The sequence below is a fragment of the Hemiscyllium ocellatum genome, chromosome 17 (genome assembly GCF_020745735.1).
Source record: "Hemiscyllium ocellatum isolate sHemOce1 chromosome 17, sHemOce1.pat.X.cur, whole genome shotgun sequence".
In the NCBI taxonomy this organism is placed as follows: domain Eukaryota; kingdom Metazoa; phylum Chordata; class Chondrichthyes; order Orectolobiformes; family Hemiscylliidae; genus Hemiscyllium; species Hemiscyllium ocellatum.
This window is the reverse complement of record NC_083417.1, coordinates 19396034-19684391: the sequence shown is the minus strand read 5'-3', so window position 1 is coordinate 19684391 and position 288358 is coordinate 19396034. Positions and strand designations below refer to the sequence as shown.

The following is a 288358-nucleotide window of genomic DNA, read 5'->3' as shown; positions in this document are numbered from 1 at the left end:
ACATTAAATGGCCTATTCCTGTTCCTATATCTTATGTTATTTTGAACATTATTTAGCTTTTTCTGAAGATTCACCAATACTGCATCTATTGCCTCGTTTTGTCATTACAGCTCCATGACACTGCAATCCTTTTGCTATGAAGTCTGTGTCTTATGGTCCTGTTCCACAACCATCTGATGAAGAGACAGCACCACGAAAGCTAGTGTTTCCAAATAAACCTGTTGGATTTTAGCCTAGTGTTGTGTGATTTTTAACTTGCAACACTTTCACCTCCAAATCATCCTTTTATCTGTCAATCAAACTTTTCCTTTGCCAGAGTTCAAGTTCTTTACAGACCACTTAAGAATAAAGAAAAGTTAAGGACTGTCTTCAACCTTAGACTTCAAAGCAAAACTATTTATTGTTCATTAATATTATATATTGCTGCACTTGTAACCTAAGATATACCAGACTCTAATCTTCCAGGTCCAATCTATCTTCTTCATTTGTTCATCCCATACTGTTGTCTGGTTCTGACCCTGCCTAATCTGTCCATTTATATTCAGTGATGTGTAGCTCAATGACATCATTGCAAGATTACTCCAGGGTCCTAATATAACATTCCGCTCCAAACCCTTTACCCCTCTACATAAACTGTTGATGAACAGTTATATCAATTTATAAATGAGTTATCAAGATCACTTCATTTTACAATACTGTAATACACGTTCAGTTTATCTCATCTATGCCATCCCTTCAAGTCTTTGACTTGATTCATCTGTGTTAATAAATGGGTAAGAAAAGTGTATAACAAGGTATGGAAACACTTGAGATAAAGCAGGTGATTTTGGCTTAGAGTCATAGAGTCATAGAGATGTACAGCACGGAAACAGATCCTTCGGTCCAACCCGTCCATGCCTACCAGATATCCCAACCCAATCTAGTCCCATCTGCCAGCACCTGGCCCCTTTCCCTCCAAACCCTTCCTATTCATATACCCATCCAAATGCCTCTTAAATGTTGCAATTGTACCAGCCTCCACCACTTTCTCTGGCATCTCATTCCATACACGTACCACCCTCTGCGTGAAAAAGTTGCCCCTTAGGTCCCTTTTATTTCTTTCCCCTCTCATCCTAAACCTATGGTCTCTAGTTCTGGACTCCCCGACCCCAGGGAAAAGACTTTGTTATTTATCCTATCCATGCCCCTTATAATTTTGTTAACCTCTATAAGGTCACCTCTCAGCCTTCGCGCTACAGGGAAAACTGCCCCAGCCTGTTCTGCCTCTCCCTGTAGCTCAGATCCTCCAACCCTGGCAACATCCTTGTAAATCTTTTCTGAACCCTTTCAAGTTTCACAACATCTTTCCGATAGGAAGGGGACCATAATTGCACGCAATATTCCAACAGTGGCCTAACCAATGTCCTGTACAGCCGCAACATGACCTCCCAACTCCTGTACTCAATACTCTGACTAATAAAGGAAAGCATACCAAACACCTTCTCCACTATCCTATCTACCTGCGACTCCACTTTCAAGGAGCTATGAACCTGTACTCCAAGGTCTCTTTGTTCAGCAACATTCCCTAGGACCTTACCATAAAGTGTATAAGTCCTGCTAAGATTTGCTTTCCCAAAATGCAGCACCTCGCATTTATCTGAATTACACTTCATCTGACACTTCTCAACCCATTAGCCCAACTGGTCCAGATCCTGTTGTAATCTGAGGTAACCCTCTTCGTTGTCCACTATACCTCCAATTTTGGTGTCATCTGCAAACTTACTAACTGTACCTCTTCTGCTTGCATCCAAATCATTTATGTAAATGACAAAATGTGGAGGACCTAGCACCGATCCTTATGGCACTCCACTGGTCACAGGCTTCCAGTCTGAAAAGCAACCCTCCACCATCACCTCCTGTCTTCTACCTTTGAGCCAGTTCTGTATCCAAATGGCTAGTTCTCCCTGTATTCCATGAGATCTAACCTTGCTAATCAGTCTCCCAAGGGAAACCTTGTAGAACACCTTACTGAAGTCCAAATAGATCACATCTACTGCTCTGCCTTTATCAATCTTCTTTGTTACTTCATCAAAAAACTCAATCAAGTTTGTGAGACATGATTTCCCACGCACAAAGCCATATTGACTATCCCGAATTAGTCCTTGCCTTTCCAAATATATGTACATCCTGTCCCTCAAGATTCCTTCCAACAACTTGCCCACCACCAAGGTCAGGCTCACTGGTCTATAGTTCCCTGGCTTGTCCTTACCACCCTTCTTAAACAGTGGCACCACGTTTGCCAACCACCAGTCTTCCGGCACCTCACCTCTGACTATTGATGATACAAATATCTCAGCAAACGGCCCAGCAATCACTTCGCTAGCTTCCCACAGAATTCTCGGGTACACCTGATCAGGTCCTGGGGATTTATCCTTTAACCGTTTCAAGACATCCAGCACTTCCTCCTCTGTAATCTGGACATTTTTCAAGATGTCCCCATCTATTTCTCTACAGTTTTATCTTCCATATCCTATTCCACAGTAAATATTGATGCAAAATATTCATTTAGTATCTCCTCCATTTTCTGAGGCTCCATACAAAGGCTGCCTTGCTGATCTTTGAGGGACCCTATTCTCTTCCTAGTTATCATTTTGTCCTTAATATATTTGTAAAGCCCCTCTGGATTCTCCCTAATTCTATTTGCCAAAGCTATCTCATGTCCCCGTTTTGCCCTCCTGATTTCCCTCTTAAGTATACTCCTACTTTCTTTATACTCTTCTAAGGATTCACTCGATCTATCCTGTCTGTACCTGACATATGCTTCCTTCTTTTTCTTAACCAAACCCTCAATTTCTTTAGTCATCCAGCATTCCCTGTACCTACCAGCCTTCCCTTTCACCCTGACAGGAATATACTTTCTCTGGATTCTTGTTCTCTTATTTCTGAGGGCTTCCCATTTTCCAGCCGTCCCTTTACCTGTGAACATCTGCCTCCAATCAGCTTTTGAAAGTTCTTGTCTAATACTGTCAAAATTGGCCTTTCTCCAATTTAGAACTTCAACGTTTAGATCTGGTCTATCCTTTTCCATCACTAGTTTAAAGCAAATAGAATTATGGTCACTGGCCCCAAAGTGCCCCCCCACTGACACCTCAGTCACCTGCCCTGCCTTATTTCCCAAGAGTAGGTCAAGTTTTGCACCTTCTCTAGTAGGTATATCCACAAACTGAATCAGCAGATTATCTTGTACACACTTAAGAAATTCCTCTCCATCTAAACCCTTAACACTATGGCAGTACCAGTTGATGTTTAGAAAGTTAAAATCCCCTACCATAACCACCCTATTATTCATACAGATAGCTGAGATCTCCTTACAACTTTGTTTCTCAATTTCCCACTGACTATTGGGGGGGGGGGGGGGGGGGGGTCTATAGTACAATCCCAATAAGGTGATCATCCCTTTCTTATTTCTGAGTTCCACCCAAATAACTTCCCTGGATGTGTTTCCGGGAATATCCTCCCTTAGTACAGCTGTAATGCTATCCCTTATCAAAAATGCCACTCCCCCTCCTCTTGCCTCCCTATCTATCCTTCCTATAGCATTTGTATCCTGGAACATTCAGCTGCCAGTCCTGCCCATCCCCAAGCCATGTTTCCGTAATTGCTATGATATCCCAGTCCCATGTTCCTAACCATGCCCTGAGTTCATCTGCCTTCCTGGCTTCTGTTAGATCAACGAATCAATCGATCTGGCTGAGGAAATTTGCAGCAATGGAACTGCAAGAGTGTATAAATAATCCATGAGAATTATACATCATTTACTTCATTAACAACTTCGGATACCATTGTTTATTCCCCTTGAAAGAATTGAACTTCAATCTATGTGTTGCTTTTCACGTCCAACTTGTTCTCTTGCATGCATTCCTCAAGGTTCTGTTTCAAGGCATGAATCTATACCTTGGGTTGGGAACAGTTTGATTTAGAATCCAAACAGAAATTGTTTGAAATATTTGGATTTCAAGCTCCATGTTTTTGAACTTGCTGTTCTATCACATAGAGGTGAAAGCTTAAACTTTTCTCATGTCAGCAAATTTTGTTGCATTGTTTGATTGTTGATAGACACTAAGTTGCTGATTGCCTTCTGGCTTTGCATGATGATGTTTAGAATTTTGTTATCCCTCTGTACTACACATTTTGTTGTTTTGTTGTTTTTGTGGTTGATCAAAGATATTTGTGAATCCTAGTTGATATAAAGATTGTTGTTGTAGTATTACAACAAAAGCTGTTGAGGTTTATGCAGTTTTAAGCGCTGCTTTAGTTATAGAAGTTGGTTTTCCTTTACAAATATGGCATCTGCACAGGAGATGAATTGAAGACATTCCTTTTCCAAGATAGTTGAAGGATTTCTTAAAGACCTGTCAGTAGAACTTTTCCAATGTGGTTTTGCTCAAGAGGATTCAATGGTTTTTTGACTTAAAAATGTCTGCCTTGACAGAATTGATAACAACCTTTGTTTGTGTCTGGGGTATTTTCAGGCCAAATTAGGGACCATGTTATTAGATTCACAGTCTTTTTATTTATCCAATATTTGGTATTTTAATGAGTGAAATCAAGAAAACAGCTTATTTGCTGCAAGGCAACTTATTTGTTATTCAAATCATTTAAATCAACAGATTTTCTTTAAACAATGTACTTGAATAATTTACATGCTCTGATTAAATGTATTGCCAAATAACTAATGCAGAACTGGATGGACTCACTATTTTAAGTCTTAACATTGCTCCTCAGCCTGGCTTTTCAGAATAAAACAAAACTTTTATGTTCTTCCCCTCATGAGCTCAATTCTGCTTAAGATGTCTGATAATTTTCCTCTTTTCTCAAGCATATTCTGATTTATTATCTTAGCTTCTAATGGACACTTACTGCTCTCACTCTTTTTAAAAGGCTCATTTCCCCTTATTGCTGGTGTAAAAGACTTTTTATTTGAGAGTTAGTGATCTAGTGGTTTCTCATTAGAAGTTTCTGTTCCAGTGTATGCTTATTTCACAGCTGGTTGCTTAGCTTTGTGGCTTTTCTGGCTCCTATCTGGTGTGAAAGCCATACCAATGCTTTTATTGAGAAAAAAAAACATTTCTTGAATTCTTCACTTCTCCAAATGATCCCACATCTTTCTTGATCTTCATTGTTACCACAATTTTTCAGGCAGTGAATCCCATAGCTGCCATCATCTTTACACTGTGCTTTGATGCTTCTTATTGGTTTTTTACAGAACCAATGTTTCACTCTATCTCATGGGCTCACTGTATGGTGGGTTAGATTAAAATTACCACCAAAGGTGTGTACTGTGTTTAGACAAGTCCAGATAAATCAATCACTATCTGGATATATATTTGGACAGGTAGCACAAAACCCCTCCTGAAACTCCAAATACTGGAGACCCACTGGAATTAAACAGTGCCTCATCTGTCACAGGCTGACAGTGGTCCTTTGCTGTCAGCACTATTCCACCCTACTTGAAAGCTATGCAATATCTACCGAGAAACAAAATAAAGATATGCCTTGTCTTTCTTTCAGATTAGTTAGCAGATGTTAGCGACCAATCACAAGAAAGATTTAAATACTGTGGTTTTCTAAAATTTTGATTCTCCTATATTTGTCATCAGATAGCGGCATGTCCCATACTTAGAGATTAAGGAAGGAGGCTTGAGTTGATGCAATTTCCAATTTCTGAACGGGTCATGGAAAAAAAGCAAGTGTTCAGTCAGGCAGTGGTTTTTGAAATGTTAACAGTTGGTGAGTGCACTCTTTGTAAAGTAACCAACTGCTTGCTAAAAAGTTTGCAAATACGTACCATGTAAAGTGATAGCAGATTAAGTGAATTGGCCATGCTAAATTGCCCATAGTGTTTAGTGATGTGTAGGGACATTAGTCAGGGGGAATGTAGAGTAATAGGGTCGGGGAATGGGTCTGCGTGAGATACTCTTTGGAACGTCAATGTGGGTGTGTTGGGCCAAATGGCCTGTTTCCACACTGTAGGGATTCTACGATTGTATGATTAACCCTTTATATATATAGACTTTGATAATTGCACACAAAGTAAGTTGCCACAAACAGTGATGCCCAATCTAGATAGGGCAGTAGGTGAGATTGCAGATTTACCTGGACTTCATTCTAACATTAAAAACCATTCCAAAAAGACGCAACAAAATCATCAGCCCCAGAATACACTCCACCTGAGCAGGACCTAGTTTTACACCACATCCGATTTTTACTCCTCATTGAACTCAAAGGCAAACGAAATTGGATGATGTGTAAACTGCCTATACCATAGGCTTCTTGCCTGGTGAGTTAGATTAAAGTCACCTTCAAGCACCTGTACACATTGTTTTCTAGAGGCATCCAGGCAAACCCATCAATTATCTGAAGGTATGTTTGAAACAGATACTCAAACATTCACTGAACTTCAATTCTTCCTCTTCCTTGTCTTAATTGTATTTTGATATCCAATATCTTAAGGAGCAAATTACTCGGAAATGTGTGCACAGTGGAAATTCTCCAACATGTCATTCATCCATTGAGGTGGCCAGCAATTTAAAATCCATAAGATCTGAAACAACACATTTTAAATTGTACATGAAGGTTGCTGTTATCCCATTTATCCCTCAAAGCTCAAGTTGTCACAGTTATGTGGTTAAAATTACAAAATTGTGTACTTCTGCCATTAAAGTTGAAAAATGAAGTCCACAATGAAATAACGTTGCTTCACCCAATTAAAATAATATAATGGAGCTTCCATTTACTTCAAGAGAGGCTTTCAGTATATAATGGGATTGCAAATGGAAATATGAATCATGTTGAAATGACAGCACATTTAGAAATAAATGAGAATGATATGATCATCTTTAAAAAGATATGGTTGTAATGTAACCATGGTTAGGACTAGGATATTCAGTGTAATTGACATTTCACCAGGTCAGGAAGAGTGGGAAAGGAGGTGGAATAGCTCTATTAATAAAAGATGAGATCAGTACAGTCGTGAGTGAAGATGAAGATTTAAAATCGGTTTGAGTGAAAGGAAGAAAAATCAAAAGAAAGAAGCCACTGATATGAGGTCGGAGAGGACATGTTGAAAAATCACAATGTCATCAGGCAGAGTCAACAAGATTTTGGGAGAAGGAAATCATATGTGGCAATTATAGCAGGTTATTTAGATGTGATTCCCTACAGTGTAGAAACACGGCCTTTGGCCCAACCAGTCCACATCAACCCTCCGAAGAGCAACCCACCCAGACCCATTTCCCTCTAATTGACCTAACACAATTCACCTGACCTGCACATCTTTGGACTGTGGGAGGAAACCAGAGCACCAGGAGGAAATCTGTGCAGACACAGAGAGAATGTGCAAACTCCACACAGACAGTCACCCGAGGCAGGAATCAAACCTGGGACCCTGGTGCCATGAGATAGCAGTGCTAACCACTGAGCCACTGTGCTGCCTCAAGTTATTTGAAAATGCAACAAGAAAAGAGTATGGTTAAAGGGGAGTATGGTTAAAAGGCATTCAATAATATGTCACATAAAAAGATTATTGTGCAACATCACATCGTGTTTGAGGTGATAAGTTATACTTTGTTGACTGTAGTGATCATATTGGGTGTGCCTAAAATGCAATTCTTGTTAGCCTGCCACAATGGCTTCATACTTGCATCCATCCTCTAGTAATGCGTCAATGGTATGACCCTTTTTGTTTTTAAAAATATTCTTCCAAAAGGATTTAATTAGTGCAGAGGAAATGACTAACTCAATGAATGTCGCTGGCAGTTCTTCATTGGGAAAGTCACATTCATGTCCTTTGCTGTAGCATCATCTGACAAACTAGAGGTATCGGAATATAGAATCCCTACAATGTGGAAACAGGCCCTTCAGTGCAACACGTCCACACCAAGCTGCTGAAGAGTAACCCTCCCAGACCCATTACCCATTTTGCAAAGCCTATCCTTATCAATGGCAGGTAAGATAACTAAAGGTTTATTTATAGGATCATCTATTATTTGACTGTAAAACAGAACTGCATACATTGTTTACACAGTTCTAGTTCAGTAAGGGTGTCACTGGATGTCCCATCCATAATGAGGTTTCTACTCTGATAGATTTGTCATGAGAAGCTTACACTGAACCACCTTAGACTGTGTGTCCCCGATTTTGTGTCAGTGTAAATTAAACCTCCTCTGATCTTAATAAAAAATGCATTGCAGCAGTTGTTGACAAACTATGACTTATATATTAATTGATAAGATCAGAGCATTCTAGCCTTCCAACTTTCTGTTATATACTGCAGTCACCTTGAGTGCCAGCTCAAGTCTGCTCTTCAGTGTTTTCTTTAAATTAATGCAATCCAAGAAATTCCTTTTGTCTTGAAAAACTTACTTTCTAATCAATACCAAACTAACTCATTTTCTTGCTGGTCAATGTCAACACAGATTTATGTAGCGGTCTGTACTTACAGATGTTGCTTAAGAGTGAGAACCTCCCTCTTTGTCCAAATTTTCTGTTGATTGATTGGTCTTCAATTAATTTTCCAAATGTCTACTACCAAGATATTGGACACCTTTCCAGGTGCCCACTGCTTTGACCATGGTGTGAGTTTCTCTTCAACAGGGTGTTTTAGCTTTCTTCAGCAATGCTTACGTCATCTCCCATAATATTAAAAAAAAACTTGGTATGGGATAGCAAGGTAATATCGACAATTGTTGCAGCTAACTATTATGTCAAACATTACATTTTGGGGCACTCTTCCAGTGGAGCATCATAATTCAAGTGATCCGAGATTAAGATAGAATATGAGAATTATGTGCCCTCAAGTCACATGTGACATTATCATGAGTATGCCTCTTAAAGACATACTGACTGTGAGGCATATTGCAAGAAGAATAAGATTTAAAATCATGTAATGCACCGTATATTCACTGACTGGTGGGGCTAACATGTCTGATTAACCTGGATATAGCAGCCACTAAAGTCCTGCCAGATATAATGAGGGTATGAACTTGAATTGAGCAGATGGCAGCTCCACCATATCAAGGCCAATGAAACCAAGGCATATAGGAGCTTCAGCCTAACTTGATACCTTCAATTGCTCTCCCTCCATGGGGTACGCCGTGAATGGAGTGGGAAAGAAGGAGATTTTAGACTCCCATAATAATCTTAATGACATCGGAGTATCAGAACAGAATGAGGACTAGGGTCAGTCCTGATTCACCAATTAACTAGATCATATCGAAATATGCAACACAAGTTTTAACTATCTATTTTGATTCCATATGCCTTGACATATCTTCCTAACAAAAGTAGCATGAAAAAAATTCTATAATTGTACATTGCCATTGCAGGGAACAAAAAAATCACAGACAGATTTGTTTTGACTTTCTTGCTCATATGTTCTTCAAATTAATATATAGAATTTAGCTGAAAACCAATCCTTTACCTTGTAAAACTTTGAGAGCTCCTGATTTATAAAGTTAGCTGAGTTTGCACGTGGAAACTGGTATGTCTTCAGTTCCTCCTCGACATTGCTGGCATTTCTTTCATCACTCATCAAAAACTAGAAGTTAGTTGCTGTGACATTTACAACTGCTGTAACAACTGATCAAAATAACAGGTATGATTTATTGTTTTAGTAAAATAACTGACTGTATTTAACTTGAAACCATTGACTTTGTGGCTTATGAAATCCCAGATCAAATTTACAGGTCAATGGAATATCATAATTTACTTGTACTTTAGAAAATAGTACAACATATTACTACAATTTGTGCAATACAACCTTCCTGACCTTAATTCTTTGCTGTATACCATCTTATTCCTATGATATTGTATGGAGGCTATGAATGAAATCACTGGTTATCAAGATTCTTTTAGCTGGCTAAAATTGCATTATAAACTCTCTCTTTAAGTTTTTGTGGAAAGCTATAAAAGCTGTCTCTGACCTGAGGGATGTTGGTGTAAAATTTAGTTTAACCTGTGCCTCTTCTGCACACATACATTGTGTGCAAAGCATATCAATTTACTTCTGACAGTGTTCTATTAGATTCCCTACAGTGCAGAAACAGGCCCTTCAGCCCACACTGACCCTCCAAAGAGTAACCTACCCAGACCCATTTCCCTCTGACTAATGCACCTCACACTATGGGCAATTTAGCATGACCAATTCACCTGACCTGCACATCTTTGGATTGTGAGAGGAAATCCATACAGACACAGGGAGAATGTGCAAACTCCACACAGACAGTTGCCTGAGGCTGGAATCGAACCTGGGACCGTGGTGCTGTGAAGCAGCAGTGCTAGCCACTGACCCACTGTGTCACCCCTTGTAACCTGTTGTTTTGGTTCTATTGCTAAATTCATGGGATCCGATTACGATTTCACAGATCCACTGTGAATGTTAAAGAGCTTGGTTTAGAATCACTTCCTGAAATCAGGCTACCTTGATAGCAGGAAGTTCGAAGCCTAATGAATTCCAGGTCTTCATGTGGCCCAATCAGCAAAGAACAATTAGAAAGGAAGTGTTTATTTTTTAAAATTTGACTTAAATGTCAGTAATTCCAAAATCGCTTCAGAGCAAATGAAGTCATTTTGGATAGTCACCATTAAAGGCAGCAGCCAATTTTACAAGTGAAGGATCCACACATAACCATAATGACCAGACAATCTGTTTTTAGTTTTTGTTTCAGGGATAAACATTGCTCAGACCCCCGGGAATAATAACTTTTCTAAATATGGAGTATTTTACAACACTGGGGATATCTGACAGAACATCACATACCGAAAGAAATCCTGTCTCTCAAACTACTACGCCCCCTTATTATTGCTCCAACATGGAATAAATAATTAAGGAATTCATAATAGCAAGGCAAATGACTTTTCTAGAAGCCATGAGATATTGCACTCATTATGAAAATTATCTTATAGAATCTACTCTATAAAATATTCAATGCAATAGATAATAGTACCTCATATAAGATTACCTAGAAATTTGCCTCAGGTTGAGTCAGGTCAGTGAGACCAATGGACATAAAATAAAACTAATAAAAATAGATCATTAAGAATAATAAGAAGAACTTTCACATTAGCAGCTAGGTATAAGAGTTTGGTGGAAAGAAATCTCACAGCAAATTCAGCCAGAAGTTTTTGGAGTAATTTTCAATCCATCAATATTAAAGAAGGACAGCAATGGATAGTTTCTGCTGAAACTTTCAAGAAACACATGCGCTCTGGGAATCTATTGCTTTTAAAGCTGAAGGAGGCATCAAATCATTCATAAGTAATTAGTAATCTTTTAATTCATTCAAGGGTATCATTCGTTAGACTAGTATTTGTTGCCCATCCTGAATTGCCCTTGGGAAGGTGGTGGTGCAGTTCATGTGCTATAAGTACATCCACAAGGCCATTAAGGAAGGAATTCCAGGATTATGATCCAGTGATCATGAAGGAATGATGATATGTTTCCAAATCAGGATGGTGAGTGGCTTCGAGGGGAACTTGGAGGTGGCAATGTTTCCATATATCTGCTGCCCTGGAGGTCCTTGATAGAAGTGGTCATGGGTTTAGAAGGTGGTGTCTGAGGACGTTGGTGAATTTCTGCAGTGCATCATGTAGACAGTACATGCAGCTGCTACTGAGCGATGGAGAGAGTGGATGTGTGTGGATGTGGTGCCAATCAAACAGCTGCTTTGCTCTGATGATGTTGAGCTTCTTGAGTGCTATTGAAGCTGCACTGATCCAGGCAAGTGGGAAGTATTCCTTCCCAACTTCTGCCTTGTAGATGGTGGGCAGGCTTTGGGGGGTCAGGAGGTGAGTTACTTACTGCAGTAATCAAGAACAATTCACATATGCTTCAGTATCTAGAATAATTGTGTTCGCTTATGTTTATCACCAAACATTAACAGATATAATGTTGGAATGCGGAGTGTGGGAAAAATGTTGAATTCATGCTAAAACTTGCTATTGCTGGCCACTTGCAAACCCCAGCCTAGAAAAGGGACAATCAAAACATCTCAAATGAAGAGAGATTATGACAAAGCTATGTGCTGTCACTGGAATTATTCCATCTGTACACCAAACAAATATTCAGAAAATTCAAAATACTTCCAGTGACAAAAATTGGAGACCAAGAACATAACAAACATATGGTGTGCAGACAACATAGCACGACTTGCAGAAACAGAACAGACCCAACATAATATCACAGATCAAAAACAAACCGTACATTTTGAATATAGATGGAGTATGAGCACAAAAAGAAAACCAAAATGCAATGGTGGTTATGAGGGATATAATAGGAGATTGAAGGGGATGGTGTTATATCTGAACAAGATATGTTTGTGTATTTAGGACAAATGGTCATGTGACATAGAAGAAGGCTAGAGATAGCCAAAAGTAACTTGTGGAGATGAAAGGTGAGTCACCAACAGAAAGATTCAAACTCATAACAAAAAGAACTCCATAAAATGCAATATTCAACCAATTTCCTGTACAGCTCAGAAATCTGGACATGTAATGAAGACATATGGAAGAAATTACAAGCCTTTGAACTGTTGCTGCAAAGACATGTGCTAGAAATTCCATCCAGCCCATAAGACCACTGCAGTGGTAATTGAAATTACAAGAGAGAAATATTGCTAAAACATAATGACCATTGCAAAAAGGCAATATTTGGGCGATTTGATCAGAGCTGAATAGAGACATTTACAGATCAATCTGAAGACAACAAAGAAGGAGATTGATGTATGTATGCTTCACATGGTCAGGAAGGAGAGATCACAGTCTGAGTGAGTATAGTGTTCAGGTATTTTGGAAGCAGCTTGCGAATTTGGTGCAGAATTTTGCTTGCTTTCTTGGCTCATAGTTCTTAGTGGGTAGTTCAAGCCAGGGTCAGGGACCTGCTGCAAAATAAAGTGACGTAACAGAGAACTGTAAATTCAGTGGTTGGTAATAACAGCTAATTTAATTATCTGTTATGGGTTTCTTTCAGATTGAAGGTAAATAGGAGAAATATTTACAAATTACAAATGAAAAGAAAAGCACTATTTTTTAAAGAAAGTAAATTAAGAACTAAGCAAGTAAAATAGAGATGCAGGGCCAGGCGAAGTGTTGTAACTGCATATTGTGGTTCGTGGTGATCACATCTGTAGCAAGTGTTGGTTGCTGGACGAACTCCAGCTGAGAGTCAATAAGCAGGAGGCTGAGCTTCAAACACTATGACACATCAGGGAGGGGGAGAGTTACTGGGATATTTATTTCAGGAGGCAGTCACACCTCTTAGATTAACTATCTTGAATGCAGTCAGTGGTCAGGGACAGGAGAGTGTGACTATGAGCGAGGCAGGTAGAGGGATCCTAGAGGTAATGATGAAGCAGTTTCAGCCCTTGAGCTTGTCTAACAGGTTTGAAAATTTGCTGCCTGTGTGGATGAGAGCGGGGGCTATATGGAAAATGAGCAAACTGACCATTTTACTGTGCTACAGGGAGCCATTCAAGAAGAGAGAGTAAAGAGAGGTGTAGTTATAATTGAGAATAGTATAGTCAGGGGAATAGATACTGTTCTCTGTGGCCAGAACCGAGAATCCCAAAGGCCATGCTGCTTGTTTGGTGCCCAGGTTCAGGATATCTCATTCTGGCTGCAGAGGAACTTGGAGTAGGAGGGAAAAGTCTCAGTTGTTGTGTTCCACGTAGGTACCAATGATACAGGTAGAAAGAAGTTCTGCTGAGGAAATATGAGCAGCTAAGGGCTAAATGAAAAAGCAGAATGAAAAAAGTAATGATCTCTGAATTACTACTGGATCTGCGAGCAAATTGGCAATTGGTCAGCAAGATTGAAGAGGTAAACGTGTGGCTCAAAGATTTGTGTGGGAGAAACAGGTGCAAGTCCATGGTACATTGGCACCAGTACTGGGGAAGGAGGGAACTGTTCCAATGGGATAGTCTCTACCTGAATCATGCTGTGAATAGAGTCCTGGTGAATCACATCCACCTGATGAAGGAGCAAAGCTCCAAAAGCTAATGCTCCCAAATAAACCTTTTGGATTATAATCAGTGTTGGGTAATTTTTAAGTTAACACAGACTAGGGCTATGGAAAGGCTTTAATCTAAGTAGTGCAGTGTGGATTAGGATGCATGAAAATTTGTGAAAAGTGTTAAAATCGGGGAGGGTTCAACAGCGGTTATTAAAGTTTCCAGAACAAGTAACGGGACAGAGAGTATGGAAAGGGTCAAGTATCTAACTTCAGGCATAGCAGATAAGGGGACAACAAAGAAAAGGGGGACAGTTAATGCAGGACTGAGGGTGTTGTACTTAAATACAAAGCAAGGAAGATGTGCTTGAAACTTGGATTGAAATTGGCATATATGAAGTCTTGGGCATCGCAGAAATGCGGTGGCAAGGGGATTGGGGTGGGAACGAGATCGCCAAGAAAATGTAAGCTATTAAAAGAACAGGCAGGGGAGCAAGGATGCCTTGTTAATAAAAAATGACATTAAATTGATACCAAGAAGTGATGTAGGGTCGGAAGGTGGAGAATCTGTGTGAGTAGAGATGAGGAAGTTGCAAAGGTGAAAAAACTCTGATGGGAATCATGTACAGACCCTTGACAGTGTGAGACAGAAAGTAAATCAGGAGACAGAAAAGGTATGTCACAAAGACACTGTTACAATAATCATGGAGGATTTCAATCTGTAGGTGGACTGGGAAAATCAGGTTTGTAGCAGATCCCAACTAAAGGAATTTGTGGAATGTCTACAAGATGCAATTTGGAGCAGCTTGTCTTTGAGCCGACTAGGGAAAGGCAATTCTGGGTTTGGTGATATGTGATGAGGCAGTAATTTAGGGAGTTTAACGTGAAGTGACCACTAGGGGGCGGTGACCATAATATGATTGAATTTACCCTGCAGTTTGAGGTAGAAGCTGAAATCAAATGTAACAACATTACACTTGACTGAAGATAACTACAAAGACATGAAGAAGGAGCTGACCTGAATTGATTGAATGAGGAGCCAAGCAGGGAAGATGATGAAGCAGCCACGACATGCATCTTTGGGCGTAATTCGAGAAGCACGACAGAAATTTATCCCAAGGCATACTGAGGCGGGGGGGGGGGGGGGGGGGGAAACCATAGTTGATCAGAGGTGTCAGGGGCAGCAGAACAGCAAAAGAGAACATATACAAAGTGGTTAAGATCAGTGGGATTAGGAAACCTTTTAAAACCAGCAGTGGGGGAAAAGATCAAATCTGAGGGTAAGCTAGCTTGTAATTTGAAAGAAGATTGCAAGAACACTTTTTAAATATGGAAAAGGTAAGAGAGAGCCTGGAGTGGGGGTTGGACCATTTCAAAATGAAGCTGGGGAAGTACTAATGGGGAGTAAAGAAATGGTTGAGGAACTGAATAGGTACTTTGCAGCAGTCTTTGAGGTGGATGACACCAACAACATACCAGAATTTCAAGGGAGTTGAGGGTAGAGGTGGGTGCAAAGGTCATCACTAAGGAGAAGATGCTGGGGAAGCTGAAAAGTCTGAAGGCAAATAAATCGCCCAGACCGTATGAACCCGAGAGTTCTAAAGGAGATGGTTGATGAGACTGTAGAGGCATTGGTGGTGATCTTTCAAGAATCACTGGAGTCCAGGAGGGATCTAGAGGACTGGAAAATGGTTAACATAACACCTCTATTTAAAAGGAGAAAGAGGCAGAAGAAGCGAAATTATAGGAAAGTTAGTCTGACATCAGTCATTAGTAAAATTTTAGAGTCCATTATTAAAAATAAGATTGCAGAGCAATCTTGGAAATGTATGGTAATATAGAGTTGTGTCAGCATGACTTTGTCAAAGAGAGGTTATGCCTGACAAATCTGTTAGAATTCTTTGAGGTGTTAATAAGCAAGTTAGTCAAAGGAGAGCCAGTGGATGTGATCTATTTGAATTTCCACAAGGCCTTTGGCAAGTTACTGCACAGAATACTGCTAAATACAATAAGAGTCCACTGTGTTAGGGCAAGATACATGCATGGATAGAGAATTGGCTGACTGGCTAAAGGCAGAGAGTAGGGAAATAGGGGTCTTTTTCAGGATGGTAGCCAACAGCTGGGCAGCACAGTGCCTCAGTGTTTAGCACTGCTGCCACACAATGCAAGGGACCCATTTTCAATTCCATCCTCACGTGACTGTCTGTGTGGAGTTTGCACATTCTCCTGTATCAGTGTGGGTTTCCTCCAGATGTTCCTGTTTCCTCCCACTGTCCAAAGTTGTGCAGGTTAAGTGGCTTGACCGTGGGAATGCATGGTTACAAGGATGGAGTAGGGGGCTGGGTATGGGTGGGATGGTCTTCAGAGCATCAGCGTGGACTTGATGAGCTGAATGGCCTGCTTACATACCACTGCTATATCTTATGGTGTTGTGCAGACAGGCTACAGTGGAATGACAGCAAATCTCCTGACAGGAGTATCTATCAGGAGGGACAGCAGTAGGGAAAAAAATTACTGTAAATTATAATTTAGATTTTACTGCATATGAATGTTGCTTGTTATTTTTTGTAATATTGTAAGTCTAAATTTAATATTTATGTGATTGCTTAACTACTGTTCTTGTACTGAAATGAAGCATTACAAATACAAATCACGACAAAAACAGTGGAGTAATTAATTTATTTGATCAAATTGTGATCAACAAACCATTAACTTGAATGCACCAGAAGTGTGAGAGTGCTTATTGCATCAGAGTTATGGCAGGGTCTGCTCATTTTCTTTGGACGAGAACTAGAAATCATATTGTCGTAAACTAGTAAACATTTATTGACTACAGTCAGTTCTGCAATAAAGCATTAGTTCCGTTCTCTTGCAATTCTGTGTTATGAAAAAAAATCGCATAACAGCTGCATCATTTAAACTAATGGGGCCAGAATCACATTATAACCAATGCGCATTTTAAAAGTTTGTGCTTTAGAAACAGTGTTCCCACTTTGTCTATCACATTATGGCGAATTTGCATTAATGAAACTCACCAGAACAACCTGGATTTACCAAGTACAGGCTTTGACTCTCTAAAAATCACAACTTTAACTGAAAAGGCTTGAAATGATAACTTGACAACCCAGTTTATTATTTAATGTTTGCGAAGTGACTGTCTATCCATGTTGTATCTCTTTTGTGCCCAAATGTTCAAAGTTGTTCAATAAACCTCCTGTGAGAAAACTTTAATAAGCAGCAAACACTTTGATTCAAATAATTTTGAAGATGTGAAATGACAAATGCTTCTAACTAGAGGTAAAATGCAGTTGAAGAATTCTGGCCAGTTGATTTTACTTTTGAACAATGAACATCAAAAGGAAACTCCTGAATGAGGGTCCAACCACAATTCATCGTTCGTTCAAAATGCATTCTTTCATGGATTGTGGGTCTTACTGACAAGGTCAGCAATTGTTGTCTTTCCGTAACTGCCCTTGAACTAAATGGCACAATGAAGGACCCTCCTTTTCAATGCCTCCAGTTGCCTGAGGCATGGTGATCCTTAGCTGAAACCATCTCCCGAATGGGAGAGCAACCCTATGGTCGAGTAGGACGACGGCAACTTTATATTTAGTATATTGATTCCTGAAGAAGGGTTTATGCCCAAAACATCGAATCTCCTGTTCCTTGGATGCTGCCTGACCTGCTGCGCTTTTCCAGCAACACATTTTCAGCTCTGATCTCCAGCATCTGCAGACCTCACTTTCTCCTCCTATATTTAGACAATGTAAATAATTAGGTTTTCAAACATATACATTGAAACTGCTTTTTTTCCATATGAGACTCAGCTGTTGGGTAGAAGTTAAAACCTTAAGAATCCACAGACACAGATGTCTTATCAGCAGATATTGTGGAGGTTTCCTGAGTTATTATCTTCCATTTCCATGAAAGCAGCATGTTATTTTTTTCAAGCATTTCTCAGTTAATATTTAACTACACCAGGTGATGCTGGCTCCTTCATATTTCATCAGATCTTCTAATACATTCCATTGATCATATATCCTTCACACGTTAGAGAAAGTGACTATGTATGCATCTTCAGCAGCACAAACTAATGTGCTCATACTTAGAGGAATAACAGTTCCTGGCAACATCTCACTGCAACATTGAAACTGTTTATACATCTCTGAAAGGCTTTTGTTCTGCTACACATCAGAACAGTATTTTAAACTTTTAATATTGCCTTTGTAGGCACATTTCCCGACATTTCCACACCTGAGTGGTAATGTTTAGAGATAGTTGATCTTTTGTTTCGTTGCTAACAGCAAAGTCTCTGGATGTATATATACAGACCTTCAAAATCTACAGGTCTGCATTTTGTTCCAGTAAACCAACTGCTGCGCATCGGATTAGAGGAGAAATGTGAGAAACAGATGTTTTGTAATTACATACACGCAAATACCTGAAAAAGCCAGAAGCACTGGCTCATGCATAACAGACCATTTTCTCAAATTCACATCCCTCCATGGTCTTTCACCTCCACACCACAATTTAAGCCCTACAACTAACAGAACAGTCCTGAAGAGGAGTTATATAATATTCAAAGCATGATCTCTGTTTCTCTTTCCACGGATGCAGCCTGACCTGTTGAGGTTCTCCTGTGTATTCTCTTTACCTTTCAGATTTCTGCATCTGCAGTATATTGATTTTTTTAAAAAGTACCGAATTTGTCAGTCATCGCCAGCTGGTACATTGGCCTTGGAAATGCATCTATAAATTTGTCATTGTATACTGGCATTCTTGTGAATTGTCTTGATGTCTGCAAGATATAAAATTTCAAAAACAGAGTACATTTTTTCAGCAACACTTGAATAAGAGGTGAAGCATTTGATCCAGCTAGTTGGAAACGTTGGAGCTGGGCCTAATTAATCATGTTAGGCACCTTGTATCAATCTTAATGCTCTAGTGGCACTGTGGTAGTTTCCCTATCTCTGAACCAACAGACCTGGGTTCAAGTCACAGGTGAGGTGCCGGAAGACTGGAGGTTGGCAAATGTGGTGCCACTGTTTAAGAAGAGCGGTAAAGACAAGCCAGGGAACTATAGACCGGTGAGCCTGACCTCGGTGGTGGGCAAGTTGTTGGAGGGAATCCTGAGGGACAGGATGTACATGTATTTGGAAAGGCAAGGACTAATTCGGGATAGTCAATATGGTTTTGTGTGTGGGAAATCATGTCTCACAAACTTGATTGAGTTTTTTGATGAAGTAACAAAGGAGATTGATAAAGGCAGAGCAGTAAATGTGATCTATTTGGATTTCAGTAAGGTGTTCGACAAGGTTCCCCATGGGACACTGATTAGCAAGGTTAGATCTCATGGAATACAGGGAGAACTAGCCATTTGGATACATAACTGGCTCAAAGGTAGAAGACAGAGGGTGGTGGTGGAGGGTTGTTTTTCAGACTGGAGGCCTGTGACCAGTGGAGTGCCACAAGGATTGGTGCTGGGCCCTCTACGTTTTGTCTTTTACATAAATGATTTGGATGCGAGCATAAGAGGTACAGTTAGTAAGTTTGCAGATGACACCAAAATTGGAGGTGTAGTGGACAGCAAAGAGGGTTACCTCAGATTACAACAGGATCTGGACCAGATGGGCCAATGGGCTGAGAAGTAGCAGATAGAGTTTAATTCAGATAAATGCGAGGTGCTGCATTTTGGGAAAGCAAATCTTAGCAGGACTTATACACTTAATGGTAAGGTCCTGGGGAGTGTTGCTGAACAAAGAGACCTTGGAGTACAGGTTCATAGCTTCTTGAAAGTTGAGTCGCAGGTACATAGGATAGTGAAGAAGGCATTTGGTATGCTTTCCTTTATTGGTCAGTGTATTGAGTACAGGAATTGTGAGGTCATGTTGCAGCTGTACAGGACATTGGTTAGGCCACTGTTGGAATATTGCATGCAATTGTGGTCTCCTTCCTATCGGAAAGATGTTGTGAAACTAGAAAGGTTTCAGAAAAGATTTACAAGGATGTTGCCAGGGTTGGAGGATCTGAGCTACAGGGAGAGGCTGAATAGGCTGGGACTGTTTTCCCTGGAGCTTTGGAGGCTGAGGGGTGACCTTATCGAGGTTTACAAAATTATGAGGGGCATGGATAGGATAAATAGACAAAGTGTTTTCCCTGGGGTCAGGGATTCCAGAACTAGAGGGCATAGGTTTAGGGTGAGAAAGGGAAATGTACAAAAGAGACCTAAGGGGCATCATTTTCATGCAGAGGGTGGTACACGTATGGAATGAGCTGCCGGAAGAAGTGGTGGAGGCTGGTACAATTGCAACATTTAAGAGGCATTTGGGTGGATATATGAATAGGAAGGGTTTGGAGGGATATGGGCCAGGTGCTGGCAGGTGGGATTAGATTGGGTTGGGATATTTGGTCAGCATGGACGAGTTGGACCAAAGGGTCTATTTCCGTGCTGTACCTGCTCCAGAGGTGTGTAATAACACATGTCTAAATAGCTGATTATGAAATGTATATCCTGTGTCAATTAGCCAGCAGCAGTTAAACCTTACCACCAGACCCCACTGCAATCAGAGGATCAATGCGGTTGATGTGAGATTCTTGATCATTATACCGAAATATCAATGAGACGCATTAATGAGCCAATTGACACACACTATTCCTAAAGAAATCAAATTTACTCAGGAGTTTAAATACAACGGCATAGGAAATGCTTTGCTTTCCTAAGCCTCCTGAAGGCCACCCAATGAATCCTGTTGGAATTTGGCCTGCCAGTAAAGATCACTCATTATCAGGGCTCTCTACACCCAATTGAGGGGCCTTGCATAAGTGGGGGTGCTGAAAGCTCACTCTCTACCCAAGTCTCCAGCTTTTCACCCCCACCACTTTGCCTATGAGCTCCAACTTTTGATTCCCACTTTTGACTCAAGATCCTTCTACAATCCTGGACTTCTGATAAAGTCACAGATTCATACAGCATGGAAACAGATCCCTCGGTCCAAACAGTCCATGCCGAACATAATCCTAAACTAAACTAGTCCCACCTGCCTGCTCCTGGCCCATATTCCTCCATATCCCTCCTATCCATGCACTTATCCAAATAACTTTCAAATGTTGCATTTGTACCCACATCCACCACTTTCTCACAAGATTTATTCCACACGTGAGCCACCCTCTACGTAAATAAAATTGCCTCTCATTTCCTTTTTAAATCTCTCTTGTCTCACTTAAAAATCTGCCCCATAATCTTGAAATCTCCCATCCAAGGGAAAAGACAATTACTGTTTCTATCTCTACCTCTTATTATTTTTGTTGACCTCTGATTGCCAGGAAACTGTTGGTGAGTGATACATCTGCTACAGGAGCCCTGACTCCTGGGACAGCCCACCTAATTGCTCAATGGGCACTTATTCCACTTGGGCACCCCCATGGAACTCACAGGGCCCCCCTCCATCAATCTGTGGGCAAGCCCCCTCCGTCAGGCAGATTACATCCCATCCAAGTTTTACAGGAGGCATAATGTTAATGATGATAGTTTTGTATCATTAATTGTTCACCATAGTTTGCTATTCAAGCTTAACTTTAATGAATTGCTGCTTCCCTGGCTCATTCTTCAACCAAGATCTCGATGTTGGGATATTGAAAAATGCTCATCTTCATGTTCATCACTTAACTTGACATTGTATTTAAATACAAATATGTAAGGAAATATTTGCAGATGCAGGAAATCACATTTGGTATGAAGTAAAATGCAAAGGAATTTCAAAAACGAAATTCTCTGTTCAGCAGTTAGCAGCGTATTATAAAATTGTACTGCTGAGGTAAAACTTTCCTGCAAACTTTCTGAAATTCCCTTTCCTTCTTTTGTTGTCAAAACACAAAATGCAGAAAATGTAATAAACGTTAAATCACTTAATGAGTTAATTATTTGTTAATCAACAATTAGTTAGTTGAGAGACCAAGTTATCCTGACTAATGCTGCTTTGCATTTCCTTCTCATCTGAAATTTTACTTTTCGGGGTGTAGGTTTGCTTGCTGAGCTGTAGGTTTGATATCATTACCTGGCTAGGTAACATCATCAGTGGTGACCTCCAAGTGAAGCGAAGCTGTTGTCTCCTGCTTTCTATTTATATCTTTCTCCTGGATGGGGTTCCTGGGGTTTGTGGTGATGTCATTTCCTGTTTGTTTTCTGAGGGGTTGATAGATGGTATCTAGATCTATGCGTTTGTTTATGGTGTTGTGGTTGGAGTGCCAGGCCTCTAGGAATTCTCTGGCATGTCTTTGCTTAGCCTATCCCAGGATAGATGTGTTATCCCAGTCAAAATGGTGTTTTTTTTCATCCGTGTGTAGGACTAAGAGGGAGAGAGGGTCGTGTCTTTTTGTGGCTCGCTGGTGTTCGCATATCTTGGTGGGTAACTTTCTTCCTGTTTGTCCTATGTAGTGTTTGTGGCAGTCCTTGCATGGAATTTTGTAGATGACGTTGGTTTTGTCCATGGGTTGTTGTAACACTGATGATGTTACCTAGCCAGGTAATGAAACGTCTGGATATTAAACCTACAGCTCAGCGAGCAAACCTACACCCTAAACCTCAACCTGAGCTACAAACCTTCACAAACGTTGCAAAAGTCTTACTTTACCATATCTTTCCCTTTTATCTCAACTGTTGTGCCTGGCAATAGTCATCAATCAATACAATGAGATTAAACTGCCATCTAAAGCATATAGGTCCAGCTCGGTGTAGTTTAGCTGTTGTCTCGCAACAATTATGGATGCTGTAGATTTTCATAAGTAATATCAATTATAAATGTTTTGAGTTACAGGGAATTTGGAGCATAAGAAACGCCTCAGGAGCCACCGTTATGCAGCTCGAATCTGCTTCAACATTCAATAAGACCATGGCTGAACCTCAATCTCAGGTCTTTCTTTTGCCCAATCCCTACATCCTTCAATTCCCTTAGATGCCAAAAATCAATTGGTTTCATTTTGAGTGTACTCTGTGACTAAGTATCCACATTCTTTCATGTAGAGAATACCAGATTTCTAAATCTTTGACCGAAGCGATTTTTCCCCCTCTCTATTTTAAACAGCCAACTCCCAATCCTAAAGTTTCTTATTCTCAACTTTCCATTTCAGAGATACAACCCATCAGCATCTATCTTGTTGCCCCCCCCTCAGAATCATATATGTTTTAATGATATTACCTCCAATTTCTCTAAATTCTACGGTATAGTACCATTCTACTCAATCTCCCCTTAATCCCAGAAGGCAATCCAGCAAAACTTCAACAAAACCCCTTTAAAGAGTGTGCATTTTCTGTAAACAAGGCGTGGCAGTAATTTTTCAGTGTAATGAAGCCATTTTTAGCGTAATTTTATTTATATTCACTGTAGTAATCTAGCAAGATAAAGACTTTATTTTGTACTGACATTGAACCAATTTGAAGCTGTTTTCTACTCTGCAGTAACAAAAATATATTTCACAAGCAGCAACCAGGAAGAAATATACGAATTGCTAAGTAAAATAACTGAATTAAGTTTTAGTTCAAGAAAATTAAAAATAGGATCAAACAATTATTTCGAGGCTGGGTGACATGGTGGCTCAGTGATTAGCTCTGCTGCCTCACAGCACCAAGGACCTGTGTTCAAAAGCACCTTGGGTGACTGTCTATGTGGAGTTTGCATGGGTTTCTCTGGGTGCTCTGATTTCCTCCCACAGTTCAAAGATCTGTAGGTTAGGTGGATTGGGCATGCTAAATTGCCCATAATGCCCAGAGATGTGCAGGCTAAGTGGATTAGCCATGAGAAATGCAGGGTTACAGGGACAGTGTAGTGGGCTAGGTTGGGGGAGGGGGTGGCAGGATGCTCTTTGCTATGGACTCAATGGCTGAATGGTCTACTTCCACTCTGTAGGAATTCTATGAATACTTTAAAAGCTTGCAGTTCAAAAGTACTAACCTGTTGATGTAAGTCATTTTGGGACAAGCAGTAGGTCAGGTAAAGTGTGCAAAGCCCAGCTTTATTCTAGCCTTCACCATTTTAACAATGAAACCAAATACTGGACATTATAGAAAATAAAATAGCAAGGGACACAATGAAAGCTTCAACGTTCCTTCGAATAGAAAATATACGTAAGCAGTTAAACTTCAATTTAAAAAAAAACTACTTTCACAGATAAGCTCTGAGATAAGGTCTTGCAAACTTAACTAATAAAAGTTCCTTTGCTCCAGTTGATAACATTGCTAGCTAGTCACATATGTGTCAATAAAATGTGGAGCTGGAAAAGCACAGCAGGTCATGCAGCATCAGGGGAGCAGGGGAGTTGACGTATTGGGCAGAACCCTTCATTAGGATGGATGAGGGAGAAGGGGCTGAGAAATAAAATGGGTGGGTGGAGCTGGGGAAAGGTAGGTGGGATGGTACTCGGTGAATGCAGGTAAGAAATGATTGAGATTGGTCAGTGGGAAGGGTGGAGCAGGTAGCTAGGAAGGAAGATGGACAAGTTCAGTCACATTAAGGGGGCAGGACTGAGAGAGAGGCTGGACCTGGGATGAGGTGGAGGGTGGGGAGATTTGGAAGTTGGTGAATTGTATATTGAGGCCATAAGGTTGTAGGCTCCTGAGGTGGAAGATGAGGTGTATTTCTTCCAGTTTACATGTGGCTTTATTTTGATGGTGGGGAATGCCCGGGATGGACATGTTGTCGGGGGTGTGGGAGGGGGTGTTGAAATGGCTGGCAAAGGGAAGGTGGGGTTGATTGGAGCATGCAGACCATAGGTGTTCCCTGAACTGGTCCCCAAATTTGTGCTTGTTCTGTCCGATGTAGAGAAGGCTACATTGGGAGCAAAGGATGCAGTAAACCAGGTTAGAGGGAATGCAGGTGAAGCTCTGCCTGACATGGAAAGATTTTTTTGGGCCCGTGGGCAGAGGTAAAAGGGGGTGTGTTTGGGCAGGTATTGCACCTCCTTCGGCTGTAGGGAAAGGTACTAGATGTGGAGGAGAGATTGGTGGGGAGTGTGGACCTAACAAGGGAGTGGCGGAAGGAACGGTTCCTAGAAAAGCAGATAGGAGTGAGTAAGGTCCGTATATTCCCTTTTACCTCTGCCCAAGGGCCCAAAGAATCTTTCCAAGTCCGGCAGAGATTCACCTGTATTCCCTCTAACCTGATTTATTGTATCCATTGCTCCTGATGTGGACTCTTCTACATTGGAGAGACTGAATGCAATCTCGGGGACTGGTACAGGGAACATCTGTAATCCACATGCTCCAACCAACCCCAACTTCTGGTTGCTAGCCACTTCAACTCCCCCCGCCCCCACACTCTGACATTGCCATCCTGGGCCTCCTCCACCATCAAAATAAGGCCACATGCAAATTGGAGAAAAAAATATCTCATCCTCCCCTTGAGAGCCTACAACCTTAATGAGTTCAACATACAATTCTAAAAATCACACAACACCAGATTGTGACAATCACCTGATGAAGGAGCGTCACTCCGAAAGCTAGTGTGCTTCCAATTAAACCTGTTGGACTATAACCTGGTGTTCTGTGATTTTTAACTTTGTACACCCCAGTCCAAAACCGGCATCTCCAAATCACAACATATAATTCAGTAGCTTCCAAATCTCCCCATCCCTTACATCATCTCAGGTCCAGCCCTCCCTCTGCGTTCCATCCCCTTGACCTCATCTTGTCCATCTTCCTTCTCAACTATCCACTTCACTCTTCCCAATAACGAATCTCAATCACCTCCTACCCACATCCCACCTGCCTTTCCCCTAACTTGAATCCCCCCCATTTATTTCTCAACTCCATTGTCCTCCCCCATCCTAATGAAGGGTCCTGCCTGAAACATCGACTCTGCTGCTCCACTGATGCTGCTTGACCTCCTGTGCTTTGCTCAGCTCCACATTTTGTCGACTCCGACTTTTCAGCATCTGCTTTCCTCACTATCTCCAACTAGCTAGTCACGTAATGCAGACTTTCAAAGAATATGAAAGAATTGGCATCAATGAAGAAATCTGAGGGACGTGCGTTATGGACCATGCCTGATCCCTCAGAACTTTTTTAAGCAAACAGCACAACTTTGATATTTGTTTGAAGTAAGTGAATAGTGGATATTCCTGGAGTGAATTAACTGGTCTGACTGCCAAGTCTGAAACAAACAGAATTTATTTACAAAATTACAGAATGAAACAGAAGGAACAGCAAATAGAATACTGGATAACTATCCTACCTAAAAAAAAACCTGACAGACTGTCCCGACTTAATGATGCTGTTCTGGAAATACTTGCAATAATCCCCATAAACAAACCCCTTAAGCACAAAGAGTAAAAATGACGCAAAAAGCTTACAGGTCATGAAGTCAGAAGGGCAAGTGGAGGTGGAGAGCTTTCAGTTTCAACTGTGAATCGAACTCAATTAACCCCTGAACTGACCTGACCTGCACAGCTAGAGAGCTGGGCACACCTTCTTGATTATACAAGGTATATTTTTAAAGACTTGAAAGCTTTCTGCCTGAAGCATTATCTGGTAGATATAAACAAAAAAAAGGCTTCAATAAATCTTTCAGACCCAGCCTAGTTGGAGCCTGGCCAATTACCCCCCTCTCTGGAAAAAATACTCAAGGACATAGTAACCTTGTAAAAAGTCCGGCATTGTGACACTGAAAGCATTGTATCAGCTTAATCATTTGCCTGCAGCAGTAAAATATTGTCTTGTATTGATATGTATGTTCCTTTCCTTTTAACATCACTTTTAAATTAATCTTCAGGAATCCATCTTTTGATTAGGTTAATTCATGTAATAATCGTCACCATAATTATTTGATTTAATGACAGAAAATGCTGAAAAATCTCAACAGTTCTCTGAAAACAAAAGCAGTGTTAATGTTTTGAATCTAAAGTCTCTCTTCATTGGATTGGAAAGGGAATGGAAAATAATGGCTGTTTTTTTACATTTTATGTTGCTGACAAAGACAGAGGTGGAGGAAGCGTAATCGATAGTGAGGGTTCTCAGAGCAAGAGAGTACAAATAATGGTAAGGGGGAGAGAGAGAGATAGAGAGAGAGAGAGTCAATCCAGTTGCTTGCTGTTTCAATAAACCATCTTGCTCTCATGCTAACATTTCTATTCTCATCCTGATCAGTGTCTCAATTTAATGCAAACTAGAGGAATAGCAACATAAACTGCAATTGCTTGAAAAACCCAGCAGGTCTGGCAGCACCTGTGGAGAGAAAACAGAGTTAACATTTCAAGTCCAGTGACCCTACTTCAGAAATTGAACCTCAAATCCGCTCTGGCATTTTACAGACTTCAGGACTCAGCATTGAGGTTAACAACTTCAGAGCATGAACACTGTTCTAAATTTTGATCACACCACCCCCATTTCACTCCTGCATCTTGTTTGTGTTGTGTGGCTTTTCTCACAGCAGAGCTGACCCACTCTTTCCTATTCAAACCTATCATTAACATCTATTTTACAACTTAGTCTCTCCTTTTGACTTTTGCTCTGAGCATCCTCAAGACGGCATGCCATGAGCAGCACCAGGGATACCTGAAGATGAGATGTCAACCTGGTGAAGCCAACAAACAGGATTATTTGCATGCCAAACAGCATAAGCAGGAAGTGATCAACAGATCTAAATTATCCCACAACCAATGGATCTGATCTAAGCTCTGCTGTCCTGCCACATTCAGTCATGAATGGTGGTGGACAATTAAACAATTCACTGGAAGAGGAGACTCCATAAACATTTCCATTGTCACTGATGGAAGAGCCAAGCACATCAGCGCAAACGATAACTTTTGTAGCAAGCTTCAACCAGAAGTGCCAAGTGGATGATTCATCTTTGCCTCCTCCAGTAGTCTCCAGTATTACAGATGCCAGTCTTCAGCCAAAGTGAGGTTAAGAAGCAGCTAGAGACATTGGATATCGCAAAGACTATGTGGCACAGTGGCTCAATGGTTAGTGCTGCCACCTCACAGGACTAGGGACCTGGGCTCAATTTCACCCTCGAGACTATCTGTGTGGAGTTTGCACGTTCTCCCCCTGTCTACTTTAGGTGCATTAGCCATGGGAAATGTAGAGTTTTAGGGATAGGGTAGGGAGCTGGGTCTGGTTGGGATGCTCTTTGAATGGTCAGTGTAGACTTCCACACTGAAGGCTTCTATAAACTAAAAATAGCAGTAGAGGCTGGGAATACTGTAGGAGTTACTGCAGTAACCAACTGTATTTCCAAAGCCTGTCCACCGTCTACAAAGCACAAATCAGAATCAGGAGTATGATCGAATACTCCTCGCTTGCCTGGATGAGGGCAACTCCAACAATGCTTAAGAAGTTTAAAACCATCCAGGACAAAGCAGCCTGCTTGATTGGCACAACATCCGCAAACATCCATCATTAATGCTCAGTAGCAACAAGATGGACTGCAGAAATTCACTGAAGATCCTCAAACAGCACCTTCCAAAAACACAAACACTTCCCATCTAGAAGGACAAGGGCAGCAGATTTATGGGAACACCACCCCCTACAGGTTCTCCTTCAAGCCACTCACCATCCAGACTTATATCACTGTTCCTTCGCTGTCACTGGGTAAAAATGTGGAGCAAGCCATCCAGTCAAGGACAGTCAGAGATGGGCATTAAATACTTGTTTGCTGGTGATGCCTACGTCTTATGTAGCTTAATGGAAAGAAAAACTCAGATGGTTTTAACTGACAAAATTTTTAGGAGTAATTTAAAAGAAAAATCTGATTCGATGATGCATTGCAGTATATGTCTGCTTTATTCAAAGTATCATAAAGGAAAATATCATGTTACATTCCCGTGAATATCACGGTCCTTTTTTAGCTATTTCATCACCTCATTGTTGTGGGTGACCCTTGATTTAAGCAAACAATGAATTGGGCAGAATTGTGTGGAGGTTAATTGCTCAGTTAATTAACTCAGTGGCTCATTATTGAATGACTAACCATTCTGCCTATTGGACAGACCTTGATTTAAGTGGTGAGCCTATATTTTGAAAATAGTTATTTAATCCTTGCCAATTCGAGGCTAGTTACACTACAAAGGTTACAGCGTGACCTTTTCCTTGACCCAGGTTGATTCACCAGTTACTTAAGCCTCAGTCTGGGTGGTACATGTCAGAAGCTCATTTCCACTGAGGTTTAAACAATTCAAGATGCTTCTAGGGAGGTCAGCAGTTCCAGAGGGATGTCTATTTACTTGTAACCACTGCCATATTGCTCACCGGTCTCCTCTCTCTCAACCTTTAACTTCCACAAGTTTTAACAATACAGTCAGTTTTGCTACAATACGTATTTCTTCAACATGAATTGGCTTTAACGCGATTGACGAATTTAGACCATTGCTGTTGAATGCAAAGTTTCCTTTCCTGTATTGGCCATAACCCAATTCTGGTCCCTTCAGTTTAAATGGCACGACTATTGCATGATTGCCTTATAACACGAGATTGCATGAGAACCAAACTACCATGTTCTATCAGAACTGACTGTACCTGCATTTTAACCTTACTTGCAAGTTAACTGCTAGCAAAGTTTAAACCATTGATACCCACTTTCAAGCCCTCTGCTGCTCTATGCCATCCTCGTGGTCACTGTTTTTTTTTCCAAATATGTCCTCCAAATTGCTAAGCTTCTTTGGACATCAGGATTATGTTCCTAAACTGGAACACATCACAAGCTACTCAATGACACTAGCTCCTATGTCTTTGATCTACTGCTCTATTGTTTAAAGTTTAAATTAAGTTCAATTTATCGTTTCCCTTGCTGCTGCTGTTCCTTTAGGAGAAAGTGAGGACTGCAGATGCTGGAGTACCAGAGTTGAAAAATGTGGTGCTGGAAAAACACAGCAGGCCAGGCAGTATCCAAGGAACAGGCGAATTGACGTTTCGGGCGTCATCCCTGAAGAAGGGCTTATGCCCGAAAAGTCAATTCTCCTGCTCCTCGGATGCTGCCTGGCCTGCTGTGTTTTTCCAGCACCACATTTTTCAACTCTGCTGCTGTTCCTTATTGAACCCCTGGCCCTGCTGTTTTTTCAGCTTCAGCTACAGTCTGATTCACGGCCAAAGATTCACTGCACTCGTTGATGATTGTATCAACTTGACAAAACTAAGCCTAAAGTTGCCAATTTCTGCCTCCAAAAGAAAGCAATGTCCTTGTTAAGCTATAGCCAAAGCTGCGCTTTTCCAGCAACACATTTTCAGCTCTGATCTCCAGCATCTGCAGACCTCACTTTCTCCTCGAAGCTATATCCAAAAGTGAGGACTGCAGATGCTGGAGATTAGAGTCACCAGTGTGGTGCTGAAAAAGCACAGGAGGTCAGGCAGCATCTGAGGAGCAGGCAAATCGACGTTTCAGGCAAAAGCCATTCATCAGGAAGGGATTTTGCCTGAAACATCGATTTTCCTGCTCGGACACTGCCTGACCTGTTGTGTTTTTTCAACACCACACTCTTGTTAAGCCATAGTCTATTTTAGGGTAACAAGATAGGAATATGTTAATTATGATGTTTCTGATGATGTTATCCTAATGTTGAACCAACCAGAGAGGAGATCATAGAGAGCTCCAGAGAGTAATGCACATGTACACAACTATTTGTGTGTCTCAAAAGGGTTTACAACACGACAAAGAGCTTGGGATAAGGATGATTTAGAGATTCTAAAGGCAAAGAATAGCAGCAGCCAAAAGAATAGTGAGCATGTTGGCACCCATTGCCCAGAGAAAGAGGAGATGGTACAATAAGCTCACAAACTATACTGAAACCATAACCATCTTCAAACAGCTTTGCCTAAATTCAGGGTCTCATTAACAGCGCCCACCATCAGTTGAGTTGACTATCTTGTTGGAATAGTGCATGTGTAGTGTCCCTACCTCTGAACCACATGCTTCAGGTTTGAGTCCCATTCAAGGGTTTGTTGGCCACAGAAGGTTCCATCATGACCTGCCCAAACAATTAGATTCTCTCATGGGAATCCTCTCATGAGATGCCCTCAGCAGGCGATATGAGCCAGAGAGTCTGCTGGTCAGCCATGTTTGCTGTGCAGTGGTGTCCCTCTGCCTTCAGGCTGTTCCAGGAACAACCACAAGCACATGCTCCACCTGCCACATGCATCTGTCAGTGTGGGAATCTTCCAAGTATAGACTTCCAAGTCTAAGTAATCTATTATGTGCTCACCAAAATGGTGACCAGGTTGGTACCCACAATCCCAGCAGCAATGATAATGCCTTACATTGTACCAGCTCTCCATCTTCCTCTCTCTTTGCTCCTACACAGCAAGTAGTTAGTGACTACAGACCTATCTTCTGCATATTTGATTATGATTCCTCTTGGAAACCCATACTCAGTGACCAGACTGCACTCTGAGAACAACTCAAATAGTGCCCACATACAGAGCAGACATCAAAGCCAATATCCATCTGGCTTCTTTGCATTCAAATTGAGAGCTGCAGTACTCGGGAATCAATTATCAAAAGAAAAGTTTCCTGTGCACATTTATTGCTGAGAATTTGTCAATAAAGATGGAAATTTGTCTTGAAAAAGTCCCATGAAGACCTGGCTTCAAGCTCCAGGTTTCCTCCCACAATCCAAAGATGTGCAGATTAGGTAAATTGGCCATGCTAAATTGCCCATAGTGTTCAGGAATGTATGAGTTAGGTGCATTAGTCCGGGGTAGGTATAGTATTGTTGAGGAATGGGTCTGCAATACTCTTCGGAGGATCAGTGTGGATTTGTTGGACCAAATGGCCTGTTTCCACACTGTAGAGATTCTATGAAATAAAGAATGTTAATTATAATGATACTTTTCATGATTTTCTTAATATACATGCATCCAAACTTAACATGGGGAAATTCTCCATCCTCTTCACTCCATTCATATCTGCATGGTCCCAACGATAATATAAAATTGCATGAGGAACAAATGCAGATGAACACAACCCCTAACATTACTAGTATTAGTATTATATTCCAACCAATTGAAGTAAATTACTGCCAATCATGTCAAAACCATATTGATGTTTCTAAAGTTGTTTTGACTCAATGAAAAAAATTCTGCCTGCCTTTTCAATTGGATGTAAAAGATTCAACTCAAAGAAAAGCAGGGGAGTTTTTCCAATGTCTCAGCCAATATTTTCCTCTCAATCGTCAAAACAGATTAACTGATCATAAAGAATGTCTTCTCTATTTGTAGACACAATAAAGAAGACTACATTTCTACATTTCAAACGAAATATGTTTCATTTTCTATGTTCTAGAGATCTGAAAAGCACCATACATGTTTTCTTTTTTTTAAATTCCATATTGGTATTTACTGTTTAAAGAAGATAGTTACCACTCTTCAAAAAGGTGCTGAAGTGAACTACATAATAATCTACTGAACAAAAGCCAAATACTGTGGGTGCTGGAAATCTGAAACAAACACAAGAATTCTGGTGAAACGCAACAGTTCTGGCAGTATCTGTGGAGAGATGTAGAATTGACATTTCAAGACTGATATGACTCTTCATCATTTTTCAGGTCTGAACTAGTCATACAAACTCAAAGTGTTAACTCGATTTCTCTCCACAGCTGCTGCCAGAACTGCTTGATTTTCCAGCATTCTCTGTGTTTATACCATAATGTTTATTGGCACATGTGGGAAATGCATTTAAAGATGATTGATAATGGTCTCATTTCAATTACGGTAGTTAAATGAATCTCACCAATAACTGTGACAAAAATATCTCACTGAAATTTGCTGCAGTTTTAACCAGTTCTGCCTGGTTCAGCCCAATAAAGGAAATTCGCCATCATCAATGTGGTTCAAGACATGCCAGTTTTAGAACACCCCCAGTCCAATATTTCTCATGGATGAGTGCATCAGGATGGACAAGATGCTTAAAGATTGAGAACTGTACTATTATCATAGTCTTCACTGTGACATTGTGTCAGTATAAAACTTCATTAGTAATATTACAGCATCTCCCCTGTTGAGGATAGGGTAACTTTGGAACAGTCACAAAATGTATCCCATAAGACCACAAGAAATCGGAGTAGGAGTAGACCATTCGGCCCTTCAAACCAGCTCTGTCACTCAATAAGATCATGGTTGATTTGACATTCCTCACATCCAAATTCCTGTCCTTTCCCAATTACCCTTGGTTCCTAACCGATCAAGTATTTATCTGTCTCATCTTTAAATATGTGCAAGGACTGTTCTCCGATGTCTCTGTGGCAAAGGATTCCTAAGATTCACACACTTTGAGTTATGAAATTCCTCTTCATCAATGTTAAATCAGTGCTCCTTTATTCTGAGACGATACCCTCTGCTACCAGACTCTCCCATTAGGGGAAGCATCCTTTCAGCATTTACTCTGTCAAGTCCCTTAAGAATCCTTTATGTTTCAGTGCGATCACCTCTCATTCTTCTAAACTCCAATGAGTAGAATCCAAACCTTTTAGCCTTTGCTTATAAGACAATGTCTCTATACCAGGGATCATCCTCATGAACCTTCTCTGAACTACCTTCAATGAAATGATGTAAAAACAATGACAGCAGATGCTGGAAACCAGATTCTGGATTAGTGGTGCTGGAAGAGCACAGCAGTTCAGGCAGCATCCAAGGAGCAGTGAAATTGACGTTTCAGGCAAACGTGAGGCAGGGATGACTGATGACTGTAGCTGATCTCTCCACGCTTCAGGCTCTCTGCCTTTATTCCTGATGAAGGGCTTTTGCCCGAAACATCGATATTCAATGAAATGGTACCTTTCCTAAATACGTGGACCAAGACCACTCACCTTACTTCAGATGTGGTCTCACCAGCATCTTGCACACTTGCAGTAAGACTTCCCTACTCTTATTCTGCAACCCCTTGAAATAATGGCCAGCATTCCATTAATTTTCCTTATTACCTGCTGTACCTTCCAAAATGAGCAACTTCACATCGCCCACGTTATATTCCATATGCCAATTTTTTGCTAACTTATTTAACGTATCAATGTCTCTCTGTAAATTGTTTGCATCCCTCTCACAACCTGCCTTTCCATCTTTTCTTTTTTGTGTTATCTGCAAATGTGGCTAAAGTACATTCATTTCCTTCCTCCATGTCATTAATATATAATGTAAACAGTCCCAGCACTGATCCCTATGAAATTCCATAGGGATTTCTCCTGCAATTGTGATCCTTACCAACTGCAAGCATCAAACTATATAACAAATTATTCGACCCTACCGACAACTCACCAAATCAGATCTTTCACTCTATTCTTAACAGATCATGGGGAACAAGGAAATGGCAAAGGAGTTAAACAGATATTTTGCATTGATTTTTGTGGTGGAAGATGCTTCAAACTTCCCATTAAATATTATTGGGAAGACTGAAACCATTGCTTGAAGTCTTTGTCACAAATCAGAATCCCTCACCACCAGGTCCATTCCAAACATCAGAGATCAAACTGGACAATTCACCACCTCAGTATCACAACTGATCTTGAGATCAGCTTTGGAATCACATTAGAACTGCTACTAAACAACCCCTTTTCTTCTGCCTAGCATCACCTATCACCTGCCCTGCCTGACGACCTCTGAAAGCTGCAACCCTCGTCCATGCCTTTGTGATCTCAACGTCTGAATATTCCAATACAATTAGACGAAAGTGAGGACTGCAGATGCTGGAGATGAGAATTGAGGTTGTTGTGCTGGAAAAGCACAGCAGCTCAGGCAGCATCTGAGGAGCAGGAGATTCGATGTTTTGGGCAAGAGCCCTTCATCAGGAATGAATCTTGATGAAGGGCTCTGGCCCGAAATGTTAATTCTCCTGCTCCTCGGATGCTGCCTGACCTGCTGTGCTTTTCCAGTACCACACTCCCGACTATTCCAATACAATGCTTACTGTCTGTTCACATTGTGATCTCTGAAAATTTGAGGTCATCCAAAACTCAGCTGCATTGCTACCAAGAATCCTTCAACACTGCCTTCCAAATAAGCAAATTCTACCATCTGGGAGGACACTATTTACATGGGAAACAGCAAGTTTCTCTCTAAGCCCCACATTTACTCTGACTGGTTACTCGATTGCCAATCTTCACTGGTCACTGCGACAAATTCCTGGAACTTCTCCCTAACATTGTGGATGCACCAACCCCACACGGACTGTTGCAACTCAAGTAGATAGCTCAGCAACACCTTCTCAAGGTCAATTAGGGATGGGTAATAAATGCTGAGATTATCGGCACTGCCTAAACTCCAGGAATAAATACATTTTAAAGGTAATTTTAGTGAATGTACAATTGGTCATTGAAGACTCCAGGAGGGAATTCCATGAGAAGCTCCAGGCATATCCAAAAATTATTGGTCAACTTGGTGGCTTTACAGCACAGGATGATTTGCATGGCAAACAGCATAAACTGCAAGTCACAGACGAGCTAAGTGAATTCACAATCAACAGATCCAAGCTCTGCAGTCCCGTCACATCCAGCTATGAATGGTGGTGGACAATTAAACAAGGCACAAGAAGAGGCTCCACAAATATTCCTACTGCTAATGATGAGGAACCCAGTACAAAAATACAAGGCTGAGGTATTTGTGACAATGTTCAGCATGAAGTTCTAATTCTGGAGGTGCTTAAAATCCTGATACCAGCTATCAGCCAATTTATTTCACTCCACGTGATATCAAGAAATAACTGAAAGCACTGAACAGCAAAAGCTATATATCCTTACAATATTTTTTCCAATAGGGCTGAAGACTCAAGTTCCTAGACAAGTTGTTCTAGTACAGCAAAACCACCAGCAGCTATCAGACCATGTGGATAATTACCCAGGTATTTCACATGGGCTAAAGTGCAGAACAAATCCGACCTAGCCAATTACCACCCCCTCAGATGACTCTCGATCATCAGGAAAGTGCTGTCCGGTTCCGGTTGCACTTGTTTAGCAATAACCTGCTCAGCTTGGGTCTGCCAGCCATTCAGCTACTGACCTTATCACAGGCTTGGTTCAAGCATGAGCAGAAGAGCTGAATCCTAGAGGTGATGTCAGAGTGACGACCCTTGAAGTCAAATTTGCATGTGACCAAATGTGGCATCAGGGAGCCCTAGCCCTAGCAAAACCACAATCAATGGAAACAGAGGTTGGGGGGGGGGGGGGGGCGGGGAGGAGCGGTGTGGAGGGAGGGAGGGGGTGGATATGCTCTACTATTTGGAATCAACCCTGGCACATAGAAGGTTGGTTGTGATTGTTGAAGGTCCACCATCACAGCTTGTGGACATAGCTTGAGGAGTTTCGCAGGATGGTGTCCCAGGCATTGCAAATTCCCCTTCCAAGCCACTCACCTTTCAGACCTGGGCAGATGCTCCTTTTTCCTTCACTGTTGCTGAGTCAAAATCCTAGAATTCCCTCCCTAATGGCATTGTGAGTGTGCCTTCACCAAATGGACTGCAGCAGTTCAGGGAGGCAGTATGTTATCACTTTCATAACGGTACATTCCCTGAATGAATAATCGAAAGAAAAATATTTCCAGTGTAAACAACATCTCACCTTCAAAATTCTTGTTCTCGATTTAAAATTCCTCACTCCATCTCTGTGTTTCACTACATTACTACAGTAATCTGTGATGTTTGCACATTTCTGTTTCATCTTGAGCGGGTCTATTTCCTGAAGATTCCTAATTTCCTAACCCTAACTCTATCCAAAATTTTAATTGATTCACCATCGATAGTTGTACGTTCAATTGTCTGAGCCTCAGGCTCTGGAATCCACTCTTCAAAATCTCCTGATCTCACTTTCCTCCTTTAAAATTTCTCTTGATTCATACCCCTTTGATAAAACCATTGCCTCATTTTGTGGCTTGCTGACACATTTCCTTATTATGCGAACAGCACAGATAAGTACAATCTGTTGCTGACATTCATGAGAAGTGAATTATGAAGAAAGCTTTGATGATATGGTTATTCAATCTACCAAATCCACCCCTGCCATTGTAAAGATTTGTAAGCTCACTGGGTTGCTTTTGTTCGATGTGATGTAAAAACCTTTATAACGGTAGTGACTGGTCCCAACAGTACCAACAGATGGCACTGTGAACTCAATAGGAGGGAAAAAGTTCAGTCAGATTAGATTCCCTACAGTGTGGAAACAGGCCTTTCGGCCAACTAGTCACTCCGAAGAGTAACCCACCCAGACCCATTCCCCCTATTTACCCCGGACTTATGCACCTAACTCTATGGGCAATTTAGCATGACAATCCAGCTAAGGGAAGAACTGTATTTGACTTGAAAAGTTAATTCTGTTTCTCTCTCCATAAATGCTGCAAGGTCTGCTGTGTATTTCAAGTACTCCCTTTTTTATATTTAAAAGAAAACGTTAACAATTGATGGGTTCCAATCAACTTCTAAATGTCCTTATCTTTACTTAGTTAACTTGCTCCAATAAGATGCAAGTTTTCTATTTAAGTATCATTGTTGACATAAAGCCTCCTATTTAGTTAGCCATATCAATTTTGTCCCCACTATATTCAACTAATTTATTCTACCATTGCCAGTGCTCTTTATTTATTTGGTGTGAGGTTTCCAGCTGTAATTGAATCTATTCCTGGAGGTTACATTAAACTACCATCAGCTAACATACCCTCCTTGAGATACACTGTCTTCCTACGCCACTGGAAAACAAAATGACGCACTATCTGATTGGACAATGCTTGACTTTCAACCAAATTTTCTTCCTCCCATTTTCAACATGTTCATATTTTGCAAAGCCAGTGACAATGAAAATCAATTTTTTCCAGGATTGCATGAGCAATGTTCCAGGGAATGAGTTTCAATTTGTGGTGACTCCAGACCAATCCTAGAGTGTTGCCAATCCTTTTTTTTCAATGTAAGGTTTGTTTAATTTAATGAATCGGGACCCATTTTCACTGAGCTTATTCTCCTCAGTTTCATTTCTGTTTTCGATTAGCCTCTCCATCCCCTTCCCTGATTCTCTTTCACCCCCACATTCTTCCTGTGTCTGTGTGGGGTTTCCTCCAGGTGGTCCGGTTTCCTCCTACAGTCCAAACATGTGCAGGTCAGGTGAATTGGGCATGTTACATTGCCCATAGTGTTAGGTACATTAGTCCGAGGGAAATGGGTCTGGGTGGGTTAATCTTCGGAGGGTCGGTGTGGACTGGTTGGACTGAAGAACCTGTTTCCACACTGTAGGGAATCTAATCACCCCAAATCACAAGCTATCTTCCTTGTGCTCTCATTAAGCTCTTAACTTTCTTCTGCCTTTCCTGACCAAGATGCCTGTCCCACTCCTCCATTCCCTATTTCCTGTCTTCCTTGTGTTCCTGGCATTTCTAATTGTTTCCTCCCTCTTTCCATTATTCTTATCCTCTTCTTCCTCTCTGCCTGACCCCTCTCTAATCCCCAATCTGCCTCCCTCCATTGATATTCCACCTTCATACCAATCTCATGATTAGCCAAATCCCCTTATCCTTTCCCAAGGATCCATCATTGACTCTATCCTATTTTTTGTCTATACACTCACCAATATCTAAAAATGGAACATCAGTTTCCACCTATCTGGTACAACATTGCTCAACTTTAGTGTCAAATTTGGGGATGCTGGAAAAGCACAGCCAGTCAGGCAGTATCCGAGGAGCAGGAGAGTTGATGTTTCAAACATAAGTTCTTCATCAGGAATGTGGGGAGTGTTGGGTCAAAGGGGCTGAGAGATAAATTGTCGGGGGAGGGGTGGGGCTGGGAGGTGATAGGTAGATGAAGGTGGGGGGGTGATGATGATAGGTTGGAGTGGAGGATAGAGTAGATGGATGGGAAAGAAGGTGGACAGATAGGACAGTTCAAGAGGGCAGTGCTGAGTTGGAGGGTTGGATCTGGAATAAGTTTGGGGGAAGGGATATCAGGAAACTGGTGAAATTGACATTGATCCCATGTGTTGGAGGGTCCCAAGGCTGGAAATTGAGGTGTTCTTCCTCCAGGCGTTGGTTGGCTAGAATTTGGCAGTGGATGAGGCCCAGGACTTGCAATTCCTTGGTGGAGTTGGAGCAGAAGTTGAAGTGTTCGGCCCACAGGGTGGTATGGTTGATTGGTGCAGAGCAGAGGTGTGGGAAGTGGAGGAGATACGCTAGAGGGCATTATTGATCACATGGGAAGGGAAATTGCAGTCCCACTTTACTATTTTCAGCATTCCATATAAACTATTCCCTCAGTGACTTCCTTGTTAGGTCCACACCTTCCACCAATCCACCCTCCACTCCCACAACCTTCCCTTGCTACTGTAAGAAGTGTAAAATCTGTGCCTACACCTCCCCCTTCACCTCTATCCAAGGCCCCAAGGGATCCTTCTGCATCCGATAGAGATTTTCCTGAATCTCCAACATCTCATCTACTGTGTCCGTTGCTCTCGATGTAGTCTCCTCTACATTGGGTTAATTGCATTCCTGATGAAGGGCTTATGCCCGAAACGTTGACTTTCCTGCTCCCTAGATGCTGCCTGACAGGCTGTGCTTTTCCTACACCACATTTTTTGACTCTAATCTCCAGCATCTGCAGTCCTCACTTTATTTGATTATTACATTACTCAACTTTACCTTTTTACCTCTCTTGACTCTTCCATCCATCGCTATAGCAATACACAGTCATCTCATCTCTCGCACTCTCTGTAAATCCAAGGTCCTCCAAAGTTCTGTATTCTCACAGGAAACATATGTCAAGGTCTAAGAATCAATTTCACTTCAGGGATTTATTATCTCTGAAAGACGTCACAAATTATAAAATATTACAACAAACTGAATCTTATGTTTTTTGACTAAGTCTGAGTTGCACCAAATGTTTTGGAAGGTTTGATGCTGCAACATCCAATGATGTTTCTCCCCATATCTAATCAAACTCACCTCATTAATTGCTAATTCAGCTAATGTTTCTCAAGTTCAGTTTCCTGTCTTAAAAATATTTTTCATTTCTGAAATAACTTGACTCTCAGTGAATATGCTGGAATTCACCGCCACCTCTTGGACCTCTGACATCTTTAAAAGCCAATTGTGCACCTGGATAAGCGCTGCCAGTCCAACAGTTATCCTGCACATTTGCTGACATTGGCCTCTGACATGGCAGATAGGGGAATTCGGAGCCCAACATTGTGGGTAGAATTCTGGAAGTTCTGCTGGAAGGAGCAGTAATGACCTGGGACTTTCTCCTTATCCAAGGACCAACAGTGCAAACCACGCTACCTGACCATGCCAAATAGGTCCAAGGTTGCCATCCAGATTAAAGCACTCTCAGCCAATTGGAGGAAAGCTCTGCACTATAGAAAGATGGCCTCATTCCTGATGAAGGGCTTTTTCTCAATTTTCCTGCTCCTCGGATGCTGCCTGACCTGCTGTGCATTTCCAGACCCACTCTAATCTAGACTCGGATCTCCAGCATCTGTAGTCCTCACTTCCACTGAGTTGATTTTAACCTTACTGCAAATCCTCTTGCAAGAGTGCCTACCTTGAAGAAGTTCTCCTCCTCTCTCTACAAAGATCTCAGTGAGTCTCTCTCTCTCTCTCTCTCTCACTGCAACCCCAGGTCATCTTCTCTGCCCTGAAGCTCTTCAACCATGTCCTGAATCAGACTTGCTACCACAGCCACATTTGCTTCCTCAGTGCCTGCCTCCGCAACCAACTGTTCCCACATGGATTCCAGACTACATTCAAAGCAGCACAGCCTGGATCAGAACAGGAGCCTCACTCCTGATGAAGGGCTTTTGCCTGAAATGTAGATTTTCCTGCTCCTCAGATGCTGCCTGATCTGCTATGCTTTTCCAGCACCACTCTAATCTAGACTATAGAAAGATGGTCAATGTCTTTCTCCACTCCACCAGGGTATGTTCCACCACCTTCTCTGTTATGCCTCATATTATCTCTGCATCTGTACCCACCTCCCATCCAGGGTCATGTTCTGCCAGTCTCTTTATTGTCTGCAATACCCTCCCAACTCACTCTCTCTCACCCACTCCTACCATGGACAGTACTAAGTCTGCATTGCCTCTGCACTGCCTCCTCACTAACTCAGGACACCTACCCACTTGCACCTCCAGCAATAATTGCGCTTGCTCACTTCTATCTCCTTTAATGCCTGACTCTCTGTCATTATAGAGAGGAAAACAGCCCAGAATAAGGCAGGAGGATTCAGGACAGGTGGCATGTTGCCCATCAATTGGCACCACACGCCTTATGAAGAGAACATCCTAATTCTGACCAACCGTGAGTAGAGCAAGGACTGGTAGCAGACACCTTGACTGACTATACCTGAGCGAAGGCTAGTTGCCTTGACTTGAATGCAGACAGCTATGACAAGCTTCCTGGCTTTGTTCTGCACTAGACAGCATGGTAAGACATGATGATATGAACCTGGTATCTCTGGGTGAGGAGGCAAAGCTCAAAATGGCAAGGCAAGGCCGGGATGCTCTGAACATCCAGGTAGGTTCAGAGTAAGCGAGCAAGATGCAAGCAATTCCAGTTTATGAGCTGGGTGTGTGTGACTCTGAGTGCACACTGCTCTTGCTGCAGCGTTACATTATATAGTTGCCAACTGAGCCCAAGGTGCAGTATTGAAATGCAGAAGCATCCTCTATAAGGACTGGGGATATGCCATGAGACATGTTCCCATGTCAAATGCGAGTCTCTGGGTGCATGGGCTGCATGTGGCTGGTACCCATGGAGTCTGCCCTGACGTTTTGCTGCGCGGTGTCTAATTTGGTGCAACCAGTGAGCTGAAGGCACCAGCGACCTGCTCTGGTTTTCATGTTGAACTTCCCTGATGGTTGGCGAATGTGGTAAGATGGGAGGCTGAATATTAACAAGGCAAGCTGTGACATTAACAAGGTGGTTATCAAATGATAATCCCAGTCAATTGGCATCTCACTGCTGCCTTGTTGAGATCGTTGCCTGATTCTGACTCACATCTTGTCATTGCCCACATCACTCAGTCCCATTCATAATTCTGCCCAAGGAGCCTATCCTTATAACACGTAAATACTTACAGTGATACAATAAACTGGACAAGGCTTCACACTAGAGCAGCTGATGGCTACCCTCACAGATACTCGCCTATGTAAGCCCATAAAGAACCTATACACATAGAAGGTACAAAGGACAGCACACACAGCACTGGCATTCAATCCGTTCAATGATATGAGTCTGGAAAACTGTGCCTAATCCTATTCATTTTGTTTCAGCTGCTGAAAGTACAGATCCAGACCAGTCTCCAGGTCATGACCCTAATATGTGATAGTTGAGGAAGAATTGAAAAATCTCCAGACGGCTTGCATTTGTGAACAACAGACATTTGGGAGAGATGCTGGTGTTGGAAATACTTACAGACTGAAGGGAAATACCTTTAGTTAAATGTTTCCGTTAATAATGTTAAGGAAGTGGTTTTAGTTAATAATCTGAGAACATTCTTGGGTGTGGGGCCAAATGTAGAGATATGGTTTAATAAGTATGCAGATAAATCTTTGAGGAAATCGGTGATATAGCTGTGGCATTGCTGTTCTGGTAATAAGCTGGATTCCAGCCAGCACACTGCATGCTGCTGTGTAGCCTTACTATTATGTGGAGTGCATTATGTGGGCGGCACAGTGGCTCAGTGGTTAGCAGTGCTGCTTCACAGTGCCAGGGACTGGGGTTTGATTCCAGCCTCGGGCGAATGTCTGTGTGGCGTTTGCACATTCTCCCTGTGTCTGTGGGGATTTCCTCCACAATCCAAAGGTGTGCATGTTAGGTAAATTGGCCATGCTGAATTGCCCATAGTGTTCAGGGATGTGTCGGTAAGGTGTATTAGCCAGGGGTAAATGAAGGGGAATGCGTCTGGGTGGATGACTCTTCGAAGGGTCAGTGTGGACTTGTTGGGCTGAAGTGCCTGTTTCCATACTGTATGGATTCAAGCAATAAACATGTTTAACAATAACCTGGAATTCAGATCTAATGTTATACAAAGGCCTGCAGAAATTATAGGTAGGGCATGTTGCAACAATTCTCTCCTCGACAAGCTGGATCCAGCTTTGAGTTTTGCAATGTACAGTGACACCCCTCAGACAAAGCTGTTTGAAGTCATTGCAATATTGTTTCCAGAGTCTATTAAAGTCTCAATAACTTTCAGCTCATCAATAAATAATGCCAGTTTTGAAATGAAGCATACCTTTTTAATACCAAGTTCAAAGTCACATAAATTAAATCATTGTGCTGCAAGTTTTGAACGACAATACACAATTGTTATGGACTTTGTTATTGATGCATCAACTGAATCACTTCTATTATATCTTCAGTGCTGAGTGAAAGGGGAGAACAGTAATCCTGAAACTGAAAATGTACCAGTCTCCAATAGCAAACAATGCTAAACAATATGTAACTTAAATGAGGGATAGCGAAACTGGTTAGCTACATAGCTGTCAGAAAACAAAACACTTATGGGAAATTTACTGAGATGTGTCAGCAAGGATAAAGTTAATGGGTACTTGGATGATTATAAGCTGATCAATGGAAATCAGCATAGATTTGAAAAGAATACATTTCATCTGTGTAATCAAGTTGAACTTTTTCAAGAATCGTCACTATGTTTTCAAGAAGGCATCTGATAAAAGTTCCACAGAAATATTTATAGCAAAGCTGAAGTAGAATTGGATGAACTATTGTGATATAAGTTTGGAATCTGTTTAGGAGACAGAAGCTACATGGCATCACCATCGCCTTCAAGGTCCCCTCCAAACCACTCACCATCCTGACTTGGAAATATATCCCTCACTGTCACTGGGTCAAAATCCAGGAATTCCCTCCCTAATGGCATTTTGGGTCAACCCACAGCAGGCAGGCTACAGCAGTTCAAGAAGACAGCTTACCAATTCTCAAGAACAACTGGGGATGGGCAATAAATGCTGGTCAGCCAGCGACGCATACATCCCACTAATGAATAAAAAAAAAAGGTTGAGGGTTACAAAAAGGCAATATTCTCTGGCATATGCAGCATATGGTATGGTCCAATGATCAATATTGGCATCAATCTTTTCACCATTTGGATAACTTGACGAAGGGATAGAGAAATGCATAACCAAGTTTGCAGATGACATTTTTTGGGAGGGACAGTAAATTTCACCGATGTGACTGGGAAATGACAAAGATGGATTTGATAAATTAGCAAATTAAGTTTGCTGGAGTTAAATGTAAAGCTATCAACTTTGGATCAAAGCAGGACAAACTAGATTATTTTCATGTTAGTGAAGAACTAGCAATTATGACAGACAAGACTTTTTTCACTGAAGCATAGGAGGTTGACGGGTGAGGTTTATGAAATCATGAGGGACATGTGACATGGAAGTGCCAGTGTTGGACTGTGGTGGACCAAGTTAAAAGTCACACAACACTAGGTTATAAGCCAACAGGTTTATTTGGAAGCACTAGCTTTCGGAGCGCTGCTGCTTCATCAGGTGGTTGTGGAGAATCAGATCATGATCACAGAATTTATAGCCAAAGGAGTTCAGTGTCATGGAGATGTGATACATTAAACAATTTTAGACCAAATCTCTCATTTTTTTTAGAATGGCTGTGCTGGTTTCTGTTCTCGGATATGTAAATCCCAAAACTGCTTTTAAATTACAAGACTTGTAGCTTGTAAGCTACAGATAGCTTACCTTTTCTAACAAGAGCTGCGAAGTTTGTCTGTGTCCCAATGCTATATCAGACTGACAAACTCTCTGTATAGTTTTACAGAGTTTTACATGGAACAATGCAGTTTTCAACCAAATAAAATGTAATTCTGCTCAAACAAATTCACCCCATAAACATATACGTGTGCGTGTATAGGAGCGACAGAGTGAGTGCGCATGCCAGTATGTGCATGTGGTTGTGAGTGCACATGATAGAGTGTCTGTGTATATGTGTGTCTGAAAGCCTGGTTAAGTGTGTATATGAGTGAGATGGGGTATGTGTCTGTGAGCAGGTGCTTGTGCGGGCGTGAGTTCATGAGGTATATGTGTGTGCACGTGAGAAAGAACTTGTGTTTGAGAGAGGGTCCTCGTAGGCATGTGAGTATGTAGGAATGTGTGTTTGTGAGAGAGAGAGAGTGAATTATGCAGTGGGGTCACCTGTAGTGTGACATAAACCCAAGGTCCCGGTTGAAGCCATTTTCATGGATATCGAACTTTACTATCAGCTTCCGCTCAGCCACATTGCGTTGTTGCCTGTCCCAAAGTCCGCCTTGGAGGATGGTCACTCAAAGGTCCGAAGCCCAATGTCCCGGACTGCTGAAGTGTTCCCCGACTGGGAGGGAACAGTCCTGTCTGGTGATTGTTATGCGGTGTCCGTTCATCCATTATCATAACGCCTGCTCGCCTTGCCAATGTACCATGCCTCAGGGCATCCTTGCCTGCAGTATATGAGATAGACCACGTTGGCCGAGTCACATGCTCACTGTGCCCATGGTGGGAGGTCTTTCCACGTGTAATGGTGTTATCTGTGTCGATACTCTGACAGGTCTTGCAGCGGCTGCCGTGACAGGGTTGTATGGTGTTGTTGTCCTGAAGGCCAAGCAGTTTGCATTGAATCATGATCTGTTTAAGGTTTGATGATTGTTTAAAGGTGAGAAGTGGAGGCGTGGGGAAGGTCTTAGCGAGGTGCTCATCCTCATCGATACTGTGTCGAAAGTTGTTAAAAACATGGCATAGTCGCTTGGCTCCCGGGAAGTACTGGACAATGAAAGGTACCATAGATAAGATGAATAGCAAAGGTCTTTTCTCTAGGGTGGGGAAACAAACCTAGGGGCCATATTTTTAAGGTCAGAGGAGAAAGATTTTAAAAGGACCTGAGGGGTAACTTTTTCACACAGAGGGTGGTTCATATATGGAATGAACTGCCAGTGGAAGTCATTGATACAGGTACAGTTAGGACATTTAAAGGACATTTGGAGAAGTACATAAATAGCAAAGGTTCAGAGGGATAAGGATCAATGCAGGCAAGTAGGACTAGTTTAGTTTGGGAAATTTAGTTGGCATGGATGTGTTAGATCAAAGGGTCTGTTTCTGTGCTGTATAATCTATGACTCAAAGAGAGTTATGAATATGCATACACATTAATCACTAATGGCAATTGGATATGTAGATTAAGTAATCAAAAGGTGATCAAATGATAACTTTTACTTCAAGGAGGTTGAAAACAAAGGACAAAAATGGTTCCATGGTATAAATTTATCAGTTCCTATCTAGGCTGCTGTACTCCTGTCAAACCTCATGAAGAATATAGTGTACAATACAGACATTCCAGAATTAGGTTGGGATTTAAGAAGTTATTTCATACTCTGAGCATTGTGTAGGTGAATGAGTTGAGATACAGCTGGAATCCCAATGAGCACAAGTTAAAGCAAGCGGTTTGTATTTTACAGTACACAGACAAGAGGCTGGAAGAACACAGCAAGTCAGGCAGCATCAAGAGGAGGAGAAGTTGCCGTTCTGGTTATAACCCTTCTTCAGAAGGGTTCTTCTCCACCTCCTGATGTTGCCTGGCTTGCTGTGTTCTTCCAGCCTCCTGCCTGTCTACTTTGGATTCCAGCATCTGCAGTTTTTCTGTTTCTAACTGTATTTTACAGTGAGTAAAGCAGAACAATAGTCTACTTCAACATTGTCTCTGCAAACTGCAAAAGCAGAATCCCTGCATTAAGTTCATCCCTGTCATTTACAAGGGAATTACTGAAGAGTTTCATGAATATAGGTTGCATTTCCTTGAGAATCATTTGAGCTATGATCTGATAAGAGACATTTAGGATAGCAAAAAGATTTGATAACATAGAGAGGAAGAAAATATTTCTTCAGGTAGAAATCCAGACAAAAAAAGAAATACTTGAGTTTATTTAGCACCTTTTTTCAACCTCAGATTATCCCGAAGTTCGTGGCACCCTGGGAAATATGACTGAAGTACACACCCTGTTGTAGTGAATGAAATGCAACACCTTTTTTTAACACAAGTAGCAATGCAATAAATGGTGTGATAATCTGTTTCATATGTTGATCGAGGGTTAAATTTTAGTCAGGACACCAGGGCCTAATAATATTTTCTCCTAATAATATTACCATGGAATCTTCATTATCCACTTCCAAGGACAGACCGGTTTTACATCTCATCTAAAAGATGTCTCAAACAATGCAGCGCTCCCTCACTACCATGTTGGAGCATCAGCCTTGATTCCGTGTGATCAAACCTCAGGCATGCATTCATATGCTGCTCTCTAGTCAATCCCTACAATGCTGATACTTGACATCAACCAAGGGTCAGTTTGTAACAGAAGATTATTCAAAACATGGATGACATTTTTCCATCATCCAGTTTTTCCAAATGTTTACTTCAATTAATTGTCAGCATTGTGGGCAGCACGGTGGCACAGTGGCACAGTGGTTAGCACTGCTGCCTCACAGCGCCTGAGACCCGGGTTCAATTCCCGACTCAGGCGACTGACTGTGTGGAGTTTGCACGTTCTCCCCGTGTCTGCGTGGGTTTCCTCCGGGTTCTCCGGTTTCCTCCCAAAGTCCAAAGATGTGTGGGTCAGGTGAATTGGCCATGCTAAATTGCCCGTAGTGTTCAGTAAGGGGTAAATGTAGGGGTATGGGTGGGTTGTGCTTCGGCGGGTCGGTGTGGACTTGTTGGGCCGAAGGGCCTGTTTCCACACTGTAAGTCTAATCATTGTCTATTGCTCAACGTTCTGAAATCTTTCTTCAAATTATGTGATAATTCAAACATGCAAGCAGTAAATTCCTAATTAGCTGGATTTTATGTTGCTTCCTTCAAAATATGGATAATTTTAAAAAAAGCCAAGTGAAGTCTGTATCAGCAGTATATATCAGAAGCAGAGAGAAAGTGATGACTGCAGATCCGAGTTAAAAAATGTGATGCTGGAAAAGTACAGCTGGTCAGGCAGCATCCAAAAAACAGGAGAGTCGACATGCCAAGCATAAGTTCCTCATTAGGAATTTTGGGGGTGGGTGTTTGTGTGTGTGTGTGTGGGGGGGGGGGTGGGGGGGGGGGTGGGAGGAGGTTGTGGAGGGGGCAGCAAGGGGAATCTCTCAGGCCCCTTGGCCACCCTCACATTCCTGCTGAAGAGCTTTTGCTCGAGACGTCCACTCTCCTGCTCCTCAGATGCTGCCAAACCAGCTGTGCTTTTCCAGCACCACACTTTTTGACATATATCAGAAATATTTTCATTAAAATAACTATGAATTGCCTAATTCTGTCAATAAATTTAACTTACAGTTTATTCCATAGTTCAATTCAAAAATAGTCATGACCAAAGTAGCATAACAAGAATTGATGATGACATCACTGTTTCTAAATATTTATAAAATTTGGACAGCAAAGCTCAACATTCAGTCAATTTGCAAAAGTAAACAATGTACATTTTTACAGCTTGACAGTTGGAATAAAAGTTCTGGAGTATTACTCTTGATTAAAGATGGTGTTAACATAGTGGCGTCATGTCCTTAGCTCAAAAGAGCAAGACGTTAACTCAGTTTAGACAGAGAAAACAAGTTAATAGGTTTGTGGAACATTTATAAATCACCCAATTGTAATTACACCATACGACAACATATACATGAAGAAATAAATGGAGGATGTAAGAAAAAAAACCCGCAATAATCAGAGGTGACTACAATCTACATGTAGATTGGGAGGGTCACATCGGCAAAGGCATTCTGGAAAATGAATTCATAGAGGCCATTTCAGAATATCCTTTGTGTGCAATATTCTAACAGCGACCAGGGAGCAGGTTATCCTGAGTCTGGTAATGTGCAATGAGGACTAACTTCATTAGAAACTTACTAGAATCTATTGTTGAAGAATTTATGAGAGAATATTTAGAAACTCATAATGGGAACAGACAGGATCAATATGGTTTCACAAAAGAGAAAGTTGTCTAACTAAGTTATTACATTTTTCAGGAAGTAACAAGCAAGATGGATTAAAAAAAATCTACAGGTGGTTGGTACTTGGATTCCCTCAAGGTGAACAATAAGGTGCCACAACACAGGATACTACATAAAATAAGAACACATATTAACATAGATGAAGGATCAGTTAAGTAACAGGAAGTAGAGAGTAGGGATTTTTTTTCTTCTCACATTGGCAAGCTGCAGTGATTGGCATGGTGCAGGGATCAGTCTTGTCACCTCAATGATTTACAACCAATGACATTGAGGGACTGAAGGTACAACAATCATACCAGGACAGTTGAGCAAGTACGTTGGAAAAAGGAGGTAAACAAAAAAGGGATATGGGTAAGTCAAACAATTGGGCAAAATTTAACAGTTGGAATTTAATTTGGAAAATGTGAACCTGTCCATTTTGGCAGGAAGAGTAGAAAAGTAATGTACTGTTTAAATGTGATGATTGCATAACTTGGTGGTATCAAGGGATGTAAATATTCTGACAAATGTTAGTGTGCAAGCACAGCTACAGAGTAGGAAAACAAATGGAATGTTGTTTACTTTCTTGCAAGAGGGAATGGAACATAAAAGTAGAGAAAATTTATTAAGGCTGGACACAGCTTTGGCGAGGCCAAATTTGGCCAGCTTTAGTCTCCTTATTTTTAAAAAAGATTTAATTGTATAATAGACAGTTTAGAGAAGATAGACTTGATTGATTCCTGTGTTGATGGTCACATGAAGCAAACTTGAACACAATGGACTGTTATGTACTACTTTTAGAAGAATGAGAGGTCTAAATTTCACTGATCTTAGTGACGATGTTGATTACACTTGATAGAATCAATACCAGGAAATTGTTTTCTCTTGTGGTAGAGACTAAAACTTGGGAATACAGTTTACAAATAAAATCATATAATCACAGAATTATTGCTGGACAGAAGGCTGTTCAGTCAATTGTGCATGTAGGACAGTTTTATTTTGTTGCAGAGGAGAATTAGCCTGAGGAATTCTCTTCCTCAGAACACAGTGATTGCTGGATCATTGAAAGTATTCAAGGCTAAATTTGAGTCCCGTGGCTCAACACTTCAACTCCCCCTCCCACTCCACCAAGGACATGCAGGTCCTTGGACTCCTCCATCGCCAGACCATAGCAACACGATGGCTGGAGAAAGAGCGCCTCATCTTCCGCCTACGAACCCTCCAACCACAAGGGATAAACTCAAATTTCTCCAGTTTCTTCATTTCCCCTTCCCCCACCTTGTCTCAGTCCCAACTCTTGAACTCAGCACCACCTTCCTAACCTGCAATATTCTTCCTGATCTCTCCGCCCCACCCCCACTCCGGCCTATCACCCTCACCTTAACCTCCTACCACTTATCGCATTTCCAACGCCCCTCCCCCAAGTCCCTCCTCCCTACCTTTTATTTTAGCCTGCTTGGCACACCTCCCTCATTCCTGAAGAAGGGCTCATGCCCGAAACGTCGATTCTCCTGTTCCTTGGATGCTGCCTGACCTGTTGCGCTTTTCCAGCAATATATTTTCAGCAGCGATAAAGTTATTTCCAACAATATTCTTACAAACCTCCTCTGTGCTTTCTCCAAGTTCATCTCTTTTCTGGAGTGATAGGGTCTGATAATACGTAAATTAACCTCTGACATGAGATGTAATGTTGCTGTGACTTCAGAGTCCTGTGTTAGTGTTCTGCTAAAATGGTTGATCAACTTACCACAGAATATGCAATTCTGTAGAGTTACCATTTCATACAGAGGAAGTGCACTATTGTTAAACTGTCATTTAGAAGCCAGGCTTCTGTTTCTGTTCATATCTGTTACGATATGGGGAAAACCCAGCCGCCACCCCCCCAGCCCGCTAATTTAACCCTGTAACATGGAAAAGATTAACCCCGTACAATGATCTGTGAAAATTTGAGAAACAAAGAACTATCCCAAAAGTCACTACTTAAAATAAAAATTAACACCTTTGGTTTTTAAAGTCTAACAGAGAATAATTAACTAACAACTATTTACAACTCCTTTCTCTAACCTATCTTTTACTTTCCTCTTCTGAAATACTGGTCTGATAAAACCTCCAAGTAAGATTTACCAAAAAATTCAAGTTTCAAAACTAGCCAGCTGTCAAATCTTCTCTTTATATTTTCCTCTGTAGATTTATTCGCCAGGTCAGTGTCAATAGTTTTTTTCTCTCTGTGCAAACTCCTTCTCTAGATAGGTATCTCTCAGAGAGTTCTTACTAGCAGCCTACCTCTGTTAATCTTTTGGATCTGGATCAGAGGTGCTGGAAGAGCACAGCAGTTCAGGCAGCATCCAACGAGCAGTGAAATCGATGTTTCGGGCAAAAGCCCTTCATCAGGAATAAAGGCAGTGAGCCAGAAGCATGGAGAGATAAGCTAGGGGAGGGTGGGGTGGGGAGAGAGTAGCATAGAGTACAATGGGTGAGTGGGGGAGGAGATGAAGGTGATAGGTCAGGGAGGAGAGGGTGGAGTGGATAGGTGGAAAAGGAGCTAGGCAGGTCGGACAAGTCATGGTGACAGTGCTGAACTGGAAGTTTGAAACTATGATGAGGTGGGGGAAGGGGAACTGAGGAAGCTGTTGAAGTTCACATTGATGCCCTGGGGTTGAAGTGTTCCGAGGCAGAAGATGAGGCGTTCTTCCTCCAGGCGTCTGGTGGTGAGAGAGCGGTGGTGAAGGAGGCCCAGGACCTCCATGTCCTTGGCAGAGTGGGAGGGGGAGTTGAAATGTTGGGTCACAGGGCGGTGTGATTGGTGCGGGTGTCTCGGAGATATATATATCCCTGGTGGTGGGGTCTTTTTGGAAGTGGCGGAAGATCCACAAGCCTGACCACCCTGGCCGACCCATTGTCTCAGCATGCTCCTGCCCCACTGAACTCATCTCTACCTACCTCGACATTGTCCTATCCCCCCTAGTCCAGGAACTCCCCACATATGTTCGAGACACCACCCACGCCCTCCACCTCCTTCAAGACTTCCGTTTCCCTGGCCCCCAACACCTCATCTTCACCATGGATATCCAATCCCTCTGCACCTCCATCCGCCATGACCAGGGCCTCCAAGCCCTCCGTTTGTTCCTCTCCCGACGTCCCCAACAGTACCCTTCCACCGACACTCTCATTCGTTTGGCCGAACTGGTCCTCACCCTTAATAATTTCTCCTTTGAATCCTCCCACTTCCTCCAGACCAAAGGGGTAGCCATGGGCACACGTTATGCCTGTCTCTTTGTTGGCTACGTAGAACAGTTGATCTTCTGTAATTACACCAGCACCACTCTCCACCTCTTCCTCCGTTACATTGATGACTGCATTGGCGCCACCTCGTGCTCCTGCAAAGAGGTTGAGCAATTCATCAATTTCACCAATACATTCCACCTTGACCTTAAATTTACCTGGACCATCTCTGACACCTCCCTCCCCTTCCTGGACCTCTCCATCTCCATTAATGACGACCGACTTGACACTGACATTTTTTACAAACCCACCGACTCCCACAGCTACCTGGATTACATCTCTTCCCACCCTATCTCTTGCAAAAATGCCATCCCGTATTCCCAATTCCTCCGCCTCCGCTGTATCTGCTCCCAGGAGGACCAGTTCCACCACAGAACACACCAGATGGCCTCCTTCTTTAGAGACTGCAATTTCCCTTCCCACGTGGTGAAAGATGCCCTCCAACACATCTCGTCCACATCCCTCACCTCCACCCTCAGACCACACCCCTCCAACCTTAACAAGGACAGAATGCCCCTAGTGCTCACCTTCCACCCTACAAATCTTCGCATAAACCAAATCATCCGCCGACATTTGCGCCACCTCCAAAATTACCCCACCACCAGGGATATATTTCCCCCCCCACTCCTTTCCACCTTCCGCAAAGACCATTCCCTCCGTGACTACCTGGTCAGGTCCACGCCCCCCTACGACCCACCCTCCCATCCTGGCACTTTCTCCTGCCAACGCAGGAACTGTAAAACCTGTGCCCACACCTCCTCCCTCACCTCTATCCAAGGCCCTAAAGGAGCCTTCCACATCCATCAAAGTTTTACCTGCACATCCACTAATATCATTTATTGTATCCGTTGCTCCCAATGCGGTCTCCTCTACATTGGGGAGACTGGGCGCCTCCTAGCAGAGTGCTTTAGGGAACATCTCCGAGACACCTGCACCAATCAACCACACTGCCCAGTGGCCCAACATTTCAGCTCCCCCTCCCACTCTGCCGAGGACATGGAGGTCCTGGGCTTCCTTCATTGTCGCTCCATCACCACCAGATGCCTAGAGGAAGAACGCTTCATCTTCCGCCTCGGAACACTTCAACCCCAGGGCATCAATGTGGACTTCAACAGCTTCCTCATTGCCCCTTCCCCCACCTCATTGTAGTTTCAAACTTCCAGCTCAGCACTGTCACCATGATTTGTCCGGACTTGTCCGACCTGCCTAGCTCCTTTTCCACCTATCCACTCCACCCTCTCCTCCCTGACCTATCACCTTCATCTCCTCCCCCACTCACCCATTGTACTCTATGCTACTCTCTCCCCACCCCCATCCTCCCCTAGCTTATCTCTCCATGCTGCCGGCTCACTGCCTTTATCCCTGATGAAGGGCTTTTGCCCGAAACGTTGATTTCGCTGCTTGTTGGTTGCTGCCTGAACTACTGTGCTCTTCCAGCACCACTAATCCAGAATCTGGTTTCCAGCATCTGCAGTCATTGTTTTTATTCCATTAATCTTTTGGCAGTTCTCCCCCAGCTGTTCACATTTTCCTGGTCTTTTACCCCAAAACATCGGATTGTGTCTTTGGTTTTTAATATTGTTAATATACTCAATTCACACTTGATTGGAGTTTGATACTTTTTGGGGGTATAATTTAAACTGATTGGCCTAATTAAAATTTGTTTTTGTCACCAAGCAACCAGCTACACTAGCCGCTGGACCACATGTTACATTTTTGGTAAAAACAATGACTGCAGATGCTGGAAACCAGATTCTGGATTAGTGGTGCTGGAAGAGCACAGCAGTTCAGGCAGCTCTTCCAGCACCACTAATCCACATGTTACATTATATCTTGTCCAAGCCACTTGGTGGATGTTCTGCTAGCTTTTAACTTTCTTAAAGGTACAATACACTTCTACACCTTCATAACATACCCAAGGAGCCATATGCCAACACCCCTGTATTAGATAGCCAGAACGATACACAGTACGCTAGCTGTGTCCTAATTAGTGTTTTTTACAGTTCCAAAACAGCCCTTCCTAATCTCACATTCCAAATCTTGGCTAATAAAGGAAAATCAGTATGCTTTCTTGATCACATTATCTATTTTTGGGAACTATAATTACCATTCTGTTCCTCTAACTTTTTTTAAAGAATTCTCCTACTTATTGTATATTTCTCTGTCTTGGATGCCTTCCCCAGATACAATACTTTACATTTATCCAGTCTGATTGACTTTCATTCATTACTTATCTGGGCACACGAGCAGTTTCTACACCAGAACCATTGAGCTATACCATGAACAGGAACGGGTACAGCACTGAGCAGTGTGAAATTCCTCTGGAAACAGCCTTTTAAACTCAAGACTCACAACTATAATCTTTTTCCTCCTGATACTGACCTTGGCTTCATTTTACCACTTTCTACAGGTTCCCATGAGCTTTAGATTTTCTAACTTTTCTGCTATAGAAGCACAGAGTATAGGAGAAGGAATAGTCCATTCAGCCCTCTGAGCCTACTTTACCATTCAATACAATCGTGGCTGATCATCCATTCTTGCTTTCTCCCCATATCCTTCCATTTCCTTCATCCCAAGAACAATATCTAATTCCTTCATAAAACATTCAATGTTTTGGCCTCAACAGTTTGCAGTGGCAGAGAATTCCACAGGCTCACTATTCTTTAGGTGAAGAAACTCCACCTCATCTCTGTCCTAAAATGCTTTATCGCTAGGTGTAACCTCTGGTTCTGAATGGCCTAGTCATCGAGAACATTCTATAATAATCTAATTAAGATTTTATAGGTTGTTTTGAGACTAGCATTCATTTTTCTAAGCTCTAATGAATAAAGTCCTAACTGATTCAGTCTCTCCCATACATTAGTGTCACCATCTCAGGAATCAGACTGGTAAAGCTTCTTTGCAATCCATCAATAGTCAAAACATCCTTCCTCAGATAAGGAGATCAAAGCTGCGATATCTGATGAAGGGCTTATGCCTGAAACGTCGATTCTCTTGCTCCTCAGAATTCCTGATGAAGGGCTTATGCCCGAAACGTCGATTCTCCTGTTCTTTGGATGCTGCCTGACCTGGTGTGCTTTTCCAGCACCACACCCCTTGTGCTCTTATCAATGCCCTTCACAACCATAACAAGCATCCCTGCTCCTGTACTTGAACATTTTTCATGTGAACACCAGTGTACAACTTGCCTTCTTTGCTGACTGTTGCACCTGCACACCTTTGGTATACAAGAAGATTCGGGTATTGTTGAACCTCTCCATTTCCCAATTTATCGCTTCAGAAAATAACCCGCCAGCTTGCTTTTGTAAACTTCACATTTATCCACATTATTCTGCATCTGCTATGTAGAATCTTGTCAAAGGTTTTGCTGAAATCTACAAAAACTGTATAAAATGTGCTACCTGTATTGGTTGTTCTAGTTAACTGTTGAAAAACATTCAATCTAATCACTCAGACATGAGAAAAAAAGACCAGAAACCTGCAGATGCTGAAAATCAGAAAAACAAGTTGCTGGAAAAAACTCAGCAAGTCTGGCAGCATCTGCAGATAGAAAGCAGAGTTAATGTTTCAGGTTGAGTGATCCTTCTTCAGAATGGTTATCGTCAGTCATGATCTTTGCTTTATGAAGCAATTCTTTCTGTCATGAATCTGTGCCTCACTCAAGAACTATTGCTACGGTCTCAATTTTTCTCTTTTACTTTCCCATCACTGAGGTGAGGTTATCCAGTCTATAATTCCTTAAACTGTCCTCTCTCCCCTTTTTAAAACAAATGATACAATGAACCAAATACTGAACTACAGAAGCAATCATCCTAACACCCACAAATGAAGTTGTATTAGAACATTACTTCAATGAGCCACCACACACTGCAGCGCAGAGGAACTACGCAGAGCAGAGAAAAATCACCTATACAGCATATTCAGAAAGAACCGGTACCCAATGAACACAGTCTGCAGATTTCTCAGCAACAAACCCAAACAAGCAGACAAAACACATCCAGAAATCCTAACCACTCTCCCTTATATCAAAGACATCTCAGAAATGACTGTCAGACTACTCAGACCCCTTGGCATCATGATGGCCCACAAACCCACCAACACACCAAAACAGCAGCTAATGAACTTGGAAAAACCCTATACAGACAACATGCAAAACTAATGTCATTTACAAAATACGTTGCAAGAACTGTAACAAACACTACATTGGACAAACAGGCAGAAAATTAGCCAGCAGGATACATGAACATTAACTAGCCACAAAAAGACATGGCCTACTCTCACTAGTATCCCTACATGTAAATGAGGAAGGACACCACTTCAACACAGACATCCTAGGACAAGCCAAACTGTGACGCACACAAGAATTCCAAGCAGCATGACATTCCAACCGGAACTCTATTAACAAACATATTGACTTGGACCCCATTTACCAACCTCCAAGAAAAAGAACAGGAATTGACATCACCACAACAAATAACATCACCAACCCAAGGAAACCTAAACACATTAATAGAAAGCGGGTCACTAATATCGAAGGCTCACTGAAGATGTTACCTAAATGGTGATTAAACATCTGAAAATGAACCTTCCAGCTCAGCGAGCAAACTTACTTCCAGATGATACAATGTTACCAATACTCCACTCCACTGGCATCATGCCTGCAACCAGAGAGGATTGGAAAATTATGGTTTCTACCTCTAGTATTTCTTAGAGAAAGTGAGGACTGCAGATGCTGGAGATCAGAGTCGAGAGTGTGGTGCTGGATAAGTACAGCAAGTCAGGCAGCATCCAAGGAGCAGGAGAACTTGACTCTGATCTCTAGTATCTGCAGTCCTCACTTTCTCCTGGATGGTTACCTTTGATTACAACGGGATCTTGATTAGATGGGCCAATAGGCTGAGAAGTGGCAGATAGAGTTTAATTTAGACAAATATGAGGTGTTGCATTTTGGGAAAGCAAAAGTTACCAGGACTTATGCACTTAATGGTAAGGTCCTTGGAAGTGTTGTTGAACAAAGAGACCTTGGAGTGCAGGTTCATAGCCCCATGAAAGTGGAGTCACAGGTGACAGGATAGTGAAGAAGGCGTTTGGTATGCTTTCCTTTATTGGCCAGAGTATTGAGTACAGGATTGGGAGATCATGTTGTGACTGTACAGGATTTTGTTAGGCCACTTTTGGAATATTGCATGCAATTCTGGTCTCCTTCCTATCGGAAAGATGTTATGAGACTTGAAAGGGTTCAAAAAAGATTGACAAGGATGTTGCCAGGGTTGGAGGATTTGAGATTTAGGGAGAGGTTGAATTGGCTGAGCTTGTTTTCCCTGGACTGTCAGAGGTTCAGGGATGACCTTACAGGGGTTTATAAAATCATGAGGGGCATAGGATAAAAAGACGAAGACTTTTCCGTGGGGTGGGGATGTCCAGAACTAGAGGGCATACGTTTATGGTGAGAGGGGAAAAATATAAAAGAGACCTAAGGGCATCATTTTCACTCAGAGAGTGGCTCGTGTATGGAATGAGCTGCCAGTGAAAGTGGTGGAGGCTAGTACAATTGCAACTTTTAAGAGATGGGTATATGAATAGGAAGGGTTTGAAGGGATATGGCTGGCTGTTGGCAAGTGGGATTAGATTAGGTTGGGATATCTAGTCGGCATGGACGAGTTGGACTGAAGGGTCTGTTTCCATGCTGTACGTATCTATGACTCTGTGAGTCTATTTTAACCTTAACTGAGAAGCCTCTTCCAAGGCTACCTCGAAGATGTTCTCCTCCTCTTTCTACAATTCCTGATGAAGGGCTGATGTCTGAAATGTTGATTAATCTGCTCCTCAGATGCTGCCTGACCGGCTGTGCTTTCCAGCAACATAGTCTCAACTCCAGTATTTCTTTCCTTGCTTCTTTTAACAGCCTGGGCTACATATCACTTAAACCTGAATATTTATGCTTTGAATTGCCTGGAATTCCTGGTGAGATGCCATTTTTAAAATGCCTTTTTGTACTTGGATAGCCACTGTCAATCCAAAACTGCCAAACATGGCTTCTGTCACCTGCCTTAGCCATGAGACAGACAAGGAAAGTTTGGTGCCCCACTTTGCAGGCATCGAAAACTGTTGACTGGTACCATTTAACTGGGTTTCCTCAGTAATTTTTCCCTCCACTCAGAACACGTGTGTGCGTGTGTGTGTGTTTGTGTCAGGGCATTAGATTTTTCAGCTGGTAGAGGTGTATGTTGATAATGCATAATTTTGTGGTCAGAATTAATTTATTCGTAATAAACAGCAGTCGTTCTGTGATGTACAGAGACCTGGTCAATGTTTTCCGTTAACCTGACTCTGTCAGACAAGTAATTGAGGAACCTTAAACTCTTTGAATTAAGATTTAACCCCTGTGAAAAACCAATGAATAGATGGACTCAAGTATTTTCCCAAGTAGGTCGTGACAGAGTCATCCCCTTTGGACCAGATTTTCCTGGAGGAGGTAGGAAGATCAACCTAAGAAATTTCCTGGGTGAAAGCCCATGTCTTTTTAAATGGGATCCCCACCACCATAATTTCATGTTGGGTTGGTGGGAATAGAATGAGGTCAGGCCTGCACCTCTGAGGGGAGAATTCCAGTGACAACAGAGGTGGGTAGATGACCAGTGTCTTCATTTACAGGTCAGCATCTTTATGATGAATGTCAGACATTCAAACCCCTTACCCCCCACCCTCCCATGTCCACTTTGATCCATATCCTCTTCAATCCCTGGAAACTTTTAAAATTTACAAAACAAACCAAAAGAACTGCGGAAGCTGCATAAATCAGAAATAAAAACATACAGAAATTTCTGGAACAGCTCTGCAGTTCTGGCACCATCTGTGAAGAGAAGTCAGAGTTAAAGTTTCGGGTCCTAAGGTCTCTGGAAGTGAAATTTTAACTCTGATTTTCCTTCACAGAGCTGTTCCAGCAATTTCTGTTTTTGTTTCTAATAAACTAAATTTATGCTTAGACAGCATTGCGTAGGAAAAAAAATCTCTCATTCAAACAGGTTATTCAAAAACAAATTAGACCCTCTCAAGTGGTCAATCTATTGTAAAAATAAGTAATTTTTTTTATTAAGCACCAACAAACTCTACTAACCCTTTTAAAACTGTCAATCAATGTATCCAAGTAGCTTCAACACAGAAAAGGTCTTTTGAAACTCTAACAGCCAAAGCAGTTATATAAATCACTGCAGCTACTGTAATTTCAAAATACAGATTTGGTTTATTAAACAGAGATAGATCTTTATTTTTATAACACTAGATGGCCTGTCAATCAAAGTAGTCCAGGAATATATGAGTAGCTTTCTTTGCTTTAACTAACTACTGGTGAATCCTTTTTTCTCATTTTAAATTACTGTGGACATCTAAATCTTCCCGCCTTAGGCGACTGACTGTGTGGAGTTTGCACGTTCTCCCCGTGTCTGCATGGGTTTCCTTCGGGTGCTCCGGTTTCCTCCCACAGTCACAACGCTGTGCGGGTCAGGTGAATTGGTCATGCTAAATTGCCCGTAGTGTTAGGTAAGGGGTAAATGTAGGGGTATGGGTGGGTTGCGCTTCGGCGGGTCGGTGTGGACTTGTTGGGCCGAAGGGCCTGTTTCCACACTGTAATTAATCTAATCTAATCCCCTTATAATATTACATAAGATATTCAAGTCACTGCTGTAAAACATATGAAACTTACAAAATAGCATCACATTACCAGAACTGAAAGCAATTTTTTTATGTATTTCAAAATATGAAACAATGTCAGGAACTGATGACATGTGTTGTAGTGCCTCAATTAGAACTATGGCTCATGGTTTATCCTCTGAGGGACTGTGAATCAGGTTTACTTACTGAGGGAACCTGACCATATAACAATTGTGGGGATGTGAATGATTTTGAAATACCTCCCCACCACCCCCCAGTAGAACAAATCTTGTTGAGAACTAATTGCCCACAATTAGTGATATCTATTGGAAACAGATATAGGGATATGAGTCATTGGGATCCAGCCAAAACTATCATTTTTAAAGTCTTCCCATGTAGCCCAAACTTAGGTGAAAATCCAGCCCTTTTTCTATGTTGTTCTTTAGTTTTTCTTTGAACATCTCCCACTAGCCTTCAAAGTTAAAAGTCCCATAACACCAGGTTATAGTCCAACAGGTTTATTGGAAGCACACTAGCTTTCGGAGCGACACTCCTTCATCAGGAATCACCTGTTGAAGGAGCGTCGCTCCGAAAGTTAGTGTGCTTCCAATTAAACCTGTTGGACTATAACCTGGTGTTGTGGGACTTTTAACTTTGTACACCCCAGTCCAACACCGGCATCTCCAAATCATAGCCTTCAAATGGCTGTTTCCAATAATTTTTAACCTTATACATCACATTGTACTAAAATTGACCTTTCTCCAAGAATAGAAATCTCATTCTCTTGAGCTGTCTTTATCCATTTCCAAAAAATGAATTAAATCTAATGGAATTACATTCAACACAACTAGAATGCTCTTGAATTAAAATGCTCACCTGCCTGAATCACAAATCTGGAAAGACTCCTTCTCCTTTTGGACTTGCTATTTGCCAGCGAAAAACATTATCCTCAACATTGTTGAAGAACTTTGCAAACTTTATATCTTTAGAGTGAATTTATCCTACTTAATGGCAGGAAATCTCCTATTCTTCATGATATATTGTTTCTGCATTTCTAAAAGGTGTATGATGGTATATTGTCCACTCCCAACACTAGTAATGTAGCAACTCCAGTTAACCAACAATCTATCGTCTCTAATTTCACTCCATTGTCACCGAGTCACATTCCTGTGATTGAATATTCAAGTCCTCATAATAAATGACTCATGGTGAAACACAAGTTTAATTACTAAGTCAACAAGAATTTAACATGAATGTGAAATAGGGCCTTTATTGCACCCAGCACTTGATCTGGGAATCCAGCCATTTTGAAATACAATGACTTAGAAGTGGACAAAGTTTAAAATCACATAACAGGTTCTAGTCCAACAGGTCTATTATAGACAGGTATCTGCAGAATTATATTTTGCTCAAAAAATGCATAACCTACAATCAATCCAGTAATATTCAATAAACCTCATTTTAGAAATAGAAGCAATCTGACTCATGATTGGGTCAGAGACAGACTTTAACCTCACATCTTTAATGCACTGTCTGAGCTGAGGTGGCACTTTTTGTTAGAAAACCTGAAGTTAACTTGAGAATGTGACTTAAAAGGAGTTCTGGGATTTACATATTAAAGAACAAAAATGAACAAACCCATTGTAAAAGATGAAAGACTTAATCTAGGTTTATCACTTCAGCTAATAACTCCCCACCTACGTTCGGGACACCACCCACGCCCTCCACCTCCTCCAGGATTTTCGCTTCCCCGGTCCCCAACGCCTTATTTTCACTATGGACATCCAGTCCCTGTACACGTCCATCCCTCATCACGAAGGACTCAAAGCCCTCCGCTTCTTCCTTTCCCGCCGCACCAACCAGTACCCTTCCACTGACACCCTCCTTCGACTGACTGAACTGGTCCACCCTGAATAACTTCTCTTTTCAATCCTCCCACTTCCTCCAAACTAAAGGAGTTGCCATGGGCACCCGCATGGGCCCCAGCTATGCCTGCCTCTTCGTAGGATATGTGGAACAGTCCATCTTCCGCAACTACACTGGCACCACCCCCCACCTTTTCCTCCGCTACATCGATGACTGTATCGGCGCTGCCTCGTGCTCCCACGAGGAGGTTGAACAGTTCATCAACTTTACTAACACCTTCCATCCTGACCTGAAATTCACCTGGACTGTCTCAGACTCCTCCCTCCCCTTCCTAGACCTTTCCATTTCTATCTCGGGCGACCGACTCAACACAGACATCTATTATAAACCGACTGACTCCCACAGCTACCTGGACTACACCTCCTCCCACCCTGCCCCCTGTAAAAACTCCATCCCATATTCCCAATTCCTTCGTCTCCGCCGCATCTGCTCCCAGGAGGACCAATTCCAACACCGCACAGCCCAGATGGCCTCCTTCTTCAAGGACCGCAGATTCCCCCCAGACGTGATCGACGATGCCCTCCACCGCATCTCCTCCACTTCCCGCTCCTCCGCCCTTGAGCCCCGCTCCTCCAACCGCCACCAAGACAGAACCCCACTGGTTCTCACCTACCACCCCACCAACCTCCGCATACAACGTATCATCCGCCGCCATTTCCGCCACCTCCAAACGGACCCCACCACCAAGGATATATTTCCCTCCCCTCCCCTATCAGTGTTCCGCAAGGACCACTCCCTTCGTGACTCCCTTGTCAGATCCACACCCCCCACCAACCCAACCTCCACCCCCGGCACCTTCCCCTGCAACCGCAGGAAATGTAAAACTTGCGCCCACACCTCCACACTCACTTCCCTCCAAGGCCCCAAGGGATCCTTCCATATCCGCCACAAGTTCACCTGTACCTCCACACACATCATTTATTGCATCCGCTGCACCCGATGTGGCCTCCTCTATGTTGGTGAGACAGGTCGCTTACTTGCGGAACGCTTCAGAGAACACCTCCGGGCCACCCGAACCAACCAACCCAATCACCCCGTGGCTCAACACTTTAACTCTCCCTCCCACTCCACCGAGGACATGCAGGTCCTTGGACTCCTCCACCGGCAGAACATAACAACACGACGGCTGGAGGAGGAGCGCCTCATCTTCCGCCTGGGAACCCTCCAACCACAAGGTATGAATTCAGATTTCTCCAGTTTCCTCATTTCCCCTCCCCCCACCTTGTCTCAGTCGGTTCCCTCAACTCAGCACCGCCCTCCTAACCTGCAATCCTCTTCCTGACCTCTCCGTCCCCACCCCACTCCGGCCTATCACCCTCACCTTGACCTCCTTCCACCTATCCCACCTCCATCGCCCCTCCCCCTAGTCCCTCCTCCCTACCTTTTATCTTAGCCTGCTTGGCTCTCTCTCTCTTATTCCTGATGAAGGGCTTATGCTCGAAACGTCGAATTCTCTATTCCTGAGATGCTGCCTGGCCTGCTGTGCTTTGACCAGCAACACATTTGCAGCAGTTATCACTTCAGCTGCATGACACTGTAATCTTTTGCTATAAATTCCGTGTCTTACGGTCCTGCTTCACAACTATCTGATGAAGAAGTTGTGCTCTGAAAGCTAGTGTCTCCAAATAGACCTGTTGGACTACAACCTGGTGTTGTGGGATTTTTAACTTTGAAAAACAGTGGCTCTCTCACCTTAGCTTTATGAGCGCTAAGTGGGATTTTCCTGAAGAAGGCAGCAAAGAGCTGAGAACTCATATTGCCATCCAAGGTCATCTGTAGGCCACAATTTTGCAGCAGAGAGCAGTGGGAGCTAGGCTGAAGTGACTTTGGAGCGCAGAGCTAGTTGGGAAGGTAAGTGATTGTTATTTAAGAACTTACCTCAACGCCAACGGTCGTTTTGCAGCAGAGAGCGGCGGGAGCTGGGCAGAAGTGAAGTCGGAGTGCAAAGCTGGTTGGGAAGGTAAGTGATAGTTATTTGAGTGGGTGTGTTCTAGACCCCAGGTCCTACAAAGTAGGGCCTCCTCTAACCTAACTTTAAAGTCCACAGACTTGCCCCAAAAAGAGAGTCCAGGGAAGTTCCTGTTGAGAGAAGAGAGAGTCTTTAGCTCAGGAGTCTTCGACAAGGAGTTGAGTGAAGTGATTACGCCACAGTTGAAGACATGACTGCCAAGCTGGTTCAGCGTGCTACATGCATGATGTGAGAGGTCAACGACTCTAGTGTATTTGACTCATATATCTGTGGAAAGTGTGTGCACGTTCAGCTACTGACAAACTATATCGCAGCACTGATAAAAGAACTCGAGGACCTTAGGCTCATCCGAGAGAACGAGATCTTTCTGGACAGGACTTTCAGCGATGTTATTACACTGACCATACCAGAAGAGAGCAGAAGAGAGAAGACGATGAGGAAGGCAGAGAGGAGCCAGGTGTAAGAGACCACGGGGGAAGTACCTGTCAGGAAAAGTTGAACTTTTTGGAAACAGTAGAGACAGATGACACTGCCAATCCATGAGGCGGTCAGGTCTGTCAATCAAAAGTTGGCGTGGAGGCAGAGTCGAGGAGTCAGACATTGCACAGAGCCGTGGTGATAGGGGACTCCATCGTGAGAGGAAGTGACCGGGGTTTCTGTGGCAACAGGCGGGATTTGAGGATGGTGTGTTGCCTTCCTGGTGCCAGGATTAAGGACATCGCAGACAGAGTGCAGGAAATCCTCAAGGGCGAAGGTGAAGAGCCAGAGGTGGTGGTACATGTCGGCACAAATGATGTCGGGAAGAAGAGGAGAAACATACTACAGTGGGATGTCGGAGAACTAGGAAGAAGGCTGAAAAGCAGGACGTCCAGGGTGGTTATCTCCGGTTTGCTTCCAGTTCTTCAGGCTGGAGAGGCCAGAAACAGGGAGATAATCGACTTGAATGTGTGACTGGGGAACTGGTGCAGGAAGCAAGGATTTAAATTCTTGGATCACTGGGGTATGTTTTGTGGTAAGCATAAATTATACAAGAGAGACGGTTTGCACCTTAATAGGTTAGGGACCAGCATTCTGGCAAGCAGGTTTGCTACTGCAACACAGCTACGTTTAAACTAAATAGCGGGGGCGGGGACAAACTGGAAGTTTAAGAAGGAAATTGAAGGGAAAGTTAGAACAAGGGAAGTCAAGAAAGACAACTAGATTAGATTTAGATTAGATTCACAGTGTGGAAACAGGCCCTTCGGCCCAACAAGTCCACACCGACCCGCCGAAGCGCAACCCACCCATACCCCTACATTTACCCCTTACCTAACACTACAGGCAATTTAGCTTGGCCAATTCACCTGACCCGCACATCTTTGTGACTGTGGGAGGAAACCAGAGCACCCGGAGGAAACCCACGCAGACACGGGGAGAACGTGCAAACTCCACACAGTCAGTCGCCTGAGTCGGGAATTGAACCCGGATCTACAGGCGCTGTGAGGCAGCAGTGCTAACCACTGTGCCACCATGCCGCCCACTAATCAATGAAGCAGAAAACTCAAAAAGGGATTGTGCTGTAAGGTTGAGTGAAATAGGAGTTGATAGGAAGGATGAGGGCAGTAACAAATTAAAAATACTATATATGAATGCACGAAGTATTAGAAATAAGATGGATGAGCTTGAGGCTCTTTTGGAAATTGGCAGATACGATATTATGGGGTTAACTGAGACGTGGCTTCAAGTGGATTTGGCCTGGGAAATGAATATTCAAGGCTATATGTGCTATTGTAAGGACAGACTGATGGGCAGAGTGGGTGGGGTGGCCCTGTTGGTAAGGGATGATATTTAGTCCCTTGCGCGGGGGGACCTAGAATCAGATGATGTAGAGTCAGTATGGATAGAGCTAAGAAATTCTAAGGGTAGAAAGACCCTCTTGGAAGTAATCATACAGGCCCCCAAGCAGTAGTATGGATGTAGGGTGTAAGTTGAATAAGGAGCTGAAATTGGCCTGTCGCAAAGTTGTTACTATAGTTGTTATGGGGGATTTCAACAGACTGGGAGAATCAGGATGGTATTGGACCTCAAGAAAGAGACTTTGTGGAGTGCCTCCAAGATGGATTCTTAGAACAGCTGGTGCTGGAGCCTACCAGGGAGAAGGCAATTCTGGATCTGGTATTGTACAATGATCCAGAATTGATCAGGGACCTCGAAATGAAGGAGCCATTAGGAGGTAGTGACCATAATACAATAAGCTTCAATCATCAATTTGAGGGGGAGAGGGTACAATTGGAAGTGACAACATTTCAGTTGAATACAGGGAACTATGGAGCTATGAGGGAGGAGCTGGCCAAAGTTCAATGGTGCAATACCTTAGCAGGGATGACAGTGGAGGAACAATGGCAGATATTTCTGTGCATAATGCAGAAGATACAGGATCAGTTCATTCCAAAAAGGAAGAAAGATCCTAGGAGGAGGCATAGGTGGCCATGGCTGATGAGGGAAGTTAAGAAACATATAAAATCAAAAGAGAAAAAGTATAACATAGCAAAGATAAGTGGGAAAACAGAGGACTGGGAAGCTTTTAAAGAACAACAAAGGATTACTAAGAAGGAAATACGCAGAGAAAAAACGAGGTACGAAGGTAAACTGGCCAAAAATATAAAGGAGGATAGTAAAAAGCTTTTTTAGGTATGTGAAAGGCAAAAAAATGGCTAAGCCTAAAATTGGGCCCTTGAAGACAGAAACAGGGGAATATATTACGGGGAACAAAGAAATGGCAGAAGAATTGAATTGGTACTTCAGATCTTTGTTCACTGGGGAAGACACAAGCAATCTCCCTGAGGTAACAGTGGCTGAAGGACCTGAACTTAAGGGAATTTATATTTGCCAGGAATTGGTGTTGGAGAGACTGTTAGCTCTGAAGGCTGATAAATCCCCGGGGCCTGATGGTCTACATCCCAGGGTACTGAAGGAGGTGACTCTAGAAATCATGGATGCGAAGGTGATTATTTTCCAGAGTTTGATAGATTCAGGACCAGTTCCTGCGGATTGGAGGGTGGCTAATGTTGTACCACTTTTTAAGAAAGGAGCGAGAGAGAAAGCAGGAAATTATAGACCAGTTAGTCAGACCTCAGTGATGGGAAAGATGCTGGAGTCAATTATAAAGGATGAAATTACAACACATCTGGATAGTAGTAACAGGATAGGTCAGAGTCAGCATGGATTTACGAAGGGAAAATCATGCTTGACTAATCTTCTGGAAATTTTGAGGATGTAGCTCTGAAGATGGACAAGGAAGATCCAGTGGATGTAGTGTACCTGGACTTTCAGAAAGTCCCACATAGAAGGTTAGTGAGCAAAATTAGGGCGCATGGTATTGGGGGCAAAGTACTAACTTGGATTGAAAATTGGTTAGCTGACATGAAACAAAGATAAGTGATAAACGGCTCCTTTTCAGAATGGCAGGTGGTGACCAGTGGGGTACCGCAGGGATCAGTGCTGGGACTGCAGCTTTTATAATATATATTAATGATATAGAAGATGGTATTAATAGTAACATTAGCAAATTTGCTGATGATACAAAGCTGGGTGGCAGGGTGAAATGTGAGGAGGATGTTAGGAGATTACAGGGTGACCTGGACAGGTTAGGTGAGTGGACAGATGCATGGCAGATACAATTTAATGTGGATAAACGTATAGTTATCCACTTTGGTGGCAAGAACGGGAAGGCAGATTACTACCTAAATGGAGTCAAGTTAGGTAAAGGGGCAGTACAAAGAGATCTGGGTGTTCTTGTACACCAGTCAATGAAGGCAAGCATGCAGGTACAGCAGGTAGTGAAGAAAGCTAATAGCATGCTGGCCTTCATAACAAGAGGGATTGAATATAGAAGCAAAAGGGTTCTTCTACAGCTGCACAGCGCCCTGGTGAGAACACACCTGGAATATTGTGTGCAGTTCTGGTCTCCAAGTTTGAGGAAAGACATTCTGGCTATTGAGGGAGTGCAACGTAGGTTCACAAGGTCGATTCCCAGAATGGCGGGACTATCTTATGTTGAAAGATTGGAGCAACTGATCTTGTATATCCTTGAGTTTAGAAGACTGAGAGGGGATCTGATTGAGACATATAAGATTATTAAAGGATTTGACACTCTGGAGGCAGGAAACATGTTTCCGCTGATGGGTGAGTTCCGAACCAGAGGACACAGCTTAAAATAAGGGGTAGGCTATTTAGGACAGAGATGAAGAGAAACTTCTTCACCCAGAGAGTGGTGGCTGTGTGGAATGCTCTGTCCCAGAGGGCAGTGGAGGCCCAGTTTCTGGATTCGTTTAAGAAGGGATTGGATAGAGCTCTCAAGGATTGTGGAATTAAGGGTTATGGAGATAAGGCAGGAACAGGACACTGATTGAAGATGATCAGCCATGATCATAATGAATGGTGGTGCAGGCTTGAAGGGCAGAATGGCCTACTCCTGCACCTATTGTCTATTATCAATTTAATACATAGAATACACATATTGAAGTTTCACAGGGTTAGGAAGAAGAGATCACACCCAGAGTGAGACACAGCCCCAGTGAATGGATAGTTTAGGGACTTTGAAGGCAGCATGAGAATTTGGTACAGAGAAGAAGAGAAGCATTTTGCCAGTTTTTTTGGCTCAGAGTTTGTAAGTTATTTTTAACAGAAACCATTGACGCTCAGAATCAGGGCCCAGAGCAAAAGAGTGACATCACAAGTCAGTTTATTGGGTGGTGATGGCTCCTATTTTGATGATCAATTATAGGTTACTTTCTCATTGAAGGTAAATAGAGGAAATATTTACCAGCTGCAAACTAAATGACCAGTAAAAAACTTCTAAAAATCCAAATGAAGAACAAAAATTAGAGATGGCTGGTCAAGGGATATGTTACAGCTACATGATGTGGACTTTGGTAGACTCCACTGTGGTTTATAGTGTCCACATCTGTAGCAAGAGTTGGTTGCTTGAGGAACCCGGCTCAGAATTAATGACCTGGAGTCTGAGCTTCAGACTCAACATGGAGAGGGAGAGTTACCCGGACGCTGTGTTTCAGGAGGCACTCACACCCCTCAGATGAACTACCTTGATTTCAGTCAGTGGTCAGGATGGGGGGATGTGACTTCAAATGAGGCAGCTAGAGAGATCCAGAAGATACTGTGAAGGAGCCTCAGCCCTTGGCTAACAGGCTTGAGATTCTTCCTTCTTGTGTAGATGAGAGTGGGGACTGTAGGGAGAATGAGCTAACTGACCATAGCACTGTGGAACAGGGAGCCATTGAAGAGGGGAGAGAAAAGAGAGAGACATAGTTTAATTGGGATCAGTATAGTCAGGGAACAAACAGTGTTCTCTGTGGCCAGAATTTAAAATCCTAAAGGCTGTATTGCTGACCTGGTGTCTAGTTTGAGGATATCTCATTTAAGAGGAATTTAGAGTAGGAGGGGAAAGTCTTGGCTGTTGTGATCTATGTAGGCACAAATGATACAGGTAGAATGAGGAACAAGGTTCTTCTGAAGGAATTTCAGCAGTTAAGGGCTAAATGAAAAAGCAAAACCAAAAAGGTAATGGTCTCCGAATTACTACCTGCACCGTGAGCAAATTTGCACTGAGTCAGCAATGTTAAAGAGGTAAAGGCATGGCTCAAAGATTGATGTGGGAGAAACAGATGTGAATTCATGGGACATTGGCACCTGTACTGGGGAAGGAACCAACAATTCTGAAGAGATGGGTACACCTGAATTAGTCTGGAACGTGTGTGTGTGTGTGTGTGTGTGTGTGTTGCTGAGATAAGTTACATGAAAAATGTTGGAAAAACTTAAAGGGGTGGAGGGCTCAGCAGGAACAACTATGAAATGGTGGTGGGTGTGCAGACAACACAGGACTCAGGGTGTTGGAGTTAAATGCAGACAACATGCAAAACAATGAGCTGATACCAGAGACTGAAACTGGCAGGTACGGGATCAGAAATGTGGGAATCACAGAGGTGTGGCTGCAAGGGATCAGCCATTGATACTATAAAGTTCCTATTTCACATTCATGTGTAATTCTTTTTGATTTAAACTGGTGTTTCACCGTGAGTCATTTACTATTGGGACATGCGGGATATTCAGACACAGGTATGTGACAGTGGGGTGAAATTAGAGAGGGTAGATTGTTGGTGAACTGGAGGTACTACATTATTTGTGTTAGAAGTGGACAATATAACATCATACAGTCAAAGTAATTTTTTTTAGAAGTTCACAAATAATAGGCCATGAAGAGTAGGAGATTTCCTACTATTAAGTAGGATGAATTCACTCTAAAGATACAAAGTTTGCAAAATGCCAAGGATGTACATTCTATTGAAATGACAGGCAGAAGGGTTGCCTTGTCAGTAAGAAATGAAATTAAATCAACAGCAAGAACTGATATGGAGTCAGAAGATGGAGAATTTGTGTGGGTAGAGTTGAGGAATTATAAAGAAATAACGACCCTGATGGGAGTAGTGTACAGGCCTCCTAGCAGTAAACAGGATGGGGATATAAAATGAATCAGGAGATTGAAAAAAGCATACAAATAAAGCACTATTACAATAAGCATGAGGGTCTTCAATCTGCAGGTGGACTGGGAACATCAAGTGGCAGTAGATCTCAAGAAAAGGAATTCATCAAATATCTATGAGATGGGTTTTATGGAGCAACTTGAGGTCGAGCCCACTAGGGATCAGGCAATTCTGAATTAGGTGATGTGGCATGAGGCAGACTTGATTCGGGAGCTTAATGTGAAGGAACCTCCATGTGAGCAGTGACCATAACATAAGAGAATTCACCCTGAGTTTGAGATGGAGAAGCTGGAATCAGATGTAACAGTATTACAGTTGAGTAAAAATAAATACAAATACATGAGAGGAAAGCTGGCCAGAGTTGATTGGAAGGGGAGCCTGATAGGGAAGATGGTGGAGCAGCAATGGCAGGAGTTTCGGGGGGTAATTTGAAAGACACAGCAGGGAGGATGAAGCAATCATGGCTGACAAGGAAAGTCAGGGACAGTGTAAAATCAAAAGAAAAAGCATACAATATGGTGAAGACTAATGGGAAGCCAGAGAATTGATAAGCCTTTAAAAAGTAGCTGAGGATAACTAAATATACAATAAAGAGGGAGAAGATGGAATATGAGAGTGATATAAAAGATGGTTGCAGGAGTTTGTTTCAGAGATTTAAAATGTACAAGAGAGACAAGATTTGACATTGGACCATTAGAAAATGAGGTTGGAGAAGTAGTAATGGGAACATAGAAATGGCAGAGGAACTGAACAGGTACTATGCATCAGTTTTTGCCGTGGAATACAATAGCAGCATACTAGAACTTCAAGAGCATCAGGGGCAGAGGTATGTGTAATGGCTATCACTAAGGGGAAACTGAAAGTCCTGAAGGTGGATAAGTCACCCAGATCAGATGAACTGCATACTACAGCTCTGAAGGAGATAGTTATGGAGGTTGTAGAGGCATTGGTGGTGATCTTTCAGGAAGCATTGGAGTCAGTGAGGATCCCAGGTACTGGCATGGATAGAGGATAGGCTGACTAGCAGAAGGCAGAGAGTCGAGATCATAGAAGCCCTACAGTGTGGAAACTGGCCATTTAGCCCAACAGGTCCACACTGATCCTCAGAAGAGGAACCCACCCAGACCCATTCCCCTACCCAAATTACTCTACATTTACCCCTGACTAATGCACCTAACCTACATGTTTATGGGCAATTTAGCATAGCCAATTCACCTAACCTGCACATCTTTTGCATTGTGGGATGAAACAGGAGTACCTGGAAGAAACACACGCAGACACGGGGAGAACGTGCAAACTCCATACAGACAGTCGCCGGGGGCTGGAATTGAACCCAGGTCCCTGGCGCTGTGAGGGAGCAGTGCTAACCACTGAGCCACCGTGGCAGCCACTGACTAGTGGAATTCCACTGGGGTCAGTCGGGGCAACAATTATTCACCTTATATGTTACCAATCTGGGTAAAGGAACTGAGGGCCTTATTGTGTAATTTTGAAAAATGACACCAAAAAGGGGGAGGGGTAATATGTGTTGAGAAAGCAGGGACATTGCAGAAGGTCTTAGTCAGGCCAGGGGTGTGGGCAAAACAGTGTCAAATAAAATGTAATGAGTGAACATGTAAGTTTAAGCACTTTGGTTGGAAGAATAGAAGCTTTGACTACATTCTAAGTGGGGAAAGGCTTTGGAAATCTGAAGCAGAAAGGGATCTGGAACTCCTAGTTCAGGATCTCTTAAGGTTAATATGTGGGTTCAGTTAGCAGTTAAAAAGGCACATGCAATGTTAGCTTTCCTTTCAAGTGGGTTACAAGAGCAGAGACATACTGTTGATGCTGTATAAGTCTGTATCAGACTGCATTTGGAATATTGTGGGCAGTTGTGGTCCCTGGATCTAAGGAAGGATGTGCTGGCATTGGAGATGGTCCATAGGAGGTTTTCAAGAATGATGAAGGATTTGTCATATGAGGTCTCTGATCTGTACACGGTAGAATTTGGAAAAATGAAGGGGGTTTGGAGGGGCGATCTAATCGGAACTTACAGAATTCTGATAGGGTTGGATAGAATGAAATTGGAGAAGATGCTTCCACCAATAGGACAGACAAAGATTTGAAGGCACAGACTTGGTTGAAGGGCCAACACTTCAGAGCTGAGCGGTGGAGGAATTTCTTCAGCCAGAGGATGGTGAACATGTGGAACTTATTGCTGCAGAGGGCTATGGAGGCCAGGTCACTGAGCATGTTTAAGACAGAGATAAATAGATTCCTGATTAGTGAGAAAGTCAAGGGTAAGGGGGAGAAGGCAGAAGAATAGAGTTGGGAAATATATCAGACATGATTGAATGGCGGAGAAAACTTGATGGGCCAAATGACCTAGTTTTGCTCTCATGTCTTAAGGACAAATGGTCATATATTTCATGTATAGAGACATCGAGAAGACCTACGAACTTAGTTATCTCCCTTATCTATTGTAAAAGCTAAGTATTTCATCATGCTCATTTAGTTCTAAGATGTTCTTGATTAGATTTATCAAGCAGAGGGAGGTGATGGCCTAATGGTATTATCACTGGACTATTAATCCAGAGGCCCAGATAAATTGATGGGGACCCAGGTTCAGATGGTGGAATTTGAATTCAACAAAAATTTGGGATTAAGAATCTAACAATGAACATGAACCCATTGGTGATTGTCAGAAAAATCTGTCTGGTTTACTAAGGTCCTTTAAGAAAGAAAACTGCCATCCTTACCTGATCTGGCCTACACGTGACTCCAGACCCAAGCAATGTAGCTGATTCTTCCCTGCCCTCTGGGCAGTTAGAGATGGGCAATAAATACTGGTTTAGTTGGCCACACCCTCATCCTGTGAATGAATATAAAAACTCCCTTAATAAATTGAAATAAGTTGATTCACACGAGGAAACAAAGAAAGCAAAATGTCTCAAAGTCAGGGCTCTTCCCAGCTAAATGGATGATGGTATATATATTTTCTCACCAATTATCATGGGAGTAACAACTGTTCTTGAACATGACAATTGTACTTTGCTCTTGAACTGGCTTATTGTCTCTTTGTTTCTCATGTGGTATTTCAATGATACGCTTTGCTGTCATTTTATTTGCCACAGTCTCCTTCATCACCTAAAATGTATGTGTTTTTTGAGGGCTATGGTAGTGGTAATATCATTGGGCTAGTTCTCTAAATGATCAGGATCCAAATCCCACCACTGCATCTGGTGTAATTCAGAAATCCATTAGCACAATCTGAAGTTGATAGCTAATCTCAGTAATAGTGACCATGAAACTATCTATTCTCATAAAATGTCACCTGGTGTGCAAATATACTTTTAGGGAAGGTAATCTATTCTTACTTGGCCTGACCTACATGCAACTTTGGAGTCACAGCAATGGGTTTAGTTTAGATTAGATTCCCTACAGTGTGGAAACAGGCCTTATGGCCCAACCAGTCCACACCGACCCTCTGAAGAGTCACCCACCCAGACCCATTTCCCTGTGACTAATTCACGTAACACTATGGGCAATATAACATGGCCAATTCACCTGACCTGCACATCTTTGGATTGACTGTTAACTGCCGTCAAGGGCAATTAGGAATTGGCAACAATGAGTAATGCCTATATTTTGTGAAATTTAAACTAAATTTAAGACAAAGTGAAAATCCAGAATGGCCTCTTTCTGTCTCTTATTTATGTTAATACCTTCACAGTAAGTGGAACCGATTACCTCCATAGTTATCAATTGGGAGGCTTTCTAGACATGTCTAGAAGGTGGTCTTGAAAATGTAGTCTATTTTTCTTCAACAATCAAAAAAATACCCGAAAGTGAAGGTTGATTATTTGCAATGGAAGCAGGTCACAGGAGCTGGGTTTGTTTTCTTGACCATTCAATTAAAGGCAACAGTTGAGCTCTTAATGCCAGAGGTCCAATCTGAGACCTTCCAGCTTTTATGGTGCTCCCAATTGCAAAGCCAGGTATGTTACTGAAAGGAAGGTTGCATCAGTCATGTTAGTTCAGAATGTCAACAATGTTAGAAGGAGGTCATGGAAATGTTCTTTCTTATACTGTTTGTAAACTTGACATGAAAAGACTTATCTGGTAAAGGAACATAAATTAATATAACACGAGAAGAGGATGCTGAATGGTTGGAACAGCAAGAACTTTGAACTATTATCCTTCAATAGCTAATTAAATTCAGGCCTGGAACATCTACTCTGCTTGGTCAGAGCAATGGCACAGAGAATGCAGCAGTCTGCAGCTATGTCCAACTCTCACTGCTGACTCCAAGAACACACCATCAAAGCTGATTGGCAAAATGTAGCAAGGGGAAGAATGATGGACAGGACACCACCTGGTCAGTTGGCTTTCTTGTTAAAGTTAATGACTGGAGTGGAAGGATTCCAAATGGGCTAAATGTCTAAAGTGATTAAGATCTGGACAAAAGGTGGGCACACGGTATTACATAGATATGAACAGACAAGCTAGGAACAAAGCCACAAAACGCATTCCATCGAGCCTGCTCCACCATTCCATAAGACCATGGCTGTTCTGATTTTAACCTCAACTCTACATTCATGCATATTTCAGATAATATTTCATTCCCCATGGTTTTCAAGAATCAGTAATCTGCCTTAAAAATATTTAAAGCTGCTGCACTCACTTCTTTTTGAGAAAGGAAATTCCAATCACTCATAATCCTTAGAGAAAAAATGTTTCTGATCTTTGTTCTAAATGAGTGCCCCCTTATACTTAAACTATGACTCCTAGTTCTAGATTCTCTCACAAGAGGAACATTCTTTTCACACCCACCCATTCAAGTACCCTCAGGATGTTTATGTTTCAGTTAAGTCACCTTTAACTCTTCTAATCTCCAGAGGATACCCACCTCTGCTATCTAGCCTTTCCTCATCAGACAATCCATCCATTCTGGGGATTAGCGTAGTAAACCTTCTCTGAACTGCTTTCACCTCATTAATATCTTTTTGTAAGTATGGTGACAGATATTGTTCACATATTCCAGACGCACTCTCACCAATGCCCTATATAACTGAAGCACAACCTCCCTACTCTTGTATACAATTCCCCTTGTAATAAGCCATAACATTCAATTACCTTTCTTAATTAAATGCTGTACTTGCATCTGAACCTTTTGTGATTCATAGACCATAATTTACCAGCTATGAATAAAATAGTAAGGTAAGGGAATCCAAGATGGCGGTGATCTGAGTAGATCTGCTTTGCTGAGCGCTGCATCCCAGCCCAGCAGTAGTGATATTTTTACATCCCCCCCCCACCACCACCACCAAACTTACCTTCTTTTCTGGAGAAAATTAATGTTAAATAGTTGTGAAACCATTTAAATCCATTTACAGTGGAGCCTCGATTGTCTGAACGAGATGGGTGGGGAGTATTCTGTTTGGATGATTGATCGTTCCGGTGGCCTGAAACATACGGTAATCTTTGAGTGCTGGTTGTTTGAGCATCTCTTGATTATCCGGCAATGCACGCCATAATGCCGTTTAGCCAATAGCTGATCTGATATAGTGGTAGTGGTAGTTTGAGTGCCGGTTATCGAACATCTCTCAGTTATCTGGCAATGCATGCCATAATGCCGCTTAATTGATAACTGAATGCTGGTTGCTTGGTGCCATTTTTGCAGGGCCTTATGATCTTTTTTGGATGGTCTGGGATTCGGATGGTTGATATTTGGATAGTTGAGGTTCTACTGTAAATCCTTTTTTGAGCGAACGAAGATGACAAAAGGAAAATACAGCTAAGTCCCAGCACACGGGACACTCGCCAAAAGCATTGTGCAGGCCCACGACTGTGACAGTGGATGCAGCTGCAGCTCCCTCTGCAACCGAGAAAGAGATACCTGAACAGCAGAACGTCACTGAAGAACCCGTGGTGATCCGAGGGATGACCAAATAGTCGATGGAAGGCAATCGTACTCAGCTGGAGCTATGAAAACATGAAAAGGAGTTGGAAGGGCTTGGGAAGTGAGTTGAAGAGTTTGAGTGGTGGACTGTGGCGTAGGAGACCAAGGTTGAGTCCTCAGTGGGGCAGATCTAGGCCCACGAAAAACACATCTGGGCCTCGACTGAACAGGTCAATGACCTGGAAAATCGAGGTAGGAGGAAAACTTTACGGTTGTTGGGCTGCTGGAGGGAGTGGAAGGTGGGCAGCTTGCAAGCTTTTTTGAAGACTGGCTATCACAGTTTCTTGTCAGGAATGCCAAAGCAGACTGAGTGAAGGTTGACAGAGCTCACCGGGTTGTGGTGTGCCCCTGTCTGGTCCTGGCACAATTTCAAAGCTACAGGGACAAGCAGGAAGTCCTGGAATCTTCTAGAAGGATGGGGAAAGATCCACAGGCCTTACCAGGGAACTAAGATAATGTTTTTCCAGGACTTTTCTGCAGCAGTGATCCATAAAAGGAAATTGTTTGATGATGTCAAGAGAAAATTAAGGGACCTTGATATTCAATATTTGATGAAATACCCAGCAGTGCTTCATATTACTCACAAGGAGATAGCACGGTCATTTGACTCCTCGGAACAAGTGAGATATTTCTTGGACACTTTAAAATAATTCAGATGGATTTATATACATTGACAATAATACTTGGTTTTCTTTTCTCTTGCTATGTTTCTTGTAAAGTTACTCTTTTCTTAAAGAAGCTTCAGTTGGTGTGTTTTTTTTCCTCTCTGATTAGGATTGATGTTGATATATAGTTGGGGGTTTGCAGAGTCCTCACTATTTTGTCTGTTTCATTCAATTGCTTGAGTCTGGGGTGTGGCTCGAGCTGAATGGGGGAACGGAGATGTGTGTGGGAAGTGTAAATGCCCTCTATGGGCAGAGGGTAGATTTCCCCATTAAATGCCTTTTGTGTTTTGTATTTAGTTTAGTTTTTTTGGTTTCTCATAAATGGGGCTACTTTTGTATATGCTCAGCGTGCTATAAGTTGAATTCTTCCTCTCGGCAGATCAATGGTGATTGTAAAGCATCATGGCTAGCAGTGTTCTTCACTGGTGCATCTGGAATATGAGAGGGATTCATTTGGTAGTTAAAAGGAAAAAGATGTTGTCTAACCTTAAAAAGGAGAGTGTGCATGTTGCCCTGTTGCAGGAGACTCACCTTAATGACAAGGAACACTTGAAGTTACAGCAGGGCAGGTTTGATTGGGTGTTTTTCTTATTCTTTAACACTAAGGGTGGGGAGGGTGGCCATATTCGTCCGGAAGAAACTTTCATTTAATTTAATAGATTGCGTTTAAGATGAATACGGTCAGTGTTGTTATCTTTAAGGTCCTAACGCATGGCAAGAAATACGGTATTGTTTTCCAACCTAATCCCCTAAATTTCTGGCGGCTGCTGCACTATGTAAGCTGATGGCCTTTGTGCCACAGCATATTATTATGGGGGGGGACTTTAGTTGCCTTATGGATCCTGTGCTGGATAGAATCCCCTGCTGGATTGAATCTCCAAGGCCCCCGCAAAGCTTTCTCCACAATCTAAACAGATCTATGAGTTGAACTAGGATTGGTAGACATTTGGAGACATCTACCCTATAGGCAGGGACTTTATGTTCTTTTTCAATGTGGTTTTTTGTGGCTAGCTGATGTTCATGGGGGAAAAAAAAGACATGAATCACTCTCACTAATATCCTTACATATGGATGAGAAAGGACACCAATTCGAGTGGGACAACACATCCATCCTTGGGCAAGCCAAACAGAGACACACATGAGAATTCCTAGGAGCATGGCATTCCAACTTGAACTCTATCAACAAGCACATTGACTTGGATCCATTTACCATCCATTGAGAAAAATAACAGGAATTGACATCACCATAGGAAATGATGTCACCACAGGAAATAACATCACATAAATAGAAAGCGGGCTATACCACTAGTGCATCATCTGAAGACTCATTGAAGATGTTACCTAGTATGATGAAGAAACATCTGAAAATGAGCCTTCCAGCTCAGCGAGCAACCTACATTTTCTCTGAATTCCGGTCTTCTTTTCTTCTTAGGAATCTCTGCTTCACAGGTTACTTATCAATTAAGGTACCTTTTAAGAGATCTATTTTTCTGGGCAGTGTGCAGTTGTCGTGCGCAGTGTGCAGTCGTCGTTGGCTTGGCAGTAGTCCTCTCAACTGTTCAATCTTCCCTGGTCTTATACCCTCATAGTGTCATCGGCTTTTAAGATTGTCAATATACTCAATTCAAATTGAATTGGAGTTTGGTATTATTTGGTGTATAATTTAAACTGATTGGCCTAATTTGAATCTGTTTTGTTGTTTCCAGGCAACCAGCTAATGTGGCTTTTGACCAAGTGTTACATTATTACCTTATTGAGAACACTTGTGTTGTCAGGGAGCTCTACCAGCTTTTAACTCTCTTAAAGGTACAGTACACCCACATCTTCATAACACCTCCCCCTTTAAGAAAAAAATCAATCATTGTCATGAAAAGATTTTCTTCTTTACTTTTTAGACACATGACCCAATTATACCAATAATTTTAATATAAGTTCACTTTAACTTCCCTCCATACACCTGTATCAATATAATATTAAATAAAGACAAATAAAACACTATCAATTAAATCCATGATAACACATCTGCAATCACATTCTTCCAACCTGCAACATGATTTTAAAATTAAAAGTCTGTAACCTAAGACTCCAATGAAATAGTCTCATATTCTTGTCTGAAAGCATTCTAAGAATGTAAGCAGATTGTGATCTGTGTACACAACCATTTCCAACACATTGTTCATGATGTCCACATGAAAATGTTGTAAAGCCAGTATCAAACTCAATATTTCTTTTTTGGTCATGGAGTATATTCTCTGGTGGATGTTGACTTTCTTCAAAAAGTAACTACCTGGCAGTTCCATCCCATCGTTATCTTCCTGTCGGAGTACAGCTCCAACTCCAATGTCACTAGCATTAATGGCAACTTTAAAACGTTTTGAAAAGTTTGGTGTAGCTAAAACTGGTTTAGTGGTTACTATCGCTTTCAAATGGTTGAATGCCACCTGGAATTGTTCTGTCCACCGAAACTTTGTGTTCTTCAGCAAATCGGTTAACAGTGTCACTATTTCCGATAGAATCCGCAGAGTCCTAAGAATTGAAACACCTCTTTCTTCAAAATTGGTCATGGAAATTCCTCAATGGCCTTTATCTTTGAGTTCCTTGAGGTCAACCTTCCATGACCTATGTTATGTCCCAAGAACGTCAAATCTGCTTTCACGAATTCCATTTTATTTAGGTTTATCACCAGTTTTGCTTCTCGTAGTCATTCAAACAGCTCTGCCAACTATACCATGTGATCTTTCCAGGATTTACTAAAGATCACTACATCATCCAAATAGACTGCACAGTTTATTTACCCAGCCACAACTCTGTTCCTGAGTCTCTGGAATGTGGCGGGGATGTTCTTCATTCCAAAGGGTATCACTTTAAACTGATTTGGCCAATTGGGGTTACAAACACAGAATTTTCTTCCGCTGTCTTTGATAAATGTACCTTCCAGTAACCACGCATTAAATCCAACTTGGTGATGTAACTGGCTTATCCGACTTTCTCGATACAAACCTCCAATCTAGGAATTGGATATGAGTCTAATTTTGTAATGGCGTTGACCTTCCAATAACACACACAGAATCGTTGAGTCCTGTCCAGTTTGGGAACTAAGATAATCGGCGAACTCCACTCGCTCTGGCTTGATATCCTTTTCAAGCATGTCCTCACCTCCACCTGGACCAGTCTGGCTTTGAAAGGATTAAGCCGATAGGAATGTTGTTTTATCAGCACAGTATTCCCTATGAATACTTCATGTATAGTAGCATTAGTCCTCCCCATCTGATTCTTACATATATCCTTATACTGCTATAACAAATCTTTCAACTGTGTCTATGTTCCTGAGACAGATAGCTTACTAACCTATCCCACTCCACTTCATTTCTTAATCAATTTGATGCACATCAAAATCCACATCATCTGGATTTAATTCCTCACTCTGTGGGGCAGTAACACACACCTGTTTCTCCAGTTCATTCTCTCTAGTATAATATGGTTTCAACATGTTCACATGACATACTCGATACCTTTTTTTTCCTAACTGGCATCTTTACTAGATAGTTCACCTGACTCAACTTTTTCTCAATTTGATAGAGACCACTAAACCTGGCTTTGAAGGTATCTTCTACCATCAGTAACAGTACTAACACATCATCCCCACGGGAAAACGTCCAAGTCTCAGAGCTTTTATCTGCCACCTACTTCATTCTATATTGTGGCCTCTTTAGATGTTGTTTAGCTCAGTCACCTACTCGATTTAATCTCTCCCTCACCTCCAATACATAATCTGGGTGTGAGATCTTCAACTTTTGTCTTGACAATTTTTCTTTAATTAATTCCAAAGGGCTTCTCACTTCATGAAATATTAACTCAAAGGGAGTGAATTGAATAGATTCATTTGGGTCATCTCTCATGGCAAACAATATGAATGGGACACCTTTATACCAATCAATCAGGTAGTTCTGAGAGTATGCTCTCGATGGGATTCAGGTATGCACTGGGTTAAAGTGCTGTATACCTAAGCTATCCATAACCTCCTCAATAGCCTAGCAGTAAAATTTGACCCTTGGTCCAAGTGAATTTCTCTGGGTAGACCATACCATAAGCAGAAAGCTACTAACTCCTCTGCTCTTCTTTTTTGCCTTGATATTCCGCAATGGAATCATCTCCGGAAATCTGGGAGACACATCCATTATGGTTAACAAGTACTGATTCCCAGTTTTAGTTCTCCGGAGAGGACCTACACAATCAATTATAACCCACGTGAAAGGTTCTTCAAATGTGGGAATTGGCAATATAGGCGCTGGTTTAATTACCGTCTGTGACTTACCATTCGGCAAAAGTTAACCAGATCCTTGTGCATTCCAGGCCAATAAAAATGTTTTTGTACCTTAGCCTCTGTCTTTCGTACCCATTGGTGACTTCCTACAGGTAGTTAATGCGCTACCTGTAAAACCTCCTGTCTGTATGCTACCAGCAACACAATCTAATGGACTTTGACCCACTTCTCCTCTGCACTAATCTGCCCTGGTCTCCATTTCCACCCTAGGATTCTATCTTTCAGATAATAACCCTCTGGAATATTCTCTGCCTCCTTTTCACAGTACGCATCCACATATATATCTTTCATCATTTTGTATTGCTGTTGCAGGTCTCTTAGTCTTTCAGGAGTAAGCACTTCTGTCTGACCCTCTGCCTGATCAGGTTTTTCCTGCACCATTACATCAGACAGAGTATCATCTACCTGAAACTCAACACCTTCATTTTTCTCTTTACTTTGCACTTTATGTTGTGACTTATGATGGTGGGATCTGGTTACCACACAGTCCAGGAAAATACCAGAATATTTCTGTTTTAACTCCTCAGTTTCTTGTTCTTCCTTGGACTTCTCCACAATGTGGGGTGTCACTCCCACCTTGGATCCTGCCAAATCATTCCCAAAAACAAACTGAATTCCTGGAATTGACTATCTGTCAATCACTCCCATTGTAACTTTCCCAGTCTTGAGTTGGCACTCCAACCTGATCTTACATTGGGGAATGCTAAATTTCTGTCCATTTATCCCACAAATTAACACACTCTCGGGTAACAGATCAGAAAGAGTGCATTTTCGTTCATCCTTTACTGTCAGTGACTGTTTAGATCCTATATCTCTCAAAATTATAATTTCTTGTTCTTGTTCTTTCTGAGTAAACTTTACCCACAGAGGCAGATTCTTTGTAGAGATCAGGTACGAACTCCCTACCCAGCCCCTGCCTAGGCTGTGCACTCTCCTGCAGCTCCTCAGCTCTTCTTGGGGTCTCCTTTACTACCTTCACTAATGCCACTGGCTTAGCTTCTTTTACCACATCTTTTCCCACAGTGCCTTTCTTTAATGACCTGCATTGTGACTTTACATGTCCCATCTCCTAGCAGTGAAAACACCTTTTCCCAATGCCCTTCTGAAACCACTGGCACTGTAATTTTCTGTGTACCCCACCATTACAGTGGAAACACCCGAGGCCTTTCACCTCCTGTCCACCCTCTTGGGCTTCTTTTTCATCCTGTGGTAAATTCATACCAGTGCTTTCTACTCTTGGTTTTGTAGTGTAGGATCTCCACATCTCCCAACGTCTATCCCTCACAGGATGAAATTCTGGCCAGAAGCTTGTCTTATGCACCAGCATGTATTCATCTGCTAATTCTGCTGCCCTTCTCACTGCCTGGACTTCCTGTTCCTCCATGTGAATCCTTCCCATCTCTGGAAGTGAGTTTTTAAACTCCTCCAGCAGAACAATCTCTCTTAGAGCCTTAAAATTCTTATCTATTTTCAAAGCACGTACCCATCAATCAAAATGACTATGTTTAATTCTTTCGAACTCAACATGAGTGTGACCTTGTTCCTTCTTTGTGTTTCTGAACCGTTGTCTATATGCTTCTGGTACCAATTCACAAGCACTTAAACTAACCTGTTTCCCCTCTTCATAATCTCTTCACCCCTCAACTGACAGTGCAGCAAATACCTCATTAGCTCTGCTACCAGTTTAGTCTGAACTAGCATTAACCATAAATCCTCAGACACTCCATCTGCCTAGCCAATTTTTGAAATGAAATAAAGAAGGCTTCAACATCTTTCTCATCAAAATGTGGCAGAGTTTTGATGTATTTGTATATATCACTACCTTCTCTTTTAATTTCTATCCTGTTAACTTGACATTGCTGACTAATTCACAACTTCTCAAGTTCAAATTCTCTCTTTTTGTCTCTCCCTTTCTTCTCTCTCTCTCTTTGCTCAGCTAAGAACCCTCTTTTTCCCTCTCTTTTTCCTCCCTCTTTTTCCTCTCTCTCTTTCACCTTCTCTTTGTTTATCTTCTAACTGCATTTTCCTTGATTGAAATTTAAGTGTTTTACCTCTACCTCACTTACAATTTCAGCTTCACTTTTGTCCTTAGTTAAACCCAAATCTAACTTATTTGCTAGTTCTAAAATAGTCTTTTTTTTTCCCTTCGAAACTTTCTTGGTAAATTTGAGAATCATCTTCAAATCCCAGAACCTTTTTAGCAATTTTAAGAGGCATTTCTCTCACTTTTAATTTAATCAACCACAAGTTACCGAACTTAAACAAATTGTATCACCTACATTTTATTTAAAGATCTAGGACACTAACCTGCAAGCGTTTAAAATCTGCTGGGATTTTTCGTACCCCCAAATCTATTCCAATATGTCTAAACCAATTCAAATCCTGATGATGAGCCCCCAAACTGTTATGACACAGGGTAAGCCCTCCTGCTTAAGTTAAAACCAGCAACACAGAAAAGATTTATCCCGTGCAGTAATCTGTAAAAATTCAAGTGGCCAAGAACTATTTAAGGTAAAAATTAACAATTCCGGGCGGCACGGTGGCACAGTGGTTAGCACTGCTGCCTCACAGCGCCAGGAACCTGGGTTCAATTCCCACCTCAGGCGACTGACTGTGTGGAGTTTGCACGTTCTCCCCGTGTCTGCGTGGGTTTCCTCCGGGTGCTCCGGTTTCCTCCCACAGTCCAAAGATGTGCGGGTCAGGTGAATTGGCCATGCTAAATGCCCGTAGTGTTAGGTAAGGGGTATATGTAGGGGGATGGGTGGGTTGCGCTTCGGCGGGTCGGTGTGGACTTGTTGGGCCGAAGGGCCTGTTTCCACGCTGTATGTAATCTAATCTAATATTATGTAATCTAATCTAATCTAATCTAACAACTTTATTTCTTAAAGTATAACTGAGAATAATATAACTGACAACTATTTTTAATTTCATACTCTAATCTGTTACCTTCCCTTCCTTAATACTAGTCCAATAAAACTCCTGATTACGATTTACAAAACAAAACTTCTTAACTCAAAACCAGGCAGCTATCGTTTTCTCTGTATTCCTGTCTTCTTTCCTTCTTCTTAGGGATTTCTGCTTCACAGGTTACTGATCGATAAAGGTACCTTTTAAAAGAGCTATTTTTCTGGACAGTGTGCAGCTATCATTGGCTTGGCAGTTCTCCTCTCAACTGTTCAGTATTCCCCAGTCAAGATACTTAAGTCAAACTGGATTGGAGTTTGGTATTTTTGGGGGTATAATTTAAACTGATTGGCCTAATTTGAATCTGTTTTGTCATTTCCAGGCAACCAGCTAATTTAGGTTTTGACCAAGTGTTACGTTGTTACCTTATTGAGAACACTTGGTACTGTCAGGTATCTCTACCAGCTTTCAACTCTCTTAAAGGTACATTACACTCACATCTTCACAACACTTGTAAGCCTAAAAAGATCAATGCAGCATTCCAGAGGTTCTATTCTGAACATTTTCAGTCTGAATATTGTGAGGATAGATGGGATAAAATGGAATTTTTTTTAGGAACCTGGATCTTCCTGGGGTATCTGCTGAGCAGGCATCTCTCGTTAGTGCTCCATTAACAGCACAAGAAATACAGGAGGCAGTGAGAGAACCTCAAAGTGAAAGACACCCGGCGTGATGGCCCTGAGGTTTGTAAAGAATTTGTAAACATACTGTCAGGGCCGATGCTAGACATGGATCATATAGTTGGGATTGCCTCCCACCATCCTTGAAAGAGGCTAATATCTCTCTTACCCTCAAGAAAGGGAAGGCCGTGGAGCACTGTCCTTCTTATAGACCTACCTCACTCTTAAACTCTGATTTTAAAATTTTGTCTAAAACTTTAGTATTGAGGTTGGAAAGGGCGTTAGTTTCTATTGTTAAAGAAGATCAGATGGGCTTTGTAAAGGGTCGCAGATCCTCTAATAATGTTAAGAGGTTGCTTAACATGATTCAAGTGTGCTGGCAGCCATTGCTTCCAAGATTGGCGGTCTCTTTGGATGTGGAGAAAGCATTTGATCGGGTGGAGTTGCTGCATCTCAGGTATTCTCTGGAGTGGTTTGGCCTAGGTGGAATGTTTACTCTATGGGTAAAGGTACTTTACAGTGGTTCTCTGGTGGCGGTTCTCACCAATGATATAAGGTCTGACAATTTTAATGTTAGCAGGAGCAGTCGGCACAGCTGCCCCCTTTCACCTTTGCTTTTCACATTGGCCATTGAGCCATTGGTGGAGGACGCTAATGTGGCTGCCCTAAAGGTAGGGTCGAATGTGCATAAGATTACACTATATGCGGATGATGCTCTTACTTTTCTCTCGAACCCGGCAGTCTCTGTGCCCTATTTGATCCATTGTATTAATTCATTTGGTTCTTTCTCAGGTTGAACGATCATTTTTTCCAAAGTTGGAAGCTCTGCCAATGGGGTCTAAAGGGACCACCTGATGTGGAAGGTGGGTTTCTCTTTAAGTGGGCACAGATAGGTTTTCTTTACTTGGGCCTTCCTGTTACCCCTAGCTTTGATGAGTTATTCAAGGCTAATTTTGTTCATTCATTTGATAAGATTAAACAAGACTTTCAAAGATGGGGGGGCCCTTCCAATATCATGGTTGGGTCGAGTCGCTCTTATCAAAATGAATGGTCTTCTTCGCTTATTGTACTCTTTGCGAATGCTCCCTTTGCACTTTCCTCGGCAAATATTTCAGAAATTGAATGGCTAGTTTAATTCTTTCATTTGGTGCTATTAAGCTTGAGAAACTGCAATCATCCCAGAGATTGGTTGGAGTGGATTTCCTGGACATTAGAAGATATGAACTAAGCTCCCTCCTATTTTTTGTGGCTGGGCCTGTGGGGCTGCGGTGTTGACATGGTTGGATCACTTCGGAAATGTAGGAGGATGTTTATGAGAATGTGAAGAGGATTTCGATACATAATTGGACCCATGCCATGTAGTTAAAGATTCTTCATTGGGCTCATCGGGCCCCAGATGGTCTTGTGAAATTTGAGCATGGAGCATCTTCAATGTGCCCCAAATGTAAAATAAAAATGGGTACCCTCACTCATTGTCTGTTGTCCTGCCACAGGCTCCGCGCATATTGGAGCGCTGTGGCAGGAGTATTAGAGAGGGTTTTGGGACCGAAGTCGAGGTGGACCCAGTCTGTCGGCTTCTGGGTCTGCTGATTTACCTCCCTTAGATATACATTGGGAAAAACTTTTCAACATCCTCACTTTTTGTGCTCAGGATTGTGCTTGAAGGAGCAGCGCTTCGAAAGCTTGTGATTTCAAATAAACCTGTTAGATTATAACCTGGTGTCATGTGACTTCTGACCTTGTACGCCCCAGTTCAACAGTAGCACCTCCACACTATCCTACAAGGAGCATTGCTCAGGATTTTGGTTAATTTTGAAAATAGCACAAAGCGGTCTTTATGAATGATAGCAATGATTGGTAGGGGGACCAAGAAGAGATGGTCTAAACAAATGGTCATCTCTTGAGCATCCAGCTGGCTCTCTAGGGTCAGTGGGTATCAACTAACACAGCCAAACTCCAGCAGGGAAAAAAATGCCAGCAAATTCTTAATGTCACTTCAAAATCTGGAAAAGGGAGAAAAATTCTGAAACTTTCCTGCTGTAACATAACGACCATGCTCAGCTTTGGTGATATTAGTTGCCCTGGTCACCCATGATTTAGTCAGACCACAAATCGAACTAGCGGCTCTGTATGAGCTCTTAGAGTGGGGCATCCTTTTCAAACACAATGCTGGTTATATGCACTATAGGTCAGCTAGAGGTGAATATAACTGTTTCAGTGTCAGGTTTATGCTGAAGAAAACTCACCATTAAACCTCAAGTCCACTAATTGAGCATTTTGAATGTATTATGTCCCTGCTTCCTGTAAGGAATTCATTCCATTCTCCCATTTTTGCTGTCAACATTGTAGCTGTTCTGACAATACTACCCTCCTCAGAAATGTCTCCTTTTTTCCTCACTTGAGGATTCTCCACCACTTAGCTATATCTAATCCATCTCCCACAGTTTGCCCTCACTCCTTCTCTTCACTCCCACAACACTGATTGTATCCCCCAGTCTTCACTTTCCACCCCACCAAACTCTACATCCAAAGAATCATAAGCTCCTGATGCTACCTGGTTTGCTGTGTTCTTCCAGCCTCCTGCCTGCCTATTTTTGCTACCTTCAACAGGACACCACGACCATTCAGATATTCTCCTTCCTTGTCAGCATTTTGCAGGGACACATTGGTCGTCTCTTCTTCTTCTTCCAACAGCTCCCCACACTCCCACACCAGCTTCCCATGCATTTGCAGAAGGTATAGAACCTACCCAGATACTTCCTTTCTCCTCACCACCTAATAATCTAGACACACCTTCTGGGTGAAACTGTAATTTATCTGCATTTCACTCAATCTAGTCCACTGCACTCACTACTCACAAATGTGGTCTCCTCTCCATGATGAAGTGCAGACTGGGTGACCACTTTGCAGAACACCTGCATTCCGCCTGCAAAAATTACCCTGCGTTTCCTGTTGCCTGCCACTTCATCACATCACTGTGTTCCCTGCATAAGCTGGAAGAACAACATCTCATTTTCCACTTGGGGACCCTCTAACCTTCAGGATTGAATATTGAGTTCAATTATTTTAGGGCCTAAGCACCTTCTTCTGTGTCCTTACCCCAATCCCCACACATCAGACCTTGTTATCACATGGGCTGCTATGACAACCAGCCCATTGTCAGCTCCTCATGGTTCCCATTAGCAGCAATTGGTTCTCCTTTGCTGACCTTTACCCATTCCTTTGCCTAATCACTGTTTTCTCTCTCTGGGCTCCATCTCCATGTATATTTATTCCTACCCTCTCCCCCCATCCCGCCTTCAGCTTTCCTAGTTACAATCAATTCCCAAAATATTAACTTTGCTTTCTCTCCACAGATACTGCCAGACATGCTGAGTTTCTCTGGCAATTTCCAATTTGTTTCAGATTTCCCCCCCCGTCATAGTTCTTTGATTTGTTTTTGTTGCTAAGGATATGTTTTACACAGATTTAGATTCATTCATTCAGAAAGTTCCTTCCTAGCACATAATTGTCATCTTCAGCGATTTCAGTGTCAGAGTTGGCCATGACGGCCAGGTATGGAAGGGAGCATTCACAAACCATAGCATTGGAAACTGCAATGATTACAAGCATTTGCTCTTGGAACTCTGTGCAGAAAAGTGACTCTCCACAACCAGTACTGTCTTCCAACAAAAAAGATTGCTTCAAGGATTCACGCATGCATTCAGGTCATAAATACTGGAAGTAGATAGATTATGTCTTTGTGTGTTAGTATGACTTAAAGGACATACTACCTGCTACAGCGATGCCCAGTGCTGACTGTCATACAAATCAGTACCTTGTTTGCTCAAAGTTACATTTTCAGGCTAAATCCAAGATCAGAGCTGTTGGCAAGTACTGGGAATTTTGAGTCAGCAGTTTGCAAATCTGACCTTGCAGATATAGACATCAAGCAATGTGACAGACCGGAGGGTAAGATCCTGATCCCACAGCTGAGTCCACTGTCAACACGTCAATGCTGCAACATCAGATACTGGTTGTATGGAAATAACAAGAAAATCAACATCTGCTCAGAATAAAAAAGGCTAGCGCCTCAGGTTCACTTTGCTCAGCCAGCCAAGAGATAAAGATACCATACTTTCAGGCAGACAGCAACCCTCAGCATAAACTGAGAAACATCCAAAATGACTGGTGGTTAGCAGTTGCTGAAAAAGCTCAGCTACTTTGATACTGGCAAGACAAGAGGCATGAAGCATTAAATTCTGCTTGTGGACCAGCATATCAAACAAAAAAAATCTATGAGGAGCGCTGATGGTAAGGTATAACACACTGAGAAGGAGTCGCCCTGGACAGTGGTGACAGATTGGTCCTAGTCAGTATGGATTCATTCAAGGGAAATCATAGAACATAGAACAATACTGTGCAGAACAGGCCCTTTGGCCCTTGATGTTGTGCTGACCTGTGAACTTTTCTCAGCTCCCCTTACACTATCCCAAAATCATCCATGAGCTTATGTAAGGATTGTTTAAATCTCCCTAATGTGGCTGAGTTGACTACATTAGCAGGTAGGTAATTCCATGCCCTTACCACTCTCTGTAAAGAACTTGCCTCTGACATCTGTCTTAAATCTATCACCCCTCAATTTGTAGTTATGCAAGCTGACATCATCATCCTAGGAAAAGGTCTTTCTCTTTCTATCCTAATCAGGCTTGACAAATCTTCTGGAAGTTTTTGAGGATGTAACCAGTAGAGTGGACAAAGGTGAATCAATAGATGATGTGTGTCTGGACTTGCAAAAGGCTTTTGACAAGATCCACACAAGAGATTAGTCAGGAAAATTAAAGCTTATGGTATTGGAGGTAATATACTGACTTGGATAGAGAGCTGGATGGCAGATAGGAAACAGAAAGTTCGAGTGGCAGGCTGTGATGAGTGAGGTGCTGCAGGGTTCAGTGCTGGACCCCAGCTGTTCACAATATAGATTAACAATTTGGACGAAGGAATTGAATGCCAAATCTCCAAATTTGCAGCTGACACTAAGCTGGGTGGCAGTGTGTGCTCTGAGGAGGATTGTAAGAGGCTTCAGGATGACTTGGACAGACCAGCTGAGTGGGCAAATACATGGCAAATAAATATAGTGTGGGCAAATGTGAGGTTATCCAATTTGGTCACAAAAACAGGAAGGCAGATTATGATCTGAATGGCAACATCTTAGGAAAAGGTGAGGTGCAATGAGTGTCATGATCAAACAGTCGTTGAATATTGGGTAATCCACTCAGGAGTGAGATGAGGAAGATTTCTTCATTCAGAGAGTTGCGAACTTGTGAAATTCTTTACCAAAGAAGGCTATGAAGGCCAGTTCATTAGATATTTTTAAGGGGGAGCTGGGCGTGGCCCTTGTGGCTAAAGGGATCAAAAGGTTTGGGATTGCATGATCTGCTATGATCGTATGGAATGGTGTTGTCATCTTGAAGGGCTGAATGGTCTATGCCTGATCCTTTTTTTCATGTTTCTATGATTGTTGGTCAGCGCACTTGAAAAGCAAGTACAACAATGACCTTGCAAATCGCTTCTGAATGTACGGTGGGATGAAGCAAGGGTGTGTGCTGTCCTTGAACTTATTCATATCTGCTTCAGTATGCTTCCGTGAGTTCTGAAGTGGAATCAGTTGTGGGATCAGGGTGTTTCCTTCAGGTCTATCATGTGGTTTGATCTCTATCTCTGCAAGATCAGATTTGCAAGTTGTTGACTTGAAATTTTGTCTGTTTCCCGTCAGCTCTGATTGTCGGTTTGGTCTGCTGCAGGTAGCAGAAAACCCAAGGAGGAAGCTTACAGCATTTTCAGTCTGATGGCGAGTTTTATTTTTGTCAGTCTCTAGAATCTTTAAGCTCACACAGACATCGAGAAAACTGATCTATGAACTTTTTTCAATGATGACTGTGCTAATGTGTTGCTGGAAAAACACAGCAGGTCTGGCAGATCCGAAGAACAGGAGAGTCAACATTTCGGGCAAAAGCCCTTCATCAGGAATGGACCACAGTCAGATCTACAATGTGCAATGATTTTTTCTTTTCTGAGGTAGCATAATTCTTTGGACTAAACATGAATGAGGTCTGCCTGCACTTCAAGAAGGATATAGACCACTGAGCATTGGCATCAAGGGAACCAAACAGAATGTTTTCAAGCAATTTCTTGTTATGGGTTACATCATATTGTGGATGCCATTACACAGAAGGACATGGCGAATGGGCTTTCTAAACTAAACAGCTTATTCAGCAGACCACAAATGAGTCCAGGGCAACCACAGCCTTTGAGCTCAGACCAAACTCAAAGTGTACAAAGCTGTGGTCTCTACCAACCTTCTGTATCATGGGTCCTTTGCTGTGGACATGTTATGCCTTCTGGAGCACTTTTATCAGATCTCCTTCTGCAGCATCATCAAGATCTGCTGGTAAGATCACATCTCAGATCTTAAAGTCCTGGAAACAGCCAACACAGAACATAGAACAATACAGCGCAGAACCGGCCCTTCATCTCTCGATGTTGCACCAACCTGAGAACTATTCTAAGCCTATCACCCTATACTGTCCCATCATCATCCATATGCTTATCCAAGGACTGTTTAGATGCCCCTAATGTGGCTGAGTTCTCTACATTAGCAGACAGGGCATTCCACGCCCGTACCACTTTCTGAGTAAAGAACTTGCCTCTGACATCTGTCTTAAATCTATCACCCCTCAGTTTGTAGCTACACACCCTCATACAAGCTGGCATCATCATCCTAGGTAAAAGGCTCTCACTGTCCACCCTATCTAATCCTCTGATCATCTTGCATGTCTCTATTAAATTCCGTCTGAGCCTTCTTCATTCCAAGGAGAACAGACCCAGATCTCTCAGCCTTTCCTCAATAAGACCTTCCCTCCAGACCAGACAACATCCTGGTAAATCTCCTCTGCACCTTTTCCAATGCTTCCACATCCTTCCTGTAATGGGGCGACCAGAACTGTACACAATACTCCAAGTGAGGCTGCACCAGTGTTTTGTAAGGTTGCAGCATGACATCACTGCTCCAGAACTCAATCCCTCTACGAGTAAAATCTAACACACCTCTTAACAGCACTATCAACCTGGGTGGAAACTCCAAGATTCCTCTGCACATCCACACTACCAAGAATCTTTCCATTGACCCAGTATTCTGCGTTCCTGTTATTCTTCCCAAAGTGAATCACCTCACATTTATCTGCATTGAACTCCATTTACTACCTCTCAGCCCAATTCTGCAGTTTATCCAAATTCCCCTGCAACCTGCAACATTCTTCCCCATTCTTCACCACTCCACCAACTTTAATGTAATCTGCAAACTTACTGAGCCCTCCACCTATGCCTGTGTCTAAGTCATTTATAAAAATGACTAACAGCAGTGCTCCCAAAACAGATCCTTGTGGCACACCACTAGTAAATGGACTCCAAGCTGAATATTTTCTATCAACTACCACTCGTTGCCTTCTTATAGAAAGCTAGTTTCTAATACAAACTGCTCAATCACCCTCAATCCCATGCTTCCACATTTTCTCCAGCAGCCTACCATGTGGAACCTTATCAAAGGCTTTACTAAAATCCATGTACACCACATCAACTGCCCTACACTCATCCGCATGCTTGGTCACCTTCTCAAAAAACTCAATGAGGTTTGTGAGACACGGCCTGCCCTTCATGAATCCATGTTCACTATCTGCAATTGAATTGTTGCTTGCCAGATGATTATAAATCCTATCTCTTATAATCCTTTCCAAAACTTTTCCTACAAAAGACGTAAGGCTCACTGGTCTATAATTACCTGGATCATCTCTCCTGCCTTTCTTGAACAAGGGCACAACATTTGTAATCCTCCAGTCCTCTGGGACTAAACCTGTAGACAATGACGAATCAAAGATCAAGGCTAAAGTTTCTGCCATCTCCTCCCTAGCTTCCCAGAGAATCCTCAGATAAATCCCATCTGGCCCAGAGGACTTGTCTACTTTGAGAATTGATAACACCTCCTCCATACTAACCTCAATCCTTTCAAGTCTAATAGCCCGTATCTCAGTCTTCTCTTCTACAATTTTCCTGAGTGAAAACAGATGAAAAATATTCGTTTAGCACCTCTCTGATCTCCACAGGGTCCACACACAACTTCCCACTTCTGTCTTTGACAGGCCGTTTTCCTACTCTCGTCATCCTTTTATTCACCACATACCAATAGAAAGCTTTAGGGTTCTCCTTTATTCTGCCGGCTAAAGACTGCTCATGTCCCCTCCTTGCACTTCTTAACTCTCTCTTTAAATCTTTCCTAGCTACTCTGTAAGTCTCCATTGCCTTACCCGAACCATCTTGCCTCAATGTCACATAAATCTCCCTCTTCTGCTTAACAAGACATTCAATTTCTTTAGTAAACCACAGTTCTCTTGCCTTATCACTTCCTCCTTGCCTTTCAGGGACATACTTATCAAAGACACGCAATATCTATTCCATACACCAGCTCCACATTTTGATTGTTCCCATCCCCTGCATTTTGCTGCCCCATTCTATGCCTCCTAAGTCTTGCCTAATATTATAATTGCCTTTCCCACATCAATATAATTCTTGCCCTATCGCATGTACCTATCCCTTTCCATCGCAAAACTAAACAGAACCAAATTATGGTCACTCTCTCCAAAGTGCTCACCTATCACTAAATCAAACCTAACCTGGTTCATTTCCAAGCACCAGATCCAGTGTGGCCTCCCCTCTTGTCAGCCCTTCGTCATACTGCACAACTGGACAAAAACTGATTCATCCAACATACTAGAGTTATAGTATTTCCAGTCAATGTTGGGGAAGTTAAAGTCTCCCATAATGACCACCTTGTTCCTCTCACTCCTAGCCAGAATCAATTTGTCGATCCTCTCCTCCACATCCCTGGAACTCTGCAGAGGCCTATTAAAAAACTCCCAGTAGTATGGCCTCTCCTCTCCTGTTTCTAACCTCAGCCCATACTACCTCAACAGATGAGTCCTCATCAAAAGTTCTTTCAGCCACTGTTACACCGTTCTTGACTAACAAACCTCCCCTTCTTTTATCACCTTCCCTGATCTTAGTGAAATATCTAAACCCTGGAGCCTGCAACATCCATTCCTGACCTTGCTCTATGCATGTCTCAGAAATTGCCACAACATCAAAGTCCCAGGAACCTATCCATGCTGCAAACTCACCTATCTTATTCCAGATAGTCCTGGCATTGAAGTTGATACATTTCAAACCAGCTTGCTGTCTGCCAGCACACTCCTGTGACTATGAAATCCTGCCCAAGTTCTCCCTACTCTCATCCTCCTGTGTACTGGAACTACAACACAGGTTCCCATCCCCCTGCTGAGCTCACCAACATCACCAACATGAATGCCAGCCTCCTGCAAAGCCAACTGTGTTGGGTGGGACTTGTTGCCTGGTTGGATGAAAGTTGCTGGACAAAGATTTGTTGTATAAGGAACTGAACACTGGTAAACAGAACTGAAGGACTCCATGTAAACATTTCAAGAGCTCCCCGTAGAAACCCATCTCTGTCTGACACTTTGAATATCTCAAGTGTAGAAAATATATCATTGACCATGACGCCTGGAGATTCTCCATCAGGAGAGCCACAGATAACTTTGAGACTGACCAACCGAAGGAAGAGATGAGGATGATAGACCCACTTGTTCCCAACTGTGACCATGCCTTCAGCTACGGGAGAACCTACTGGTCATATATTGGCCTCATTAACCACCAAAGACCCTGATATCAAATAATCCAACCTCTCCAAAATCTTTATCTGTGAAAATATTCTGAGATAGAAACAAAGGATCTTGTTTGTGAATGTGTGTAACTTCTAGCACACCAAAATGAATTATTCTGTGAACTCAAAAGATAATCTTATATTGGTTGCCAATGTAATACTTCACGCACTTGTGATTATTTTGTAAATGTTGCCCAATTGAAGAATCACATCTCATGTTGAAATGAGGTTTGCAAGTGCTGGCTGTTTGAACCTGATCATTATGCTGCCAACTGTGGTCAATCAAAGCGATGTCTTGTTTACTGTTTACACAACACCAGGTTATAGTCCAACAGGTTTAATTGGAAGCACTAGCTTTCGGAGTGCTGCTCCTTCATCAGGTGGTGGTGAAGGAGTGGTGCTCAGAAAGCTAGTGCTTCCAATCTGTTGGACTCTAACCTGGTGTTGTGTGATTTTTAACTTTGTACAACCCCAGTCCAACACCGGCATATCCAAATCATGTTTACTGCTGCCAACCACTGACAGTTTAAAAACACCCAGGCCACCACTATCAGGAAGGGGGGAATCGTTAACATTTCTGCAGAGTAGTCCTTGGTTGTTTCTCCAGCAGGCTACTAGGAGTGGCCTTACCCCCATTGTCTTTACCTCCATTCTTAACATTAGAGAGTACTGAAAATTCAGTCCAGAGTATGTTTTGAACTTTTGGGTCTCATAATTGGACCATAGAAAAATCTTGTCAGGCATCTTAACATGATCAAAATGAGGGAGTAAAACATATACAGACAAACCTCAGGAGCTCTCACAATGCTTTGCTGTCATTTCTTGAAAGTGCAGCTGAAACCCCCCCTTACATTGATATTGTGGTGGCAGAGTCAAGCGTCCGCAAGAAAACCTCGTGCAGTTGTTTGTTTCATCTCATCTATATCTGGCAGATGTATAAATAAACAAAGGACAGTCACTAAAGGAAGAGCTCTCTTCAGGATTAATAAACATATGTTTCTGAGAGTTTAAAAAAAATGAAACTTCACATGAAACCAATCAGTTTCACCTCCAAGCCACACACTCCCCTTCATTGATGCTGGGTCTCAAAACCCTGCAACTCCTTTATTAACATCAGTGTTAGTGTATCTAATCTCCATCCCAACTCTTTCCTCACCCACAATCACAGTGGTTTAAGGAAACAGTCACTATCACCTTCTCAAGGGCAGTTGGAGGTGGGCAATAAATATTGGCCTTACCAGTGGATAGTAAAAAGTGAGGTCTGCAGATGCTGGAGATCAGAGCTGAAAATGTGCTGCTGGTTAAAGCACAGCAGGTTAGGCAGCATCCAAGGAACAGGAAATTTGACGTTTCGGGCCAGAGCCCTTCATCAGGAATTGATGACCTGGGGGGTGCAGTGAGAGAGAGACTCACTGAAATCCTTGTAGAGGGAGAAAGAGAGCTTCTTCAAGGAAGGCATCCTTGCAAGAGGATTCGCAGTAGGTTAAAATCTTCGAGTAAAAAGTGAGGTCTGCAGATGCTGGCGATCAGAGCTGAAAATGTGTTGCTGGTTAAAGCACAGCAGGTTAGGCAGCATCCAAGGAACAGGAAATTCGATGTTTCGGGCCAGAGCCCTTCATCACATGCCATGAGGAAATGCAAAAAAAAAACTAACAGTTACAATGCTGACTGGAGAGATTTGGTTTTGAGATCAGCTGGATCAAACACGTTTAAAATACTTCTGGAATGAGGTGCCCAATTTTGCTTTCGATAATTAGCAACATTTACTAATTACTAAATGCATACAGTTTCCCTTCAACAAACTTATTTACAAAGAAGAACACAGACAAAAACAGGTAATTTTTATCTTGAAATTGCTTTCTGACTCGAGGCAGTTGCTATAGAGTCAAAGGCATCTAAAATATAGAGAAAGTCCCTTTTCCAAGTCTGCACTGGTAAAAAGCAACCATCTAACTATTCTAATCCCATTTTCTAGCAATCTGCTTTTGTGTATCTTACACATGCATGTCTAAATTCTTCTTGAACATTATGAAGCTTTCTTCCTTTACCACCGTTACAGCCAATGAGTTCCAGATTCCTATCACCCTCTGCGTGAAACAAGTCTCTGCTCATCCCATTGAAACCTCCTTTCCCTTATCTTAAACCTGTGCATCCTGATTATTGCTTCCTCCACCGAGGGGTAATGTTCCTTCCTGTCTGTCCTGTCTATGTCCCTCATTACTTTATTCATTGCTGTATCTCAATTTTGCAGCAAAAGACAGTCCTTTTTAAATTTGCCTGGTTAAAAAAGGAAGCATCACATATTTCTAACCTCAGCCCAAACTACCTCACATGGCAAGTCTTCCTCCATCGTCCTTTCCACCACTGTAATACTATCCTTAACAAGCAATGCCACACCACCCCCTCTTTTACCCCCATCTCTGACCCTGCTAAAACATTTAAACCCTGGAACCTGCAACAGCCATTCCTGCCCCTGTTCTACCCACGTCTCTGTAATGGCTACAACATCGAAGTCCCAGGTACCAACCCACGCTGCAAGTTCACCTACCTTATTTCTTATACTTCTGGCATTGAAGTATACACACTTCAAGCCACCTTTCTGTTTACAGGCACCCTCCTTCGAGATCGATGCCTTGTTCCTAACCTCCCTACACTCAAGGTCCTGTACCATAAAGCTACAGTCCAGGTTCCCATGCCCCTGCAGAGTTAGTCCACATTGGCACCAACGACATAGGTAGGAAGAGGGGTGAGGATGTCAGGCAGGCTTTCAGGGAGCTAGGTTGGAAGCTCAGAGCTAGAACGAACAGAGTTGTTGTCTCTGGTTTGTTACCCGTGCCACGTGATAGAGTCGAGGAATAGGGAGAGAGAACAGTTAAATGCGTGGCTACAGGGATGGTGCAGGAGGGAGGGATTCCGGTTTCTGGACAACTGGGGTTCTTTCTGGGGAAGGTGTGACCTCTATAAACAGGATGGTCTACACCTGAACCTGAGGGGCACCAGTATCCTTGGGGGGAGGTTTGCTAGTGCTCCCTCACCTGCACGCTTATATAAGAAAAAAACCCTTCCCAGGTAACCTAGCGCGACACCAGCTTCCGGGTCTGCTAGGCGCTTAAAAAAACTTTAAATTTTAACTGTTAAAAAACACTAACTGGACTATACCCACGACTTCAAAAAACACCACCAGACAGCCGTTACCTGCTCCGCCGAGAGAGTGAGGCCGAAGGCTTGGAGCTGCGCGCTTATATAAGAAAAAAAAACCCTTCCCAGGTAACCTAGCGCGACACCAGCTTCCGGGTCTGCTAGGCGCTTAAAAAAACTTTAAATTTTAACTGTTAAAAAACACTAACTGGACTATACCCGCGACTTCAAAAAACACCACCAGACAGCCATTACCTGCTCCGCTGAGAGAGTGAGGCCCTTTTTCTTTGGCAAAATGTTATTTGGTGACTTTCACAAGCATTCAGGCAAGGTTTAATCTCCTCTACTTCTGCCACAGGTCTAGAAGCTGAGAATCATCAGTTCATCACATAGAATTTTACAGTTTGTAACTTACCCAACATAATGTCACACACTGGTCTCAGCAAGGCCATTATTGGTCTGGCATTTACTTGGGTAAACAGTCAAAAACAAAGTGTTTGCAAAGTGTTTGCAAAATTAATAAGCACGTAGAGACTTCTAGCAGTAGAGTTGCTTCCTTTGACTCATGCCTTCAGTGTTTTGAGATTTTCCTCATTCTGAAAATTATGTGGCAAGACCATGCTTACAGTCACATTTTGGGATTTACATTTACTTTGCCAAAAAATGACCTTGGGTATGAATAATTCCAACCTTTTCTTCTTTATTTGCATGGAAAGCCATTGGCAAATAATTGGACCATCTCAGGTCGCATTCTGGAATTTCCATATCCCAAGTTCTTGGTACAATATTATTAAGACATTTAAAATATTTGCTGTAATTTATGCTCATTGGTAAATGCTGTATATGAAGAGGGTCAGAAGAGATGAATCAAAGTGAAACAATCTGCTTTCAAAACATGGTTACTTGTAAAACCAATCGAACCCGTGGCAATGACATGATTGACTCATACCAAATATGCACTTGAGTAATCATGTGAACATTCTTTTCTCTCCCTTTGAATTGTCCCAGTTCATTGCATGCCATGATTTATTTTCTAAACAGTAGAAAATGGTTAACTAGAGGGTTTCTGTTCAGCATTTATGAAGTTTATTAAACAACCTGCAGGCTAACTCCTTGAATAGCAAATTTATCAAAGCAACTAGTTCTCAGCCCAGCTACAGAGAAACACGTGCTGGTATCTTACTCATTGTTCCAAGTGGACAGATCAATCACCCAACTGCACTTCTCCCCCACTTCCTCTGCTGCATAAACATGCTTATCAAGTTTAATCCAACTCAACTTATTTCTCTGGATCAGGGATTATTTGAAATGAAAGTTGGACTCCTGCCAATGAAGAAACCATCTTCCCACAGTTGTAAAAGCAAAGATCAGCAAATTTCATGAGACAGAAGCACTCTGAAGACTGCATTATGGTACTCAGTGAAAGCATTGCCTGAATCTAAAGCCTTCTGATTTGTGTACACATTGTATGGAGAGGAGGTCAGTAGGAGGCCTTTTTTTTATATAACCTGAAACCTTTAAATCAATATCTAACTTTCCAGATAAGCAATGTTTTGAATTTGCAGCATTATTGCATTCAAATGTGGAACATGATGGGGATACTCCATGGTTAAAATGTGAGAAGGCGATGGCCTAGTCGTTCTACCTCTGGACTGTTAATCCAGAGACCAAAGAAATGCTCTGGGTATTCAAGTTTGAATTCTGCCATGGCAGATGCTGGAATTTAAATATGACAAAAATGTTGAATTAAGAGTCTAATGATGACCATGAATCCATTGTCAATTGTTTAAATAACTCATCTGGTTCACTAATATCCCTTGGGAAGGAAATCTGCCATCCCTTACCTGGTCTGGCCTACATGTGATTCCAGATCCAGAGCAATGTGGTTGACTCTTAACTGATCTCTGGGCAATTAGAGATGGGTACTAAATGCTGGCCTAGCCATTAACACACTCATTCCACGAATGAATAAAAGCAGTCAGGTAGTTCATATATGAAAAAGGGATGAGAAAAAGAAGCATTAGGGTCAATTTTTTTTGTGGTGGTTTCAGAATGAGCTTTCAGTCAGTTGTCACCCCGTGGCCTCTTCTAGAATGGATTGTTTAGATTAGATTACTTCCAGTGTGGAAACAGGCCCTTCGGCCCAACAAGTCCACACCGACCTGCCGAAGCGCAACCCACCCATACCCCTACATTTTACCCCTTACCTAACACTACGGGCAATTTAGCATGGCCAATTCACCTATCCTGCACATCTTTGGACTGTGGGAGGAAACCGGAGCACCCAGAGGAAACCCACGCAGACACGGGGAGAACGTGCAAACTCCACACAGTCAGTTGCCTGAGTCGGGAATTGAACCCGGGTCTCAGGCGCTGTGAGGCAGCAGTGCTAACCACTGTGCCACCGTGCCGCCCACAAAGTCAACTTCACAAGTCAACTTCAATTCAGCTACATATTAAAAAATCTTGCAGTTAATCAAATACTGAAACAATTATTAACTTCATTTTATGCAGCAACCAAAATAATACCCCTCAAGTAAGCAAATTAAGCTTCAGAACTTAGATATTCCCTGATTAATGGTGGAATTTAGCAACAAAGCCAACAAACAATGTCTGTCTCTGGATGTCCAGGGTTTGATCCTTGTGCAGTGTGGAGTTAGAGTCATAGAATAATAGAGATGTACAGCATGGAAACAGACCCGTCGGTCCAACTTGTCCATGCTGACCAGATAGTACAAAGTGAGGTCTGCAGATGCTGGAGATCAGAGCTGAAAATGTGTTGCTGGTTAAAGCGCAGCAGGTCAGGCAGCATCCAAGAAACAGGAAATTCGACGTTTCGTGCCAGAGCCCTTCATCAGCCCTTCCTGATGAAGGGCTCTGGCCTGAAACGTCGAATTTCCTGTTCCTTGGATGCTGCCTGACCTGCTGCGCTTTAACCAGCAACACATTTTCATGCTGACCAGATATCCAACCTAATCTACTCCCATTTGCCAGCACTTGGCTCATATCCCTCTAAACCCTTCCTATTCATGTACACATCCAAATGTCTTTTAAATATTGAAATTGTACTAGCTTCCACCACTTCCTCTGGCAGCTCATTCCATATTCATACCACCCTCTGCGTGAAAACGTTGCCCTTTAGATCCCTTTTATACCTTTCCTCTCTCAATCTAAACCTATGCCCTCTAGTTCTGGACTCCCTCACCCCAGGGAAAAGATTTTGTCTATTTATACTATCCATGTCCCTCATGATTTTATAAACCACTATGATGTCACCCCTCAGCTTCTGACGCTCCAGGGAAAACATTCCCAGCTTATTCAATCTCTCCCTACAGCTCAACTCCTCCAATCCTGGCAATATCCTTGTCAATCCTTTCTGAACCCTTTCAAGTTTCACAATATTCTTCCGATAGGAAGGAGTCCAGAATTGCTTGTAATATTCCAAAAGTGGCTGAACCAACATTCTGTATAGCTGCAACACGACCTCACAATTTCCATACTCAATGCTCTGACTAATAAAGGAAAACATACTAAATGACTTCTTCACTATCCTATCTCCCTGTGACTCAACTTTCAAGAAGCTATGACCCTGCACTCTAAGGTCTCTTTGTTGAGTAATACTCCCAGGACCTTACCATTAAGTGTATAAGTCCTGCTAAGATTTGCTTTCCCAAAATGCATCACATAGCATTTATCTAAATTAAACTCCATCTGCCACTTCTCAGCCCATTGGCCCATCTGATCAAGATCCTGTTGTAATCTGAAGTAACTTTCATCACTGTCTACTAACCTCCAATTTTGGTGTCATCTGCAAACTTACTAACTATACCTCTTATGTTCCTATCCAAATCATTTATGTAAATGATGAAAAGTAGTGGACCCAGCACCAATCCTTGTGGGACTCTACTGGTTACAGGCCTCCAGTCTGAAAAACAACCCCCCCCCCCACCACCACCCTCTGCTTTCTACCTTTGAGCCAGTTCTGTATCGAAATGGTGAGTGCTCCCTGTATTCCATGAGATCTAACCTTGCTAACCACTCTCCCACGGGGAACCCTGTCGAACACCTTACTGAGGTTCATATAGATCATATTAACCGCTTTGCCCTTATCAATTCTCTTTGTTACTTTTTCAAAAAAAGTCAGTCAAAATTGTGAGACATGATTTCCCATGCACAAAGCCATGTTGACTATCCCTAATCAGTCCTTGCCTTTCCAAATACATGTAAGTCCTGTACCTCAGGATTCTCTCCAACAACCTATCCACCACTGACGTCAGGCTCACTGGTTGAAAGTTCCCTGGCTTGTCCTTAACACCTTTCTTAAATAATGGTACCACATTAGCCAACCTCCGGTCTTCTGGCACCTCATATGTGACTATCAATAATACAAATATCCTAGCAAGGAGCCCAGCAACTACTTCTCTTGCTTCCCACAGAGCTCTATGTTACACCTGATCATGTCCTGGGGATTTATCCACCTTCATGTGTTTCAAGATATCTAGCACTTTCTCCTCTCTAATATGGACATTTTTCAAGATGTCACTGTCTATTTCTCTACATTCTATTTCTTCCATGTCCTTCTCCACAGTAAACACTGATGCAAGATACTCGATTGGTATCTGCCTCATCTCCTACTTCTCCACACAAAGGCTGCCTTGCTGATTTTTGAGGGGCCCTATTCACTCCCTAGTTACCCTTTTCTCCTTAATGTATTTGTAAAAACCCTTTGGATTCTCCTTAACCCTATTTGCCAAAGCTATCTCATGTCCCCTTTTTTTGCCCTTCCAATTTCCCTCTTAAGTATACTCCTACTGCCCTTATACACTTCTCAGGATTCACTCAATCTATCCTGTCTATACCTGACACTTGTTTCCTTCTTTTTCTTAACCAAACTCTCAATTTCTCCAGTCATCCAGCATTCCCTACCAGCCTGTCCTTTCACGCTACCAGGAATATACTCTCTCTGAACTCTCGTTAACTCATTTCTGAAGGCTTCCCATTTTGCAGTCATTCCCTTTACCTGCAAACATCTGCCCCCAATCAGCTTTTGAAAGTTCTTGCCAAATACCATCAAAATTAGCCTTCCTCCAATTTAGAACTTCAACTGTTAGATCTAGTCTATCCTTTTCCATCACTATTTTAAGACTAATAGAATTATGGTCGCTGTGCTCCCAAAGTGCTCCCCCACTGACACCTCTGTCATCTGCCCTGCCATGTGTCCCAAGAGTAGGTCAGGTTTTGCATCTTCTCAAGTCGGCATATCCACATACTGACTCAGAAAAGTTTCTTGTACACTTTTAATAAATTCTTCTCCATCTAAACCCTTAACACTATGGCAGTCCCAGTCTATGTTTGGAAAGTTAAAATCCCCTACCATAACCATCCTATTATTCTTACAGATAACTGAGATCTCCTTACAAATTTGTTTCTCAATTTCCTGCTGGCTCTTGTGTGATCTATAATACATCCCAATAAGGTGATCATCCCTTTCTGATTTCTCAACTCCATCCAAATAATTTCCCTGGATGTATTTCCGGGAATATCCTCCCTAATTACAGCTATAATGCTACCCCTTATCAAAAATGCCACTCCCCCTCCTCTCTTGCCTCCCTTTCTATCTTTCTAATAGCATTTGTATCCTGGAACATTAAGCTGGCATTCCTGTCCATTCCTGAGCCATGTTTCTATAACTGCTATGATATCCTAGTCCCATGTTCTGAACCACACCCTGAATTCATCTGCCTTCCCCAGAAGGCCGCTTGCATTGAAGTAAATGCAGTTTAATTTATCAGTTCTGCCTTGTTCTCCTCTTTGCCCTTGCATGCCCTGACTGTTTGACTCACTTCTTTTCTCAATTGTATCAGTCTCAGATTGATCTCTTTCCTCGCTATCTCCCTGGGTCCCACCCCTGATATTAATGGTTTAAATCTTCCTAAGCAGTTCTAGCATATCTCCCTGCCAGTATATTTGCCCCCTTACAATTCAGCCGCAATCCATCCTTCTTGCACGGATCACTTCTACCACAAAAGGCCTTCCAATGATCCAAAAACGTGTATCCTTCTCCTATTCACCAGCTTCTCAGCCATGCATTCATCTGCCCTACCCTCCTATTCCTCCCCTCACTAGCTCTTAGCACCGGGAGTAATCCAGATATTACCACTCTTGAGGACCTCTTTTTTAAAAATTCCTGCCTAACTTTCTATGTTCTCCCTTCAGAATCTTATTCTTTTCCTTTCCTGTGTCATTGGTACCAATGTGTACAATGACCTCCTGCTGGTACCTCTCCCCTTTGAGAACATTCTGCACCCTCTCTGAGATATCCTTGATTCTGGCACCAGGGAGGCAACACACCATTCTGATTTTCCGCTGCTGCTATAGAAGTGTCTAACTGTGCCCCTGACTACAGAGTCCCCTAAAACAACTGGTTGCTTGGAACCTGATATACTCATCTTTACATTAGAGCCAGTCTTGATACCAGAAACTTGGCTGTTTGTGCTACATTCCCCTGAATGTTCATCATCCCTGACATTTTCCAAATAGGGTGCTTGTTTGAAAAGGGGATAGCCACAGAAGACTCCTGTACTACCTGCCTACCTCTTCTATCTTTCTCGGAGTTACCCCATCTACTTGAGCGTATCTGCAGCTTCTTTCCCTTCCTATAACAGCCATCACACCCCCTACCTCTTGTAAATTCCTCTTTGTCTCTGATTGTCACACCAACCAATCCAATTGATCAGACAGGATTCACAATCAACAACATTTATTGCAGATATAATCCTCAATAACCCTTAAACTCTCTCAAAACTCTCACATCTGACAAGAAGAACATGTCACTCTACTAAAGGCCATTTTCCTCCTTCCAATCTACAGATCCAGAAAATAACACTGTCTTATTGCTCTACAAAATGCTGCTCCAGGCTATCTTAATACTTATAGCTTATATTTTTAAAAATTTATTCAAGAGACAGATCCCAATAAAAACATATAATCAAGAAAGGACCCACTCTACTCACTAATGTAGATTTACAGCAAGGCTTACTTAAAACTGTTCACTTATCTGTTTCTGTGCTGTGACCTCTCCCAGACAGGTTCCTCCAAGATTAGTTGTGCATTTTGCTGTTTGTTAAGTTTTCCTAGACACACTCCCATGTCTAGCAGCACATGAATTCAAACAGCAAAGGCAGTATTCTTTGAAGTTCTACTGCTGAAGATTCCTGGAATTGAACACTTATCGGATTTTTTGTGCTAGGAAGTTTCTGATGTGACATTATTGAGGATCTTTTAGATATGTTCATCCACAATGTTGATTACACTTCTGGAGTCATCAAGTCTGTCGCTTGCCTCCTTAGTAGGAGTAGCTGCTCCGTTTCTTATTACATTCTGTGTTCACAGTCTGATCAAAACACAGACTGTCCTGTCATTAATCCCTTCACCTCAGGACATTCCTTGTGCAGATGACCTTAATTTGTCTCAAGGTGGCAAATTATCAAAGAGCTGTTACTTCCTCTCTCCTAGGAAACAGGTGTTTTTCCGTTGCTTTGACTTTTCCTTCCTCGGAATGGTTAATTGGCATATTGTTTTTCATTCCTTTTCAACAGTTTCTCCTTGTCCCTTTCATCACAGGAAACAATTTGGTCCAGAAAGAGTTATTACTGATTCTTTCAATCCCTGTACAGTCCTGAACTTGACAGGATAGTGGAAAAGTGATGCATTCTGGGAAAGTCCCAGGCCAATGAATCGTGAGTCTCCTATCAGTCCAAGCTTTTGACCACATTTTACTATCTATATTCGAGGAGGGAAATACAGAGCTGCCTTGTACAAGTGCCATCACCTCAACTGCTAGAAGGCAGACGGCTGCTTGCTCCTGTCCAGAGAGGTGGCCGTAGCAACCACTTGGATTCCATCATCAGCCTTTCCATGTGGTGCTGGTTTGAAACCCCATCAGCAGACTGACAGCTGATGTAAATACTACCCACACCCTCATCGGATTCATCGTGGTCTCATTAGTCAGTTGAAGTCTTAAGAGCAGACATCTGAGCCTCTCAAAAGAGAGCTTGACTACTGCTACCCTGTTGCATGCTAACAGATCTGATACATTGGTTCTCCAGTCCCATCTGTACAATGTTTCCATGACGCATTACAGCAAACTCATAACGCACATCAATATAATGACTTGGATCAGATCAGCAGTATACCTCTGCACCTGAACCACAACCAAGCACACTAGCATGATAACTCTTTACACAGAGACCAAGGTGGGGAGATGGGGGGGGGGGGAAGGGGAGGTGTGGGGGCTGGTGGTTATGTATACCTACTTTCATATATTGTGAGGGATAGCATAAACTTTGCCACATGAGGCATCTCACCTTGTAATGGAGAGTGTATGTGTTAATGTCTCTCCATCTCACTTTAGGCCTGTCTCTTCTCTCACTTTGAATAATTGTGAGTAAATTTGAGACCACTGCTGTGGGTTTCCTAAAGGAAAAGCATCTTTAAATATCTTACTGGAGTTCTTTGAAGAGGTAACAGAAATGTAAATGAGGACAATGCAGTTGGTGTGTTTCGAAAAAGCATTCAATGTAATGCCACACAACAGAATTGTGAGGTACATTATAGTTCATGGAACAACAGCGACAGTATTAATGCCGGTAACAAATTAGCTGAGCAATTGAAACTGAAAATAATGGTTAATGAATAATTTGCAGGCTGAAGGAAGGTTTCCCCAGGGTCAATATTAAAACCTTTGTCTTTGTTGATTTATATCCATGATCTAGATTTTGGAGTGCGGAGATAATTTTAGAGTTTGTGAATGATACCAAACTTGGAAGCATTGTAAACTGTGATGAAGACAGTGTAAAACTTCAAGTAGGAATTGGTGGAATGGCTTACACAGATGGCAGATGAAATTCAATGCAAAGAAGCATAAAGTGGAAGGCGCATGGAGAAATAGTATAAAATAATGCATACTAATCTAAAGGGTGAGCAGGAAACCTGAATGTAAATGTGCATAAATCATTAAAGGTGACTGGCACTTAACCAAACAGAGCATCCAAGGCTTCATTAAAAGTGGCATTGTATAAAACAGCAGGAAAGCCGTTACTCTGAACACATGTAAAATACTTCATAGATCTCAGCTGGAGTATTATGGACAGTCCTGAGCATCACACTTCAGGAAGGATGGGAATGCATTGGACAGAGTGCAGAAGAGGCTTATGAGAATACTTCCAAAAATGCAAATATTCATGAATGAAGACAGGTTTGACTTATTGAGACATATTTGGATTGTTTTTCTCTTGGCAAAGTAAAAGATAAAAGAAAATTTATAGAAGTTTCCAAAACGATGAGGGAGTCCAATCGGAGAGGACAGGGAGAAACTGCTCCTGTTTGGTAAAGGATTATAAATGGGAGTTAAAGTGATTCGCAAAAAAATTATATGTGATGTGAGAAACACAAACTTTTTCCCACAGTGAGAAACACAAACTTTTCCCACAGTGATTGGATTTGTTCTGAAATACATGGCCTGAGAGAGTGGTAGGGGCAGGTTCAATTGAGGCATTCAAGAGGACATTAGTTGATTGCTTAAATATAAATAATATCCAGGATCAGGTGGAAAGAGTATGGGAATGTCCCCATATCAAAATGTTCATTTGAAGAATTGACGCATATATGATGAAACAAATGGTCTCTTTCTTCACTATAGTAGTTCAGTGACTCTCAATTGTTTAGGTTTGGCAAAGTGATGTCTTTTGTCTGGCCCCACTTTGAGTTTTCTCTCCAACTGCACTCTGGAATTTAGATGCATACATTCATATGACTGATTTTATTCTGATGTGCTGTCTTGTACATCGTGCAAGTGGAGATGAACAATTTAAAACTATCTTGAAAGCCCTCTTCACAACTGAATTTGACTGAGTAATTATATTTCTCACAGTCAATTTGCAAGAGTGTGCTTGCTTTTCAGCATCCTGACTTTAGGTCAATTGAGTGAGAAGAGAGATTGTTGAGCGCTGAGGTCACAGGCACCAGTGGAGTTAATGGAACCCTGAATGGGTTGGATGGAATAAGAGATGAATTTGACATGGACTAAATAGAATTTGGCTCACTTCCAAAGTCTAACATTTGGGATGTATGTAAATTAAACTCCAGGACTTTTTATAACCAGTCCATCACCAAAACTCTACAGCCTTGCATCTACAACAATCAACAGCCAGGCTACTTGTTATTTGCATTCTTTTTTAGAGAATTGATACTCCCTGGTTTTCACACAGGGCTAAACTTTAGCTTATTTATTATTGTTACATAAATCTCACCATAGGCTGAAGCATTTTGGATTGATTGATTAATTAATTAATTAATTAATATTAATTAATTTATTGTGGAATGTTTTACTTTTTTGCACACAGCACAAAATTATTGGCAGAAAATGTAGGATTCAGATTACTAAAATGTATGAGTGAAATTTCAATGATTTTTCTCTTACACAAAATCATTTCTGCAGTCCAATTGACATATTGCCTGACAAAACTCTTGTGCTCTGTTGGAAGCTCAAAGTTGCAAATTGGAACTCAGTTGGAAAGGTTTCCTGACCTGACTATCAGAGCACTAATATGATGTGTCATGCAAAGGTCAGAAGCATTTTCATCTGTTCAGGTTGAGCATTCATTGAAGGGCACATCATTCCCCCCTGCCCCCCTGCTGAGGTGTTTTTGACTTCCTGTGGTTTGATATTGTTAGGTACATTTTGCAAACCATTTGCAATTACAAGTGAGTGGTGGCTCTGGATCTCATCAAGAGGGTCACATTTAATACAAAACAAAATACTGCAAATGCTGGAGGTCTAAAATGAATAAAAACTAGAAAGTGTTGGCGAAATTCGGCAGGTCTGACCACACCAATGGTGAGAGAAACACTGCTAATGTTTCAAGTTCAATCACTCTGAAGAAGAGAATTTGAAGAAGCATCATGAGACTCAAAACCTTAACTTGGTTTCTCCCAACACAGTTGCTCCCAGACCTGCTGGGTTTTGTAAGCACTTTGCTTTCCTTTTTACTTAGTCATTTTTTGACTTTCTATGAAAAAAATGTCTACCTCAGTCATGAGGACTGTCGTTTCAGTTCCTGTTGGACTGCCCCATGACTTGCTGTTGGAGAACTGACAGCAGAGAGGGGAAGCTATGCATTCAGAAGGGAGGAGCTAGGCTCTGTATACATATTCATATTCATGAGGGAATCCATATCTTACCTCCATCAGCAGTGTCTGCGCTTATGATTCACAATGGAAACGATGAGTGAACTGAATCATCTCCGACTTGCAACAATACACATTGCTCCTAAATTTCTCCATTGGTAGATCCTTCTAGGTGTGAGTCCACAATATTAACAAGTTTGATATCCATCACTATATCAGTGCCACAGGAGGGTGCGGAATTAATCACTTTCCAACTCACCACACAAAGCATGAGCAATGGGTAACCCTAACCTCAACCCTAATTTTGTCGCTTTGCCACACTAGCAAGACCCTTAATGATGTAGAGTGCTATTGACTGCATGCATGTAGTGTTATAAAACCTACATATTAATGGGAAACTCCACTAGTACAAAATAGGCTATGGAACATAGAACATTACAGCACAGTACAGGCCCTTCGGCCCTCGATATTCGCCAACCTGTCATCCCAATCTGAAGCCCATCTAACCTACACTATTCCATGTACGTCCATATGCTTGTCCAATGACGACTTAAATGCACTTAAACTTGGCGAATCTACTACCATTGCATGCAAAGCATTCCATACCCTTACTGCTCTCTGAGTAAAGAAACTACCTCTGACATCTGTCCTATATCTATCACCCCTCAAAATAAAGCTATGCCCCCTCGTGCTCACCATCACCATTCTTGGAAAAAGGTTCTCCCTGGCCACCCTATCTAACCCTCTGATTATCTTATATATCTCTATTAAGTCACCTCTCAACTTTCTTCTCTCTAATGAAAACAGCCTCAAGTCCCTCAGCCTTTCCTCGTAAGACCTTCCCTCCATATCAGGCAACATCCTAGTAAATCTCCTCTGCACCCTTTCCAAAGCTTCCACATCCTTCTTATAATGCAGTGACCAGAATTCTACACAATACTCCAAGTGCGGCCGCACCTAAAGTTTGTACAGCTGTAGTATAACCTCATAGTTCCGGAACTCGATCCCTCTATTAATAAATGCTAAAACACTGTATGCCCTCTTAATAACCCTGTCAACCTGGGTGGCAACTTTCAAGGATCTGTGTACCTGGACACCGAGATCTCTATGCTCATCTACACTACCAAGAATCTTACCATTAGCCCAGTACTTTGCATTCCGGTCACTCCGATCAAAGTGAATCACCTCACACTTGTCTGCATTAAACTCCATTTGCCACCTCTCAGCCCAGCTCTGCAGCTTACCTATGTCTCTCTGTAACCTACAGCATCCTTCGTCACTATCCACAACTCCACCGACCTTGGTGTTGTCTGCAAATTTACTAACCCACCCTTCTACGCCCTCATCCAGGTTTGTTTATAAAAATGACGAACAGCAGTGGACCCAACACTGACCCTTGTGGTACACCACTGGTAACTGGACTCCAGGATGAACATTTCCCATCAACTACCACCCTCTGTCTTCTTTCAGCAAGCCAATTACTAATCCAAACTGCTATATCTCCCACAATCCCATTCCTATGCTATCACTCCAGATGTGTGCTGAATGATTATCAGAGAATGTTTGCAATCCTGGCAGGTGCCATTCCACAATCAATCTGCACCAGTCAGCTATATCCAACATGTTTGGTATACTGTAAAGAACCGGATTATAAAATAAATCAATTTATACATAGCTCATGATTCCTCTCCACCATTCAATCATGCCTACATTGAGAGCCACACTGTAATCTCAGTGCATTGCAACAAACAGTTAGTATGCTGAAATAATCATTCAGCTGCATAAACCACCAAGAGAGTGGAACCCTCCATTACCCACCACAGAGTGTCTCCAAGTTTGCCGTCCTCTGTTACATTCTCCTTTTTTAGATGAAAATGTACCAATCACATAGAAAGATTGGTGAAACAATAATGTAGGTTCTTTATTTGAAAATAAGACCATGCACAGATTATGTTAACCTAGAGGCTGAATATAATACATCTTACCCTTGTCACTGCTGCTTCAGATCACCCATAAAGTCATGTCCTTTTGAGATAGCTTGTGATTGACAGCGGTTTAAGATGTACCTTCTTAAATACGTATGCTGATCATATCACAAAATCCTCCACACGGTTGATAATATGAAAGTTTAACCCGTGTAATCAGAACCTCAGTAGCAATCGTCAGAAAAAGAACAGAAGGACGAAGGGTTATCTGTGATTTTGGCTGTAAATAAGATATGTGAGAGAATACCCAAACTGAGAAGTCATTCAGTTTCTCCATATTCGTCATCTTTCTATTTTCACAAGTCTGATCATAGTGTTCTCCACTAACATCCTGAAAGAAAATACATCAAGAAAAGATCCAATAATGTATTGAACTATACTTGGAGTACATTCCTTTAATGTCTTTGCCTGTCCTAGAGCTCCGACACAGTGCTATACCATTTGCTCTAGTGTGGCCTGTAGAAGATTGTTGAGTTGTACTGGTGGTTTTGTAGCGTATGCTTGAGCAGCTGTGAACCTTGAGAGACTGGTTTTTGACTATTGCACCTTTGCAGGGTGGCAGCAGTTCGATTTGCTGGCTGAAAGGGAACAGTGGGCAGCACGATGGCACAGTGGTTAGCACTGCTGCCTCACAGCACCAGAGACTGTGTGGAGTTTGCAAGTTCTCCCCGTGTCTGCGTGGGTTTCCTCCGGGTGCTCCGGTTTCTTCCCACAGTCCAAAGATGTGCAGGTCAGGTTAATTGGCCATGCCAAATTGCCCGTAGTGTGAGGTGAAGGGGGTAAATGTAGGGGCATGGGTGGGTTTTGCTTCGGTGGATCGGTGTGGACTTGTTGAGCTGAAGGGCCTGTTTCCTCACTGTAAGCAATCTAATCTAATCTAGTCAGACCAATGGGAGCATGTAAGAAATTACAGCCTTGTCTCACGCATGCACGCACACGCACACACACACACAAACATACAGTCATGATCTCTATTTGAGCTTTACTGCTGTTTTAAAATGTCAGGTGGCTCAGTGGTTAGCACAGCTGCCTCACAGTACCAGGGACCCGTGTTCAATTCCTTCTTTGGGTGACTTGTCTTTGTAGAGTTTGCATTCTCCCTGTGCCTGTGTGTGTTTCCACTGGGTGCTCCTGTTTCCTCTCAGTCCAAAGATGTACAGGTTAGGTGGATTGGCCACGGTAAAATTGCTTGTATGGCCAGGGATGTGCAAGCTAGATTGGTTAGAATTGTAAGTGTGGGTTTTAGGGATAGGGTCGGGGGCTAGGATTGGGTGGTCAGTGCGGACTCAATGGGCTGAATAGTTTCTTTTCACACTGTAGGGATTCTATGATTCCATTTGTGCTGTACTGGAAACTAAATGCTGCATCATGGTTAGGCCCAACAGTGCTCTCTTGGAATCGGCCACCATTTCCATACTGAAAGGATGGGCTCTATGCCCTGTATGAAGTCTCAGGCCCAACTGAAGCCAGACTCCTTTAAACCCCTTGAATAGACAAGAGGTTTTGCAGCAGGCCCGAAGCTGCAACTAATATCTGTCTGCATTGCCATCAATGTTCTCCTGTACTTTGTCCTGAAGTGAGTTTAGTGCAGCAGAACCTGCTGGTTGTTGAGCTGTCACATGTACTAACTTTACTCTTTGTCCTGGCTGCAACCTACTCACATGTAATGACACATCCCATGCTGATTACATCTCTGTACTACATTGTAATGCTTGCACAGTGCCAGTATCTGAGTGTTGGTTGTAATTGTCAGATCAAGTGATGGTGTTCCTTCAAAGTGGGGTGCAGATCTCACCTTTAATGATGAGTTTGTACTAGCTGGCAAGATAACAGTTCTTGGGTGTCTGAAAGCACCAAAATGGAAGAGAAAATTTCACATGAAGGAAAGCTTTGGGGTCAAAAGCCAGATTCACGTTTATACCATTTGCAGCTTTCACTGAGGTATTGAGAAGGAGCTTAAGGTGAAAACTCACTCTTATCTAAAATCTTTGGATGTCATGACTTGAGTCATGTAAAAACATAAAAATAGGAACAGGGTTGGATCACACAGCTCTTCAAGTCTGATCCACCATTCAATATGATCAGGACTGATCATCTAACTCAATATCCTGTTCCTGCCTTATCCCCTTGGATCGCTTTATTGCTAAGAACAATACGCAACTCCTTAAAACATTCAATGTTTTGCCTCAACTGCTGCCTGTGGCAGAGAATTTCACTGGCTCACCGCTTCTAACTGTTGATGGGTGAAGCAACGATGGCATTGCATTTAGCATCGTGAGAGATTGTTTGTCTAGTAGGTAGAATATGACATTCGAAGGTGCATTCACCGACCTTGACTGACCATGTCAGGTATTGAACGTTTTACTTGCCATGTTCTTGAGGTCCGAGTCCTGTGGGTGACCTCTCTGGCCACTTGATCCCTCTTCTTTCTCAGTTTGTGCTTTAAGAGCCTCCTTCCCTGGGATGGAGTTGTCCCATGCAAGGAGTAGTAGACTTGGGTGCATACTGAAAATTAAATCCCTTATCAGTGCCCATGGAATGGAATCCCGTCTTCATCTGGGGGGATTGATGCCAAGTGGGAAACCCCAGGGAGATGTTGGTTCAATAATGAAAATAATCACAGCTCATTCTGCATGCAATATTCAGGGCACCTTTTGGTTGCCCTGCCAGCATCTCACTACTGAAAGCTTGTGTGGAGATAAGAGCTGGACATGATCTTGGGAGGTTGAATGTGAGGCCTGAATGTGAGAGGACAATAGGTTGAGGGCAAATGAGTTTTAGCAGCACAAATGTCAATGCGACTTGCCTGAACGTAGAGGAATGAATGGAACTGTGAGGGAGCATGCTTCCTAAGTATTGAAGCCATGGATGCCTCCAACAAAACCTCTCAAGATGGATACCATATTTCTGTTTCTGTCTGCTTGGTTGGTAAGGCTGTCCTCTTCCTTATGTCATTGGGAGAGGTTACTGCACTGCAAGCCCTTAGATTCTAGTGCAAGCTCTCCATCTATGAGTGAGTGAGCCAGGAAGCAATCTCCTGAGGTTGTTTTTCCATTCCTGTGGTTGCTGTAGCATCAGTAATCTGAATGTTCCTGAGCCCAATGTAACCCATACTGTGGTCCCCTTTAATTGAAATGCTTCTGGAAACCTAGAAGTAGGATTTCAGATTAGATTACTTACAGTGTGGAAACAGGCCCTTCGGCCCAACAAGTCCACACCGACCCGCCAAAGCGCAACCCACCCATACACCTACATTTACCCCTTACCTAACACTACAGGCAATTTAGCATGGCCAATTTACCTGACCTGCACATCTTTGGACTGTGGGAAGAAACCCACGCAGACACGGGGAGAACGTGCAAACTCCACACAGTCGCCTGAGGCGGGAATTGAACGCGGGTCTCTGGCACTGTGAGGCAGCTGTGCTAACCACTGTGCCACCGTGCCACCCACGGAGTCCATACTGACTAGCCAACCGATTACTGACACAGTTGCCTCTGGTTTTCTGGCTAATCTTCTGATACGGGATCCTTACCAGTTCCACAATCCTTTGATAGAATCTGCACAGCAAGCACATTCTTTTGCACTGGTTACCATATTTTGATGAGTTGCAATTTAAATATCTCAGAATCTGTCAGTGTGTTAAGTGTGTGTGTGGGTGAATATGAAGGTGTGTCTGGGTAGAACGTGGGTGGAGTAAGTACATAGGGAGGCAACTGGGCAAACTGGCAGGGTGAAGGGTGGAGAGTGGCAGGGTGACAGGGAATAGGGTGGCAGATGATAGTGTGGCAGGGTGATGGGGATAAGGTGGCAGGGAATTGGGCAATAAGGTAGCAGGATGATGAGTGGAGAATGGTAGTTGTAGAAGGTACAAGGCAGTAGTTGGTGACCTGGCAAGATTTGATTTGGTTGGACAAAAAGGTGCATTCCCTGGAAACCCGAAATAAAACCAGAGATTGTGGGAGAAATTCAGCAGGTCTGGCAGCATAAGTGTCTCCAGCAATTTTTCTTTTTGTTTGATCCGTTTGGGTCCTGTGATTGGAGTGTTTGGGGCAAGTTGTGTTTTGTGGACAGTGGTGTTGGAGGGTCAGGGAAGAAGCCAGACGGCAGGGGCTTTGGGGATGTTGGAGAGTCAGGGAAGGAAGGGGAGGATTGGGTTGGAGGGAATGTTGGACTATCGGGGAAGGAGGGGGAGGACTGGGATGTTGGGGGATCAGGGAACGAAGGGAAGGACTAGGATGTTGGGAATGTTGGAGCGTCAGGGAAGGAGGGGCAAAACTGGGATGTAGGAGGGTCAGGGAATGAGGGGGAGGATTAGGGTGTCGGGGGTGTTAGAGAGTCAGGGAAGGAGGGGGAGGATTGGAGTGTCCGAGGTGTCGGACGGTCAGAGAAGGAAATAGAGGAATGAGTTGTATTGAATGTTGAAGGGACGAGAGGGGACTTGCTAATCCGTCTATCAGCTCCTGAGAACTCGCCAGTTGTGTTAACGCCTCTCTCCGATGGGAGCTGACAGACATTATAGTGCAATGCACGGAAAGTGTGTCGAAAGGGAACTCCCTTCCGCTTCCCACCTGCTGGTTGGTCGCTGGCTCAGTCTTTGGGAGCTGTGCAACAAATGTGACAGTGCATTTGGGGCGTGCGGTCTCCCGGAGTAACAGCGAGCAGAGAAGCCCTGCAGAATGCTGGGTCTCGCCTCGATCCTTGTGGCTTTACTGTGCATCTACATCGTGAGCAACCTGCTGCAGGCGCAGCCCGAGCCCGTCAACGGCAGGTACTCGGTACCAGGGCGCTTTTACACTCTGAAAAAGTTGCTGGTCATCTGTTTTTACCGTTACCGCCTGTTCAGGCAGCGGAAGGGCGCAGGCACCGAGAATGATGCGGACAGGCTGAAGATGGGACTGGGGCGCAGGAAAGAGGAGCTTCAGTCCCAACCCAGTGAACGGAAAGGTGGAGGGGGTCTGGGGATAAGCTACAGATCTTCTGTGGAAGAAATGGAATGCGTGCAGGAGTTAGTGGACGACTGTCATGTAAGTTACCGATGTTCACTCTGCAATATGTTCGTAGCAAAGTACATATTTTTCCAGCCATTGACGCAATTCTCTGATTCTGCTCCTGTGTCTGTAAGATACTGTTCTGTCCCACAAATTCTCGTTTGTGTTTCACTATCTTTTTGATATGCTTTGGTATGTTTACATCTCTCTCTCTCTATTTCTTGTGTCCATGTGATTTTTCTTGGCTGTCATTAGTTTTTGTTTCAAGGGCTTTGGATTTTTTTTTTCTGTGTCTAGCGTGTACAGTTATGAGTTCTTCAACTGTTTGCAAATGCAGATGCGATTTTTTTTTAGGGGTAGCCGCAATCTTAAATTAGCAAATCAAAGCATGATGTGAAAGATTATGGGTTCAAGAATCATTGAAGAGTAACACTTATCACCCACAGTGAGGAAATGCACACATCCCGGCTAGAAAATGAAACGAGCGTTCAACTCCAGTCTGGTCTGAAGCTGAATTTATCCCTGTCGCAAGAGTGAAGAATGGTGTACACGGTGTGACATGAGCGGCTCGGGGAACAATGCCAAAGCGTTAACTTTGTGCGAGGGAGAGCTGGGGAAATGATGCCTCCGTGCGTATTTGGACGGCTCATTGCACCCCAGTAATCTGGGGGTTCGTGGGCAGGCTATAGAACCAGTAACCACGAGGAGGCACTGCACTCCAAACTTTAACTCTGCTTTCCCCACACAGATGCTGCCAGACCTGCTAAGTTTTGCCAACAATTTCTGGTATTTTTGTTTTATCGTAGAACCAGTTCTCCAGATTTGTTCCTGGTTGTAATTACAGTTGTGAGGTTTATTATGCTTTAAGACATCTTTTGGTTTTCTAAGAATATTACATTTTAAAACTATAACATTAAATTTAGGGGACATTTGACCTGATATTTGAGTTGTGCTGAAGCTTGCTTGACAGTAAAGCTGGCAGGTTTAGTAGTTGGACCAGAAGGGACAGAAGTAGGCCACTCAGCCCAATGAGTCTACTCTGCCATTCACAGAGATCTTGGCTGTTCTGATAAACTTCAACTCCACTTTACCCCATAACCCTGGAGTCCCTTACTGATTAAAAATCCATCTATATCAACCTTGAAAACACTAAATGATCCAGCCTCAACAACCCTCTGGTAAAAGGATTTTTGTGATCTGGAAATCATACATTCATTATCCACTGAGAGGACAAAAGAAGTCTTCTTCGTTTCTCCTGTAACTGGACGATCTCTTACTTCAAGATTTGTGTCTTCTAGTCCTAGATTCTCCCACAAGGGGAAACAGCCTCTCCACTGCTACTCCATCTACACTGCACCCTCCACCCACCAAAAATCTCCCATTTGTTGATAAGGTCTCCACTCATTCTTCTAAACTCCAGTGAATACAGACCAAACCAGCTCAACCTCTCCATATCTGGAATTTACCTCGAGAACCTTCTGTGAACTACCTTATTGAATGCCATTTCCTTAGATAAGAAGAGCAAAACTATTCTCAGTGTTCTAGTTGTGGTCCAGCTGGTATCTTGTGTAGTTTTAGCAAGACATTGAACATAGAACATAACAGCACAGTTTGGCCCTTGATGTTGCACCAATTTGAAGCCCATCTAACCTATTTTTCCATTTGCATCCATATGTTTATCCAACAACCATTTAAATGCCCTTAAGGTTGGTGAGTCTACAAGTGTTGCAGGCAATGTGTTCCATACCCCTACTATTCTCTGAGTAAAGAAACTACATCTGACATCTGTCCTATAGCTATCACCCTCAATTTAAATTCATGCCCCCTTGTGCCAGCCATCACCATCCGAGGAAAAATGCTCTCGCTGTATCCCCAATCTAACCCTCTGATTATCTTATATGTCTCAATTAAGTCACCGGTCAACCTTCTCTCTAATGAAAACAGCCTCAAGTCCCTCAGCCTTTCCTCGTAAGACCTTCCCTCCATACCAGGCAACATCCTAGTGAATCTCCTTTGAACCCCTACCAAGCTTCCACATCCTTTCTGTAATGTCATGACCAGAACTGCATGCAATACTCCAAGTGTGGCGCACCAGAGATTTGGACAGCGACTGCATGCTCTCTTGGTTCTGAAATTCAATATCTGTACTAATAGAAGCTAATACACTGTATGCCTTCTTAACAATCCTATCAAACAGGGTGACAACTTTCAGGGATTTATGTACAGGGTAACCTCGATTATCCGAATGGGATGGGAGGGCACTAATTTGTTTGGATAATCAATTATTCGGTTCATTGATTCAATGCCTTTCCTCTGGATCTCAGAGTTTTTAAAGTCTGCTTCCCGTTCAGGAGACCTAGCTGCAGCACTCAGCGCATGAGCCCCCAGCACCGCCCGCCCCACCATCCACACCCCCAACCCTGTCCAACACCGTCCGCCCCACCCCTGCATCCCATCCAACACTGCCCGCCACAGCCCCCAAACCCATCCAACACTGCCTGTCCCACCCCAATCGCAACCAACACTACTCGCCCCGCCTCCCAAAACCATCCAACACTGCCCGCCACACCCTCCAAACCCATCCAACACCGCCCGCCCCACCACCCACACCCCCAACCCGGTCCAACACAGTCCGACCCACTCCCGCATCCCTTCCCACACTGCCCACTACAGCCCCCAAACCCATCCAACACTGTCTGCCCCACCCCCAATCGCATCCAACACTGCCTGCCCCGTCCCCCAAACCCATCCACAACTGCCCGCCCCACTCCCCAATCCCATCCGACTGCCCGCCCCACCCTCGAAACCCATCCAACATTGCCTGCCCCGCCTCCAATCCCATCCAACACTGCCCGTCACAGCCCACAAACCCATCCAACACTGCCTGCCCCACCCCCCAAACCCATCCAAAACTGCCCGCCCCACCCCCCAAACCCATCCATCATTGCCCGCTCTGCCCCCAATCCCATCCAACACTGCCCGCCCCACCCCCAATCCCATCCAGCACTGCCTGCCCCGGCCTGAATCCCATCCAACACTGCCCGCCCCACACCCAATCCCGGTCCAACACTGCCTACCCCGCACCCCAATCCCATCCAATACTGCCCGCCCCACCCCCAATCCCATCCAACACTGCCCGCCCCACCCCCAATCCCATCCAACACTGCCCGCCCCACCCCCAATCCCATCCAACACTGCCCGCCCCAACCCCCAATCCCATCCAACACTGCCCGTCCCAACCCCCAATCCAATACTGCCTGCCCCACCCCCAATCCCATCCAACACTGCCCACCCCATCCCCAATCCCATCCGACACTGTCTGCCCCACCTCCAATCCCATCCGACACTGCCCGTCCCACCCCCCAAACCCATCTATCACTGCCCGCCCAACCCCCACAACCCATCCAATACTGCCCGCCCCAGCCTCCAAACCCACCCAACATTGCCTGCCTCGCCCCCAATCCCATCCAACACTGCCCGCCCAACCGCCAATCCCATCCAACACTGCCTGCCCCGCCCCCAATCCCATCCAACACTGCCCGCCCCACACCCAATCCCGGTCCAACACTGCCTACCCCGCACCTCAATCCCATCCAACACTGCCCGCCCCAACCCCCAATCCCATCCAACACTGCCCGCCCCAACACCCAATCCCATCCAACACTGCCCACCCCAACCCCAATCCCATCCAACACTGCCCGCCCCAACCCCCAATCCCATCCAACACTGCCCACCCCAACCCCAATCCCATCCAACACTGCCCGCCCCCACCCCCAATCCCATCCAACACTGCCCGCCCCAACCCCCAATCCCATCCAACACTGCCCGCCCCAACCCCCAATCCCATCCAACACTGCCCACCCCACCCCCAATCCCATCCAACACTGCCCGCCCCAACACCCAATCCCATCCAACACTGCCCACCCCAACCCCCAATCCCATCCAACACTGCCCACCCCACCCCCAATCCCATCCAACACTGCCCGCCCCAACACCCAATCCCATCCAACATGGCCCGCCCGACCGCCCAAAACCATCCAACACTGTCCGCATCACCCCCCCCAATCACATCCAACACTGCCCGCCCCATCCCCAATCACATCCAACACTGCCCGCCCCATCCCCAATCCCATCCAACACTGTCCTCCCCGCCACCCAATCCCTTCCAACAATGCCCGCCCCACTCCCAAATTCCAGCCAACACTCTCTGCCCTGCCCCCCAATCCCATCCACCACTGCCCGCCCCACCACCAATCCCATCCGACACTGCCCGCCCCACCCCCCAAACCCATCCAACACTGCCCGCCCCACCCCCCAAACCCATCTAACACTGCCCGCCCAACCCCCACAACCCATCCAACACTGCCCGCCCCACCCTCCAAACCCATCCAATATTGCCTGCCCCACCCCCAATCCCATCCAACGCTGACGCCACAGCCCCCAAACCCATCCACAACTGCCCACCCCACCCCCAAACCCATCCACAACTGCCCACCCCACCCCCAATCCCATTCAACACTGCCCGCCCCACCCCCAATCCCATCCAACACTGCCTGCCCAGCCCCCAATCCCACCCAATACTGCCCGCCCCACACCCCAATCCCATCCAACACTGCCTGCCCAGCCCCCAATCCCACCCAATACTGCCCGCCCCGCACCCCAATCCCATCCAACACTGCCTGCCCAGCCCCCAATCCCATCCAACACGGCCCGCCCGACTGCCCAAAACCATCCAACACTGTCCGCATCGCCCCCCCCATCACATGCAACACTGCCCGTCCCACCTCCCAATCCCATCCAACAATGCCCGCCCCACCCCCAAATCCCATCCAACATTGCCCGACCCATCCCCCAATCCCACCCAACACTGTCCGCTCCACCCCCCCAATCCCATCCAACACTGCCCACCACGCCCTCCAATCTCATCCGACACTGCCCGCCCCAACCCCAATCCCATTCAACACTTCTTGCCCCAACCCCCAATCCCATTCAACCTTGCCCGCCCCAACCCCTCAATCCCATCCAACACTGCCCACCCCACCCCTGAAACCCATCCAACACTGCCCACCCCGCCCCCCCAAAGTGATTGATGTGGTATAAATGGATCTCAATAAGGTGTTTGATAAGGCTCTCCACACCGCCCCCCCTCCAACCCCGTTCAATACCGCCCCCGCCCCAACCTCATCCAACACTGCCCCCCCCACAACCCCATCCAACACTGGCCCTGCCTGCCCCACCCCCAACCTCATTCAAGACCGCCCCCGTGACCCTAACCTAATCCAACACCGCCCCCGGCACAATACCGCATCCCCCGCACCACCAACCTCATCCAATGCCACCCCCTGCCCAACATCACCCCCCAAACCCATCCAACACCGCCCCCACCTACCCGCATCCACCATCCCATCCAACACTGCCCCTCACCCCCAACCCTGTCCAACATTGCCCCCACTACCAACCACATCAAACACCGCCCCCGCCTGCCTCCGTCCCCCAACCTCATCCAACCCCGCCCCCAACCCCTGTCTAACACCCTGCCCCCGCCAATATTGTCCGTTCCCACCCCCTCTCCGGGTCAGCCGGACTGTACACCAACAATAAGATTGCTGCTGTTGCCTTTTGGGGGAGTTTCCAAATAGTGCACACACACAGCCACACACACGACATTTTGACAGGTTCCACGTTTGCCCTGTACAGGACAACGTTGGAGAGATTATCTGGGGAAAGGGGTGTTTAGGATACACCCCTCTGTAGAACTCCAGGGAAAGTGTGAGGAGAGAGAGAGGGCGGGAGGTCAGTCATTTGGAGACGGTGTCTGTTTACTCACTGTAAACAAAAGGCACGATGACTGTTGATGTAATGTTTCTATCGGGACCTCGAGATCTCCTTCGGATAATCCGATTTTCGGATAATTGGTATTCGGATAATCGAAGTTCCTCTGTACATTAACACCAAGATCCCTCTGCTCATCTACACTACCAAGAACCTTACCATTAGCCCAGTACTCTGCATTCCTGTTGCTCCTTCCAAAGTGAATCACCCCATACTTTTCCGTATTAAACTCCATTTTCCACCTCTTAGCCTAGCTCTGCAGCTTATCTCTGTCCCTCTGCAACATCCTTCTGCACTATTCACAACTCTGCTGACCTTAGTGTCATCTGCAGATTACTCACCTATCCTTCTACACCCTCATCCAGGTAATTTATAAAAATGACAAACAGCAGCGAACCCAAAACAGATCCTTGCGGTACAACACTAGTAACTGAACATCAGGATGAACATTTCCCATCAACCACCACCGTCTGTCTTCTTTCAGCTAACCAATTTCTGAGTCAAACCACTAAATCAACCTCAATCCCTAGCCTATCGTGGAGAACCTTATCAAACACCTTATTGAAATCCATATACACCACATCAATCACTTTACCCTCATCCACTTGTTTGGTCACCTTCTCAAAGAACTCAATAAGATTTGTGAGGCACGACCTACCCTTCACAAAATCATGTTGACTAGCTCTAATGAGCTTATTCCTTTCTAGATGATTATAACTTTTGCCAACACTTTATCCACAACTGAAGTAATGTTCACTGGTCTATAATTACCAGGGTTGTCTCTACTCCCTTTCTTGAACAAGACCTCTTTGTTTTCATATTAGATACCCTTTCCCTTTCCTCTTAGTCACTGAATTTGTATACTAGTTTTTTGCATGACTTGTAAAACTAAAGGTACTACAGCTTTCTGAGGTCTCTCTCCATTTATATAATATTCTGATTTTCCGTTATTCCTATCAGACTGCATAAACTCAAAATGTTCCACATTACATTCCATCTGCCAGGTTTTTATCCTCTCACTCAACCCTTGATAGACTTTTTGTGTCATCTTCACCACTTGCTTTTTGTGTCATCTACATCCTGGTGATCGTACATTCACTTCCCTCATCCAAGTCATCAATAAGTATTAGAAATAATTCTGGCCTCAACACTGATCTCTGTAGCACTGTACTAGTTCCAAGATATCATCTTGAAAATAAGTCCTTTACCTCAACTGTCTGTTTGCTGTTAGTTTCCTAATCTTCTACCTATGTTAGTATACAACCGCCAACACCATGGGCTCTTTTCTCATTAAGTAGCCTAGTGTTTGGCACCTTTTCAAAATGCCTTTTGAAAATTCAAATATGTTACATCTGTTGGTTCCCCTTTATTTAACCTGCTTGTTTTCTCAAAGAATTCTAACAAATTTATCAGGCATGGTATCCCCTTCATGAATCGATGCTGACGCTGCTTATGAGTTGTTAAAAAGAGATCAGAGGAAGACTAAGGTTGTTTTCTTGTCAGAGTTGTTCAGGTTAGTCAGCAATGCCTAGATTTTAAGTCTGTCGTGACTCAACATTGAGTCTCCCAACATTTCAGAGAAGTGCCAGAGGTATTTAATAATAAACAAAATAAGAACCAAAGTATTGGACTCTCAACAGATAAAGTTGCACTTTGGAAGAGAAAAGTAACTCGTACTTCAGGTCAAGGTGACCTTTCATCCAAAGTGTTTCCAAAAGATACTTGATACATCATAATAAGAAGAAAAGAGCCCATTGCAGAAGCTCTGATTAAAAGTAATCAACCTGAAATGTTTGACCCATTGAATCCATAACAGAGGATCAGGGTAGCAGTACCTTGACAGACTTGTGTGTATAAACATCAATTGGAGGTAGATGGAGTTTGCACACGGGTGAGGGAGCATTGCAGTAATAAACAGAAATCATTTACTTTATTGGTGGACTTATTGGATTACAAGTGCCAGGTGGAATTATATCTCATTAAGATCTTAGTTTAATAAATACAGAATGAGTAAATTCCTACCATATCCAAATGCCACTATGTGGTCACAAACTGTAATAAGGGCCATTCTTTTCTCAAAATCCAAATAGTTCATGTTGATTTTTATCCAACAAATAAGCATTCATCGTAATACTATATTTCTGATCTGCTACTGTGTATTTTCTTTCTGAAACTTCCAATGTCTAATCTGGTGGTATGGTCTTACTTTTAACAATGAGCTCTCTACATACATTCCATAATCCTATGCCTCAGGAAGAATATCTTCAGCTCTCTGTCCTAAATCTTGTATGATGTGGACAAAGTTAAAAGTTAAACGACACCAAACACTAGCTTTCAAAGCGCTGCTCCTTCATCAGGTAAATGTGGGGCAAGATCATAAAACACAGAATTTATAGCAAAAGATCACCGTGTCATGCAATTAAAATGATATATTGAACAAACTTAGACTGCTGACCTGCAACTCATTCAAAAAGATGAAAGACTTAGCATGAATGACTGAATTCGACTCCACATTAGCTCTTACTATGATTTGAGGTTGGTTCAAATCAACTTGATCTTAATTTTTATATGATCATTGTCTAAAAAGCTAATATCCAAATAAGCCATTTCTTGGGCAACAATTGGAGGCTTGGGTCTTTTCATTTTTAATGCTATATCTTTAGACCATAGCACTACAAAGTCCAGAAGCAAAATAGGCCATCGAGTCTGCTCTGCCATTTGATCATGGCTGATATGTTTCCCATCATATTCCCCAACCTTCTCCCCATAACGATTGATCCTCTTACTAATCCCGAATCCTTTCACTAACCACTGTATTCAAGCCTCTCATTATTGATAGAATCCCTATAGTGTGGAAACAGGCCATTTTGCCCCAACAAATCCACACCGCTCCTCTGAAGAGTAACCCACCCAGACCCATTCCCCAACCCTATTACTCCAGATCTCCCCTGACTAATGCAACTAACCTATACACCCCTGAACACACTGGGCAATTTAATGTGGCCAATCCACCTAACTTACACATCTTGGGACAATGGGAGGAAACTGGAGCACCTGGAGGAAGCTCACGCAGACACGGGGAGAATGTGCAAACTCCACACATTCTGTAAGTTTTAATCAGACTCCCAACCCCACTCCCAACCTTCTGAATTTCATGGATGGTCCAAGAGTCCTCAGCCATTGCTGATATGACAAGCCTTTCATTCCTGGGGTCTTTCCTTTCAACCTTGTCTAGATCTGTACATCTTTTTTGGGTATAGGGCCCAACTTGCTCACAATATTCAATATGTGGTCTGACCAGATCCTTATACAGCCTCAGCAGTACATCCTGCACTTGTATTCTAGATATCAGTGTTGAATTGTTTATAATCTCTGAAACAAAAACAGAAATTGCTGGAGAAACACAGCAGGTCTGGCAGTATCTGTGGGGAGAAAGCAGAGTTAACATTTTGAGTTTAGTGACTCTCTATCAGAACTCAGATTCTTCCGATGAAGAGACTGGGAATGCTAACTTTGTTTATCCCCCACAGATACTGTCAGACCTGATGAGTTTCTCCAGTTCCTGATCACTGGATTCTGGAGTTCTTTGTTTTGCCTATGTTTTATGTCGTTTTGTTTGTAAGCTCAATAGGTGGGTTTGAGTGTGGATTTCACTCATCAGACTATTTGTCAGCTATCCTGAATTAAACAAGGGAGAATTAACTACATTGCTTTTCAACAGCAATCACATATTGTGACACCTTGACTATCTTATTCAGCGTGTAGAACTGTTGATCTGAGTTCCTAATGATTTACAAGCTGAAGAGCCACTGACTCAGTGAAAGAAAAGAAATGCAGTCCACCATTTATTACTTTCTCTGCTTTTATCTATCTTTGTGTCCCTTAAACGTTTGATATATTTAGATCTGTGGGATGACATGATGAAGGGCTGTGAGGCAAGAACATCCCTCAGTCGGACAACAGTCTGATTGCTTCTGAAATTTTCATGGGAAATCTGGTGATACAGGGATATGAATTAGCTTGTTTAACTGGTAGTTATCACCACAGAGTGAGGTGACAGTACTGCATGGCTGACATTAGGGGTTGAAACATGAAATTGTAGCAAGCTGGCATTCCTCAACAACATTCCAAATGTGTTCAACCTTCAGCCTCATTGTTCTGCTGAAGTGAGTAAAAATGATAGGCAACTGTTAGCATGGGGGCAGACACTGTAAGGTGTTTGGATAACGTGTTTGGAAATGACAGAACATAAGCAAGCCAAGAATCAGAGCACAGAAGTCAGTATTACGATATTTAGATTAGATTAGATTACTTACAGTGTGGAAACAGGCCCTTCGGCCCAACAAGTCCACACCGACCCGCCGAAGCGCAACCCACCCATACCCCTACATTTACCCCTTACCTAGCACTATGGACAATTTAGCATGGCCAATTCACCTTACCCACACATCTTTGGACTGTGGGAGGAAACCGGAGCACCCGGAGGAAACCCACGCAGACACGGGGAGAACGTGCAAACTCCACCCAGTCAGTGGCCTGAGTCGGGAATTGATCCCGGGTGTCAGGCACTGTGAGGCAGCAGTGCTAACCACTGTGCCACCGTGCCGCCCAAAAAATTCTTTTTGCTCGGTAAGTTTTCTAATAGGCCAATTCTGATAAAATAGTGACAGTTTGCTATTGAAGAATTAAAGAAAAGCTGTAGCACTCTATCAGAAACAGGTTGTTGTCTTCTTTTGAGGAGATACAGAATTAAAGGTCCTTTTGAGTTGCTCGCCTCACTCTGATGGTGACTATATCAGCGTTAATTGCTGAGTATTTAAAACCTCAAAGCTCCATTCATAAAATTTTGCATTTGTTTCTTTAACATGGCAAACATTTCATAACACATAGAAAATACTATGAGCTCATTGCCACAAACTTGGAAATCCTCGAGAAGTCTACTTTAGGGCCTTATCCATTGTTAATATATTTTGACCTTCAACCTCCAAATCCCTCTGTCCTTCCACATTATCCAACCTCTCCTAAAGTGTAATTAGTTTAAATAAGATATAACACATTCACAGACATTTACTACTCCCTGCCATCATCTTATTAAAGTGTCTTTGCAGCTTCCTTTGGTCATCATTTTTGGCTATGTCTTCTTTCATTTATGCTTTCAACTTTGAACAGCATCACTTCTCCACCTATCTACAAGTCATGATTTGGAGATGCTGGTATTGGACTGGGGTGTACAAAGTTAAAAATCACTCAACACCAGGTTATAATCCAACTGGAATTGGAAGCACACCAGCTTTCGGAGCGATGCTCCTTCATCAGGTGATATTGGAGGGCTCAATCCTAACACATAGAATTTATAGCAAACATTTACAGTGTGAAATTATACATTGAAAAATTGATTGTCTGTTAAGCCTTTCAACTGTTAGAATACCATGATAGTTTCACTTCTTTCATGTGTAAATCACAAAACCTTTTTTTAAAAAGTTGCATTCTCAGGTTAGCTGTTAACAATGGTGATAGCTAGACAATATGTTGGAGGTGTTGGCCCGCTGTGTTCTCTGTCTATGCCATGATGTGTTTAGATTGATTTAGAGTTTTACATAAATTCATGCAGTTTTTGAGCTCAGAGTTCTACATGAATGCATGCAATTTTTGAGCAAAGCACAATGTAACTCTGCAAGTACAAATTCACCCAACAAAATATATGTGTGCATGTGGGTCTTTGTTGTCTCTGTGTGTCTGTCTAGGTTGGGGGTTATGAGTGTGAGAAAGTGTGTGTGTGTGTAGTGAGTGCAGAGTGTCTTGAGTCTGAGGGGGTGCATGTGTGAATGTGGGAGTGTATGTGTCTGTAAGGGTGTGTGTGGGTGTCTGTGTGTACATCTGTGTATATGTGTGTCCGTGTGTATGTGTGTATAGGAGTGCCTGTGTGTATGTGAGAGTGTGTGTGTGTGTGTGTGTGTGTGTGTGTGTGTGTGTGTGTGTGTGTGTGTGTGTGTGTGTGTGTGTGTGTGTGTAGGAATATCTGTGTGTGTGTAGTGCGATGGTGGTCACCTGTAATTTGACATTAACCCAAGGTCCCGGTTGAAGCCCTTGCTATGGGTACTGAACTTAGCTATCAGCCTCTGCTCGGCCACTTTTCTCTGCTGCCTGTCCCGAAGTCATTCGAAGGTCCAAGGTTGAATGTCCTGGACCACTGAAGTGTTCGCCAACTGGGAGGCAACAGTCATCATGGCATAGACAGAGAACACAAGGGGGCCAACACCTTCAACATATTGTCTAGCTATCACCATTGTTAACAGCTAACCCGAGAATGCAACTTTCTAAAAAAAGGTTTTGTGATTTACACATGAAAGAAGTGAAACTATCACTGTATTCTAACAGATGAAAGGCTTAACAAACAATCAGTTTTTCAATGTATAATTTCAGTTACATCACACTAAATTTTTGCTATAAATTCTGCATGTTAGGATTGAGCCCTCCAATACCACCTGATGAAGGAGCGATGCTCCGAAAGCTAGTATGCTTCCAATTAAACCTGTTGGGCTATAACCTGGTGTTGTGTGATTTTTAACTTATCTGCAAATCATTAGTGTACACTGTGAACAAAGCACCATTCTGACAACTGCTGTTTTGCTTCAAACCATTTAATTTGTTCTTAATCCAAACTTCCCTTTTTCCTCAGAGTTCTCTCACACTTAGTCATGAAATACTTTGTCAATGGCTTTATGAACATTCTCATAAAACTTGCAGCAAAGTTATTGAGTGCGATCTTCCATTCTGAAATTTTAGATTAGCTACAGAATGGAAACAGACCCTTCGACCCTTCAAAGAGAAACCCACCCACACCCATTCCCCTACCCTATATTTACCCCTGGCTAATGCACCTAACACTATGGGACAATTTAGCATGGCCAGTTCACCTGACCTGCACATCTTTGGATTGTGGGAGGAAATCAGAGCACCTAGAAGAAACCCACACAGACATGGGTCGAGCGTGCAAACTCCACGCAGACAGTCACCCGAGGCTGGAATCGAAGCAGGGTCCCTGGCGCTGTGAGGTAGCGGTGCTACCCACTGAGCCACCATGCCACTCTGTTGATTGTTTCCGGTTCAATTTGTTTCATCTCAATATTCAGCTATTCACTTTTAACAATTCCACAATGTTACTGACAGAAGATGTTAAACTTATTGATCTGCACCAACCAAAGTTGGTTTTCTCCTTGATCATCACAATGGCCATTGTCTAGTCCTCCCTTTCAATAAAATTTCAAATATAGGAGCTTTATGTCAGTGGGATTCTCCTCATGTCCTTCCATCACTTTGTCAGGAGCTTCGAAAGAAAAAGCATGAGTTACGGTTTGTGCTATTTCTCAGTGTTGTTGCTAATCCATTGTTGGAAAAACTAGAAACTACTGCTGGAACAGGTCTGGCAGCATCTGTGGAGAGAAATCAGTATTAATGCTTTGAGTCCGGTGACCCCACTTCAGAACAATTACTGATGATTCTTTCTGAATCTTCTTGTATTCTCTCAATATTTTATTGTAATTAGTGACTTCATGTCACCTCTTCAAATTACATTTGTTTCCAGTTTCTATATTCGTAGAAGGAATTCCAGAACTTGACATTTTTAACTTGGCGATTTTTATTGTACATGGCATAAGTCCTCTGCGATTTAAAAAATTCTGTCCCTTCTTTGCTGTTTCTGATTTTGTTGAAATTAATGAATTAATAAGTTAAAATCCCTGTTAACTATTTATTTAGATTAGATGAAGTTTACAATCAATATTTCTCAAGATCAAATAAACTATTGTGGGTACTAAAAACCTGAAACAAATACAGAGAATGATGGTGAAACGCAGCAGGTCTGGCAGCATCTGTGGAAGGGAAACAGATGTTTTATTTAAAGTCAAATGACTCATCTTCAGAACACCGGTTCTGGAACTCTCCAGTTCTGAAGAAGAGCCGTTAGATTTGAAGTATTGACTTTGTTTTTCTCTCTCTCTGCTGATGCTGCTCAGCCTGCTGAGTTTCTCCAGCAGTTTCTGATTATATCCCATGGGGACACTGGGAAACTCAAGAATTTGCTGTCACAGTTTGGAACTCAGCAACAAGTGGCTCAATATCAAAACTTGAAGACAGCATGCAGGCATCTTTGAGCTAGAATGATACGTTATATCGGACGACATTTGAAACTTGCAGACCGTTCACTTAAGTAGGAAGTGCATTTTAACTAGACAAATGTGAGGGACGTGAGTTAGCAAAAATAGGCACATCATCTCCGCTTGCAGAAAAATAAGCTGAATGGTGATGTGGGGCAAGGGGTTCTGAGGGCTGAAATGAAATTATTAAAGGGAGCATGATAGGTGAGCAATGTAATAAAAAAAATGCTAGCAGTGCACTTGGATTTTTTTTTCTGGAGACGAGGAATTTCAACTCGTGAAGTTAAGTTAAATTTGTGTAAGACCTGGTCAGGCTGCATTTCAAGTGCTAATGGATCTGATTTCTATACCATGAAAGTAAGCAGAAACACACTGGAGGAAGCACAAAAGTTATAACAAGTATGTGACCAGAATTAAGAGATTAAAGTTTTTGGAAAAAAAATGCTTGAATGGATTATAACTTTCTTTTAATAAGATGAGAGGATCAAAGGATACAGGTTTTTAAAATCCTGAAAGGATGGGACAGGGTGGGGGTGGAGGGAATGATTTCATTCTTGAAGAATCCAAATCAAGGAGCATCCAAATCAAGATAGTAATTACTCAATCCAATATGAAAGTGAGGGCAAAATACGTTTATTCAGGAAATGTGAGTATGATTAGAATATAAGATTACAAACCACACGACATGCTTGAGGTAAATAGCTTAAATGCTGAAATAACTTCACAGAGGCTGGTATCCTGTCACCAAGATACGCTTTTGACACATACACTGTACATGGACTCTGTGCAGCCAGCTCAGAGCTTGAGCATGGAGTGTGTGGAATCTCCAAGATTCCTGCTTATAACTGTTAGCCAGGACTCCTTGATTGACGCAGGTAACAACCCCAATCAGGGAGCTCATATTCAATTAGATCATCTGATTCTTGTTACAATCACTACTGATGCATTCAAAATAAAGCCAGACGGTGCAGATCAAATGAGAGGAGACTCCTATGGAGAATAAGCAAGTTGCGGCTAATAGCTTGATTCTACGCTGTATATTCTATGAAATTTGTTGCTTCGGTACATCTTCCTGATCTATTGATATATTTAATCTCAGACTGTTCTCTCACTAAAATTCCACTTTACGGTAATCACGTTGCCTTTGATTAAGGGAAGTTCAGCCATGATCTCATTGAACAGCAAAGTAAGCTTGAAGGTTCACACAAAATAATGGTTCCAATTTTCTTTGTTCTAACTAACAAACTACTATTGCTTGAAAAAGATTCATGTCTACAATTGGCGTTGTTTCCATTCTTAGCCCTTTTGGCCTTTGTCAAGGCACAGGAACAATAGAATGTGAGCAAACCATTTAGCCCCTGTAGACTACTCTGCCATTCTGTAACATTATGGCTGAGCTTATGTTGGCCTCACCATCCATTCCCTTTCTGCCCCTATAACTCTAAACTCCATTTTCTATTAAAAACCTGTCTAACTCAACCTTGAATATATTTAATAAACTAGCCTTCAATGTCCAGTGATTAAGAGTTCTTCAAATAGTAACAACCTTCTGAGGCATAACATTTCTGCTCATATCCATCTTAAATAAAAGGTCTTTTTTATTTTAATTTTCTGCCACTTAATTGTAGACTTCACCATGAAAGGAAACATTCTCTCATTTATCTAGCCTGTGAAGTCTTTTATTTCAGTATGTTATTTGTTTCAATATGATCATCTCTCATTCTTTGAAACCGTACTGAGTTTAGCATAACCTATTCAAGCTTTCCTTATAGGGAAATTTTTTTGTCATAGGGAAAAAGTGTAGTGAACCTTCTCTCAATTATGTCCAGTGCAAGGTAGTTCCTCTTTAAGTAACAAGACCAAAACTGTACATCATACTGTAGGTGTGACTCCACCTATTTTGTTTGCTTTCCTAATTGGTGAGGTACCTGCACCATGATATTTTGTGATTCATGTACAACATCCTGATCCCCTATACTTCAGCATTCTATAGTTTGTCTCCATTTGAGTAATATTGTACCTTCCAATCTTCCTACCAAAATAGACAACCTCACTTCTTCCCTACTTTACATTCCACCTGCCAATGTTTTACCACTCATTTAATCTATTGATATCTTTGCAAACTCTTTGTATCCTCCTCACAGCTTACTTTCTCATATCTCTTTTGTATCAACACAAAGTTTGCCTCCAGTATAGTTGGTTCATTCTACTAAGTCAGTAATATAGATTGTCCATAGTTGAGACCCAGTACAGAACTCTTTGGCATTCCAGTTTGCCATCCTGAAGTTGAGCCATTTATCTGAAATTGCTCTTTGTTTTTGTTAGTTAGGTAGTGTTCTTCCAAGGTAATATATTACACATCACCCTCCGCCCCCACCATTCAGAAGCTCCTATCTTGTAAGTAACCGTTTATGAGCATGTTATGAAATTCCTTTGATCTAATACATTTTACTTTCCATTTCTGTTGGCAACCGAGTTTCTTTTGCTGTTAAAACAATACCTCGCTGTTACATAATTGCAAACACTAGCTTTTCAATAAATGCACTTGACTATTTTTTATTTGCATTTCAATATGGCACCTTTTAACCTTCTGTCTAAGTAACACCTCATGTGGACAAAAGAATAAAAGAAAGTTTAGTAATGAAATGCAAATGAAGAAAACATTTGTGAGTTTATTTATCTTTGTCTTTGAGCATAGCTGATAGATTCCATTTTTTGTCTTCTAAGAAGAAAAAAACACATCGTGTTCACTTTGTCTCATTTAATTACTCCACTACTTTCTATTGACGATTTTGATTTTGCTCCTTTCGCTTCCTTTCTCATTTAAACAACTTTCCTGTTTGTCAGTGTTGGCAATTTAGTAGCTTTCTTCCTGTTCAGCTGCACCCAGGCGTTGGAGGGCAGCTGCCACTTTAATTCTTTGTTGAATCCTCTTTCAGACGCTGTCCCTGTCATTTATTCATCTCTCTTACTTTTGTACTCTTCCTATTCCAGCACTCAGTTGTGGGTGAAAGGGTGTGGGGTACAATCCGCCAACAGTTAACCTTGAAGACACTTCTATGTTGGCTTATTTTCAAAATTTTCAGGTTTTTTTTAGCTCCCTCAATTGAAATGAAGATTTTCATAATTTCCACTTGGCAGTTATCAAAACATCTGTGAATTTCAGTCTGAGCTGCAAAATGTAGTGTAAATTTAACTTACTTTAATTATCGTTACTCGATAAGAACTTATATTTATGTAGCAGTTTTAAAGTAATAAAATACGTTATGGTGTCTTGCATGAGGCAAAATTAGGCATTGAGTGATATAAGATGAATTTGGAAGGATCCCAGGTTTATGGACAATAGAAGATTGGAGCAAGGCAAGGAGCACATTGGAACAGTTCTTTTTACAGGAGGTAACAGAGACATGAGTGAGGTTTTCAATACCACATATTCTGAGGCGGGGAGAGGTTTGGCAATATTGCACTGATGGGTGTAGGCAGTTACTGTCAATTACAATAATCTGTTGAGAAGCACTTCAAGGTTTTTGGGTCTACTCTAGTCATTTAACGATAATTTATATTCTCCTCACTGGAAGCCAGCACACAAACTGGAAAAGGTAAATTACTTCGGGCTTGTCTTTCCTTCCTATTCCGGATGGTCAGATCCCCTTGCTCTATTACTATTAGAATCTGATCTCTCAACAGGAGATCCACCCTTTACAGCTGTTGCTCCCGGAACCTAGCTTCCTCCCAGACATGTTGGTTTCCTCGGAATCCCAGTTCAGGTCTTGTCCTTTTCGCAAACAATTTCCTGCAGGTCTTTGCCCATGTGAACATCTGCTGTTGAAAACCCATTGATGCTATAGGAACCAGGCATTACTGATCTTTCCTGTTTTGACATTGTAGCTGTAACTTAGAACTTTATTGTTACATTCATATTCTTTATCCACTTCAATCTCAATTGCACTCCTCTGCTCTGCATTTGCTTCTTCTTTCTATAATAATTGAACTTCTGTTCCAATCGTGCTGCTACTACCATCTTCCTACCTCACGTCTTTGCCAGTCATTTGCTGTCTTTTCAAACTGGTTTGATTTTTACACCTACTTCACTCCAGCCTCGTCAGTTGTCCTATTAACACAGTCACACAATTGACTAATTAACTTCTAAAACAAGACTTACATTTGCACAGCACCGTTCACAACCATAGGATGTCCCAAAGTGTTTTCCAGCCAGCGAAGTTACCGTTGCAATGTAGGAAATGTGGCAACAAATATTTGCATGGTAAGTTCTCACAAACTGTAATGTGGATGCGACCAGTCTGTGTTTGTGCTGTTAATTAAGGGATAAATATTTACCCGCATATCAATAAATACTCACCTCTTTATCAAGGTAGTGCCACAGGAGTTTTTAGGCCCACCTGTGAGAGCAGAAAGGGCCCCAGGAACTAAGTACATATCCAAAGTAAATTATAAATGTTAATCTTACTACCCTTGTCAGTGTTGATATGGTACTCTGTTGGATGTCATGTCCACCAGTTCTGGAAAGCACTGCTGTCTTTCCAAAGGGGTGATGCATAACCTGCTGAGTGTTTCCAACAGTTCCTTCTTTTCATTTTCTCAGTAGTTTGCTTCTTATTTAGATATTCTATTTTTACTCTGTTAAGGTCACTTTGTTGCCACTTCATTTCTGCAATGCTCTCAGCTGAAATATTTGATGCTGAAAATAATGGGACTTTTGCACAATTCAAAAGAAGAGTCGATTTGTTTTTGTCTAGAAGTCTTTCTCGTAGGATACGGTAGAACTGATCCACCCCAGCACCTTCAAGGGCAAAGGCAGCAGATGCCTGGGGATACAAGTATCTCCAAGTCCCCCTCCCAGCCACAAACTGGCCTGACTTGGAATTACTATACTTTGCTATTCCTTCAATGTTGTTGGGTCAAAATGCTGGGACTCCCTCAATAACAGCGCTGGGTGTTATCTACACCACTGAGTTTCAAGAAGGCAGCTCATTAACACCTTCTCAAGAAATGGTTAATAAATGCTGGCCTTGTCATTGTTGACTATGCTCTCGACCTTTGTCCCAACCATCAGCTAAACACTGTCACAAGCTGTGTGTTCATACAGCCCTTATTTAGCAATGACTTGCTCACTCATGCTTAGTTTGGTGCTAATCTTCGAGTAAAAAATGAGGTCTGCAGATGCTGGAGATCACAGCTGCAAATGTGTTGCTGGTCAAAGCACAGCAGGCCAGGCAGCATCTCAGGAACAGAGAATTCGACGTTTCGAGCATGAGCCCTTCATCAGGAATAAGGTTTATTCCTGATGAAGGGCTCATGCTCGAAACGTCGAATTCTCTGTTCCTGAGATGCTGCCTGGCCTGCTGTGCTTTGACCAGCAACACATTTGCAGCTTAGTTTGGTGCTGTCAGGACTGATGGATTTCAGGACCCCTGACAGCTTTGGCCTGAATGTATAGATACATGTAGGCAGCCATTCTCATGCACTGTGGCTGGTACAGCTGTGTTAAGTGTTGCCTGGTGCGTCACCTCAGGAACCCCTGCTGTCTCAGCCACCTCTGCTTCTGTAGAAGACAGCAGATTCCAATATGCATGGATGGATGAGCCCTTATCTCTGCCAGCTGAAGGTTTCATTTCTGCTCACCTCCTCCAATGCCCTTACAAACTGACCTAATGTCCTTCTAGAGGTTACATTAAGTCTGTTGTTTCCAGTTAACTGCATGGCTGAAAGACAGCAAGGCAAGTTGCTAAGTTTACTAAAATAACACATCTGGTTAATTGGATTTATAAATAGAGGGACTAAGCATGGCTGCTGTTTCAAGGAACCAACCCAGGCATGTTGCTCCAAATGGTCTTTATTGACCTTTAGTCTGACCTCTACACGGCTGAAGCCAAACGCCAACTTGAGGCCACCTCTTCCTACCGCCCCCTCGACCATGACCCCACCTCCAATCACCAAACCCATCATCTCCCAGACCATGCAGAACCTCATCACCTAAAGAGATCTCCCACCAACACCTTCCAATCTCATAGTCCGGGAACCCTACACTGCCCAGTTCTACCTCCTTCCCAAGATCCACAAGCCTGACCACCCTGGCCGACCCATTGTCTCAGCATGCTCCTGCCCCACTGAACTCATTTCTACCTACCTCGACACTGTCCTATCCCCCCTAGTCCAGGAACTCCCCACATATGTTCGAGACACCACCCAAGCCATCCACCTCCTTCAAGACTTTCGTTTGCCCGGCCCCCAACGCCTCATCTTCACCATGGATATCCAATCCCTCTGCACCTCCATCCGCCATGACCAGGGCCTCCAAGCCCTCCGTATTTTCCTCTCCCGACGTCCCCAACAGTACCCTTCCACTGACACTCTCATTCGTTTGGTCGAACTGGTCCACACCCATAACAATTTCTCCTTCAAATCCTCCCACTTCCTTCAGACCAAAGGGATAGCCATGGGCACATGTATGGGCCCTAGCTATGCCTGTCTCTTTGTTGGCTATGTAGAACAGTCAATCTTCCGCAATTACACCGGCACCACTCCCCACCTCTTCCTCTTCTACATTGATGACTGCATTGGCGCTACCTTGTGCTCCCGCGAGGAGGTTGAGCAATTCATCAACTTCACCAACATATTCCACCCTGACCTTAAATTTACTGGGACCATCTGTAACACCTCCCTCCCCTTCCTGGACCTCTCCATCTCCATTAATGATGACTGACTTGACACTGACATTTTTTACAAACTCACTGACTCCCACAGCTACCCGGATTACACCTCTTCCCACCCTACCTCTTGCAAAAATGCCAGTCCATATTCCCAATTCCTCCACCTCCGCCGTGTCTGCTTCCAGGAGAACCAGTTCCACCATAGAACACACTAGATGGCAGCCTTCTTTAGAGACCGCAATTTCCCTTCCCACGTGGTTAAAGATGCCCTCCAATTCATCTCGTCCACATCCCACACCTCCGCCCTCGGACCCCACCCCTCCAACCGTAACAAGGACAGAACGCCCCTGGTGCTCAACCTTCCACCCTACCAACCTTCGCATAAACCAAATCATCCGCCGACATTTCCGCCACCTCCAAAAAGTCCACACCACCAGGGATATATTTCCCTGCCCACCCCTTTCCACCTTCTGCAAAAACTGTTCCCTCCGTGACTACCTGGTCAGGTCCACACCCTCCCTACAACCCACCCCCCCATCCTGGCACTTTCCCCTGCCACCGCAGGAACTGTAAAACCTGTGCCCACACCTCCTCCCTCACCTCCATCCAAGGCCTTAAAGGAGCCTTCCACATCCATCAGAGTTTTACCTGCACATCCACCAATATCATTTATTGTATTCGTTGCTCCCGATGCGGTCTCCTCTACATTGAGGAGACTGGACGCCTCCTAGCAGAGCGCTTTAGGGAACATCTCTGGGACACCTGCACCAATCAACCACACCACCCTGTGGCCCAACATTTCAACTCCCCCTCCCACTCTGCCGAGGACATGGAGGTCCTGGACCTCCTTCACCGCCGCTCCCTCACCATCCGACGCCTGGAGGAAGAACGCTTCATCTTCCACCTCGGAACACTTCAACCCCAGGGCATCAATGTGGACTTCAACAAGTTTCTTAATTTCCCCTTCCCCCACCTCACCCAAGTTCCAAACTTCCAGATCAGCACTGTCCCCATGACTTGTCCTACCTGCCTATCTTTTCCACCTATCCACTCCACCCTCCTCCCTGACCTATCAGATTCATCCCCTTCCCCACTCACCTATTGTACTCTTTGCTACTTTCTCCCCACCCCACCCTCCTCTAGCTTATCTCGCCACGCTTCAGGCTCACTGCCTTTATTCCTGATGAAGGGCTTTTTGCCCTAAACGTCGATTTCGCTACATTTTGGATGCTGCCTGAACTGCTGTGCTCTTCCAGCACCACTAATCCGGAATCTGGTTTCCAGCATCTGCAGTCATTGTTTTAACTTTTAGTCTTCCATACCATTTGGTGATTCATTTTGTTGTAATTATTGTGAAAAAAGAGCAGCAGAAATCAGGTAAAAATAATAAAACATTCAGATATTGACTTGTTTATCATCCAGATACATAAATAATCATCTTGGTCCTGTTGTCTGATTTCCTGTTGCTATCTTGGGGTCCATTAGATTAGACTGCCTACAGTGTGGAAACAGGCCTTTCTGCCCAACCAGTCCACACTGACCCTCTGAAGAGCAACCCACCCAGACCCATTTCCCTCTGACTAATGGGCAATACTATAGGCAATTTAGTATGACCAATTCACTTAACCTGCACATTTTTTTCGATTGTGGGAGGAAACTGGAGCACCTGGAGGAAACACGCACAGACATAGGGAGACTGTGCAAACTCCACACAAACAGTCACTTGAGGCTGGAATCAAACCTGGGGCCCTGGTACTGTGAGGCAGCAGTGCTAACCACTGAGCCACCGTGCCGCCCCATTATGATGACATAAAGAAGCCACCAGGTAACAATCACACATCCTACTCTTTCAGCTGTAGCTAAACAACTGTCAGCTAACTTGTACTCTGACATGCAACTGGTTCAACAATTCCAGGATGCTATGACTGTGTGTGTGTGTGTGTGTGTGTGTGTGTGTTCAAGATGGGTGAACGTTTGAATACTTTCCCAGCTACTAATGGAGTTTGGTGCATGCTAGCACCAAACCTCTTTGGTGTGTGTTTTTTTTCCTCTATCATAGGCTGTGATGCCTTCCATGATGGTGGCTGTGTCAGCAAAATCAAATATCACATTGGTTGAGAAGTTGCTCAATCTGAGTTGACTCCGGCCAAAGGATATACTTTGCCATTTCCTGTTTGCTGATGACTATGCACTAGCTTTTATTTCAAAGCAATGCATCACAGACTCCTTCTCCAATGCAAGCAACAGTGTCAACCTATAATCAATTCAAGGAAAACTGATGTCATGTATCAGTCTTTTCCACGAAAGCCCTATTTTTAGCCCAAGGTTTATTCCATGGCCAGAACCTGTCAACTATAGTAAATTCACTTATTTCAGCACACTTTGTCTATGTTGACAACTGGACACATGAAAGAATTAGGAGAAAGTGAGGACTGCAGATGCTGGAGATCAGAGCTGAAAATGTGTTGCTGGAAAAGCGCAGCAGGTCAGGCAGCATCCAAGGAACAGGAGAATCGACGTTTTGGGCATGAGCCCTTCTTCAGGAATGAGAAAAGTGTGCCAAGCAGGCTAAGATAAACCTGCTTGGTACACTTTCCTCATTCCTGAAGAAGGACTCATGCCCAAAACATGAAAGAATGACTAAAGTAAGCATAGCCTTGGGGAGACTTGGAACCTCAGTCTGGCAAGTCTACCTACCAAACCGAAATCCAAGACCGATGGACCCACCCACTCTGCTTTATGTATTTAAGATCTGGGCTCTGTACCAGTGTCAAGCCAAGATATTTAACCTCTTTCACTTTAGCTGCCTTTGGGAGCTTCTGATAATCAGTTAGCAGGATGAATTAATACACACGGAGATGCTCACTCTTGCTAATATACCAAGCAATGATATCATATTGAGAGAATCACAACCGAGTTGGACTGATTAGGTGGCCAGAATGACACTCATACAAAGCTCAGGTCATGTGTGGTGTCATGTTTTAGTTGCTGCAGAACCCCTGGGTTTGGATCAGCCAGAGCAGTCACTTAGACATCCACTGGAACCTCAGTGAACACCGTAGACAATGAATATGGTCATGATATTTTAACTCATTCAGATACTTTGAAATAATTTTGTTTTCTTTTCATATGCATGTAATTGTTTTACAGTCTATCTGTAATATATAATGCTTCTGTGGCAAAGGTAATCTTTCCTATTGAGCCTGAAAGACACCAATATCTTCCCCAAATTTTGTCATTCCTGTTTTTGTTATTGTAAAGTGAAGAACATCACCATGGAATCTTCCACTAGTTTGCAACATAATCACTGGCTTATGTACTGATAATCAGCTAAGATTGCACCATGTCTCACTTACTCTTGTTGGAAATGACAGACATTCACAAGGAGGCATTCTGTGCAAATGAAGGAATATGATGAAGGTTTGCACCTTTTATGAATTACTCAGAGCTTGGGGAGCTTTAAGTTCTCTCATGTAGCATGAATTGTTGTGATTGTTTGAAATGTGGCATTCTTGCAGTTGTCCTGATATGTGCATGAGGAAAGGTTTGAACTGTCAGTTGTCTTTTATCAGAGAAGCATTTGGGTTCTTTAGTTCCTCCTTTCCAGAGCAACAAGCAACATGAATGACACCCTATCAGTTTAAAACCAAATAACGTGCTAAACAGGTTAGAATTCCACTGAAAGTGACTTATTGAACTGAAATCAGATGGCCTTTTAATGGTTACTGCTCTTGAATGATTTAGCAGCAAAGGATTGTTTTTAGCATTAAATAAAACAAAGCTCTGAATATTGAACTTAGTGATCTCGGACTAAGCCCCACTCTCTGCAACTGGATTCTCAGTTTCCTGACCCACAGGCCACAATCAGTGAAGCTTGGGGATAATATTTCATCCTGACTAACACTCAACACTGGACACCCCCAGTGTGCCTATTCAGCCCCCTACTGTACTCATGTATACTCATGACTGCATCACCAAATACCAGACCAATGCCACTTACAAGTTCATTGATGATGTCACCACAGGGGGTCGAATCTCAGATGGTGACGAAACAGACTACAGCCAGGGGATGGAAGACCTCATTATTGACTTTTGGTAGGATGTTACTCATGCCCCCCACAAACAAACACACATTAACAGCACAGAGGTGGAATGAATGGAGAATGTCAAGCTCCTGGAAGTGGTCATCCACAACAAGCTTTCTTAGACTCTTCATTTGGACGCACTGGTTACAAAGGCCCAACAATGTCTCTTCAAGCTCAGGCAGCTGAGGAAATTTGGCATGATGGCAAATACCCTTGCCAACTTCTATAGGTGCGCCATTGACAGCATTCTGTCTGGATGTATCACTACCTGGTATGGCAACATTCAAAATCAGAGACGGTTATAGAGAGTGATGAACTCAGCCCAGACAATCACAAAGGCCAACCTCCCATCTATAGAATCCATCTACCAGGCCCACTGTCAAGGAAAAGCCTCCAGCATTCTCAAAACTCCATCCCACCCTGGCAATGTTTTTCTACAACCTCAACCATCAGGGAGAAGGTACAGAAGCTGAACACATGCGCCAGCCAGTTGCGAAACAGTTTATACTGTTAGAATACTGAATGGACTCACAGACACTTAGCATTCACCTGTAGCTGTATTTTTGCTGCTGTTTACCTATTATTTACTATCTATCCTACTTAACTCTGTGGTCTGCCTGTATTGCTCGCAATGCAAAGCTTTTCACTGTGCCTGGGTACACGTGACAATAAATTCAAGTCAATTCAATTCAGTACAATGATGCTAGAGATCTAAAACAAAAACAGAAATTGCTCGTGAAATTCCAGAAATCTGGCTACAAAGGGTGGGGAGAAAATGGAGTTAATCTTGCATGTTTGATGACTTTTCACTGGAGACAAAACATTGAATCTGCTTTCTCAGCTCGAATGCTGCCATATCTGCTGAGTTTATCGAGCAATTTCTGCTTTTTTTTAACATATCAGCCATTGAGGTGATATAAAGGTTTTCTGCAATCTTGAGTCCTTTTAATACAGATTTTCTAATTTCCATCAAGATTTAAAGTAATTAAAGACACTTCAGTCCTACATTAAATTTCCAAAACATTAAAAACACTAAAAACACAAACACTGTTCCACTCTAATTATCATCCTTCATTTCATTCTGGAAATGTTGTCATGAATTTTGCTTGCAGAACAGGCATGTCTGCCAGTGTTCTGCTAAGCAATCTTAAAAGGTGAAGTCCCTTTCTGGTTGCCTGCACTTGGAATGTGAAACTTCTTAGTAGCTTTGTCACACTGTACAAGTGTTAATTACTTTCATTAAAACATGTAATTCTACCAGATACACTTCCCTTCCACAATCTCCAAAAAAAAATCCAATTATGAAACACAAACTTGTGCAGTTAAGATTATTGAGAGCAATTAAAATCTATTTTGGAAATATGAATTATTAAAAAGTCTCCAGAGTTCAGTTTTTGTTTCATTAGTTCCCTCTCACCTTGTGAGCGTTTATTATAGGATAGCTATTTTCAAAGTGCCTGACATCTCTCATGTACTTATCTTGCCCTGATCCCTCTCCCGTTTGTTACATTGATTTAGAGAACATAAAACATAGAACATTACAGAACAGTACAGGCCCTTCGGCCCTCGATGTTGCGCCGCCCTGTCATACTAATCTGAAGCCCATCCCACCTACACTACTCCATATATGTCCATATGCCTGTCCAATGACGACTCAAAAGCACTTAAACGTGGTGAATCTACTACCGTTGTAGGCAAAGCATTCCACACCCTTACTACTCTCTGAGTAAAGAAACTACCTTTGACATCTGTCTTATACCTATCTCCCCTCACTTTAAAGTTGTGTCCCCTCGTGTTTGCAGTCCCCATACTTAGAAAAAGGCTCTCCCTGTCCACCCTATCTAACCCTCTGATTATCTTGTATGTCTCTATTAAGTCACCTGTCAATCTTCTTCTCCCTAACACGAACAGCCTCAAGTCCCTCAGCCTTTCCTCGTAAGACATTCCTTCCTGATCAGGCAACATCCCAGTACATCTCCTCTGCACCCTTTCCAAAACTTCCACATCCTTCTTATAATGCAGTGGCCAGAACTGTACACAATACTCCAAGTGTGGCCGTACCAGAGCTTTGTACAGCTGTAGCATAACCTCCTGGTTCTGGAACTCAATCCCTCTATTAATAAAGGCCAAAACACTGTATGCCTTCTTAACAACCCTGTCAATCTGGTGGCAACTTTCAGGGATCTGTGCACGTGGACACCACGATCTCTCTGCTCATCTGCACTCCCAAGAGTCCTACCATTAGCCCAGTACTTTGCATTCCGATTACTCCGTCCAAAGTGTATCACCTCACACTTGTCCAGATTAAACTCTATTTGCCACCTCTCAGCCCAGCTCTGCATCCGATTTATGTCTCTCTGCAACCTACTACATCCTTCGTCACTATCCACAACTCCACCGACCTTAGTGTCATCCGCAAATTTACTAACCCAACCTTCTAAGCCCTCATCCAGGTCATTTATAAATATGATGAACAGCAGTGGACCCAACACCGGCCCTTGCGGTACGCTGCTAGTAACTGGACACCAAGATGAACATGTTCCATCAACTACAACCCTCTGTTTTCTTTCAGCAAGCCAATTACTGATCCAAACTGCTGTGTCTCCCACAATTCCATTCCTCCGCATTTTGTATAATAGCCTACTGTGGGGAACCTTATCGAACGCCTTGCTGAAATCCGTATACACCACATCAACTGGTTTACTCTCATCTACCTGTTTGGTCACTTTGTCAAAAAACTCAATAAGATTCGTTAGGCATGACCTACCCTTTACAAAACCGTGCTGACTGTCCCTGATCAGATTATTCTTTTCTAGATGGTAATAAATCCTATCTCTTATAACCTTTTCCACACTTTACCAACAACTGAAGTGAGACTCTCTGGTCTGTAATTACCAGGGTTGTCTTTACGATCCTTTTTGAACAAGGGAACCACATTTGCTATCCTCCAGTCCTCAGGCACTATTCCTGTAGACAATGATGGTTTGAAGATCAATGCCAAAGGCTCGGCAATCTCTTTCCTTGCTTCCCAGAGGATCCTAGGATAGATCCTATCTGGTTGAAAATGTGTTGCTGGTTAAAGCACAGCAGGTCAGGCAGCATCCAAGGAATAGGAAATTCGACGTTTTGGGCATAAGCCCTTCATCAGGAATGAGGAGAGGGTGCCAGGCAGGTAAAGATAAAAGGTAGGGCTCTACCTTTTATCTTTATCTGCCTGGCACCCTCTCCTCATTCCTGATGAAGGGCTTATGCCCGAAACGTCGAATTTCCTATTCCTTGGATGCTGCCTGACCTGCTGTGCTTTAACCAGCAACACATTTTCAACTGTGATCTCCAGCATCTGCCGACCTCTTTTTTACCCGTAGATCCTATCCGGCCCAGGAGACTTGTCTATTTTCACACTCTGCAGTATTTCTAATACCTCTTCCTTGTGAACCTCAATCTCTTCTAGTCTAGATGCAAGTATCTTTGTGTCTTCCTCACCAACATTTTCATTTTCTATAGTGAACAATGCCAAAAAATATTTATTTAGTGCTTCCCATATCTTCTCTAACTCCACACACAACTTCCCACTATTATCTTTGGCCCTAATTTAACTCTCGTCATTCTTTTATTCCTGACATGCTATTCCTGATATATCAGGGTTAACCCTGATCCTATCCGCCAACAACTTCTCATGTCCCCTCCTGGCTCTTCTGAGCTCTCTTTTTAGGTCTATCCTGACTTCCTTGTAACCTTCAAGCGCCCTGAGTTTTCACATTTTGCAGGAGAATGTGAGCACTGCAGATGCTGGAGTACCAGAATTGAAAAATGTGGCGCTGGAAAAACACAGCAGGCCAGGGCAGCATCCGAGGAGCAGGAGAATCGACATTTTGGGCATGAGCCCTTCTTCAGGAATGAGGTGGCAGAAATGACAGAGGATGAAATGATTTATCCGGAGGTTGGTGGGGTGGAAGATGAGGACCAGTGAGGTTCTGTCCTGGTGGCGATTGGAGGGGTGGAGTTCAAGGGCAGAGGTGCGGGAAGTGGAGGAGATGCGGTGGAGAGCGTCGTCGACCACGTCGGAGGGGAAATTGCGGCCTTTGAAGAAGGAGGCCATTTGAGTTGTTTGGTAGTGGAATTGGTCCTCCGGGAGCAGATGCGGCGGAGGCAGAGGAATTGGGAATATGGGATGGCATTTTTACAGGGGGCAGGGTGGCGGAGGTGTAATCTAGGTAGCTGTGGGAGTCGGTCGGTTTGTAGTAAAACTACAAACATTACCGAACAATTCAAATGGCTTCCTTCTTCAAAGACCGCGATTTCCCTTCCGACGTGATCGACAACGCTCTCCACTGCATCTCCTCCACTTCCTGCACCTCTACCCTTGAACCTCGTCCCTCCAATCGTCACCAGGACAGAACCCCACTGGTCCTCACCTTACACTCAACCATCCTCCGGCTACAGCGTACCATCCTCCGTCATTTCCGCCACCTCATTCCTGAAGAAGGGCTTATGTCCGAAACATCGATTCTCCTGCTCCTCGGATGCTGCCTGGCCGGCTGTGCTTTTCCAGCGCCACATTTTTCACATTTTGTCCTAACATCAGCCTTCTTCTTCTTCTTGACCAGGGATTCCATTTCCTTAGTAAACCACAGCTCACGTGTTCTATATCTTCCACCCTGCCTGACAGGTACATACTTATCCAGGACACACAGGAGTTTTTCCTTGAATAAGCTCCACATTTTTAATGTGCTCAACCCCTGCAGTTTCATTCCCCATTGTACGCTTCCTAAATCTTTCCTAATCGCATTGTAATGTCCCTTCCCCCAGCTGTAACTCTTGCTCGGTGGAGTACACTTATCCCTTTCCATCACTAAAGTAAACCTGACAGAATTGTGATCGCTGTCTCCAAAGTGCTCACCTACTTCCAAATCCAACACCTGGCCAAGCTCGTTATCCAGTACTAAATATAAAGTGGCTTCGCCCCTTGTAGGCCTATCTACATACTGTGTCAGGAAGCCCTCCTGCACACACTGGACAAAAACTGACCCATCTATAGTACTCGTACTGTAGTGATCCCAGTCAATATTTGGATAGTTGAAGTCCCCCATGACAACTACTCTGCCTCTCTCACTCCTATCGAGAATCATCTTTGCTATCCTTTCCTCAACATCTCTGGGACTATTTGGAGGCCTGTAGAAAACTCCCAGCATGGTGACTTCTTCTTTCCTGTTTCTAACCTCAGTCCATCCTACCTCAGTTAACGAGTCCCCAAACATCCTTTCTACAACTGTAATATTGTCCCTGATCAATAATGATGCACCTCCCCCTCTTTTACCATCTCCTCTGTTCTTACTGAAACATCTGAATCCCGGAACCTGCAACAGCCATTCCTGTCCCTGCTCTAGCCATGTCTCTGTAATGGCCACAACCTCGAAGTCCCAGGTACCAACCCACGCTGCCAGTTCACCCACTTTATTTAGGATGCTCCTCGCGTTGAAGTACACACACTTCAATCCAGGTTCTTGCTTGCCAGTATCAGATACTTGATTTTGGAACTCCCTACTCTTCTGTACCTGTCCTACAATTTTGGTTCCCATCCCCCTGCTGTATTAGTTTAAATCCACATTAATAGCTTTAGCGAATTTCCCACCCAGGATATTGGTACCCCTCTGGTTTAGATGAAGACCATCCTGCTTGTAGAGGTCCCACCTACCCCGGAAAGAGCTCCAGTTATCCAAAAACCCGAAACCCTCCCTCCTGCACCATCCCTGTAGCCACGAGTTCAACTCCTTTCTCTCCCTATTCCTCACCTCACTAGCACGTGGGCAGCAAACTAGAGAAAACAACTCTTTGTTTGTCCTAGCTCTAAGCTTCCATCCTAGCTCCCTGAATTTCTGCCTCAAGTCCCAATCTCTGTTCCGATCTATGTCGTTGGTGCCAATGTGGTCCAGGACTTGGGGCTGCTCTCCCTCCCCTCGAAGGATCCCAAAAACGCGATCGGAGACATCACCGACCCTGGCACCTGGGAGGCAACACACCAACCGTGAGTCTCTCTCATCCCCACAGAACCTCCTATCTGTCCCCCTAACTATCGAGTCCCCAATGACTACTGCTCTGTTGCTCTTTCCCCTTCCCTTCTGAGCTGCAGGTACCCCACTGCTTTCCCCTGGTAAATCATCCCCCCCATAACGCACCCACGCAAATATAACCTGTTCTACTTACCCTTCCCAGAAGTCCTTTGCTCGCTCCTCCCCCGCTACCCTGAAGGTAAGAAGTCTAAATATATTTACCGGCCTTCCCGACAATCACCTCGCACCAACGTCACCTCCTCCCAGCTCTCGCTGCTCCGATTTGTTGCCTCATGCCTCATAACTTGGATATAAAATGCAGTTGGTAAGTGGTGGGCCTACTTACCCTTGGCCTTGGGGAGTGCCTGTTGTCTGACCAATGGTCACTGATATAGCTGATAGCATTGCTCTGCTGCCCATTTGATTGCCTCAGTGAGCTGTTGGACAGAGCCTGCTGACCCGAGCATATGTGGGGTTGGGCGGTGAGGGGGGACTCTGTGAGCCGTATGGTCAATTGGCCATTCTTCCTCTGAGTGGGCTCCCTCTGACCTTTTAGCTGAGTAAGGAAGAGGAGGTGAGCAAATCCAGACGGTGCTGACAGTGAGTTTATACTAAACCAAAGGCTACTGTTAAAGTTCTGCATCAGTGAAATGAAACAGATGTTCACTTTTACCCTGATAGAATAGAATTGTAATTCATAGTCACTTGCATTTATGAAAACATAGTGAAAAGTGTATAAGTGGCCATAATCCAGCACCATTTTAGTTGCAGAAATTATAAAAAGAAATAATTGAGCCCAAGTGAAGACAAAGTTCATCTCTTGGTCTCTCCATGGTTCCTGGGTTTAGCGAGCGGCTATGAGACGCTGCTACTGAAGGTGATCCAACACGCTGCCACAGCTGGCCATTGCAACTGCCTTGCTCTATTGTAGCCGCAAAAAATAAGAACAGGTGAACTTTGATGAAAAGATAAACAAAGAAACCAAAAAGGATTAAAAAAAAGATGAATGAAGCTGGCCAGGAGCACATGAGGATAGGAGCCTGAATACTACTTACCCTGCCGCCACCATTATCGCCTCACAGTGAAGGTATTGGAAATATTTACACCGTGGGAAATGAGGTGCCATTTTGTTATACTGACATGCTAACATTTTAATTAGAAGCAAACATCTTTGCTTGCCCTAGAAACTAAATTTGCATTTCTGAAATGCCGATTTTATTTTTCATTATGGTTAATAAACATTATTTTAGATATTAAACTAGAAATGAAGGAAAATATTTATTTTGATATGACACGGAAAGGCATATCAAAAGCAGTCCCTAAAGAGAATGTGCAAACTCCACACAGACAGTTGTCTGAGTGGAGTTTGCACGTTCTCCCCATGTCTGTGTGGGTTTCCTCCGGGTGCTCCGGTTTCCTCCCACAGTCCAAAGATGTGCAGGTCAGGTGAATTGGCCATGCTAAATTGTCCATAGTGTTAGGTGTCGGGGAATGGGTCTGGGTGGGTTGCTCTTCGGAGGGTTAGTGTCGACTTGTTGGGCCGAAGGGCCTGTTTCCACACTATAGGGAATCTAATCTCATCTAACCTAATTTAGTTGCATCTCTTCTTATTCTTATCTGAATCAACTATTATAAACATCCATCTCTATCATATGTTTGACCAATTCCCTGCTAAGTTTATCTATATTATTCGCTTCAAACAAGCTGTGTGTTATCTTGTTCCACTGTCTCATTTTTCTTTGAATCAATGTGTCTCTTCTGAATTCTTTGATGGATTTCTTGGTCTATGTTTTAAATTAATGTTCTGGTGTCATACTTTTGACTTGAAGAAAACCAAAGGTTTGTACTTCCTGGTTTCTTGTTTATGTCACTGGCTGCTTACTGTGCTGTCTGTTATCACCGATGCTGCATGCCTGAGATTCCATTTATCTCATGCTCGATTTAAAATAGCTTTCTGAATGAGAAAGCTGTCACTGAAGATATCAAAATAATCTTTTGGGCAGCTTTCTACACACACAATTATTAAGGGCATAGTTTTGCTGTGACCACAAAATCCAGTTCAATGTTTTTAAAAAAGCAGGTACTTCCTTAGTGATATCAAATATGAAAGTTGTATCTGCTGCTCATTGAAGAACCTGCCTATTCTTCTCGTCTGTTACCTCAGGTAAAACATCCAGCCCAGCCCAGTCCAGCGTACAACTCACAGTATCCTCTGCCTCCATCCTCCCATTTCATATTATTTGTATTATTGTGTGGATCCACTGAAAAAAAATCAAAGGAAAAACATTTTTGAACCAAGCACTTGGCCTGCAAATTAAAACTTGCTTTAAAGAGCAAATCTAAAAATGGTTTAGAAAATATGCTATGTCCCACATAACATTTTTAATGATTTAGACTTAGTTGTACCTAGTTGATATTATTTCAGAAACTGATAAACTTCTTATTTGTACATGCACAATCTAATATAGAATCACAATCTAGTATTGAAACCCCAGATCATGTTAATGGCTTTGAATAACAATAGCAATTGTGAGCTGCTAATGTTCTCTTAGCAAATGTTGGCTGAGGAGCCCTGTCCTTTATCCTTCCTTTTAATCTTCCAAACATAATATTGAGAGTTTGTGAGAAGATTTGTAGCTCGGGTGCTCGTTGTTGTGGTTCTGTTCACCGAGCTGGGAATTGGTGTTGCAGACGTTTCATCCCCTGTCTAGGTGACATCCTCAGTGCTTGGGAGCCTCCTGTGAAGCGCTTCTGTGTTGAGTTTCAACCCCAAAAAATTCAACCCAAACTCTGGGTCAGATATGCGGATGACACCTTTGTAATCATTAAAAACACAGAAATAGAAAACACACACCGAGTCATCAACGCCACACTCATAGGAATCAGATTCACTAGAGAGGAAGAAAAGGGCAACCACCTCCCATTCCTAGACGTGATAGTACAGAGGACACCGAACGGAGAATTCACCACAAAGGTATACAGGCCAAGTTCTGAACTACGAAAGCAACCACCCCAACACACACAAAAGAAGTTGCATCAAGACACTGTTCAAAAGAGCCACAACACACTGCAGCACACCAGAACTGCAAAAAGAGGAAGAAGAATATCTCCACAATGTATTCGCCAAAAACGGATACCCCCACAATTTCATTAGCAGATGCCTAAGGGGAAGACAACGGAATGAGGACATGCCACAACCCAAAGGACTAGCCACGTTACCATACATCAAGAACATTTCTGAACTGACAGCCAGACTACTACGACCAATAGGACTCATAACAGCACACAAACCAACAGCCACTTTCAGACAACAACTCACCAGGACAAAGGACCCGATACCCACCATGACCAAAACCAACGTACTGTGCAAAATCCCATGCAAGGACTGCACAAAACACTACATAGGACAAACAGGAAGACAGCTAATGATCCGTATCCATGAACACCAACTAGCCATGAAACGACACGACCAGCTATCCTCAGTAGCCACACACGCAGACGACAAGCAACATGAGTTTGACTGGGACAACACTACTATTATAGGACAAGCCAAACAGAGAACAGCCAGGGAATTCCTAGAGGCATGGCACTCATCCACAGATTCTATGAACAAACACATCGACCTGAACCCAATATACCGGCCACTGCAGCGGACAGCTGGAACTGACAACCCGAAGCAGCAGAGACAAATCACTATAAATGCCAGAGGAAACAACACAGAAATGCTTCATAGGAGGCTCCCAAGCACTGAGGATGTCACCTAGACAGGGGACGAAACGTCTGCAACTCCAATTCCCAGCTCGGTGAACAGAACCACAATAATATTGAGACTTGCCTTTATAAATATATGTACAGTGTTGTTACATCAGACTGGCTGAAAAATGTGTTGCTGGAAATGCGCAGCAAGTCAGACAGCATTCAAGGAGCAGGAGAATCGTCGTTTCCGGCATAAGCCCTTCCTCATGTTGCTCAAACTGATGTTGCTTGTCGGCTGCGTGTGTGGCTAATAAGGATAGCTGGTCATGTCGTTTCATGGCTAGTTGGTGTTCGTGGATACGGATCATTAGTTGTCTTCCTGTGTGTCCTATGTAGTGATTTGTGCAGTCCTTGTGTGGGATTTTGTACACTACATTGGTTTTGCACATGCTGGGTATCAGGTCCTTTATCCTGGTGAAGAACCCGAAACGTCGATTCTCCTGCTCCTTGGATGCTGCCTGACCTGTTGCACTTTTCCAGCAGCACATTTTTCAGCTTTGATCTCCAGCATCTGCAGTCCTCACTTTCTCCACATCAGACTGGCTACATAGCTCACCCTGGAGATACAGAATATCACCACACAACATGTTGTTTCTTATTGTCTTTGTGTGTGTGTGTGTGTGTGTGTGTTTGTATAACTTCAAACTGTCTGCAGTTTAAAACATAAAATTCCAAACATGGATCGCCACATGGTTTCACAGAACCATTTCGCTAAGAACAAGTCAGTCTATGTAAAGCATATTACGGATGTTACTTTATAAGCTGTTCTGTGGCAAGACTGGCTTTTGGAATATTGCATATCTGAAAATATTAAAATTGTCAACATTATTTCAACTTGCACACATTACACAATACATGGGACAACTTCATTGTACATGTCTTGCACTGCATTTTGAAGCAGCGCTTATTTTACTGTATCAACAATCATTGATTAGACCTGATTACTTTCTGCACTTTTTACAGGCTATCGACTCAGTTTACTTTATGGGATTCACAGAAGTGGATAAAACCTATTTTATTGTTCGTATTTGCCGGAAACCCAATGACTTATGTGAAATATGGGTGTTGCTTCGAGTCGATGGAATTGGATATTTTGAGGTAAGCCCCATTTGCAGCTTTTTCCATAATAACAATTATTTTTCTAGAACGTTGTTTTCTCCACAAGAACAGTTAAAACTGTGCTTATTTTTTCCTTTATTTAGGGAGATAAATACATACCTCAAGCAGTTAAGGATTAAAGAATATATCCAATGGGTGCACTTGCTAAAGTTACCATGTTGTGAAGTTACATACTAGAGAGCTCTACAGTCTGGTTCAATTTGTATTCAGTTAGCTGATTTCTGCCAGAGAAGGCGTTGTAAAATTTCCTATACTTTTGAGTTATCGGGGAGGAGAATGTCAGCCTAAGCTTGCGTTATAATTTGTTAGAACATGGAACATAGAAGAGTACAGCATAGAACAGGCCCTTTGTCCCACGATGTTGTGCTGAGGTTTAATCCTAATGTAAAATATAATAATTTAACCTACGCACCTCTCAACTCACTGCTATCCATGTGCATGTCTAGCAGTCGCTTAAATGTCCCCAATGACTCTGCTTCCAACACCACCGCTAGCAATGCATTCTACGCATTCACAACTCTTTGCGTAAAGAACCTTCCTCTGACGTCTCCTTTATAGCTTCCTCCTAAAATCTTGAAACTATGACTCCTCGTACTAGTCAATCCTGCCCTGGGGAAAAGTCTCTGACTTTGACTCTATCTGTTCCTCTCATTATCTTGTATATCTTGATCAGGTCTCCTCTCTTCCTTCTTCTCTCCAGAGAGAAAGGTCTGAGCTTATTCAACCTCTCTTCATAAGGCAAGCCCTCCAGGCCAGGCAGCATCCTGGTAAACCTTCTTTGCACCCTCTCCAAAGCCTCTATATCTTTCCTATAGTACGGCGACCAGAACTGAACACAATATTCCAAGTGTGGCCTCACCAGGGACTTGTAGAGCTGCAGCAAAACCTCACGGCTCTTAAACTCGATCCCCCTGTTAATGAAAGCCAAAACACCATATGCTTTCTTAACAACCCTATCCACTTGGGTGGCAACTCTGAGGGATCAATGTATTTGCACACCCAGATTCCTCTGTTCCTCCACGCTGTCAAGAATCCTGTCTTTAATTCTACATTCAGCATTCGAGTTCAACCTTCCAAAATGCATCACTTCACATTTATCCAGATTGAACTCCATCTGCCATTTCTCAGCCTAGCTCTGCCTCATGTCTATGTCGCGCATGACACCTCCAACCTTTGTGTCATCTGCAAATTTACTAACCCACCCCTCAACCTCTTCCACCAAGTCATTTATAAAAACTACAAAGAGCAGAGGCCCAAGAACAGAGCCCTGTGGGACCCCACTTAACACTGACCTCCAGGCAGAATACTTTTCATCTCCAACCACTCTCTGCCTTCTGTCAGCCAGATTATTCTGAATCCAGATAGCCAAATCCCCCTGTATCCCATACTTCCTGACTTTATGAATGAGCCTACCATGGGGAACCCTATCAAATGCCTTGCTGAAGTCATTATACACCACATCCACTGCTCGACCTTCATCGACCTGTCTTGACATCTGCTCAAAGAACTCAATAAGATTGGTGAGGCATGACCTGCCCCTCACAAAGTCATGGTGGCTGCCTTTAATCATACTATGCTTTGCCCAGTAGTCATAAATCCTATCCCTCAGAATTCTTTCCAAAACTTTGCTGACCACAGACGTGAGACTGACTGATTTGTAATTGCCAGGGATTTCCCTATTACCCTTCTTGAAAAGCGGAACAACATTCACCTCCTTCCAATCCTCCGGTACGGCTCCTGTGGAGACTGAGGAGGCCAATATCCTCGCCAGCGGCTTAGCAACCTCCTTTCTCACTTCTCGGAACAGCCTAGGATAAATCTGGTTGGGCCCTGGGGACTTATCAATCTTACTGTTTTCCAAAATTTCTAGCACATTAACTTCATCAATCTTGATCTGGTCAAGACTGTATCCCAGCTCCTATAAGATTTCAATTACAAGTTCCCTTTCCTTGGTGAAAACCGAAGCAAAAAACTAATTTAGGGCTTCCCGTATCTGCTCAGACTCCACACACAAGTTCCCTACGCTATCCCTGATCAGCCCTACCTACTCTCTGATCATTCTCTTATTCCTCACGTATGAGTCAAATGCCTTTGGGTTCTCCCTGATCCTTCTTGCCAAGCCTTTCTCGTGTCCCCTCATGGCTCTTCTCAGTGCATTTCTGAGCTCCTTTCCAGCAAGCCTGTAATCCTCTTAAGCTGTGCTAGATCCTTGCTTCCTCCACCTTACGTAAGCTGCCTTCTTCCTTTTGATGATGTTCCTTTGTTCTCGTCATCCAAGGTTACTTAACCTTACCCCTTCTTACCTGCCTCAGAGGAACAAATTCGTGCATCACTCGCAACAACTGCTCCTTAAATAATCTCCATATGTCTGCTGTGCCATTTCTGTGGAACAATTGCTCCCAGTCTGTACTTCCCAACCCCTGTCTGATAGCTTCATAATTTCCTTTTCCCCAATTAAATATCTTCCCTCAGTAATTGGTCCTTTCCCACTCCAAGGCTTTGTGAGGCAGTGAGATTTGACACCTGTCCTGGCTCGTTGCCAAGCACCAAATCCAAAATGCCCTCTCCTCTTGTCGGTCTGTCTACATACTGAGTGAGGAAACCTTCCTGAACATACCTGACAAAAACGGCTCCATCCAAACTATCTGCACTTAGGAGGTTCCAGTCGATATTGAGAAAGTTGAATTCACCCATAACAACAACCCTGCTACTTCTGCATTTTTTCAGAATCTGCCTGCCGATGAGATCTTCAATCTCTCTACTGCTATTAGGTGGTCTGTAGAAAATCCCCAATGCTGTTCCTAACTTCCACCTATTCTGACTCAGTAGACAAACCTTCCTCAACAACCTTCATTTCTGTAGCTGTGATGCACTGATTAGCAATGCTACACACCCTCCTCTTTTTCCACCCTCCCTGTTCTTTTTAAACATTCTAAACCCTGGAACATCAAGCAACCGTTCCTACCCCTCTGGAACCCATGTCTCCGTTATGGCCACAACATTGTAGCCCCAAGTACTGATCCCTGTTCTAAGTTCATCGCTCTTAGTTCAGACACTCCTTGTTTTAAAACAGACACGCTTTAACCGATCCCTTTGTTTCATCCCATGAGAAACCTTCCTGATAGATTCAGTACATCCTGTCACTGCCCTGCCTGCAACTGACCCCCTCTCAGACATGTGGCTCTGATTCCCCCCCGCCAAACTAGTTTAAGCGCTCCCGAATCACATGAGCAAATCTCCCACCAGGACTTTTGTGCCCCTCCAGTTCAGGTACAACCAGTCCTTCATGTACAGGTCCCACTTTCCCCAGAAGGTATCCCAATGGCCTAGGTATCTGAAGCCCTCCCTCCTGCACCAGCCTCGCAGCCATGTGTTAAGCTGCATTCGCTGACTGTTCCTCATCTCACTACCTTGTGGCACCGGTAGCAAACCTGAGAACATTTCTCTACTCGTCCTTTTCTTCAGCTTCCAACCTAACCCTCTGTCGTCATTTTTCATATCCTCACTCCCTTTCTTGGCTATATCATTGGTGCCAATATGTACCACGATTTCTGGCAGCTCACCCTCCCCTTCAGAATCCTGTAAACCCGATCGGCGACATCCCGGACCCTGGCACCGGGGAGGCAACATGCCTTCCAGGAGTCCTGTTCCTGAGCACAAAATCTCCTGTTGTGTGAGAACATTTAGTTGGGGTCAAATTCAGGATCAAACTGTTCCTTTATCTTTCAGAAAAAAAACCACCTCACTATCTAATAAACACACTGAAACGTTTGCAATATACATGTTTCGTCATTACTAAAAATGATATGGCAGTCAACTAAAGATAACGAAAGGGGATAAACAGAGCAGCTTTACTAAACTAACCTTGTTCTATTTTATACTGAACTCTAATTCTGGATTAAATTTTCTTCGAAAGATTGAAAAGAAATGTTATTTGTCATGGTGGTCTTTTCAGTTTGCGATAACATGAGAATTGGAACTTAATCTATTGTTTTGGCTGGATTTACATTTAAATTTATTATTACATGTATATAAAAAATACAGGTTAGTGTTTTATTGCGTATTATGTGCAAAGTGTTGCAATGCTCTGGTACCATCTGAATATAATGCACAATTTCACTGCAAAAGTGTTGATGTTTTTATTCCTCCTCCTCTTCCATTCCCTGATTGACATTGTCCTGGTTCTCAGTAACGGGTTCGTGGTTCTCAATAACAGGCTCCTGGTTCTCAGTAACAGGTTCCTGGTTATCAGTAACAGGCTGCGGACCTCCACTGCTGCCACAATCACAACTGTCACTTTGAGCTCTCTTTGGTTCCTCCATTGCATCCTTGGTCAGTGAAGTTGGCTTCTCAGGAGTTGAAAAATGTGATGCTGGAAAAACACAGCAGGCCAGGCAGCATCTGAGGAGCAGGAGAATTGATGTTTCAGGCATAACCCTTCTTCAGGAATGAGGCTGGTGTGCCAGGCAGGCTGAGATAAAAGGTAGGGGAGAGAGAATTTGGGGGAGGGGCGCTGGGAATACGATAGGTGGAAAGACGTGAGGGTGGGGGTGATAGGCCGGAGAGGGGGTGGGGACGGAGAGGTCGTGAAGAAGACTGCAGGTCAAGAGGGCGGTGCTGAATCCGAGGGTTGGGACTGAGATAAGGTGGGGGGAGGGGAAATGAGGAAGCTGGAGAAATCTACATTCATCCTGTGTGGTTGGAGGGTTCCTAGGCGGAAGATGAGGCACTCTTCCTCCAGGCGTCGTGTGGTCAGGGTTTGGTGATGGAGGAGGCCATGAACCTGCATGACCTTGGTGGAGTGGGAGTGGGAGGGGGAGTTAAAGTGTTCAGCCACGGGATTGTTGGGTTGGTTGTTGCGGGTGTCCCAGAGGTGTTCCCTGAAACATTCCGCAAGTAGGCGGCCTGTCTCCCCAATGTAGAGGAGACCACATCGGGTGCAGCGGATACAGTGAATAATGTGTGTATTCAGGTGAATTTGCGACGGATATGGAAGGATCCATTGGGGCCTTGGAGGGAGGTGAGGGGGGAGGTGTGGACGCAAGTTTTGCATTTCTTGCGGTTGCAAGGAAAGGTGCCGGGAGTGGAGGTTGGGTTGGTGGGGGGTGTGGACCTGATTCGGGAGTCGCGGAGGGAGTGGTCTCTCTTGAATGCTGATAGGGGTAGGGAGGGAAATATATCCCTGGTGGTAGAGTCTGTTTGGAGGTGGCGGAAATGACGGAGGACGATACGATGATTTCCGTCATTTCCGTCATTTCTGCCACCTCCAAACAGACCCTACCACCATGGATATATTTCCCTCCCCACCCCTATCAGCGTTCCGGAGAGACCACTCCCTCCGCGACTCCCTCGTCAGGTCTACATCTCCCCACCCAACTCAACCTCCACTCCCGGCACCTTTCCTTGCAACCGCAAGAAATGCAAAATTTGCGCCCACACCTCCCCCCTTACTTCCCTCCAAGGTCCCAATGGATCCTTCCTTATCTGTCGCAAATTCACTTGCACCTCCACACACACCATTTACTGCATCCGCTGCACCCGATGTGGCCTCCTCTACATTGGGGAGACAGACTGCCTACTTGCGGAATGTTTCAGAGAACACCTTTGGCACACCCGCACTAACCAACCCAACCGTTTCCTGGATGAACACTTTAACTCCCCCTCCCACTCCACCAAGGACATGCAGGTCCTTGGCCTCCTCCATCGCCAAACCCTGACCACACGACGCCTGGAGGAAGAGCGCTTCATCTTCTGCCTAGGAACCCTCCAACCACACGGGATGAATGTAGATTTCTCCAGCTTCCTCATTTCCCCTCTCCCCACCTTATCTCAGTCCCAACCCCCGGATTCAGCACCGCTCTCTTGACCTGCAATCTTCTTCCCGACCTCTCCGCCCCCACCCCCTCTCTGGCCTGTCACACTCACCCTCACCTCCTTCCACCTATCGTATTCCTAGCGCCCGTCCCCCAAATTCCCTCCTCCCTACCTTTTATCTTAGCCTGCATGGCACACCAGCCTCATTCCTGAAGAAGGGCTTATGCCGGAAATGTCAATTCTCCTGATCCTCGGATGTTGTCTGGTCTGCTGTTTTTCCAGCACTGCATTTTTCAACTCTGGTCTCCAGCATCTGAGTCCTCACTTTCTCAGGAGTTGTGCCATGCCATAGTTTTTGTAATCCTAGTGCCAAAAGTCTGAGTGATTGAGGTTTCCACCTTAAGTCTGTTATGTTGCTGCATAGACTTATGACTGCTGGTCATGTGATGTCACCCCGGCCACCCTAAGTACATCCCAATAGTAGTTTTCAGCTCTGTCATTAATTCTACGGCAGCTGAAAGCGAGAAGTGAGAGGAAGATCATTCAAACTTTCAACTGGTTATAATCTTAGAAAAATTATTAAGCAATGAATTTTCCCATTGGATAGGAGTTGTGCCAAAGCTTTCATTGAGCTATGATTTATTTGCATTTTGTTTAGAAATTTGGTAAGTTTAGAACTTCCACAATGTTGATGCATTCATTAATTCCAGATCAAACCCCCTCCAAAAAACGGTGTACATGATTGAGAAACATTGCGTTAGAGGTTGTAGAACTCACAAGAGCATTGAGTATTGTCCAGACTTGCTCTCCTTTGCATCTACCACATGAAACCATGGTCTTACCATTCATAATTTGAAAGAAATGCAATGTCCACAACGGATATTTGATATGGGGCGTTTGCAATCTTAAAGCTGTGCAATTTGATTTTGTTACGTTTAACATAAAGTGATGGGAAAGGAGAAGTAAGTAAAAGGTTGGTTGAAGTCTGAATAATAAGTCCCATCATGGGAACATCAATTAGGATCATTTATGGGTGGTTGAGAATTCTCAGGCTTGTGTACTAATTTTATGTTTCTGCCCTTTTCTCACTGTCCCTTCCACACATGGTCCTTTCCTAGAGTGTCTTGCTTCAAAGCTCAGCTCTAGAATATTTTGACATGCTTGATCACTGAACATGAGGAGATGCAAAATGCAACTTTTTAAGGATAGTCTCCCGAAATGTGAACAGTGGGTGGGAGTGGTGCAGGGAGCACACTTTCTGTTCATGTGCAGATTCTGTGAAATGAACAGTCAACAGAGAGAAAAAGCCAGAATCCTACAACATCTTCAGAAAGAAGTCAGGCTAACTTTGACTGGAAATATATAATCAAGATCACTGAAATGCATTAAAATATATTTCATTCACATCTTTACCAAGCGAGAAATTAGCATGTGTTGAGTCAAATAGCATTGATGCATTTAAGGGCAAGACAGTCAGCTTAAGTGTTCTTTTCAATGTTTTGGCAAAACTGCTCCTTTCAGCATCCAATCCATCCTGATACCATCAGTTCTGTGGACAGTAAGAACTCATGGAGTGGAGGTGGTCTGAAGATGGAGTGTCTTGAGCCACATCGGCGATGGCGAATCACCTTTAGCGGACTTCTCAGGTCAGTAATAAAGAATTAAATGGTGAATCTGTGTTCAACGTGGTAAGTTTTCACTCGTTTTGGAGGTGAGGCAGCCAATCCCCTCACAGGAAGTCAGCTGGAATTTTAACTGAGGTATAAATATAGTTGTTTTTCTGGCTTATAATCAATAAGACCCAGATATTCTTGGAGACAAAGCCAGTGCCAACACTGCACCTGCGGACCAGTAAGGAACAGGAATTTTCCACATCACTCAACCCCACAGCCTCAGAATTGGGGATTGGGGATTAACCCATTCTTTGTCCAGGGTTGGGGTTTGGATGTTTTTGATCGTTCAGCCTCTTCTAACCTTCAGCCTGCCTAACAGGAAACGAAACTGGCTAAACAGAGTCCGACAGGCTGCCTTCTGGGTGGAGAATCTGTCCCACCCAAAGATATAAAAGCTAAAATTCTCGAGCATGCAGACAAACTGGAGTGTCAGCTTCTAGACTGTCTAGTCAGTAAATATTCCACTTATGGCCATCATATCTGAGAAAGATGCTTATCTCTTGGATTCCACTGAATATATTTTTATAAAATAATCCTCTGGTTAATTTGCATTACTCATCTTGAATTTAGACATAGGTAATTACACCCCCATGTATTTTTGTAATCGATTAAAATTCTTTTAATCGATAACCTGATTTGTAAGACTTTTTCATTAGACATTATTGAAAATAGAAATTGTTACACCAAATGTATTTAAAGTAAGGTGCAAGGGTGGTATGAGAAAATATTTTTTAACACAGTGTTAGGTTATGGAGGGCACTGCCTGGAAATGTGATATGGACGGGTTCAATAAGCTAGTGAAGAAGGCATTGGATTTTTGTTTAGATGGTAGTGGTGGACAGGCGTATGAGGAAAGGGCAAGCAGTTGACACCTGATAGTAGAGTTGGTGCAGGCGTGATGAGCTATAGTTATTCTGTGAAAAAATCTTTCAGTTTGAGTTCCGTGCCAGAAACAATTTAATTGCCTCTTGAATTTCATCACTGGCTCACAAGTTGATCTTTACCTGTGTAAAATATTTTGCCTGATTTTCTGTCTGACTCTTAATTCCCTTGTCTTTCCTCTGTGCTTTGATATTTAAATGACTTGATTCAGTTTTATGTTCTATAAGTCAGCATAATATCTCCTCCAGTTCCTCTCAAAGTAAATAACCTCAACTTCTTTAGTATTTCCATTGTGTCAAGACATCTGATAGATGGAATCATCTGGGTTACATGGCATGTTTGTCCTTCTTAGTGGGGTGCCACGGATTAGCATGTGATTATACAATGTGTTCAGTTATTATGGTATCGCACTAATAAGGATAATTAAATATATTCAAATAAATTAAAGAACTACAGATGCTGGAAATCAGGAACAAAAGCAGAAATTGCTGGAAAAGCTCAGGAGGTCTGGCAGCATCTGTGGAGAGAACGAAAAGTTAACATTCTGAGTCCAATAATCCTTCCTCAGAATCTCAAAGATATATAAAGAAGGGTCATTGGATGTGAAACGTTAATTCTGCTTTGTCTCCACGGATGCTGCCAGACCTCATGAGCTTTTCCAGCAATTTCTGTTTTTGTTTCAAATGAACTAATATGTTTCTAACATATGCTGTTATTTTCGTTTGGACATAACATTGTCCAAATGACATCACATTGTCATTCCTTTTGGATTTAAAAGACTTTCAAATCTCGAAGTGCCTCTAAGACCAATAGGGAGTTAAATTGGTCAACTATTGAGAAAAGATGTGTGGGTTATGGTATGTTGCTATCTCATGGCCATTCATTGAATTGGTAATGCCCATTATTTTACAAGATTACCATATAGAGAATTTGTTACCCATGCTTTGTTTTGCTGCAGGAGAATTGGCATTGTGATGTTTACTTAAATGCAGCCTTAATTCAGCCAATTGCGGATGCGCACTAGTTGAAGTCCCCACTGTGATTGGGATCTATACTGCAATAGACTAAAGAACATTTGAACAGGCAAAAGAATCAAGTATGGGAAACCTGCAAAAAAAAACTCCAAACATTTGTCCAATTGCAGAGAGAACCTGGAGAAATAATCCACCAATGAATCTAACTTGAAATAATATGCGACAGGTAACAAACATGCAAAGTCTAAAAGACACCGATGACCACAAAGGATTCATTTGAATGCTTCATGATACCTTTTGAAAAAGTGCTTGCAGGGAGTTCTATATTGTCTTAAACAATCAGCCTTTTCAGAGATGTTATTACACATGTTTGTTGCAGATGCGACTTGACCTCAGACATCCTGGTCGAGAGATACAGACACTGTCATTGCAACAGGAAAGCTCTTCCTTTCATTTGTATTTATTTTTAATCTACACGTGTTATCACAAGTAACTCAACAGCTGTTTTTGTTTTTCCCACCACCAAACTGCCTGTGGTAATTTTTAACCTATTATCTACTACCATTAAATCACATGTGTTTTCCAATGAATCATATCACGTGCAATGGCTGACAAGGTCAATGCAGAGCAGTAAAGATGAGGGAGAGGAGAAGGGTCCCAATCAAAATGGAGGTAGGAGACAGTGCATCCTGCCCCCACTGTGGTGCTCAATCTTTTTCAAAAACATGGAGAGTATTGAAGGACACTACTTGCTCCTTCTCAAAGGACACCCAGACACAAACATAGCTGTGGACAAACAGTTGGTAACTCCGACACCCTCCACTGCCTGGATCTATTAATGGCCAGAGTCCAAAAGTGTGGTGCTGGCAAAGCAGATGGTCAGGCAGCATCCGAGAAGCAGGAGAGTCGATATTTTGAGCAAAAGCTTTTCATCAGGAATGACATTATGCCTGAAACATCGACTCTGCTGCTCATCAGATGCTGTCTGACCAACTGTGCTTTTCCAGCAACAATCTTTTTGACTCTAATCTCCAGCATTTGCAGTGCTCACTTTCTCCTCTTCTAATGAACATCTTGGCCTGGCCCATGAGCATTCCTGATGAAGTGCTTATGCCTGAAACTTCGATTCTTCTGCTCCTCAGACCCTACCTGACCTGCTGTGCTTTTCCAGCACCACACTTTTCGAACCAGGAACAGACCCACGGGGAAGTCCTCTGATTTGACCACACTACTCCACAGCAGATGTCCAAAGATCAGGGCTGAAGTGCAACCAGAAGCATAAAAGATTTTTCAATAATTAAAATGGTGTGCAACCGCAAAAACTATGTACATGATTCATGGAATAAACAGCAAGGCTGTGAACCTGAAAACTGCCCCATCCTATAGTTACATCCACTGCTGCAGATATGAATACATAATTCCTGAGGAACAGTGACCCAACTTTCAGTTAAAGTCCATCTAAGGTTTTGAAATACTGGAGAATACGTTCCTACACTTTGCATATATATTGTCTCCAATCACCTGCTGTAAGATGTTATTACGCACTCTGGAGCAGGAGGGACTTGAACCCAGGCCTTTTATCTCAGAGACAGGCATTATTGCTGCACCAAAGAGGCCTTTCAGAGAGTCCTTCATTTCATTTAATGTTGCGTTTAGATGTGCAGGGCTAAGAAAGGCATGTAACTAGAAAGTGGATTTGGGTGTTGACATACGATCCATTGGAAATATCTGCCTGCATGTCAGAAACTAATTCATGCCTTAGTTGGCTGAATGGGCCTGATACAGTCTAACTCCTGTAATCGGGAATGAAAGGATTACTTTCTTCAGAATTCTCATTGAAGTGCTTTAAGGTTATTTTTAAAAAAATTATTCTGTTAGATTGAGAAACAAAGTTCTTTTTAAATTCGATGAAGAGTTCATCATAAGTCACGCCGACAAATGTTTGCATTGCTAACATACATGACACTCTCTGAATGTGATCGTCAGTACAGTGCCCTTCCTATTTCTGTATTCTCGACAAGATATGTAACCCTCTGCAATTGCTGAACTCCTTCAGTTCTAGTGTCTTATACATCTCAGTGCTAATCATATGAGCACTGACTAAAGGTCTATAAGCTGCATGAGTCATGGATGTTTCATTGGAACCTCTCTACCTAACAATTCTTTTCAGCAACTATTTCCTTTGATCACCTGCAATTATGATGTTTGATTAATGTTCTTGAGTTACAACGTGGGAAGTTTTGTAATTTTAAGCACATTATGCAAATGTTTTACAAGCAACAAGACAAAGTATTTTGACTTGGGGCATTAGTGTAATGCTAATTTGGATTTGAAAACAATTTTTTTTCCTGAAATTGAAATCATTGTGTTCCCAGCATTGAATGAGTAAGATGTAAAATATAATATCTGCTTGTTTGATTATTGCTTCTGCATTAGTATGAGAGCACAGACTTGAATTGTTTGCAAATCATCTTGCTATTGGTGAGACTGATCTTGATTAATCCTTACTGAAGGTTCACCTTGTTGCAGTCTTTCTATTAGAGATACTTGTGAAACAATTATCAGTTGAAAATGTGTTGCTGGTTAAAGCACAGCAGGTCAGGCAGCATCCAAGGAATAGGAAATTCAACGTTTCGGGCATAAGCCCTTCATCAGGAATGCCTGATGAAGGGCTTATGCCCGAAACGTCGAATTTCCTATTCCTTGGACGCTGCCTGACCTGCTGTGCTTTAACCAGCAACACATTTTCAACTGTGATCTCCAGCATCTGCAGACCTCATTTTTTACCCAAACAATTATCAGTAACAAGTTCTGAAAAAGGGTTACTGGATTTGGAAAAATAACTCTGTTTCCTCTCCACAGATGTTAGCAGACCTGCTGAGTTTCTCCAACTATTTCGGTTTTTCTATGTGATAAATCACAAGCACTGTCTTGAATTTACTTATCTCATTTTATATTTCCATTCTTTAGAAGGGGTCCATACAAAGATAAGTGGACTGATGAGGAAGAGGAGCTTCTGCACGTCAAGTTTACTTTTATGTAAGTTGTGGAAATTAACAGACAGGTTGGTTTGAAAGACATTTGACATTCCTGAAATGACTTTGACATGTGCAGTTCAGGGCTTAAGATCAATGATATGTTTGCAGTGCCTTCTCTAATCTCTTGGAATTTATGCAGCAGGTAGTTGAAAAATCCTTGCTCCGAAGTTTTCAGATTTGACTCTTGGTGTGAATTGAGTTTCTAGTCCAGTGCTGTTTTTACTGTAGTTCTGGTGGGTGAGAGAGGGAACAGCAGGCAACTTGTTCCTAATGACTAACAAATGATTCTAAGTGGAAATATTTGCATGAAGTAAGTGCAGCAATTGCATGCCACAACCCTGCACAAGAACAGCCAACATTAATTAATAACAAAGGGAGTTCCACATTTGGAATCAGATTAATGGTCTTTGAACCAACCCACATAAATAAACTAATGCATTTTCATGGAATCTTAAAATAAAATCATCAAATAATTACATTCAGAATTATTTTGATTTATCTTATCTGTACTTGCTCTCTGCAAGAGAAGCTCCTCCTGACCCTCCCTTTCTGTTGCCCCATTGACCTGTAAAATTCTTCTCTTCAGGTAATTATCACATGCATTTTAAAGCCACAAATAAATTTGCCTGCAGCACACGCTCAGGCAGTGTACTTCAGATTTTAATGATATATCAAAAAAGTTTTTCCTCTTGTAACATTTAGCTGCTTTGTCATTCACTGTAAATCAGTGTGTCAGTTTTCCAGCTTTATACTGTGGGAACAGTTTCTCCCACTTCAGTCTGTCCAGAACTCCCATGATTTTGAACATTTGCAAATCTCTTCTCTGCTTTCTTTCGAAGAAAAGCAATCTTTGTTTCTTCAAATCATCCATTGAACTGAAGTTCCTCATTCCTGACAACATACCCATAAATGGTTGCTGTATCCTCATTGTCATGCCCAAAATTAGACAAGGGTGTGCCAGTTGAGGTTGAACCATCAAAGTCAAGAATTTTGAAGAAGAGCCATATTGGACTCAAAACATTAATTCTGGTTCTCTCTCTACCAATGCTGCAAGACTTGCTGAGTTTTTCCAGCACTTTGCTTTTATTTCCTATCTCTGGCATACACAATATTTTATCTTTATCACCATAAACTGCTTGCTTTTGTACTCTTTGCTTCTATTTATAAATGCAGAATCCTGAGAAAAGTGGGTCCACGGCCAACTTTGCAAGTGAGTAGATCCATGGCAGGTAGTGAATCAATGGATAATGAGGAGTGAGCATAACCAATTTCTCAACCTTCATCATTACCGTTATTGGTTGTGCACATTGACCCACTGGTTCCATTGCTCCTGCACCCACTTAGCATTGTATTACATCTTATAGTGTCTTTACTTGTTCTTCCAACCACATATGAGATCTTTTCATATTTTGCTGCATTAAAGTTCATCTGCCCCATATCTCTCCATTCTATCAGCCTGTCCGTGCCACCTTGATGTCTATCACCATCCTTCTTTCTGATAACAGTACTTCCCAAGTTCTCTGCCATCTCCAAATTTCGCAATTGAGCCCTGTACACCCACATCTAGGTCATTGATATATATCAAGAAAAGAAATGCAAAACCGTGAGGAACCCGGCCTATACTGTTATCCATTCATCTCTACTCTGTTTCCTGTCAATCAGCCAATTTTATATCCTATTGCTGTTCTCCCTTTTATTGCATGGACTTTAATTTTGCAAGTGGCACTTTGCAAAACATATTTTGGAAATCCATCTACATTACAACCACCATGTAATCATCATCAGCTCTCTCAGCCACCTTAAAAAAAAAACTCAATCAGGTTAGTGAAACATAACCATAACCAATCCACACTGGCTTTCCTTAATTATTTACTGGGCTGTTAATCTAGTCCCAGAGAAGCCATTCCTGAAAACTTCCCCACCACTGAGGCTAAAATGACTAGTTTATAGTTGCTGGCCTTCTCAAAGAATCACAGAATTTTTATTGTGTTGAAAGAGGCTATTTAGCCCATCATGCCCCTTAGTATCCAGGGATGTGCAGGCTGGGTGGGTTAGCCATGGAAAATGCAAAGTTACAGGATTAGGGTGGAGGGTGGGTCTGGATGGGATGATTTTTAGAGGGTCGGTGTGGACTTGATGGATAAAATGGCTTGCGTCCATACTATAAGTATTCTATGATTCTATGTTTGCACTGTCTCTCTGATGCAAATTAGGAATTAGTGCCATTCTCCTACATTTTCCTGGTAACTCTGTATATTGTTTTTGTTCAAATCATTAACGAATGACCTCTTGAATGCTGTGATTGAACCTCTCTCCAACACACTTCTAGGCAGTGCATTCAAGCTTCGCAGAGTGAAATATTAATTTTCTCACATTGTATCTGATTCTTTTGCAAATTACTTCAAATCTGCGCCTTCTTATTCTTGGTCCTTTTACAAGTGTGAACAGCTTCACTCATGGTTCTGTAAACTTTATCACATTTCGTTTCAGTTGTCTCCTGTTCATGGAAAGCAGTTCCAACTTTGCCAGTCAGTCTTCCTAACTGCAGTTACTCATTCCTGAAACCATTTTGGTAAAACTCCAGTGTATTTGCATCCTTCCCACAGGGCGGCACCCAGAATTCTACACAAGACTCTAGATGAGGTCTGACTAGTTTCTTATACAAGTTCCACATAACCTCCTTCCTCTTGTACTCTATGCTCCTACTAATAAAGCCTAGGATACTGCTTCTTTATGAACTGCTCTCGGTACCTGTCCTGGCACTTCCAGTGATCCTGTTGCACATACATACTTATCTTTCTGTTTCTGCATACACTTTACTGTTTATTTAATTCTGTCACTGCATGCTTTTCCTGCCAAAATATATCACCCCACGTTTTCCACATTGAATTTCATCTGTCACTGATTGTCCATTCCACCAACTTGTCAATGGCTTTTTGAAATTCTACACTGTCCTCCTCTCAAATATCCAAATTTTGATTCATCTACTACCTTTGAAATTGTCCCCTGTATATCAGGAAAAGCAAGACTCCCAACTCTACTCGTCCAGACCAAAAAATATCCATTAACCATTACTGCCTGTTTCCCTGTCTCTCAGCCATTATTGCATGCACGTTGTTGTCTCTTTTACATGCTGTCTTTTTCATTCCAAGAGCGTGAAGTTTACTTTCAAGTTGTGTGGCCCTGTGTAAAATGCCTTTTGGAAGTCCAAGTGCAACATGACCCTCTGTGTTACCTTTTTCAGCAAAACTCCGATAATTTAGTTCAAGACAATCTTTCCTCAATAAACCCATGTTGGCTGCAACATGTGACTGTGAATTCTATCCTTGATCCTTCTGATGCACTTTTTTTGAATGAGAGGAGGGACAGAATCTGGCAGAAAATAAATAGCAAGAGAATAAGAAAGCTACACTGGCATTGGAGATTTCTGAGAAATAAGCTTGCAGAGAAAATAAACAGTGATGCATAACCATGGAAAATTGTGCTTTGTATTACTTTATGTCATAATATCAAATAATTAAAAACAGTTGTCAAATCAAAAACAGCTAGTGTTTACACACCCAAACCACTCAGTGGTAAATCTGGAATAATAGAACGTCCTTGGAACTCAAGATGTTTATTCCTTTCTAAAGATACCGAAAATTAAAACTCATTCAACTGGCCAAGGAAAAGGATACCACAGGTTGAGTTTCTCCCTTTCAGAACAGGGAATTGATTGCATATGACAAAACAAATAACAAAAGAGGCTAAATTGTTTTGCTTCCATAAACAAGGTTTGTGCTGGATAAAGAACGTAATGCAATGTGATTCAAGACTTGCCCACCTTTATGCAGCTTGCCCATTGGAATGATACAGCAGGTACTTGGGAACACCATCTGCAAGTGGCTCTCCAAACCACTCACTACCCTGACTTGGAAATATACTGCCATTTTCTCACAGTCATTGGGTCAAAATCTGGAATTCCCTCCCTACCAACATAGTGGGTCAACCCACAGCAAGTGCAGCGATTCAAGAAGGCAGCTCACCACCACCCTCTTAAGGGCAAATAGGGAAGGGCTAGCAATACTGGACAGCCAGCAACACCCAAGTCCCATAAATGAATAAAAATAAAAAAAATATGCAGCCAGCACTGGCTAAGCTATTGAGAGTTAAATGTTCAGAAGGAGTGACAAAAGTTGAGAGGCTAACACAAGCGAACGATAGAATTGCTAATGCTCTGTGCAAAAGGAAATCTGCCACATTAACTGGCCTGTGTGACTACATGTGACTCAAAACCCAAGCAATGTGTTTGACTCTTAGTTCCTCTCTAAAATAGCCAAGCAAATCTTTCAGCCAAAGAACAGTTAGGTTTGGGCAGCGAATGCTGGCTTTGCAATGAAGAAATGAACACAGTTTAAATCCAGCCTGCACCTTTTAAAGTGGAGATGCATATTGGCTGGAGCAGTTGTGGAGATCCTTGTATAACTCACTCCAATGTAGAAAAATACTGAATAAGTGGTACAACTCAGTCAGGGTGGGGGTCATTGGGCAAAAGCGTGCAACAGTATTTAGGTTATAATGATGGGAGCTCATGAGGTCATGGTTGAGGAGGTGGAAGGGAGTAAGTAAAACCTCGATACCCATGAGACATGTACACAGAAGGTCCAGAAGATATGCAGTTAATACTCAGAGTAAGATTTTACTATACTCCGAGTGGTGGGCTAGGATGTAGAGTGGGGACGTAGATAAGTTGCTGGGAGCACCAGTGTTAGGATAGTAGCTCAGCCATATCGTGACTTGAAACTGAGGCCAATTAGGCCAATTAAGTGCCCTGTTTAGGGCCACTTTCTTGAACCATCAGCATTTGGTCAATGGCAGAGTGGCCTCTCACCAGATTGGCAGTCTTTCAGAATGGACATGACGTTAACCTCTACACAGCACATTGAATTGAGAGGCTCCAAAATGGAAGCTGCAAATGGAAATGGCCAGCCTCTGTCATTTGCTGTTACTGCTGAAGGGCATCACTGTCAAAACAAAAAAATGGGGATTGCTTGGTTGGCCTGTCAGAAAAAAGAATGGCGTTCCTTCACTGTGAGGGTAAGTGAACACAGAAAGCTCCTTTTGATGATCTGCAGCCTGAGCAATGACCAGCTCCAGCTCACATTGGAGAGGTAGCCCACTATGACTTTTTGGGAACATATAGTCCTTACACAGGGTTTGCCCCCATTGAGCACATTCTGGCCAGGAGCCTAGCTCTTCAGATGCAGATGTGGTGTCACAAATTGTGTTTAGTATCTTCCCCATTTCCTGTGGTTCCTCACATAGATGGGGCCTTCTTGATCTTTCGGGGGTCCTACTCTCTCCCTATTTACACTTTTGCCCTTAATGTGTTTCTAGAATCTTTATTTAGATTCCTTTTAACATATTTGCCAAATCTATTTCATGTCTCCTTTTCCCTATCCTGATGTCCCTTTTGAAGATACTCCTATTATCCTTATACTCCTCGAAGGATTCACTCAATCCTTGTAGTCTATACCTGCTATATGCCTCCTTTGTTTTCTTAATGAGAGTCTCAATTACACTAGTCATCCAGCATTCCCTATATTTACCAGCCTTGCCCTTCACACTAGTAGGAACATGCTGTCTCTGGACTCTCGCTATCTCATTTTTGAAGGCCTCCCGTTTTCAAACTGTCCCTTTATCTGTAAATAGCCTCTCCCAATCAACGTTTTCAAGTTCTTGCCTAATACCATCAAAGTTGGCCTTACTCCAATTTAGTACTTTAACTTTCAGACCATATTCTGAATTAGAAAATTTTCTCGTATACCCTTAACAAATTTCTCTTTATCTAAGCCCATGCTACTATGGCAGTCTCAGACTATGTTTGGAAAGTTGAAATCCCCTACCATTTCATTAAACATAGAACATAGAACAGAGCACATTACAGCGCATATGGGCCCTTTGGCCCGCAATGTTGCACTGACCTGTGAAACCAATCTGAAGCCCATCTAACCTACACTTTTCCACTCCCGTCCATATGCCTTTCCAATGACCATTTAAACACCCATAAAGTTGGCGAGTCTACTATTGTTGCAGACAGTACTATATCTATCACTCTCAATTTAAAGTTATGTCCCCTCATGCTTGCCATCGTCATCTGAGGAAAAAGGCTCTCCCTGACCACCCTATCTAACCCTCTGGATTATCGTATATGTCTCAATTAAGTCACCTCTCAACCTCCTTCTTGCTAATGAAAATAGCCTCAAATCCCTCAGCCTTTCCTCGTAAGACCTTCCCTCCATACCAGGCAACATCCTAGTGAATCTCCTCTGAACCCTCTTTCAAGCTTCCCACATCCTTCCCATAATGCGGTGACCAGAACTGTACATAGTACATCCAAGTGTGGCTGCACCAGAGTTTTGTACAACTGCAGTATGACCTCATGGTTCCAAAACTCAATCCCTCTACCAATAAAAGCTAACGTACATTAGGCTTTCTGAACCCTATCAATCTGGGTGGTAACTTTCAGGATACTTATGTACCTGGACACCAAGATCCCTCTGCTCTTCTACACTACCAAGAATTTTAACAGTAGCCCAGTACTCAGCATTCCTGTTACACCTTCCAAAGTGAATCATCTCACATTTGTCCGCATTAAACTCCATTTGCCACCTCTCAGCCCAGCTCTGCAGCCTTTCTCTGTCCCTCTGTAACCTACAATTTGGTTCGTCACTATCCACAACACTAGATCTTAGTGTCATCTGCAAACAACTCTACCGACCTTAGTGTCATCCGCAATGCTATCATTCGTACAGGCATCCGAGATCGCCTTACACGTTTGCTTCTTAAATTCTCACTATTTGGTGGGGTTCTATAGTACAAGCCTAATAAGGTGATCATCCCTTTATTATTTCTCATTTCTACCCAAATAACGTCATTGGACTTATCCCCAGGAATATCCTTGCTAGGTTCGGCTGTAATGTTTTCCCTAAGCAAAAGCGTCATTTCCCCTTCTCTCTTGCCCCCCACCTCCTTTCTATCCTTCCTACCCTGGAATATTAAGTTGGCAATCCTGCCCTTCCCTAAGCCACATTTCTGTAATTGCTTTGATATTTGAGTTCCATATTCCCAACCATACCCTGATTTCACCATACTTTACCTGTTAGGCCTCTTGCATTGGAATAAATGCAGTTTAATTTATCAGTCTTGCCTTGTTCTCTGCAATGTTCTTGCTTGCCTTGACTATTTGACTTATTCCTCTTCTCAACCGTTCCACCCTCAGACATATCTATTTTCTCAATATCTCTTTGGTCCTGCTCCACCTTACAACGGAATGAGGACATGCCACAATCCAAAGGACTAGCCACGTTACCATACATCAAGAACATTTCTGAACTGACAGCCAGACTACTACGACCAATAGGACTCATAACAGCACAAAAACCAACAGCCACTCTCAAACAACAACTCACCAGAACAAAGGAACCGATACCCAGCATGAGCAAAACCAACGTACTGTAAAAAATCCCATGCAAGGACTGCACAAAACACTACATAGGACAAACAGGAAGATAGCTAACGATCCACATCCATGAACACCAACTAGCCACAAAACGACATGACCAGCTATCCTTAGTAGCCACACATACAGATGACAAGCAACATGAGTTCGACTGGGACAACACTACTATTATAGGACTAGCCAAACAGAGAACAGCCAAGGAATTCCTAGAGGTATAGTACTAATCCACAGATTCTATCAACAAACACATCGACCTAGACCCAATATACCGGCCACTGCAGCGGACAGCTGGAACTGATAACCGGAAGCAGCAGAGACAAACCACTATAAATGCTGGAGGAAACAACACAGAAGTGCTTCATAGGAGGCTCCCAAGCACTGAGGATGTCACCTAGACAGGGGACGAAACATCTGCAATACAAATTCCCAGCTTGGCGAACAGAACCACAACAACGAGCACCCGAGCGACAAATCTTCTCACAAACTTTGATCATGGCATGTTCCTGTGTCTTGTAAAATCCTCAGAATTAAGCCAACTTAACCTGAAAGATGTTATGTCTAATTTCCTCTCTAAATTCGAATGAAACATTTGCACTTGCAGCATCTTTTAGAAATAACAGTCATTTTGCACATAGATCCTGTGAGACCCAGGAGAGGATTTTCCTATTGGCTGTTATCTGAGGGTGGTATATCACTCAGAACCAAGAGAACCTTCTGCTTTTTAGTGTCCACAACCCTCTGGAACTGTCAAATGAAATTGTGCTTAAATCATCATCAAGGTGGCTGATCCTCCAAAAGCATACCTGTCACTCAGCACCGGTCTGTAGTATTAGTTTTGACTGTGTCCTCAAGTCCTGGAATGTGGTTTGAACCCATTACTTCTCGTTTACCAGTAAGCTTGCTAGAAGTGAGCTAAACGTTCTAGTTATTTGTTTCGTTATTCATAGAGGTCCGTGAATCTGTGAAAGCAAACATTTCTATCAACTCAGCAAACGTGACCAAATTGTTCCTTCTTTGTTTCTTTCTCCTCAGCTGGACAGCCTTTTCCACAGTGTTTGACTTTGACACAGATCTTCATGCCAGTGCAATTGCACAAGGTATTGCTCAAGAGAAATGGAGTAAAGCTTTCTTTGATAAGCTGACAAAGTAAGTAGAACTGGTTTCTCATTGGGGGAATATTCTTACATATGTAAACAGTCCAGTTCCTGGAAGCTTGTCTTTGCAGCAGGTGTGCTTGGGAAAAACAAATGAGTGAAGTAACCAATGTGCCTGAATTTTAATCATTTGCACACTTGATTCTCATTAATTGAACTCAATCCTATCATAGTATAGTTTCAGTAATTTAATTGAGGAGCATTTTATCCCTGTTTATACTTCTTTCAAACTTCACTGTTGAGCAGTTTTTAGATCCTGGGTGGGTCTCGCTTGTTTACCTAAGGTACGTTCTGCTGCTGATGATTCTTGAATATTGTCTGGTCTAATACATTTTCCTTTGTAAATATCACTGTCATGAGTAACAAAATTTGTTTTACCTTTTGGAACAGAATCAGGCATGATGCCAAAATGCAATAGTTGTTTCTGTGCCTTTTGAGATTGCTGTTGGTGACAGTTCTGATATGTTGGTTTCACATTTATCTGTAAGATTAACAATCATTAATACCGCATCTGATGTTTCTTGAACATTTTTAGGACTGTTTGTACTTTTTTCCCAAACAGATAATGGACAATACAATTGCAGAATTGAAAGAGCGGGGGGAGAACAAGCTCTTAAGTTTTCTGTTTAACTGCCATCCTAAATTTTTAATGGTGAGCTGGAGCTGGGGAATCTGCTGGTAAGGAAACAAGGATTGCTGGAGTTCCTGTTTAAGTCAGTCTGCCAACATTGCATGATGCCACCATCTCCACAATTTTGCAGAACCGAAGCCTTGGCAATTTCAGAGTCATTTATTTTAAATAAAACAGAATGGCATAAATTTTAATGCCATTAATTTTAGTGGGTGGCACGGTGGTTAGCACTGCTGCCTCACAGCGCCAGAGACCCGGGTTCCATTGCCGCCTCAGGCGACTGACTGTGTGTGGAGTTTGCACGTTCTCCCCGTGTCTGCGTGGGTTTCCTCCGGGTGCTCTGGTTTCCTCCCACAGTCCAAAGATGTGCGCGTCAGGGTAATTGGCTTTGCTAAATTGCCCGTAGTGTTAGGCAAGGGGTAAATGTAGGGGTATGGGTGGGTTGCGCTTCAGCAGGTCGGTGTGGACTTGTTGGGCCGAAGGGCCTGTTTCCACACAGTATCTAGTCTAATAAATTTTTATGGTTAATTCACAATTACATTGGTAATTTGGAAGGATGTTACTGTACTTTGTATCACTCCCTGCTTAATTGAGATGGGATCTGTACTTCTTTGGAAACTATGCATGATGTTCAATTCCCATGTCATTTTAACAGACTTGAAAAAAATTATAAGTTTGCATGCTGTTAGAAAAGATGCTTGAAGTATCATAAATATCAGAATAAAACACCTATAGACATTTGAATAAAGAAAATATAGCTTCAACAGAGCTCAGATTAGGACTGGGAATTTACTTTTTTAATTAGCCATTGGGTCACTTTGTTCAGCTTAGTTGGTTCCATGTGTGCCACTCTGTAAGAAAGAGTAATCACAATTGTTTGAAGCTGAAATCGCCAGCCAACTTTCTTACAGATTATCTAACCTGAAGTTGATAGGTCCGAGGGACAGTGTGGTGTAGAATAATGCTGACAAGGCAGATTTAATCTCTGTCCCAGTTCATGGAGGATGTTCTTTCAATCCCTGTCCCACACTTGATTTGGAACAATGTCCATTAAGCTACATAAATGTACGTCTGTCTCTACTCAGGATAGATGCCAATGGTTCTTCGGCTATGACCTACTGCTTGCCTGAATCATCTATCATTTCTTGTATACATTCAAGGACAGCATCAAGATGTCACAGAGATGAACCCTATCTCTGTTGGCCTGTCCATTGTCACATTACCTGTTCAATATTCAGTCCTAGATGACCTTAAATTTTGTTCAGTTAAATGTTAGACTACAGCTATTGTTTTGGTACCTATCAAGTCTCTCTTGTTGAATAGAAAAGATCTTTTCTCTAGGAGAGGGGAGTTCAGAACTAGAGGGCATATTTTTAAGGTGAGAGGAGAAAAATTTCAAAGGGATCTGAGGGGCAATGTTTTCACGCAGAGGGTGGTTTGTATGTGGCATGAACTGTCAGAGGAAGTGATAGATGCAGGTACAGTTTCAACATTTAAAAGACATTTGAACAGGTACATGAATAGAAAAGATTAAAAGAGATATGGCTCAAATGCAGGCAAATTGACCGAGTTTGGTTGGCATGCCATAAGTTGGACTGAGGGGTCTGTTTCTATGCTGTATGACTGTATTATTCTAAGCTATAGCATACTTTCTAATAGCCAAATTAAACATAACAAAGAATAGAAGAAAATTGAATAGAAGGAAACCCCACGGCCAATGTTAGAGATTAAAACAACATCTCCTTGTCTGAACTCTGGGTAGTAGTCAGACTTTAAAGTAGCTGTAGAACCATTTCCAAGGGCTAATATTTCACATGTTGCCAGAGTTGGTCCACACGGCTGAATGCTTGGAAGTGGCACAATCATGCCAGATCCAAGGTCAACCTGCAGAGGTATTTTGCCAACAGTGTACACTGATTGGACATTTGGGGAAAGTTGATGGCAGTGCCGCATCTTGCCAATTTCAGATGTCCCTCCCCAGTCCCTCCACCCACTAAAGTTAGAGCCATTCAAATAATTGGAAAACTGGAGGTGAACTCCTCACAGTAGGCCAGGAGGGTGTGTAAAACCCTCCAACACCACTTGTCAAGCACCTCACCAGCCACACTCTGAAGAGTTTCCCTCTCCCCAGTGATGACCTGACACCTGTGGTCATACATGACATACGTTCACTGCAGAGTAGTTTTAGTTTGTCACTCTCTCGCAATCTCCTGCCTAACTCAACAATACCAAAGTCTCCAACTGGGATTGTTGGCCCAACATTTCTCTCCCATTGGACCTCCCACTTCCAATGTCCTTAGTCCCAGAGACAACTTCTTAATTAACCACCTTCAGGAAGAATGTGACCGCAGTTTTTCAGGGCTACTTCCAGGTCCAAATTTGAGATTGTGACTTAGATTCAAACTGGAATTCTGATTGCTAGGGTATCCTTTTTTCATGGACTATGAGAGTTTCACTTCATAAGATCACAGTATATAGGAACAAGACCAGAACCAGGAGTCATCAATATGAGACAATTATTAATTGATCCATTCAAAAATTCAGAAGAAGCTTCTTGACCTAAAAGGTGGTTAGAGTGTGTAACTCATGAGTGGAGGTACATGAAGGGATATGCTTCAGTGGAAGCAGGATAAACACAGAACAGTACAAAAGACTTGTATTTATGTCACATTATTTACAGCCAACTATTTTCCTCTCCTATTTGTTCATAAGATGAGGGTAGTATTTATTGTCAAGGGTCAGCTGCATTATTGTGGGTCCGGAATTATATATAGACCCGACTGGGTAAGGATGACAAGTTTTCTTCCCTAGAGAACATTAGTGAACCTGGTGGACTTTTATGGCCATCAGTAGCGTTACAAGGTCGCCGTTAATCCTCATGTATATTGGCAAAATCAGTCTGATGGAGAAAGTCACGAGGAACAATTCATAGAATATATTCAGAATGGTTTCCTAGAATAATATGTCATGTATTCAAGCAGAGATTCAGTCATTTTAGATCTGGTAAGGTGTAATGAGGCAGATTAATAAATGATGTCAAGAAAAGATTTATATGGATGTTATCAAGGTTGGAGAATTTGAGCTGTAGGGAGAGGTTGAATAGGCTGGGGCTGTTTTCCCTGGAGCGTCAGAGGCTGAGGGGTGACCTTACAGAGGTTTGTAAAATTATGAGGGGCATGGATAGGATAAATAGACAAAGTATTTTCCCTGGGGTGGGGAGTCCAGAACTAGAGGGCATAGGTTTAGGGTGAGAGGGGAAAGATTTAAAAGGGACCTAACGGGCAACTTTTTCACACAGGGTGGTGTATGTATGGAATGAGCTGCCAGAGGAAGTGACAGAGGCTGGTACAATCACAGCATTTAAATGGTATCTAGATGGGTATATAAATAGGTAAGGTTTGGAGGGATATGGGCCGGGTGCTGGCAAGTGGGACTAGATTAGGTTGGGATATCTGGCCGGCATGCACAAGTTGAACCGAAGGGTCTGTTTCCATGCTGTACATCTCTATGACTCTGTCTCAGAGTAAATGATCCTTTAGGGAACAGTGACAGCAATATGGTAGCAGTTAGCATTTACGGGTGAGAACCTGGGTTGGAAATAACTGTGCTAAATTTAAATAAGGATAATTACATACGGATGTGAGCAGGGTTGGCTGAGAAAGGAATATATTAGAAAAATGGTTGAGAAACAATGGAAGACCTTTCAGCGAATAGATCATGGCTTACATCAATGATTTATCCCAATGAGGAAGAAATATTCAAGGAAGGGGATAAGCCAACCATGGTTAACCAGGGACGTTAAGGATATTATCTAACTAAAAATAATGCACATAATCTGGCAAAGATTCAAGATAAACCAGAGAATTAGGAAAGTTTTAAAAGCCAGCAAAAGATGGCCAAAACATTAAACAAAGATGGAGAAAATAACCAACAAGGGCAAAGCAACAGGCAACTTAAAATGAGTAGTAAGAGCTTCTTTAAATAAATAAACAGGATGAGAGAGACCAAAGTGAATATATGGCTACTACAGAATTAGTTTGGGATAACCAAGAAATGACAAAAGTTGAATAAATTACTTTGATCAGTTTTCCCAGTAAGACACTTTTAGCATTTGTAAAATATTAAAAAAATGAAGGTGGAGGAGGAAATAAATAACTGTCACTTGAGAGGAAGTATGAAGGCAACTACTCTGACTAAAGTCCAATAGGTTCCTTGGACCTGATAGGTTGCTTGCTAGGATTTTAGAGGAAGTAGAATTACTAGAATTAGCCATTATTGCCACATACACTCAATGAATACAGTGAAAACTTTGTATGTCGCTACTTGCAGCTAGTAGCTAGAGAGATAGATGCACTGCTAGTAATCTTCAAAGAATCTTTAGATTCTGGAATAGTCTCAGATGTTTGGAAAATTATTAATGTAATTCCCTCATTCAAAAAGGCAGAGAAACACAAAATGGGTAACGATAGGCCAGTTAACTGTCATTGAGAAATGCTGGAGTCTGATATAAAAGACCCACGCACACATACAAGTTTGTGGGGTGCATTTGTACTTGCAGAATTATATTTTATTTCGCTCAAAAACTGCATGAATCCATGTAAGATTTTGTAAATCCTTTGTTTAGATTAGAATCAGTCTGACCATTGTGGGTCCTCAGTTATTTTTGATGCTCATTAATGACTTGGATATTGACATGAAAAGTCAAATTTCCAAATGGCACAAAATTGGGTAGCATTATAGACAGTGTTGAGGACAGCATAAAATTACAATGGGATATTGATCGATTAAGTGAATGGGCAAAGCTGTGAGCAAGTTTATTCATATGAAACTAAGAAAGGATAGATCAGGATTTTTTTTCAGAATGTACACAGTTAAATATATTGGCTGTCTAGTGCGATTCGGGGTTTAGATGCATAACTCTTTAAAATGCCATGGAATAGTCAGGAAGGCTAATGGACTGTTGGCCGTCGTAACTAAAGGGCTGCAATGTAAGGATGCAGGCATTTTGGTGCAGTTCTACAAAACCTGAGATACACTGCACTGAAAGTATTGTGAACAAATCTGGACATCACACCTGAGGAAGGATGCTTTACCCTGAAGGGAGGTCAGTGCACATTTACAACCTGGATGTCAGGGGTTGTTATAAGGAGAGATTAAAAAATGAGGTCTGCAGATGCTGGAGATCACAGCTGCAAATGTGTTGCTGGTCAAAGCACAGCAGGTTAGGCAGCATCTCAGGAATAGAGAATTCGACGTTTCGAGCATAAGCCCTTCATCAGGAATAAGAGAGAGAGAGCCTAGTCCCTCCTCCCTACCTTTTATCTTAGCCGGCTTGGCTCTCTCTCTCTTATTCCTGATGAAGGGCTTATGCTCGAAACGTCGAATTCTCTATTCCTGAGATGCTGCCTAACCTGCTGTGCTTTGACCAGCAACACATTTGCAGCGATAAGGAGAGATTAGACAAATTAGGCCTTTATTCTCCAGAATTTGGAAGGTTAAGCAGCTATATGATTGAGATCTTCAGGATATTAATAGGGAATCACAGGCTTAAAAAGATAACCTATTTCAACTGGTTGAAAATGCTTTAAACAGTGCAGAGTCTAAGATTTTGGGCCGGGCCATTCAGCAGAGATGTTAGAAAGTACTTCAACACGCAAAGAGTAGAGGAGGTTTGGAACTCTGTTCATGAAATGGTTATGTTTAAATCTGAGCTAGACAAGTTTTTACGAAGCAAGGGAAATGGGCCTGAAGGAGACATATAGAATTAGGCCACGGATTGCCTTGGTCTTATTGAATGGTAGAGCAGACTTGAGGGCTGAATGGCCTGTTCCTGTATTCCAATATGTTCCTATGATGCAAGGAGTTTACAGAGATATGTTGACAAGTTGTTATTGATCTAAAACTTGGCAGGTGGAATCTAATGTGGAAAATATGTGCTCTTGTACTTTGGCAAGGAAAACACAAGAGCTGAAAATTATTTAAACAGAGTAGGATTGCAGAAAGATGCAGCACAGAAGGATTTGAGGGTTCTTGTGCATGGGTCACAAGGGTCATGAGGATAAGGGAGGAAGGTCGAGCTGAAGATTACTAAATCAGTCAGGATCTCTTCGGGAATAACAATGCTGGAAGAGGACCTTTGGCTCATCAAGTCCATGCTAGTTATCAATTACAGATTTGCTGTAATTCTATTTCTTAGCACTTGGACCATGCCACTTAAAGGTTGTAACAGTTTCTGCCTCTACCACCTTTTCAGGCATTCAGTTCCAGATATTCACCTCCCTCTGAATGAAAACAAAATCTCCTTTGATACCATCTAAACTTCGTGCCTCTTATCTTCCCAGGTATTGATGCCCAGGTATGCCCATTGAATGACAGAGAAGACTCAATTGACCAACTTATGCTAATACTTGTGATGGCTTTATTCAGCTCGATTTCTCATGAATTTCAAATTTCACCATCTGCCATGTTGGGATCCAAACCCATATTCCCAGAATATTACCCTGAGATTCTGCATTACTAGTCCAGTAACATTACCACCAATACCTTCCCTGATCTTTAAGTCAATGAAGTACTTTTTGAATTGTATTCAGTCTTTAGTATAAGAAATGTGGCAGTCAATTTATCCTCAGCAGGGCTTCCTCAGTACTGCACTGCAGGGTCACTCTTAATTTTTGTCCTCACCTCCATCCAAAGCCCCAAAGGAGCCTTCCACATCCATCAGAGTTTTACTTGCACTTCCACACATTTCATTTACTATATCCGTTGCTCCCGGTGTGGTCTCCTTTAATTGGGGAGACAGGATGCCTATTTGCAGAGCACTTCAGAGAAAATCTCCAGGGCACCCGCATCAACCTACCCCACCGCCCCGTGGCCAAACACTTCAACTCCACCTCCCACTCCACCAAGGACATGCAGTTCCTGGGCATCATCCATTGCTACTTCCTAACCAACCGACGCCTGGAGAAAGAATACCTCATCTGCCTCGGGACTATCCAACCATGCGGCATCAATGTGGACTTCACCAGTTTCCTTATTTCCCCTCCCCCGACATTTTCCCAGGTCCAACCTTCCAACTTGGCACCACCCTCACGACCTGTCCTATCTGACTAACCTCCTTCCTAAGTATCCACCCCACCCTCCTCTCCCATCTATTACCATTACCTCCCACTCCATCAATCTATCACACTTGGAGGAAACCCACTCAGACTCCAAGAGAATGTGCAAACTCCAAAAAGACAGTCGCCCGAGGCTGAAATCAAACCTGGGTCCCTGGTGCTGTGAGGTAACAGTGCTAACCACTTAGCCACTGTGCTTCCCTATTATACTGCACTGTGGTTTAATTTCTGTTGAGGAAAAGCACTTCTTTTTGTGCTATGAATGCCTCTGATGGTAAAAGTGCAGGAACAGGCAGAATGACTGCTTTAGTGTGAGGCAGATTGAATCCATTATCTACTATAAATTTGCTTTTGAATTTCAGCACTGCTACAATTTGAGTACTGCTGAAAATGACCCACTTTGTCAAAGCTTTTTGTCTTGCACTCATCAGGGCAATGAGCAAGAAATATCAAAGGGAAACAACATTTTCTGTGATATTAGAGGAACGTGCTGTCTTGTTGGCAACTGGATGCTGAATGATAGTGGAGTTGCCATGAAGAATGCCCAAAATAGATGATAATTAGCTCCAGGCTTTGTGTAAATCATGTAGGCTTACTCCATTTAACCAAAGGGTTCATCCCGAGATGTCTAGTTGAGGTATAAAAGCACAATATGTGTGTGTGTGTGTGCTTTCTGTCTGCAGTGAGATTGCAGTGAAACTTGGCATAATGACCATATATTCCAAAAAAGTGGGGGTCGATCATAACAACCAAGTATTACTTCGTCTGTTTGCAATATTCAGCCAGGGGTTATTGGCTCAGTTGGTTAGACAGCTGGTTTGTGTGATGCAGAGTAACACCAACAGCATGGGCTTTATTTCTGCTATGCCTGAGGTTACCATAAAGGACTCTCCTTGTCAATCTCTCCCCTCACCTGAGGCATAATGACCCAGTCATGTCTCTGTAATCAGAGAGCAGCCATATTATCCATTAGAACAATAGCTACTTTACCATATCCATCAGCCCATGCTCACAACATTCAAAACACAATAATTTCATGGAGAGTAATATTTACTGATAAATTTGAATATTTTGGCAACTTATTTACAATTTTCAGTCAGATTCACTATGTGGCCCATGTATAGTAACATTTGTTAAAGATTACTTAGTCCAGTTGTAGCATGAAACTAAAGATTGTAGACATAAATCAAATGAAGCAATTATGCACAGTATTCTCTTTTAATTGGAATTGCAATGATTATAATTAGAAGAATCTTTTAAAGGGAGAGGAACAGATAAAGGCAGCACATGGTGAGGTCAGGGCAGGAGTGAGAGAGAAAAAGAAACCCACTCTGCTAACTGATAGAGCAATGAACCTGCGCAGTTACTGCCTTTGCTGTTTGAAGTCATGTATCACTGGACATTGGAGTACTTCTGGAAAAATTAACAAACTGTGAAATTCACAACTGATGTTGCAGTAACCTGTTTTGGAAAGGTCACAGCACAGAGACAGTTAAATTATTAGTTTTAAATGTGGCCTTGGGGCCTAGCCGTAAGTCTGCAGTAGTGAATAGAATGGATTCTTCCTTATTATGTGTTTTATTGAGATACATCTCTTGATTCAACTTAAAAATATAAGCCATCAGTATTAAGTTAGCCTAAAGCAGTGTTTTGTAGAGGAATAAGACGATGCTATTTTCTGGGTCTGCAGATGGGAAAAAGCAAAAATGGCCCTTAGTAGAGTGATATGCTCTTGTTGGATGTAGGAGTTTAGGGAGAGTTTACATGTTATTGAGGATTATTTCTGCAATAAATGCCATTGATTGCGAATTCTATCTGATCGAACGGTTGGAGCGACAGGCAATGAGGAATTTACAAGAGCAAAGGGCTGTGATGGATGGCAGTTATAGGAAAGGAGAAAGTCACAAATACAGTCACATAGATGGGTTAACTTGAGGCAAAGTAAGAGAGATAGTCAAGGTAGTGAAAGAGTCTTCTGCGGCTATCCCCATTTCAAACAAGTATGCTGTTTTGGAAAATGTAAGAGGTGATGGATTCTCAGAGGAATGTAGCATGAACAGTCAGCTTTCTGGGATTGAGACTGGCTTTAATGCAATGAGGGGTACTTCAGGTTCTAAGGGATCGATTGTGTTAGGGGATTCTCTAGTCCGAAGTACAGACTGTGGACAGCAGTGAAAAATCAGAATGGTGTGTTGCTTCCCTCATGCCAGGATCAAGGATGTCTCAAAGAGGGTGCAAAATGTTCTCAAGGGGGAGAGGGCCCAGCAGGAGGTCACTGGATACATTGGAACCAACAACGTAGGAAGGGAAAAGGTTGAGATTCTGAAGGGAGATTACAGAGAGTTAGGCAAGAATTTAAAAAGGAGGTCCTCAAGAGTACTAATATCTGGATTACTGCTGATGCTACGAGCTAATGAGGGCAGGATTAGGAGGATAGAGCAGATGAATGGATGGCTGATGAGCTGGTGAATGGGAGAGGGATTCACATTTTTGGATCATTGGGACCTCTTTTGGGGTGGAAGTAACCTGTACAAGAAAGACAGATTGCACCGAAATTGGAAGAGGACTAATATACTGATAGGGCGACTTGCTAGGGCCGCGCAGGAGAATTTAAACTAGTAAGTTGGCGGCGAGGGGGGGGGGAGTGTTGGGGGGGGGGAGTGTTTGGGGGGGGGAGTGTTTGGGGGGGGGTGGGGGGGGGTGGGGGAAGGGGGTGGTGGGGGAAGCCCAGAGAGATCAATCTGATACTGGTACCATTGAGAAAAGAAGCAAGTCACACAGCCAATGCGGGCAGGGACAAAGCAGAGAAGAAGGTAGAACTGATAAATTAAACTGCATTTATTTCAATGCAAGGGGCCTAACAGGGAAGGCAGATGAACTTAGGGCATAGTTAGGAACATGAGACTGGGATATCATAGCAATTACAGAAACATAGCTCAGGGATGGACAGGACTGTTCTTTGCATCAGAAAGAACATGTACACACACTGCGCCTGTTTCAGTTTAACAAAACAAATTTCTCTGGTTGATTGCTCTGAGCAAATCAGAGTCAATATAGCATATTTAAAATTTAACGAAGGTCATTACCACCAATACCCCCCCCCGTTCTTTACAGTCAATGAAATACTTTTTGAATTGTATTCAGTCTTTAGTGTAAGAAATGTGGCAGCCAATTTATCCTCAGCAGGGCTTCCTCAGTACTGCACTGTAGGGTCAGTCTTAATTTTTGCCCTCATCTCTGTCCAAAAGCCCAAAGGAGCCTTCCACATCCATCAGAGTTTTACTTGCACTTCCACACATTTCATTTACTGCATCCGTTGCTCCTGGTGCTCTTTTACGCTGGGGAGACAGGACACTTACTTGCAGACCACTTCAGAGAACATCTCCAGGCCACCCGCTCCAAGCTTCCCCACCGTCCTGTGACCAAACATTTCATCTCCCCCTCCCACTCCGCCAAGGACATGCAAGTCCTGGGCCTCCTTCATTGCCCCTCCCTAACCACCTGAGTGATGCCTGGAGGAAGAATGCCTCATCTTCTGCCTCAGGACCCTCCAACCACACAGCATCAATGTGGGCTTCACCAGTTTTTTTCATTTCTCCTCCCCCCCACCTTATGCCAGTTCCAATCTTCCAACTTGGCACAACCCTCATGACCTGTCCTACCTGTCCAACTTCCTTCCCACCTATCCACTCCACCCTCCTCTCCAACTTATCACCATTGCTTCTACCTCTGTCAATCTATCGCACTCTCAGCTATCTCTCCCCCCCCCAGCCCCACTCCTGATGAAGGGCTTATGCCCAAAGCATCAATTTTCCTGCTCCTCGGCTACTGCCTGATCTGCTGTGCTTTTCCAGCACCACACTCTGAACTCTGATCTCCAGTGTCTACAATTCTCAGTTTCTCTTAGTTTTTGGAGTGAGACTTGAACCTGTCAATACAATTTAGAAGGAAAAGTGTTAACAACTTCATCCTATTCCTTTCTCTCTCATCTCAGCTCTGGCTTATTTATGATGCGGTCAGATGAAGAACTTTGGAGTCTAGCTTCGGAATGCTTGAAGAAATATGCGAGTTCCAAATAAGTTGTTGGACTCAACACATTAGCTCTGTTTCTCTCTCTACAGATACTGCCAGCAATTCTTCAGGTTCTTCTATGTGTACATGATAGATTGATAACTTGTTTTTGGGCAAAATGAGCAGCCGGTTTTAACATTACACATACTAACACATACTGCTCACTGGTTGAAGTTTAGGAGTTTGAAATTTAGCAAAGGATGTCACACACTCAACAAAATGAGCAGCATAGCAGTGGACTGAGATGGTTGGCAATATCAAGGAACTCTGTTAATTTATCTGTGTTTCCAATATTCTTACACTTGCTGTTGTTTTTCTCTTCATGATCCTAAATCTGTCACTAAAATAGCCTTGATATGTTTGCCATGCCAAAATCCTTACTTTTTTAAAAAAAATCCACTTCCCTGTAACTTTCTCTAGTCCAGACAAAGAGAATTCTTTTTACAGTATTTATTAACTACAATCTTTCACTAGTTCACTGTTGGCATACTTTCACACTAATTTTCTCACATCTGTGTTTTAATTGGCTGGATGCAAATCTGATTCCTAGATACATTTAGTATGATTTCATTGTTGTTTCTAAGGTATTTTTGTTTGCTTTTAAAGCTCTTTAATAGCTCCATCTTTAAATCCAAACAGCAGTTAGCTCTGAGGATGTAATTGGAGCACACGTTATACATTTAAAGAGGGACTTGGTCAATTTCAGTCACGTCTCCTTTTTGCCTGCTTAGGTTAGGTGGATTGGATATGTTAAATTGCCTGTAGTGTCCTGGAATGTGTAGGCTAGATGGATTAGCCATGATCAAATGTAGCGTTACAAAGATAGGGGTGTGTCTGGATAGGATGCTCTTCGGCAGGTCAGTGTGGACTTGATGGGCTGAATAGCCTGTTTCCGCACTGTAGGGTTCTATGATTCTATGTATTAAAAGTAATGCCTGATCCAGCAGCGTGGTTCCTGTTTTTTTATATAGATATTTTTATTGGGAATTTAACATTTTGACAAATTTACAAAAATAAGCAGAATTTTCAAGCACAAACATTAATATAAAAATAGATCTTAAATATATAATCATCAAAATTCAACTAATCCACAATCATCCAGAGTGTATAGTTGAGTCACTTACATCCTTCAAATAAGAGAAAATGTTCTCTAATACACTCATAACAGTATGATAAAAAGGAAGTTATTTCCAAACAATAAGAACAAAAAAAATTAAACATGTTTGAATGGAGATCTTCCCCCTTGTTCTCAGGGGGCCTTACTACCTTTCCAACGTTCCACCATATCCTCTCCCAAACAGTGTCCCACCCTCAACCCGGGCGCTCCTTAATAGGATTTAGATATAATACCGAGCTAGAGTTAACAGTGAGCGCCGCACCCCCACCCCTCCCCACCCATACCTGAGTATATCTGCTAGCATCAATGCCACGTACAAACACACATAACTATAAAATTACAACTCCAACAGATTACAGTTAAGTATAATAACATAGCAAGGAAGACAACCCCGCTCCCAGAGGCAAAAGTAAAGTAGAATAAAGTATCCATTTCTCCCCACGGAGTGTGGGGGAGGCAAGCCAACATAAATTGTCTCTTACGATTTATTTAACCGAGTCTAAAAGTTTCTTGGCCTCTTCCGATGATCTAAAATTATACTCGGATCCTTCGTGGGTAAAGCATAACGTCGCTGGGTAGCGTAAGGTGTATTGAATATCTAAGTCCCTTAAACATTTCTTCACCTCATCAAATGCCTTCCTTCTTCGTGCCAAAGCCGGGGAGAAGTCCTGAAATAACATAATCTTGGATCCTTCATGAATCATAGCTTTAGGATCCTTTCCAAGCTTTCTGGAGGCATCCAGGAGTATCTGCCTCTCCCTATAACTCTGCAGCTGGAACAGGACCGGGCGTGGGCGCTGGTTTGGGCCAGATCCGCGTACTGCGACCCGGTAGGCCCACTCCACCCTTACCCGGTCAGTTTCAGCCCCCAGGTTTAAAAGCTGGGGCAGCCATCGCTCCAGAAATACTGCTAACTGTCCTTTCCCTTCTTGTTCTTGAAGGCCCAGCAACCGAATATTCTTTCTCCGATTTCTGTTGTCAATATCATCCATGTAGATTTCAAAGGCCCTGATTCTCTGCTCCAGAGCTCGCACCTGTTCTGCAGCTGTTTGAGCTGCAGCCTCGGAGGTCGTGGCCTTTAGTTCCGCCCCCTCCACTCGGCCCTGCAATTCTCCGATAGAGTGATTCTGTTTCTGCAGCTTTTCTTCGAATGCATTCCATCTCTGTCGGGATTCTGCGATGAAATTGACGAGTGTCGATTCCAATCTAGCAATCATCTCTATAAGGCTCGTTTTTACATCAGCTGCAGCCGGAGGAGAGGAGGGTGGGGGAGGGGTCTTTGTTTTCTGAGAGCTGCAGGGTCCCTTTGATTTACTCATTATCCACTCAGTATTAGACTGTTTAAATATAATATTCAGCAGCTAATTAAGATTAAAGAAATTTTTTGGGTGGTTTGGCAAGTGTGGTGGGGGCAGGAAACCCACTTTTCCCAGGTTTTGGGAAGGGCTCTGTAGACTCAGACTTGCTGAGTCGCCGCCATCTTGGATCTCGCGTGGTTCCTGTTGAATAAGTAGGGTCAAGCTGTTCCTGCTATCATTGGTGTGAGATATTAAGCTGTGACCTTACACACATTATCTAATTCTGCGCTGTAATTAAACACTGCACCGAAAGAAGAACCTGTACTTCAATAGCTTGTGTGATTTCAAATAAACCTGTTGGACTATAACCTGGTGTCATGTGACTCCTGACTATGCAATAATTGAAGGAAGTGAGGGATCTGGACCAAGCAATCTCTCAAGCAAGACCAATAACAAATACTGCCTCTGAAATATTGTGAGGTTGCCACAGGTCACCGGTTTCTGAACTGTACTGCCAACGTGCACTGTGATTGCATCCGATCATAATGAAACAATTAGTTCTTTATTCCAATGTGGAGGAATGCATTTTTTCAGTTTTTTTAATGGAAACACATCAACAGTAAAATTGGCTGAGACTTGACATTTTTTTTCCTTTTCCGGTTTGATCATTTCAAGCTGCCGAGTCCTTTGGGTGGAATTCTTTGAGGCCTGAATTTGGGAAGGAAACATCATTAGGCAAGATGGTGGTGTGTCAGAACCCTGAAATCTTTTCACCTCCACCCAATGTAATTTCTGGGTGGGCAGGACCTTCCTGTCTCACCACCAATTGATCCCCTTAATTGAGAACCAGTTAACATACAACATACATGCACCTATATGTTCTTATTTCTCAACCAACTGAACATGCAGATATGTATTATCTCTTCCAGAATGGTTTGTTCATGCATGCATCCACACACATAGTAGATTTGCAATACTTTGAGTCCTTAGTTTAATGTTAGACAGAGGAGGGAAGATAAACTGAAATCCTCAATTCCTTCCTGTTTGATCTGTAATCAGTGTGGTATACTTTTTAAAAGACAGATGTGTGTGTTTCTAAATCCCAGTTGGAGTGTGGTTAGTGTAAAGCAAAAAAGCAGTGGATTTTTATGTGTTTAATCAAAGACAATAATGTAATCCCTCATTCATGCCAAAAAACATCTGTGCACTGGTTTCGCCATCTAACAAACACTCAGGAAAGATGCAGCCAAAAAGAGTAGTACACGTTGTAAATGTTAAAAAATGTAGTAAACAGTTCAAGTATTTTTGCAGATCCAGTAAAAAGCAAGGAAATATTTTTCCACACTTGCCCTTTCCAGTAAGTTGAGATAGTTAAATTTGGATTTCCACATAAACTGCAGGGTTCCTTCCAAAAGAAGACTGTTCAGCAGGTCACATCGATAGGCAGTCATGGATGTGATATAAGGAAGTTGAATCTCTTTACAGATGAGCTCAGAGCTTTGGAATCAGGAAGGGAGGCTTTTAAAAAGACATTGAAGCGTTTCATTTCTTGGAAGAAGTAAGTAGCACAGCTATTCTCTGCAACGATTTGGAGATGTCGGTGTTGGACTGGATTGTACAAAGTTAAAAATCGCACAACACCAGGTTATAGTCCAACAGGCAACAGATTTAATTGGAAGCACACTAGCTTTCAGAGCGCCGCTCTTTCACAACCACCTGATGAAGGAGCGTCGCTCCGAAAGCTAGTGTGCTTCCAATTAAACTTGTTAGACTATAACCTGGTGTTGTGTGATTTTTAACTTTCTCAGCAACAGTTGGTATTATTCTGGAAATGGGGGGCAGTTAGCTCAGTTGGCTGGATGGAGAGTGACTCCGACAGCATGGGCTTATTTCCAACACTAACTGAAATGACTGTGAAGCACTCAATTTCTCAACCTCTTCCATTGCCTGAGGCTTTGTGGCCCTCAGGTTAAACTACCACCAATTCTCTCTCTGTAATGAGGCAACAGCGTACTGTCTGGTGACTTGACCTGTAGACTGTTCCAGATCTTTTCCGACTTTTAGAAAGATAGGATTTCCGAACCAGTAGATCAGTTTCAATCAAATGGTCAATGATCCATGATTATTCAATAGGAGGTAAATGTCTTTCACACTTATGGTCTCATCAGCTTTCTTTAGTTACAATGAAAATCTGGAGATACTGTGTAGGAGTCCATTGATTCTGGTATTTGAAATGACAGTAGTAAATTCCACAAATGGACTACTATTTAGGCATGTTCGTTCAAAGAGGAGAGCTCTGTCCATTGTGATTCAATTCAGAACTCACCAGAAGTTTGATAGCTTTTGTAGAAGTTGCACAAGTCCTTTTAGCAGCCGTCATATAACAGTTCATCAGCATCCATTTTGAAAACAAGGCAGTTGTATCTTCATGCCCTCTAGGGCATGACATTAGATTTCCAATATCAATTGTTTACATTTTTACTTCTGTTAATTAACATATTGCCTTCAGAAGCAACAAAGCAGAAAGATTTATGGAATTGACAGAGGAAAATAGGACTTTGGAGCAGGAAGGAACATTCAGTCCTTTGCAGCTGCTCCACAGTTCATGAGATCATGGCTGGTCTGATTGTCGTCTCAGTTCCACTTGGCTATTTGGCTTCGATAACTATTTACTTCCCTTGTCTGTCAAAAAGCACTCACTGAGCATAATTCTGTCTAGAATAAATTCAGCGATGATTATCATCATGTTTGCCTACATATAAAATTTTGGGTGCACCTCTGCAATTGAAAACCTGGTCCCTCAAAACACTGAGATTAATTGTGTCACTTTTATTGGTGTATGTTTTACAATGCCCATTGATGTTGTGTTTTTCAGGTACAATCAACAGCAGACACATTATGAGCAGTGGGGTCAATATGTTGGAGAAATTGAGATTGAGGGACATGAGAGAAATGAGCTGCTTCTTCGTGGATTAAGAGATCATTCTTATGGTAATAAAATTGTTTTTTCTTTAGTATATGCATTTTGGACATTGTTGTGGAGTTTATGTGATAAACTCAATGTAAATCTTACTCAGACGACGTCTAAAGCAGTTTTGTTTCCACGAAGCCCATAATGACATCTTCAGAGTGGAGGGTCCTCAAGGCATTCCTTAGCATTAACCTTTTCAGAACCCCTACACAACATCACATACCATGGGTCTATCACTGCCCTGCTTACTTCTCCTGGAGTTTGCAGACTGTTGCCAGGAAGTGGATTGATGGTGAGTGTGGATAGATGACCTGACGAGAACACTTTTTGTGTTGTCTCCAAATGTTCAATTTTGTTAACATCTGTAGACGTGGCTTTGCGGATTGGCACTTTGTCTTTTGGCGGAACAGGAGTATTGTTCATTTGTAAGGACTACCGTTTTTCTGGAGGTAGTGCCTCACAGTGATGGTACTTGTAATAGACCATCATACTTGCCAGATTAAAAAAGCTTACAACTTCATTGTTTGCCATGTCTCTTTAACGATGCGCACAGTTTACAGCAATGAGTGATGTTAGGGAGACGGGTTACAGGAAAAGTTTCTTAAAGAAAATGTATATAGCTATTTATCACCTAAAATTCATTTGTAAAATTACAGTAGATGAGTATGAAATGTCATAGCAATATCATGCATGTTCATGTTTTGCTGTGTCTGATGGGAGTGTCATTCATTTTCCAACATTAAGATCGAACGAGCAATTGTACTGCACATCTTGTCATTGTCAAGTGGTCCCAGCTTCAGAGATTCAAAACATACAGAGTAACTGCAGTCATCTGATGTACTTTTTCTGTTCTTTTTCATTTGAAAGCATCTAGAGATGACAAAAGCTACAAACTTATATTGCCTTGTAGACATGTAAAAGATAAAGTTAACACAGTATGAGTTTTGCAATTTTAATGGGAGAGGATGCTTTTAATTATAATTATTGTAATTCCAATTGAAAGGTAATAATGCATATAATTGCTAAATTTAGGACTGCAACCATTGGTTTCATGCTGCAACTGGAGCCAGACAACAGTAATCTTTAACAAATGTTGCAATGTAAAGTTGTGCAAGTTCCTCAAGGCTACATTCTGGGTTTAATGCTATTCAGGAACCAACAGGATAATTGCTTGCATCCAATATTCAAATCAAAAGGATGTGCACTTAGAACTCCCAGGAGAGAACAGTTGGTGCAAAGGGTCTTTATAATCTGATGCTGTCTGTTAACTCACACTATTCCTCAAATGTTAGATGAGTTTAAGGGCAGCATAGATAGTAGAGCAATATTCGCTCTTGCAATTACTTCGTCCTTGTGATCTGGTTAATAGATATCTGATCTATTTTGCTTCAGTAATCAACTGGTTAGTAACTGTACATAATTATTTTCAGAGAGAATCATGGATCCCTACAGTGTGGAAACAGGCCATTTTGGCCCAACAAGTCCACACTGATCCTCCAAAGATTATCCCACCCAAATCCGTTCCCCTGCCCTATTAATCTACAGTTCCCTTGACGAATGCACGTAACCTACACATCCCTGTATGCTGTGGGCAATTTAGCATGGCCAATTTACCTAACCTGCATGACTTTGGACTGTGGAAGGAAACTGGAGTACCTGGAGGAATCCCACTCAGACATGCAGAGAATGTGCAAACCCGAGGCTGGAATCAAACTTGGGTCCTGGGTGCTGCAAGGCAACAGTGCTAACCACTGAGCAGCTGTGCTATCTTACTATACTGCACTGTGGTTTAATTTCTGTTGAGGAAAAGCACTTCTTTTTGTGCTATGAACACCTTTGATGGTAAAAGTGCAGGAACAGGCAGAATGACTGCTTTAGTGTGAGACGGATTGAATCCATTATCTACCATAAATTTGCTTTTGAATTTCAGCACTGCTACAATTTGAGTACTGCTGAAAATGATCCACTTTGTCAAAGCTTTTTGTCTTGCACTCATCAGGGCAATGAGCAAGAAATATCAAAGGGAAACAACATTTTCTGTGATATTAGAGGAACGTGCTGTCTTGTTGGCAACTGGATGCTGAATGATAGTGGAGTTGCCATGAAGAATGCCCAAAATAGATGATAATTAGCTCCAGGCTTTGTGTAAATCATGTAGGCTTACTCCATTTAACCAAAGGGTTAATCCCGAGATGTCTAGTTGAGGTATAAAAGCACAATATGTGTGTGTGTGTGTTCTTTCTGTCTGCAGTGAGATTGCGGTGAAACTTGGCATCATGACCATATATTCCAAAAAAATGGGGGTCGATCATAACAAACACGTATAACTTTGTCTGTTTGCAATATTCAGCCAGGGGTTATTGGCTCAGTTGGTTAGACAGCTGGTTTGTGTGATGCAGAGTAACACCAACAGCATGGGCTTTATTTCTGCTATGCCTGAGGTTACCATGAAGGACTCTCCTTCTCAATCTCTCCCCTCACCTGAGGCATAATGACCCAGTCATGTCTCTATAATCAGAGAGCAGCCATATTATCCATTAGAACAATAGCTACTTTACTATATCCATCAGCCCATGCTCACAACATTCGAAACACAGTAATTTCATGGATAGTAACATTTACTGATAATTTTGAATGTTGCATGCACACACTTTCCACATTTATACGAGCCAGATACACCAGAGTCGTTGACCTCCCACATCAAGCACGTAGCACAATGAACCAGCTGGGCAGTCATGTCTTCACCCTCTTCAACTTTGGCGTAATCACTTCACTCAACCTGCTTGTCAAAGACTCCTGAGCTAAAGCCTCACACTTCAAACCACAGGAACTTCCTTGGACCCTCTTTTTGGGGCACGTCCGTGGACTTTTAATTTAGGTTAGAGGAGGCCCTACTTTGTAGGACCTGGGGTCTAGAACACACCCACTCAAATAACAATCACTTACCTTCCCGACCGGCTTTGCACTCTGGCTTCACTTCTGCCCAGCTCCCGCCGTTCTCTGCTGCAAAAATCCTCTTCTATTATTAATATTGCATAACCTATACCATGTTTATGTTTTCTTTTGCAATATCACAAGTTGTTCTTTGCAGACAGAAGGAACATGTACACACATTGAGCCTGTTTCAGTTGAATAAAACAAAATTCTCTGGTTCATTGCTCTGAGCCAAACAGAGTCAATATGCCATATTTAACTTGGCAGTTAACTATCAATCATCACTATATTACACCTCACTGATGTAGCCATTGGAAATCAAATTCTGAAGTACCTAGAAGCATCACAAAAGTTAAAAGTCCCCAATTCACCTGTCAGATAGACCCAGTTTAATAGAAAACATGATCCAGACATCTGTACCTCATAACACCTACGTTTTACAAATAGATTCTAACCACAGTTAAATAACTGTTTGGGGCAGCATGGCGGCTCAGTGGTGAGCACTGCTGCCTCACAGTGCCAGGAACCTGGGTTTGATTCCAGCCTTGGGCAACTGTCTGTGTGGAGTTTGCACATTCTCCCCGTCTCTGCGTGGGTTTCCTCTTGGTTCACCAGTTTCCTTCCACAATCCAAAGATGTCCAGGTTAGGTGAATTAGCCATGCTAAGTTGCCCATAATGTTAGGTGCATTAGTCAGAGTTGGTGAATGCGTCTGGGTAGGTTACTCTTTGGAGGGTCTGTGTGGACTTGTTGGGCCGAAGGGCCTGTTTTCATACAATAGGGAATCTAATCTAACTATGTACTACAAACAGGAGCTCTACTTGTTAAAACTATAGGCCCTTCTAAAACCGGTTTACACAAACATACAGGCAGCCACAGATGGACAAAGGAATTGGTGTTAAGGTGGAGAGGGAAAATTGGAATTTCAGTTCAATTATCCCAGTCCTTAGGATTTGCTGCAATGATCATTTTGCTTGCTATGATTTTCTGTTCTTGTCTTTCTTTCCAGAGGTCTTGCATGAGGCACAGACAATTGATCAATAACTGAAAAGTCTCATAGTTACTCATTAAAGCCCACCCTGTGCAGCATTTAGATGGAGAAAATAATTGGCTTTCTTCACATGTCAGATATTTTTACTGTCCCTGCATTGTTCACACCCACAAGGTAGGAATCAGTCAGTGAGATGTTGTCCGGCTAATGACCGTTGATATCCACAACCTAGTCACAGTTCCACAGACCAATTGGCAACCTGTACACAGTCACTAGTGCCAACCAATCTCCAAACAAGTTGAATAAAACATCAGTATAAACACAACCTGCAATGAGTTTCTGTGACATGTTTTTGAAAAATGTAGAAATTTGGTATCAGTCATGGGTTGTAGAACAGTTATTTTCCTAATTCAATGCAAACTCAGAAATAAAGAAAATTTCCAAAAAAGATACGTTGTTCACAATTAACAGGTACATTCTCCATGGCAATGCCTCTACCAAGCATAGTCCATTTGTCTATGAACTCCCCTCTCCTGCAGTATAAATGGTGTTTTCCTTTTACATTAGTATTTCTTGTAAATTATCCTGAAGAGTACAAGATGAAAAGCTCCAACAAAACGCATATTTTTTCAACAATACTCAAGGTGTATGCTGCCATATGACTGCAGGAAATGTTCTTTCTAACATAATTAAGTGAAGAAAAAAGTTTTACTTGAGCAATTATAAATGTTTATAACCTTAGAATTATTTGACTTTTTGTCATTGCACTCCAATGCACAAAAGTTGTGGACAGTAAAAAACACACTGGTCTTTTTATCTGTTTGATTGTGGTGTTGTACATTATACAGATATCCCCCACCTCACCATGTAACTTCCTAGAGAAGCAAAACCCCAGATTTTTTAAGAAAGGGCAATGATGCCCTAAGAAGAGGTTCATGGAATGTTTAGGGTGGTAGTTAATTAACATAATGTCACACAAATTACAGGATTACAGAATGAATGATGATCCTGATAATGTTAACCTTTTATCCATAGGTATCAGAAATTGGGCTCATATGCATCGCTATGTTTTGCTCTTGGCACACTTTGAGGTAATTATGTTAACTTTCCAACGGATCACAATGCAACCAGTCCATACTTGTATTCCAAATAACTATTCAGGTGTATTTAGAGTTTTATAATTTATTTCAATAGCATATTTTTGTAAGTCCTCAAGCTTCTATAATGCTGTAGGTACTGTAGATAATTAATTGTAGCATAAAGGTGTGTTCCATATGCATGATCAGTGTGATAGGAATGTTTAAGTGAGTCCAAATGCTATCTCAAATTTCTTTACAATTAATTTATATGTAATACTCTCAGCTAATATTAAATATATGCAATTCTTTACTAAAGATCGCAAGATTGTTGTTACCTTTAATGCTTGTAGTTACTGTATTAAGATTAGATCAGAAGGAAGAAATGAAATTCTCTATGTGAAAGACCTAGTATGAAAACATTAAGTGGGAAAGTTTATAACTGTACTTTCAAAATGAAGAGATACAGAAGCAGTGTCTTAGTTTTATATTCTGTACAATTTATTATTTACAGTTTGCTTAGCTTGATTTGATATTTCTAAGTATGCAAGAGTTGGTCAGAGGCTGGAAATGCTGCAGCAAGTAACTTTCCTCCTAACTCTCCAGACCTTCACCACCATTCTATAATGTACAAGCCAGGAATGTAATGAAATAATCTCCACTTGCCCGGATGGCTGCAGCTCCAACACTCAAGAAGCTCAACACCACCCAGGCCACAACAGTCCACTTCGTTGGAATCCCATTTATCAGATTCACTCTGCATTCCCTGCATTGTGGCACTGTGTCAACAATTGCGTATCATCTATAAGATGCACTGTCACAACTCATCATGGATCTTTTGCCAGCACCTTCCAAACCTATGATCCGCCCCTCCTCTAGAGCAGCAGCTACATGAAAACTCAAGCTATTGATATGCGCTCACTGTTGCTCAGTCAAAAATCTGGAGCTCCCTCCCGAACAGCACTGTGGTTGACTCTACATACCATGGATGTCAGTAGATCAGGAAGGCAGCCCATCATGAGCTTTTCAAGGGCCTATGGGGATGGGCAATAAATGCTGGCTTAGCCAACCACACCTATATCCAGTGAAATAATAGAATCATAGAATCTCTACAGTGCATATGGAGGCAATTTGGCCTAATCGAGTCTGACCAATGTTCCAAAGAGCATTGCATCCAAATCCCACCACCTCATCCCTGCATTTACCATGATCTCACCTAGTCTGCATGTCTCTGGACACTACAGGGCAATTTAACATGTCCAATCCACCTAGCCTGCAATTTTTGGACTATGGGAGGAAACCAGAGCACCTGGACGTAGCCAACGCAATCACGGAGAATGTGCAGACTCCACACAGACAGTCATGGGTCCCTGGTGCTATGAGGCAGTAGTGCCACCAAATAAAAAGTTTTTTATTCCATTTTTCTGATTAGGGCCATAGTTCCATCTGTGCCTTGCTGAGTGAAATAGATCAGTAATGGTATTAACTGTGCAGCTCCAAAGCTTCAGTTGGAAAATTTACCACATGGTCCAAAGAATAAAGTACCCTACTTTTAAGTCTTGGTTGGAGTCTTGTTAATTTTCAGCTTGTGGCCAAGCGAACAATTAGATAAAGCAAAACAAAGAACTACGGATGTTCGAAACATGAAATAAAAACAGACTTGCTGGAGAAACTCAGCAGGTCTGGCTGCATCTGTGGAGAGAAGATAGAGTTTATGTTTCAGGTCGAGTGACCCTTCTTCAGACAGGGTTGAAGTTTTTCAGCAATTTCTCGTTTTTTCCTAGATAAACAATCTGTTTGCATTTACAACAAATGTTTCTCTCACTTGGTTTTATTTTAGCCAAAGCAAATGATTTAATCTATGCAAATTACACCCTACAATATATTTCTTGGAAGCATTTTGCAATGCACAGATTGTTCCTTAGTGTAATTTGATTGGAAGAGTAATCAGAGAGCCAAGTCAATTCTCCAGGATGTGAGTTGACTTCACACATTGGTACTTTGTGGGATTTAAATCTGATTAATAAAACAAATGTGGAGTGAAAGCTAGACTCGATAATGGTGACCACAAAACTAATTGTAAGAACACAAGGGCAGAAGAAATAGGAGCAGAAGTAGGCCATCTGGCCCATCCAGCCTGCTCCACCATTCAATAAGATCATAGCTGATTTTCTCATGGAATCAGCTCCACTCATCTGCCCACTTGCCATGACACCCAATTCCTTTACTATTCTATCTATCTATCTATCTATCCTTGCCTTAAAAACCCATCTGGTCACCTTTACAGAAATACCTGGTCTGGCCTAGATGTGACTCCACACCCACAGTAATGTGATTGAATGTCCCTGCCCTTTGACATAATCTTGTAAACCTGTAATTGAAAGGCAGGCAACAGTGTTCTGCACTTGTTCTGCCCACACTCCCTTCCTGTGAAAAATGAAAACAATTGCCTACACATTCATTGGAGTGAGTTGAATCCAGCCGAAACTGTTTATATAATTGGGATTGTTTAATGCTGCTTGGAAAATAGGCTTATAGATACTTTCTCTTATTTCTTTTAGAATGGATTATCGGTAAATTTAATAATTCTCTCCATTTCTGCAACCACCACAAAGTAAGTAATGTGTGTTGGTATGTTCTGATAAGGTTTGTGATTAATTCAAACTTTTATCTGAAGGTGAGAGAATTTATGCATTTGATCCAATTCTGATTGCTAATATAGTTAATCCACCTATTCACATAGTGGGCCAAGTTGTCTGTTCCTGTGAGGACTGCCTTTGCATTTTTGGCATTAAATGGGGAGGTCAAGGAGTACCTCTGACATTTTGCCTAGTCTTGCGCCTTGGAGAGGACACTCCAGTCTTTCTGGAGAGTGTTAATATAGCACAGAGAACAGAGTGGCAGACAGTGGACTTTCACAATACATCATTCCATAAATTTGAAGGCTGGAGCTATCTTTAGTATGTGTAATTTCAGATCCTTCATGTCTTTCAATGCCACATCAATTGGCAACCTGCATTTGATAACAGTAGTAATTAAGATTTGTAGGTGCAGATGTTGGACTGAGGTGTAAAGTTAAAAATCACAACAACAGGTTATAGTCCAACAAATTTATTTGGAAGTACTAGCTTTTGGAGCGCTGCTCCTTTATCAGGGGGTTGTGGATTATAAGATAGTAGGATACAGAATTTCTAGCAAAAGTTTACAGTGTGATGTAATTGAAATTACATATAGAAAAAGAACCTGGATTGTTTGTTAAGTCTCTCATCTTTTAGAATGGGCGTGTTGGTTTCAGTTCTTTCATATGTAAATTCCAGAACTTTCTTAAAATTACATTCTCAAGAGAACTTTAACAATAGTTGCTTTGTTGGCCCAGATAATGCATTGAAGGTGTGACGTGCTCTGTGTGAGGTTGTCTTTGCCCCAATGTTCAGACTGATTCAAATCTTTAAAAGGGATTTACAGAATCTTACATGGATTCATGCAGTTTTTGAGCAAAATAAAATGTAATTCTGCAAGTACAATTCACCCCACAAACTTATATATATATATATATATATATATGTGTATGTGTGCATGTGGGGGTGTGTGCATGTGGGTTATGATTGCCTGTGAGAGAGTGTTTGTATGTGTATGTATGTGAATGTGAGTGTAAAGGGATAGAAGTCTGTGAGAGGGTGTATGTGTGAGTGTGGAAATGTATATCTGGTCATATGAGAGAGAGCTTGTGTATGCAAAAATGTCTGCATGAGTGTAAGGGTCTTTAGGAGTTTATATATGTGTGTATGTGCATGTGTGTGTAGTGTAGTGGGGTCACTTGTAGTGTGACATGAATCCAAGGTCACGGTTTAGGGCATCCTCGATGGATACCGAACTTAGCTATCAGCCTCTGTTCAGCCACTTTGCATTGTTGCCTGTCCCAAAGTACTCCTTGGAGGATGGCCACCTGAAGGTCCGAGATCGAATGTCCCAGACTGCTGAAGTGTTCTCCAACTGGGAGGGAACACTCCTGTCTGTTGATTGTTGATTGTTGTGCTGTGTCCATTCATCCATTGCCATAACCTCTGCTCGGTCTCACCAATGTACCATGCCTCAGGGCCTCCTTGCCTGCAGCATATGAGATAGATAACATTGGCCGAGTCACAAGAGTACCTGCCACGTACATGATGGGAGGTGTTCCCACGTGTAATGGAGTTTAATGTGGACAAGTGTGCGGTGATGCATTTAGATGGAGTAATCGGAATGCAAAGTACTGGGCTAATGGTAAGATTCTTTGGAGTGCAGATGAGCAGAGAGATCTCGGTGTCCATGTACACAGATCCCTGGAAGTTGCCACCCAGGTTGACAGGGTTGAGTTCTGGAATCAGGAGGTTATGCTGCAGCTGTACAAAGCTCTGGTACGGCCACACTTGGAGTATTGTGTACAGTTCTGGTCACCGCATTATAAGAAGGATGTGGAAGCTTTGGAAAGGGTGCAGAGGAGATTTACTAGGATGTTGCCTGGTATGGTAGGAATGTCTTACAAGAAAAGCCTGAGGGCCTTGAGGTTGTTCTCGTTAGAGAGAAGAAAATTGAGAGGTGACTTCATAGAGACATACAAGATAATCAGAGAGTTAGATAGGGTGGACAGAGAGAGCCTTTTTCCAAATAAGGGGATGGCACACACGAAGGGACACAACTTTACTGTGAGGGGAAATAGGTTTAAGACAGAGGTAGTTTCTTTACTCAGAGAATAGTAAGAGTATGGAATGTTTTGCCTGCAACGGTAGTAGAATGCAAGTTTAAGTGCATTTAAGTTGTCATTGGACAGGCATATGGAAGTGCATGGAATAGTGTAGGTGGGATGGGCTTCGGATTAGTATGACAGGGCGGCGTAACATCGAGGGCATACACTTTCCTACAGACCCATACTCTCAAGCAGACCCTCTCTCATACGCTCACACATATCCTTCTACATTCACACACACACGCACCCTCTCACAGACTTATTCCCCTTTACACTCACACTCACATGCATGCACACACTCACCGGCACTCAAACCCCCCGCGTACGCGCGCGCACACACACACACACACACACACACACACACACGTTTGTGGGGTGAATTTGAACTTACAGAATTACAATTTATTTTGCTCAAAAACTGCATGAATCCATGTAAGATTCTCTAAATCCCTTTTTTAGATTAGAATCAATCTAAACATTGGGGCACAGACAGCCTCACACAAGGCACCTCACTTCTTCAATGCATTATCTGGGTCAACATGGCACCTATTGTTAAAGTTCACTTGAGAATGTAACTTTATGAAAATTCTGGAATTTACATATCAAAGAACTGAAATCAACCTAAAAGATGAGAGACTTAACAAACAATCCAGATATCTTTTCAATATATAATTTCAATTACATTACACTGTAAACTTTTGCTATAAGTTCTTTGTCCTACTATCTTATACACCACAACCACCTGATGAAGGAGCAATGCTCCGAAAGCTAGTGCTTCCAAATAGGCCTGTTGGCCTATAACCTGGTGTTGTGAGATTTTTAACTGAAGTAGTAATCAACATTTAAATCCCAGCTGAACCCTGCTTCATCTGGAGCAGCACAGTGGCTCGGTGGTTAGCATTGCTGCCTCACAGTGCCAGGGACCCAAATTCGATTCCAGCCTCTTGGGACTTTGTGGAGTTTGTACATTCTTCCTGTGTTTGTGTGGGTTTCCTCCCACAATCCACAGATGTTCAGGATTGGTGGATTGGCCATGCTAAATTGCCCTGTGTTATGCAGGCTAACTGGGTAAATGTGGGGTTTGGGTGGGATGCACACTTGATGCACTCAACAGCCTGTATTTGCATTATAGGGATTATATGGTTCCAGTTATGAAATTCCTTTGTCTGTTCCTTCAACAACATAAAGATCAGTATAATAAAAATACTTCAATTTGTATAGTTCCTTTAATATCAAAAACATTAGTAGGATCTAAAAAATGTTCAATTTTCTAACTATTTCATTGTGTTCTTTCAGTATGAATATAGGTTATGTGATGTTTCCAAATGGGAAGAAGGCAGGGATTGACTGGTCAGATGCCTCTTTAGCTGAGATTGCTGATGATGGGATCATTGCTGACCTGTACAGAGTCAGCTTTACAGCAGGTGAGTTAATGGAACATATCAACTAGTAAATCAATTGGGCTTTGTATCTAACAATAGTCAGATCATCATCAACCACTTGCAAACCCAAAGCACAGTGTCTCTTGCTTGATTGGGAAAGATTTATAGATTAGTCCCAGATGTGCTAATAACTGTGCTCACAATCAATTTAAAATAATCATTCATGTTAATCATCTGGTTCTTTTTATAATTTCTGCAAGTGACATAATTCATGTGCAAGAACGTATTCTCGGTAAATGAATATGTTCAAGTCGTCCATATTTTTTAATTTCCCAGGAGTGTATGGAACCCAAGGTTCCCCAATAGTCTCTCCTTTGCACTGCCTTGGTCAATCAGAGTTGACTTGCCCAACAACCAATGTCTTATTCTTTTGTCAGAATACTGTATTCAATTCTGGTCTCCCTGCTATAGGAAGGCTATTGTGAAACTTGCAAGAATTCAAAAAAAAATTTACAAGGATGTTGCCAGGGTTGAAGGGTTTGAGTTATTGGGAGAGGTTAAACAGGCTGGGGATATTTTCCCGAGAGTGTCAGAGGTTGAGGGTGACCTTATAGAGATTTTAAAAATTTTAAATGGCATAAAAAGGGTGAATAGCTAAGGTCTTTTTTTTGTGGGTTGGGCGAGTCCAAAACTAGAGGGCATTAGTTTAGGGTGAGAGGGGAAAGATTTAAAAGGGACCTAAGGGGCAACATTTGCACACAGAAGGTGGTGCATGTATGGAATGAGCTGCCAGAGGAAGTGACAGAGGCAAGTACAATTACAACATTTAAAAGGCATCTGGATGGGTATATGAATAGGAAGGATTTAGAGGGATATGGGCCAAATGTTGGCAAATGATTAGATTAATTTAGGATATCTGGTTAGCCTGGATAAGTTGAATTGAAGGGTCTGTTTCCATGCTGTACGTCACTGACTCTATAAGTTGTTATTGATTTGACGTTTATCGTTCTTGAGTTTGTTCTGATGAAAGATAAAGATGAGAAGCTGTTGCAACCTGTCTCCCTCTTCAACGGTTACAAATTTTGATTGATGCTTTTTATTAGAATGTATATAAGTGTGTTTCGGGTATCATCAGATTTATAATGTTTGCAATTATTCCCACTATAGAAGGCCAGTTATTTCACCTGCAAATATCAATTGATAAGGATGCCTCCCCTGTGATGTATGGGGGACTAACTTGGGAAAGTAGAATCCATGAGTGCATAACATATTACCGTCTGAATTTAACTGTTCGTGGCTGGGGCATAATGGAATTTCATTACAGGTAGATATTTTTTGCTAATCAATATAGTTACCAAAATATTTTAATTTAATGTTAAGAAAATAATGGATTTCCTTTCCCTTTGTTTAGAAACGAGAGTGGTCGGCAGGCTCCAGACTTTATACCATTTGGAAAATTACAGGAACCTGTGGTACCAGCATGCTCCAAGCTGGTGTTGGCACTCTCTGATAAGACATGCCAATGTGCTGCAGTGGTGGGCAGTAAAGGAGCTCAGTTGGCACAGCTAATGGAAATGCAGAACTGCTATAGGAACCAGGTGGGTTGAAAGAAAGCAAACATGCCGTGTCCCAGTTATTGTCTGTACTTTTTGTCAGTGTGTGTAAATACAATAGCTGTTTGACCCAAGTTAAAATGTTAGGAGCTGTGTTTTGCAATGCTGTCTAGCAGAGATTGTCAGGAATGATACGCCTTTTAAATAGTTATAATAATTGGAAGTTTTGCAGAACAGGAGTCTACATATGTTAATTAGTCAGTGAGCACTTATGGAGATTCTGTCAGAATAACTTACTTGGCTAATTTTCTAGGTCTGAATGTGCAAATCAGAAACTCATGGACAAACTGACTATGTTTTTCTATTTATTACTTTGAGCATACGGAAATTCCTGGGAATGATACTTTTGTTTGCTCAATAATGCTGGGTTACCACAAAAGCCTCATTGTTAATATTACAAAATCCGTTCTCAAATGCTTTGTTGAAAAGGTAGGAGGCTACTCATGATGAGAATTCATCAGAAGTAGTTTTCTTGATGTCATTCCCATTTGTGCCGTGCACTCCGTACATCTGGAAAATGAATAGAAGTTGGTGCAGTTCATGTTATTTACTGACCTTCATCAGCTACAAGAACTTAACCAGATCTGCCCATTTTTAATTAAGCTAGCATTCAGAAATGAAATTATAGTGTTCACATACGTAGCCAATATTTCTATTAATTTACTATTAACCTCCTGCACATGGTTCTTTACATCTTTAATGTTAACACTACATGGCTGCCACATTATTTTTCTATCTTGTGAATTTGACCGTGAAAGGCCAGTTGTGGATTATAAAGGATTTTCAAATATTTGAAAAGGATACTTTGAATATGCTTCAGAATGGAGGGACTTAACTTGGTGTAAAATAAAGCTGGTGAATTCCTGAGGTACTTTAACAGGTGCTGGCTATTTGAATTTTGAATGAGCTACCCTTCCACACATGCCTGCCGCTTTCCTCCCTTTTGGCAGCATTTGCTGGTCTTCTAGATCAATTTTTAACAAATGTTCATGAGGTCACTAGAAAGACCAATATTTGTGTCCATCCATTATTGCCCTTGAGAAGTCGATGGTGGGTTGCCATCCTGAAATGCTTTAGTCCTGGTGGTGTAGGTACACCTTCAATCCTGTTAGTTGTGACATTCTAATACTTTGACTCAGCAACACTTGGTGACATGTTTTCAAGGTTGCAAGATGTGTGATTTGCAGAGATGGTGTTCAGTGCTTTGCTATTCACATATCTTGAGACTCTAAATGCCAGATGGACTGCTTATCCAAAGGATGCCCACACAAAACTATGCTTGTTACCAATTATGGTCCTCTCTCAGTTGTAGTGGGTCCTGAATTTGGCTTGCATTTCTTTGACAATCTTCAATGAGTAGATTTCACTGTAGAAAGTGTTTCCCAATCTTAATTCTTGCTGCAATGTGAGAGCGAGATAAGAGGATATGTCATTGTGTTCATCTTCACCTGTCTCTCCACCTTCAGTGTTTCAGGAGATAGGTAGATCTGCTAACTAATCTGAAATAGTTGATTCCTTTGTATACTTCTCAGTTTTTTTGATTTTCTATGCAATTTTAAAAAAAATCAAGTGAATATCTGCTGCACAGCAATACTAAAGTTCTTTAGAAAGCAAAAGCTTTCATGGGGATACCCTGTTGCAATGGCACTTGACATATAAACTCAGCAGCATAGTATGTAATATGTAACTTATCATGTTAACCTATAGTCAGTATATTTATAGACACTATAGAGCACATGTCTATTTTGTGCATGCAACTAGTATATGTGAGTACAATTTTTGCCATATTGTCTCAAAGCAGTGAAGAAAAATTAGTTCCCTGACTTTAAAAAAATGTTTAGGTATAATTGTCTCTATACTGTATAGTGAATCTGTATGCTTTTGACCATGTACTGTATTGTGCCTTCATGATTTTTCTGCTTGAAGCATTTTTGTCACCATTAGGTGTTAAGTTGGCTCATAAAAATTTAATGCTTTGATATTGAATCAATCATTCTTTGCCTTATTGTAAGAAAGACTTAAATATCATTGCATCTCCTGTTAACTTGTATCTCCTGTTACGTAAAAAAATTCCCATCATAGGCACTTTAGTGTCTGTGCTTATGTTAACCTATTTGGTCACAGTGGAGCATACTTACACTAACATTACCAAATTAAGGTGGAAGTTAAGGGGTGTATACTCACATGACACGTATTATGATGCAGTGATAATATCATGAGCATGTCCATTAATGGAGTACTAACTTTAAAACATAACACAACACAAACATAATGTGTTACTGATGAGATAATCCATTCTTATGCTATGAATTGAGGAGAGACATTGATCAAGACATCTTGGTTAACTCATACCTTCCTTCAAATAAGACTATGAGATGTTTTACCTGAGAGAGCAGACTGTGCCTTTTTAATAATTCCTGCACAAAAGATAAAAATCACACAACACCAGGTTATAGTCCAACAGGTTCATTTGGAAGCACTAGCTTTCTGAGCGCTGCTCTTTCAAAGGGTGGTTGTGGAGTATAAGATTGTAAGACACAGGATTTATAGCAAAAGCTCTACTATAAGTTTGATATCTTACTATCTTATACTCCACAATGACCTGATGAAGGAGCAGTGCTCCAAAAGCTAGTGCTTCCAAATAAACCTGTTGGACTATAACCTGGTGTTGTGTGAATTTTAACTTTGTACACCCCAGTCCAACACTGGCACCTCCAAATCATGCACAAAAGATGGTAACTCTGACACTGTACCTCCCTTAGCTCTGCACTGCACTGTAGAATCAGCTTAGAATTTAGTACTCAAGTTTCTGGAATAGGGTTTGAAATTTCAACTTTATGACCTTCAACTTATGTTGGCAGATTCCACCCACTGGGGTAATTAACTCTAGTAGATTAACAAACTTACTATAAATGGCAACATTTCAGAGAAATAAGTTGGAAGAACACGACTTAGTTGTAACACTAGTTCATCAATCCTGAACAATCCATGAAGATGTCAAAATAATAATGCATGTATGCAAAGCTAAAAACTTATACTAGTGGTAATCCTGTGTTCTCAGTGCTGACTCTGAAAAAGCCAAGTAATCTTGAACTTGTCAGTAGAATTTCTCTGGGATATAAATGAATAAACAGTGTGCGTTGAGCCATTTTATCAGACTAATTAGTGCAAATCCGCTGGTGAACTTTGGAACACAACATACAATCTCCAGACACCTTGTGATACTGGAGACCCTGTCGACAGGGCACTTTGTATTGCAACTCATATTCCAGGAAGTTAAAATCCTTATCCCAAATTGGTGAGAGAACTTCCTGGATCCATTCCAAGTATAATTGCTATTTAGCCTTTGTCCTTTTGTCTATTTGGCATAGGTAGATATAACTAAAGGACCGAATTGCACAGCTTGAACGCATTTGTGCTGTTTCGTAGTGCTTGGAGTGCAATCAAGGTCAACAAGAACAGCTATATCTTTATGTTGTACAAATAGCTGCATTAGAAATGATAATGTAATTGAATTAAAGTGATAAATGATATTATTTCATTCCCAATAAGTTAATATCCTGCTTTTTATTTGTCTGTCAGTTTTTTGTGCCTATAGGACTTTGTGTCACAATTGCAGCCCTGGAATATCACATGAAAAAGAACAACTGCCTTCAGCAAGCAGTAGCAGAGCTGAACTACGTGATCTGGTATTGTCAATCTGTTATTTGAAGCAATATAATCTGATTGGAAAAATCCAACTTCAGTTTCAGCATTAAGTTGATGCAATTCTAATTGCACTTTAGAATCAACCACACATTGATTTGCAACATGTTAGAATTCTGTAGCTGTAATCACTTCCTCATTTTTAATGATGCTCTTTCTGAATTTTAGCAATGGAAATAAGAATGGAAACCTTCATGAACTGTGTGGAAGGTAATCTCAATTAAAAATACTTTCCTCTGACAGAATTTATCATATAACAACTCATTTACTATGATATTGTATTTGTAATTTGCAGATTTTATAAGAACAGAGCCATTATGAATAAAGTGAGTCTGATTTATCAGGATTGGGAAAAGTACAGAGATGTGTCAGCATTGTGAAGAAGACCAGTGTTGTCTTAGCGTTGTGAGGGTCTCCAGATCAAATGCTTGTAGGTTATAAAGATTAGAAGAAGCCATGAAAATGTAATGATTAATGTTTCAAATGTAAGGAGCTGTTCAGATGGGAACTAATGTAGGTGACTGAATACATACATATGGGTCAGTTGGACTTTGTGAGGGTAAGGAGGCAGGGAGTACTGCTTTGGATGAGCTGTATTTTAATGAGGGTGAAGGATGCAGTGCCAATTTAAAATGCATGAGAATAATTAAGTTTAAGTCAACAAAGAGACAGATGTGACGGTTCAAGCAGATCTTGGGCTGACATTTAAGTTTTGTAATGGAGATGGAAAATTTGCTCAGGATCAAACCGAATTGGTTGTCCACAATCCTATACAACCAACAGCTGATAAGGTAGACGCAGTTTCACAATTCCACGTAAATTCCTAAGTCCACAGTTATGGAGCGATGACTAGTATAAACTTTTCGGGCTGCATCTTTAGCAAACCTAAAACAATCTGTCTTTATCAGTGATGTCTGTGTTACGTAGGCAGTTCCCATTAGAGTTAAATACAATAAAAAACATTGATAGAAAATACCCACGCATGCAAGATTTTTAATATAGTGCCGGCTGACCACCTGTGCTGTCACCCAAAGACCAAGTCTACTTTTAAGGTGGACTCAGGGTAAATGTTGGGAAATATTTGAATCTACTCACATTTAAAGCTGTGCACTCAGCTCTTGTTTCTTCAAGAGACTGCCTGGTGACTCGCTGAAAACACTAGCAGTGCACATGTACAAAATGTGCACACGGGTAAGAAACAAGAGTAGGCCACTCAGTCCTTCGAGGAGAAAGTGACAACTGCAGATGCTGGACATCAGAGGCGAGAGTGTGATGCTGGAAAAGCACAGCAACTCAGGCAGCATCCGAGGAGCAGGAGAATCAACGTTTCCTGATGCAGGACTTTTGCCTAAAATGTCGATTTTCCTGCTCCTTGGATGCTGCCTGACCGGTTGTGCACTGTGTTCTTCGAGTCTCTTGGCCAATAAGCTCATCACAGATCTGATTTTAACTTCAACTCTACATTTCTGCACATTTCCGTTAATCATCATCCCCTTGATAATCGAAATCCTGGCCAGTGATGTCATTCCGTCCCTTTAGCTTATTCCTGATGAAGGGCCTATACTTACTCTCTTGCATCCTTGGATGCTGCCTGACCTGCTGTGCTTTTCCAGCACCACACTGTTTGTCTCATATTTATTGTGCTTGCTTTGGCTCTGCCATATTTTTGACTGGCAGGGTGTTTCACAAAGTGTGCATGCGCAGAACTTTCTGCATGCGTAATGCAAATTTTTTGGGGTGTCAGGAGACACAGCCCTTTAATCAATTTCCATCAGAAATTCCTGTAGAAGCTAATATCTCTTCAATGACATTCATCAGTCTTGATCGTTCTGAAATCCCAATGCAGTGGTCAAATTATGGTAACCCTCTTACAAGTAACCTACACAACGATTAAGGTAAGTAATTTTATTTATCATTCAACAGGATGTGGGTGTCAGTGAAAAGGCAAGAATTTATTGGCTTTGACACAGCAGTGATGAGCCAAACCTTGATCTGCCTCAAAATTTGTGGGAAGGTGCTACCAGCAGTAGAGTGTAGAGTGATACCAACAAGTTCAATTCCTGCTACTGGCTGACATCACCATGAAAGTCTTACCTTCTCAATTTTACCTACTGTGAGGTGGCCCTCAGGTTACACACATTGTTAGTTGTCTCTCACTGGTGAGAGAACAATTCTCTGGGATTGTGGTGACTTTGCATACTACTTATTGCAACTTCACCAGATTGGCACCTCACATTTAGGTATACCTGGTGCATGTTGTCCTGTACTTCCATTGACCCAGGGTTGACTACCTGGTTTGTTGTAAAAATAAAGTGTCAGTATGTCAGGTCATGAGGTTACAGATTGTATAGAATACAATTCTGTCCCAATTAACAGCCCGTAGTACCTCATGGATGCTTCATTTTGAGCTGCTAGATTTATTTGTACTTTGTCCCATTTAGAATGGTGATATTGTCACACAACATGATGGATGGTATCCTCAGAATAAAGTCAGGACTTAGTTCCCCTAAAGATTAGCAATCACTTTTCCCAATGTTGTTGAGGAATGTTGCAGCATGGCAAGTCAATTAATGAGGATAAGCAGCCAGAATCCAATACAAAGTGGAAAACAAATCTCCAAGTTCTACAAGGGAAATTGATTAACGTGGAGGCTTTTTTTTAAAAAAGAAAATCTCACACCTTTTCTTTTGTCAACTGAACAAAACACTGTAAGTTGAGTTTAGCTTTCGGCATATGAACCTGCCTTTTAATTTTTACTCAGATGTGTTGAATTGTTCAAGAGAACTGCACTGTCTCCAGAGATAGAATGTGCCATTCGTGAACAGCTGACGGAGCTGAGGTTGCTGGGAGCAGAGGAGCGGTTGGCCACCAGGTCCAGTGCAATTGGGGAGGACACAGAGGGCACATCTGCTGCTGGGCAACTCAGCACTGAACTGGGAGTTAAAGGCTTTGAAGAGGTACAAAGAATGAGAAAATGGCTGGCAAATACCTAACGGAGTAACAATAAATGTGAAAAAGAATTACATTTTGCAGTTAACTTATGATTCCGACTTGCCTCAATCATTTGAATTGATGAGAAATAACATTGCAACGGTGTTAATTTGGCAGTTAATCTGGCGGTGAAGTCACAACACAGGACTATTTGCAAGCCAACCAGTAGAAGCAGCGTATGATGGGACAAAGTGATCTACTAATAATGAATCAGATCTAAACTCTGCAGTCCTATCGCAGCCAGTCATGAATGGTAGTGGACAGATAAACAACTCACTGGAGGAGGAGGCTGCAGTAATGTCACCGTATCCAAAGATGGGTTGGTCCTGTACATCAGAACAATAGACAAGGCTAAAGCTTTCACAACCATTTTTAATCAAAAATGCCAAATGGATGAACCATCTTTGCTTCCTCCCGAACACCCAAGCATCACAGATATCAGTCTTCAACCAATTCTGTTCCCTCCGTGTGGTATGAGAAACAGCTGAAAACATGACATACAGCAAAGGCTAGAAGTCCTGACAACAGCCATTTTCTCATTAATCGTGAAGGCATGTGCTCCAGAGCTAAATGTCCCTGTAGGCAAACCTTTCCAGAATGGTTACGACAGTGGTACCTCCCCATCAATGTGATAAAATACCTCAATATGTTCTGCCCACAAAAAGCAATACAAGTCAAATCAATCCATTGATTGCTTAGAGATGCTGGAAGCCATCTATTGACTCAATCCAGTGATTGCCGTATTCTGATCATCAGCTGTGGGATAGAAGATGTTGCCAGCAGTACTAGCAAGTGTCACTTAGCCAACAATAAGCTACTCACTGATGCTTAGTATGGGTTCTACCAGGCTACATAGCATGTGATTTCATTATAACTTCTGTCCAAACATTGTCAAAAGGTCTGAACCCCAGGGTTGAGGTGACAGTAAGCCCTAGACATCAACACAGCTTTATGTTGAGAATGCCATCAAGGAGCATTAGAATAACTGGAGTTAATAGAAATCAGGGAATACCTTCCATTGGTTGGAGTCATACTTAACACAAAGTATGGTAGCTGTGGTTGGTGAAGATCAGTCACCTCAGTTCTAGCACATCAGTGCATGTTTTCCTTAAGCTAGTATCCCAGGCCCAACCATCTTCAGCTGCTTCATCAATGGCTTTGTATCTCTCTCACATTCAGAAGTGAGGATTTCCACTCCCTGGTGATTGCAGAATGCTCAGCATCATTTGTGATTCCTGAATGCTGAAGCATGTCTGTGTGCAACAAGGTGATGCTCGGGCTTGGCCTGAGAAGTCACAAGCAATACTTGTGCCACAGAGTGCCAGGCAATGGCCATCTTCATCAAGAGAGAATTTTAATCACTTCCCCATGGCATTCAATGGCAATAGCATCCCAGAATCCCACCAGCATTTCTTAAAATTACTATTCACCAGAACTCAGCAAACCTTTTAAATGCTTCTTCACCAACTCTGAAGACAGCTTGATACCATCCAGGACAAAGCAACTCGCTTACTTTTCACTCTGTCTGTCATGTTAAACATTCACTCCCTCCATCACCGGTGCACCATAGCAGCCGTGTGTTTCATCTACAAGATGCTCTGCAGTAACTCATCAAGGCTCCTTTAATAGCACCTTCCAAATCAGTGACCACCTCCATTGGAAAGATAGCATCAGAAGATGGCTGGGAATAGCATCAGCGACAAATTCTCATCCAAGCCACACACCATCCTGACTTGGAAGTGTTATCACTATTCCTTTAACGTTGCTGGGTTAAAATCTTAGAACTCGGTAAAAACAATGACTGCAGATGCTGGAAACCAAATGTTGGATTAGTGGTGCTGGAAAAGCACAGCAGTTCAGGCAGCATCCGAGGAGCAGTAAAATCGACATTGCGAGCAAAAACCCTTCATCAGGAATACAGGCAGAGGGGCCTGAAGGGTGGAGAGATAAATAAGAGGAGGGTGGGGGTGGGGAGAAAGTAGCATAGAGTACAATAGGTGAGTGGGGGAGGGAATGAAGGTGATAGGTTAGGGAGGAGGGTGGAGTGGATAGGTGGAAAAGAAGATAGGCAGGTAGGACAAGTCATGGGGACAGTGCTGAGCTGGAAGTTTGGAACTAGGGTGAGGTGGGGGAAGGGGAAATGAGGAAACTGTTGAAGTCCACATTGATGCCCTGGGGTTGAAGTGTTCTGAGGCGGAAGATGAGGCGTGCTTCCTCCAGGCGTCGGGTGGTGAGGGAGCGGCGGTGAAGGAGGCCCAGGACCTCTATGTCTTTGGCAGAGTGGGAAGGGAGTTGAAATGTTTGGCCACAGGGCGGTGTGGTTGATTGGTGAGTGTCCCAAAGGTGTTCCCTAAAGTGCTCTGCTAGGAGGCGTCCAGTCTCCCCAATGTAGAGGAGACTGCATCTGGAGCAACGGACACAATAAATGATATTGGTGGATGTGCAGGTAAAACTCTGATGGGCCTCCTTCACCACCGCTCCCTCACCACCCGATGCCTGGAGGAAGAATGCCTCATCTTCCGCCTCGGAACACTTCAACCACAGGACATCAGTGTAGGCTAAAATCTTAGAACTCTCTTCCCAGCAGCACCATGGATATAGCTACTGAAATAACTCCGTAGAGGCTAGTATCCCATCGCGAATTTACATGTTCATGGTACTTGACACTGGCCTGGCTTCCTCAGAGCCAGCTCTCAGAGTGAACAGGATGTCTGACACTCCTGTTTAACCTTTTTTTTCTTTTTTTGTTCTTAAACACCCAAGTGGTCCAGTGACAAGCAGTGCCCTTCACATCAAAGGGCAATGCTGTGTGTCACTTCTGTTCATCTTTTCTCTTTTTCCTTACCCCCGCACTACCGCCTAACTGCAGTAGTGCTTATTTTTTCCCCAGCACCCATGGAGTGTGTGCAAGTGCGAGACGCAGTGAGAGACACAAAGTGCACTAATCTTTATTTAATTTCCACCACCAGGAAGAAAGGAAACACCCGAGTGGCCTGTGACAAGCAGAGCCCTTCACATCAAAGGGCAATGCTGTGTGATCAAACAGTGAAGAGGAGGGCAGGGACTAAATCAAAATAGAGTTGGAGGGGGAAATGATGCGCTCCACTCCCTGCGGCGCCCACCTCTCCCTGAACAACTCCAGTGTGTTGGTGGACACCGCGTGCTCCTTCTCCAAGGACACCCGGGCTCTAACGTAACAGTGGAAGAGGGGCAGGCAGTCAGCCCAAACGACCCCCTCCACAGCCCGCTGCCCGGACCTGTTTATGGCCAGTTTGGCCAGGCCCAGGAGCAGACCCACAAGGAGGTCTTCAGACCTGCCCTCCCTCCTCCGCACCGGGTGCCTGCAGATCAGGAGCATGGGACACTCCTCTTTAAATCTGTCAGCCAGGGTTCCCTGATTGGATCAGGTTAACAATCACAATCAGGGAACTCCTATTCTCTGAGCTCTACCAGCCCTACCTCGCTACAATCACTACAGCTATGCTCTTGTAACTTGTCTTTCCACCAACCTTTATGCCATCTGCATATTTAGCCTCAGTGCATTCACTTCCTTCCTCCAAGCCATTAATGCATTTTGTGAACTGCTGTGGTCCCTGCACTGATCCCTGTAGAACTTTGCTGGTCTCAGGTCAACCTGATTAACAAAAACTTTTATCCCTCTTGACTGTTGCTGATACAGGATTGCACAGCAGGAATGACTCAGGCTGTCTCACTCCAGATATGACCTCCCGTTTCTGGTTGTGTGAAGTACACTTCTTGTTATTCCAGTATAACAGTAATTGTACTTCATAATAACCTATTGGGTTTTATGAAGTAATCTTTTGCAAGTGTAAAATACTTTTAAAGGATTTTAGCACAGTTTCCACCATCTCTTTCATTCCTTAATTATGGTCTACCACATGAGACCTTGACTTAGACCTTTCACTTTTAAACTATGTAAAATATGGTCTAGCTTTGCACATTGCATTCCTAAACAATTATTACATCACCAATATATTTGTGCCATTTGTTAAATGATTTATGTGATTTCTTTTCATTTCCCCAGGTTTGTGAAGCTGTTCAGAAATGCTGGGCCTCCCTCTATTCCTTCCAAGCTGTTCAGTATCGCCATCAAAGGGGGCAACCAGTAGCATCGGGCATGGGGGTGGTGATCCAACAGATGGTACCAGCCCAGGCAGCAGGTGAGGTTTCCCCTTTCTATCCCATGGAAAGAAAATGTGCTTCATTTACACGAGGTCTTCATCTGTCTAAGTGCACTTTATTGCATCAAATGCTAGCCAGCAAGCTATTCAGCCTGAACACCATAAGATAACAAGATGAATTTAGCCTGACCCTCTTTCTGCAAAGTAGTGACATCTCACTGCAAGTATATGTCCGACACTTCCAAATGAACTTAAACACTTACTTTTTTTTAGAATACAGTAACACAGTGCTCAATATTTTCACATTCACTTCTATATTTGACCATGTAAACTTAGGATCCTTCCCTGGGTACTGCTTCTGCTGTTTGAACAATGATTCTCAGCTTAATACAGATCATTTGTTTATAAGCTGGAAATGATTTTGTGTCTTGCATGTGTGCAATAATTGCTCACCAGTAATTGGTTTGTTGCCACTCAGTTCGCTGCACTTTGGATGCTGCCTGAACTGCTGTGCTCTTCCTGCACCACTGATCCAGAATCCCCTTCTGTCAAGGCCAGTCAGCTCCTGACCTCATTACAGCCGTGGATCAAACAAGGACAAAACAGCTGAGGGGGGCTGAGAGTGACTGTATTTGACATCAGAGCAGCATTCAACCGAGTGTGGCATTAAGGAGCCTGAGCAAAATTAGAATCAATGGGAATGGAGGGAGGGAGGGAGGTGGAATTTCCACTGTTTGGAGTAATACATGACACAAAAGAAAATGGTTATGGTTGTTGGAAATCAGTCATCTCAGATGCATAATATTTTTACAGAAGTTCCTGGGGATGGTGCCCAACCATTTTTAGCTGCTTTATCAATGAGCTTCCCTTCACCATAAGATCATAAGTGGGATTGTGCAATCATCAGTGAACAATGTTCAGCACCATTCACAACTCCTCAGATATTGAAGCACTCCATGTCTAAATGCAGTGATCACAGGATCAGCTGATCGATAGCGAGTTACATTCATGCCAAAGCTGAAAAAGTGTTGCTGGAAAGGCGCAGCAGGTCAGGCAGCATCCAAGGAGCAGGAGAATCGACGTTTCGGGCATGAGCCCTTCTTCAGGAATGAGGAGACTGTGCCAAGCAGAATAAGATAAAAGGTAGGGAGGAGGAACTTGGGGGAGGGGCATTGGAAATGTGATAGGTGGAAGAAGGTTAAGGTGAGGGTGCTAGGCCAGAATGGGGGTGAGGGCAGAGAGGTCAGGAAGAAGATTGCAAGTTAGGAAGGTAGTGCTGAGTTCGAGGGATGGGACTGAGACAAGGTGGGGGAGGGGAAATGAGGAAGTGGAGAAATCTGAGTTCATCCCTTGTGGTTGGAGGATTCCTAGGCAGAAGATGAGGTGCTCTTCCTCCAGCCATCGTGTTGCTATGGTCTGGCGATGGAGGAGTCCAAGGACCTGCATGTCCTTGGTGGCTTGGGAGGGGGAGTTGAAGTGTTGAGCCACGGGGTGGTTGGGTTGGTTAGTCTGGGTGTCCCAGAGGTGTTCTCTGAAACGTTCTGCAAGTAGGCGGCCTGTCTCCCCAATATAGAGGAGGCCACATTGGGTGCAGCGGATGCAGTAAATGATGTGTGTGGAGGTGCAGGTGAAGTTGTGGCGGATATGGAAGGATCCCTTGGGGCCTTGGAGGGAAGTAAGGGGGGGAGGTGTGGGCGCAAGTTTTACATTTCTTGCAGTTGCAGGGGAAGGTGCCGGGAGTGGAGGTTGGGTTGGTGGGGGGTGTGGACCTGACAAGGGAGTCATGGAGGGACTCCTCTCCCGGCAAGTCCACATCCCTCACCAACCAAAACTCCACTCCCAGCAAGTCCACACCCTCCATTAACCCAACCTCCACTCCCGGCACCTTCCCCTGCAACCGCAAGAAATGCAAAACTTGGGCCCACACCTCCCCCCTTACTTCCCTCCAAGGCCCCAAGGGATCCTTCCATATCCGCCACAACTTCACCTGCACCTCCACACACATCATTTACTGCATCTGCTGCACCCGATGTGGCCTCCTCTATATTGGGGAGACAGGCCGCCTACTTGTGGAACGTTTCAGAGAACACCTCTGGGACACCCGGACCAACCAACCCAACCACCCCCATGGCTCAACACTTCAACTCCCCCTCCCACTTCACCAAGGACATGCAGGTCCTTGGACTCCTCCATCGCCAGATCATAGCAACACGATGGCTGGAGGAAGAGTGCCTCATCTTCCGCATAGGAACCCTCCAATCACAAGGGATGAACTCAGATTTCTCCAGTTTCATCATTTCCTCTCCCCCCACCTTGTTTCAGTCGAATCCCTCGAACTCAGCACCACCTTCCTAACCTGCAATCTGCTTCCTGACCTCTCCGCCCCCACCCCGACCCCAGCCTATCACCCTCACCTTAACCTCTTTCCATCTATCACATTTCCAATGCCCCTCCCCCAAGTCCCTCCTCCCTACCTTTTATCTTAGCTTGCTTGGCACACTCTCCTCATTCCTGAAGAAGGGCTCATGCCCGAAACGTCGATTCTCCTGCTCCTTGGATGCTGCCTGACCTGCTGCGCCTTTCCAGCAACACATTTTCAGCTCTGGTCTCCAGCATCTGCAGTCCTCACTTTCTCCTACATTCATGCCACACAAGTACCAGGAAATGATCATCTCCAACAAGAGAGAGAATCGTCTCTCCTTGATCGTCAATGGTATTATCATTGTTGAATCCCTGAAGACCACCATTCTTGGACTTATCATTGTCCAGAGACTCAACTGAACCAGCCCTATAAATGCTTTGGCTACATGAGCAGGTCAGATGCTAAGAATTCTGAGATGTGTAACACACTTCCTAACTGTCCAAAGTAATCCACCATTCAGTTTCAATGATGGGAATGAATATTAAGATATGGAAGGAGAGAGATTCTCAGGTCTCTCTGCATTAGCACTACCATTCATTAATCATGAAGCTTTTATCTCCTCACCCTTAATAGCAATACATTTTTTGCTACTTCTCTGGGAAAAGTAAAGGAGAAACTCTCACTATTTTCAATGACACAAGCAAAGCAACTGGTGACAATCATTACCCATTGATAATATATGCATTCAATTTAGACATGAGCAAATGTTGTTTTATTTAGAGGATTTACACTTATGTGCTTTTTTCTTCACTGAATGCAGAGGTGTAAAACTTTAAAACAAGAGACAGAGAAGAATGTAACAACAAGATTAAAGTTTAACATGCACTGTGTTTATTTCTAATATTATTTCCATTAATGACATTGCAGGTGTGTTGTTTACCTGCAATCCTGTCACAGGGCACTCGGGCAGGATGGTTATCAATGCAAATTATGGACTCGGAGAGGTGAGTTTGGAAAGTTTTGCTCCTGAAATGTGAACATATTAATTGCCCTATCTGGATTTTGCAAAGAAGTACTTAGGCATAACTATAAAGAAGCATACACTTGTACATTTATTTCCAGGCAGATTTACACTAACATACATGTACACATCATATATAATCTTACTTTTGCACAGATGAAAAAAAAATTTTTCCTGCTTACAAATTGTGCAGAAAGGAAATATAGTAGAAAAGTAATACTTGGAAATGGACATACTGCTCATACTAGTCTCCATTTTTAAGTATGCATGATAACTGGGACTAAAATGTTTCATTTCACCAGTTTTACTGCTTCTTCCTTCTTAAACCAATATTTTTTTAAAAAAGTCATTTTGTATGGTATCATTTTTAAATTAATAATTTGTACACTTTCTCATTTTAACTGATCTTATTTGCTTCAATTCTTTGTAACTAATCCTTTTCCTACATTATTTCCTTCATCATCCTTTTCCAAGAATCCAGTTTGTTAATTTTGTTCTGTTCAGGTATCACCTGAAAGAGCTTCCATTCTTCCCAAATGATGCACAGTTTTCGACAATGCATAGATCATCTTCCTGATGTCTGCCCTTTGGTCTCTTCCTGGGCTTTAAAATCCTTTCTGATTCACTCCTATGGTTGGGTACACAATCTGGATTTAACCAGCATTTAAATCTGTGAAAACCACTTCACAATCATGGAAACTCCTCTTGCTGAAGTTTTGCTTTTGAACATCTGGCCACCTGGTTGTTTCTGCCTTTTTGTCATGATTTCATTTTGTGGTCTTGTGTACTCAAGTAAAAAAGTCCAGGAGTACAGTGAAATGTGTATAATGCCACTGCACAAAGTGCCATCATTGGCACAAGTTCCTAGGTACAGAATCTTAAGAACAAGGTGGAAAGATAGAACAGAATTGAAAGTTTAACAATGCAGTTATTATAGTATAGCATGAAACATACAAAAAAGGGTTAAAAGTTACACATTGCAGACTCTCTTCATTCTAAGTAGAAAATAAAGAAGTAAAGCTGAAAGTTCAGATATGACAGTCTTTCTTAAGTGCTCAGCCCACAGTGGGACCATGCTTTGATGAATCATCTAGAGACCGGAAGTCTACTCCTAGGCCATACCAAGCCGCGAGATTGCCACATACCACAGAAAGACCCTTAACTTACTTTCCTGTCTTGCACCTGCGAACAAACAAATCATATCTGACCTTTAATCAGAACAGGAAAGGATGTGAGCAATCCTTTATCAATTTGCGTGTTATTGCTGCATTGATCTGAATTGGTAATTCATCAGCCAATTCACATTTTTAATATTCGCAGAAAGTAGTATAACAGTAGTATTACTGGAGCAATAATCCAAGGGCTCAGATTAATGTTCTGGTTGACATGAATTCATATGCTACCATGCCATTATTTGGTCTGGAATACAGTAGACTCTTTATAATGTTCCACAAAACCACTTTTTTTTTGTAAGAGCCCATCTAGTTTGCAAATACCCTTCTCAGTGGAAATCTGCTACCTTTATCTGGTCTGACCTATATGTGTTTCCAGATAAACAGCGACTCAGGCATTTGGCATAGACAGCTCACCATTGCCATCACATCCTCAAGGACAATTAGGATTTGGTATGAATGCTGGTTTTTCCAGCAATACTCGCTTAGAGGACAAATAAAATAAATACAAATGTGAACGATTCAGTGATCCAGCCAAGAATCCTAGGATTCGAAGTTCATGTTGGGCAATGGCGTAAAATCTCCAGTATATCTGTCATCTGTTATACAGCCACCTGAGGTTCAGTTTTGTTGCAGTGAAGCAAGTTAAATATCATGCTTTCTTTCCTTAAAAGCAATACTTCTGCCTTGAAGAGGATAATTTGCTTCAAACATTTTTTATTTTAGATTACTTACAGTGTGGAAACAGGCGCTTCGGCCCAACAAGTCCACACCGACCCGCCGAAGTGCAACCCACCCATTCCCTTACATTTCACCCCTTTTACCTTACACTATAGGCAATTTAGCATGGCCAATTCACCTGACCTGCACATCTTTGGACTGTGGGAGGAAACCGGAGCACCCGGAGGAAACCCACGCAGACACAGGGAGAATGTGTAAACTCCACACAGTCAGTCGCCTGAGTCGGGAATTGAACCCAGGTCTCTGGTGCTGTGAGGCAGCAGTGCTAACCACTGTGCCACCGTGCCGCCCATTTCTTTGATAGTATGTCCTTTCATGTTGTTCTGAATTCTTGAACAGTTAGCATCTCTGTTTTTAGCAATGTCTGATTCACGTGAAACAATACAACAATTACTCTTCAAATTCTAATTCCAGAAAATTTATGCACTCTCTGATAAATCAAAGTCCAGTTCCCAGGCCTTGAATTTAAGTGATCACAGTTGGTGGCACTTCTACAGATATCTTGGTCCAAGTCAATTCAGACTGAAGGAAGCATCTTTCAATGTCACCTGCTCATATGTTCCTGTTATTATTTGTTTAATATAAATACAAACTAAACTTCTATTCTTATCTAGTTCATTTTAAATTGAATGACTCAAGTTGTCCCTTCCCTTTCCACTCTAGATTGGTTGCTGTAGGCAAATTCTCATCTTGGAAGTTTGTCTCACTCTGCTCCCACTTCAGTTCACCAATCATGTTGAAATGATTTGAGGTTGTTTGGATTTAAAGATTAATCACTTAGTAACTGCTGCTTGCAATTCAAGTGTAATATCTTGAGAGTTTTTTTAGGGAATTAAACGCTTCTATTTATTGATTCTTAATGTTTACATAGGATAGTGAAGTATAAACAGAAACTTGACACTGACAGCTCTTGCTCCACTTGAGTTTTTTCCTGTCTTTGCTCATCCACATCAGCATCATAACCATTTACTCCCATCTCCTTCAAATGCTTGTTTTATTTCTCCTTTATCCACTCATTAGGTCAAGTTGTTTTCTCTCTGAATTTCCTGTGGAATTTCTTAGTAGCTATCCCATTTTGGTGACATCTAATGGCACTCTTCCAGCTAGGAAACCTCTTTGTATCCACTCTGTTGGAAGCTTTCATAGCTTTCATGACCTTAATTAGGTCACCCTGAACATTCTTTTCTCTCAGAAGGAAAGAGATCTACCAAGTCAATTCTTTCATGATATGCATTGCTGGTATTATACTTGGAAATATTCTCTGCACCATCTTCAATACCCGTGCTTACTATAATAAAACAAGCAGAACTGCTTGCAGGATTCTTAACAGTGTAGTTGTGACAGATTGTTGAATCAGATGTAGAAGCTTATGAAGGATGGATAAGATCTGCTCAATGCCATCATCTCAAGATGTTTAAGTGCTGTAGTGTTTAAGCATTAATCTCTTTCCTGAAGTTATGAGTCAGTTTCTGGACATCTGTTTTTCTAGTTCCAAACTCTAAAGTGCCATCTGCAATTTTTCTTTAACTTTAGAGATGCTTGATTAATAGAATAAAATTAAAATGCTGGAGAGCTGAGATAAAAAGAGAACGTGTTGGAGAAGCTCTGCAGGTCGGGCAGAATCCGTAGAGAGAAAAACAGATTAATGTTTCGAGTCTAGTATCACTCTTTTTCTCCCTCACACTGCTATTTAAATCAGAAGTCACACAACACCAGGTAATAGTCTGGCAGGTTTATTTGAAATCACATGCTTTCAGATCATAGCCCCTTCATCAGGTGAAGTGAGAGAGAAGCACACAGACCCAGAATCTACAAGGCAGAGAGATCAAAGGCAGAGAGAACAAAGGATCATACAAATGGTGTGAGTGGCAGGTCTGAAAATAAGTATCTGCAGGTGATTGACGAGACAAAGCAGACGCTATAGTAACGGATGAATGGACACCGCACAACAATTGCCAGACAAGAATGTTCACTCCCAGTCAGGTAACACTTCAGAGGTCAAGGAGTTTCAGTTTCTGATCTTTGGGTAAGCATCAGAGGTCAAGGACATTTGGATGGAGTGAGTGTCGGATGGGGCGAATAAAGTGTCGACAGCTGAATAACAAGTGAAGGGATGACCTATAATCTGCTTAAATGAGGCAGAGCGATAATTACAAAAAATTAAAAATAAGGTGGTGCCGGAAACAAACCAAATGACTGGAATAACATGTTAGGTATAAGAGTTGCCTGCCGAGGGTCTAACCAAAGTAATCAGTAATCCAAAACTGGAAAAACTAATTAAGGTTGAGAGATCATAACAATTTATTGAGGTGATGATGTGAAAGCCATAAGGAAGATTTTACAGATACAGAACGGTGTGGTGAATTCATGTGTAACATGATATGAACCCAAGATCATGGTTGAGGCCATCTTAATGGGTACCATACTTGGCGATTGGTTTTTGCTCGGCGTTTCTTCATTGTTGTGTATCTCAAAGGCCGTCTTGGAGGCTGCTTACCAAAGATCAGAAGCTGAATGTCCTTAACCTCTGAAGTGTTACCCGACTGGGAGTGAACATTCCTGTCTGGCAATTGTTGTGTGGTGTTGTGGTCAATGTTGGAGTAAAAAGTGAGGTCTGCAGATGCTGGAGATCAGAGCTGAAAATGTGTTGCTGGTTAAAGCACAGCAGGTTAGGCAGCATCCAAGGAACAGGAAATTCGACGTTTCGGGCCAGAGCCCTTCATCAGGAATGAGCTCATTCCTGATGAAGGGCTTTGGCCCGAAACGTCGAAGTTCCTGTTCCTTGGATGCCGCCTAACCTGCTGTGCTTTAACCAGCAACACATTTTCAGCTCAGTTGTGGTCAATGTTGCCCTGAAGGCTGGGTAGTTTGCTGCGAGAGATGGTGTGTTTAAGGTAAGAAGTGGAACCCTAGGGAAGATCTTAGTGAGATGGTCGATGACATGTTGAAGGCTGTGAAGAACATGGCGTAGTCTTGCCTCTCCAGGGAAGGAAGCTGGGCTGATGGTGAGGAATCACTGAAACGACTACAAACTGATCCCAACAAGTTTCGTCTCACATTCAGACTTACCATAGACTCCTCTTCAGAACCAGTCTCATTCTTGGAAACCACCAAGAGAAGACACCTCAGTATCTCATTCTGCTGTCAGCCCACAGATAACCTCATGATGCTGCGCTTCTCTAGCTTCCACCCTAAACATATTAAACAAGCCATCCCCTAAAGACAAAACCTATATATACGCTGAATCTGTTCAGTTGAGGAGGAACGTGACAGACACCTGAAAACTTTGAAGGATGCCTTCATGAAAATGGGATATGATGCTCAACTCATCAATTGCCAGTTCCAATGTGCCACAGTGAAAAACCGCAATGACCTCCTCAGAAGACATGCACAGGATATGACCAATAGAGTACCCTTTGTCACCCAGTACTTACATTGTGACTCTTATACCTATCATGGTATTCTCATCATTTGATTTGTCCCCAGCACTACCCTATATATTTTATTATAATTATCTCTCTGCCTCATTTAATCGAATTATAAGTCATCCCTTCGCTTGTTATTCAATTGTTTACACTTTTGATCACCTGAAGAACCTTAATATTTGACATTCCACTCATACCATTTCTATGATCTTTGAGATCTCTGCCTATAAATTATATGTCTACATGGTTCTCTCTCACCTCATGTGATGAAGGGGCTATGCCCTGAAAGCTTGTGATTTCAAATAAACCTGTTGGACTATAACCTGGAGTTGTATGATTTCTGACTTCATTTACCCTAGTCCAAGACTGATGCCTCCATATCATTGCTAATTAAGATCTTAACAGCAGCCAACATGGTATGTGCACCGTGGGATTCATTTTCCCTCCTGTGTGGATACTGACCCCCTGCTCCCTTTCCCCTACCAAATAGAATTGAATCTGTTGGCAGAGGGTATGTGAGTGGGGACTTGTCTTCTGGTGTGTGGCTACGTGTAGATAATTGCTAGGATTTGTTCCTCACGGCACACAAGAGACAATGATGTGAGGCATTCCATGGCACATAAATCTCTGACTGTGATTAGGTAGAGAAAAATGAAACTGGAGAGTGCAATCCCAGCCAATAGGACAAAGTAGAATGGCATTAGAGGAGGAAGATGTGGTTGGTCTCTCTGTCAAATACAGACACATATTGAAAGATGGTGTCAATGGGATAGCAGCATTTGACTCCTGCTTGTCTGCTACTTTCTTCCACACAATTGTCAATTCCTTTCTTTTCTTCTTTTTCTTTCTGCTTTTCTTTGCAGTTCTCCCTTGCTTTTTGCCCTGTGGGAGCTCAGCTGCAGTGGAACTGATGGCATTGGCAACAGTAGCAAATGCAGGCCTAGCAGGAAGAGGTGGCGCCGGACCATGTTGGTGGACTCAAGGTGATGGTAGCAGCTCTGATGTCACTGCTGGTTCAAAGGGTTTCACTCTCACATTTGTGCAGGAGGGTTGTGGACTCTGATACTTAGTTGATTCCAAGATGGCGGTGGCATCAGTGAAGTGGATGCAATGGCAAGTGATAGTGTTGCAGCGTGGCAACTTCGATGGTGGGTCTGGTGTGGATGGCAGGACTTGAGGCAGTGGCATTGACGATGGAGGTTGCAGCATTGGTGTGTTCAATACAAGGTGGCATTGGTGTGCCCAGCTCAAGACTCACAGAGGCATCGTGGATGATCTGGACATTTTCTTTTCCTTAATTTCTGCTCCTTGTTTTCAATTCTAACTAAGGGGTTCTAAGACAGTGACTCTACACTTTCCACTGTACCTTTACACGTGACAATAAAATCTAATCTAATCTAATGTAAGTGCTCCCTCAATGGCACTCAGATCCTTTTTCAAGCATAAACTCCCAAATACAAAATCCAACTAATTATTTGCTGGAAATCTGAGATAAAAGCAAAAAGGAAAGCCAATATTTGCAGGTCAGGTAGCGTCCATGGAGGGTGAATCCCTAAATAATGGCATAACAGTGGAGTTGCCACTTGTCTGAATTCAATATCCTCCAACAACAGGTACCAATTGATTTGTAACTTCTTAATGCTGCTTGATTCTGATTCATGACCTCAAAGACATGTGAGATTTTTTCATGTGTGTTCTTAAATATTTTAGGGTGAAACTCACTGCCCTTAAGGCCATCTCATGGTTTACAACTGTGGAAATTGTAAGACTTATGAAAGTACTCTATAATAAAGAAGGGGTTGTTCAAACCTTACACTAGTATCATTCGGCATCCTGATAGTTATACTGGACAGGAACAATTGGGAAGGAGTTACTATCGAGTGGAGTCAGACCTGAAGGGCAAAGGCAATAAAACACAACTTGTACACATTAGGAGGGTACAGCTGAAACACGTAGTCAGGAGAGAACTACTAACTCAGAAGTCGAACCATGAAAATAAAAGCAAGATGGAATAAATTTATGACCATCTGACAAGAAGCAAATTTGAACTAGTTTTCTGAGGTTGGGAGCACAGTTGACCAATGATTGATAGGACAACATAAAAATGTTTTGTCAAATGTTGATGAATCCATGTCAAGGTGAAATGAACCAGTAAATAACTCAAAGTCACTTGGAGCAGAGGAGGAAATCATTTCATCAAAATAAAGTAAAACAATGAGACTAACAAACAACACTGGAGCTTTGCTAAGGAACACAATGAGATAGATTATTGTTAAAAAGAGGAGAACAAAGTAAAGAACGCACATTTCTTGGAAGTGGGTAACAGTCATTTGGAGTCAATTATTAAAGTAAACCAGAACACAGAAAGAAGACAGAATAAGAAGCATTTATCCCGATAAAGAGCAACAGAAATCGCAAACTCAAAAACAAAAACATTCCTTTGTCTGTCCAATTGTTTCTCTCTCTCTCTCTCTCTCTCTCTCTCTTTGGGCTCCATCTCCATCTTTCATTTACCCCTTAACCCCTCCCCTGATCCTATCTTTATGAAAAAAATATTTTTCCTAGTTGCTATTACTTCTGAAGAAGGGTCACTGGGCCTGAAACGTTAACTTTGATTTCTTTCCACAACTGATGCCAGACCAGTTGAATTTTCCAGCATTTCTGTTTTTTGTTTTTGGTTTCCACCACCCACTGTTCTTTTGGAAATCTCAAACTGATGGGTGGAAATTTTCAAGACTGATTTTCTTTAGTCAAGGCTATTACAATAGATAACAAGAGCAAATGGTGTAATTGAATGAAGAAATAATTTATAGGGGGTGAATCACCTGTTGTATATGAGATGGGCAAAAAGGGAAAGAGGTTATATGTTGGGAAACAACTGTTTTGGTAAAGTGACTAGAAAGTACAGTTAAGAAACAAAATTACTCATGCATTAATATAATAGTTTGCTCTCTGCTTGTTTGTGGAATTTTAGATGCTGCCTTTACAAGGGGTTGGTGACGATTCTCCATGGCAGATTCGCTGCCGATGATTAGCCACCAGCGTTTCTTCACTGGGGTCATTTGACCTCTGAAGACTATTTGCCACCAAAAATATATATATGTAGTGATTGTTTTCCCTCCCACCTGTTCTTTCATACTTCTCAGTCCTCTTTATTTATACAACTACATACTACATATTGATTAAAAAAAAAGAGGTAAAATAAATATCATTTTATTGGTTTATATATAAAAATGACTTACAAACTTTAACTAGAAAAAGGAAATATATTTTAAAAATCTTTATAATGGCAGTAAAATCTCACATTAATATTAAACAATGAAATTTCAGTTCATTTGATAGTTATGTGCTATTCCTCTAAGATATTCGTAACAATCTCTTTTGCCATATTCAAGGACAATTTTATTTATTCTATCACCTGTGCTAGAATACTTTTTTAGCTTTATTTGTGGTGGCCTCTTTGTCCACATCACCTAAACCTAATACTTGAATCACTCTTGGAGAGTTTATCAAAAACATATATAAAACCATTGTGGTAAAACTTCTTATTTCCACATCTACTAATAATTTCTGTTTCCATACTAAAAATTCTCGTTCCAAAAACACAAGCTTAAAAAAAACTCTCCTGTAACGAAAATAGGTTGTTACTGAAACAATACAAATACTACCTTAACCAAAATCATAACAATTTTTTTATACCACCAATATTCAAAATATACGACGTACTTGCTGTGGCGAATCATCTTCAGTGGCCAATGAGCAGTGGCTAAGCATCCTCGGTGGTCAAAGAGCAGTGGCTAATCATTGGCAGCGAATCTACTGTGGCGAATGGTCCCATTCCGCTTTACAAGAACCTATGACAGGAATTACAATTCTTTATTGAATCTCCATTTGAGATAAGAGCAGAAATTCGTACGGTTTTTTTTAAAAGCATTGTTGATTTATTGACTATTAATTCAGTTCAATGGTTAAACTAAATTGATGACATTTATTTAATGGAAAATAACTAACTGAGGCAACTGATTCCAATAGAGACCCAGTTATCTGAGAATTTTGAAGCTGGAATCCGAGAAACAACATTGTGGAGGCCAAGATTATGAATACTTACTAGTTAAAGCAGTTGCTTCTGCTAAATATCCAGACTTTGTCACATCTATTCATCTACAGCTGAAGTAGTTTGCTGAAGAAACATTGACAGACATTTTCCATAATTTATGTATTTTTCATATTTTATTTCAGTCTGTGGTGAGTGGTCATTCGGAGCCCGACACCATCACCCTCTCGCACAATCTGAAAGGCAAATGTCAGATTATTAAGAAGGAAATTGGAGTAAAGAAGCGATGGTGCCTCGAAAATGGTAAGTGGTAAGGAGAAGTTAGAGTATATTGAAACTCACAAATTGGGATGGTAATATCAGCCTTCTAAAATAGTGTCTGGTGAAATATTACGATATTAATGTTTCAAACCTGAACTCAATGGACCTCAAAACTGGCCATTTCTGTCTTAATGGAGACAAGGTGGGAACTGTGTGACCAATCTGCTTCCTTGGAGTGGTAGGAGGTGGTCCGTCATTCCATCTAGTGGGGCTATGTAACTTTCCTTTTATCAAGGTTTCTTTCATTATCCTGTTGACCTCTTAGGTTTTCCAGATCTTTGGAAATTCGACAGGTAGAAGCAAGTGAGAAAGATTTGATCCATAAAGTAAGTGTATTTACGATCCTACTTATGGGTCCAGGAAGTGCAGCAATATTTCTTCCAGGCCCAACAAAGTTACTTTGTAAATGTACCCCTCTTCACTTTCACTTTCGCCAAGGGCTATACTTCCACACTAATCCTGACACTGCTCCTGCCACAATTACCGTATCTTTGCCCCAATATCATGCGTGGCAAATGGCCCCAGGCTGCCATACTATCTTTCACTTAGGTAGTCACTGCCACATAAAATGTGGGGTCATGAGTCTGAACTGAGTTTGAAGAGAGAGGTCTGTCATGACAGATGCTCCATTTCACTTTATCTGTTGATTCTAAAGTTAGCAGCAATTTCATTTTGTTTAGAAAAGTTAATAGAATTTTACTTTTTTAAATTGCAGATGACGGTGGAATTAAATATGAAGATACTTTAATTTCTGACGCTGCAAAGTGCTGTATCTCGGACGATGTCATTCTGAGATTAGGACAAGTTGCTTTTCAGGTCTCGATTATCTTATTCAGCATATTTAAAACTGTAGATTTGAATCTGATTTATCCATAAAAAGTAACAGTGAAAAGAACTCTCAGAATATTTTAAAATTATTTGTGTTTGGGAAGGGTTTTAGCAATAATGGACATGAGAGTCAGCAGATGTCGAGATTTCAGGTCTTGGGCTTAATTTTGCCCCAAGGCTTTTCATAGGAATCGAGAAATATTTTCCACTGCGCGAAAAGTTTTGTAAATGAAATAGGTTTAAAGTACCTCTTCTGAAAGAGAAAACAAAAAGAAAAAAGATGAGGAGGCAGATTGAGGGAAGAACTTTCTGGGGCTTACAATCTAGCAGCTGAAGGTTTCATGGTGGGGGGTGTAGTGAAATGTGATTGGCTAGCCACATATGTGTTGTAATAGTCATGTCAGTCATTTGGAGAGACAGCAAAGTTCTTGTTGTCGGGGGTATCATAAATTTATTAATTTTTTAAATGTGTTTGTCCACTAGGTCAGAAAAACTTATGGAGATCCAAGAGATATTGAGTGGGCAGTCAAAGGAACAAAGATTTATTTGCTGCAGGTGAGGTCATTTATTGTAAAATAAACCAACTGAAGGAAATACTCCATTTCTTATTTAGTAAGACAAGGTTCAATCTTTAGTGCTGTCTATGCAGAGCCTCATACATCACATGTACAGAGCTAAAATCTAGCTGTAACCTAATGTATTGGCCCATGATTACCCATCAATCCTCACCACCCTGACACTGAGCAATTTATTTTTCTGTTACCCCAAAGTTGATTATTCAGAAATTTCACCACTCCCAATTGTCTCCATTTATAATTTATTTCCACAGCGTGTGGCATGCATACGGAAATGATCCAGCGGTTTCATTCCTGGTCGAGACTAATACAATAGATCATGGCTACAAACTCGGGAATTGTAGTTCAGTTTGCTGTAGTGCCAATGGGTTACAGGATATATGATCAGCCTGGCCACTATTTGGTGACTTTCTCTACAAGTGCTAACGTGTGGATGTCACAAAACAAATGGGCTTAATTCTCATGAACAAGACAAGCGGATTTAAGTCTTGGTTTGGCCGAGGATGTGAGGAAGTTCTACGTGTTAGAAATTTGTTGCATGACTCCATACCATTAGCTGACTAGCCGCTTACACTGCTTTTCCTTGCAAGAAGATTGCTCATTGACATGCCTGTTTACAGCTGGATTATTCACAGCAGTGGTAGGCTGAAGTCGTTGAGTGGTCAATAATTGGTTACTTTAAAGTCCCAATTAGCATTAGGGCCCTGGACCTTGCTGCACAGAATTTAATCTTGGTAGCAGCGAGAAAGCATCAGGAGTCAGGTATTCCTTCTGCACCCCCCCAACCCCCCAACCCCCCACCTAATGAACTGTCCTTCTTGCTTTTTTACCACAACTCTCTTAGGACTTGAAGGTACCACCTGGATCTCTATTATCTCTTTCAATCACACAATCTGAGATTTCTGTGCTCATTTGATATTGACCCTGTTGCACACCCTGATTTTAACTATTCCACTGTAGTTAGCTGTGTCTTCAGTTACCTCAGCCCTTCTCTCTTGCAACTTGCATTGTTGTACTACTCCACAGGATTTGGGGGAAAGCAAAGTTATTTTTGACATGGCCACAGCAGCTTATTCAGAAAATGGTGCATGCTAGCAAGGTGTAATTGCACAGCAATCTGGGACATGTTCCTTTCCACTACTTTGCTAGCTGAGATGCTATTTTCTAATTTACATACTGATCAAACCCGACAGCTTTACAGATTAGATTACCAGAATACCGATGATAAGAAAACATCTGTGTTTTAAAGCAACTGATTTAGCAAAGTGCAAGGCAGAATAGCTGCTGTGGATTGTAATTTATTTCGAATTCCTGACTCCATATTGCCTGCAAACAATTGTCACAATGTGGTTCTGACATATCCTGTGTTATTTGCTTAAGAAATTTTGCTATATCATTCAGCATGCACCATTGATATGCACTTTGGGATACCTTGTGTTAAAAATTCCAGTTGTGTTGTAACAAATGGGCAAGTATTAAGAAATAGGAAAATGGAAAAGTTAGTCATTAAGATTGAATGGAAACTTATCCTTTTAAGAACAGCAACAGATAATTTTAAAAACAAAGTCTTTCTGTGGGGAGCCTCAGAATGAGGTTTCCATTCTGATTTCCAAATATTAGTTCTGTGGGATTCAGACTGATTTTGCAACCATTCTGTGTTTACTTGTTGGACTAAACAGAGACATGATGATGGAAAGATTGCAACATCTTGATGAATGGTATTACATTCGAGGATAAGAGAGCTCACATTACTGTTCATGCATTTTTGAAATCTGGATGTTGTGAATATGATCCCAGTGGACTAAAAGTAATCCTGATGATGTATCCTGATCTGAAATGTCGACTTTTCTGCTTCTCTGACCTGCTATGCTTTTCCAGCTCCACATTTTATTGACTAACACCAGCAACCTGCTTGATGGAGAAGGGCAGCCAATCAAAGTAGTTCTGGCCTTAGTAAAGCTCTATTTTCTGAACGATGTGACTTTTCTGGGATTGCATCCACCAATTCACCCTCCCCTCACCCTGATCTCATGCTTCACCCTGACAGACCACAGATATCCAGGATCTTGTATTTTTTAAAAAATATTACTCCCTCTGGTTCATTCTTTGAGTACCTCCATGTTGAGCCACCACCGTGGGGTCTTCCTCTGCCTAAGCAGCATTCACCTTTCTCAATGAGGTTGCCTGGAAGTAATTTCTTCAGGCCCTCTCATTGACTACCTGTTCTGCCTGTCGACTTGAAATGGGTAGGAAACAAGAAGGTGTTAAATAAGTAACTGAATTCCCTTAAACTTGCGCATAACCAAGAAACAAAGACTCAGAATTTGCAAATGGTCCTGAAGTTAGCTTCCTAATCGATGTGAAAATTTTCAGTTCATATTCTTTGAGTAACTAACCTATTATCAGAATTGCTGTAATATTGTACTGCACATACTGCAAAAGTGAGTCTTGAGGAATTTATTAACATCTCTGATGTACAAGATAATGCACCCAAAGAAAAAGTGCAGTTTTTGTGGCAGCATGGTGCCTCACAGTGCCAGGGACCTGGCAACTGTTTGTGTTGAGTTTGCACATTCTGCCCATGTCTGTGTGGGTTCCTCTGAGTGCTCCAATTTCCTCCCACAGTCCAAGGATGTGCAGATTAGGTGAATTGGCCGTGCTAAATTGCCCATAGTGTTCAGGAATCTGTAGGCTAGGTGCATCAGTCAGGGGAAATGTAAAGTAATACAGTAGGGGAATGAATCTGGTAGGATACTCTTCGGAGGGTCGGTGTGGACTTGTTGGGCCAGATGGCCTGTTTCCACACTGTAGGGATTCTATGATTCAGTTTATCCTTTATTATTTATCCATTAAATTGAAATGCATTTGTAACTGTACAATGAAAACCTTGCCAAAACAACAAGTTGAACTGCAAGGATATTGGGTTTTGAAACACAATGTAGTCTAAAATGTCTGGTGCTATCATGCATTAAAGTTTCAGAGGAGATTTATGTTCAATACTGGCTGTTGTAACAAGGAAATAAAAACACCAGGACAATTCAAATAACCAATTCCTTTAAGCAGTGCATTTGCAGTTATCATCTTTCATCTTTCAGGCCAGACCAATAACTACATTCAACACTGAATCTGAGTTTGAGCTAATGCATGAGTTTGATTCTGCCTTGTCCACAGACTACGAATGGATGACAACCTCAAACGTTGGGTATGCACACTTTTTTCCTGTTCTCTTTCTCATAAAGCTGTCAATATGTTCACATAAATCCAGCTGTGAATGACGTAACAAGTTTGTGCAGAAAGATATTCATTCCTGCAGTTGCAGAAGTATCTTCCTCTGTTTCAGGAGGGAGTGCCCTCAGTAACAATGTACTGCCTCATGACAAGTCCAAAGATGACAAGAAGCTTGAAAAAAATGCAGAAGTGACTTAACATCGTCAGCATAAAAAGTTAACACTGTCTTGCTCACTACTGACACAGCTTTGACGTGCTGAGAATTTCCAGCCTTTGGTGTTCTGTATTTGCTACCTCATACACAGCTGTAAGTCACTGTGCTCATACCTTTGAGCTCTTTTCTCTTTGTTTTTGCTGTCTCCAGTTGTTTCCTGTTATTATGCTGTCTTACACAGGAAAACATTTCCTCCATTGTCAAACTCAATAACTCTAGAGAAACCATTATAGGCTGTTGCTTTCAAAGCAACGTATAAAGTTCTATATTGGATGTTGCAGTGAAATGATGCCTGGAGCTGTGACACCTCTAACATCAAGCATCTTTGTGAGAGCCATTGAATATGCTTTACAGGTGAGTTACAGTAAGATAAATACATTCGGTGAAGACTTTAATTGCATTGCTATAATATTACACTCTCTATTCCCTGTGTTCTGGAAGATATTTGTACTGACTCTGGAACCATGTCCACCACCTTCATAAGCAGAGCAACAGCGTGAGTGTGGGCAGGCTACAAATAATATGCAGCAAGCATTGTCCTGAAATCAGCCCTGAAATATAGCAAATTAAGTATCCCTGCCAGAATTTTCTGAAATCACAAAGCTTGTGGTTCATTTTGACTGTATCCCAAATTAGAATTTTTGAATTTCTTGGATATAGGCAGGAATATTTTTCTGGAAGACCTTCTGTCTGAGAGTAGTCTGCAGGTCAGAACTGTCAATTTATATTTCCCTATACTTCATCTTGCATCAAATGCTGCTGATGCCCTAGCCCAGGGTATCCTCCTTCATCTCCCTCATGGCTCCTGTCCGAAAAGATTAACTATGTTATCTTCTCTTGTGTCTAGCACCATGAGTGATGATATTGCACAGCTGTTCAAGCACAGCTAGCCAAATAAAACTCCCAATAAAGTGCAGATTCAAACCCGTGAGGCTTCTAATGGGTTCTTACTTCTGCATTCTTCTTTCAAAATAATAGTGAATGAGTGGCTTGAAGGAGAATGTTGCTGCATGTATTCACAGCAAATCCTGAAGGTATTGGCAACTGATGGGGTTGGTCATTCTGCAAATGGATAACCAGGGTTTCCAAAAGGAACTTGAGCTTTTTGGGCACACTTGCAATTTAATTTTACTGAAATTGACTGGATTCATTATTGGCCACTGTTGCATCGTAGAATCACGTAGTACACAAGAGGCCCATCTGCCCATCATCTCAGCACTGAATAAAAAAATGACCTAAGTCTACACTAGCCCCAATTTCTAGTGCTTTGCCCAGAGCCTCAAATTATGACATTTCAAAAGTGCTCATCCAAGTACCTTTTAAAAGTTGTGATGTTTCCTGTCTCAATGAGGGTTGCACGGTGACTAAATGGTTAGCCCTACTGCCTCAGTGCCAGGGACCCAGGTTTGACTCCAGTCTCGGTCCAGTGTCACTGTGGAGTTTGCACATTCTCCCAATGTCCGTGTGGGCTTCCTCCAGGTGCTCCAGTTTCCTCTCTCAGTCCAGAGCTGTGCAAGTTAGGTGGATTGGCCGTGCTAAATTGTCTGTGCCCAGCGATGTGCAAGCTAGGTTGGGCAGCTATGGTAAATGCAGTGTGATGGGGTAGCGAGCTGGGTCTGGGTGAGATGCTCTTCAGAGAGTCTGTGTGGACACGATGGGCTGAATGGACTCTTCCCTGTAGGGATTCTATGATTAACCAGGCTGTGCATTCTAGAATGGGCTAGAAAGTGATGAGGGTGTATAAGGTTTTGGAATAACTATGTTACATTAAAAAATGTTCTTGTGGCAATATCTTTGATTCAAGACTGCAGTGTGGAATTTATTCAACTACTTGGGCTAAAGATTCATTATAACCCAGCTCTGTGGTTCAGAACCTGCCCACAGCAATTGTTATTGAGACAGAAAGCACAGAAGATAATCTGACTATTGGCTTGGTCCAAGCCAAGTCAGGAGAACTAGCTGTTGGAGAGGTCAGCAGAGGGTTATAGAGTGTTTGCTGATAGCACATGTGGATATAGCCTTGTCAATGTAAAGGCAGTCTGCTCCTCTGAAAGGAGAGTTGCCTTCAGCTATTACTGGCCCCTTTTACTGGCACAGGCTTTAGGAAGGAGCACCTAGAAAAAGAGAGTGCGCCTACACGCATAGATGGAGAATGGTCCTGTTTCCACGATGAGAGTGGACTCTCAAAGACCATCTTTTGAAGGGAGTTTGAGCAGATATCCAGAGCAGCCGATGTGACGAGTCTGTCCCAAAAGCATATGGTAACCATGAGAGAGTAGCCATGAGAGAGATTCATACGAGTATTTGGAGGCAGTTCTTTTGTTTGTTCTTGAATAATGTTACATATTTCATCAATGTCATTTCATTAGGAATTGTCAATGAAAGCTGGAGGAAACCCTTGCTTTTCACCCTATACCCACAAATACTTAGGCATCTGCTGTTCGCATTTGTTTCTGAATCTGATGGTGAGTTATTTTTAAAAAACTATCTTGAAGGTACAAGCAGTTGTTGCATATCTTTATTGCAATTAAATTTACTGTGACTGAAATTAAATCTAATGGAGCATTGATGCATATGTTTTAAACTTGAATGCCCTGAAATTGCTTGATATAGATTTGCCATGCGCTGACAGTGAACAATCTGTACTAATATGTATTAATATAATATGACAACTTATGGTAATAGGGGACGGGATACGGGAAAGGAAAAGTTCTGTTCCAAGTCAGATCCACTCCCTTGTCTGCCTGATTCCCTTTGAGAATTCCAAGCCCAAATGATTAACATTTTTAAAAAATCATTTACAACAATTCTATCACACTGAATGAGTATGAATTATGATTTCTGCTTATCTTACCTGATAATGTGCATTATTATTATTAATTATTATTATTCAGACTGAAACAGAGTATTAGCTAGATACCATAGGTCTGATGAGAGGGATTCTTTCTTAAATTAGTGGATTGTGGAAACACAGTTGTAAATAAAACCTGGAATCAGTTGTCCTAAACTTCATGGAATGCATAAAAGTGATTCAGATCATGTGACATGATATGACTGTTCAATCTGCAGTCCAAGTTCTTTTACTGCAGAAAGATGAATGAAGGACAATCACCATAAAACTAGAAAAGTCAGAGAAGAGTATTCAAAGTAACAATTTTTGTCAAGGCACTTAGGAAAATCCCAAATGCTACACAGTAGAGTTTCTTGTAATTATTTCTTTTATCTGTGAAGTGTACAAAGTCCATTTATCTGTGAAGTGTACAACATTGATGCAGTAATAAAACAATAAGACATACCATTCCATTAATTGATATCAAAGTTTTCTTTGCTCAAGTTTCCATATGACCTTAAAAGTTTTGAATGGGATGACCATTTATTAATTTTTTTTGTGATCATGTCAAGATTTTCAGGGGTACATTTTCAAATTACCCCTTCGGCAATTACCTGGCATTCCTGATTTGGTAATCCATTATAGAAACCACATTGTTTTCATATTAATTGATATTTATGGCAATGAAAAGCTGGCAGTTACTATAGTGAGGACCCGATCTGCTGGCAAAGCTCAGGAGGTCTGCTAGCATCTGTGGAGAGAAAACAGATCTGAAGACATATCACAGAACTCAAAATGTTAATTTTGCTTTCTCCCCACAGATGCTGCCAGATCTGCTGAGTTTCATCAGCAATTTCGCTTTTTATTTTACATCTCCAGCATCTGCAATTCTTTGTTTTATTACAGGTCTGCAATGTCAGTCTTATATTTGAGAAGAAAGATGAAGATCAATTCCATGATCTCTTCCCTTAATTTGAAAGCCACATCTCCATATATCAGACTCATGCCAGACAATCATTGCTACCTGTGTACTGTAGGTCCACCAATAATGGTATTGGGTGGTGGGGGTGTTCCAGGATTTGACCCTGAAACGGTGAAGGAACTTTCATGTCATAATGATGAGGCTAACAGTTTCCTCGTGTATCTGCTGTCCTTGTCATTTCAGCTGTGTGTTTGGGGAGTGTTACCTGAAAGCGTTAGTGCATTTCTGTAGTACAATCTTGAAGATGGTACATACTGCTGCTGTTATGAGCCAGTGATAGAGCAAATGAATGTGTGTGATGTGGTACCAATCAAACGGGCTGCTTTTTCCTGATGGGTGCATCCGAATATTCGTACATACGAACGAGGAGCAAGAATAGCCATTTACTCTGAAATTCAATAAGATCACAGTTGATCTGATTTTAACCTTAACTTTATCTTTCCATACCCCCAAGAATCTTTCATCCTCTTGGTAATCAAGAATCCATATGCTTCTGCATTAAAAATATGTAATGATTTTACAGGATAACTGGTGCAGCAAAAATACCAGCAACTGTAAGCCCACCCTTCCCCCCCTCCGCAATCCACTGAACATCCTAACTTGGAATAAATGGTCATGAAATTGATCTTCAAATACAAGACTGACATGCAGGTCTGTCTCCCACTGCCTTTTGAGGAAAGAAATTCTGAAACTTTCTGCAAAAAATTACTTTCCTCATCTCTCTCCTAAATGAGTGACTCCTTATTTTTAAATTGTGAGTCAAAAGTGTAGTGCTGGAAACAAATCGATGTTTCGGGTAAAAGCCCTTCATCAAGAATGAGGCTGGGAGCCTCTGGGCTGGAGAGATAAATGGGAGGGGGGGGGGTGGTGAGGCTGGGGAGAAGGTAGCTCAGAGTGCAATAGAGGTGGGGTAAAGGTGAGAGGTCTAAAGGGAGGGTGGAGCAGATAGGTGGGAAAGAAGATGGACAGGTCATGAGGGCGGTGCTGAGCTGGAAGGTTGCAGCTGTGGTAAGGATGGGGGAAGGGAAGTGATGAAACTGGTGAAGTCCACATTGATGCACTGGTTTTGGAGGATCCCGAGGCAGAAGGAGGTGTTCTTCCTCCAGGTGGCGGGTAGTGAGGGAGTGGCAATGGAGGAGGCCCAGGACCTGCATGTCCTCAGCAGAATGGGAGAGGGAGTTGAAGTGTTCAGCCATGGGGCGGTGGGGCTGGTTGGTGCGAATGCCCCAATGATGTTCTCTGAAGCACTCAGCAAATAGGTGTCCTGTCTCCCCAGTGTAGAGGAGACCACATCGGGAGCAACAGATACTATAAATGATATGTGTGGAAGTGCAGGTGAAATTTTGCAGGTGAAAGTGGATGTGGACGGCTTCTTTGGGACGAAGGTGAGAGGGAAGGTGTGGGCGCAAGTTTTGCAACTCCTGCGATGACCGGGAGGGGAGGGTGGGCTGGTGGGGGCATGGACCTGATGAAGTAGTCGCGGAGGGAATGGTCTTTATGGAAATCGGATGGGGTGGGGGGTAAATATAACTCTGGGTGTGGGGTCCATTTTTAGTTGACAGAAATGGCGGAGGATGACGCAATGTATATGGAGGTTGGTGGGGTGGAAGGTAAGGACCGGGGTGAGGGGGTTTCTTGTTGCGGTTGAAAGGGTGAGGTTCAAGAGTAAAGATGCGGAAAATGGATGAGATGCGCTGGAGGGCATCATCAACCACGTGGTCTTTAAAGAAGGAGGCCATCTCGTGTGTTCTATGGTGGAACTATCCTCCTGGGAGCAGATGCAGTGGAGGCGGAGGAATTGGGACTAAGGGATAGCATTTTTGCAGGAAGCAGGGTGGGAGGAGGTGTAATCCAGGTAGCTGTGGGAGTTGGTGGGTTTGTAGAAAATGTCAGTGTTGAGTCAGTCACCGTTGATGGAGATGGAGAGGTCCAGGAAGGGGAGAGAGGTGTCAGAAATGGTCCAGGTGAATTTAGGGTCAGGGTGGTATGTATTGGTGATGTTGATGAACTGTTCAACCTCCCTGTGGGAGCATGAGGTGGTTCTGATGTAGTCATCAATGTAACGGAGGAAAAGGTGGGGAGTGATGCCAGTGTAGCTGCGGATGATGGACTGTCCCACATAGCCGACAAACAGACAGGCATAGCTGGGCCCCATGTGGGTGCCCATGGCTACCCTTTTCGTCTGGAGGAAGTGGGAGGATTCGGAGGAGAAATTGTTGAGGGTGAGGACCAGTTCAGTGAAATGAATAAGAGTGTCAGTGGAAGGGTACTGGTGGAGACATCGGGAGAGGAAGAAATGGAGGGCTTGGAGGCCCGAGTGATGGTGGATGGAGGTGTAGAGGGCCTGGATATCCATGGTGAAGATGAGGTGTTTGGGGCCAGGGAAACGAAAGTCTCTGAGAAGGTGGAGAGCTGGGTGTGTCCCAAATGCATATAAGGAATTCCTGGACAGGGTGGAGAAATAAGACAGTACCGAAGGATGTGGAGATGAATTCAATGAGGCAGCAGCAGGCTGAGATGATTGGTCGGTTGGCAGTCAGGCTTGTAGATGTTGGAGTTAGAACCGGGTGGTGCAGGGTTTGAAACTGTGACCCTAGTTCTAGAATCTCCTACAAAAGGAAGCATCCTTTCAATATCCACCTGGTTAAGTCCCCTCAGGATCTTATACATTTCTATTAAGTCATCTCTGCCTTTTCTAAACTCCAAAGGACACAGACCTAGCCCTTCTTCTTGCGTTTCCTGTTTACTAGCTGTACCTGTATGCACTCGGACACCCAGATCTCTCTGCATCTCAGAGCTCTGCAACCTCTCCCCATTTCCCTAACTTTCTTTATATTTTATGTCAAACAGATAATTTTATACATTACACTTTACTTATCAGATCTTTGCTCACTCACTTAACCTATCCAAATCCCTTTGTAGGCTTCCTATGTCACTTTCCTACCTGTCTTTGTGTCATCAGCAAATCTACCTACATACCTTCAGTGCCTTCATCCAAATGACATATGTAAGTTGTCAAGGGTTGAGGTCACAAAATGAGATATTGTTAGAGTTGCACTTGTCCAGGCAAGTGAGGAGTATTCTTGTAGATGGTCGACAATCTTTGGAGAGTCAGGAGGTGAGTTACTTCCTGTAGGATTCTGAGCCTCTGACCGACTCTTGTAGCCACAGTATTTATATCTGGTGTACCAACAAACAGTTTTTCTGTTTCATATCTGATATAAAATATCAGAAGTCTGCAAAATTCTGCTCCACTTCTTAACAAGCAGCATTTATATGGCTAATTCAGTTCAGTTTCAGGCCAATAGTAACCCCCAGCATGGTGATAATGTGGGATTCTATGATGGTAATGCCATTGAATTTCAAGCAGTGATGGTTAAATTCTTCCTGATTGGAGATGGTCTTTTCTTGGCACTTGTGTGACGTGGATGTTATTTTCCACTTGCCAGCACAAACTTGCTGCATTTGGGCATGGACTATTTCAATGTGTAAGGAGTCACAAATGGTGCTGAACATTGTGCAATCATCAGCAAACATCCCTAATTCTGACCCTTTGACAGAGGGAGATCCTTGATGAAGCAGCTGAAGATGGTTAGACCAAGGTTGCTATTATGTTATATTAAATCTGGTAAAGTTCTGACCATGTCTTAGAGATATCATTTATTTCAAAGAGTGTTAATATCTGTATCGTTTAAGGCTGTAAGAAATAGGAACAGGGGTAGGTCATTTGGCCCCTCAAGCATGGTCCACCATTCAATAGGATCATGACTGATCTGATATTCCTCATGTCAACTTTCCTGCCCTTTCTCCTACTGATAAAGAATCTATCTATCTCAGCTTTTCATATACAGAAGGGACAGAATTCCTGTGGCAAGGAATTCCAAAGAAAAGAAATTCCTCCTCACTCAAGTCTTAAATTGGTACCCCTTTATTCTGAGACAATACCCTCCACTCTCCCATTCTCTGAGCATTTACCCTGTCAAGAATCCTATTTGTTTCAATGAGATCACCTCTCATTCTTCTGAACTCCAATGAGTAGTGTCCCAACCTGTTTAGCCTTTGCTTATTACACAATCCATCTGTATCAGGGCTAAGTTTACAGAACCTAAAAAGGTATTTATCTTGTTAGTTGACAATTGAAATAATTTAGTGGTGCTTATCTTGCCAGGAGTTAATAATGACTGAAACATTTGTTTGCAGGATGAGGTTATTTCAAACATTCTCATCTGATGTGGTAGTTTTAGTATTATGGATTCTGAAGTTTTCACTTGAAAAGAGCGTGGACATAATTTGTTTTTCAAAATCAAATGTTTAATCAGTTTAATTTGTTTTCCAGAGCTTGAATGCCAACATGGAACAGAATAACATCATTACCCAGAAGAAAATGAATGACTTTGAACTGCTTGGACGGGTACTTTTTAACAATACCTTGTACATCGCAAAAAGCATACTCAATGAATTATGTTATTTCCCATGATTGTGATGAGCTTGGATTCAGGTTTCTTTGCAGAACTCATGTACAAATGTACTTCAGTGGATGATTGAGGGAGTGTTACATTGTCAGATTAGTTCCTTTCTGATGCTATGTTAAAGAAACACGATACTGGCCTGTTTAAATAAACTCAGAGCCATGTCACTATTTGAAGAACTGATTTCAACTCTCTTCATACAACAATCATAACAGAATCAATTGAATAGTCAATAAATACTTTATGGGACAATGCTTTGTTAATTTTGCACACAACATTGACCTTGACAGATTGAAAAAAAACAGAGTGTCAGATTTGTAAAGATACACCAAAATTGGTGGTATAGTGGTCAGTGAAGAAGGCTATCTAAGAATGTAAAGAGGTCTTGATCAATAGGGTCAATGGGCTGAGGAGTGGCAGATGGAGTTAATTTGGATAATTGTGAGGTGCTACTCTTTGGTAATGCAAATAATGTACAATTAATGGTAGGGCCCTGGATAGTTTTATAGAACAGAGAGACCTAAGGGTTCAGGCACATAATTATTTGAAATTTGCAACATAGGTGGATAGGGTCGTTAAGAAGGCATTTAGTATATTTGCCTTCAGTGTTCAGATCTTTGCATATAGGAGTTGGGATGTCATGTTGAGGTTGTAAAGGACATTAGTGAGGCCTTTTCTGGAGTACTGTCTGCAGTTCTAGTTGCCCTCTTATACGACCGATATTGTTAAGCTGGAGAAGGTTCAGAACAGATTTACCAGGATGTTGCTGGGATTGGAGGGTTTGGGATATAAAAATATACTGGAAAGGCTGGGACTTTTTTCCCAGTGTAAGAGGTTTTGGGGAAATCTTACAGATGTTTATAAAATCATGATGTTTGTAGATAAGATGAATAGCAAAGGTCTTTTTCCTCGGGTGGGTGAGTTCAAAACTAGGGGGCATGTTTTTAAAGTGAGGGGAGAAAGATTTACAAAGGACATGTGGGGTGACTTGTTTTACACAGAGAGTGGTTAGCATGTTAAATGAACTGCCGAAGAAAGCGGCGGGTGTAGCATTTAAAAGACATTTGGATAAATTAATGTAAAAGAAATGTTTGGAGGGATATTGGTTAAGGACAGGCAGTGGGAGTAGTTTAGTTTTGGAATATTTTTGGGTTAGACTAGTTGGACTGAAGGGTCTGTTTCCATACTGTATGAATCTATATGAGATCATCTTTGTGGTGTGGCTTTAGAATGTCTCTAGAGCTTAACTATTTTGTTTGAGTCTTGTCACATGGAATTTGTAATGTTCGATACATGCCCGATCTGATTAGATTAGATTCCCTACAGTGTGGAACAGGCCCTTCAGCCCAACAAGTCCATGCTGACCCTCTGAAAAGTAACCGACCAGACTCATTTCCTTACATTTACCCCTGACTAATGCACCTAACACTATGGGAAAATTAGCATGGCCAATTCACTTGGCCTGCACATCTTTTGGAATGTGGGAGGAAACCTGAGCACCGGAGGAAACCCCTGCAGACACTGTGAGAATGTTCAAACACCACATAAACAGTTGCCCAAGGCTGGAATCAAACCCAGCTGTGAGGCAGCAGTGCTAACCACTGAGCCACTGTGCTGCCCTAAACTAGCATTGACTTACTTTGTTTTTACCTCAGCTTGTCTGCAGTCAAAACCGTCATTCATGTCTTTGGTACCTTTCGACATGGCTGTGCCTTTGCATGTCTGACTGGCTTCCTAAATTCTGAACTGCAGTAAACTTGAAGTCATTCCAGAATCTCTGGTGCCCATTTCTTAGTCACACAAAGCCATCCCCCATCACCCCAATTCTTACTGATCCTCATTAACTTTGAGTTAAACAATGGCTCAGTTTTAAAAGTCTTCCATGGTGTTGTCCCTCTGTAATTTTGCAATCTCCTTCCATTGAGGAAATCTGCCCTCCTCTGATTTTGCCCCTTTGATTATCCCTAATTTTAATTGCTGCCACCATTGTGAAAGGACCTTCAGCTACCAAGGCCCTAAGTTCCGGAGTTCCTATCGAACTTTTGCCTTCCTTTAAGCCACTCCTTAAAACCTACTTACTTGAGTAATGTTTGTCTGTAAATATTAGTGAAGGTAATATTAGTAAATATTAGTAAAAGCTTGGTCATGTAAAGCATTGATTGCTTATGTTACTGCAAAATATTTTGGGAAGGCTTTACTTGTAAAATTAGGTGTTATTGTTGGTGCACTTTACCATAGTATCATACAATTTGTCTATAACTTTGTCTGACTCATACTCTCCTAATTTAGCTGTAACTTAAACAGTGCTGGTCCCAACATTAATACTTGAGAAACCCCATGAATTATGCATTTCCTTCTACCTCATTCCAGAGAGGATTTCTGTCACTGATAGCCCTTTCATGCTAACCGCCAGATAGTTCCTTACTCATACTGAAAGTTTACCAAACATGCCGACAGCTTTCCACTGAACTGAGGATGCACATGTGGACCTTTGTGCACTGTAATCACCTCTGAACAAGGCAGTGACTCACTAATGTGATTCTAATCTGAAGCAGCGCACTCCAGTTTTTGGAACAAATGCCCGAGAGAACATTAGAACTCTTTAGGTTTTTCTTAGAGGACCTTGCACTGCTGGCTGAACATAGAGTCATAGAGATGTACAGCATGGAAACAGACCCTTCGGTCCAACCTGTCCATGCCGACCAGATATCCCAAACCAATCTAGTCCCACCAGCCAGCACCCGGCCCATATCCCTCCAAATCCTTCCTATTCATATTCCCATCCAAATGCCTCTTAAATGTTGCAATTGTACCAGCCTCCACCACATCCTCTGGCAGCTCATTCCATAAACGTACCACCCTCTGCGTGAAAAAGTTGCCCCTTAGGTCTCTTTGATGTCTTTCCCCTCTCACCCTAAACCATGCAGCTTTGGATTGCAGCATATTGATACAAATACATTGAATGCACTGGCAAATGTAAAATCAGCAAACCTCAGCTGCAGTCTCTGCATGTCATTTGTATTTGCCTTGTTTAAAAAAAAACACTTCAACAAAGAAAACTTCTGAAATAGTTTATGCATACAATAATGAATTGATGTTGAATGTAATGAATTCTTTTATTGCCCAGGTATTGAATGAACTATCATTACATGATGTTATTTTGATTCATGGCCAATCACCTTTGTGGAAGCGAATTTTCAATATGTTTCGATATCTACAGGTAGAGTTTTTTGAATGTTATTCTATTGACTGTTTTTTTATGCCATGACCAGTAATTTTTAATTACTGGTATTTGAATTTTCAGATTACTGCTGCTCCTATTTTGCAATTGAACTCAGTAACATGTCTTCTAAGTTATGCTGTTCCTGTCAAAAACATTACGTGCTTTGAGTAGAATCTAGTAACTCAAGACGTAAACTGATTTATTTTAGTTTCATTGGATTAATGGCCTTTATTTAAGCAAAGTACATGTTCAGTGTTTGTGTAGCATCAATGCTGGTTGAAAAATAATTCATGGGCAGATAGGCAGAGGGAAAGTCTTTTGTTGATTCATATGTTCAACCTTCTTCAAGCTCACCAGCTGGTGGGTGTAAAGTCTGGCTCCTTTTCTCCACTCTGCAATCCTTAGATAGTAGGTTAAATTCTTGCAACGCATTATTTCATTTTTTTTATGATCAAGAATATCTGGAAAGATTCATGCCTGAATGGTACAAAGTTTCTCAGCTATGCCACATAATCTTATCAACACCAAAGCTCAAACTTTCAATCATGGCACATGCTGATGTTATGTTACGTCCCTCAGTGCTGCCCCTTGGTTTATTACTTTCCACTCTGCTCAATGATGCAACTGCTCTCTTATCTTTGACAGAGAAAAGATGTGCCCTTCCTTGCTTCTATCTGAAAGAAGAAACGAGAGGGTGGTGCTGGAAAAGCACAGCAGGTCAGGCAGCATCCTAGGAGCAAGAGAATCGATGTTTACAGCATAAGCCTTCATCAGGAATGGTGTCTTGATGTCTTGAGGCCACTCAATCCATGTTTAAGCCAATTTATACAGATGGTTGGCTGTCATTCCTCCGTCATAAGGCAGGAACAGGATACTGATTGAGGATGATCAGCCATGATCATAATGAATGGTGGTGCAGGCTCGAAGGGCAGAATGGCGTACTCCTGCACCTATTGTCTATTGTCTAAAGCTGATTGTCCAACTCAATAGCCTAATCCTGCTTTCACCCCTTTATCTTGGATCCCATTCATATCTAGCTGCCTCTTGAATACAGGCTTGATTCATTCAGTACTGATGATCAAACAATTCAATGATTTGTGTATTTCATGATCCTGGTTCCTGAATTAGCCCTGCAATGTCTTAAGTCATTCTATAACGTTTTCTTTCTGACAAATTACTGTTTCAAGTACAGACAGACCTTTGGATTGCCAAATCCTTCTGTGATATGAGATAATTGCAGATTATGATATCACTCATTGATCATTTCCAAGCTTCTATAGAATGGACTATAGTCACTCATTAATCACCCGAGGTCTAGCCAACATTCCTTAGGTTCACTCATTAACCACATATGTAGAGATAGAGAGAGAGAAGGAGATAACTCATTTGTTTATATTCCATGTTTTACCTTTCATTATCTTTCCCAGGTGGCTCTTTGACTCAACAGCTATCTCATTTACTGCAGTTCATTATGCATGTTATGATGAGATTAGATTATTTACTTAGTGTGGAAACAGGCCCTTCGGCCCAACAAGTCCACACCGACCCTCCGAAGAGAAACCCACCCAGACCCATTCCTCTACATTTACCCCTTCACCTAACACTATGGGCAATTTCTGACTTTTATTGGGAAAGGAATTGAGTTCCGGAATCCTGACGTCATGTTGCAGTTGTGTAAGACTCTAGTGCGGCCGCATCTGGAGTATTGTGTGCAGTTTTGGTCGCCATACTATCGGAAGGATGTGGAGGCACTGGAACGGGTGCAGAGGAGGTTTACCAGGATGTTGCCTGGTATGGTAGGAAGATCGTATGAGAAAAGGCTGAGGCACTTGGGGCTGTTTTCATTGGAGAAAAGAAGGTTTAGGGGTGACTTGATAGAGGTGTACAAGATAATTAGGGGTTTAGATAGGGTTGACCATGAGAACCTTTTTCCACGTATGGAGTCAGATATTACGAGGGGGCATAGCTTTAAATTAAAGGGTGGTAGGTATAGGACAGATGTTAAGGGTAGATTCTTTACTCATCGAGTCGTGAGTTCATAGAATGCCCTGCCAGTAGCAGTGGTGGACTCTCCCTCTTTATGGGCATTTAAACAGGCATTGGATAGGCATATGGAGGATAGTGGGCTAGTGTAGGTTAGGTGGGCTTGTATCGGTGCAACATCGAGGGCCAAAGGGTCTGAACTGCGCTGTATTTTTCTATGTTCTATGTTCTAATTTAGCATGACCAGTTCACCTAACCTGCACATTTTTGGACTGTGGGAGGAAACCCACACAGACACAGGGAGAATGTGCAAACTCCACACAGACAGTCGCCCAAGGCGGGAATTGAACCCGGGTCTCTGGCGCTGTGAGGCAGCAGTGCTAACCACTGTGCCACTAATGGTTAACCATTAACTCTTTAACATGTCCAACATTATGATTAGTTGTATGCCATTATATCATGAGATGGAGCAAAGCAATTCAATCAATTCATCAAGCAATTCCAATATCCCTGCACTGAATCTCTTGCACCTTGGTTTATGATAGTTCTGAGGGAATACCTCCTTGTCTCTGTATTGTAGATTTTCTCATTAACCACTCTTCATCGGGTTTTTTTTCAGTTTGCTGTCCCTTTCTTTCCCACTTTTCATTTTCTCTTTTGGACTTATTTTCCTTAGTTTGTCCTGTTCCTTCTTTTGCCTTCAACTTCATTGTGCTCTCATCATCTTCCAAGTGATATCTGGTGAATGGGACATCAGGCAGGGGAGTATTTTTGAAGGTTGTTGCTTGGTATTGGTTGGGGAAATGTCCAGCCAAAGGTGGGGGGATTTAGGTGAAAACAGAGAAGGACGGTTGGTGCTAGAGGTAACTAATGCTCAAGAATATTAAGTGGCAGAATGGAAACATTGTGATGTGCAATTCAGCATATTTTTGACCAGAAGGTATGGATCACCTTTAGATTTATGGTGTGAGCTATCAGTTTGGGGTGGGGATAGAGTGATATGGGCCACAATCATAATTACTGGAAGTGAATGCAAGATTTACGCAACTAGCAGCATGTATCATTGCAGGATAAAGAAGGAAAAGTTGCTCAGATCACAGGAGATGAAAGATAGTTGGAGAGACTGGAGGAAAGATGAGGTTTCAGCAGGAAGGTGAAAGGGAAAGGATTTAAGTCTTTAAAGGGTGGAGTGGATATGTGAGAAGGAAGATGGACAGGTGGGACAGGTCATGAGGGTGGTGCTGAACTCAGTGAGTCTGTCTCACACTGCCCTCTCATTTTTCCCTCCCCCGTCCTTATCCTAGTTTCAACCTCAAGCAAAGCACCACCCTCGTGACCTGTCCCATCTGTCTATCTTCCTTCCCACCTATCCGCTCCACCCTCTCCTCTGACCTATCACCTTTACCCCCACCTCCATCTACCTACTGCGCTCTCAGCTACCTTCCCCCCCCCAGCCCCAGCCCCCTCCCATTCATCTCTCCATCCCCGAGGCTCCCAGCCTCATTCCTGATGAAGGGCTTTTGACCGAAACTTCGATTTCCCTGCTCCTCAGATGCTGCCTGGCCTAATGTGCTTTTCCAGCACCACACTCTCGATTCTAATCTCCAGCTTCTGCAGTCCTCACTTTGGTCGATATATGATCTTTAATTAGGGCACCTCAGCAATGTAATCCTTACCCATCCATGAGGAGAAGTGAAAGACCTTGATACAGACTTGTCACCATGGCTACACCTGAGATGGAAGTCTGCACAATGTTCTTGAGATTGATCCAACACCTCAAAATACAGAGGTAGCAGTCTGCAAGGCAACACCTATTAGGTAATCTTAGAAACCATAACTGTATGCACACAAAGTTTCTTGACATCTTCATGTTGAGAGTTTCAAGTTATTGCTTCTTACTGCAGATCCCACATGTCCCCGGAGGCACAGGAAGAATGGGAGGAGGCCATCCTGGGTGCATCTGTTGACGACAATTCATACGACAATGGATATAGTTTCATAGAAACCTGAGAGAGCCATTCAATCCTGGCTCACCACACTCTAACCCATAGCTCTCCCCCAGGTTATTTCATCAGCATCACTGGCTTGTTCTTTCTCAAGTGATGAGATACTTTCACCCAGAGGGAGTTTAGATGGTGATTTTGAAGATTTATTATTGGCTGCAGCACTGACCCTACGAGTTGGGAGGGAGAGGTGGATGCAATTATGCCATCTTTCCTGAAGATTGCCCACTGAATATGTACCTGGCAGCTCCGTGGTTAATGTTGCACTAAAAGAAAGAACTAATTCCATTTGTATAGCACTCTTCACAATCTCAGCATGTCCTAAAGCACTTTACAACCATTGAAGTACAGTTGAAGTTTCATCACTATTGCATTGTTGGAAGTGTAGTGGCTAGTTTGTGCACACCAACCTCCCTTAAACAGCAACATTATAATGAGATAATTTGTCTTTGAGTGATAACTATTAACAAAATAATGTACCTTCTGGTAGACAGGAATGTGTGGAGTTGTAACAGTCATGGTGTGCAATCACTTTGGTTGCCACTAATAAAGCAGTTGCAAACAGTAGGAGCTGTTGGCAGAGATCTCCTCAAAGAAATATTAAGTGGAAAGACCCTTGTAAGGCAAATATGCCCCATATATTGATGAGACATTAAGGTGAATGGTATCATTCTTTCATAATGTCAAATTCTCCTGTTGTGGAGACATTGAACGTAGGAGGTATAGTTAGTAAGTTTGCAGATGACACCAAAATTGGAGGCATGGTGGACAGTAAAGAAGGTTACTCCAGATTACAATGGGATCTTGATCAAATGGGCCAATGGGCTGAGGAGTGACAGATGGAGTTTAATTCAGATAAATGGGAGGTGCTGCATTTTGGAAAAACAAATCAGAGCAGGACTTATGCACTTAATGGTAAGGTCCTGGGGAGTGTTACTGAACAAAGAGACTTTGGAGTGCAAGTTCATAGTTCCTTGAAAGTGGAGTCGCAGGTAGATAGGATAGTGAAGAAGGCGTTTGATATGCTTTCCTTTATTAGTCAGAGTATTGAGTAGAGGAGTTGTGAGGTCCTGTTGCGGCTGTACAGGACGTTGGTTAGACCACTGTTGGAATATTGCGTGCAATTCTGGTCTCCTTCCCTTTGAAAAGATCTTGTAAAACTTGAAAGGGTTCAGAAACGATTGACAAGGATGTTGCCAGGGTTGGAGGATTTGAGCTAGAGGGAGAGGCTGGAGTATTGGAGGCTGAGGGGTGACCTCACAGAGGTTTGTAAAATCATGAGGGGCATGGATAAGATAAATAAACAAAGTCTTTCCCTGAGATGAGGGAGTTTAGAACTTGAGGGCATCGGTTTAGGGTGAGAGGCGAAAGATATGAGGGACCTAAGGGGGAACTTCTTCACACAAAGAATGGTACCTGTATGCAATGAGCTGCCAAGGGAAGTGGTGGAGGCTGGTACAATTACAGCATTTAAAAGGTGTCTGGATGGGTATATGAAAAGGAAGGGTTTTGAGGGATATGGGCCAAGTGCTGTAAATTAGATTAGTTAGGATATCTGGTCAGCATGGACGAGTTGGATCGAAGGCTCTGTTTCTTTGCTGTACACCTCTATGACTCTGTAACTTGCTATTAAGATTCTTCCATTGTGATTGCATGGATTGGTATGTTTATAGACAAAATTACCCTCTTGGCAGAATTCTGCATCTGGATTGGGAGGTGAGTACAGAGGTTTGTTCATTGTCCCAGATTATGGATTAGCATGAATTAAGGATAAAGAACAAGGCAGTTTGGTGTGAGTGTGTTATGAGTTACTATCAAACAGCATCATTTTTAAGCTTACTGGAACTAAAAGTGACTTTTTGCAATATTCTGCCAACCTTTGTTCAGGCATTTGAAGAGCATAGGCACACTGGAATTGCTTGATGACAAAGAACAAGGTCCATTTCGTTAACCATTTCTCCTCTTTGTCCAGTATAGCACAATGACAATGGAGTGACCGTAATACATCTTTGTTAATTAGTGTATAAAGGATTTTATTTGTTTGACCTATCTTTACAGAGTGTTCGTCTATAACAGGATGGTTGTTTTCTTGTGCAACTCCACATTATAGAAAAATCACGCTTTAGAAACAGTGCTTATAGTGCTGGCGATGGAATTGTATTTCAGCTATGTTTTGATAGTGTGAGCTCTTGTAATAGTGTGGTGTCCCAACCTCTGGTCCAGAAGGTCTGGGTTCTGTGCATGTTGTTTCTCAAGTGATTGTTGTCATCCTCTTACATAAACTAGCTCTTGTTGTTCTTGATATCACTTATTACCACATATTTAACTGTATTTGAATCATTTCCAGTATATGCTCACTGCGGACTCGAGGATAAAAAGATTAATGGAGAAAATGAAGACTTATCAGATTCAACCTGCAAACCAAGCACTGGAATTTTACTTCAATATAGATCGGCAATTGCCAGAGTATTTTGAGGTGGGTGACCCATTTTCATTACGGCTGCTTGACATAGAAGCCAGTGATGTAGAAATATTGTGAGCTTTCTGGTACCTTGGATCACAGAGTACCTTTTTTGTAACTATGCTGGTAATCTACAACCCCAGGCAAACATTCTGGGGACAGACATTCCAGTTCCACCATGGCTGATGTTAAAATTTCGATTCAATAACAATTCAAAAATGGCAACCATATCACTATTGTCAATTGCCTTAAAACTCATCTAGTTCTCTAACAACCTTTTGGGAAGCAAATCTACTGTTCCTATCTCGTCTAATTTGCAATTGACTCCAAACACACAATAATGTAGTCTCTGGGCAGTGATGGGCAATAAATGCCAGCCTGCCCAGCAACCTCTGCATCCCATTAGCATATAAAAATCAAACTACTCGTACATATCCTTTTCACTAGTTATCTTTTTTAGTTATTATGAAACATCTTGGGTTTTCCTTGATTTTATTTGATAATATTTTCTCATGCCCTCCCTTTGTTTTCTTAATTTCCTTTATAATTTCCTCTGCGCATTTCATACTTGTCTAGGATTTCCACTTAACTGTGCTACTTCTGTACCTTAATTGACCTTCCATTTGTCTTGTTTTTCTCAGTATGCTCTTTCAAGAGGGTTTCAAATGAGGCACACCCAATTTTTCCAATATTTGTTCTGAAATATCTTTAGCTTTTTCTTGAATGCCTTCCAACCCACTGACATTGACTTATCATCAACAGCTGTTTCTTGTCCATAAGTGTCATGTCATATTTCAGTGGCTTTTCTCCAGTTTAAAATTTGCTCTTGGATTACTCTGATCCTTTTTCATAACCGCATTAAATCTAACAGAATTATGACCACTTCCTCTCATAGACATTTCATCGACTGAGTGCCATTCCCAAAAGCCAAACCAAAACCGCTTTTGCTGGACTCAAAGCTTTCCTGAATGTATTTGAAGAAATCCATGCCCTCCAGCCTTCTGCACTGAACTTAACCCAGTTTTGAAGAAGGGTCACCGGACTCGAAATGTTAACTCTGTTTGCTGTCCCCCAATGCTGCCAGACCTGCTGAGTTTCTCCAGCAGTTTCAGATTTCCAACATCCGCTGCTCTTTGCTTTCTATCAGTTGCACTTAGTTGAAATTCCTAGCTATATTGTTTCTGCATTTCTCAGAAATTTGAAAATATCTTTGCTGTTCTTTCTTCTGACACTTTGAGGAGAAATGTATTACTCACTCAGCAATCTGATTGCTTTTTCTTTGTTCCTCAGCAGAACCCATATGGCTTAATTCAATGGCACTTCTGGAATACACTCTCTCCTCATGCTGTGATTGTTTCTTTAACCTATAATGCAGCACCAACCCCTCCTATTTTTAACAAGATACGATATTTTGAAAGTGCACCTTGTCTGATGCTGAACTATGTGCAATTAAGAAAGAAAATGACTACATAATTAAGAATGGTTGAAATATAGTTTTATTTCTGTGCTGTCATCCTTCCTAAATGCATACAGTGCATCTAGCTGTGGTATCAACTCTTTGTTTTATTTTATTTATTTCTTTTAGGCATGGTGCATATCACTGTCAAAATCTTGTAGCTCTGGAATGTGGAATGCAGTTTTGATATCAATTTTGTCGAAAGGAAAAGCAAGTATGTCTGAAGTGTTTGAAAATATCACTTTTGCATTTAATTGAGTCGAGGTCACAAAACGTTCTTCTAAATCTGATGTGCAATCTCATGGTTCTGTAATTGTTAGGTGTTGTTTAAATATGTTATTAAGTGTATAAAATAATTTTATGTGCAATTTAGATAGTAATTAGCCTGGAGTTACAAGATGATGTATTACCCAATGCTGTCTGGAGTCTTGAAGAGGAACTTAGTTGTCAGTTTTGAGATCAGGGGCATAAATAGCTACGCGATGTAATCCTTACATGTTCTTGGGGACACATATTGAGCTAGCAGGCTGCACGGCCTTATAAAGGCCTCTCAGACAAACACCTGTGCGTGTGTAGGAAGCAATTAATCCTTGTGCTTGAATTGCTACTGGACATTTTGGTTTGGAATGTGCAGTGAATGTAGCATTGGACTGCGTCATCACTGCTTAAAGGGCCATGCATTTAACTGGCAGGCAATATGATTTTGCACAGCTTCCATCATGGGAGAGTCTCTGAAAGTACCCTGGATTGATATTGAAGGTGTTGTGATGAGTTCCTGCATTTGCTGCAGTGTGTTGCCCCATCCTTTCAGGGCAGGCAGGGGAGCAGGTGACTTATCCACACTGAGGCTGCAACAGATATGGGGCTGCAGTCGCTGTGACTCTGGATTTGATTATGGGCAGAGGCTGTGGAGAGAGAAAGCTCTGCATCATGCCTTATGTCACATTGGAACTGTTGTGTCTCATACTGCTGGACAGTGTCAGGAGGTTGTTTGGCAAGCTTTGCACAAGGCATTGCCACTCCTCATCCAATTTCTCCATGGCAAACTGGTCTGCAACCTCACTTTCTGATGAACTGCACATGAATGAATCTTTCCCCCTCAGTTGGCTGCTGTCTCCTCATCCCAATGATACACCATGTATTGATCCCATCTCTATTGATCCTGCTCAGCATAGAATGAGCCCAGTGTCACTACCTCTGGGCCAGAAAGTCTGGGTTCAAATCCCACCTCCCCCGGAGGTGTGTCATATGATCTCCAAAAAGGTTAATTAAAATAACTACACCGGAACTTGGTAGGCAGACATATTCCAAATTGTGACCACTGTGCCCAATTAGTAACACAGATTTTTATTTGTTAGCCATACCTGTTATGATGTGGCTGTTAAAGTGGCTGTTTCACTTTAGATTTGGAAAAGGGGATTTGTACTGGACCTAATATTTCCCCTCATGGTCTCTGGCTTAGATTATAGGTGTGTAGCAGTGTATTAAGCTGTGTAAAAATAAAGTGATATGGTGATAATGATGATAAAACATCGGTGTACCTTTTCTTAAATAACTTAGAAATCACCTAAATCATTCATAAAATTAATTTTCCAGAATGGACCCCTGAACTAATGGCAGATGTTGCAGCATTGTATAGCACATGTACAGATGTTTTACCTGCTGATATTCCAGCATCTATAGAGGTGAGCAAAATTTCTATTAATTTCTTCCTACTGAAAAAAACGAGACAAAATAAATTAAAAGATGGAAGTGTATGATAGGACACTGGGGCAAGAGCAGGACCTGATCAGGTGTACCCTAGAACTCTGTGGGAAGCTAGAGAAGTGACTGCTGGGCCTCTAGCTGAGATATTTGCATCATCGATAGTCACAACTGAGGTGCCGGAAGACTGGAGATTGGCTAACGTGATACCACTGTTTAAGAAAGGTGGTAAGGACAAGCCAGGAAACTATATACCAGTGAGCCTGATGTCGGTGCTGGACAAGTTGTTGGAGGGAATCCTGAAGGACAGGATGTGCATGTATTTGGAAAGGCAAGGACTCATTAGGGACTCATTCCTGATGAAGGGCTCTGGCCCGAAACATCGAATTTCCTGTTCCTTGGATGCTGCCTGACCTGCTGTGCTTTAACCAGCAACACATTTTCAGCTCTGATCTCCAGCATCTGCAGACCTCACTTTTTACTCATTAGGGATAGTCAACATGGCTTTGTGCGTGGGAAATCATGTCTCACAAACCTGATTTGAGTTTTTTGAAGAACTAACAAAGAGGATTGATGAGAGCAGAGCGGTATATGTGATCTATATGGACTTCAGTAAAGCGTTCAACAAGGTTCCCCATGGGAGACTGGTTAGCAAGGTTAGATCTCACGGAATACAGGAAGAACTAGCCATTTGGATACAGAACTGGCTCAAAGGTAGAAATCAGAGGGACGTGGTGGATGGTTGTTTTTCAGACTGGAGGCCTGTGACCAGTGGAGTGCCACAAGGATCGGTGCTGGGCCCTCTACGTTTTGTCATTTACATAAATGATTTGGATGCGAGCATAAGAGGTACAGTTAATAAGTTTGCAGATGACACCAAAATTGGAGTTGTAGTGGACAGCGAAGAAGGATGCCTCAGATTACAACAAGATCTTGATCAGATGGGCCAATGGGCTGAGAAGTGGCAGATAGAGTTTAATTCAGATAAATGCGAGGTGCTGCATTTTGGGAAAACCAATCTTAGCAGGACTTATACACTTAATGGTAAGGTCCTAGGGAGTGTTGCTGAACAAAGAGACTTCGAAGTGCAGGTTCATAGCTCCTTGAAAGTTGAGTCACAGGTAGATAGGATAGTGGAGAAGGCATTTGGTATGCTTTCTTTTATTGGTCAGGGTATTGAGTACAGGAGTTGGGAGGTCATGTTGTGGCTGTACAGGACATTGGTTAGGCCACTGTTAGAATATTGTCTCCTTCCTATCAGAGAGATGTTGTGAAACTAGAAAGGGTTCAGAAAAGATTCACAAGGATGTTGCCAGGGTTGGAGGATTTGAGCTATGTTGAGGCTGAATAGGCTGGGGCTGTTTTCCCCGGGTTGTCAGAGGCTGAGGGGTGACTTTACAGAGGTTTACAAAATTATGAGGGGCATGGATAGGGTAAATAAACAAAGTCTTTTCCCTGGGGTTGGGGAGTCCAGAACTAGACAGGGTATAGGTTTAGGGTAAGAGGGGAAAGATATAAGAGACGTAAGGGGCAACTTTTTCATGCAGAGGGTGGTACGTGTGTGGAATGAGCTGCCAGAGGAAGTGGTGGAGGCTGTTACAATTGCAACATTTAAGAGGCATTTGGATGGGTATATGAATAGGAAGGGTTTGGAGGGATATTGGCCGGCTGCTAGCAGGTGGGACTAGATTGGGTTGGGATATCTGGTCGGCATGGACGGGTTGGACCGAAGGGTCTGTTTCTATGCTGTACATCTCTAAGACTCTATGACTCTAAGTGGAAGGTTTCGTTTGTGACAAATTGAAATAGAAACCATTGAAAAGTGGCAAATTGCTGTAGTTTCCAAAGGGAGGATGTGGTGGAGGGAATAGGAGTTAAAACTATTCTCAGAAGAAATCCCAAAGCCTCCTGTAAAGTTGTCAATTCATACGGATTTAGCAAAACCTATATCACGTGGTTCACTGTTTTGTGGAAGAATAGACAGTGTCCCTGCCTCCAAGCCAGAAGCTACAGCTTTAATTCCAATTCAGGGACAAGGAGAATGCATCATAATATCAGCAAATAGGTTGTGTAGTGAATTATTCTTACCCACACTGATGCAGCCAATAAGGGCAGAGTGATTCCTGGTCAACCATGTGATGGAAAGAAAGAATAGCCTCTCACATCACTATCCATTACTCCAGACTACAGCATACATATTTTCACAACCAATCAACTCCCTGAGTGAACTGTAATACGCCAACACAATATCTTCACAAGGAGCAGATCATAGCTCACAAATTTATTGGAACTCTTTGAGAATGTAATGAATTTGATGAATGTCCAATGGAAGCTCCAGGACAGAATAATATTGTGCTACTGTTTGGGAACAAAATTAAGGATGAGAAGACCAGTTTCAGGAAGTGCCCTAAAAACAGGAGATTCCACATGGAAGAGACATGGTGTCTTTAACAGGTAACTTAAACTCAATTTGTTGATTGGGCAAAAATATTAGGAAGGTATATGCTTCACCTAGGTGCTGAGCATCCCTAACCTGGTGCCCTTAAAGGGACAATTGAAGATTACTGACAAATGAAATCAAAGATATTTTATTTCCAGTTTCCTATAGATCAAAGGAGACACCTACTGCTCTTGCCCCTTCTCGATCTATGAAGTATTATGGACAGCTGCCTGTCAAGGTTTGCTCTCCTTTTGGTCACCACCCTGTACACTCCCAAGTCTAGGAACTTGTCTTGGCCAATTGACTTTGCTGTAGAAACAGCAGATGAAGGAGTGTTTTACTGTGAGCAGCTCTAACTATATATTCTGGGCTCTAAACCATGGTGATTTGATAGATGAATCATATGTCAAATTTATACTGAGAAATTTAATTAAAAAACTGCATCAAATATTGTAAAATTAAGCTATATCATTAAATTGTATGAGTGTGAGTAGGTCATTAAGCCCCTTGAGAAAATACTGCCTTTTAGTTAGATGAGGCTGACTCATATTATTTACCCTATCTTTGTTCCATTTCCTTAGACCCTCTTCCCAAACAAAAATCTATCAATTCAGAGTATTGTAAATACTCTTCCTCAGAATTGAATGGGCTGGATAATGATGGTCTTTTTATTATTTACAAAGATGGAGAGGGTGCAAGTGGAACTGTTGGTGAGTGTGCCAACAGCAACAGGCAAAGGGAATGCTAATGGTAATAGGGGAATGATATGGCTGAAGAATAGGTGTTAATGGTAGGTATCAACAGCAGAAAATAAATTAGCTCGGCTTAGAGTAAAAGATGGTAGCAGGAAGGGGTGTAATCAAAATGGAGGACTTATTAAAATACATGTTTAAGTAAATATCTGTTTCACTTGTTCCCCTATTTCTGCAACTGTCCATAACACTTCAAGTAGATGTGCACCTGAACTCTCATTCTCTTTGGCATCAACTGTATTTAATTTCTTGCCATCTAAAAAGTGACGTGCCTTTTTTGGGTCCAATATGGCTTACTTCCTCGTTGCTTATGTTGAACCTCATCTGTCACAGTTTTGTCCATTCACTTAGTTTAGCAATATCCCTTTGTAATTTTATGATATCGTCTACACTGACTACAATCTCGTCCAACTTTGTGTCATCTGCAAAGTTGGGTAAATCACTTACTTGCTATTACCCAAGTCATTAATAAATCATGCGAATGACTGAAGCCCTCACCCAGGTTCTGGTGGGATGCCTCTGGACACATCCTACCAATTTAAGTAATTGTCCATTATCATTACTTTCTGTCACCTGCCATTTCCTAGCCATGCCAGTAACGTGACCTTGATTCCATGGGCTTCTGCCTTAGTTAACAGTTTTTTATGTGTGACTTCATAAAATTCCTTTTGGGAAATCCATATCAACCACATTTCCCTATCCACTACCTTAGTCACCTCTTCAAAATATTCAGTGAGGTTTGTCAGGCCTGTCATGAATCCATGCTGTATCTCCCTGATTAACTGAAAAACTTTCAAGGTGTTCAGTTACGCTACCTTTGACAATAGATTCCAACACATATGTTAGGTTAACTGGTTTGTAATTCCTTGGTTTTTCTCGTTCGCCCTTCTTAAAAAGCGACTGACACGTGCAATTTTTCTAATCCAAAGGCATGACTCCTGTATCTAAGGAATTCTGAAAGTTTATACTTCATGCATGTATGATGTGCTCCCCTACTTTTATTAGCAACTTCAGATGGAAACAATCAGGTCCTGGAAATTTGTTACTCTTTAATTCCATTAGTTTCTCTCGACCGACATTTTACTTAGTTAATTTTATTCAGTTCCCATTCCCAATCCATTATTAATTTCCTGAGGAATTTGCAAGATATCCTACTTTTTTACTGTAAATATTGAGGCAAAGAAATGATTCAACATGTCTGCTACTTCTCCATAGTTACTGACAATATCCTGACTTTCAGTCTTTAGTGGGTCAACGTTGCTCCTGACCACTCTTTCCCTTTATGTAATTATAAGATTACTTCTTCTTGATTTTGACATTCCTGGCATGTTTGCCTTTATCATCTCTTTTAATAGCTCTGCTTTGTGACCTTTTGTTAGTCTTTGTACCTTTCTTATACAGCAGGATCTGTACAGTTTTTATGCATTTTTGTAAACCATTCTAGTTTTACGCTGCCCCTTATCTCTCTAGTTGTTCATGGCTGTTTTAATTTCTGTGAAGTGGAGCTTTTTTCCTCTCAGAATATAGTTTTAAATGTGAACTAAGTCTGAGCCAACTCAAAAAAGGGACACATCTTCTCTGTATTCTTCAGCTGCACAATGTTGTACCTTACAATGTTGTTTCCATGACAATACAATAACATAAAGACTGTAGGGAACTTGACATGTAATTTCCGCTCTGATTTTTTTTGAAGGTGTAATTATTACTGACCTCCTCAAGATCACAGGAAAGAAAGAGGTCCACTTTTTTAAAGCTTAATTTCCTTTCATCTGGTCCCCCCTGGTAGTACTGACAATGTTGTCATTTGAAACTATTCATTTTTTAAATTAAGGTATTAATATCAAAACATTAAAGGTTCAGGATTACACTGAATGTACTAAATGCAATATCCTGCTTTCCCTTTCAAGTTTTAAAAATTATTTGCTCAGCTTCAAACACTGAACATGAAGCCAGAATGAGGTAACTTTCCCATTCACTGGTAACGGGTAAGCTGGCAATATGGATTGCCTTGACAATATAAAATCAACATGATCTTCGTTTTCACTGCACAGGCAATGCTCTGTCAGTTAGCAGCAGAATGGAAAAGGGTAAAAATAACTCCCAGATTGTTTGTTTTTTGATAGATTCAGTTTTATTTATTTTCTTGTGTTTTGTTATAATACTCACTTTTAACTTTTACTTTAGGCGATCGCTGAGGCAATCCAAACTCAGGGCAAGCGTTCTGAATTTCTAAAACTGGATGCAGAGGTAAAGAACAGTGTGCAATACCAGATAACATGGGAATGTGATCATTAGTAAAGTGGGGCCATTAACAGTGTTATTAAGTCACACTTGCTTTGCAATACCTTCTCACTGACACTCAGTTTGGGTTCTGTCAATGTCACTTATTATAGCCATGGTTCCAACATGGACAAAAGAGCTAACTTCAAGTGATAATATGAAAGTAACATCAAGGCCAAATGTGGCATCAAGAAGCCTGAACAAAACTAGAGTCAATACAAAACAGAAGGAAGACTCTCTACTGGCTGGAATCACAAAGGAAGATGATTGTGGTTGTTAGCAGTCAATCATCTCTACAGGCATTCTACAAGGTTGTCATAGGTGAAACCATCCTCAGTTGTGTTGTCAATTACTTTGTCTCCATCCTCGGGTGGAAATGTTTGCTGATGATTGAACATTATTCACAACTCCCCAAATACTGAAGCAGTCTATAGCCAAATATAGCAACACCTGAACAATATTCAGCTTTAGGTTGACAAACAGCAATTGACCTTTGTGCTACAAAAGTGCCAGGCAGCAACCATACCCACCAGGAAGAATTTAAATATCACCCCTTGACATTCAATGGTATTAACATCACTGCATTCCACATGGTCAACACTTCACCTGACAAAGGAGATGTGCTCTGAGAGCCTGTGATTTCAAATAAACTTGTTGGACTATAAATTGGTGTCACGTGACTTCTGATCTTGTCCACCCCAGTCCAACACCGGCACCTCCACATAATCCTGACGGTTATCACTGATAAGTAACCGAACTATATCAGCCACATAAACACAGTGGCTCCAAGAGCAGGTCAGAGGCAAGGTATGCCACAGCGAATAACTTACTTCCTGATTCTCCAAAGCCTGTCCACCATCTACAAGGCAGAAGTCATGAGTGTGATGGAACGGTGCCCACTTGTCGGGATAAGGGCAGCTTCAACACTCAAGAAGCTTGACATCATTCAGGACAAAGCAACCTGATTGTTGGCATCAAATCCACAAACATTCTCTCCCTTTACCACTGATGCTCAGCATCAGCAGTGTATACCATCTACAAGACACACTGCAGAAAATCTCCAAGGCTCTTTAGGCAGGAGTTCCTGAGACAGAAGAACAAAAGCAGCAGATACATGGAACACCTACAAGATCCCCACCGAGCCACTCACCATCCTGACTTGGAATTGTATCATTGTTCCATCAGTATCATTGGGTCAAAATCCTACAGTTCCTTCCCTAACAGCATTGTGGGTCTACCTACAGCACAGAGACTGCAGCAGTTCAAGAAGGCAGCTCACCACCACCTTTTCAAGGACAACACAGGATACGCAGTAAATGCTGGCCTAGCCAGTGAGGCCACATCCCAAGAAAGAATAAACAAAAGTAATAACAGTAAGAATTGAATTTTAGATACTTCAATTTAGAGCCATAAAGGCTGCTTGAAAAAATTAAATTGATTGTAGAATGGGCAGATGTGTAATATATAACATTGAGAATATGTGATGGGCGAAGTATATAAAAAGATGATGTATATGACAGGTGGGGTACAGAACAAATACATAATGAGGTTTAGAACAGATGCAGAATAACAGTTAGGATGCATAACAGGCAACATGGAAATCACAGGCTGTGTTGATAACAGGAGGGATATAGAGCTTGAGCCTGAACTTTAGTCCTGGAAAAGTGGAAAAAGTGCAAAGGACCCCTTTTGCTTTTCCTGGTGCAGTCACATACCATATCTGATATGAAAAAATACCCTCCACAAAAGGAGATGAGTGCCATTCCCAAGGATAATCATAAAAGGCTTTTTAATGCAATTCGGACATTCTCAAGATTATTGCCAAGGATATAGCAGCTGAAGTAACAGCTCTTAAAGGGACCATTGTAAATGACTGAGATATTAGATAACTGTATTTTTCCAATTTCACTTTTGGATCAGGAAGACCACAAATGCTGTCTGCAGCCCCTCAAAAGATTCTGCTACAAGGCAATCTGTTTCCATACTTCCCCAGGCTCTGTCAGTCCTTATCTTCCCAAAATAACTGCAGAGAGGCTGGCATCCTGTCACTAACTTACTGTTTGTTTACATGTGAACAGGACATAGGCTCTGACCATCCAGCTCAGAGTCAGTCCCTCGAATGAGGAGACTCTCTGAGTCTCCTGTTTATATCTGTCAGCCAGGGCTCAGTGATTGGCCCAGGCTAACAACCCCAATCAGGGATCTCATATCCAATGAGCTCCTTCTGGCCCTCATTCCAGACACTTTCTGAACCTATTGCTTCTGTATTGCCTTCACAGAGGAGCCAGTAGATCCAACCTTACTCCCCATTTGTGAATATACTGAGCCTGCCACTAAAAATTGCATTGTCCTTGTACCCTTGATCACATTAAAGGGCATACAGGCTCTTTTTACAGCCCAGGAATCTGTCATAGAGTCATAGAGATATACAGCACACAAACAGAACCTTCGGTCCAACTCATCCATGCCGAACAGATTTCCCAAACTAATCTAGTCCCCCCAGCCAGCATCCAGCCCATATCCCTCCAAACCCTTCCTATTCATATACCAATCCAGATGCCTTTTAAATGCTGCAATTGTACCAGCCTCCACCACTTCCTCTCACAGCTCATTCATACATATACCAGCTTTGGTGTGAAAAGGTTGCCCCTTAGGCTTCTTCTATATCTTTTCCTTCTCACCCTAAACCTATGCCCTCTGGTTCTGGACTCCCCAACCCTAGGTAAAAGACTTTGTCTATTTATCCTATTCATGCCCCTCATGATTTTATAAACCTCTATAAGGTCACCCCTCAGCCTCCAACACTTCAGGGAAAACAGCCCCAGCCTATTCAGCCTCTCCCTATAGCTCAATTCCTCCAACCCTGGCAACATCCTTGTAAATCTTTTCTGAATGCTTTTAAGTTTCACAACATCCTTCTGATAAGAAGGAGACCAGAATTGCGTGCAATATTCCAACAGTGGCCTAACCAACATCCTGCACGGCCACAACATGATCTCCCATCTGGCCAATAAATGAAAGCATACTAACTGCCTTCTTCACTATCCTATCTACCTGTGACTCTACTTTCAAGGAGCTATGAACCTGTAGCTTGTTCAGCAACACTCCCTAGGACCTTACCATTAAGTGTATAAGTCCTGCTAAGATTTCCTTTCCCAAAATGCATCACTTCGCATTTATCTAAATTAAACTCCATCTTACACATCTCAACCCATTGGCCCATCTGATCAAGATCTTGCTGTAATCTGAGGTGACCTTGTTCACTGTCCTGTACACCTCCAAGTAGCAAGTCAGGAGAGGAGGGAAAAGCACGAATTCACTCAAGCGTATGTCCTGTCAAATCATGATGTTAAATATTGATAGGCGTCTAGATAAACAAAGGAGACCCTAGCCACTATGTCGATACCACACATTTCCTTTAAGTGGCAATGAAAAACTCTTGGATTAAACATGGAGAACAAAATAAAACTTACATTGAGCTGGAATGGCGTAAAACTTCATTTCTAAGATTGTAATAGTTGCGTACAGTCAGTCAATAATATCTTCAATAAATTTGTCAGGTTTTAAGGGCAATAAACCTATCTGCTCATGTTGTCCATCAAAGTAGATCTCCAAAGATGTATTCTTTTCTCATTCATGATATCATAAATTAGGAATTCAACATGCAGGGCATCCTACATTATACTTTAAATGATTATTTAGTGAGACTGGAAGGTGTTAAGTTGTGCTGCAGTTTTGAGAATTCTGTTTGTTTTTTCTAAAAAGCAACTTTAGCCAAAATGTAATTCTGTCCTTTCACCCCAGCTCCATGTGACTGCATTTGGAGACGATTAATAGAATGCTTGCCAGAAATGCAACTAATCATTTAAAACATTAACTACTTTGAAAGAATGTGGGTCAAATTGTTTTAACTTCTCTCTAACTAGACTGCAGTATCTTGGCTGCTGTCTCAGGAAAGTGGAGATGCTGGTTGGAAATTCCAAAACTTCCTAAAGAAACATGGCTTTCGCTGCCTCAGGGAGGTAAGCCCGTAGTACTGACCAGATGGTGTAAATGTCTTGATGTAAGTACTGGACATAAGATTGTTCACAAAAATAGTATGTTAACAAAAATAACCAAAAAGTTAACAAATAGCTTTCAGAAAATGTTGAAAGTATTCTGCAGGTCTGTCGTAATCTGTAGAGAGAGAAACAGAGTTAACATTTCGAGTCAGTGACCTTTCATCTGAACCAGATTCAGATGTTCTAATGAAAGGACACAGACCGAAATACTGGGCTGGATTTGACGTACTCCCACTGGTTGTGTTCTTGATGGGGAGATACGTATTAAAAGGTGGGTGTCTGTCCCACCACCTTCACATCCACCCCTGATCTCACCCCCATAATCTGGAGCATTGGTGGTGCACTAAATGGAAACTTGTTAAGAACTCGAGAAGACCCCAATATTATTCTGCCCATGCCATTATAAAGTTGGATGGGCAGGAGCTCTTTTTTTAAACAAGCTTTTAAAAAACAGGAAGGGAGGGAAGGATATTATTGTCAGAATGTTCCTTCTGTGTGTTGGAGGCATTTGCTCAGGAATAGTACCTTACTACTTTTCCATGCATACGTTAATATCCACCCCCATTCCCAGCAGTTCCTCCACCAGGGGGACAATACCTCACAGCTCCCAACTTGCCTGGAACCTGGGCTCCACTCGGTCATGTTTTCTCAGACTCATTGCAGTTCCAAGTGCTTACTATGAAAGTCTGGTGCTGGTGGGCTGCTGAAGATACTGTCAGTTCCAAAGATGGAGCCTCTCCACTGAGGGGGCAAAGATGTCCTTTTTACACCAAATTTAGGCCAGCCACAGTGCATTATAGCTGAAGGATAAGCTCCTTCCACACCTATCAATCGACTGTTGACTTTCTTCCTGACCCCCACTTCCCACTCCAACCTTTTTCGCTAGTACCAGCTCTGTCTTTGACTTTATCTTCTTTTAAAAATGGTGCCAGACCTGCTGCTGATTATTTCCAGCATTTGATGTTTTTATCTCACACATTGTGCAACACTTTGATTTTGTAGAATTCTGTCTTGTGTCCAATTTGTATCATTTTTGTTTTTAAAAACTGCATGATTTCCACACCACAAACTTTAGACTGCCACAAATGTAAATTTTACTGGCTGTGAGGAAGCTTGTGGAGAGCATTAACATCGGCATTGACTCATTGGAATGTAAGATCCCGTTCTGTCCTGTAAATTCAGTATAATTCTGTATTAAATGACTCAGTGGGTTACTTGCTGGATGAAAGTTTGCAGATCACACAGACAGCAACAGTGAAGGTGAGGCTGCTAACCTTCATTTGTCAAGATTGGAACTTGGCAAAGTCCGATTCTACAGTTTCTCGTATGTGTTATGAACATTATTTGTTCTTGCTGTCTTGTGCTTCTTGTACTGTAATACAGTGCTACACATTTTGGTTGCTTCACAAGGGATAGGTGAACTGCCAGAGTTATTCATAATGCCATTGTCAGCTCACCCAGCAGAGAGGAATACTGGATGTTACATGGCATCGACTGCAAATGCCATCTACAATAGTTAAAACCCACCAAAGGTGAATCATAGAATCCCTACAGTATGGCAGTGTGCCATTCTGCCCACACTAACCCTTTGGGGAGCATTCTACACAAACCCACCTCTGTAACCCTGCATTTCCCATGGCTAATCCACCTAATCTGCACATATTTGCACTGTGGGAGGAAACCAACACAGACACAGGCAGAATGTGCAAACTCCATGCAGAGAGTCACTCAAGGCTGGAATCCAACCCAGGTCCCTGGTACTGAGAATCTGCAATGCTAACCACTGAGCCACCCTTCGATGAAATGAATGCAATGGGTAAAATGAAATGGGTTAAAAAAAAACCCTCTACAAGTTAGATAAAGAACAAATTATACAAATTATGTCATTGCATTTTGAAAATGTCGTCAGAATCATTTAATGACGTGGCAATCTATGCTGTCTTAATTGAGTTACAGCTGATATTGAACTAATCAAATGTAAGTGGGAATTTCAGATCCCAGATTTGATTAAATATTTTTTTAAAAACTCATTCAAGTTATGAATTGTAATAGTTGCATCTAAACCATTATCTCATCTGGCATCCGTGATTCAGATATGGATTTCCATTGGCAAAATAATGACACAGAAAATTACAGTGCAGAAATAGGCTGGTCAACTGGACAGAGCAATGCCAGTCTGCAGCCCCTACAGGGCTTCCCCCTGTCTTTATAAAATCTTACCTTCTCTCAATATCCTTTCCTACTTATGGATTTATCTAATGTCTTCTCATAAGTGCATCTGCATGGATGATCTCAGTCACTCCTTGTGGCGGCAGATTCCACATGGTAATCGCTCTCAGTTCATTATCTTTCAAAAGGTCATGATGATAAGCCTGAAATATGTTCATTGATGATTATAGTCTGCCTTTCTTTGACAGGCTGAATTCCATGAAAAATCATGGATGAGTCATCCAGTAAAGCTACTGCCAGCAATCCAGAGAGCTTTGCAGAGCGGAAAAGTGGTTGTTGATAAAGTTGTACTGTCTTCGGAGGAAGCTATTGCTTCCATAAATTCATCAGTCTCATGGATTAGAAAGTACGTGCAATTGGTATATGATTGGAACATGATAGCTTTTGATGGTAGACCTTAATGATTAACTTTTGTGGTGTGGTACACCATAAAACCAAGCTTTTGGTCAGTAGCCCTGTTATTTCTTCTGTGAATCAGATTTTGGCTTTTATGTTAATGATCTAATCATCAATTTCTCAACAGTAATTGATTAACACTGTGGGGTTAGTATATTTAAAGTAGTAAAGCAAGTCATAAGTTATGAAGCAGATGTTCCAACAAACTGCCTGATTTCAATGTGTGTAGTTTTCAAACTCACAGCAGAATAGCCTGCAGGCTGAGTTGCAATATTGTATACAACCAGCGCATAGACAGTTTATAAGTGAATTCTGTTAAAGGCAGGTTTTACACACAACTTTTCTACCACCACAGAAATTTATAGCACAGAAGGAGTCCACAGTCAGTTCATCATGTCTGTGCTGACTGAGAAAAGCATGATTCAGTCTAAACCACAGCCCAGCTTTTGCTTCTAGTGGATATCCAATCATTTTTTTTCAAATATATTGAGGTCTGTAGCATCATTTGAAGTAGTGAAGTCTAGATCCCACGACCCCTTCAGTGAAAACATTTTCCCACAACTTCTCCCCACTCCATTGACTAGTTACTTGAAATCTATGCGTCTGCTTACTGAGCTTTTCATCTAAGGGAAACAAATCTTTCCTATCCTCTGCATTTAGGCTCCTCATAACGTTATTGTGCAATGACATTTCCCCTCAGCTTGCTGTGTGTTGTGGAAATTAAATTGATTTCAGTTATTAGCAAGAACAATCAAAAAGAGCTTTATTCATTTTTTTAACCTCCTGTATTGCAGAGGGGCAACCTGCATTTGAAAAACAATGCCTTGTGCAAGGGCCCTGAGCATAAATCATATACTTGTTTTATACTGTTTCTTATCACGCTCTGAAGAACAAAGGCTGTGAAGATTTGAGTTGTTATTCGTTTCATTGCCTTGTTGTGGACGTACTGTTCGTATATTTTTCTCTTGTTGAATGTTTGCAAAGTTCCGCAGAGACCAGCTGTCCCTCCACTTCAGACTTCAGCTAAGTGTCAGAAAGTTTAGTAAAGCATTGTCTTTCAGATTTCAGAGTAAATGTTAATTTTGCTAATTTTCCATTACACTGTGTTACAAAGAAAACAAATCCTCTTACCTATCCAATCTTACCTCATAACAAAAACCTTCCAGTCCAGACAAATTCCGTTGTACGCTTTGTGTGTGATGATTCTGAACAGTAAATGTAATGAAATTGTTCAAAATTGGGGGGGTAATTGTACAGAATAATCATTATTTTACTATTCTGATGTTGTATGAAAATCACGATATAAATACAAATCTTTGTTGTAGGTATGTTGTGCGCTTGATCCTACCTGAGGCAAGAAAAGCTATTTCTGACAGAGAATTGTTTAAAGCAGAGGCAATAAGAATGAATGATGTTTTTAAGGCTGCTTATTGGAAACTAGCTAAACTGATGGTTCTGGAGGTGAGTATCCATTGTCATTTATTCATTGACACTACAGAACTGTGCACTCAGTTAAATTAGAATGATTTCCATATCATATTCATGTTGATTGTGAGCTTTGGATAAGAAGACATTGTCACACTTGGATCCATTAAATCCTGGTCAGATCAATACATAGCAATTGAATCACTGAATCTCATGCCAAATATATTAATTGAAGTATGAAATTGCATCCTGATTTGTACTGTAGCACAGCCAATTAGTGATACAAAATATTCTCTCACTGTTTGAAACCAATAATTTCTATCTCAGCTATAGCACAGGGTGGGTACAGGTGAAAGTCAGACCACTGAACACAGGAACAGAAATCCGAGAATGAATTCATCTTCTTGCTTATCCTGTCACTGATTTGAAGAGTGCAATTTGGCCATCACTGGACACAAGCCCATATATGGAAAGGGCCAACAAAGGGAATAAAATAAAACCTGGCAAAACAACAGAAAATGTGATGGATTGAGAATTTCATGTCAATTGAAATTACAGTGAAAATGCATCAGGTAGATTTTGATTTTGGGAGTGAGCTAAAGAAACGGGCTGATCTGTTTGTCACAAACACTTGCTGTGAGGGTTGAACATTTTTCATCTAAGGACCTCAGTTGGGCTTTACTATAGTGTTAATTCTTGTAATATGAACACTGAGACTGGCCTCTTATTGAGAACAAGTATCAGAAGATTTATTTAGACAGTAAATAAATACATTACAGCTTTATCGCAGACATTGCTACAGCCTAGGCTGTATCATTTAATAGTGTGTTTGATTGACTGGCTGTCTTGATAGATGAGGTACGGCAGTAGCTATTCCAGGTGGAGTTGATACCTTTATACAGGAATATCACATAGCATGACATCACACTATTTACATCACTTTCCTCCCTTAAAGATATATTCTTGCATGGTCAAATACACATGAAATATATAAACAGTAGCTATGTACTGTTGGGAATTCTTGTAGCTCCCTAAACTGCAAGTTATGCCTTAAATGGGGGAGGGTGGAGTTAGTGAGGAGTATGTCATTTGGCCAGTGACAGAGTAGAAGCTGTTTGATGAACTAGAAGACATACTCATGCTGCTGTTGGGCTCCATAGAAATTCTTGAACAAACTGACCTGTGTTTTTTCTGGACAAGTTCCTTTAAATCATATTGGTGAGGCTACTGCAATGTGCAGAGCATGTGCAACAGATAATCTGCCTGTTTGGAGCTCCAAGATTACATTTAGGTCCTCTGTACATGGTAGGGCCTTGATTAATATGTAACTGAAACAGGCAAGTGCACTGTTGTGATGCCAGGGAAAATGGTGAGTGGTGTACCAGGAAGGGCCATTACGTACCACACCATCACTGTTGTACTGTTAATCCTCTATGACTGCCAGTTAAACACCTGGTAAGCCAGTCCTATTTGACCAGTTGAATACAATAGAAATATAAGTGAAAATTTGAATAACATAAGCAGGAGGTAAAGCATACCATCGGTGATCGTGTAGGGAGGTCTGTGGTGCACTAAGTAGTATGTCCCTACCTCTGAGTCAAACGTTCAGAGTGCTCAGTTTTGTGTCCCACCCCAGACTTGATGGCTATGGAAGGTGCCTGTGATAACATGGCCAACAGGTTGGTTATCACCTTCTGGTAGGCCTATGGTAGGCAGGAAAAGTGAGAGAATTTCCTGGTCAAGTCACAATCATGGAGTAACTGCAGCGTAACAGCTTCCCACCGTTCATAGACTTCAGATGTAGGTTCCTAGACTCCATGCCTGCCCTATCATTGAGGGACAACTAAACAGAAAGTGATTCCTACTCATTAGTGATTCTTGTTGGCACTTCAAAAACAATTAATTAGTTGTGAAATCCTATGTGTCATCTTTGATGTGCTCAGAATCCTGATATAATTTTTAACATACCAGTGGCAGATGTGTGTTGCCATATGCACTCTGCCTATTCATTCCAGGCATGGAGTATCAGACTCTTTTAAAGGGACACTTCATACGGCTCAGGAGACAACCAAGGAAATTATTTGTCTGATATTGCAGTCTAGCATCTGTCCCTAAATAGATGCAGTGTCTCATGTTTTTCTAACAGAAGTTCTTTTTAATTTTTTTAACAACATCGGTGCAGAGATTGAAAAATGATCTTGCTGAGAGAGCAACAAACTGTGTTGGTTAGATGGGGTAAAAATCATGTGCTTTAACAAGTAGAAGAATCAAGCCCCTGATCAGCACCACTTCCAGCATCAATAACATACAACTCAATGGAGAATGCACAATGTGACTGGTGAGCCAGTGTATGACTGAAGGAACAAGTATTTTTAACTGTGAAAAGATTGGTCAACAGCATCGACCAATTTGTACTCATGAAAAATGTTACTTCATTTGCCCATGTAAGGCAAGAAACTTGTGAAAGAAAACAGACCAGTGACCAACAATGTATTAGTGAAGAGTTTTATTATTTACTGGAAAGATAAACTTCAAACAAAAGTTTTAAAAAACAAAAAAAAATGCGAGAAAACATCAGCAGTACCTAAAGAGCGATGAGACTAAACAGGTGGAACTTCATGCTTTCTTTTGAGGCCAGTTAGGAGACTAAGGGTTGGGATTTATTTAATCAAAGAAAGCTTCATTTGCCCCAGTGTACACAGGAATATGGAGGATTTAACCATTTTTTATTATTTCAGGGTTACTTACCAGATGAGGACTTGCTGTTCTTCCTAACTCATTCAGAAATTGGACAAGTTCTTCAGCTGAAATCAACAAACATCATCTCAAAGTATGTAGCTGCCTTATTTCGGAAGTTAGTTAAAATGTTGTGGCATAAATTTAGCTGGATTTGTTACTTGTTCTGATGTTCATCTTTAAACATAGTTCTAGTTCTGAAAAAGAAAGCCAGTCAGTGCTCTATTTATAGTGAACTGATACAGACATTATCACCTCGATGCAGAGCCCAGCGACGGAGAAGGTTACTGGAAAGGCAAATGGGTCTGCAATTTAAAGAAATGAACATTGGTAAACCTGTGCCAATTGACCAATATCAGGGTGAGGAAACTGGAAGAAAAATAACTCTGAGAGGTACATATTTTAATATTGATGTGAATAAAATATTATTAAGGTCTGAAACTGAATGTCTTACTTATCAGTTTTGGTGCAATGTTTGTTGCTAAATATTAATATTTAACACTTTGGTCACATAGCTTATTTCTTTAGTCATTTGTTTAAGCATTGGGTAGAAGGTGAAGGGGCCACTAACTGGATGTGGTGATTTTGGTCTCTAATGTGCATTCCTGTTGTGTGTATCTGTCATAGAGTTACAACACAGAAAAAGGCCCTTCAACCCATTGACTCTGTGCCAGTCAAAAACAACCACCTAACCATTGTAAATTCATTTTCCAGCACTTCATCTATAGTCTTGTTTGCTTTGGTATTACAAGTATACTTCCAAATATTTAAATGTTATGAAGGTCTCTGCATCTACCACAATTACAGACAGTGAATTCCAGATTCCTGCCATTCTCTGGGTGTAAATATCTTTCCTCACATCCCCTTAAGCCTCATGCCCCTTAAATTAAATCTAAGACCCCTGGTCATTAATCCCTCCATCAAGGGAAAAGATTATTTGTGTCTACCCTATTTATGTCCCTCATAATTTTATATGTTTCTGGAATAGCAATGCATAAATATTGCACCGTGATCTATTTGTTTGTTACTTTCTGAAACAAAAGCAGCATTTTTTTCAATAATCAGGCAGTCTCTTTTATTTTAACTTGAGTTTTCACTATATTCTTAAGCCCACAGACTTCACTGCAAATACTATCAGTGTTATCAATACACGCACATGGCTATACAGAGGAACCTTGATTATTCTGCATTCGATTATCCGATTTATTAGATGATCCGGCAAGATCACAAAGTTCCAATACTTGGCTAAACAATGTTATCTGGCATTCAATTATCCAGAATTAGATGAACCGAGTGAAATACTCCCCACTCAGGTCCTTCGGATAATTGAGATTCCTCTGTATACGGAAACTAATTATCTGTAGTGAGCAGTGTCGAATTTCTACAATCATATTAAACATAAGATTTGGTAACCCAGTCAGAAAATGGAACTCAACCAATCTTTCATTATTTTAATCTATAGCCAGTTGGTTGCACAGCCTTTAAGGGCATCCTTAACTGCCATAATACTTACATGCTTAAATCCTCCTCTGAATTACCACATATTTTGATAAAAATCACACAACACCAGCTTATAGTCCAACAGGTTTAATTGTAAGCACACTAGCTTTCGGAGCGACACTCCTTCATCGGGTGATAATCCTAACACAGAATTTATAGCAAAAATTTACAGTGATATAACTGAAATTATACATTGAAAAATTGATTGTCTGTTAAGCCTTTCATCTGTTAGAATACATTGATAGTTTCACTCCTTTCATGTGTAAATCACAAAACCTTTATTTAAAAAGTTGCATTCTCGGGTTAGCTGTTAACAATGGTGATAGCTAGACAATATGTTCAACAATTAAACCTGTTGGACTATAACCTGGTGTTGTGTGATTTTTAACTTTGTACACCCCAGTCCAACACTGGCATCTCCAAATCATCACATATTTTGAGGCTGACTTAGTACATAAGATGTGAGTTCATAAACTACAACACTAAACCACTGCCAAAAGACTGCACCACAATGAACTAACCTTTCTGGCGCCTGTGGGGAAAACAACATTAATAATTTTCAGACCTATAAGAAGTGTAATGTTAATAATTGGTATCAAGGGGTAAAACTAACCCCCCCCTTTCTCATTTTCTTCTACTTGTATCCCATGTCATTAAAGCCACTGTTCAAATGCCGATATAAGCTGCAGAAATCTCAAACCTGAAAAGGCCGTTCTTTGACCGGCTACAAAAAATGTAGTGTTACTTTCCTTTGACACTTTAAAGGTTTGTTCAGATGTTTTGTTGTTACTCTTACTCAGCTTTATTGTGCTGCTTTGCATTGAGGTCCTTGATTATACATTAGGGATCACTCATCTTATGCAATATGCTGGATTGGTGGCTCTTGAAGGAAGGGTCTTTGAAGGCATCTCTCCCTGACATACACATAAGCCACTTACTAGGATCTCCAGCCTAGATCTTTCTTTAACTTTGAGGCTGAACTTCTCCCCTTCCCTCAATGGCATTGGAGAAATGTTGATTGTTGACTGAAGGTCTGAAGCTCATTTCTCCTGAGTGAACCTGTTTGTGTGCTCCAGCTTAGATTGCCACTTGTCATTGTCACATCAGGTTTGCACATTACTCAGATAGCTGCTCAATACTGCACCATTTATACCCTTCTTAATACAACTAAAGTCAAAAATCACATGACACTATATAACACGGTGTTAAGTGATTTTTGACTTTGTCCACCCCAGTCCAACTCCGGCACCTCAACATCAATTCAACATAGAGAGAGAGAGACAGAGCTACCCAATTATCAAACTTTCAAAGTTAAATAGTACAGGCAAGCACCTCCCTTATGTAAATGACAGAGATCTTTGAGATGGGATCTGGCTACACTAATGAGCAGAAGTCCCACTCTGCCACACTTCCATTGATCAGGGGAATCTCTCTCCAGGTCTTTTCTAATCCAAGGAATTAATTTTGGTGAAGTATCTTGTAGCTGTTTCTGTCTAAGTAGGAAAATCAAAGGATATAAAAGACAGATGTGTCCTTTGTTACAGGTATGACAGTAAGCCAGGGGACTGTGAAGGGAACAGCACGTGTTGTGAAAGCCATTCTGGATGCTGAGTGCATCCAACAGGGGGATATTTTAATTGTGGCAAGTACAGACATTGGATGGAGCCCATACTTCCCTCTACTCAGGGGACTGGTCACTGAGATCGGAGGATTGCTTTCACATGGTGAGCAGTATTAAGAAATTTTGTTTTCACAGTGACAGGCCCAAAAACCATCGATTTATGAAGAACATTTGCTAAATTAATGAAACAAAGTGAAAAAGAAAAAGAGTTTAAGAAACTTCTGATTTGCACTTGTAATATGATCATAATTAAACTTTATCCTTCTTATAATATCGCATTCATTACTTTCCTGTTAGCAGCTGAATTGTTTTGTTGTAACTACACAGTTGTTACATATTATTAATCTGATCACTTAACCCTTATATGATTTTTGTGGTGTATGTTACACTGCACTTGATGTTTTATGGCACAGTTGGTAAGGTCCCTACCTCAGAGCCAGAAGCTCTGGGTTTGAGCCCTTTTTACTGACTTGATGATGATGCAAAGTATATTCACAATACAACAAAACAAATTGATTATTATCTTGTAATTCCTTCCAAAATGCCTGTGACAGCGTTACTAGCACCTATGGATCTGCTTTTATGGGGTTTGGCATCTTTCAAATTATTTCTAACCTCTAGCTTGAAGTTGCTAACCTGTTCCAGAAAATACAATCTGTGGAAGCAGACATAAATGTGTGTTTTGGTTAGCTCATGCACCTTTTAAGTACTTGAAACCTTCTAAAACTATGTTATGTTGTAATTAAGCCCTTGGGTTCAATCATATTTCTTGAATAAAATATCATTATTGGTGATGTAAGCTATAATTTATTCTCAGAGGTAGGCGTCAGTGGAAGTAAGAGAAACTGAGAACTGCAGATGCTGGAGATCAGGGGCGAGAGCATGGTGCTGGAAAAGCACAGCCGATCAGACAGCATCCGAGGAGCAGGAATGAGCCCTGAGCCCTGATAAGCCCTTCATCATTCCTGATGAAGAGCTTATGCCCAAAATGTTGATTCTCCTGATCAACGGAAATAAGTCTATCCAAAGATAAATAGGAACCTTTCAGTCAATTTTAATAGGTTCTATCAGTTGTAACAGTAAAAACTAATATTTTGTAGTGAATCCATTCAAAATAAATTTAAACTTTATTCTCCTGATCCAACAGAAAAAAAGAAATATGCTGAATTAAATAAATCAAATTTGGAGATTACAAATAGGAACATTTCTTTTGAATAATGATATTGCTTCCAGGGCAGCACATGTCTTAAGACTTTCAGAAATTCATGAATGCACAATATTAGTGGCAAATGTGCTGAAATCACAAATTGAAGCACATTAGACTAGCATTCTCGCTCTAAGTGCTTCATGACAACTACCGTCGCATGCAAGCTGCCCATTAAAGAGCAGGTGCTGCTCCCTCAATGGGCAAGAGGAGAAGAAAGAAACTTTGAGAATTAATCACTTTATCCTTCCTCATCTTCCCCAGTAGCTAGGCAGTTGATGTAGAAATAATATTTTGACTTTAGACTTCATTATAGCTTGCTGCACTTGCTACAATGGCTTTCAGTGACTCATGACAGGAACACCCATTATCACATCTATACTTGCAACCTCTCACCATTTAAGAAATACTCTGAACATCTATTCCTCCTACTGAAATGGATAAGCTAGTAACAGCTTGCTAATGCGTGAATGACCAATTCATTCCCACGTTTGTTTTCTGCTTGTAAGTCATGGACAAGCCCTCATTTCTGGCCGTGGGCTTGTGGTGCAATGGAAGCCTGTCTGACTCCAGATCAAAAGATGGTGCGTTCAAACCACGTCAGGCTCACAACAGCTCAATTTCTACCTGATTCTGTGGCGTAATTGGTCAGTGCATTTGGCTGGCTGTTAACCAAAAGGTTGGTGGTTTGAAACCACCCAGGGCCAGAGTTCTCACTGTTCTCACTCCAGCCATTTTCTTTAGGATGGCACGGTGACTCAGTAGTTAGCACTGCTGCCTCACAGCACCAGGGACCCAGGTTCGATTCCATCCTTGGGCGACGGTCTGTGTGGAGTTTGCATATTCTCCCTGTGTCTGCGTGGGTTTCCTCCCACCATCCAAAGATGTGCAGATCAGGTGAATTGGCCATGCTAAATTGCCCATAGTGTTAGTCAGAGGGAAACAGGTTGGTGTGGACTTGTTGGGCCAAAGGGCCTGTTTCCTCATTGTAGGGAATCTAATTTAAGTCAATCTTTAATCCATGTCGGTACATTACAATGTGATTTCATTTTGCTAACCAATCTTTTGTGGGGGACCTTATCAAAAGTCTTCTGAAATTCCAAATATATCCATCCATTGACTCCCCTTTATCAATTTTGTTAGTAACTTCCTTAGTAAACTTAAACATATTTTTCCACCCACAAATCCATGCTGAATATGCCTGTTGAAATTGTTTTTCTCTGTGGCTATTCACATGTGAAAGAACTGAAACTAACATGTTCATTCTAAATGATGTGAGACTTAACAGACAATCCAGGTCTTTTTCAATATATAATTTCAGTTACATCATACTGTAAATGTTCACTATATATTCTATGTCTTCTGCTGAAGGAGCAGCACTCCAAAAGCTAGTGCTTCCAATTAAACCTGTTAGACTATAACCTGGTGTTGTGTGATTTTTAACTTTGTACACCCCGGTCCAGCATTTCCAAATCACAAATACCATCAGCTTTTAAAGAACACATTTAATGATCTGACGTATTATCTCTAGTTTCAAATGTAAGCATTGGCCATTGGTCATCTGTAATTGAAATCTTGAGAGACAAATGAACTCATCGTTTCAAAGGCAATCGTTGCTCACTCATATGTGGCGATAAAGTTTGTTGCTTTAAGTACTGGATTGGGTGTTTACTACTTTTGATCAGTGAGTTTATACATTTTTACTCTGCCCTTCTAACTGCTGAGAATACAAAGAACATGAATGCTCAATGCATTAGTTTATAATGATAAAAAGGAGCTAAAGCATTTGTAAGATCATTTCCACCTCTAACTATTTATATGCTCTCTGTTCTCAATAGGTGCCGTAGTTGCACGTGAACATGGGTTACCTTGTATTGTGAGTTGCAAAAATGCGACAAACTTATTGAAATCAGGTATGCACAGTAAGAGACCATTTCAAAGTCTGTTCTTCTCACTTCAGTTCCAAGCCACTGTCTTCGAGGACCTTACCAATCCTAGCGTAGTGCTAAAAGGCTATAAGATTATCAATCTTTGTCACCATTCCTTTTCACTACCCTAGTGCTCAGGAAATTTCCCAAGCCCAAGGCAAAGGAAGGTTGGCTTAAGGGAAAAAAAAGATCAACTTTTGTAAAATCCTCACAGCGTGAAATATTCATTGAAGGATTGGGGCAACATATCGGCTGAGTGGTACTTCACAGCACCAGGGACCTGGGTTTGATTGCACCTTTGGGTGACTGTGTGGAGTTGGCAAGTGCTCCCAGTGTCTGCAGTGCTTCCCTCCCACAGACCAAAGATGTGCAGGTTAGGTGGATTGTCCATGGGAAATGTGCAGGTTAGGTGGATTGGCCATAGAAAATGCGGGGTTACAAGGATATGGTGGATCTGGGTGGTATGTGGGCTTGATGGGTAGAATGGCCTGTTTCCACACCGTAGGGAGTCTTTGATTTGTGCACTTGAACTGATCAACCCGCCTTATGTTCCCATGTTCTGTAAATTAATGTTATTATGCTTGACTTCATAGATCACTGGTTAGTGACTTGCACCACTTCTGTCTTGCTATAACCTGTTTAACTTACTTGAGAAAGTATAAATGCACAGATGTGCAACACCAACCATGGTCCTTCTAACTGTACAATTCCCAGTACCATGCTTCATGTCAAATTAGACCAGTATGTTGTAGAATTGAAGCAAAAGAGTTCCCTCTGTACTCTTTTACCAGACATTAAGAGTACTCACTAATATTACACAGGGAAACACAGCCATCCCATTCCATGCAGCAGATAATGACCAGCCATCTGTTTTAGTGAGATCAGCATTGGGCTAAGTAATGAAAAAAGCACTAGAATAATTTTTCAGCTCTTCTTCAAATAGAGCCATTGGATCTTATGGGCCCACCTGAGAAACTAGATTTTAAGATGTCATCTAAAAGATGAAACTTCCAATAGCACTGCAGTTTTTGCAGGATAATATTGCAATGTCAGTCTGGATGTTACAATCAAATGTCTGGAATCGGCCTTGAATCCACAACTTTCTGACTCAGAGGCAGGAATGCTGAGCTAAGGATAAAATTATACCTAATGTTAGTTTTATGAAAGCTGGTCCCTTTAAGAGCTGGGTTCTCCCATCAGTACCCTTGAATCCTTGTGGTGCCTAAGTTGCATAACTTCTGTTCAAACAACATTTTGATTTAGACTCTGTTTATTTTTCTTTCTTTGGTTTTCGCTTTTTAGTTATTGTCACACTTTCCCTCAAGAGCAATGTTTGTTATTTAATATAATTGAACAAAAGAGCATTGTTTTACCCAGTGGGAGAGCTGGCTTGTGGGCAGGCATGTATTTAGAAGGGAAAGGAGGAAATTGGTGTTTGTGTTAAACTGTGGATTTACCACAAAACTTTGTAAATCTCTGTAGGTATTTTGCTAACACATGTGATTGTCAATATGTAAATGGTCCAATGGTCAAACTCACCATGTGGATTATTTTGAAGTGTGTTGGTGAGATGGTGCCATACAGAGCCATAGAGTCATAGAGATACACAGGATGGAAACTGACCATTTGGTCTAAGTCAGCCATGAAGACCAGATATTTTAATTTAATCTAGTCCCATTTGCCAGCACTTGGTCCATATCCCTCTAAACCCTTCAGATTTATATACCCATCCAGGTGCCTTTTAAATGTTGTAATTGTACCAGTCTCCACCACTTCCTTTGGCAGCTCATTCCATACATGTACCATCCTCTGCATGAAAAAGTTGCCCCTTAGGTCCCTTTTAAATCTTTCCCCTCTCACTTTAAGCCTATGCCCTTTAGTTCTGGACTCCTCCACCTCAGGGGAAAACACCTTGTCTATTTATCCTATCCATGCCCCTCATGATTTTATAATCCTCTATAAGGTCACCTCTCAGCCTCCGACACTCCAGGTAAAACAGCCCAGTCTATTCAGCTTCTCCTGATAGCTCAAACATTCCAACCCTGGCAACATCCTTGTAAATCATTTCTGAACCCTTTCAAATTTCACAACATCCTTCCTATAGCAGGGAGACCAGAATTGTATTCAGTATTCCAAAAGTGGCCTAACCAACGTCATGTACAGCTGCAACATGACCACCCAACCCCCAAACTCAATGCTCTGACTAATATAGGCAAGCTTTCTTCATGATCCTATCTATTTGTGACTCCACTTTCAAGGAACTTGTACTATGAATCCAAGTATTTCACTGGCAGTTTAGACCCATCAGGAATTTTAGCATCTATAAAAAATTTCATGTAACATTGAGACATAAAGTCATTTTCAAAATGTATGTAGTTCAAATGCAGTACTGTGTGTTGCAGGTCAACGTTTATCTCTTCCTTTAGGGATATGCTTTGCAGGAAGCAATCTACTATTTACACCTAACCTGGAAAACTCATATCAATGTAATTAGCTCTGTACCGTCTTCTGAAATAGACTAGCAACTCCCTCACTTATATTGGGAGCCACACAAACACTGGCTTTGCCTGTGAAAATGGCAATATGTAAACAAATGAAGACTATGTATCGTTTGAATAAACATATATTTGTTTTTCCCCTTCACAGGTGATACAGTGATTCTCAATGGGAGACAAGGATTTGTGCAAAAAGTTGAAGCAAACTGAAAATTTGAATGTATTGATAAGACAACATCACCTTTGTTTTCATGTTTCTAAGACTGCAGTTTTAAGTTAAATATAAATATTCACACAGTGAAGTATTTTTATACATAAATATAGAACAAACAGGAAGAAAGTTAGCCACCAGGATACATGAACACCAGCTAGCCACAAAAAGACACGGCCCTCTCTCTCTCATAGCCCTACACACGGATGAAAAAAACCCACTATTTCAACTGGGATAAAACATCTATCCTGGGACAGGCTAAGCAAAGACATGCCAGAGAATTCCTAGAGGCCTGGCACTCCAACCCAAGGCATCTAGATCTATATTTTTGTTTATGGCGATCTATCAACCCTTCAAAAAACGAACAGGAAATGACATCACCACAAACCCCAGGAACCCCATCCAGGAGAAAGATATAAATGGAAAGCAGGAGACAACAGCTTCGCTTCACTTGGAGGTCGCCACTGATGATGTTACCTAGCCAGGTAATGAAACGTCTAGATATCAAACCTTCAGCTCAGTGAGCAAACCTACACCCTAAACAGATTGAATGTGCAAAATCCTCACAGATAGTCACCTGAGAGTAGAATTGAACCAGGTTCCATGGTGCTGTGAGGCAGCTGTGCTAACCACTGAGCCACCATGTAACCCCAGTCATTTGCATTCTTCTGAATTCTACTTCCATCTGTACCCGACTGTATTGTTAGGGTTTTTAAAGGTTTGATTAAAATGAATTCAAAAAGACACATGCTCTTTGTAATAAAGTAAATCTGTTAGCTTAAACTACTTTGGATATATTCAACAAGCAAGTCTCACTGGCTTCTGCCATCAGGGACTTAGGTGACACTGTCTCTTGGAGATCTATCTCAATTTTCATGGGACTAGTCTGTGAACCCCAGTCCAATGGAGAAAGGTCCTCAAGCCCTGGGGAAATGTCCCCAATATCAATACTGTTCTAAAAATGATATTATGCTGTATTGCCATCTCTGAGTACTTTTCCCAGGCATTCCTCTGCTTGAAGGCCACAAACAAATCCAGGTGTTGCTGCAAAACAGACTGCTCCCAATTGCAGGGGAAGGTTATTGTTGTCACCTTCCAGCCAAAACAGACTACTTTTACATTAAGCCTGTTTTTCATGTATTTTCCTTCGATTTGTTATTGCCATGTCCAATTAATCCTTAACAGCTAACCTTTACTGAACTGCCTTGGTAATTATCAGTTTTGAACCTAACTCTACAACCGCACTCTAGCTTCTCACCCTCGCTTGGTCTTGATACTAAGACCTATTTATTTGACATTGGCTGTCTCAACCTTTCCCCTACTGACTGGAAACTTCTCCCTCTGAATGTACAGCCCTGTGTTTCCTAATGAGAGCAGAAAGTGCCAAAGAAACGGACGTGTGGAAAGAGAAGTGGAGTTAACCTTTCGTGTCCAATATGGCACTTCTTCCCTACTTGAAACATTACCTGTTTCTCAGTGTATCAATGATAGCAGGCCTACAGAATTTCTCCAGCAGGTTTTTTTTTCAAAACTTCGACATCCACAGTACTTTGCTTTTATTTCTATGTTACTGAATGCTGCTATCAAACCCTGCTGACAAGGGCAGCACAACTAGCTGGCATTTGGATCTTGCCCCAGCACATTCTCTGGACCATGATCTCTAACATCCAAGTTGTCACAACCCTCATCTCACAGAGTCATAGAGATGTACAGCATGGAAACAGACCCTTCGGTCCCACCCGTCCATACTGACTAGATATCCCAACCCTGTCTAGTCCCACCTGCCAGCACCCGGCCCATATCCCTCAAAACCCTTCCTATTCATATACCCATCCAAATGCCTCTTAAATGTTGCAATTGTACCAGCTTCCACCACTTCCTCTGCCAGCTCATTCAATACACGTATCATCCTCTGTGTGAAAAAGTTGCCCCTTAGGTCTCTTTTATATCTTTCCCCTCTCACTCTAAACCTATACCCTGTCTAGTTCTGCACTCCCCGACCTCAGGGAAAAGACTTTGTCTATTTATCCTATCCATGCCCCTCATAATTTTGTAAACCTCTGTAAGGTCACCCCTCAGCCTCCGGCGCTCCAGGAAAAACAGCCCCAGTCTGTTCAGTCTCTCCCTATAGCTCAAATCCTCCAACCCTGGCAACATCCTTGTGAATCTTTTCTGAACCCTCTCAAGTTTCACAGCATCCTTCCTTTAGGAAGGAGACCGGAATTACACACAATATTCCAACAGTGGCCTAACCAATGTCCTGTACAGCTGCAACATACTTCCTAATTCCTGTACTCAATACTCTGACCAATAAAGGAAAGCATACCAAATGCCTTCTTCACTATCCTATCTACCTGCGACTCCACTTCAAGGAGCTATGAACCTGCACTCCAAGGTCTCTTTGTTCAGCAACACTACCTAGGACCTTACCATTAAGTATATACATCCTGCTAAGATTTGCTTTCCCAAAGTGCAGCATCTCGCATTTATCTGAATTAAACTCCATCTGCTACTTCTCAGCCCATTGTCCGATCTGGTCAAGATCCTGTTGTAATCTGAGGTAAACTTCTTCGCTGTCCACTACACCTCCAATTTTGGTGTCATCTGCAAACTTACTAACTGTACCTCTTATGCTGCCCTGACTGGCCTCCAATCCTGTTGCAAATCACAGAATCACATGATTGTTACAGCCCACAAGGAGGCCATTCAGCCAGCCATATCTATGCTCGCTGTCCCAATGAGTGCACCTCATCCCTTTCTCCCAAACTCTGGCATAACCTTTCTTTTTCGATAATAGTTCAATTCATTCATAAGTGACTCAATTGAGCCTGCCCTTTCCATACTCAGAGGCAGCACATTCTAGATCCCACTCACTGCACCAAAACATTTCTCTTGATGTTTCCAATGCTTCTTTTACAAACATCTTAAATCCATGATCTCTAATGTCCAATGCCTGATCCATACCCTATCTTTCCGTGGATGGGAATAGTTCTTCCCCATTTCTCTAGACCCCTTCATCATATCTTCTCTCAACTTCCATTTCTCCAAGGAAGACAGTCCCAACTTTTCCAATCTACATAACCTTGCAAACAGTCTCATGAATTCCCTTTGCCTTTCCTTCACTCATTCATGGCACATAAGCACCATCTGAAAAAAGCTAACATTTATTGCCCATGCCAAATTGTCCTTGAGCCATTTTTTTTTAAACTCTGCTGTCCATGTGGTGTCAGTATACCCACATTGCTGTGGTAGAGAAGGCAGTGGGTGGAGTTGGGGAGGGCAATGGGAGATGAGGGGTCTTTCCAGGATTTTGAGTCGGTGAGAGTGACAGAATGGCAGTTCCGTTCAGGGCAATGTGTGACTTGGAGCAGAATCTGCAGTTGTTGTGTAGGTTTCGAAAGAGCAGAGCGGGTTATAAAAATGAATAACTGACAATCTATGAAGAAAAGGTGAATATGTATTGATAAAAAGTTCGGTCTCAGAGCCGTGTGATATTTTATGTAAAGTCAATAGGTATAAACATTCAGAATGTCTAACATATGAGTTTAATTTAAAGTTTCATTCTTAAAAACCAAACAATGTTTTTTGTGTCTGTATATGTAACTGTAACAGATTATTCTATAATTTTCATTGAGTCAATAAAGTTATACAACATGAAATTAGCCATCAACAGTTCAATGAATTATGCTTTATGTATCCCAGCTCTGCCAAGAGAATTATGTTGATAAACAATGACTGATGAACCGTGATAAGGTGTTGATGTTACTTACAAAATGCATCAGTGATCAAGGTATTGATGAGCAAGTGCTGCTTGAGAGCACTGTCAACAACACCTTCCATCATTTCATCAGTGATCAAGTGAGACAGTGATTAGCTCAATTGGAATTTTGTCTTAATTCCAACAGGAATTATCAGGAAATACCTCCACGTTATCGGATAGATACCAATTTTGTAACTCAGAACAGCTTGGCTAAGGGCATAGCTACCTTTGTAGTACAAGTCTTTAGCACTATAATGAGGGGGATGACTGGACCAGTTCTTAATGACATGTGGAATGAACTGGAAGGGCCAATAAACAAAATCTGTGATGATGAGGAACTGAAGTGGAGGTCGCGATGAAAAATCTACTTGGCATGTCTGGCTGAAAATGATTGAAAAGGTATCGCTCTTATCTTTTACACTGGCGTTTGATTGCTGTAATCAAATTCTTCACCAAATTAAATATTTTCAAATGAGGGGTGTTAGTGCCCTTCTGTATAACAAGAAAGCTTAATTTTTAAAATCCTCAACAATGTGTAAATGCAATTAGCGAAAACAATAGTGATTAATTTGATCTGGTGGTAGAGTGAGTTTTGTGGATGAGGCAAGCATGTAGTATAATGCTTTTTAATGCTGGGCAGCATGGTGGCACAGTGGTTAGCACTGCTGCCTCACAGTGCCAGAGACCCAGGTTCAATTCCTGCCTCAGGCGACTGTGTGGAATTTGCACATTCTCCCGGTGTCTGCGTGGGTTTCCTCTGGCGTCTCTGGTTTCCTCTCACAACGCAAAAATGTGCAGGTTAGGTGAATTAGCCATGATAAATTACCCGTAGTGTTAGATGAAGAGGTAAATGTAGGGGAATGGGTCGGTGTGGACTTGTTGGGCTAAAGGGCCTGTTTCCACACCGTAAGTAATCTAATCTATCTAAACGAGTGCAAATAAAGATTACAGAAACTCAATCTGCATTGGATGGAATTTATGCTTAAAACTCTTGCATCTTTTGCACTGGTCTGGCCAATTTCAGGCAAACAATGCTGAAGGTACAAATGCAAGATTGCAAAACATCCAGACCTTTAACTGGCTGCCCAAGTGTATGCAAATATTCATCTGGACACGGGTTTACTGAGTACAGACAGTGCCGTGATCTCTGGGCCTCTGCAGTATTTCAGACAATGGTGTTCATTTGGGGGAATCATTCCTTCATTCTTCCCTAAGCCGAAGGAGTGCAGCATGTTGCAGAAGTGAGGCTCACTTACAGCATTATCTGACCATTTCCACAAGTGTAAATGTCTTAACTTACTATTGTCAATCTTCAGAGAACATTATATTATGTCTCACGCTGAACAGTCATTCATTGGACAGCAGAATTAGCACAGATTTCAGTGCCACCTTTTCTCCAGACTGTCTACACATCCTTTTCCTGGGGCATGACAACTGAGGCAGGTTACTTGTGGTAGAGCTTTGTTCCTTGTCTTAGTACATTGAGTTGGGTAAAGGTTTGTAGCCGGTTGCCATTGTTGTGGCTATGTTCACTGAGCTGGGAAGTTGATTTGCAGACATTTCATCCCTGTCTCGGTGACAATTCCAGTGCATTGGAGCCTCCTGTGAACCGCTGTTTTGAACAAACTGTGTCTTTGTTTGGTTCCGTTCCTGCTGGTTCCGGTTGCTGGATCCGGTTGTTTGTTGTAGTGGCCGGTATATTGGGGTAATGTGTTTGTTGATGGAGTCTGTGGATGAGTGCCATGCGTGTAGAAATTCTCTGGCTGTCCTCTGCTTAGCTTGTCCTATGTAGCTTGTCCTGTGATTGTAATGTTGTCCCAGTCAAATTTGTGGTCTTTATCATCTGTATGTGTGGCTACTAGGGACGGACAGTCATGGCGTTTAGTGGCTAGTTGGTGTTCGTGGATGTGGATTACTAGTTGTCTGCCTCATTGTTCTATATAAAGTTTTGTGCAGCCTTTGCATGGAATCTTGTATGTCTCGGAACTGACAGCCAGACTTCTCTGACCACTCGGATTCATGACAGCCCATAAACAGACAGCCACGTTCAGACAACAACTCACCAAGACAACAGACCCTACACCCATCGTGTGCGAGGCACAATGCAGCAGCGCTTCACAGGAGGTTCCAAAGCACTGAAGATTTCACCTCGACAGGGAACGAGACAACCGTAAATCAACTTCCCAGCTCAGTGAACACACCCACAACTACGACAACTGGCACCAAACTACAAATCTTTATGCAAATCAATGTGCTAAGACAAGGGAACCAAAACTCTACCATAAGCAACCAGCCACAGTTGTGCAAGACAAATGTATTTTACAAGATTTTATGCAAAGACTGTACTATATAGGACAAACAGGCAGACAACTAGCAATCCGAATCCACGAACACCAACTCAAACACCATTAAACACCATGACCAAATGTCCGTAGTAGCCACACACATACATGACGAGGACCACAAATTCTACTTGGACACATAACATAGGACAAGCTAAACAGAGGACAGCCAGAGAATTTCTAGAAGCATGGCACTCAAACATGGACTCCATCAACAAACACATTATACCGGCCACTACAATGAACACAGGAGCTGGCAACTAGAAGCAGCAGAAACAGAACGAAATAAATTCAAGAAGACTCCATAGAGCAGTGCTTCAAGGAGACTCAATAGGAGGCTGCGATGCACTGAAGATGCCACCTGGACAGGCGACAAAACATTTGCAAGTCAACTTCCCAGCTCAGTGAACATACCCACAACTACATTAGCACAATGGATATTGGGGTTGTGGATATTGCTGACCCTTAAGTTGATTCCTCCTCTGAAGCTCCTTCCCAAATTTAAAATGAGGCACCATTTCCCCCTTTCCCCCTTGATTTCCTTTGCTATGTTTCATTCTTTTAACAGACACCCAGACACACTGGGGTTTTTCACTGATATCTTATCCTATGTTTTGGATTCATTTTCTTTACATCCCATCTCGAAGTAAAATGCAAGATTGTGAACATAGTCAGTTGAACGATGATGGGCCTGGAAACATTCGGACCTTAAAACTACCTGGAAAGGCAGGATATGAATGTGAATTATAAAAAGGGAACAATTTTGTTTTGCAATTGGGTGAACCTGCCAGCAGTGAATGACAGACAGCAAGACAACCAAGATTTACTGTTGAAAATGAAGAGACTGTCACAAATATGACAAAGATATCCTCATGTGGTGTTGTTTAATTTAGTACTGAATCTCTTGGTTGTGTACTTTTCCAATTGGAGATCTGCCAACTGGGAACTACCCTTATTTTTACAAAGTACTGGGTGTTTCCAAAACTTGTCCCAGATGATAATCATTTCTCTCTTGCAGAGCTTGCAAATGATTACAACACTAAGTTAGTATGAAACAAGTATGTCTGTTTACAGTATATTTGTAAGTATGAAATATCTGTAAGAAAAAACTTAGTATGTTTGTTTCACAAAGAGCCTGCATCTGTGTCAAAACAATCAAGTTAAAATGTGATCACTAAAATGTAGAAGGGCTTTACTGACTTGCTTCACAGCAACTGACTACAGAACCTCAGCTATTTCACGGTACATCATTCTGATTTAGTAGGTAATGGTTGTACAAGAAGCACCCTAATCGTGGGATCCAATTACATTGACAGCAACAATTAATATGCTTAATACTCAAAATATGACATAAATGTGCTAAGAATATAGGAACATGGAAACCTTGGAATATAAGAAAATCATTTAACTCAGTGAATTCTGGGTAATCCAAGATGGAGGACGGGCCAAAAAAGCAGAATGGTGTGTTGTTTCCCTGGTGCCGTGATCAAGGATGTCTCAAAGAGGGTGCAGAATGTTCTCACAGGGGAGAGGGGCCAACCAGAGGTCATTATCCACATTGGAACCAACGACATAGGAAGGGAAAAGATTGAGATTCTGAAGGGAGGTTACAGAGAGTCAGGCAGTGATTTAAAAAGGAGGTCCTCGAGTGTAGTACTACCTGGATTACTCCCGGTGCTACAAGCTAATGAGGGCAGGATTAGGAGGATAGAGCAGATGAATGCATGGCTGAGGAGCTGGTGTATGGGCGAAGGATTCACATTTTTGGATCAGTGGAATCTCTTCTGGGTAGAAGTGACTTGTACAAGAAGGACGGATTGCACCTAAATTGGAAGGGGACTAACGTACTGGCAGGGAAATTTGCTGGAGCTGCTCGGGAGGATTTAAACTAGTGGAGGGGGGGGGGGGGGGGGGGGGACCCAGGGAGACAGTGAGTAAAGAGATCAATCTGAGAGGGGTAAAGCTGAGAACAGAAGCGGGTCAAACAGTCAGGGCAGGCAGGGACAAGGTAGGACTAATAAATGCATTTATTTCAGTGCAAGGGGCCTGACAGGGAAGGCAGATGAACTCAGGGCACGGTTAGGAACATGGGACTGGGATATTATAGCAATTACGGAAACACAGCTCAGGGATGGGCAGGACTGGCAGCTTAATGTTCCAGGATACAAAAGCTATAGGAAGGATAGGCAAGAGAGGAGGGGGAATGGCATTTTTGACAAGGGATAGCAGAACAGCTGTGCTGAGGGAGGATATTCCCGGAAATACATCCAGGGAAGTTATTTGGGTGGAACTGAGAAATAAGAAAGGGATGATCACCTTATTGGGATTGTATTATAGACTCCCTAACAGAGGGAAATTGAGAAACAAATTTGTAAGGAGATCTCAGCTATCTGTAAGATTAATAGGGTGGTAATGGTAAGGGATTTTAACTTTCCAAACATAGACTGGGATTGCCATAGTGTTAAGGGTTTAGGTGGAGGGGAATTTGTTAAGTGTATACAAGACAATTTTCTGATTCAGTATGTGGATGTACCTACTGGAGAAGGTGCAAAGTTTGACCTACTCTTGGGAAATAAGGCAGGGCAGGTAACTGAGGTGTCAGTGGGGGAGCACTTTGGGGCCAGCGACCATAATTCTATTAGATTTAAAATAATGATGGAAAAGGATAGACAAGATCTAAAAGTTGAAGTTCTAAATTGGAGAAAGGCCAATTTTGACAGTATTGGGGAATATCTTTCGAAAGCTGATTGGGGACAGGTATTCGCAGGTAAAGGGACAGCTGGAAAATGGGAAGCCTTCAGAAATGAGATAACGAGAATCCAGAAAAAATATACTTCTGTCAGGGTGAAAGGGAAGACTGGTAGGTATAGGGAATGCTGGATGACTAAAGAAATTGAGGGTTTGGTAAAGAAAAAGTAGGAAGCATATGTCAGGTACAGACAGGATAGATCGAGTGATCCTTAGAAGAGTATAAAGAGAGTAGGAGTATACTTAAGAGGGAAATCAGGAGGGCAAAACGGGGACATGAGATATCTTTGGCAAATACGGTTAAGGAGAATCCAAAGAGTTTTTTCAAATACATTAAGGACAAAAGGAGAACTCAGGAGAGAATTGGGCCCCTCAAACATCAGCAAGGCAGCCTTTGTGTGGAGCTGCAGAAAATGCGGGAGATACGAAATGAGTACTTTGCATCAGTATTTACTGTGGAAACGGATATGGAAGATATAAATGGTAGGAAATAGATGGTGACATCTTGCAAAATGTCCATATTACAGAGGAGGAAGTGCTGGATGTCTTGAAATGCATAAAGGTGGATAAATCCCAGGACCTGTTCAGGTATACCCTAGAGTTCTGTGGGAAGCTAGAGAAGTGATTGCTGGGCCTCTTGCTGAGACATTTGTATCATCGATAGTCACAGGTGAGGTGCCAGAAGACTGAAGGTTGGCAAATGTGGTGCCACTTTTTAAGAAGGGCAGTAAAGACAAGCCAGGGAACTATAGATCAGTGTCCCTGATATCAATGGTGGGCAGATTGTTGTAGTGAATCCTGAGGGACAGGATGTACATGTATTTAGAAAGGCAAGGACTGATTAGGGATAGTCAACATGGCTTTGTGCATGGGAAATCATGTCTCACAAACTTGATTGAGTTTTTTGAAGAAGTAACAAAGAGGATTGATAAGGGCAGAGCGGTAGATGTGATCTATGTGGATTTCAGTAAGGCGTTCAACAAGATTCTCCATGGGAGACTGGTTAGTAAGGTTAGATCTCATGGAATACGGGGAGAACACACTGCTGTTCCTGAGTGTTGGTGGTGGAAGGAGTGGATGTTTGTGAATGTGGTGTCATTCAGTAAGTGGGGAATATTCCATCACACTCCTGACTTGTACCTTGTAGATAGTGGATAGGTTTTGGGGAGTCAGGAGGTTAGTTACTCACTGCTGGATTCCTAGTGTCTGACCTGCTCTTCCCATTAGATTGCAAACGGATGGATCTGTGACAGACAGTTCTTTATTCCTGAGGTTAATTTGATTCTGATGGAGTGAACTCAAGAGGATCGCCAGGCACCCAGCACCAACAATGATTTAGGAGCCAAACCCGTTGCCATACTATTACAAATAGAAAGCCAGGAAGTAAAAACCACTGAAGTTCTCAACTTTCATTTTTACATTTTACACAAGATGAAGTAGATGGTTGAGCAATGTACATGGGATTAAAATAGAGGCTAAAATACCATTTCTACAAACAAAAAACATTACTGTTTTAAAGAAATGTAGAATTTCTTATCATCGTGGAAGCATTTGGCTTTCAAAAAAATATAACATTGCACTTCCAGGGCCAGTTAGACTAACCAGCAGTATTGTGAACTCAGTGTACTCTTAAAAACGCAGCTACATGTTATTCAACAAGGAATAACTTTTTCAATGCTTTTGCAGCACAGCTAACGGCATGACTAAAGCTAACACCCGTTCAATGATTTGCAATTGACTACAGTCTGGAGGGAGTGAACATTCACTGTGGAGGAGCTGGTACTGACAGTGACCTTTGGATTTCGTCATGTAATGTACAAGTCCCGACTTCAGAAGCAGCTGTCAGTTTTAGATGAGAAGCGGTGATGA

General features: G+C 42.1%; 1 protein-coding gene across 3 annotated transcripts; it reads left to right on the top strand.

The window, feature by feature from the left end:
* Nucleotides 1-115412: 115412 nt before the first annotated feature.
* LOC132823883 (uncharacterized phosphotransferase YvkC-like) lies at nucleotides 115413-281298 on the top strand. Of its 3 annotated transcripts, XM_060837975.1 has the most exons (36): nucleotides 115421-115878; nucleotides 151356-151490; nucleotides 158847-158971; nucleotides 163825-163893; nucleotides 172426-172539; nucleotides 189655-189770; nucleotides 194710-194765; nucleotides 197312-197364; nucleotides 200773-200900; nucleotides 202026-202182; nucleotides 202270-202456; nucleotides 206054-206160; nucleotides 206345-206386; nucleotides 208938-209133; nucleotides 213213-213348; nucleotides 216599-216675; nucleotides 226270-226387; nucleotides 227121-227221; nucleotides 227717-227788; nucleotides 230904-231010; nucleotides 231532-231604; nucleotides 233620-233715; nucleotides 239399-239473; nucleotides 242659-242751; nucleotides 249088-249216; nucleotides 250787-250871; nucleotides 252254-252342; nucleotides 257738-257800; nucleotides 261760-261855; nucleotides 264312-264469; nucleotides 265845-265980; nucleotides 268683-268774; nucleotides 268946-269073; nucleotides 271725-271904; nucleotides 274844-274918; nucleotides 277580-281298. In XM_060837975.1, the coding sequence occupies exons 1-36, from the start codon at nucleotides 115531-115533 to the stop codon at nucleotides 277636-277638; spliced, it is 4071 nt and encodes a 1356-aa protein (XP_060693958.1). In that variant the 5' UTR covers nucleotides 115421-115530; the 3' UTR covers nucleotides 277639-281298. The 3 variants fall into 3 exon arrangements, with proteins under 3 accessions (XP_060693960.1, XP_060693958.1, XP_060693959.1); XM_060837976.1 differs by lacking the exons at nucleotides 115421-115878; nucleotides 151356-151490; nucleotides 158847-158971; nucleotides 163825-163893; nucleotides 172426-172539 and adding an exon at nucleotides 173156-173225; XM_060837977.1 differs by lacking the exons at nucleotides 265845-265980; nucleotides 268683-268774; nucleotides 268946-269073; ... (1 more) ...; nucleotides 274844-274918; nucleotides 277580-281298 and having other exon boundaries at nucleotides 115413-115878; nucleotides 261760-261896; nucleotides 264312-264399.
* Nucleotides 281299-288358: the final 7060 nt, after the last annotated feature.

Coding starts and splice junctions, on each gene's coding strand:
- LOC132823883 (XM_060837975.1), top strand. CDS start 115,531: ATGCTGGGTCTCGCCTCGATCCTTGTGGCTTTACTGTGCATCTACATC. Junction 239,474..242,658: donor ACTTTGAACTGCTTGGACGG/GTACTTTTTAAC, acceptor TTTATTGCCCAG/GTATTGAATGAACTATCATT. Junction 269,074..271,724: donor AAGAAAAATAACTCTGAGAG/GTACATATTTTA, acceptor CCTTTGTTACAG/GTATGACAGTAAGCCAGGGG.